The following is a 227,914-nucleotide window of genomic DNA, read 5'->3' on the forward strand; positions in this document are numbered from 1 at the left end:
CACATGATGGCCTTTCAGATATTCGAAGATAGTTATTATGTGTCTTGAGGGGAGCACCCCAATCTTGGGAGTTTGTGAGAAGGCAGAGGAACCAGCTGATACAATGAGACTAAAGCCTGCATCAGAGCTGCCAAGCACTGCAAGAAGTATTTCCACTCACAAGACCCATTGGTTCCATAGACAAGTTCCCATAATCAACCTTGAAAATGCACTGCCTTAGTTTTCTATGATGCAAATAGTTCCTGTATTAAAAAATGACACAAATTTAGTATCCTTAAACAACACACATTTATTAGGCCACCATGTTATAGGTCAGAAGTCCAGGTGGGCTCAAGTAGGTTCTCCGCCTATGGTCTCACAAAGGCAAAACTGGGATTTTATCTTGGTTAAGACCTTATCTGAAGGGTCTGGGGATAATCTCTGTTCCAAGTTCATTCAGAGTTTAGTTCTCTGTAGTTCTAAGACCTAGGCCTCCATTTCCTTGCTGGCAGTCAGGCAGGGCCACTTTCTGCTTCTAGAGCACCCCCCTCCCCTTTCCTTCTCAAATCGTCCCCTCCATCTCTAAACCAGCCATTTCTTATACAGTTCTTTTCATATGGCAGAATTCTAACTCTCTAGCTTCCTATTCTGCCATCAGTCAGAGAAAGCTCTTTGCTTTTAAGGGCAAACAAGTAGCTATAGATACATCTCACTTTAAGATAGTATGACATTCATAAACTCAGATTTATTATGCAAACATAACTGAATAGTGATCTATAACACCACAGATTCTCAAAATTTGATTCAAAATTCTCAAAATTTGAAGCCAAAAGGGAAAGCTATCTAATAGTTTCAAACAAAATGTAAATTACTAAAAACTTAAGATAACTTGGTAATTATCCAAAATAGTTACACAATAACTGCTCCCTATATAAAAATATTTTGTAACAGGCCTTTTTAAAAAGCAGGCTATCCATGTATCCTTATATTGCACAATGTTTTGCAAAACCACTTATATATATCTGAGAATGGAAATCTAAAATAGATCATTGGAACTTTTCACCTATAGAATTCAGTTGCCAACTTTTCTTCAAATCATTCTTTCTACATATTTATATGTGAATGCATCCTAATTCTAAAAATAATATGTATTTATTAAAATTTTGAAAAATACAGAAAAGCATAAAGGAAAAAATAAAAATCCCACCTCTACTTCCAGATACAATCATTTTTAAGATTTGGTGACTATCCATCCAATCGATTCTCTAATATTTACATAGTTAACAAAGTCTGAATGTACAGTTTTATCTCCTGAATATTTGCTAAAGTTTAAATCATAAATATTTTATCATGCTATTAAGGATTGTATTTAAATTTCATTTTAGTAAATACATATCAGTTCATTGTATGAATGGACTTTAACCTATATAAGTATTACACTAATTTTAAAGATTTTTATTTATTTATTTGACAGAGAGAAAGAGATCATAAGTAGGCAGAGCAGCAGGCCGGGGTGCGGGGGGAGACAGGCTCCCCGCTGAGCAGAGAGTCCGATGCGGGCTCTATCCCAGGACCCTGAGCTGAAAGCAGAGGTTTAACCCACTGAGCCACCCAGGCACCCCAGTATTACACTAATTTTAGATATTTATACCTTTTATATATTTGTTATGATGGCATACTATAATGAACATCATGATCTTCATCTTTTATTATTTCTTTGATATTAATTTCTGAATCAAAGGACGTGAACATTTTCAGATGAGGCAGATCATAGAGCAGAGGTGAAGCAAAACAGAAAGATTAAGTGAAAGTCTATTAAAAGATGCGTTCCCCATTATTCATCCTCTTTACCTACTTGGTTCCCAGAACACTGGCAGCCAGGATTCAAGAAACTAACCAAGAGAAAAGTTCCACAATGGCATTTTGAAATCCTACAATGAATAGTGAAGTCCTAGCTAGTAACCATACATCTAAAAATTAATCTATCACTACTTATAATTAATCTACAAGCTATAATCAGTAGTACCTTATAACTAAAACAACATTCTCCAGTCTCTTCTCCATTTATCCACCATTAAAGTATCAGACAGAATAGTTTCACTGCCCTAAAACTCCTCTTTGCTCTGCCTATTCATTTCTCCCCAAGCCCCCTGGGAAATCACTGATTCTCAGTTTTTACAATTATAAAGCTGATACAAACATCACTTATCTTTTTCCTTTTTCATAGCTTTGCCTTTTCCAGGATGTCATACAGCTGGAATAATACAGTGCGTTGCCTTTTCAACTTGGCTTTTTTCACATAGTAATATGTATTTAAGATTCCTCCATGTCTTTTCATGACTTCTTGATGGCTCATTTTTTTTTTTTTTAGCAATGAATAATATCCTATTGTCTAGACAAACCACAGTTTATCCATTCATCTACTGAAGGATATTTTGGTTACTTTCCAGCTTTGGCAATTAAAGCTGCTATAAGCACCCACCTGCAGGTTTTTCTGTGAATGTAAGTTTTCAGTTCATTTGGGTAAATGCTGAAGAGTGGGATTGCTGGATTATATGGTAAAAATATTTTTTGTTTCGTAAGAAACTTCCAAATTGTCTTCCAAAGTGGCTGTAACATATTGTATTCCCACCATCAATGAAGGAGTGCTCCTTTTGCTACACATCCTCACCCGCATGGCATTGGCTGGGTTTGGGATTTTAGCCATTCTAATAGGTGTGTGGTGGTATCTCATTACTTTGCTAATTTGCAGTTTTCTAATGACATATGATGTGGAGTATCTTTTCATATACTTTGTGCCTCTCTGTATATCTTCTTTGGGGAGGTGTATATCAGGTTTTTTGTCATTTTTTAAATCAATATTGTTCTATTTTAAGAGTTTCTTGTGTATTCTGGATTACAGTTCTGTTTCTGAAAGGTCTTTAGCAAATATTTCCTCTCAGTTCATGGTTTGTCTTCTCATTATCTTGACAGCATCTTTCGCAGTTTTTAATCTTAACGAAGTCCAATTTATCAGTTATTTTTTTTCATGGCTCCGGCTTTTGATGCTGCATCTAAAAATCACCATACCCAAGATCATCTAGATTTTTCTTTTATGTTCTCTTCTAGGGTGAAGTGTATTTTTAAACTACATAGATCCCAAAAGAGAATATGGAGTCCACATGAGACTGGTCAGCCACCACATTTTATTCATTCTTTTATCTTTGAAGACTAGAACTCAGCCTGGCATATCACAGGTAATCAATATATGTTTACCAAGATTGATGAATGTATGTGGCTTCTTTAGGCAGAATTTAAATTCCCACCAAGAACTGAAACCTAGCTCGCTTCTCTTTCCTACTCACTTTCCCATCCTTCCTGGGGCAGCCAGGGCCCAAAGAGCCTCCTCATTGCCTCCTCCAAGCTGCAGGTGGTAGCTTTCTTTGCTGGGGGCGGTGCCTGGACACCGGTGTCCCTTGCCCAGGAAAGGAGAGTGAGGAGCACTAGGCGGCGAAAGAGCGCAGCCTGGGACAGCCCGGCCGGAGGCACTGGCCGGCTCACCGCGCGTGCAAGGGACCTCGAAGCGTGTTGGGACAAGGAGGGGTGGGATAAACAAGACGTGGAAGAGGGGTGCTGTGGGTTTGGCCAGCCCCGGCGGAGGCGGCGGCCAACAGAGCACCCACCTGCCCAGTGGTCTCCCGACGCCCGGGTGGCTGTGCCGCCCGCCTCGGGGCTCCCAGATCCGCGCGGGTTAGCAAGCGGGCGAAGGACAAGGACAGCCGTCGCTGCACACCGCTACCCTTCAGTCGGGTTTTTGAGGGTCCAAAGCTGACAGCCTTTTCTTTCAGCTCTGAGTTCCCCAGCTGCGGCCCCATCAGTGCCCGAGGCAGGCGGCGCTGCGAGTGCAGCGGCAGAGCCCTCGGCGCCCCCTCCGCCTTCCGCCTGTGAATCCATTGTACGCTTTTGCAGCGAGTCTCAAGTGGGCATGTTTCAGGTGGGCAGGTCCAGTATCCCCAAACCTGCCCCCCGGAACCTGGAGGACCTGGACTCTGTGCAGCGCGTCCTCTTACACAGGTCAGTGCTGGGCCGGGGGCCCCGGGAAAGACCGCCCTCAGCTCCCCGGGCTTAGGGCGAGGGGAGGGGCGACTTTCCTGGGCGGGGGCGGGGGGGTCCTGCGTGAACAGTCTTACTTGGGGTTCTCCTGCGTGTGGTGCTCGCTGCGGCAGGGCGTTGGGACCTGCACCCCACCCTTTCCAGAACTGGATGCTCCCGACCCACTTAGTCTAGCCGCTGGGACTCTGGTCCCGCGCGGGACCGGGGTATCCACCCACCTCCAGAAAACACCACTTTCTAAAGAAGTTAAACAGAATTAAGCAAAACTGTTCTTTAAACACCTCTAGACTTTCTCCAGGAAAAAAATAGCTAAAAGCGTTGTTTGGACTTCGGTTGTAATTGGAGTTAGAATGACCACTTTTTAACAAATCTAAATTCTAAAACACGCGCGCTCGCGCGCGCACACACACACATACACTCCAAACGCACGCGCGCGTGTCTGCACACATAACTACACAAAAGAAATTTAAGAATTCCTCTGAGAAGGTTGGGAACACCAACTTTCCGTAAACTGCTAGTGATGAATTTACTGTTGGTACCTTCGTCCAACCTTATACTTTATGCAAATAGACCAACGAATATTAAATTCCATGGTAACTATGATGAGTTTATAGAAAATAAAGAAATAAGAATCCACATGGATAGCAGATTTTCTTTCCATTTTAAGGTTAAGAGAGGATGGATGAAATGTCAGTTAATGCTGCTTTAGGTCTAGGAAAGCCTGGCCTTCTTAAGACATAATATGGGAAAAACTTAGAAATATATTGAAAGTATCTCTTGAATACATTTGTGGTGAGAAAGAGTGGCCCTTAGTAAATATCTGTCGGGGGGGGGGCCTTATTAGTGTTCTCTCATCTGTAGACGGTTCAAGTGACCCTTTTAAGTCTTTGTATAAAACCATATGAGCTATAGAAACCCTGTTCTGTTGGAAGTGTGAGTAAAATAAAAAGACATTGTGCAAGGAAGAAAGTGGGTCTCTTCGATTTAAAAGCTGTCTTCTGAAACCTGCAATTTTCCACAGTTGGTTTCCTTTCGCCCTCCCCCCAAGAGAGCCCCTGCCATATACAATAAAATATTGTCAAACAAGTAGCTAATGGGGGGGGGGGGGGAATCTAACTTCCCAAAGACAAATCCCCCTGCATGATAAAATTTCAGTCCAGAAATAATCTCCCCAAACATTAACTAAAAACCCATTCACAGCATGATGTGATGAAGTAGGGAGAGGTTTTAAGCTTAAGACCCTGCTACAACAGAATTTCATATTTTAAATGTCAGGTGCCAGAAAATTTCCAAACTAATTAACACTGCAGGGTTTCAGATTCAAAGCACAAATATGTCTGAATGACCCAGGGCAAAAGAGTATGTTTAAACTATAGTTATCAAGACTGAAGTGATTATTTCGGAAGTAAGTAGGGGAGTATTTCTGGAATAAACTTGCTCAGTATATGAAAAACTACTCTATCTGAATTACAAATAACTGTTCCCACATGCTATAAGAACCAATGGAATCTGAAACTATAAATGTGTTTGTCAGTATTATAGCTAACAGGGCTTTGTTTTTAACACTATATGAAAGTCGTTTTGCTTTGGCAATGTATCATTTTTTCAGTGATTATTTATTATTAAATGTTTTCAAACATACTTATTAAAAAATGAGACATGTATAGAGGTTTCTCTTTCTAATGAAGCTATATTTTCACACATGTTCCTATTTCATCAAATGTCTTAAAAAAAAGATTTTATTTATTTATTGAGAGAGAGAGCATAAGTTGGGGAAGAGGGTGGGCAGAGGGAGAGGGAGAAACAAGGAGCATGGAGCCCTATGTGGGCCTTGGTCTTGGTTGGGACCCTGAGATCATGACCTGAGCTGAAGTCAGACACTTAACAAGCTGAGCCACCCAGGTGCCCTGAACAAACATCTTTTACTTGCATTTATAAATTTAGATATAATGTAATAGAAATTAGAGAAATCAGATAACTTTTAGACCATGTTCATCTACTCACTATAGTTCTCATTGAATAGTCCAGAACATTTCCTATTTTTTAATATCAGTTTTATAAAATTTTTATGTTTTTCCTTTAAAACATCGCTTGTCAGTTATCCACAACATTTTGGCAATTGCATTAAAGAGACCGATAGTCTTGAGCCATAGACAATTTACAGAGAAGAGAAAATAGCAAACTATTGTATCTTTACATCTGATTTTAAAGGGTAAGTCTTCTGAGTGTTTTTTTAAATTACTTGTGTATTTTCTGCTGTGAATATGGTTTTCAAAACTGTAAAGCATTAAATTACCGAGCTTTTGAAAAAGATACTTCAGCCAAACCAAAATTGAAGCAAAGTTGCAAACTTTTCTCTGCATGAGGTGTTAGCTACAAAATATAGTTAAGACTAAAATAACAGTAGTTGGGGCAAAAAAGCTGTCTGGCTTTTTGATTAGAAGTTACATGTAGGTTGTCAGAGTCAGGGAAAACTTCAGTATTATTTCTCAGTTACTTTACGTAAGTAAATTAACTCATATTTGTGTCATCTTGATTATAAAAAGTATCCAAATAATTATATTTGGGCTCATTAATATTTTGCAAAGACAAAATAAAATATATGCACAAGGCTATTGCAGGTTTAATCATTCCTTTTGAGTCCTATTTCTGTTGCATAGTTGTTGTGTGACTTGCAAGATTTTTAACGTCTATTTTCCTGTTATTTCTGTAATATAAAGGGATAATACCCATCTCACAGGGTCTTGGTATGAATTTCAGTTATGCAACAGCTCTGTAAAACTAGGTTCTGTCAAATATGAAGGATGATATTAACAACTGTCCTAAAATTTTAAAGCAAAACACACACCTATAGCTATTCCTAAATATTCAGAAAATTCAGCTAAGTGACTTTTGCCCAAACCCTAACAGCTAATATATGGGGCTGGTCCAGGCCAGAGTAGTAGTATGTTCTGACATCTAGGCCAGCAAAGAAAATGAGCTAGAGTTATGCCTCTGGAAATGTTTGATGACCTAAATTTCATGCTTTTGCCCACAGCAAAAAAATGCATATTTAAAATACCTCAAATATTCAGAAGTCTCAGGGGGTAAAGGTGTACCCCATTAGATAACATTCCTGATGAATAAAATATACTTTAAACTCAAAAAGTAAAAACTAAAAAAAAAATAAACAATTTTTAAATATAGCATATAGCACGCACTCATCTGTTTCTTTAGGTATAGGGCTTTAGATTCCAAGGGTTATCTCATTTGGTTCTTAGCAACCCAGTACAGCAAGCAGGGATTATTATTACTGTCTTCAGATGATGAAACTTTGTCCACATTCACTTGGTTATTAGTGCCAGAATCAGAACGATATGTGACTTCTCTGACTGGAGAATGTGTGGCACTTAAGAATGATTGAGCATTTTCACAGTCTTATCAAATTACTGTAGGGTTCGACAATGCAGTAATTTTCTTTTCTTTTGTTAGGTGCTTTTGAGGGCACTTGGCATTTCACTTATAAGCTTTTTTTTTTTTTTTGCTTTTTTTTTTTTTAGCTCTTGTGTCTCCTTTTTGTTTCCTACTTTCCTCTTCATTGGCAAATTGTCAGCCATCAACAATTTCTGCAGCTGTTGTATTCCTGTTTTAAGGAGGCCTCCCTTCCTTCTGGTTGGCAGCTACTGATATACGGCAGTTGAATTTTTTTTTATAATCTGTAAATGAAAATTTTTTTATGATCTGTAAATGAAAATATAAAGTGAGGATAAGTAGGAGTAAATCAAGGGTTTTGGGCTTGAGCTTGGTGCCGTCTGTTTCAGTTACTTTTATGTTTACCTCTGTATTCTTACCTGTGTTTCATTATTACTGAAACAGAGAATGTATGATCTATCTCTTTGGAATAAGTTCCATACATTTTTACAGGTAATTCAATTTTTATATTGAAAATTAGAATTTTAGATAATACAATGCTATAAACATAGGATTGCTAAAGCATTATTCTTATATCCCAAATTTTAAAAATCTCACATTGCAAAGCCTCAGTTTTTAAAATGTTATTTTGCTGGTCTAACAAGTTATTTGTTCATGATATTTAAAATGTTGGGGGTTGTATTACTATATACTCATGAATTATTTCATTGTTCACAATTAAGGTGGCATTAATTAGTTTCTAACAATGTCAAGTTCCATGCACTTTTCCTTGCAGTTTAAATTTTTTTAATGGACATGACCTCATGTGGCCCTGTTTTCACTTACTTCTCATTGCTAGCTTTCATTACTACTAAACGGAGAGCTCTTGAACCTGCTAAAGACACTAAATTTTTAATTATGTTCTTATCTGGTGTATTTTATGTCAGAATTGTATTGTATGCCTAATTGAGATGGCAATCTATGAAAAATAAGGACATTATGTCATATATATTAAACTGAACATATTTAGTCCTCAGAAGACTGCTGGCCATCTGTGTAGTGGAAAATAGAAATTGAGAATATACCTCAGTCTCTTTTAAGTCTTCCTGAAATTGCTAATTATAAAACAGTCAGTATTTTTTAAAAGGCCCTGAAAATAGCATGTTATTCTTTTCTGTTCTTCATCCCCTCTAGTATACCTAAGATAGTTAGATATTGATTTATTTAGTACAAATATGATATATAAAATTGAAATCTGATTAGTTAATATCACCCTGAAATTTTAAATAAGAATATAAAATGATTGTTATTATTTCTAATTTTGTGAAAGATAAGCAAAGTGGCAAAATTTTGGGTGGGGCAGATTTTGTCTATTAAACTAACATATGGAAATAGACAAGCCAAGGAAATTAACATAATTCAGAGACATGATTATTGTGAAGAACATTTCTTAAAAGATGCTTTTATGTGGCACTTCCTGCTCCTGTCCAACTCTGTGTAAGATGAAAGATCAAAAAACAGTAACGAAAACTCAGTCATATCTTCCAGGAATTTGTCATTTGATGGCAAAGATAGACACATTCCTAAATAATTTAGATACACCCAGACTGATACTTATTATAACAGAACTTTATTGAATAGATTATGAGGGGAAGGTGGAAAGAGGGATTGTCACTGAGGTACGAAAAGAGTGCAGAAAGCTTCTTGAAAAGGGTACTATTAGAATTGGGTCTTGAAGTAAAATGTGGTATTTTAGATAAGTGGCATTCCTCGATGAAAGAATCACATGAGTAAATGATTTATAAAATAGCTTGTTTTATTGACATTTTATGTGCTAGGTATTGTACCTGCATTAACTTGTTGGACTCCAAACAGTCCTGTGACGTATGTACCAATATCTGAATTCACAGATAAAGAAATGCAGCTTGGAGAGGTTAATTTGCTCAAGATTATAAGATGGTAGTTCTGGAGCCAGGAGAGGTCTGTCTGCCAGGCTCAAATTCAGGAGGTGGGAGTGGGTTCTAGTCTACTGGGGAAATGGTCAGTGGGCCTGCAGGTATGAAGCTTTAGAACTGCACAGAGGCTTAGGGCAGTGTTTTCCAAGTTTGCCTTAACCTAGGGATCACTGAGGGGCAGGGGCATGTTTTAAAACAGATATTTCCTGGCTAACTTCCCTGGAGATTCTGAACCTGTTGAAGTGGGGCAGGCCTTAAAATCTCTGTTTAACAAGAACCCCAGGGGACCTTTTGATCTGACAAGCTGGGCACATTTGATTAACTTGATTAATGCAGGAAATAAGGCATCTAATTCCTAATTGGTGCTCAATTGTTTGTAGAATTGGAATTTTTTTTTGTAGTTAAGAGACGACACAGTTTGGACTTTATTCTCTAATGGAGTGGCATTGAAGGTTTATGAGCAGGGTATGAAATTATTAAATGTTTATAGAGAAAAAAGTATTCTTTTTTAAAATTTTTCTTTAATGCAATTTAGTTAACACATAGTGTATTGTTAGTTTCAGAGGCAGAATTCAGTGATTCAACAGTTTCATAGAACACCCAGTACTCATGACATCAAGTGCCCTCCTCAAGGCCCATCAGCCAATTACCCCATCTCTCCACCCACCTCCCCTCCAGCAGCCTTCAGTTTGTTTCCAAGAGTTAAGAGTCTCTTATGGTTTACCTCCCTCTCTATTTTTCTCTTATTTTATCTTTCCTTCCCTTCCCTTGTGTTCATCTGTTTCTTAATTTCCAGTGTTATTTATATGAAGAAAATGTGTTTGTTTTGTTAAAATTTTTAAAATGTACTTTTCTTTTTTACTTCCAATAAGATGCTTCTAAAATAAGAAAAGTGTAACTTATTAAAGAGGTGCCTAAAGCATTTTTTTAAAGATTTTATTTATTTATTTGACAGAGAGAGATCACAAGTAGGCAGAGAGGCAGGCAGAGAGAGAGAGAGAGGAGGAAGCAGGCTCCCTGCTGAGCAGAGAGCCCGATGTGGGACTCGATCCCAGGACCCTGAGATCATGACCTGAGCCGAAGGCAGCGGCTTAACCCACTGAGCCACGCAGGCGCCCCGCCTAAAGCATTTTTTTTTAAAGTTTATTTACTTAAGTAATCTCTACACCTAATGTGGGGTTTGAACCAGAACTGAGATCAAAAGTTACATGCTCGTGGTGTAAGGAAATGGTCCAATTTCATTTTTCTGCATGTGGCTGTCCAATTTTCCCAGCACCTTTTATTGAAGAGGCTGTCTTTTTGCCATTGGACATTCTTTCCTGCTTTGTCGAAGATTAGTTGACCATAGAGTTGAGGGTCTATTTCTGGGCTCTCTATTCTGTTCCATTGATCTATGTGTCTGTTTTTGTGCCAGTACCATGCTGTCTTGATGACGACAGCTTTGTAATAGAGCTTGAAGTCCGGCACGGGGTGTGGTGCAAAAATAATGAATACTGTTATGCTGGAAATAAAAAAAAAATAAAAAATAAAAAAAATAAAAAATAAATAAATAAAAAATAAAAAGTAAATAAACTTCAAAAAAAAAAAAAAAAAGTTACATGCTCTTCCAACTGAGCCAGCCAGGCATCCCAAACATTTTTTATTTTGGAATGAAATCTTAAGTAATTTTTAACATTTGAGATTGTGGTGAGAATAATATGTATGTGTTGACCAACATAGCTATTATAGTGGTTCCAGCTTTTTTTCTCATAATGTTTCTCTGATTTTATTTATTTATTTATTTGACAGACAGAGATCACAAGTAGGCAGAGAGGCAGGCAGAGAGAGAGAGGAAGGGAAGCAGACTCCCTGCTGAGCAGAGAGCCCTATGCAGGGCTTGATCCCAGTACCCTGAGACCATGACCTGAGTCAAAAGCAGAGGCTTAACTCACTGAGCCACCGAGGCGCCCCTGTTTCTCTGATTTTAAAAGTAATACATTTTTTTGGACCTCATTGCTGATGGAAATACTTGTTTCCCTTCCTTCCTGGATCCTATCTCTTCAAACTTCTAATACCATTACATCCTTCATCATTTTCAGCCAGCAAGGTTGCCTTCTACTTATCTGAGAATATAAACACCATCACGTAAAGGATATTTCAGCTCCCTGACTAACCCTGACAAGTCAATATCCATACCGGCACCCTCCTTAAGGAACCAGTTTGTGTGTGTGTGTGTGTGTGTGTGTGTGTGTGTGTGTGTGTGTGTATTCCACCCTTGCTCCTTACCGATGCAGGACTCGATCCCAGGATCCTGGGATCATGACCTGAGTTGAAGGTAGCTGCTTAACCAACTGAGCTACCCAGGAGTCTCTAGGAACCAGTTTTAAGGAAGACATGTCAGCAAGGTCATATCCCTCCATCTGTACCTCAGATGCCATTTTCTTCTGCTACCTCAAGAACCTCCTCTGTCCCATTATCCCTTTATGAACTGGTCCCCTGTTTCCCAATCTGAGTGATGTAGAGACCTCTTTTGAGGAAAAACTTTGTGGATTTCCAGGAATGGCCTAAACTTTTTTAAAATTATAATTTTAAATAAATAAGTATAAGCTCTGTGCTCTATAGCTCTTACAAAGATAAAAAGTTTTATAAATTAATTCAAAGCAAACTGTAAAACAATATTCAATAGCTGGTATACAACTCTGAAAAAACGCATTTAGAAATCATACAACAGGGGCTCCTGGATGGCTCAGAGGGTTAAGCTTCTGCCTTTGGCTCTGGTCATGGTCTCAGGGTCCTGGGATGGAGCCCTGCATAGAGCTCTCTGCTCGGCGGGGAGCCTGCTTCCCCCTCTCTCTCTGCCTGCTGCTCTGCCTACTTGTGATCTCTCTCTGTGTCAAATAAATAAATAAAATCTTAAAAAAAAAAGAAATTATACAACAAAAAAACTTTTAGGATATTGAAATGTACATAGTTTAATGTAACAAATGAAACTAAACCGCATCTTGAAAGTTTAAATACTTTTAGCCTGCTACTGCTTAGGTTCTTTTCTGTTCTTTTCCTTTTTAAGAGTTTATTTATTTATTCGAGAGAGGGAGCAAGAGTGAAGGGGGAGGGTCAGAGGGAGAGAGAGAAGCAGGCTCCTCGCTGAGCAGGAAGCCTGACTGGGGGCTGGATCCGAGGACCCAGGATTATGACCTGAGCCAGGCAGAGACTTAGCAGACTGATCCAAACACTGGCCCCCACCACTCAGGTTTTTTTAAATTCTCCATGCATATAACCACTTTGTGCCATGGGAAGCACTCATTTCCCACTACTCTTTTCTTTTTGGATTGTAACACTCCATAATAACAGAAGTTTAGACTTCCTCTGTGGCCCTCCACACCCCAGTCTATCTTCCCTTGGGTATTCCTTGGAACTCTGCATTTATCATGATACTTAACACTGTGTATTATAAATTGCCTATTTGTCTTTCAGTATCTACCATCTATCTGTCCATGTAGTTTAACTTGAATCTCAAGCACCCATCCATTGAGATCATGAAATATTTTATCCTTTTTTTACTTGCTATTGTAAGAGTGGGTTAGCATAAGAACGGCCATCCTGAAAGCCGGGAAGCCATTTTACTGAGTGTCCCTAACCGGCCAACCACTGCGTAGGTGACTTGAGATAAGAGAAACTAGCTAAAACCTAAAACACAACTTAATCATATACCACCAGGGCGCCACAGGGACCAGATGTTAATAAAAAACAAATAGTTAACTTGCAGAGATCACAATCCTGCAAGACAGGAGTCTCCCTTGGTTTACGAATGTCCTAGTGATTCACAACAAAGAAGCTGTCTTCTCAAGAGCCCAATATCCAGGGACAAATGGCTCAGTTCCTTGAGGCCTGATGTCGCCCTCCCCATCATAAAACTGAAGGAGGCTGAGGTGGAGGGAAATGTAAATAAAGTTAAATTTCTTCTAAACCTAAATCTCACTTAACCGCCAGGGTGACACCGGGGTGGCAAAAAGTTAAACAAAGTTAAAACTCTCAAAGTGGGGCGCAAGATATGTATGTAGCTATGAAAAATTGCCTTGAAAATGCTATATAAACCCCTGGCTTTGAGTGCTCTGGGTCCTTGTTGAAACCCGAAGCGTGGGGCAGATACTTGGACCCCAGCTAGCTGGAAATAAACCTCCCTGTGTGACTTGCATTATCAAGAGTGTTCTCTGTCTAATTGAGGGGTGGTCGATTCCGTACCCTAACACTATAACATGACTATTTCCCCATGCATTACTCCTTGAAAACGTTTACTACTCTCATATTCATATTCCATACATATTATTTAGCTTTCGCCTGCTGTTGAACACTTAGATTGCTTTCAACTTTACACTTCCACAAATTTTATAAATTTTTTTTGCATCCTTTATTTTCTTAGAATAGATCTGCAATAGTTGAATTACTGAGTCCTGAGGGGGAAATATAATCTAGTAGTTAATGACTTAGGTTCAATTTTTGTTTGACTTTGTTGCCTTCTAGCCAATTGACGATTAAGATGAATAACCTAAGCTTCAGTTTCTTTAGTATAAGATATTTACTTCATAATAATACTTAGCATAGTATACGAATAGAACAAGTAATTTGAGAATATTACTGATTCTCAATAAATGCTATTATTTTGTACTTAGAGAAAATACTTGGAGGTATTCGTAAATTACCGATAAAATTTATCAATTTACACTTCCAACTCAGTGATGAGAAGAAATTATAAGTTTGCGTTACAGAATGAACATGCAGTTGATTTCACAACACTGCCACCCATTTGAAGCACTCCATGGCATCTGCCGGGAAAACTATAAATACGTTTGCAATTGGGAAACAAAATGAAAAACGAGGAGACAATGGAGCGTATTTACATTAGCACCTCTTTGAGGGCGTTGTTTAAAAGCTTTCCTTCCTAGTCCAGGAGGCAGAGGCCCTGAGGAAGGGTAAAGAGGAGTTTCCTTCACCTCAAGGAAACCCCAGGCTCTGTGCCTCTAAGACTTTGGGCAGCCGTTCCGCGTAGAAACGCAGGGCAAAGTGCAAACTGGAAGAAAAGGGAAAAACAGTGGGTCTCCTCTATTAACAAATTCTGCGGCTCCAAAAGATTGCATTTAGGAGAGTCTAAGCAGTGAAATTTTAAATTCCTCCAACTGAGACGCCCTCCTGGACATTTCACCTCCTTGGCTTCTTTCAGTAGTTCTCGCGCTCTCGGGTAAAGCTTCCTCGTCTCCCTGGCAACCCAAACCGCCACCAATTGCAGCCAAGGGTTGGCGGTCACGTGGCGTCTCCTCGTTCCCAGTGGAGACAACATGGCGGATACAGCGAGCTGTACTTTCGACATTTGAATTACGCGATTTGCCGCTATTGCATTCCTGATTATGGCGTCTCCGGTTTCGTGTGGCTCGCGTCATAGCCCCGATGAGCTCCCTGGAGACCCGTCTTCACAAGAAGATGAGGATTGCGATTATGAAGATCCGGTCAGCTACTCGGGTTCATACTCCTCAGAGAGTAGCGATTATGAGTAAGAGTCTTGAAGAGGGGCAGTTAAATCCATCCTTTCAATCCAGAGAGTGTACACGTGGGCTGGGGGGACTGCCAGAATGTTGGCGTGGTTGGGATTGAGGAGAGTTCTATAATCAGTGGGATTTACTTGAGCCACGTTCCACTTCTGCGGTATTGTGAGCCGCAATGACGTGCCATTCTTCGCTCTTGTGGGCTTTTTATGATGGTCAGGTGAGGAGGTTTTCCTCTTTGTGGCGGGTTCTGTAGTATATTTAAGGGTATATCTGTTAGGATGTTCCCAACATTCTTTGAGCTTGTCGCCGTGCCTTCTTTGCTGTTACGGTCTTTGTGATTTTAGTGGAAGGATACCCTACACTTTTTATAAATAAACGATTGAAATTATACAGATTTTTTTGTTTGTTTTAAAAATGGGTAGGTATAGAAAAAAAAAATTCACCCTTCCTCCTCACCTTCAAGAACAACTTCTCAGCATTTGTGGTGTATTTCTGCTCTATTTTCCTATACATTTTCACGGTTTTCTTGTTTTCTACTTAGTATGATACGTAATTTTTTAAAAAAAAAAAAAAAGATTGTTATTTATCTATTTGTCAGAGAGAGCACAAGCAGGGGGAGCGGTAGACAGAGGAGGCAGAGGGAGAAGCAGACTTCCCTTGAGGAAGGAGCCTGATGTGGGACTGGATTCCAGGACGGCTGGGTTCATGACCAAGAGTTGAGGGCAGATGCTTAACGTGCTGAGCCACCCAGGCATCCCAATAATGTGATTTTTAAAATATAGAATATCTAAGTGTTATTTTCCACTTTTTAATCCATAATAATATTGAAAAGGTTACTTTGATCCATAGGACCCAATGCTATTTCAATTTTGCAGGAATCTATTTCTTACTACTATGAATTAAGACCTTTTTTGAAAAGTAGTTTGAAAGCTATGGATAACAGTGAGAAGGTGTAGGTGCCAAACCCTGGACCAATCCCATAACAGACTCCCATGCATAGTCAGTTTTAGGATGACATTTTAAGTGTATTATTTAGGAATAATGATTGCAAGTATTTAATGTGTATTTAGGAGTAAAAATTACTTGGCAATTATTTCCACCTTTGGGTATGTAAAAAGGATTTACCATTATCTTTTTTAAAGATAAGGGTAAGGGAAAACTAATGACTGCTTAATATACTCTAGAGGCTCAATAAAGACAGATTACATTCTTGAGGAGACTGTCAAGTATTTTGTGTAATCTTCTGTGGTCATTTAAAAAGTAGTTAAAAAATGATGGTCATCAAGTGAGGCACTGGATGAAGGATGGGTTACAGGAAACCTGATTTGGTCTTGCTGTGGAAGTCATGGATCTTGTGAGACTAGAGCTCCTGGTTTCTCTGCATCTTAGAAACACACTTTTAGCTTAGAGAGAATCTGTAATTCATCCATAGTCACACAACTGAGTGTTTCAGCATAGAAATTTAGGAGGCCTGATTGCAAATGGAATGAAGGCAAATGAACTAGCCCTGTTTCCTAGGAAATGAGCAATCTGATGACCCTGTGTTAGGAAAACTTGTTAACTCAGAACATTCTGTGATTCAAAATACATGTAAATATGGATTTTATATATAAATATATAAACATTTGCATATATATTGTGTGTGTATATATATATATGTATATATTTTTTAAAGGGCATTAAGTTTTCCTCATTAGTTATTCACTCGTTACTCCAGATGTTCCAGTGTCTTTATCCTCCTAATAATAAAAGTACAGTAAATCAGGGCGCCCGAGTGGCTCAGTAGTTTAAAGCCTCTGCCTTCGGCTCAGGTCATGATTCCAGGGTCTTGGGATCGAGCCCCACATCAGGCTCTCTGCTCAGCAGGGAGCCTGCTTCCTCTTCTCTCTCTCTCTCTCTCTCTGCCTACCTCTCTGCCTACTCGTGATCTCTGTCAAAAAAAAAAAAAAAACAAACTTTAAAAAGTACAGTAAACCTCTGTTGCAAAATGTTCAGGTGGTCTATATTTTCAAGTCCTGTCAAGATTCAGATTTAATGTTTATCGCTTCTTCATGTGTAGGACATGAGAATTGATTTGCTGATCTGACCAGGTAGGTTTCTGGTCTGTTCTTATTTACTTCTCTAACCTGCAGAGTCACCACTGTAGAAGTAGTCTTCCCAGTTTGGACATTACTTTTTTTTTTTTTTTTTTTAAAGATTTTATTTATTTATTTAAAGGGGGCATGTGAGTGGGGTTAGGGAGGGGCAGAGGGAGAGGGAAAATTTCAAGCACACTCTGCCCTCCGAGTGGAACTTGACATGGAATCTCACGACCCTGAGATCATGACCTGAGTCAAAACCAGCCATGGGACACTTAACCAGCTGAGCCACCCAGGCAGGCACCTCTGGACCAGATCACTTCTTTTTTTTTTTTTTTTTTTAAATATTTTATTTATTTATTAATAAATGAGAGAGAGAGAGAGAGAGAGCGATCACAAATAGGCAGAGGGGGAGGGGGAAGCAGGCTCCCTACCGAGCAGAGAGCCCAGCGCGGGGCCCCGGATCCCAGGACCTGGGACCATGACCCGAGCCAAAGGCAGAGGCTTAACCCACTGAGCCACCCAGGTGCCCCAGACCAGATCACTTCTTAATCAAATACACAGGGACATGTGAACATGTGAACCTAATTTTTCTCATCAAAGCTAAGAGATAGGCATTGTCCATGTTGTTGCCTATATGTAGTTCATTCTTTTTTAACTTCTGAATAGGATTCCACTATATGACAATACCACAGGTTATTCTTTTCTTGGGTTTTAACATAGGGATGTTTTACTTGAAGAATCAAAATATTTTGAAGTCGTGATGCCATATACCGTATTAACATCCAATTTAGGATAATTCCCTTTTTCTTCTGCTCTGATCCCTGACTTCTTTTTCCTTTTAATTTAATTTCTCTTTTATCAAATTACATATATTAGAAATTCAAACAGTGTATGTCTAAGTTTTTTATGAGAATGGCAATTCTTTGCTACCCTTTCTCTCTGCTTCCAACTCAGCATGTTTGAAGATAATTCATTATCTTCCCTGTTTCTCCCCTGGTGTTGCCCATCTTACCTACTGACATCACTCTCTCCTTGCTCATGTCTTCAGATCTAATAAGTCTGCAGTCTTGTTGACTTCCTTTTTTGATATCCACCCATCCCCCCCACCCCCACCCCAGAGGCACTGCCTGACTTAAAGCGCTGGCCTCTCCCATGTAAGAGTGGAGTAGCCTTCTAACTGATCTGGATGCCTCTTCTTTCATCTCCAGCCTTTTTTCTATATAGCTGCCAGAATTTGCTTTCTAGAACACAGTTCTGAATCATTTTTCTCTTAGAGAACTGACTACAAAATTATATTGTGGCAGTTTGGATCAAAAATAGAATTAAACACATACTTGAAGCTAAATAAAATGAAGCAAATATGCATATGCTTAACTAGGTCATCCCCGTGATCCTGAAGAGAAGGCTGAGATTTAAGGAACAGCTAATATGTCAGGCTTGGTCACTGATGGTTGTATTGCAGAGAATTCAGCCACTTCAATTACAATGGAATTTCTTGTTGCCTGAATGTAGTCATCCTGTGCAAGGTAATGAATATTCGATTAAGGGTAAGGGTCAGAAAACCTGTGTTCTCTTTATCCCTGCCACTAACCATATGGCCTTACATGGGTCACATGACTTCTATAAGGATCAGTTTTCACGTGTTAAAATGGGAATGAGAATATTTATTTAACTTTGAATTTTGTTGACTGTGAGAAGGTTTGTTAAATCCTAGGAAAGGGAAGTTTGTGAACTGTTGATGGTAAGGAATTGACAAGAGGCAAAGAGGAGTTGATGGTAGAGGTGACATTTTTGATTTGAAAGAAGGTTAATCCAAGCTGAGTTTTATTTCCTCATATTTCCCCCAGCTTTATGGAGTATAATTGTCAAGTAAAAATTGTATGTATTTAGGGACGCCTGGGTGGCTCAGTTGGTTAAGCAGCTGCCTTCGGCTCAGGTCATGATCCCAGCGTCCTGGGATCGAGTCCCACATCAGGCTCCTTGCTCGGCAGGGAGCCTGCTTCTCCCTCTGCCTCTGCCTGCCATTCTGTCTGCCTGTGCTCGCTCTCTCTCCCTCTCTCTCTCTCATAAATAAATAAAATCTTTAAAAAAAAATAGTATGTATTTAAGGTGTACAATGTAGTGATTTGATATTCAGTAGAGGATTCTCTAAGAGGAATGCGGATGCCCTTTACAAGTTTATTTTGCTTGCCTAAAAGTGTTAACATTTTAATTTCTTCAAATTTTCCCTGGGCTTGAGGGGTTCAGAATCAGAAGAATTCTTGGTTATAAATTATCATTTTATGAGATGACTCTTATAACAAGTTTTCTCATCTTTGTCAGAGGTTTCACAACTTCTTCCATATATTCAGGAGGGAGAACACTTCATATTTTAAGGGGCAGAGTGGTTAAAGAGAAAACTGAAGGCTGAATGTGCAAGCATTTCTATGAAATCTTTGTGTAGATGGCCAAATAAAGACACGCTTTTCTTTTTTCTTAATTCAAAATTATTTTCTCCGAAAAATTTGAAATATGCACAAAAGAAGAAAGAAAGCCCTTATATACTTCTCACCAAAGATGTGGTTTTTCTTTACATGAAAACTATCTTCCTGGTATTGAATGAGAAGCTTTACGGGCCTTCATTTATTCTGACTTTTATTTTAAAATTTGAAGTAATAAGATAATTGTGTTAGGACAGTGAAACTACTCTGTGTAATACTATAATGGTGGATGATGCATGTTATTATGCATTTACCTAAGCCTATAAAATGTACACCACCAAGAGTGAACTGCAATGTAAACTATGGATTTGGGGTGGTTATAATATATGACTATAGGTTTGTCCATTGTAACAAATATATCATTCAGGTGGGAGATATAGATAATGGAAGAGGTTATGCATGTGGGAGATATAGATAATGGAAGAGGTTATGCATGTGAGAGGAAGGAGTATGTTGGAAATCTCTGTACCTTCAGCTCAATTTTTCTTTGAACCTAAAATTGTTCCAAAAAAAAAAAAAAGGTAGTAAATAATTTTTCTATAGTACTCAAAAGCTCAGTGGCTGCCAAAATAAATTCCAGATTATTAGGGGTTTCAGATCTGTCCCTAGCCTCTCTGATCTCATCTTTGATGATCTTCCTTCTTTAAAGGCTTTTTTGTTCCCACTTGTCTTACCTCGGACTGTTATTTAAAAAATAATATAGGGTGCCTGGGTGGCTAAGTCAATTAAGCATCTGACTCTTGATTTCTGCTCAGGTCATGATCTCAGGGTCATAGGATCAAGCCCCACATCAGGCTCTGCACTAGGCAAGGAGCATGGTTAAGATTCTCTCTCTCGGGGCACCTGGGTGGCTCAGTGGGTTAAAGCCTCTGCCTTTGGCTCAGGTCATGGTCCCAGAGTCCTGGGATCAAGCCCCGCATTGGGCTCTCTGCTTGGCAAGGAGCCTGCTTCCCTCTCTCTCTGCCTGCCTCTCTACCTACATGTGATCTTTGTCTGTCAAATAAATAAATAAAATCTTAAGAAAAAAAAAAGAAAAAAAAGATTCTCTCTCTCCCTCTCCACCCCCACCCCTGATCCCGCTCACATACACTCTCTCTCTCAAAAAAATAAATTAAATTAAATTTAAGAAAATAGCATAGACTGAGTAGCTTATAAACAACAGAATTTTTTTTCTCACAATTCTGAAGGCTGGTTGTTGAAGATCACTGTACCAGCATGGTCAGGTTCTGTTGACACCCCTCCCCTAAGTTGTGGATTGCTGACTTCTCTTTGTATCCTCACATGGCAGAAAGCAGAGAGAACAAGCAAGCTTTTTCATGACCCTTATGAGGATGCTAATCCCATTCATCAGGGCTCCATCCTCATGGCCTCATCTAATCCTAATTGCTTCCCAAAGGTCCCACCTCCTAATAGCATCACATTGAGTGATAGGGTTTCAACATATGCATTTTGGGGAGACACATTCAGTTCTCAACATTACTACTCGGAAATATACACTCAGGCTCATACCTCTTGTGTACTTTCACACCTACACTTGTATGTCCTTTGTTCTCTCTGAAACATCCTTTCTTGCTATCTTATCAAAATCATTCAATGTCCCACTTATGTGCTACCTTCTCCTATAGACTTTTTTGATACTTCTTACACTTAATTTCCCTAAACTTGGCTCTCCTGTAGCAGTTTTGGTTCTTCACTTTCGGGCCTTGCATTTTAGCTAGGTGATGAACCCTCTGTCCATCTTACATCTTTAAAAGCATAAAAATGCCCTATCACAAAATGTTTTGCTGGTCTGTGATTTCAGTTTTGCCAGGGTCAGATCTTACGCTCAACTCAGTGATTTGTAAGCATGCTCCATTTAACTGAAGGGTGTGGATGTAGGGAATGTGGTCCTGGGAATGGGGTCATTATTAGCTTAGTTCCAATGGAGATGTGTTCCTGATGTAAAAATTTATTTCATGCTGTGAGTACACAGTAGTTTACTGGCTGATCCGTTCCTTTTCTCTAACATGCTTCACATTTGTTCCAGTGGTGACTCTGGCTGGGCTAGAAAGACCACCAGCCCATCCCAGGTTCCCCACCCCTCAAGCTGCCATAACATCTAGCACAGATTTTAACTATTAAAACTATGGCTTTCTTCTAGAAAACAATCGAAAGACTTCAAGGATAAAAATTAGATATTGCTGGTAGAGCACAGAAAAACGTTAGATCAGCGCTGAACAAACATCAGATAGACTCGATATTTAGTTGTTATGTTTTTATTGTGTGTGGGTTTTCTCTGTCCCCAGAATTGTCCTGCTGTACATATTAGGACCATGTAACTATGTGTTTTGGCCACTTTGGTACTTTTGCCCACTAACAAGGAAAACAAAGTATACTGTAGCAGGTTTGGAGTAGTAGCAAAAGCCTGTTTTCCTTAAGGAAATGAACCAGTAGCTCTGGCTATTCATAACTTTTCTTGTGGTAGCCAAGAAAATCCTAATACCATTTCAGTTGATAAAAAATGTTGACAATGTAAATAATGACCTAAGGGATTCAATAATTTAGAAGAAAAAAAATAGTATCAGTGTAGATTTCTTTTTTTTAAGATTTTATTAGGGGCTTCTGGGTGGCTCAGTCATTAAGGATCCTGGGATCAAGCCCTGCATCAGGCTCCCTGCTCAGCGGGAAGCCTGCTTCTCCCTCTCCCCCTGCTTCTATTCCCTCTCTTGTGGTGTTTCTGTCAAATAAATACAAATCTTTTAAAAAATTTATTCATTTATTTATTAGAGAGAGAGAGCGCTCACAAGCAGGGGGGTGGGAGAGGGAGAAGCAGGCTTCCCACTGAGCACGGGTTCCCATACAGGGTCAATCCCAGGACCCTGGATCATGACCTGAGCCTAAGCAGATGTTTAACCAACTGAACCACCCAGGCACCCTTCAACATAGGATTCTTGAATATGAATTGAGAAACTTACTAGCATTATCTGAAGTTCATTTTCTTTAATATAGTTATGTTACTCTATATGTAAGTGAACTTGGTTATTTGTAAATTAGCAAATCTTTCTTTTGGGAAGAAGGACTCTGCTCATGTTTACTACATCAGAGCCTTGAAAACCACTTAAAGTGTCCTCAAACTTTGCAAGCAGACAATGAATATACAATTATTTCTGTTCAGAGAAAGTGGAATAAACAAAATAATCTCATTGCAAGACATTTACACAATGACAAGTTTGCAATTTGTACCATAGGATCTCAGAAAAGAGATTAAAGAACACTTATAAAAATGTGAATTAAATCTGCTTGAGTTGATTTCCTTTTTAAAAACAAACATTTTCTTGTGGAATAAGTTTAGATCTTACAGAGGAATTGCAAACATAGTACAGAATGTTCCTGTATGTCCTTCACCCAATTTCCCCTGATGTTAACATCTTACACAACTACGATATGTTTGCCAGAACTAAGAAATTAGTACATTAGTACGTTAGTACAGTACTTTTAAATAACTCCAGACTTTATTTGAATTTTACCATTTATCTACTTATGTCCTTTTTCTTTTCTAGAATCTAATCTAGGGTATCATAATGCATTTAGTCATTAAGTCTCCCTAGTTTCCTGTGGTCTGTGACAGTTTTTTAGTTGTTTCTTGTTTTTCATAACCTGGATCACTTGGTTAAGGTAAAGTCTGCAAGATTTCTTCACTGTGAAGTTACTATTTATCTCTTTCCGTATTCTGTTGTTTGGGAGCACATCACTGAGTCCAGTTCACATTAAAGGGGAGGAAGGGTTAAGCTCCATCTCTTGGAGTAGGAAGTATCAACATACAATATTTATTTAATTTTGTTATTAATAATAGTTGCCCTGAAAGGTTGTTTTTTTCCTAATTGTTGTCTTTAATACACCCTCTTCTAGTAGAACTAGTTTGAGAATACAGTCTTTACAACTTTCTCAAACTTTCTAACACATTAATCAGTTATGCTCTTATTGCTTATCTAAACAGGAATTAATCATCTGGAGTAGGAGTTAGGAATCTTCCAGGAATAATGAACTATGGAAGCAATACAGGCTGCATCTGTTTCACTTCTTATGCCAGTAGTACTTAGTCTGGAACTTAGCAAATAGAGGTCATTAAAGACATCTTCGTTTATTGCCAGGGGTTGGAAGAATACAGAAGTATGAGTGCTATATCCAATAAAGTTAGAAGTTACTCTACATTTTTAACTCTTTTGGGCAAGAGGAAAGGAACTGACATTTGACACTTATACCATGTCTAGCAGATTTTTAAATTTACTATTGATAACAGCCATGTGAAGTAGCTATAACCTATTTTCTAGAAGAGAAAAACTAAAGCTTAGAAAAGTAAAAATGTCAATAGAACAGAATTTGAACCCAAGTCTTTGTGACTTCTCAGTTCATTTTTTTAAACTATATATGTTTCCTTCTTTCATGAGTCTTATACATTCATTTCTCTGTCTTTATTCCTGTTCTTCTTATCTCTCTTTTAATTTCTTCTTCCTCTTAAAGTGAAGCATCTTTTAAATTTAGAGGTGATGAAAATGGATCTTATTCATTGCTAGTGGAAATATGAATTGGTATAGTCTTTGGGTAAAAATGTATATGTATGAGGCACCTGGGTGGCTCAGTGGGTTAAGCCTCTGCCTTGGGCTCAGGTCATTGGGCTCTCTGCTCAGCAGGGAGCCTGCTTCCCCGCCCCCCACCGCCTGCTTGTGGTCTCTCTCTCTGTCAAATAAAAAAAAAATGTATATGTACATACATATATATAAGGATGGTTACTGTATCATTGTCCATAAGGGTAAAACAAATACTGAACACAAAGATTTTTAAGGAGGCGAATGACCAAATGTGCTACATCCTTGATAGGAACCATTAATGCAGCCATTGGGATTTCTAAATTGTGATAAATGACAAAGGTTTGTGTATATATACGTATGTAGGTACACTTTTGAATGATGATTCCACATTATATTTATATATAATAGAATATGTAATAATTCTAGTTTTTCAAAAACAATGACAGCATAATCCTATATATGATTTTAGGATTTTAAGAACATGAATATTTAACATTTATGTCAGTGAAAAGTAGGAGGGGAAGACAACATGTATTATAGTTCTGTTTCCGTTTATATAAAATGAGCCTGTGCATGTGTTTGCATAAAAGGATGCGTGAAGGGCGCCTGGGTGGCTCAGTGGGTTAAGCTGCTGCCTTCGGCTCAGGTCATGATCTCAGGGTCCTGGGATCGAGGCCCGCATCGGGCTCTCTGCTCAGCAGGGAGCCTGCTTCCTCCTCTCTCTCTGCCTGCCTCTCTGCCTGCTTGTGATCTCTGTCTGTCAAATAAATAAATAAAAATCTTTAAAAATTAAAAAAAATTAAAAAAAAAAAAAGGATGTGTGAAAGTATAGTCACCAACCAGGAATCTAGTCTACAGTAATTCCTTCTCTGTCATCATCTCATGTAATCAGTCTCAAAGTCCAGTGATTTTCAAGCATTTCTTAAATGTTTTTCTTACTTTCCATGTTTTCTGCCATTGCTTTAGATACCATCTTCGCCTGGTAGCTAAACATCCCATAGCCAGACTCTTGACTTGAATCTTGCCTCCCTCAAATCCTTCTTCCAATTTCTTGTTAAAGTAGATCTATCCAGAGATATCTGACACATAAAAATTTCTATCTAATACTCTTCATTACTAGGGCGCCTGGGTGGCTCAGTCGTTAAGCGTCTGCCTTTGGCTTGGGTTGTGATCCCAGGGTCCTGGGATCAAGACTCAAATCAGGCTCCCTGCTCAGTGGGGAGCCTGCTTCTCCCTCTCCCACTTCCCTGCTTGTGTTCCCTCTCTCGATCTCTTTGTCAAATAAATAGATAAGTCTTTAAAATCCTTCGTTACTTATACCATCAAATCCAAACCTCTTGCCAAAAGGCCTTGTAAAATTAGGACTTGAGTACTTTTCCTCTCATGCCCCACTTTTGGTGATCATAGACTATCTTTGTTTTGTTTTATTTACAATTTTATTAAAATTCCAGTTTATTAAAATACAATAATATTAGTTTCAGGAAAATAATTTCGTGATTCATCACTTACATACCACACCCAGTGCACATCACAACAAGTGCCCTCCTTAATGCCGATCACCTATTTAGCCCCTCCCCACCCACTCCACCCCCAACATGTCTGTCTGCTCTCTGTAATTAAGAGTCTGTTTTTGGGGCACCAGGGTGGCTCAGTTGGTTAAACGTCTCCCTTCAGCTCAGGTCATGATCTCGGGGTCCTGGGATCAAGCCCCACATTGGGCTCCCTGCTCAGCGGGGAGCCTGCTTCTCCTTCTGCTCCCCCATCTTGTGCTCTCTTTCTGTGTCAAGTAAATAAATAAAATTTTAAAAAAGAGTCCGTTTTACGGTTTGCCTCTCTTTCTCCCCCCAACATTCATCTGTTTGTTTCTTAAATCACACCTACGAGTGAAATCACATGGCATTTGTCTTTCTCTGACTGACTTATTTCCCTTAGCACAATACTCTCTAGCTCCATCCACATCATTGTAAATGGCAAGATTTCATTCTTTTTTATGGCTGAATAATATTCGTGTGTGTGTGTGTGACCTCTTTATCCATTCATCAGTTGATGAACACTTGGCTGCTTCCACATTTTGGCTATAATTGATAATGCTGCTGTAAACATCAGGGTGCATGTATCCCTTTGAATCAGTGTTTTTGTATCCTTTAGGTAAATACCTAGTACTGCAATTGGATCATATGGTAGTTCTTCTTTTTTTTTTAAGATTTTATTTATTTATCTGACAGAGCGATCACAAGTAGGCAGAGAGGCAGGCACAGAGAGAGAGGGAGGAAGCAGGCTCCCCGCTGAGCAGAGGGCCCAATTCGGGGCTTGATCCCAGGACCCTGGGATCATGACCTGAGCCGAAGGCAGAGGCTTTAAACCACTGAGCCACCCAGGCGCCCCAGTAGTTTTATTTTTAAATTTTTGAGGGACCTCCATACTTTTTCTATAGTGGCTACCCCAGTTTGCATTCCAACCAGCAGTATAAGAGGGTTCTCCTTTCTCCACATCACCAACATCTGTTGTTTCCTGTGTTAATTTTAGCCTCTCTGACAGTTGTGAGGTGGTATCTCATGTGGTTTGGATTTGTATTTCTCTGATGATGAGTGATATTGAGCATCTTTTTATATGTCTGTTGGCCATCTGTATGTCTTATTTGGGAAAATGTCTGGTCTTGTCTTCTGCCCATTTCTCAACTGGATTATTAGTTTTTGGGTGTTGAATTTGATAAGTTCTTTAAGATTTTGGGTACTAATCCTTTATTAGATGTGTCATTTAAAAATATATTCTCCCGGGGCGCCTGGGTGGCTCAGTGGGTTAAAGCCTCTGCCTTCAGCTCGGGTCATGATCTTAGGGTCCTGGGATCGAGCCCCTCATCGGGCTCTCTGCTCAGCAGGGAGCCTGCTTACTCCTGTCTCTCTGCCTGCCTCTATGCCTACTTGTGACCTGTCTGTCAAATAAATAAATAAAATCTTTAAAAAAAAAAATATATATATATATATATATTTTCTCCCATTCTGAAGGTTGTCTTTTAGCTTTATTGATGGTTTTCTTTGCTGTAAAGAAGCTTTTTATTTTGACCTTGTCCCAATAGTTCATTTTTGCTTTTATTTCCCTTGCCTCAGAAGACCTATCTAGAAAAAAATATCTACAGCCAACGTCAGAGAAGTTACTGCCTGTGTTCTAGGATTTTTAAGATTTCAGATCTGATTTAGGTCTTTCATCCGTTAGGTCTTTCATCCATTTTGAATTTATTTTTAAGTGTGGTGTAAGAAAGTGGTTTAGTTTCTTTCTTCTGCTCATAGCTGTCCAGTTTTCCCATCACCATTTGTTGAAGAGACTGTCTTTTTTCCATTGGATATTCTTTCCTGTTTTGTTGAAGATAAGTTGACCTTATAGTTGTGAGTCCATTTCTGGGTTTTCTGCTCTTTCCATTGATCTGTGTGTCTATTTTTCCACCAGTACCATACTGTCTGGATCACTATCGCTTTGTAACATAACTCAAAGTCTGGAATTGTGATGTCACCAGCTTTGCCTTTCTTTTTCAAGATTGCTCTGGCTATTTGGGGTCTTTTGTGGTTTCATACAGTTTTAGGATTGATTGTTCTAGCTCTGTGAAAAATGCTGGTCGTATTTTGATTGGGATTGCATTAAATGTGTAGATTGCTTTGGGTAGCATGGACATTTTAACAATATCTGTTTTTCCATCCATGAGCATGGAATGTTTTTCCATTTCTTTGTGTCATCTTTAATTTCTTTCATCATTGTTTATTGGTTTTCAGAGTATAGATCTTTTACCTTTGTGGTTAGGTTTATTCCTAATTATCTTTGGTTTTTGGTATAATTGTAAATGGGATCAATTCCTTAATTTCTTCTGCTGCTGCTTCATTATTGGTGTAGAAAATTCAACAGATTTCTGTAGGTTGATCTTTGTATCCTGTAACCTTACTGAATTTGTATATCAGTTGTAGCAATATTTTGGTGGAGTCTTCAGGGTTTTCTATATAGAGTAACATGTTGTCTGCAAATGGTGTTAAGTTTCACTTCTTCTTTGCCAGTTGCCTTTTATTTCTTTTTATGTCTGATTGCTGAGGCTAGGACATCCATACTGTGTTAAATAACAGTGGTGGGAGTAGACTCCCCTGTCTTGTTCCTGACCTTAGAAGAAAAACTCTGATTTCCTCCTATAAGGATAATATTAGCTGTGGGTTTTTCATATATGGCCTGTATGATGTTGAGGTTTGTTCTTTCTTTAGTTGTCCACATAGGCCAGATGGTTTTAGTTGTCCACATCGGCATAGAGACAGTCCCTCAAGGCCTCTGCTTATGCTGTTGTTTCGGCTTGGAATTGTCTTTTCTTCTTCCCCTTGAGCCCCCCATATCCCATCACCAACCACTTACTCTCTTAAAACTTACTTCTGTGTATCCTCTACCAGAAATTTCCCTGCCCTCGCTCTCAATCCCAGGCTAAACTAGGGGACCTCTTTTGCATACAGTGTGTATTGTTGTGAATTGTTTCTCACTTTCTCTCCCCCATTAGACAAGGGAAGGTACAATTCTAGTACCTTCCAAGGACCTGGCACTGTTCATTTGCTCCATGATTGAATATCCTGTGTCCTCCTCTTACCTGCAGAGATCTTCCGTCATAGCCAAAAGATGTTTTCTCTTTCAAATTTTAGAGATTAAGATGAAACATCTTCATGTTTAGCATAGGAGAAAAAGTATTTCTTTTTTTTTTTTTTAAGATTTTATTTATTTATTTGACAGACAAGAGATCACAAGTAGACAGAGCAGCAGGCAGAGAGAGAGGAGTAAGCAGGCTCCCTGCTGAGCAGAGAGCCCGATGTGGGGCTCGATCCCAGGACCCTGAGATCATGACCTGAGCCGAAGGCAGAGGCTTTAACCCACTGAGCCACCCAGGTGCCCCAGAAAAAGTATTTCTTTGGGGTCACATTTCTAATACAAATAAAGAGATTATAAAGCAAATAGTTTCATTCATTGTTTAAATTGATACTTACCTTTGTAAGTAGTTGTGTATAATCATGATATATACACTGTGCCATTTTAAACTATGATACATAGTTATCTAAATTTTTTATGATTGGAGGCAGTTACTTAGATTCTTCAGAGTAGAATTACAGAGTTATTAAATACTGATTTCTGTGGGTACAGATGAGTATGGTTGCAACATCTGATAAAGGGTTAATACCTGTTGCTTAATGGTTCTAAAATGATGCCCCACTTTGGGACCCAACAAGTGCCAAAGAAATACTAGTTTTGATATTTGGGGCTAGGTATGCCTTTTTTAACTATTAATATATTGTTGAAAATTCTGTGTTAATTGCCAATGACAGATGAGATTGATGGTTAATTTCAGAGTTGAGTAATAAAATGGTGCATTTTTTTTTTTACAATTAACTTTCACAGTTTTTGGAGAGACAGTTGCCTTTTTTTTTTTTTTTTTTTTGAGAGGGCGAGAGAGAGAGAGAGAGAGAGAGAGAGAGAGCGCGCGAGCGCTTGTGCTCATGAGGTGGAGGGGATGGACAGAGGAGGGAGAGGGGAAGAGAGAATTTAAGCAGGCTCTAAGCCTGGGGCAGAGCCAGCATCAGCACAGAGCCCGACATGGGGCTGGATCTCATGACCCTGAGATCATGACCTGAGCCAAATTTATGCATCAGACGCTTAACTGAGTCATCCAAGCACCCCTAGAGAGACAGTTGACTTTTAAGTTAAAAGAGCCAGAGTTGCTAATAAACACTGTAGAAAACAGAATTGTCTTCTATTTGATGGAATGATTAGAACACAAATTATACCCTTTTATATAAGAATACTGCAGTTGATGTTTCTGACTCTCTCAACATATTTTCTCCACTGTAACCAGTTTTGCTTTAAAAAAATAACAGTTTGAAAGGTACAGCATTCGTAACATTAAATAGGGAGGGTAAGGGTAGAGTTTTTGATAGGTTTGTTACCTTAAGATGGGCATGTTGTTTTTTAATGCTGTTTCAGTCCTTTTAATAGCAGAACTTTTATTTTTTTCAATGGCCTATTTCCCAGTTAAAAGTTTTTTTTTAAAACAATCACATGATGAATTATGTAATATGCGGTTTATTTTTCTTACTATAATTATTCATAAAAAGGAGTTTTATGGAAATTATAAGTTATAGAAGCAATCATTATTAACTATGATTATAAACTAGCTGTTTTAAATGAAGATTTTAGTTTACGGTAAGGTGAATGTTTCTCTTTTGAAAAGTTATTGTATAAACAAATCTTACTAATAATGGTAGGCTTTAGCTTTCATTTTAACGTGACAGCCATGCTGAATAGTTTTATGCAAATAGGATGTTTGATGTCTAGTTTCCAAATGGCTTATGTCTGGATATAATTGCACAATCAACTATTAATGTACATTATTGTCCAATGAAATTGTCTGAAGTCAGCAATAACCTTACAGGGGCTGAATTAAAATTAAAAAAAAAAAAAACCAGCTATCCTTAGATTCTAGAAGAAGGCTATCTCCTTTTTTATTTCTTTTCTTTTCTATCACTATACTTTTTTAACCCTCTCCTCCAACTCCATTTCTTGAAGACTCTTAAAAAGTGTCCTAGAAAATAATGTTGATGCTTATAATAAATCAGAAATAGTAAGGAAACTTGAACAATCAAAGAACTTCCACCTCCTCCCACTTCTCTGCATACCTGGTGCCCGAAAGACATAACTATTTTTCTTTTGTTTGGCTCCTATTCAGAGTATCTTTTCTATTTTTCACAGTGATGTTGAACCTGAATGGCTGGACAGTGTGCAGAAAAATGGAGAATTATTTTATTTGGAATTGAGTGAGGGTGAAGAAGAAAGCCTCCTTCCTGAGACTCCTACTGTGAACCATGTCAGATTCAGTGAAAATGAGATTATAATTGAAGAGGATGATTACAAAGAAGGAAAAAAGTATGAACCTAAACTCAAGCGGTTTACCAAAATTTTAAAAAGTAAAAGTCTTTTACCCAAGCGCCACAGTAAAAAAAGTAGTAATGGCAATGAGCCAGTGTCCATTCTAAAGCATCAGTCTAACCAGAAAACAGGAGTTGTTGTCCAACAGCGGTACAAGGATGTGAATATTTATGTAAACCCCAAAAAGTTAACTGTGACCAAAGCCAAAGAGCAACTTAAGCTTCTGGAAGTCCTGGTTGGGATTATCCATCAGACCAAGTGGAGCTGGAAAAAAAGTGGAAAACAGAGCAGTGGAGAAAGGCTTGTGGTCCATGGCCTGCTGCCAGGAGGCTCTGCTATGAAGAGTGGTCAGATATTAATTGGTAAGTGTTGCTGGTAAACATCATTTCTTGTTTGCAGAGATTCATGATTAGTGATGCCTTGTGAGATGTGATCAAAACAGAATTATATCCAAAGTCTCAACAGATTAAGGACTGCGTGATGGTATTTGGGACAGTAGCGACATTGTTAGGCATGGTGTACTACAAGGCATAACGCTCTTAGAATAAGTACTTTAGGGATTGAATATGTGTGTGCCTCATTTAGGTCAAGGAATAGCTTAACTAACTGTTGAGTTTTGAATTATGTCATTTTATTTCATCTTGCTTATATTTGCTGACAAGAAAAAGAAAATAAGTTAATTTTACAGTGATATCGATTTGAATGACCTATATCCAATAGTGTGATATAAAAATATGTAATTTATGAACAAAAATATTTTTACATTTGTGTTTGTACTTGAGTACACTAAGTTCTTGAGAGTGGTTTTTAAACTGTTTTGTTTGGCATATTTAGCAACAGTGATGTTATACATAAATTTCATTTTAAGGGTGGTTGTCATAAAATATCTTGCCAATTTAAAGGTTAAAAAATGCATCTGAAAGTTATTCTGAATATATGTTAAGGTGAGCATTTTGTATTGCTGATACATTTTCAGCTATTGGATATAATGCTTGAGTTACTAGTAATTTTATTACATAGGTAAAAGCTATGTCAAATGTGAGAATATATTATTAATGAAACTTAAAATCAATGAACAAATCTAAAAGCTGACAGTCTTTTAAGTTGACTCAGCCTATAAGATTTAGATATAGGAACTTTTTTTTTAAAAGATTTTATTTATTTGACAGAGATCACAAGTAGGCAGACAGGCAGGCCGAGGTGGAGAGGAAGGGAAGCAGGCTCCCCACTGAGCAGAGAGCCTGATTTGGGGCTCAATCCCAGGACCCTGGGATTATGACCTGAGCCAAAGGCAGAGACTTTAACCCACTGAGCCAGCCAGGTGCCCCTAGATATAGGAACTTTTATAGCTACCTTAGAAACATTTAAAAATATTTCTTTAAGTCTAAATTGTATTTGTTTGTTCATTGATTCCACAAAACTTTTGGGTATCTGCTGTCAGGAATACAAATATTATTCTAAGGATCCATTTACTCCTCCTAAGAGGCTCATACTGCAGTGCAAGAGGTGGGTCAGAAATAGGCAGTTTCACATAGTATGATAAGTGTTGTGATAGGGTTTTACATAGTATGATAGTTTCATATAGTATGATAAGTTTCCCATCGTTTGATAAGTGTCATGATAGGGTTTACAAGAATGAATCACATAGGAAGAGCATCTATGCAATCTATCCTAATGATTGCAGCAACATCTCCACATTCTCTTCTTACAGTTTAATGTTGGTACTCCTCCCAAGTTTTTTTTTTTTTTTAAGATTTTATTTATTTATTTGACAGAGAGAGAGATCACAAGTAGGCAGAGAGGCAGGCAGAGAGAGAGAGAGGGGGAAGCAGACTCCCCACTCAGCAGAGAGCCCGATGCGGGGCCCGATCCCAGGACCCTGAGATCATGACCTGAGCTGAAGGCAGAGGCTTAACCCACTGAGCAACCCAGGAGCCCCTCCTCCCAAGTTTTAAGTTAAGTTTTTGTGTCCTCCCTTCCCTACCCCTGTGGGCCTGAACCACAGCTTAAGTAGTACTATGTGATTTCAGAGGTGGGATCATAAAAGGTGATACAGCTTCTGCCTCGTATTCTTGGAGTTCAGTTGCCATTGTGTGGGCAAGGCCGGTCCACATGAAGAGGCCACAAGTACTATTCTGGCTAATCAGCCCCAGCTGAGGCCTCAGCTACCCTGCAGCATCAGCCAGCACATGAGTGAAGAAGCCTTACAGAAAATTCCAGCCCCAGCCACCATCTAGTGCAACCACATGGGGAACCCTGAGTTTGAACCTCAGCTAAGCCCAGTCAACCCCAGAGCCAGGAAGGATAACAAATTGTGCTTGCTGTTTTAAACTCTAAATTTTAGGGTCATTCATTATGCAGCAACAAATAGCTGGAACAGAAGCTAATGCATGCTTACGTTCTCTCAGGTGCTCAACTTCCTTTTTGGTAAAATGTCTCTAAGGTTTATTCTTTTTGTTCTGTCAGGATGCCATAATTCATGCTTATGAATTCTCTGGTTGTTGCAAAACACCATAGCTTTAAGATAGCACATGATGGGAAACTCCTGTGTTTATCTGGGACCTCTGCTCAGGACCTAAATGGACTGATTGGTAGACAAATCTCTGAAATGCTTTTTAGCCATTCCACTTGAAACCTAATAGAGAGCTGGTTATTGTCAGTGAGCATCCCATTCCATGTTTCCTTTCCCCGATCCTCCAGTCTACTGAACCTTCTAGGAATACTACTTACCTAGACCGGATCTTTTTGCACCATCTCTATGGGAGGAAAGAAAATGAACTATAGAGAGGAAGAACGTGCTACGTCGTCCTGTTGTTTATCGTGAAAATAATTTAAAGATACACAGGATGTTGGTAGTATACTTTTTAACCCGAGTGTGGTTATGTAGGTATGTTCACTTTTTGATAATTTATTGTTGTAGTAGTACTTTGTGTGCACTTTTCTGCATGTGTATGAATAGCAATGAAAAGGCAGAAAAATGAAGTTTATGATTTCAGTTTCAAAATGGAAGAGTTTATGATTTACCAATAAGTAAAAAAAAAAAAAGATATGTCGAAATAAAATGATTATTTCATCCTCGGTGCATAGCAAAATGCTTGGTTGATAAATAAGCCCTAAAAAACGTTTATTGAATAAATGCACAAACTGTGTAGAAAAATACTGTGGAGGGAAAACAATTGGAAGTAAATATAAAGACACCAAAGTGCTGGTAGGGTTTGTGTGAAGATGTTACAGGTGGTTTGTTTTCTCTTTTTTCAGAGTTTTAATTTTATGGTGATATTGTATATTTTTAAAGTTGTATACTTGGGGATAAATAATGAACAATTTTTTAAAAGATTTTACTTATTTACTTTATTTACTTATTGAGAGAGAGAAAGAGTGCACATGTGCAGGTGCAAGAGCTGGGGGGAGGGCAGGCAGAGGGAGAAGCAGGCTCGTGCTGAACCGGGAGCCCGACTAGGGACTCAGTCCCAGGACCCCAAGATCACAACCTGAGCCAATGGCAGACGCTTAACCAACTGAGCCACCCAGACACCCTAATGGACATTTTTGATGTCATTGTGACTTTAATTTTTGATGTCATTGTGACTTTAATAATTCCACAGCATGGAACTTTGTTATTTGTTTCTTTCATAGTTTCATTTTATACTGAAATCTGTGGTTGAACTGTGATGTAATCCCATAGGCAAGAGAGTCTTAAAAACTTTGTCCTGGTAATGCAGTTTGCTGGCCATTGTCTAGCTGGAGAATGATCCTCCTTTGACTTAAGTGCATTGGCCAGCCCAACTCTATTCTATTTTGATTCTTCTTTGTTGGGATTTTGGAGGGTTTGCTGCATATTCTGGTGCCGTTTTTGTTCTTACTGCTGACCTGTGTCTTTATTTTTTTATTTCTGAGTTTTTCTTAAAGTTTGACCACTAGGGTGCCCACGGTGGCTCAGTCAGTTAAGTGGTGGACTCTTGATTTGGGCTCCGGTCATGATCTCAAAGTGGGGAGTTCAAGTCCAGTGTTGGGCTCCCTGCTGGGCCTGGAGCCAGCTTAAGATTCTCGCCTCCTCACTCTGACACTCCTTGCTCCTCCCCACCACCATGCATGTGAGCACATGTGCTTTCTCTCTCTCAAATAAATAAGCCTAAAAAAAAAATAAAAGGGGTGCCTGGATGGCTCAGTGGGTTAAGCCTCTGCCTTCGGCTCAGGTCATGATCCCAGGGTCCTGGGATCGAGCCCCACATCGGGCTCCTTGCTCAGCAGGGAGCCTGCTTCCCCCTCTCTCTCTGCCTGCTTCTCTGGCCTCTACTGATCTCTCTCTGTCAAATAAATAAATAAAATCTTAAAAAAAAAAAAAAGCCACAGTTCTTTGCTCCCTGACTACCTGTAGCCAGCCTCCATCCGTAGACCAAAGCAAATCCTCTTCTGACCTGCATCCTAGAAACTGCATATCACCTTGGTGATTGTTTTTTTTTTATCAAGATGACCCATTTTTGCTCATTTTAACCAGGCGTATTTTAAGGATGGGAAGGATAGGGTTAAAGAAATCACACATTAATGTTCTCAACACGCATACCCCTGTAGAAAGTTTCTGCTCAACAATAAAACAAAGTGTTTTTTTTTTAATTTTTTATTTTTTATAAACATATAATATATTTTTATCCCCAGGGGTACAGATATGTTAATCGCCAGGTTTACACACTTCACAGCACTCACCATAACACATAACCCTCCCCAATGTCCATAACCCCAGCCCCCTTCTCCCAACCCCCCCCAGCAACCCTCAGTTTGTAAAACCAAGTTTTTATTTTAAGTACTTTTTGTGTGACTTCTAATGTTCTCACCTGTGATCATTGAATAACTTTGTTTTGTATGACACACTTGTGCTATTTCTCTTAAATTTTTTGAAGTTTTTTTTTAATCTTTTTAAAAATCTTTTTGAGGTATATCATACATTGATAACATAGACAAATCTTAAGTGTGTACTCAGCGAATTTTGACGTATGTATATAGTTGTGTAACTATCACCCAGATCAAGATAAAGAACATTTCCAGTACCCAGAAGGCTCCATGATGCCTCCTCCCAGTTAATACCCTCTCCCTTCTGAAAATCCACTTTTCTATCAACAGAGCTGACTTTTTCTCCTCCTCTTCCTCCTTCTTTTTAATTTTACCACTTCTCAAACTTCATTTAATAGAAGTCTATAGTGTATATTCTCTTGCATTTATTTTCTTTATTTTATAATATGTGAGAAATATCTAGGTTATTGCTATGTAGTATTCTATTGTATATTCATTTTTCCATTTCACTGTTGATAGATATTTCCAGTAAAAACATTTTAAGTGCGGGGACGCCTGGGTGGCTGGCTCAGTTGGTTGGACGACTGCCTTCGGCTCAGGTCATGATCCCGGAGTTCCAGGATTAAGTCCCGCATAGGGCTCCCAACTCCACAGGGAGTCTGCTTCTCCATCTGACCTTCTCCTCTCTCATGCTCTCTCTCACTGTCTCTCTCTCAAATAAAGAAATAAAATCTTTATAAAAGAAATTTTTTAAGTGCTCTTTTTAAAAGATAGGTTTGGTTTTTTTGTGAACACCTAATGGTTTTATTCTTTAGTATTTTATATGTTGTTATTTGATACACATTTTTATTTTCACTTTCTGTAATACTTGAAACATTTCAATTTCTCCCCACTTTTTTTTTTTTTAAGATTTATTTGTTTATTTTAGAGAGAGAGTGAGCGCAAGCTGAGGGAGGGTCTGAGGAAAATCTCAAGCTGACTCTGAGCTGAGCATGGAGCCTGACATGGGGTTCAATCTCACAACCCCAAGATTATGATCTGAGCTGAAACCAAGAGTCACACACTTAAACAACTGAGCCACCCAGGTGCCCCAGTTTTCAGTTTTGTTAACAAAAGTAACTCTGCTGTGTTTGTCTGTCTCTCCTCCCTCACATCATTTCTTTCCCACGTTTTTACCTGTGGTACTGGACCCAGTAGTAAAGGAAAGAAACAAGCAGTGATTTCACTGGAAAAATAAAATTAGAGTTTTTAGGCCTTCCTAGAGAGTTTCTGGGGCAGTTACTTCCTTCTACAGCTGAGTACCAGAAGGATTATGTGATTTACCCAAGAGCAGAGGGCAGTGATAAAGCTGGGAACTACAGGTTCTGATTTCTATTCACAAAACTCTCACTTGCTGTGGTGCTCACTTGAATGGGTGGGGGAAATGCTGAAGGATTTCTCTTTGGAGCCAAAAAGAAAAGAAATCATTTCATCCTTTCAAAATGTAATTTGGAAATAAGGATTAAGCTACAACAATGTACCACCTAACCCATTTTATCCATTTTGAGACACTTATCCAAACGAAATAATCTAAAACAGATCTATAAACCATGACCTTTAGGTCATATCAGGCCTATCACTCATTTTTGTAGTCTGAAAACCGAGAATGGTTTTTACCTTTTCAGTGATTAAAAAATAAAATCAAAAGAATAATATTTTATTATATATGAAAATTATGTGAAATTCATATGTTAGTGTTCATAAATAAAATTGTATAGAACACAGCCATATTCATGTGTTTTGTCTATTGCCGCTTTCAAGCTACAGTTGTGGAGTAGAGTAGTTAGTTGCTGCAACAAAAACCATATGGCATGCAGAGCCTGAAATATTTACTTATCTGGTCCTTTACAGAAAGTTTGTTCATCCCAGATGTAAAAGAAGGAAAACTATGTGCACGAAGACATTTATTTAAGCATTTTTTAAGAATACAAAATAAAAAGCATGAAAATGTCAAACTGGAGGATGATTATTTTAATTATAATTTAATAAATGTATGCATTATTTTACTATTAAAATAGTAATCTAAGCACTGTGTACCAACATAAAAATTCTTAACACTTGAGAGGTTTAAAAGGATGAAATTCCTTTATACCTTGTTAGTGTCAATATAAGTAAAGACTAAAAATAATTTGTGAAAATAATTATGGCTATGAGTGCTGGGGTCATCAGTAATTTTTTCAGCATTTCTGTAGTATTACTTCTATTTTAATGAGAAATAAAAACCTTGCACCAGTTTCTTATCAGGCAACATTAGGGAATATGATCTTTTCTTAATCAAATATTTTGAGTGATTATTACAATATATGAGACACCATTATTCAAGGATTTCTAGAATGATAGGTTAAGAGAAACCTTAATTTTCTGCTTATGCCTGCATATTATAAATGAGAGATTGATATTGGAGCTCAAAAAATACATAATGAAGGTAATTCTCTCAGAATTTAAGAATTTTTCGGTAAATGTCTTGACAGTAAATGCGTTAACTTGAATGTATAAAACGGCAGTACGGTAACTATGTTTCAGAAGCCAGATTTTCTTCCCCCAAAGTCAAATTCAGTTTAATTTAAAAGACCAATTGAAACTCACAGTCAGATCCCACCCCATTGGCATATAACATATTTCCCAGTCCTTCTGTGCATAAATTCCTCCTTCTAACAAGACTGATTTTTTTTTTTCTCCAATGACCTCTTTGTACTCTTTATATATTCTGATCTGTTCTTCTTCATTCATGGTCCCTGATTCTCATTTGGTGCTTAGTTAGCCAAGACTGCTTTATATTGTTAAGACAGGTGTATTCATTTTCTATTGCTGCTGTGACAAATTACCATAAACTTAGTGGTTTAAAACAACACAAATTTATCATCTTGCAGTTCTGGAAGTTAGAAGTCTAAAATGTGTCCTTTTGCACTAAAGTCAAAGTATCCACAGGGGTGGATTCCTTATAGATTCTCTAAGGTAGAAATCCCTTTCCTTGGCCAGCTTTTCAGAGGCCACTTGAATGCCTTGTTTCACGGTCCCTTCCTGCATTTTCAGAGCCAGCAGCGTACCATTTTCAAGTCTCTCTCTGACTCTGACCCTCCTGCCTCCTGCCTTATAAATACCCTATGATTACATTGGGCCACTTAGATAATCTCCCAATCTGAACATCCTTAACTTCATTATATCTGCCAAGTCCCTTTTGCCCTTTTGCCATGTAAGGTAACTTTCATAGATTTCAGTAACTAGGGTGTGGACAACTTTATGGGGACCATTAATCTGCCTACCACCATGGGTTTTTATTTTTTAGTAAAATAATGAGTTTTCGGGTTCCTCAGTGCTCAGTCATTTAAGTGTTTATCTTGGACTCAGGTCATGATCCCAGGATCCTGGAATCAAGGGCCCCACATCGGGCTCCCTGTTTGTTGAGAGCCTGCTTCTCCCTCTCGCATTGCTGCTCCCCCTGCTTGTGCTCTCTCTCTCTTGCTGTCTCTCTTTGTCAAATAAATAAATAGAATATTTTTTTAAATATAGGGATTTAATTCGTTTTTATAATAGTAATATTTGTTTAATATAGACAGTTGAGAAAATGAAACAAAAAAAGAAAAAGCCCGTACACCCAAAGGCAATATTTTACATAATTATTTTTTCTTTTTTCTATGTTTATGTGTAATAGTTTTAAAAATAATTTCTTAAACTGTATTCATTTTGTATATAGTATAAATACAGTAGTAAACAAATGTTGACATATATATTTTCATAGCCCTTGGTGCCCTTCAGTACACACTTGATATTAAGTAGATGCTGAGGAATGCATTGATGGATTTTCTCAAGTGATTAATTTTACATTGAAGAATTGATTTAAGTGCAGTGCTAAACTGATTTCACCACTTTCTATTTCTTTGACTTTTGAATGTATCTTGATAAAACTTTCCATCAGTAATTCACATTTCTTATCTAACAGTTCAAACAATTTCATGCAGTTCATTTCCTTTCAGCCTTTGACAGGGTGTCCTAAGGACTCCTGTGTGCTTGCTGAGAAAGAACTTTGCCCACTGCAGTGATAGGATGTCCAGGAAGCCTGCCATTTCTGAGTCACAGAGTTGCTGACAAAAACTGGAGAGAAACAAATATGTGGGAGAGTGAGAAGTGGGTAGAACACTTCTGCTATAGAAAGAGAAAATGTTCCACTAAACATTAAAATATTATTTATACCACATTCACTCTAAAATTAATTTTCATATCTGTTATGACAATACATGTATGCCTCCTACTTTTAGAGCTTTGTTAGACATGTTTTCAGATGGTGCTTCCCTACAACACTACCTCTGTTGTCCAAGGCTGTTCACTGCCCAAACATCCTTGAAAAAATAATCCAGAACAAGGACTTTCAGTGCCTTACCTTGCAAGATGTACAAAATATGAAACACTGAGGGAGAATCATCTACCAAGGGGCGCCTGGGTGGCTCAGTGGGTTAAGCCTCTGTCCTTGGCTCAGGTCATGATTCCAGGGTCCTGGGATCGAGCCCCGCATCGGACTCTGCTCGGCAGGGAGCCTGTTTCCTCCTCTCTCTCTGCCTGCCTCTCTGCCTACTTGTGATTTCTCTCTCTGTCAAATAAATAAATAAAATCTTTAAAAAAAGAAAATCATCTACCAACATTGTTATCTATATACACGTTTATAATCTGTCTTCCCCAGAGTTTGAAGCTCCATGACAATAGAGGTTTTTGTCTGTTTTGTTCCATCGTTTACCTATAGTGCCTAGAACAGTACATGGCACACAGTAGGTGCTCAGTAAGTATCTGATTAATATTAATTATTTGGTCCATTTCCTAATGATATGTTTAGGAATGATAAAAAATAACCTTGGTATGTATATATTTCTATTAATAAAACTCACTGGAATTTTGATATTATCTCTATGTTATAAAAGTAAATTTCCATTTTAACACTGATCTTTATTTTATGAAAGCCACCAAATTTGATAACCATACCCACTTAAAGAAAAAGCCATGGAAAAGGAACTTTTACCAAAACATGCTGTGGTTTTGTTATAGTTGGGGCCTTTGAAACAAAGAGCTGTATGTAGACACAGATCAGTAATAGCAGTGAAAGCCACAGCATATTGAATTATGATGTACCACATGGATTTAATTAAAATTTCAGCCAAATTTTTTTTACTGTGGGTTTAAGTGATTAGATTCAATTTTGCTAAGTGCAGTACTTGGTTTATGCTGCAAATTTTGTATTTGCCCTTTGAGTTCTCTCAATTGTATCCAAAATGAGAATATTCATCTCTTTAAATGTCCATAGGTGGTATTTAGTTATGGTGCAACATTGGGCTATATTATAGTATAAGAAAAGAGTGGAGTGGGAGCTTAGCTCTGCTGCTATGAGCTGTATAATAATATATAATGAGTTCCACAGTACTTTGAAGAGGTTGGAATAGATGCTTTTTAATTGTCTAACTCTAGATCTTTTTGGGTTTTGAATATTCATACAACAACCTTTGTTATTCTGTTTTCAGGTGATGTCCTTGTTGCTGTGAATGATGTTGATGTGACTTCTGAGAACATAGAGAGAGTTCTGTCTTGTATTCCTGGACCTATGCAGGTATAAACAGTCTTTCTTTTGTATTTTATGATTAGTTACAGAAAATAAAGATACCTTCTACTGTTTTCTTTTTTAAGACTCTGAAAATTATCTTGTATAAAGTGAATTATACTTACATATTTGATGATTTAAAACATTTTAGCTTCTGTTAACATTTTTAGCTTTTGGATATTATTCTAAAAAGAGAGAAATAGCTACAAATAAAACCCTCCTATGTAAAGCAGGAATAATGACGTAATTTAAAAACTATATAATGACCAACCTATCATCATAACTTCTATATATGTTGATGAAAATCCAGTTCCTAGACAAGTCATTTTAAACAGTCATGGAATTTTTTTTCCTCTGGTTTATTAAAATCACTGTTCCTTTAAAAATTTTTTTTAAAGATTTTGTTTATTTATTTGTTAGAGAGAGCGCATAAGCAGAGGAAGAAACAGGCAGAGGGAGAAGCTGTCTCTCTGCTGAGGAAGGAGCCTGATGTGGGACTTGGTCCCAGAACCCAGGGATCATGACCTGAGCCAAAGGCAGATGCTAAATGTACTGAGCCACCCAGGCATCCCTCCTATAAAGTTTTTTAAATGTGGTTTTGTTTATCTTAAAAACTAATTGTACTGTTTTCTTGATTTGTGTGTGTGTGTGGTATCTTGTTTAGCCTTATTCCTGAGCTTTCATTTAGCTACTTAGTGTATTATTTCTCATTCCTTGTAAGTAAAAATAAATCTCTTTCATAATAGTTATTTTGATAGTCTAAGCATTGACATTTTGTATTGTAGATGACATTTTTAGGTCATTAGAGAGATGTGTTTTGAAAGTGCTGTACTTACTATTTAGGAATGTTCTGCTCTTGTTAGTATGAGAAATTCACTTTTTCTCTTTTGAGGGATAGGGAGGATGAAATGCTTTGAACAGGTAGATACTCCATCAGACTATGAGAGGATGAACCACTTTCTGGATTGATCAGGGTGAAGAATAGAATCCATGATAAAACAGAATCTTCCTGCATCTGATTTGAGATACTGAAATAATGGGGCCCATGATGAAATTCTTTATTGTCTAAGAAAGAACATCTCCCTTATGTTCACTTCTTTCTCTTAACACACAAAGACACACATGGATGCTCTGTAAAATTAGCTATCTTTGGAAATGCAAAATGAAAGTGCTCGAAGAACTTTGGCAGCCAGTGACCAGCAGCGCCTAGGAATGGTTAGAGATGGCGATGGAGACAAGGTGGTGTTTGAAATACTAACAATCAGGCAGACACCAGACGTAATGCTGAAATAGGGTATACTGTTGTCCCCTTTGGTCGTCAGGTGTGGAGAGGGCCTAGGGTGAGCCAGGGTACTAGGCACCTCAGGGGGCTCAGACAGCAATTACTTACCCATTAGTAATGAAGAATTGCAGTATTTTAACAACTGAATCAGCTTCTCCAGAGTAAACTGGCTGCATGTCAGCTCCCAGGTCTGGGCTCCTCCTTTCTTGCCTCTGTCAGTGGCGGGTATCTGCCAGTGTTGCCAGAGTTCAACCGCGGCTCTTCTATCTTCCAAAAAAAATTATGTTTACAGTGGAGTCACATTGTACTTATGTTTAATTAACATTTGCAGATTCAGCTATTCACACTCAGAAGTTAAAAAAAAAGAGAGAGAGGAAGAAATAATGATTTAAATATTTTTTTCTGGTTCCACCCACCATTTACATGCCCTTATTAAATATGAAGTAGGAGTTGTGTATCTGCTGTTGGCCCAGTTTGCCTTTTATGATGTGAGCATCTTGCTGCATTAAGTGTGGTTCTGTATTTAAATACACATACCCCCCACACACACATACACACACACGCATGCACATGGCTTTTACATGCCAATATGTACATCTTGTGCCTAAATGAAGAAATAGCAGTTTGTTTTGAAAGTGGAAGAAAAACTGTTTTGAGTTGTTTGAATTTATCATATTGAGAGAGTATGTTATATTCTAGCACATTCTTGCCTTCCTAATCTAAGTTCAGAGTGATTTTGACAGCATTTAATTTGAGGATATTACCCTGTCATAAGATGTATATTATTAAAATCTTTTTAAGGTTTTAAATCTTTTAAAATCTTTTCTACTTAAGAAAATAAACTTTCTTCTTATTATAAAGGTAGTACATGTTCATTGTAAAGAGGAAGATACGAAGAAGTAAGGGACAAAATCTTTTAAAATCCCATTACCTGAAGATGTTCATGTTTAATATTTTGGAATATTTTATTCTAGTTTAACCCCTTGAGTATAAACATGTATGCATTTTTTGTTTTGCTAGCAGAATTGGTATTATAGCTGTGTCATGCTCAAAACCAAGCACCAGCTTTTAGCATGATGTATCTTTAATAATGATTTAAAACATAGTTAAAATTGGGACGCCTGGGTGGCTCAGTTGGTTGAGCGGCTGCCTTTGACTCAGGTCATGATCCCAGCATCCTGGGATCGAGTCCCACATCGGGCTCCTTGCTCGGCAGGGAGCCTGCTTCTCCCTCTGCCTCTAGCCTGCCACTCTGTCTGCCTGTGCTTGCGCTCTCTCTCTAACAAATAAATAAAATCTTTAAAAAAAAAAAAAACATAGTTAAAATTACTTTAACTAGAAGTAATGTTTAATTAGTAAACCACATCTTTCTTATATCATTAGTGTTGAAAGGGGTGTGAAGTATAAGCTTCTCTCTACCAGCCGTATAAACTAGGAGTTCATAGGAGGCTCAGGGAGGACAGGAGTAGAATTGGGAAGAGAACTAGTGTTTGTACATACCAGGCAGTTTGTTGGTGCTTTGCTAATATCATTTTTTTTAGCGATTTCATTTATTCCTCATAATAGCCTGTAGGATACCAATAATTGTGTTTCTATTTTGTATGTGAAGAAAAAGAATCAGAGAGATGTAACGGTTTCCCCAAGGTTGCAGAGTTAATAACTCAAGGAACTGAAACTGACTGCAGAGCATGATCCTTCCATCTCTCACACAACCTGGGTGGGTCTTCATTCCTGCTGGGCTAGAACAAACTGAGGTGGAATTGTCGCTGAAAAAGTTGTTTTACCTGATTTGTATCTATGGCAGCTGAAACAATTACTCAAGCAGTAAGAGAAGAGGAATATTCATTTATAAAGAATACCAAAGGAGACTTTTTAACATTTAAATTTGGAACTGTCTAACAGCAATATTTTATTTTATTTTTTTAAAGATTTGATTTATTTATTTGGCAGAGAGAGACACAGTGGGAGAGTGAACATAAGCAGGGGGAGTGGGAGAGGGAGGAGCAGGCTTCCCGCTGAGCAGGGAGCCTGATGCGGGGCTCCCAGGATCCTGAGATCATGACCTGAACTGAAGGCAGATGCTTAACGACTGAGCCACCCAGGCACTCCTCTAACAGCAATATTTTAAACTTCTGCTTGATGTATAAATATGGTCTAAATGCTCTTGTCATCTGACAGAAGATGGCCTGGGAGCTATCTACAATGTGGTAATGTGGTAGAATGAGGTCAGAGCTCCATTTTAAACCTTGCTCGGAGCAAGTTGCCAGACTGTTCTGGGTTTCAGTTTTCTCATCTATAATCAGAGGAGATTTGAGCAAATATATCTGAACCCAATTCCAACTCTGCAGTTCTGTGCTTGATTTTTAAGTAAGTTCTGTTATAAATAGATTCAGAATACCAGAATGAAATCCGGAGGTGAAGCCTATATGCTAGGTGAGGTACAAAAAGACTAAATAATTTCTTTTAAAGCCAAGTTATAAAATTCTGCAAAAATAGTTATCTTAGATTTATCTAAAAATGTTTTCTGTCTTGAAAGAAAAAGAAGGCTGGAGAATTGTTTTAGGCTAAAGCAGAATGAAATGACATAGAACTAAGTGCAGTGGCTAATCCTAAATTGATCCTGGATTGCAGTGGGTAGCAGCTATATTGGGACAATTGGGGAAATTTGGGCAAAGACTTGAGAACAGTATTATATTTAATATTCAAATTCCTAAGTATGATAATTATATTTGGTTGTGTAGGAGAAAGGCCCTATCCTTAAGAGATATGTGCTCAGGTATTTAGCAGTAAAGCATTAAAATGTCACCAGATAATTCTGAAGTGATGCAGCCAAATTTTTTTTTTTAAGATTTTATTTATTTGACAGACAGAGATCGCAAGTAGGTGGAGAGGCAGGCAGAGAGAGGAGAAAGCAGGCTCCCTGCTGAGCAGAGAGCCCGATGTGGGGCTCGATCCCAGGACCTGGGATCATGACCGGAGCCGACGGCAGAGGCTTTAACCTACTGAGCCACCCAGGCGCCCCCAAATTTTTTTTGAGTATATAAAATAGGGGTGAGGATGGAAGGAAAGGGGAGTAAGACAGAGAAGACAAGGAGAAAGCAAATGTGACAAAATGTTAAAAATTGGTGGAACTGGGTGAGGAATAATGCATGGGTAATTATTATGTTATTGCAACTTTTCCATATGTTTGAAATTTTTTAAATAGGAAGTTGTGAGTTTGAAAAAGAGAGGTTTTCAATATTTAAAATGACAAGAACAAAGGTACAAGTACCCTTGTGATTGCTGACTGTGACCTTTACTACTGCAGCTCTTATGCACTCATATTTATTCAACAAGTACATAATTATATATATTAAGTATATATCACTCATTCCTGGCTTCATCAGGGAGCTTGGGTCCAAATTCTACTGTTGACCAGGGTAGATTGCATTAAGCATTGGGCCATACCTCATTTTCCTGGAGCTTTGGAGGAAGCCACCAACTCCTTTCACAGATCAGCCTGTAAAACATTAGTCCTGGACTCTTACCTCTCAAGTATTTCTTAGGCCCAAAAGAGGGGGGAAAGTCTTTTTAAAGGAGATGATGGTTGGGTGGAATGTTTTAACTTTTATTATCTCCTTGTTAAACAAAAGTGATATATAAACCATGGAAAAATTAGGAAATAGACTGGGAAATTTTTTTTTTTAATGTAAATCTTCTCTATTCTCAGAACCCAGAAGTATCATCTGTGTGGATATTTTAAAGTGGAGGACTGACTGATCAGATTTGCATTTTAGGAATATTTCATTCTGAATAGGCCTGGAGGTTGGAAAACCAGGTGATTGGCTTCACAGCAGTCCAGAAGAGAGCTGATAAAAGCCTATGGATATGGAGGAAGGAATAGATTAGATTCAAGATAATGTGAAGCGTTGATAGTGCTTCCTGTGGGATAAAGAGAAGTCTAACATGCCTTCCAGGTTTCATCTTGAGTGAGATTGCCTTAAACAGAAGAGGATCAAGGAGAGAGAATTTGCTAAGTCAGATACACTCCTGTTCTTCAGAATTGTGACTGAGGAATATTCAAAGCATCTGCCAGAAAAAGGAGAAAGGATCAGATGGGCAGATAGCAGTGCAGATGTTGTGAGAGAGATCCCAGGAGGGCTGTGAGCAGAGGGTGAGAGACTGGTCAGCTCTTGGAGCTGCTTCAGATTCTGACAACCTCCCTGGTTCCCGTCTGTGAAGAGGATGGCTTGGTAGCTAAAAGAAAGAAAGAATTTGCTTGTTTGTTTGACAGAGGCTGAAGAGACATTGCTTGTTAAATGGAGGGGTTGAAGAGAGAAGTAGAGAAAGGGTAATTAAACAAGATTTTGGCAATGATGAATTATGGAGAGCATGTGTTCTGACCCAAGGAAAGGTACATCATCTCCTGAACTGGAAGGAAAAGAAGAAAGGATGAGCAAATTGCACACCACACACACACACACACACACACACACACACACATTTTGAGAGAGACAGGCAATGAGGAATGATGAAACATGTCACAGGTTAATGTTCATGGAGGAACAGAAAACCCTTTTATAAGAGGTTTCATGTAAACTATTTTATATTAGATGGGTTTTTCCCCCTCAGATTTTATTTATTCATTTAGAGATGACAAGCTGGGGGAGGAGCAGAGGGAGAGAGAGACTCCATGCACTAAGCACGGAGCCCTATGTGGGACTCCATCCTATGATCCTTGAACCTTGAACCAAAAACAAGAGTCAGACCCTCAACCAACTGAACTAACCAGGTGCTCCCTCCTAGATGTTTCTTAACAAAAGTTTTCTATAAAATATATCTTCAGTATTTATGTATATTGACCCCTTTTTTAAAAAAGCACATAACTCTTAATTTAGTTATTTGTCTCATCCATTATTTTATCAAGGCAACCAGATATCCTGAAATTTAAAGCTACTTAACATGTAAGTTTTTCAAAATGCCTTGCTAAAGTATAATTATCTTTGCGTAATGGAGCTAACTTTACTTAAATCAGAAGAATGGTGGCTAAAATAGTCCTTAAAAGAATTTTAATGGATGGTTCTGTGGTGTGTATATTTGAGTTTTTGACATGGTGAGGGGAAAATGCCCTTACACCACAGAAAAGAAGTGCAGTTGTCTGCCAAGTATAACATTAGTTAGTTTTCAAGTATGTCGTTTTTCACTAAGCATAACAAACTAGTCTTAAATTTTAGGTTGTTTTTGCTGCCTAAAGTAAAATTAGTGAGCTTTTATTTTGAGTTTACCACCTCATTTCCTTTTGTCATTTTTGGTGAGTCACAGCCAGTCTCTTAACCTCTCTACCCACAAAAGTCTCAAACGGAAAAGATGCTCTCCCTGTTCTGAGGCACATTTCTTTCTCTGAAGACCACCTTTCTCCTTGTTCACCACTGGTATGCGCTACTCTCACAGACACTCCAACAAACCCAGCCAGCCTATCTCTGTGACATCTGCTTCCCTAGGATGCTACTCATCTCATGCTCCCTGTGGTCATATTTCTCCCTCCATTCATATATATTGCTCCTCACCAAAGCCCAAGCCTGGGGACAATCTCAGAGCTCCCATCTCACCTGTCATAAGCTCTGGGTTCAGGATTTCCCCAAATTCTCAGATCTCTCACATTTTCAACACCATCACCAAGGAACACCACCCATATATTTTCTTCTGGAAACTCTTAAATTCTCATTCTTGGATAAAAGAATTTTATCTTTTATTTATTTTTTATTTATCTTTTATTTATCTGATCTCAACCACCAAGCCGTTCACTTCATAAGGTCATTCTTCAAAGATTTTATATAGTTTTTTTTTTGCTTATATTTGTATTTCTATTTATATATACATATTTTGAACGTTGCCCTGTAGAACAGATGCCACTCTCAGAACATAGTCTTTTAGGCCATCTAATGCTTACCTGTTGCTTGTTTGGGTCAACACCTCACACCAAGAAATTCTTTTTCACATTCTTCTAAGACCGTTTCTAAAACAGTGTCTCTTCAGCAGTCTCTCACCTTAATCTTATATTAAGTTTCATCAGAACTTGCTTGATTTTTCCATATAGGATATCTAATTTTTTATATTTTTGTTGAGTTTGCTTATTATTTCCCCCTAAATACACTAATTTTCTATCCAGCCTTTTTTGATACAGTGTTGTAATATTAAGGACCCATTTTTCAATAGGTTTATAGCAAATATAAAAAATTTAGTAAAGGTTGGCTTTTCCATTTGGAATATTACATGTTTTGTACAGAAACATGATCATTAGGCCTCAGGAAAATTTTATGAAGAATTTCTCCCCTCCTACTTTCTATATAGATTACTACTGATCTTGACCTAGTTTATCTTTCTCTGAATATATACATATTAATGAGTTTAAACCTCATGTCTCTTTTCTATTTGTTAATAAAATAAATCTGAGACTTATTTTAGAAAAGATGTTTAACTTAATTCACTTTAGGTAGACAAAGATAATTTAATGCCCTTGAGATGCCACAGATAGCTACAGATAAGCAAAATTGAACACAACCGTAAATAGTCCCTCCTTGTTGACAAAAAAGGATATTTAGATATTTGTCTTTTGGAAGGTTTTATTCATGAGGGCAGACTTATTTTATATTATAACAGTTGGATGGTCTAGTGGGATTATGAATGAATTTTTTAAAAATAATATGCTTATTTTTTAAATAAGAGAGGGGCTGGGGCACCTGGGTGGCTCAGTGGGTTAAAGCCTCTGCCTTCGGCTCAGGTCATGATCCCAGGGTCCTGGGATCGAGCCCCGCATCGGGCTGTCTGCTCCGCGGAGAGCCTGCTTCCTCCTCTCTCTCTCTGCCTGCCTCTCTGCCTACTTGTGATCTCTGTCTGTCAAATAATAAATAAAATCTTTAAAATAAATAAATAAATAATAATAAAAATAAATAAGAGAGGGGCTTCCCACCCCCCTCTCTCTGCCTGCCTCTCTGCATACTTGTGATCTCTGTCTGTCAAATAAATAATATCTTTAAAAATAAAATTTAATCTAATTTTAAAAGAGTCACTGTGTTTAAATTTGGAACTGTACGGATTATTATAGTTAGCATATCCTATTTTACTCCTCTGTATTGATGATAAAATATAAGTCCATAAAGCTCTTTTTTTTTTTAAAAAGTGACTATATATGTTAATATTTATCACATTTAAAATTGGCCTTAAAAATTGTACCTCTTGAGTACCTGGGTAGTTCAGTCAGTTAATCGTCTGCCTTTGGCTCAGGTCATGGCTCCAGGGTCCTGGGATCGAGTCCTACATCGGTCTCCCTGCTCAGCCAGGGAGCCTGCCACTCCCCCTAATTGTGTGCTCTCTTTCTCTGTCAAATAAATTAAATCTTTAAAAAAAATAATAACATTAAGAATGAGGGATTATTTATTACTATCTTGATAATAACGTTTTTTAAGATTTATTTATTTGAGAGAGAGTGAGTTAATGGGGGAGGGGCAGAGGGAGACAAGCAGACTCCTCACTGAGCATGGAGCCCAACATGGGGCTCAGTCCCAGGACGCTGAGATCGTGACCTGAGCCAGAATCAGGAGTTTGATGCTTAACAGACTGAACCACCCACGTGCCCCTATCTTGATAATAACTTCTAAATACTTTCCTCCCAAATGCAACTTAATGTGTACAATTTTATCTGCTTTTAAATATTGGCTAGATATTTCCCACCCCCAGCCTATTGAGGTATGATTAACAAATAAAAATTGTATATATTTTGGTTGTTCATGATTTTTTTTTTAAAGATTTTATTTATTTATTTGACAGAGATCACAAGTGGACAGAGAGGCAGGCAGAGAGAGGGGGGGAAGCAAGCTCCCCGCCAAGCAGAGAGCCCAATGTGGGGCTCAATCCCAGGACACTGAGATCATGACCCAAGCTGAAGGCAGAGGCTTAACCCACTAAGCCACCCAGGTGCCCTGTTCATGATTTTTTAAAGTGTCCAGTGTGATGATTTAACAAACACATATTGAACAGACTTTTTATTCTTAATCAAACGTGAATTTATTTTTTGACTTAAAATTTAATCTAATTTTAAGGGGCACCTGGGTGGCTCAGTGGGTTAAAGCCTCTGCCTTCAGTTCAGGTCATGATCCCAGGGTCCTGGGATCGAGCCCTGCATCGGGCTCTCTGCTCAGTGGGGAGCCTGCTTCCCACCCCCCCTCTCTCTGCCTGCCTCTCTGCATACTTGTGATCTCTGTCAAATAAATAAAATCTTTAAAAATAAAATTTAATCTAATTTTAAAAGAGTCACTGTGTTTAAATTTGGAACTCTACGGATTATTATAGTTAGCATATCCTATTTTACTCCTCTGTATTCTGATAAGATTTTAAACATTAGGAATACTTTGTGGTTATATAGCTTATGATGATGTTTTTACTACACCAAATTAGCTATATCTAGTGAAAACTTCTTTTAGTTAAGGTACACACTGGTGCTTCTTTAAAATGAACAAGTTATCTTTGGCCAGCTGGCATCTAGACACCTATCTCCTTTTCAAGTAAAAGTAATTGAGAAGGGGAAGCTAGCTTTCAACAATTGGAGAATGGTCACATTCTGTATTCTTACCAATCTTGTCTGACATCAGGCCATGAAAATAAAACTCTCTTGATAAAACTTATAATCGTCTCAGGCTCATGGTCCCAGATCTAGCATGTTGATAGTTTTTTCCTCTCCTTGGTCTTTATTTTAAAGGACCAGAAAGTGAGAGAAAAATATTTGAATATCGCCCCACTTGAAAGGACAGCTAACCTGGTTATATGCAGTTCCTTTTAATCCTATATTTCTTCTTTTTTCTTTCCCCAGATGAGCTATTAGCATTCATAATACTTTGCTCCTCTTTTTGAATTATGAGATTGTATGAATTTTTGTTTTTCTGTTGTATTTCTTTGTTATTGGTATCTTAGAATACAGTGATTAAATTTAAATAAATAAATTTTTGTACAGAGAATTATAAATTCTTACTCAATAAATACATGTAATAATATGTACCAAAAACTAGGCTAGGAGCTGGAGATACAAATGTAAGCAGATTACATAGTCCTTAGGGTGCCTGGGTGGCTCAGTCATTAAGCCTCCCTCCCTCTGGGGGCTTGTGTTCCTTCTCTCACTGTCTCTCTCTCTGTCTGTCAAATAAATAAATAAAATTTTAACCAAGAAAAAAAAAAAAAGAAGAAAGAAAAAGAAAAAAAAGAATACATAGTCCTTGACATCAAAGAGCTCATATTCTAGGATGATTTTTAGATATACTCTGTGTACCTAAGTGTCTATATATGTACAGACCCTTCTTTGTGAAAACTGCAACTGACCTTTCCCTGTTGAAAAATCTACTTGTTGTTTCGTTGAAGGTAAAACTGACCTTTGAAAATGCATATGCTGTGAAGAAGGAAACAACTCAACCAAGACAGAAAAAGGCACAGTCGAACACAAACGATTTAGTCAAACTTCTGTGGGGAGAGGAGGTTGAAGGTATCCAGCAAAATATCCTAAACACTCCTCACATCGTTATGTATCTCACACTGCAGCTTGACTCAGAAACATCAAAAGAGGAGGTGAGTGCTTTCTCAAACGTGCAAAGGAAAAGAATAAGGTCCTTTTATAGTCTTTCAAGTGAATGACAAGCACTTTTTTTCAGTCATTCTGTGTCTTTAGGGTTGTGGCATATCTCTTACACATAGCAATCTTCTAACTGATAAGCTTAATGAGTCCATTTATACAGATTATTGAAATATTTGAATTTTTTCTATCTTCTTTAAAGATTTCTATTTTAACTACTTTTTCTATAGTATTTTTCTTACCTGTCATTGCTTGCTATATACTATATTTTATGTGATTGCCTATAAAATTTTATCATATTTGTCTTAGCAGATTCTGTAACGCTGCTTTAACTCTTTTTCAAAATAATTCAAGGCCCTTAGTATACCTTAATTCAGATTATCCTCTCTTCACATACATGCTATTTTCCTGAGTATTTTAGTGCTATCATTTTTTTAAAATACTTATTTATTTATTTTAGAGAGAGAGCACACGTGCATGCACACAAGTAGGAGGTAGGGGCAAAGGGAAAGAGAGAGAGAGAATCTTAAGCAGGCTTCACGCACAGTGTGGAGCCTAATGTGTGGCTCAGGTCTCACGACCCTGAGATCATGACCTGAACCGAAATCAAGAGTCAGATGTTTAACCAACTGAGCCACCCAGGTGCCCTGTGCTGTCATGTTTTTAATTCCAGAAATTGGACATAATTATGCTAGTTCTACTACTATTAATTATTATTACATTTTATATATTATAAAACATGTAATACATTATAAAAATCATTTTTTGCATTATGCTCCATACAAATGAATTTTTAAATTTGCATATATTCTTATCATTTTCTTTACTCACTATTCTTTCTTACATCTCAGACTGTCCTTACTTGATCATTTTTCTTCTTCTTAAGACATATATTTCAGGAATTTCTTTATAGTGAAAGTCTCTTGATGGTAAATTGTTTTTGTTGTTATTTCTCTGATGGTGTTTTTTTCACCTCTTCTTGAAAGGTGCTTTATAATTCTACATCGTATTAGTCAGAATAGGCCAGGCCTATTCTGTAATAGCCCTGATGTCTTAGTGGCTTAACATAATAGAAGTTCATGTCTCATTTCAATATAAATGTTCCCGGTCATGTAGCCTAGTAGTTGGAGCCCTTCATCTAATGGTTCCATTGATTCCCAAAGGCTTAGGAGTCCTCTATTGGGTCATTTGCATCTCGTTCACCAATGAGAGAAGAGAGAAAGCATCTAATATCCCATGAGACAGTTCAGAGTTCTAACTTAAAAGTTAAGGAGGGCACATATTGCATGGAGCACTTGGTGTGGTGCATAAACAATGAATCTTGGAACACTGAAAAACAAAATAAAATTACCAAAAAAAAAAAAATAACTTACATTCAAGTAAAATAAACAGTATATCAAATGGTTAAAAAAAAAAAAAGTTCTAACATCACTTCTGCCCATGTTCCAGTGCCTCAACTAGTTATATGGTCTCTCCCAATTCAAGGAGGTAAGAAAACACAGTTTTCCTGTGTGGCGAGGGAGAAGATGAAGTCAACCCATGGTATTGCTTATGTCATTATGGTAGAAAGTTATTTTCTCTAATCTGTTTAAAGATAGTATTCCTGGGGCGCCTGGGTGGCTCAGTTGTTGGGCGGCTGCCTTGGGCTGGGTCATGATTCCAGGGTTCGGGATCAAGCCCCACATCGGGCTCTCTGCTAGGCAGGAAACCTGTTTCTCCCTCTCCCACTTCCCCTGCTTGTGTTCCCTCTCTCGCTGTGTCTCTCTGTCAAATAAATAAAATCTTAAAAAAAATAGAAGATAGTATTCCTTTGTCTTCTGATTTCAGTAATTGCTGTTAAGTCTACTATCAGTCATTCCTCTATAAGGAATCTTTTATTTATTTTTTTGTTTAATTTCTTTCTTCTGCTATGTCCAAACTGTTTTTAATCTCACTCTTGTGTTTTTTATTTAAACAATCATTTTTATTTTCAGGATTTCCTGAAAAATCTTTAGTCTGCCTTTCAAATCTGTCATGATACTCCTGGTAGTCTCTTGCTGCTTGCTTGTCTTTGTGATTCTATACTTCATTTCTCCAAGTATTTCATATGTATTCTGTGTTCTCTATTCTGTATCTGCCCATTCCATCTTCTCTAACTCCTAACTGACATGTGGTAGTTTGCCTTCTTGTGCCCTTGGTGATCACTGACTAGGCTTACTACTTGATTTTACCTCTGGAAGTCCTGTGGTTAGAAAGTAGGAATGCCTTCCTCCAGAGAGAATTTGCTTCTGCTTCTGCCACTCACCTAAGGTACTCAGACTTTCTCAAGAGTCCAGGTTTAACACAGTGGTCCTAGGTTCATCTTACCTACCTAGCCATTAGGAAAATACTCTGTACTGATTGACACTCTTGTAGGCATCAGCCCTCTGTCCCTCTGCCCACCACTCACCACTGCCCGCTAAGGCCCTCTTGCTTTGCAGTTCTGAGGAAGGCGATTGAAAGGGTATGGAGAAGACGTCCTTAGAAAACCTCTCCATTTCTTACATATCCAGCAGTTTAACAAGTTATGTTCTAGCCATAGTTCCATAGTGCTTCAAGCAGAAGCGCCATCTAAAAGTTGTTAACCTAATTTACATTTCTTTGCTGTTGAAATCCTTGCAGGCCATTCTGATTGCCAAAGCCATTTTCTCCAAGGGGTGCATTTCTTTGTGTTGCATCTTTGTATATCAAAATTTAGTCAATAATTGAAATGGAGAAGAAGGGATTTTTTACTTCTATGTATTTTTTGTAATTTTCTGTGTTCTGAAAACATAAGAGACCTAAGGTTAATTATTCTGATTTCTTGCATATATTTATTTTATACCTTAAAGCAAATGAGAAAATTAACTGTTTGTTATATAAAACGTACAACAAAATTCTGGGATGGTAGCACCCTGAAACTTTCTAGGTCATCTTGGAGTAGAATACCACCAAAGCCTTTTGTCATCTTTGGCTTTCTTTCCATGGGAAAATGTGTAGATGTTTCTCAAATGAACAGGTTTCTGTCTATTGAGAGCCCTATATCAATATTGTAATTAGAAGAGGCTTTTTATTCTTACTGAACAGAGTGGAAGCTGCTGCAAATGCATGCTACTAACAAGTGCCTAAAAATAAAAAATAAAAGCTAATTAAATTGGTTAGGAACTGTAGAGTTTGCCAGGTCCTTAATACTGAGGCTTTCTGGGCTGGTTGCTACAGGGTTTGGAAAAAAGAGACTTTCTCAAATGGCCTGTTTGGTCTTACTTTACAATAAAATGTCATAGGGTGTTTTGTTTTCATGTGAGTTACATATTTAATAAAACCTTGTCTTCTTCAACTTATAAGACTTAGAAATATCAAAAATCCAAGCAAAGACGGTAAGGTTATTTGTTTAAAGTGGTGTTTGGTATTTGGCTAAATGCAATGTGTATTTACTAGTCGAGGTTTAAATTTATTAAGTAAGCATTAACAGAAGATCTTAACTGACGTTTGGCTTAATTTCTAAAGAAAAAATTTTTATAGCTTTTTATCCTAGAAATATTGTAAGAAAATTTGAGTGTTAGGCAGCGTGTATTTGGCCAACATGTTCTATAGCAATTTGCATATACTGATGTGCTTATTAATATTTAAAAAGATGTGTCCAGTTTATCATTTTTTATATTTATCCTAATGTAAAAATTGCCAAGACATGGATACTAAGTCACGTAATTATTGTAAAGAGGGACCAAAACAAGATTATAGGGCACTCTTTAGAGAACTGAAGAAAGACGTATTTTAGGAGTTTGGGCTTTAATAGTTACTGTATGAATATTTAGGGATGTTAAATATTAAATAGCGTAACTGGGAGCTACTCTGAAGTCTCTATGGTTTCTATCTAGAAATTTTTATTTGGCCAGCTTTTAGTTTGCCTTGTGAGAAAAATAACATGTTGCTTTAAGTCACAACAAAAAAAGTGAGATACAGAATGATTCATCCCTTTGTGTAAAAGTTCTAGCCCAAAGCACATCCTGATTTTGAAATTTATTTTATTTTGTAAAACTGTTTCCTGGGAATATGCTCTTCTTGAAAAGAAAAAAATATTAAGCATTTTGTGAATTATATAGATCTAGTTTTTTCTATGATTTAAAATGTGGTTTCTTTTAAAGTTTGAATTCAGATTAACTTGTGGTGGGAAAACCCTCTTAAATTTAAGACAGATAAGATAGTATAGCATCAGAAATATTGCTATCTGCACTACTATAATTTTGTGTTCTTTGTAAATTTAATTGCAGTATTGTCTCGGGTTAAAATGATGATTTCACCAAAGATGACAAAGGTTATCTATTAAATGTCAGTAATGAAAGTAATTAAACAGTGAAATTAATTATAATCATTCTAACTAATCAGTGTCCTACTCAGTGTATATTTTGATATTATGACCAGTTTTGACAGTCTGTAACTTACTTTCAAATGTAGTGTTTTAAATACTAGGTAATGTGTTAAAATTCCAGACATACTTCCCTCCTTGTGTTTGTTTGAATAATGCTTCCTTTGAAGCTGAAAAGATTGATTTTTTTGTTCTTTTCTTAATAGTGAATTCTGAACTTTCCATGACCAAAATAATGGTTGGAAAATATGGGAGGCTGATCATTTCTATTTCTTTTCATCTAACAGCAAGAAATTCTTTATCATTGTCCAATATCTGATGCATCTCAGAAACTTAAAAGTGTGAGAGGAATATTTCTCACACTCTGTGACATGTTGGAAAATGTAACTGGGACACAAGTTACTAGGTAAGAATTGATTTTTCTTTAGCTTTAATTCTGGTTTTTTCAAGCGCTGTACCTTGGTTCTTACAATATAGTGATATAAGTATCTATTATACAAATATATTTGTATCTGTAATATAGATAGCTATACAGCAGATATGATATCTGTAGGTATTTTGTTTCTCACCCAAATTATTTCTTGTAGTCACCTATATAAAAGTGTAGGTTCTCAATACAGCTATAAATCTGGGTGTTTTGGCACACTTTAAATCACAAAGGTGGACTAATGGACTTACATTTTAGAATTTATTCATGAAGGTAGTATCTTAAGCATGGCATTACATTGAGTCTGATTTTTCATGCTTTTGTCTTGATTATTAACTCGCTAGGCAATACTTCTGTGGTTGGCAAGAATGACTGATCACTGAATTTTTCATGTTCTACAAGTATGACAGAAAAATACAGAAAACACATACACTTTAAAAAGAAGAGTCAGAATGCAGTTATCATCTATGCAAGTTCACTCAATGATGGATAAGCAAGAATTATGTGAAATAATTTCTTGGAAAAACAAAATATACCATATAGTCAGTTATAGAGCCACATATCCCATTCCACTTTCATTTATTAAGCCCTAACTTTGAAATGCCACAGTTAATTTATGGGAGAATGCTGAAAACTTTTGAGTTTTATTTATTTATTTTTTAAATAAAATTAAATAAATAAATGGGATTACTAACCATTTTTCTTCCTTAATTCAACAATTTTAGACTTTACAAAATAGGCATTTATCTCAAATTTTTTAAGAGCTCCATAATATATAAAATATAAAATTAGATTTTCTAAGGCTTTAGCTTTTCCCATCTTCTGGTAAAAATGATACTTGTATGATTTTAAAAGATAAGGTCGGCAAGACAATAGGAAGGAGAATTTCTTTTTCTAAATGAAAGTTATATTTAACCATGGGGTTCATTTTCAAGACAGTAACTGAGGCTACATTTCATGTATAAGTTTGCATTAAAAAGGGGCACCTGGTGGGCGCCTGGGTGGCTCAGTGGGTTAAGCCGCTGCCTTCGGCTCAGGTCATGATCTCAGGGTCCTGGGATCGAGTCCCGCATCGGGCTCTCTGCTCAGCAGGGAGCCTGCTTCCCTCTCTCTCTCTCTCTGCCTGCCTCTCCATCTACTTGTGATTTCTCTCTGTCTAATAAATAAATAAAATCTTTAAAAAAAAAAAAAAAAAAAGGGGGCACCTGGGTGGCTCAATTGGTTGGGTGACTGCCTTTTGCTCAGGTCATGACCCTGGAGTCCCAGGATTGAGTCCTGCATCCGGTTCCCTGCTCGGCAGGGAACCTGCTTCTCCCACGACCTTTCTCCACTCATGCTCTCTCTCTCTCATTCTGTCTCTCTGTCAAATAAATAAATAAAATCTTTAAAAAACATTTTTTTGCATTAAAAAGAAGTGTTGAGTAAAATCATATTGTATGTGCATCTTTCTCTAACTTATTTCACTTAGCATAATGCTCTCTAGCTCCATCCATCCACATCATTGCAAATGGCAAGATTTTTTTTTTTTTACAGCTGAGTAATATTCCATTATATATATACATACATTTATATTTATACACACACACACTACGTCTTTTCTATCCATTCATCAGTCAATGGACTTTTGGGCTCTTTCAATAATTTAGCTATTATAGGGATGCTTGGGTGGCTCAGTGAGTTAAAGCCTCTGCCTTCAGCCCAGGTTGTGATCCCAGAGTCACCTGGGATCTCCTGGGATCCCCTGGGATCGAGCCCCGTGTTGGGCTCTCTACTCAGCGGGGATCCTTTTTCCTTTCTCTCTGCCTGCCTCTCTGCCTACTTTTGATCTCTGTCCGTCAAATAAATAAATAAAATCTTTTTAAAAATTTAGCTATTATAGATAAGCTGCTTATAAATATCAAGGTATATGTATCCCTTTGAATTAGTGTTTTTGTATTCTTAGGGTAAATACTTAGTAGTGCAATTCTCCTTTTAACTTTTTGAGGACATCCCATACTGTTTTCCAGAGTGGCTGCACCAGTTTGCATTCCCACCAACAGTGTAGGAGGGTTCCCCTTTGACCACTAGCGCTTCCTGTTTCTTGTATTGTTGATATTAACCATTCTGACAGGTATGAAGTGATACCTCATTATAGTTCAGGTTTGCATTTCCCTAGTGGTGATTAATGTTGAGCATCTTTTCATGTGTCTGTTAGCCATTTGGATGTCTTCTTTGGGAAAATGTCTGTTCATGTCCTTTTTTTATTTGGATTATTCATTTTGGGGGCTTTGAATTTTTTAAGTTCTTTATAGATTTTGGATACCAACCCTTCATCAGATACGTCATTTGCAAATACCTTCTCCCATTCCATATGTTGTCTTTTACTTTTGTTGATGGTTTCCTTTGCTGTGCAGCTTTTAATTTTGATGATGTCCCAATAGTTGTTTTTGCTTTTGTTTCCCTTGCCTTAGGAGACATATCTGGAAGGAGGTTCCTATGGCCAATATCAAAGCAGTTACTGCCTATGTTCTCCTCTAGGATTTTATTGGTTTCATGTCTCACATTTAGGTCTTAAATCCAGTTTGAATTTATTTTTGTGTATGGTGAAAGAAAATGGTCCAGTTTCATTCTTTTGCATGTAGCTGACCAGTTTTCCCAACACCACTTGTTGAAGAGATTGTCTTTTTCTTTTTGGATATTCTTTCCTGTTTGTAGAAGATTAATTGACCATGTAGGTCTGAGTTCATTTCTGGGTTTTCTTTTCAGTTCCCCTGATCTATGTGTCTGTTTTTATGCCAGTACCATACTGTCTTGATCTCTAAACAGCATTGTAGTATAGCTTGAAGTCCAGAATTATGATGGCTCCCACTTTGCCTTTCTTTTTCAAGATTGCTCTGGCTATTTGGGGTCTTTGTGGTTTCATACAGTTTTAGGATTGGTTGTTCTAGCTTTGTGGTATTTTGATGCTGGTAGTATTTTTGTAGGTATTGCATTAAATGTATATATTGCTTTGGGTAGTATAGACTTTTTTTTTTAAAGATTTTATTTATTTATTTGACAAACAGATCACAAGTAGGCAGAGAGGGAAGCAAAGAGGTAGGGGGGAAGCAGGCTCTCCGCCGAGCAGAGAGCCTGATGTAGGGCTCTATCCCAGGACCCTGAGATCATGGCTCGAGCCGAAGACAGAGGCTCAACCCACGGAGCTACCCAGACACCCCTGGTATAGACATTATTTTTTTAAGATTTTTTATTTATTTATCAGATAGAGATCACAAGTAGGCAGAGAGGCAGGCAGAGAGAGGTAGGGGGAAGCAGGCTCCCTGCTGAGCAGAGAGCCGGATGTGGGGCTCGATCCCAGGACACTGGGATCATGAGCTGAGCTGAAGGCAGAGGCTTTAACCCACTGAGCCACCCAGGCGCCCCCCTAGTATAGCCATTTTAACAGTATTTGTTCTTTCTATCCATGAGCATGGAATAAGTCTTCCCACTTCTTGTGTCCTTCTTCAATTTCTTTCATCCGTGCTCTATAGTTTTCAGAGTACAGGTCTTTTACCTCTTTGGTTGAGTTTGTTCCTAGGTATCTTACAGTTTTTGGTATGATTGTAAATGCGATTGATTTTTTAATTTCTCCTGCTGCTGCTTCATTACTTGTGTAGAGAAATGCAATAGATTTTTGTAAGTTGATTTTGTATCCTGGGACTTTGTATCCTGGGACTTTACTAGATTCGTGCATCAGTTATAGTAGATTTTTGGTGGAGTTTTGGGGGTTTTCTAAACAGAGTATAATGTCATCTGCGAATAGTGAAAGTTTTACTTCTTCCTTGTCAATTTGCATGCCTTTTATTTCTTTTTGTTGTCTGATTGCTGAGGCTGGGATTTATTACTATGTTAAATAACCGTGGTGAAGGTGGACATCCCTGTTGTGTGCCAGACCATACAGGAAAAGCTTTTTTTCCTCATTGAGAATATTAGCTCTGGGTTTCTCCTATATGGCCATTATTTTGTTGAAATATGTTCCCTCCAAACCTACTTTGTTGGGTGCCTGGGTGGCTCAGTCTGTTAGGCATCTGCCTTTTGGTCAGGTCATGATTCCAGGGTCCTGGGATGGAGCCCCACATCAGTCTCCCTGCTCAGTGAGGATTCTGCTTCTCCCTCTGCCCTTTGCCCCTGTTTGTAATCTCTCTCTCTTACTATCTCTCTTTCTCAAATAAGTAAATAAAATCATTTAAAATAAATAAAATAAACCTACTTTGTTGAGAATCTTTTCATGAGTGAATGTTATATTTTGTCAAATACTTTTTCTGTATCTATAATTGAAATAATATGGTTCTTACCTTTTATCAATATGACTTATAATGTTGATTGATTTGCAAATACTGAACTCACCCTTGCAACCCAGTAATAAATCCCACTTTAATCATGGGGAATGATTTTTTTAATACATTGTTGGATCTGGTTTGCCAGTAGTTTATTGAGAATGTTTACATCCATGTTCATCAGGAATACTGGCCTGTATTTCTCTTTTTTAGTGAAGTCTTTATCTTTGCAATGACATGGGTGGAGCTAGAGAGTGTTATGCTAAGCGAAATAAGTCAGAAAGACAAATACCAGGTGATTTCATTCATGTGAAATTTAAGGAAAAAAAAAAAACAGTTGAGCAAAGGGAGGATAAAAAGAGAGAGGGAGGCAAAGAAACCAATCCTTAACTATAGAGAAGAACTTCTAGTATGGGGAGGAAGGTAGGTAGGGGAATGAGCTAAATAGGTGATGAGCACCCACCCGGTGTATGGAAGTATTGAATCACTACATTGTATATCTGATACTATTATTACACTGTGTGTTAAATAACTGGAATCTAAATAAAAATTTAACAACAATTTTACACTTGATCTTAGCCAAAAGGCCAAGAAACGATTTTTAACAACAATTTTAAAAACCAGTGATGGTAATGCCTGAAGAGGATGTTAGAAAGATGAAAAAATATCATGTCTCACAAATAGTATGCATTTGATTATAATAAAAATAATAATATCTACTGCAGTATAGAAGGTACATTAAATCCTAAGGACTCAGCAGACAGACTGATGTATGTATTCTAGTTTAAAGAAAAAAAAATCACTGAGTGTATTTTCATTTTATTTTCTTTCTACTACCTACCCATACTCAGGATGGAATCATTATGCTCTCCATGTTTTCATAGTTCATTATATATCTCTTTTTAGATCATATTTAGTTTTCTAACTAATTAAAGTATAGTAAACTGCATATATGTAAAATGTACAATCTGATCAGTTTCAACAGAGGCATATAGACCCTGAAGCCATCACCACAATGAATATATACATTATTCTAAACATTTCTTTGAGAACACATTTAAATCTGACTTATATTTTGGTTACTTGCTTATGTACCTATGTCCTATATTGAATTATTATCTTGTGAGCTGGGACTGTATCTTCCTATTTTTGTAATTTCTCTTAATAAATCATGTTTATAAATAGGCAGTGAGAAAAGATTTGTTAAATTTGCATACTAATGGGAGCTTTCTTCTGAAAAAAGTAGCATATAGTCATTTAATGTTAATTAAAGAATTTCACTACTTTTGGCTGTAAGAGGTCTACCTTCATTTGACCTAGAGCTTTTTTATAGGTTTTAAAAAAATATTTCAGAATATATATATATTTTTTTTTAATTTTATTTATTTATTTGACAGAGATCACAAGTAGGCAGAGAGGCAGTCAGAGAGAGGAGAAAGCAGGCTCCCCGCTGAGCAGAGAGCCCAATGCGGGGCTCGATCCCAGGACTCTGGGATCATGACCTGAGCCGAAGGCAGAGGCTTTAACCCACCCAGGCACCCCTCAGAATATATTTTTTGTTGTTACATAATTACTTGCCCTTTCTGTGTGACAATTAGGTATATGCCAAGAAATTTGCTCATTAAGCATGCATTTCTTAAATCATACTATACGTAATCTTTTATGAGTGACTGTTTATAATTTTATGACATTTAAAGATATTCTAACTTATTTTCACTCTACTTTTTCCTAGCTCATCCCTTCTTTTAAATGGGAAACAAATCCATGTGGCTTATTGGAAAGAATCTGACAAGTTGTTGTTAATTGGCCTGCCTGCTGAAAAGTAAGTTGAGATCTTTTTTTTTTTTACCTTAAAATCATTTCTGAAATACTGCTAACAAAGTCTGTTTCATTAAAATTATGACATTTTTGGCAAAAGCAAAGTCTTTCAGTTTTACAGTTTAAAGATCTCTTGCACTACTACAATAGCTACCATGATAATTTGGTATTTAAAAATACAGAAAAGGGGCACCTGGGTACCTGGGTGACTCAGTTAATTAAGCGTCCAACTCTTTTTTTTTTTTTTTTTAAGATTTTATTTATTTATTTGACAGAGAGAGATCACAAGTAGGCAGAGAGGCAGGCAGAGAGAGAGTAAGGGAAGCAGGCTCCCTGCTCAGCAGAGAGCCCGATGCGGGGCTTGATCCCAGAACCCTGAGATCATGACCTGAGCCGAAGGCAGAGGCTTTAACCCACTGAGCCACCCAGGCACCCTAGCGTCCAACTCTTGATTTTGATTTTGGCTCAGGTCATGATCTCAGTATCCTGGGATAGATCCATGTGTCATGCTCTACACTGAGCATGGAGCCTGCTTGAGATTCTCTATCTCTCCTTCTGCCCTTCCCCCTCTTGCTCTCTCTTTTTCTCTCAAAATAAATAAATAATAACTTAATTGAAAACAAAACAGAAAAGTGCTAGAAACAATTTCTAGGGGCCCGGGTTTCAGTACACTTCCTTCTGAGATATGGCCAATATGGAGCTGAGAGACGACCTTCTCTACTTCAGTTGTCAAAAGAGGCAACTTTTGACAAGATTGTAGTATGGATTTTATGTGTTTGTAGTTTTTTACTGTTGGAGATTTTGGAGAATTAAAGGTCAAGTAGAAAGGTGTTTGGTCCTGATGTTGAGTGCCCTTGACAAAATAGAGTTGACCCTTAGAGAACATGGGTTCAAATTGCGTTGATCCACTTATGTGTGGGTTTTTTTCAATAACTATATTGGAAATTTTTTTGGAGATTTGTGACAATATGAAAAAACTTGCAGATAAACTGCATAGCATAGAAATATTGAAAAAATTGAGAAAAAGGTATATCATGAATGCATAAAATATATGTAGATACTAGTCTGTCTCATCATCATTACTATAAAGTATACACAAGTCTATTATTAAAAGTTAAAATTTATCAAAACTCGTACAAACACTTGAATGGAACAATTCATAGTTGAGAGAGATGTGAATAATGTAAAGATGCAGTATTAAATCATAACTGCATAAAATTACTATAGTGCATATTGTACTACTGTAAGAATTTCATAGCCACCTCCAATTGCTGTTGCGGTGAGCTTGTGTTATGATTATCTGCTTAAAACTCCCTATGACACTAATCATCTCTGTGTGAACAGTTTGTCTTTCCAGTAAATTGTTTATTGCAATAAAAAGTGATTTCTCACAGTTCTTGCATATTTTTCATTGTGTTTAGTGCAATACTGTAAGCCTTGAATAACACCAGGAGACCCATATGAAGTGCTATTAGTAATGCTGGAAGTGCTCCCAAGAAGCAGAGGAAAGTTATGACATTACAAGAAAAAGTTGAATTGCTTGATATGTACTATACATTGAGGTCTGCACCTGTGGTTGCCCGCCATTTCATGATAAATAAATCCAGTGTACAGGCCATTGTAAAAAGAAAAAGGAAATTCATGAAGTTATCACTGCAATTATGCCAGCAGGTGCAAAAACACTGCACTTTCTGTGAAATATCTTTTTATCATGTATTGAAAATCCGGCTTTAAGTAGGTATAGGATTACTATAAGAAAGGCAAACTTATAGACTCTAATGTGATTTGAGAAAAAGCAGTTATTATATGACAACTTGAGGCAAAAAAAAAAAAAAAGGTGGCTCTAAAGTAGGAGATTTTAATGCCAGCAAAGGGTGGCTTGACAATTTTACAAGGAGGTTTAGCTTTAAAAATGTCAAGATAACAGGAGAAGCAGATTCTGCTAAGAGACAGCAGATGAGTTCCCAGATGCCATTAAGAAAATCAGTGAGGAGAAAGAATATCTGCCTCAAGGTTTTTAATACAGACAAAATTGCCCTATTCTGGGGGAGAAAAATATTGCATAGGACATTATTAAAGAAGAAAAGTGAGCACCAGGATTTAAGACAGGAAGGAATAGGCTAACTCTACCCTCTTATGCCAACATATTCGGGTTTATGATCAGGACTGCCCTTATCTATAAAGCTCATTAACCCCAGACCTTGAAGGAAAAAGATACATCAGATAATATTAGCTACCAGTCTTTTGGTTGTACCACAAGAAGTCTTGGACATTGAAAACCCTTTTTCTGGATTGGTTCCATTGATGCTTTGTCCCTAAAATCAGAAACTACTTTGCCTTTGAAAATTCTTTTGCTATTGGACAATGCCCCTGGCCACCCAGAACCCCATGAGTTCAAGACTGAAGATGTCAGTCTACTTGCCCCCCAAAACAGCAATCTCTAATTCAGCCTCTAAGGTTTGTTACACATGGTACCCTATGGAAAGGATTGTCAATGCTGTAGAAGAGAACCCTGATAGAACATGGAAGTCTGGAAGTATTACACCACTGAGGATGCCATTGTTGTTATCGAAAAGGCCATTAAAGCCATCAAGCCAGAAATAATAAATTCCTGCTGAAGAAAATGGTGTCCAGATGTTGTGCATGACTTCACAGGATTTATGACAGAGCCAATCAAGGAAATCGTGAAAGAGCCAATCAAGGAAGTCATGCCAAGTATTGGATATGGCAACAAGGTGGCAAGACGGGGGGACTGCCAGAAAAAAACTGATACTAGATAATCTGGCAGGAGGATTCTGATTATTCAGGACTGCTTTGACTTCTTTTATAACATGGACCCTTCTATGATATGGGCACTGATAATAAAGCAAACAGTGGAAGAAAGTTTGATGCCATAGGAATGTTTTTAGAGAAATGAAAAAAAGAAATTACCCTATATTTCTGTAAAGTTAAACTGAGTGTGCCTGCCTCTCTTGCTTCCCCTTTACCTCCACATCTTCTGCCTCTGCCACCCCTGAGACAGCAAGACCAACCTCTGCTCCTCCTCCTCAGCCTGCTCAACATGAAGATGATAGGGGTGAAGATCTTTATGATGACCCACTTCCACTGAATGAATAGTAGATAATCGCCATGCCATGTAGCTAATAAACTTATCTGTTGTGTATGTGTGTGTCTTCATGTGAAAATCTGATAATTGTACAGCAAGAGCTATGTCGTCGTCATCATCGTCTAAGTATTGATTGTGTAGAACACCATGTGCAAAACTCGTGTGTAAGGTGATAGTGTGTCCTTACCTAGATAAGGTGATTGATATTTAACATAAAATTAATAATATGTTATTTTTATATTTTATAATTTCTTTCAAAAAAATTATACTACCATACAGTATGCCTCTCCTTCTTGTAATAGGGGAAAACTGCGTATCAGTATACCATCACAGGTAAGTGATTTAAGAAAAAAAGTAACAGTGTTTCCAGCACTGTATTACAAATATAATATGGCATGCCCTGAAAATATTTTAATACTTCATTCTCTAGTGTTATGGGTTAGGCTGCCATGAAGCTATGCTGTTAATTATATTAGGCTACCATAAAGAAATCATATTGCTGCTGCTTTGTTATGAATGCATGAATTGTTTGTAAATAAATATTTTATTTCTTTTTAGCATTATCTTTTCATTTTGGATCTTTAGTGTCAGTAACATGTGTAACATCTATAGTGTTTTGTATTATATAAGACAGTATTGTCACAGGTACTAACAAATAGATGGATGATTCATCTTGTAAACAGATGACACAAACTTATGGTATCAATTTCTCTTCTTATGGTTTTCTTAATAACATTTTCTTTCCTCTAGCTTACTGTATTGTCAGAATACTGTATATAATACATGTAACATACAAAGTATGTGTTAAACAACTGTTTACTTTATCAGTAAGGCTTTTAGTCAACAGTAAGCTATTAGTATTTAAGTTTGGGGGGAGTTAAATAGTTGTACTTGAGGGTGCCTGGGTGGCTCAGTGGGTTAAGCCGCTGCCTTCGGCTCGGGTCATGATCTCAGGGTCCTGGGATCGAGTCCCGCATCGGGCTCTCTGCTCAGCAGGGAGCCTGCTTCCTCCTCTCTCTCTCTCTCTCTCTGCCTACTTGTGATCTCTCTCTGTCAAATAAATAAATAAAATCTTAAAAAAAAAAAAAAGTTGTACTTGAATTTTCAACTGCCTGGAGTATTGGGACCCCTAGCCCCTGCATTGTTTAAGGGTCAACTGTAAGAAATATTTAACTTTAAAGTGATGTCTCTAATGGTATGTCTTATATTATTGTTTTCTCCTTCTTAATTTTTTGCAAGTATTTTTAAATATATCTTATTTTTATAGTTGGAGGTTAAGGGTTGGGTTGACATTTATAATGAGCACACTGTGAACCCACGGACTGCATTAGGTACTTAACATTCATTAATCTCATTTAATCTTCAAAATCAGCTCCAGATGTACTTCGTGATCTCTGGCCCCATTTTATAAATGAGGAAAGTAAAACCAAGAGAAGATTAAATAACTTGCCAAAGGTCACATAACTGGCAAAAAGCAGAATTGCAAATTGAAGGAGAGTCTTTCTGAATTCTTTCTACCACATTGCTCCCCTGATGTCATTAGACATTAAAAGCTGTGGGGAAATGGGATAGGAATATGGACAACAGCCTCAAGGAGAGTATAAGTTAACTAATGTTAGATGAGTCTTACATCCCTGTTCAGTGATTTTTTAAAAAAATTTGTAATTTAGATCCTTCCCCACTTTAAAAAAAAAATTGGACAACTTCTATTAAACTATAAGTGCATTTTAATTTTAACTTCTGGTCCACAGAATCATACATTGTCTACCAAATACTAATCAAATATCAAAATAAATACTATAGTATATGAGTGACACCTTTAGAGAATACCAGTTTAGATAACTTGTCTTTTGGTGTTGCTTTTAAGCTTCCCAAGGAAGAAAAAAGTATTATAAAAATGCATTATCCAGAGGTACCTGGGTGGCTCAGTCATTAAGTGTCTGCCTTCAGCTCAGGTCATGATCCCAGGGTCCTGGGATCGAGCTTCGCATCGGGCTCTCTGCTCAGTGGAGAGCCTGCTTCTCCCTCTGCTACTCCCCCTGCTTGTGTTCCCTTTCTCACTGTCTCTCTCTTTCTGTCAAATAAATAAATAAGATCTTTTTTTAAAAAAATGCATTATACAGCCAATCTGAGCATGAATATGACTATTCTCTATTATTGGTAATTTTGTTAACCAGATTTTTTTCATTATATAGCAGTGCATTCGTTATCTATTCTTGGATAACAAATTATTAAAAACTTGGGGACTTAAAACAGTAGACATTATTATCTCATAGGTGTTCTTGTGAGTCAGGAATTCATGAGCAACTTAACTGGGTGATTCTGGCTCAGGATCTGTCTTAATGTTTCAGTCAAAATGTTGGTCAAGGATACAGTTATCTGAAGGCTGAACTAGAGCTAGAGCATCTGCTTCCAACATGACTTACACACCTGGCCATTGTCAGGAGGCCTTAATTCCTTTCCACAAGGATCTCTCCCTAGAGCTGCTTGAGTGAAGTTCTCATAGCACATCAGCTGACTTCCCCCAAAGCAAGTGATAGAGAGATGGGTTTCTTCAAAATAGAGAAAATGGGGAAGTTGACTTAGTCTTAGAAATGATGCAGTCATTTCCCCCATTTACTATTTGTTAGAAGTGAGTTAAATAAGTCCAGCCCACACTCAGGGGGAGGGAAATTAAGTTCTACTTCTTGAGGGGAAGAGTGCTGAATTGTGGACATGTTTTTATACCACAAACAGGAACTCCAAAGGAGGCTGCAATGAAAAATAGCAAAACATTTGTGTTTTAAAGGTGCCTAATTTCAGCCAAAAGAGATATGATCTATCATGAATGCGTGGCTAAAAATTTTTTTTTATTTTATTCTTTCTGTTCTCATCTTTATTATTTTTTTTCCTTCTATTGCCTTTGGGCTTTGTTCTTTTTCTAGCTCCTTTGGGGTAAGGTTTGGTTGTTTATTTGATACTTTTCAAAATTTATTGAGGTAGGCCTGTATTTCTTTAAACTTCCCTCTTTGAACAGCTTTTGCTGCATCCCCAAGATTTAGACCGTTGTGTTTTCATTTTCATTTTCATTTGTCTCCTGTGTTTCCTGTATGCTTCAAAACATTTAACGTGAGTGATAATGGTTCTGTGACATATACTAGGAAACTAAACCCTAAAAAGGCTTAAATACTTTTTCTGTAGGTGGTGATATCAAAATGCCTACTAGACCCATGCTCAAATTTCAAATCTAGGCAGTGGAGTCTTTAATGAACAACCAGCTATACTAGCATTTAACCCACAGACTTCTCACATTCTTTTCATGTAAAATGTAAAGATGTTCTGCTTCTCTTAAATATGTATTATTTGGTTATGTTATAAATGCATTTTTGCTTTTTTTTAGAGTTCCTCTTCCTCAGCTGAGGAATATGATAGAAGATGTTGTCCAAACCTTAAAATTTATGTATGGTTCTTTAGATAGGTAAGTACTTCTGTGAATTGAATCTCAAGTTTTTGTTTATTTGTTTAAAAAAAAAACAACAAACTTTTAGTCACAGAGAATAAACTGATGGTTACCAGAGGGGTGGTAGGTGAGGGGATAGGGGAAATGAGTGATGGGGATCAAGGAGTGTACTTGACATGATAAGCACTGGGTGATATATGGAATTGTTGAATCACTGTGTTGTATACCTGAAACTAACATAACACTGTATGCTAACTATACTGGAATTAAAAGTTAATAAGAAAATATTAAAAAAATGAAGATATCAATGCTTATAAAACATGAATCTCAAGTTTTAAGTATATAATTCTAAATCTCTTTTGCACTTAATACTTTTCCTTGATTGGCAAGTTAGTTATTTGTTTTTTTTCTTATTCCTCTGATTTTTTCCTTCTTTAATTAGTGGCTTTATTTTATAGTTCTAGGCAGTTTTTCACTTGATCCATTGCTTTTTCTTTTTTGGTCTTATGTTAGTTCAGTGTAATAATGTGAAATAGTGATAAAACCACAATTATATTCTGATTTGATATATTTCTATAGTAGCAAATGTAAGAGCATTTCAAAACAGATACAGAAAAGAGTAAGAAGGTTTTAAATAAGTTGTTTGTGTTTTTCTCTGGTTTTATAAGAGCATTGTCAAATTTACTATCCTAATAGTACTTCTTACTTAAAAAATTTTTAGTAAAAAACATGCACTAATAAATAAATGACACAGTAAAAAAGGTATTGGCTAGTTTCATGTGTATTATTTCATACATTTCCTATATAATATGAATACAGTCTACATACTCTTTTTTTTAATATATGTGGGCTCATATTATGCATATTTTCCTGCTTCTTGCTTTTTTAACCATGCAGTAAAATATGATACATCTTTCTTGATCTGAAGGAGGCAATTTGAGGTAACTTCGACATTTGAACCCATAAAATTATGGATAAAAAATACGATTTTTTCTGTTTGTTGGATTTTTCTAAGTCCCAGTACTTCAGAAGGCTAAAATGATACCTTTGCTTTCAAAGCCTTAAGAAAATAGCAATATAAAAATCCAGAAACAGTTTATATGTTTTCCCAAAGCATAGTGGTGTCAGCTCTCTGTTCTTTCTGTTGTGGATCTTTGTTGTCACTGTTCTCAAAGCAGCCTTGAAAGGATTTTCTGTGGCTGTGGCATCAGTATTTTCTAGTTTGTAGAGTTCTCCTTCAAGAGCCTCTGAAGAGACAAATCCTCTCAAACCCAATTACTAATTAGCATTTCCCAAACATGTGAAATATAAAAGGCAAGGCAACCACAAACAGTGCTTTTACCTTCAGTTAAATAAGGAAATTTTTAATCAATAAAGAGTAAAGATATGGTTGTAAACCACCTCCTTAAATTCACACTGGGTAAGCAAACCTTGCTTTGTTTTGCCTTAATTAAAGCTTTATATTTTTATAAAACCAGAGATAATAAAAAATTAAATTTCTGCAATGAATTCCATACTTTAAGACAATTAGTCAGGATTGTTCTGCAAGTTGCAGCGGACTAGGTTAGGGGCAGGGGGACACTTAATTTCTGTGAATTTCATTTTGAAATTTAGCTTCCATTTACTTGGAAATATCACCAAATTGGCAGTAAATTTTAGTATTTCCTTGTTCTGTTGAGAATTTGAAAGGCAAACTAAGAATATAAATGTGAAGATCCATTAGTTCTTAAGACCAAGAAGCAGTATGGATCCAAGATGCTGTTAGTAGTCATTTTGTAGCAATTTTTAATAAGTTTTTTTCTAATTATGAAAGATATTAAAAGCACATTATGAAAAATTATAAGACTAAAAAGTCCAAAGACTTATTTTTTTTTAAGTTGTAAGCTAGTTAGTTCCCTATAAGGCACGGAAGATTGATTATATATTCGCAAAATTTAGTGTTTTGATCAAAGATATGTTTCCTTCACTATTCCTAGCCAAACTATCAGCAAATTCTAAACAGTCTGTCTTTAAAACATATCTCAAATCCATTCATTTCTTTACATCTTCACTGTTAACCCTGTCCAGTCACCAGCATCTCTCACTACTACAGTAATCTAAATGGTTTCCTTGCCACTTTAATAAATTTTCAACTGCAGTTAAAATGATCTTTTTACATTATAATCTGGCTCCTACATACCTTTCTGATTCAGATCTCAAACCGCACCCACCCCTCTCTGCTCTTCTGTGGGTACCCTGCCCAAGTTTGTCAGCATTTGTGCTTTTTCCTCTCACTGGATCTTCTTGACATTGGGATCTCAGCTTAAATGCCCATTCTCAAAGACTCTTCCCCAGCTTTTGATCTGTCACATCACCCATTCACATGATCCTATTCTCTGTATGGCCCTTTGTACGAGTTCATGTTTTTACTGTTTGTTCATTTGTTGTCTTTCTCCATTAAAATGTGAGCTCCACAGAAACAGAGACTGTGTCTTTTGTCTTGATATTTTTACTACTGTACCTCCAGCAGTGAGAACAGTGCCTAGAACACAGTTGGCACTTAAGCTGTTTGTTGAATGAATCCATGAGTATTATTCTGATGTATTAACGGCACATATAATAGTTATCGTATTATCCAGCAGGCTATTCCAATGAAAGGATGCAGGCAATGCTCTATTATTTTTGCATGGCTAAAAACAAATGTTTAGTCTGTCTCCCCTTCCTCCCTCTCTTTGAGTTCTTCAATAGTGTTGCCTTCATTAGTGAATAGGGGAAAATTACTTAGGCTAATTATGTGCTTTCTGTATTCAATAAGTAATAAGTATAATAAGTACTTATTTACTAGGTACTTCACATGTGAATCAGGTTGTATTATCCCCATTTTTAGAGATGGGAACAAAAGTTCAGAGAAAGGTTAGATGATTTTCCTGAGATACCTACCTACTAAAAGCAATGAGTGATAAGAGTCAAAGTCAGATATGTTCGGTTACAAAACTCTAACTCTCTTTATTATTCCATCTTGCCTGAAAGGTATTGGGAGTTTAAATGGCTAAGAGATAAGGTAAAAGCAACTTACTTTTTTTTTTCCCCCACAAAGTGTACTTCAGCTCATTCTGTCGTAGATAGACCATTTGTGTTAGCCCTGTGGTTCTCCCATAATATCATCTACTCTGTATATTTGAAAGTAGGTTTTTGGGTAAAAAATATTGACAGGATGAACTTCTTTTTTTTTTTTTTTTTAAAGATTTTATTTATTTATTTGAGAGAGAGACAGTGAGAGAGAGCATGAGCGAGGAGAAGGTCAGAGAGCGAAGCAGACTCCCCATGGAGCTGGGAGCCTGATGTGGGACTCGATCCCGGCACTCCGGGATCATGACCTGAGCCGAAGGCAGTCCTCCAACCAACTGAGCCACCCAGGCGTCCCTGACAGGATAAACTTCTTGCATTCCATCAGTAACATTATAGCAGTAATTCTTCATAAGGGAGAGGAGTGAGGAAGAGAGCCTATGTAAGTTGGGAAAGATCTAGTCTTCTTAGGAGCATGTAGATAACCACCATTTCACATGTTGTTCTGACTTACAGCTCTTGTTTCTTCAGTGCCTTTTGCCAGGTTGAGAATGTTCCTCGCTTGGATCATTTTTTCAACTTGTTCTTTCAAAGAGCACTTCACCCTGCTAAACTACATTCTGGTACCAGTCTGAGTGCACAACAATATGATGCTTCCAGCGCAGTGCTTTTAGACGGCCTCCCTGGAGTTCGATGGCTCACACTTCCACGGGAAATCAAGGTAATCTCGGGAGTCATAAATAAAAATCAGAACCAGTTGCCTTGTAATTTTTTATCTTCTCTCCTTTTTGGACTTTTTGTTATTTTCAGGATTGTGGGTAAGAGTTAAAAGAAGCCATTGGTTAATTAAATAGGAGATCTAGTACAGTGAACTTAGAAAGAGAAATACTTTTCTCTAGATAGAAATTAGTTCTCTTACCTTACTTTAACATTTAAGCATTTTCCATACTTAAAATACTTTTCAGAAATCATTGTTATGTGGTGTGTTTTGCTTTTGTTTGTTCAGATGTTCTCTCTTTTTTTTTTTAATGTCATTTTTCCTACAGTACACTGGACTAATTTAAGAGAAAAGACACTTTGCTTGTTGTCTTAAGGAATGTGAAGGAACAATTTTAGTAACTTTGTGCATTAGCCTATAGAGTTCAGTAGTGGAAATAGCAACCTGTAAACATTAACATTTGTGAGATCAAAATTCACAAGTAGATACTTTTCTTTTTGTCCTTTAGTTTTTCACAAGAGAAACCATAGCCCAAAAAAAAGAGTACATGAAATATTTGCTAGATGCAGAAAAATGTAAGTCACAAATGAGTAATAAGTCACAGTGTGTGAAAAGTATTGAAAGGCATGACTAATGTTTCCAAAGCTTTAGTTATCTCAGTAAGACACAGTTTGTGAAATAGTCCTGCAGAGAGTGCCCTGGCCTTTAAAGAAAAAGGAAAAGAAAAAAAAAAGGATATCTTTTTTTCCCCCACAAATCACGCATATGATGCAAGCTTTAATTACCAATAGTTTTCAGCTTATATATACACATTACAAATTAAACTACAGATTAAATTTATTCTGTTTTCAAATTTGGAATGCTTCATGGAGGAACAAATACATGAAAGAGTTCAGGCAATTTCCATAGAAACAAAAGCTAAATCCTAAGTAAGATTTTCCTAATAACTCTGTAGGGAAGCTAAACTGTGCCAGATTCCAGGGGAATGCTTGCCTTCATGTTTTAATCCATAAATAAAGATTAAGGGTCCTTTTATATAGAACATAGGAAAGACACAGGGAAGAATGTTGATATTTTCAAAGAATCTAACTGCTGAGAAATATATAGGAAATAGAGGGGAGAAAAAACCCTCAAAATAGTTTGAGTACATTAAGATTGATTATTTTCCTCTTAAGAATTTTAATAGTTTCAAAAATTTTCCAACTCAAAACTGGAAAGCAGTTTTTGAACCCCAGAAATTATTTTGCATTGAATACAGAATAAAGCTCATCTTAAAGCCCATAATAAATAAATAAATAAATAAATAAATCTCATAATAATCAAGATTTAACTGAAAAATGTATGTTAAATAAATATTTTTCTGTAATTCCAAAGCTTAATAGTAACATGTTCTATTGGGGGACATTTCTTAAATATCACAAAAGAGAAATATACTTACTCAATTCTTCAACTAATTATTAAGCACTTTTATGAGGCCATTACTAAATAATAACTGATACGAGTTAAATGGTTTGTGTTACTTTTTTTTTCTTTTCACATAGATGGAACTAGACACAGCATTGAATGACTTGGAGGCTGCAGATTTTGCAGAACTGGTGAGAGAACTAATGAATTTTAGGAAAGGCTCAATGTTGATTTGATATTTTATAAATCAGCCATTATTCCAAATATTTTTCAAATGAGCATGTAATAATCTTGAAATATGTAGCATTGGGTCTCTATTTTGACATGAACAGAATCTATTTTGCTTGCCTTAAAATTTTTCACTCAGTTGAAAGTATTTGTTCATAAGGTATACATGATGATTAATTGCACTTAGAATCTTTAAGAACTGGGCTTTGAGAGAAAGGACACACATTAATGTTAAAGTAAAGTAAATAACTGAATTGTAATACTAAAGTAAGCAAAAACCCTATTGATATAATTTTCAGTTGGGAGTACCAGTATTTTTTTAAATCTTTAATATATATATTTAATATAGATAGATAGATAGGTAGATAGATCGATCTCCTAGCTCTGTCCAGTAAAAAGGCCTAGAAATAGTGATCATCCCAGTGGTGATGAATGCCATTAGCACCCAGGCTATGGTACATAAATAATACTTCTTACTAAAAGAAACCAAGACTCCTAAGAGAAATAGCTGATTGCGGATTTGGGGCTAAAAATATACTAGATAAACCTGGCAACATCTTATTATTTCAGAAATCCAGAAAGCTTTAAGAAATGCTGCTATGGGGTCCCTGGGTGGCTTGGTCATTAAGCGCCTGCCTTTGGCTCAATTCATGATCCCAGGGTCCTAACCCCACATCAGGCTCCCTGCTGGGCGGGAAGCCAGCTTCTCCCTCTCCCACTCCCCCTGCTAGTGTTCCCTGTCTCGCTGTCTCTCTCTCTGTCAAATAAATAAATAAAATATTTTTTAAAAATATGCTGGAGTTAATAGTAGGGTTCAAGTAATTAAGAGACAACTTGAAGAGGCTCCCACTTGAGCATTTGTAAATGTAATAACTGCAGTAGATTGAAACCCATCAGATATGTTGAAGTCCATGAATTCATAATTGTACCCAAGAAAAAAAGAAACTTCTTGGTCAACTTTGGAAGATGCGAGGGAACCAATTCATTACTGTGAAAACTGATAACAAAGAGAAAGAAACAAACATTTATCTGCCCTTCCTATCTGAACCATACCTCAAGGTTACCAAAAAGAGATGAGGGGGAGTTCTCTTTACAGAAGTATTCTATTTAACATACCAAGAAAGGATGACAGAACTGGAATATTATCATATTGCAATCTTCTCAATGAATTAATAGGTCTAAGCAAAGATCATCAGTTTTCTTCTTTTTTTTTTTTTTAAGATTTTATTTATTTATTTATTTGTCAGAGACAGAGGGAGAGAGAGTGAGCGAGCGAGCACAGGCAGACAGAGAGGCAGGCAGAGGCAGAGGGAGAAGCAGGCTCCCTGTACAGCAAGGAGACCGATGTGGGACTCCAACCCAGGATCCTGGGATCATGACCTGAGCCAAAGGCAGCTGCTTAACCAACTGAGCCACCCAGGCGTCCCAGATCATCTGTTTTCTAAAGATCACAAGTAGGCAGAGAGGCTGGCAGAGAGAGAGAGGGAAGCAGACTCCCTGCTGAGCAGAGAGCCTGACGTGGGGCTCAATCCCAGGACCCTAATATCATGACCTGAGCCGAAGGCAGAGGCTTTAATTCACTGAGCCACCCAGGCGCCGCTCCTAAGTAGTTTTTAACATCATGAAAAGAAAGACAGCCAGGTAGTATGTGGCTCATGGTGGAAGCACACAAATTTTCTATCAGATATACTTGATGAGGTCTCGAGATCTAACTACCACTATATAGGAAATACTAGGGACAAAGGGACTTGTTAAATGACCCCATTTGGGGGAGGGATATTATAATCATCAAAATCCAGACTATAAAACACAATAAGACAATTTCTTCAACAAATAAAAGGGAACAGGGAGAAAATAAGAGAGCCTATCAGTTACAAGAGACTTAAGAAATATATCAACCAATTTTAATATATGGGTCCTTACTTGGGTCCTGATTCAAACAGATAAATTTTTTCAAAACTTCTTTGAAACAATCAAGGAAATGTAACATTGATAACTGGATATTAGGTGAGAATAATTCTTTTGATGTGGTAATGGTATTATATATATATATTTTTGTTTTTTCTAAACCCTTCTGTTTTAGAGATATATACTCTGAAGTATTTGTAGGTCAAATCATATAACATCTATTACTGGTTTTGAAATAATTCAGCAGGGAAAGGGAAGAAAGAGAGGGATATTGATGAGACAGGATTAGCCATGTGCTGGTCTTGAAGCTGGGTGATGGTGTGCACATAAGGCCTAATTATACAATTCTGTTTTTGTATGTGCTAAAATTTTCAGTAAGGAAAGTTCTTTTAACAGGGACCTGGGTGGCTCAGTCAGTTAGCGTCCAACTCTTGATCTCAGCTCAGGTGTTATCTCAGGGTCTTGAGTTCAAGCCCCACATTGGGCTCCATGTGGGGCATGGAGTCTACTTTAAAGAAAGAAGAAAAGTTCTTTTTGTTTTTGTTATTTTAAGATTGTATTTATTTATTTGACAGAGATTACAAGTAGCAGAAAGGCAGGAAGAGAGAGAGAGGAGGAAGCAGGCTCCCTGCTGAGTAGAGAGCCCAATGTGGGGCTCGATCCCAGGACCCCGGGACCATGACCTGAGACAAAGGCAGAGGCTCTGAGCCACTGAGCCACCCAGGCGCCCCATTTACTTTTAAAAGTAAATGGTGGGGGCAGTGGGTAGCTAAGTTGGTTAAGTGACCTGATTTCAGCTCAGGTCATGATCTTAGGGTGCTGGGATGGAGCCCTACTTTGGGCTCCACTCAGCAGGGAGTCTGCTTGAGGATTCTCTTTCCCTGTGCCCCTCACCTCCGTTTGTATGCTTACTTGCTCTCTCTCAAATAAATAGATAAATCCTTAAAAAAAAAAAAAAAGTAAATGGGAAATTAGATGTAGAAACAGTGAGGGCTGGATCATAAGCTTGCTGGTGAAATCTTGATTGCTTCAAAGAGTAGCTTAGTTTTTTCTTTTCTTTTTTTTGTTTGTTTTTTTGTTTCAATCAGTAGTTTTTTATTTGACAGGAAGAGAGAGTGAGAGAACACAAACAGGGGGAGCAGCAGAGGGAGAAGGAGAAGCAAGCTCCCCGGGACTCCATCCTAGGATGCCAGTATCACAATCTGAGCCGAAGGCAGACCCTTAACCCACTAAGCCACCCAGGTGCCCCAAGAACAGTTTAGTCTTAACTAAGATCCTGAGCAAATGGAAGCATATTTTGTTTGTAAAAATAATGGAAACTTAAACATGGTGAACTCTTCATAGGTCATAAATCTTTTCACTGATGGAGAATGTTTAGATAGACACGAAGCATTAGGAACAGCTTAAAGTATTAAAAATTCCAGGTTTTAGGAACTTAAATCTAATAGGTTTCATTAAAAGTCTAATTCCTGGTTTATGTAACATCATAATGAACATTGGAACTAACAATATTTTCTGTGGTTAGAAAAAGTTCTATTGGGATTCCTTGGATACAACATATATAAAGAAGGAAGAAAACTGATAAATTGAGAATGTCAGATGGTACAACTACTTTGGAAAACAGTTTGCAGTTTCTTAATAACCTAAATATACAACCACCGTATGATTCAGCTATTCTGTTCTTCTAATTACCCCAGAGTAATGAAAGCCTATGTCAATACAAGACCTCTACACAAACATTCATAACAGCTTCATTTGTGATAGCCAAAAACTGGAAAAAATTCAAGTAACTCAAGTGTCCCTCAGTGTCTTGATAGGCAAATTGTGGTATGTTCATGCAAGGAAATACTACCCAGTGAAAAATTTGGCAAGAGTGTTGATGGAATTGTTATATATCTTGATGTTGATGACACTTAACATAACTATGCACATTTGTCAAAATTGGCAGAACAGGGGCACCTGGGTGGCTCAGTTGGTTAAGTGGCCAGCTCTGGGTTTTGGCTCAGGTCATGATCCCAAGGCCCTGAGATCAAGCCCCGCATTGGGCTCCTTGCTCATGGTGGAGTCAGCCTGAGGATTCTCTCCTCTCTCTCTACCCTTCCCCCAAGCCCAACTATCAATTAAATAAAAATATCTTTTTTTAAAGCTTGCAGAACAATTCACAATGAATTTTACCTTAAAAAATGAAAATAAGGATTTATTCTAAACTTTCTGTGAAATTAGATTTAAGATTTAATCTTACATCCTAATTTTGTTTTCTTCAGTTTTTAAAATTATTATTAGGGTATAATTTATATTTGGTAAATAATTATGTGCCCCTTTGTAGTCAGTCCCTCTCCCTACCTACCTCCAGCCCTTGGCAAATACTGATTTGTTTTTGTCCCCATGGGTTTTACCTCTTCTGGAATGCCCTATAAACTGAATTAGATAATAGATAATTTTGAGGGGCCTGACTTAGTTCAGTTAGCATAGTTCATTTGAGATTCATTCACGCCACTGTATGCATCTATAGTTTAGTCCCTTTTACTCCTCAGTAGTATTCCATTGTATGAATGTTTCACATTGTTTGGATGAGAAAGATTTAGGTTTTTTCTCGTTTTTTAGTTTTTTTGTTTTTTTTTAAATATTTTATTTATTTATTTGACAGACAGAGATCACAAGTAGGCAAAGAGGCAGGCAGAGAGAGAAGAGGAAGCAGGCTCCCTGCTGAGTAGAGATCCCAATGCGGGGCTCAATCCCAGGACTCTGGGATCATGACCCAAGCCGAAAGCAGAGGCTTTAACCCACTGAGCCACCCAGGCGCCCCTCGTTTTTTAGGTTTTTTTAGGTTTCATTGTTTTGGGTTTTTTTTTAAGATTATTAAAGTAATACATGCATAATTGGGTAAAATGTAAGCATGGTTATAAAAACAAATGTCCTCCCTCTTCATCACCCCCCCCCGATCTATCTCTAATTTAACTTTTCTTACAGTTTGAAACATATTCTTCCATAAGAAACATATTCTTTTTTCTATACTCATAGGTACACACAAACCAGCACATGTGTATACACGTACATGTATATCATTGAGGATGCTCTTCTTTTTAAAAAATTAGATCATAGGGGCGCCTGGGTGGCTCAATGGGTTAAGCCACTTCCTTCAGCTCAGGTCATAATCTCAGGGTCCTGGGATCGAGCCCCACATCGGGCTCTCTGCTCAGCGGGCATCCTGCTTCCCTCTCTCTCTCTATCTCTGCCTGCCTCTCTGCCTACTTGTGATCTCTCTCTGTCAAATAAATAAATAAAATCTTTAAAAAAAAAATTAGATCATAATGAATATTTTGTTCTGTAGCTTGCAGTCTTTGCTCAACAGTATACCCTAAAACCTTTTGTGCCTGCTCATATAGATCAACCTTGTTTTTTTAACAGACCTATGATAGTCTATAGTGTGAACGTACCTAATTTTGTTAACCATTCTCCATTGTGGCACTCTCCAGTTTTTGCCTTTTACAAATGGTTCTGCTACTAACTTTTTATACAAAAGTCTTGATTATCCTGTTTGAGCATTTCTGTAGATTTTTGGAACTGAAATTACTCAAAGGCTTTGTGTATTTTATATATATATATATATATATATATATATATATATATATATACTAATCAGTTGTTCCCAAATAGGTTTTATCAAATTATACCTTTAAAAATATTATTTGGGGGCACCCGAGTGGCTCAGTGGGTTAAAGCCTCTGCCTTCTGCTGAGGTGGTGATCTCAGGGTCCTAGGATCGAGCCCCGCGTTGGGCTCTCTGCTCAGCAGGGCCCCTGCTTCCCTTCCTCTCTCTCTGCCTGCCTCTCTGCCTACCTGTGATCTCTGTCTGTCAAATAAATAAATAAATAATCTTAAAAAAAATTATTTGGTAATATGGGATATTTTAGATGATATATAGTAGAAGCTTTTTGCCTTGATAGACTTGTTTCAATCCCTCCTGTAGTAACTAATCATATGTTCTGTTCTTAGATATCTCTAATCAACAGTATCATAAAAGATTAAAAAATAAAATTGTTTTCCATCACAAATTCATGCACATTATCTTTCTTTCTAATACCCTCGTATATTCATTTCTAAAGAAGGCAGTATGAAAAGTTCAGTTACTAAACAATGTAATTGCCATTTTAACCATTGTAGCTTAACTAAGATGTTTTTTATCATGAAAAAACAGAATATAAATCTACTGTGGTTTTTCTTCCCCAGTCTGAGGATTACTATGACATGAGGCGGCTGTATACAATTTTAGGGTCTTCTCTATTTTACAAGGTAGGTTGAAACTTGAAATTTTTATAAATGTCCAACTGCTATATGAACAGACCTAAAACAAATTTTCTCAAACTTCTACAAACATGAAAATACATTTCTTACTTTTCCTTTGAAACTTGTTACTATTAGATTAAGGTCTTTAAAAAAAAGCAACAACAACAACAACAACAAAAACCAAGATACTGGTACCTACATATTTACAAATACAATAAATATTTCTGATGTAAATGATCTAAAGCAAACTGATCTAACCTGATCTAAAGCATTTGTGGATGTGTAAAGGAGAAACAATACTCAAGGAACCAAATGTGTAAGAGAGAAAAGCAATATTTTAATGATTTCTTTTTACAGCAGTGAGTGTACTTTTTTCTTATCTTCAACATAACCCTGTATCTTTTTAGTAGATCTAACAATTAGTTGACTTCCATATACAGCAAATTAAGCATCAAATGAATTTAAGTATTTTCATATTTCAAGATTGTTAAACACAATTTAAAACCTATCTAAAAAAGAATCTGACAAAACAGCAGGGTACACAGTGAAAACTAGGTCTCTCCTCACCTTACCTCTTGCTTTTGCTTCTCTCCTCCACTTTCCATCCTCAGAATTCAGTTCTTTTCTAATGTTGCCAAACACTCGGGCTTATGTTACTCAGGTGATCTGGTTTTGCTCTAAAATCTATCTGTTGTAGACTTGACTTTTCATAAATCCTGGATCTCTAATTGACTTCAGGAAAAAAAAATTTATCTTTACCGTATCTATTCCATTTGAAACTGGAATATTTTAAGCCAACTGAAGTACCTATGAAACTCTTAGAAATATGGCATTATTGCTTTATATCACTAGTTGACTTTTGTTCTTTGTGGTTAAATTCAAGGGTTATTTGATATGCAGTCATTTGCCTAAAGATGATCTTATTGATATTGCTGTATACTGTCGCCACTACTGCCTACTGCCTTTAGCAGCAAAACAAAGAATTGGTCAGTTGGTTATATGGAGAGAGGTGTTTCCTCGACATCACCTCCAACCTTCTACAGACTCAAACACTGAAGTCTTTCAGGAACCTGAAGGGAGATATTTTTTGCTAATAGTTGGCTTGGTAAGTTTACCTTGGTTTCTGTGTGTGTGTGTGTGTGTGTGTGTGTGTGTGTGTGTGTGTTTTGGCCATTTGAGGGGTTTTTTGGCCATTTACTATCTAAATATATACTCAAACAAACATAATAATTTAAAATTATGAGCATTTCAGATACCAGTATTCAAGAAAATGTTATTTGTCCCTTATTCCTTTTCTTTTGCATCCCTTTAATGCTTGTGGAGAAATTAATTAATGAAACCCAGAATAAGATTTTATCAGGTCCTTAAGATCTTTTGTTCATATTTCTATAGTGGTTTTATCCTCTTGTTTGTCTTGGGAAATAGAGACATGAAAAGGATATAGAATGAGAATAAACATGGGATTGTAAATAAAAGGACTTCCAATAATTGTGGCTCTTTGAAAGCTACCTTGTGACATGCGCCAAAAAGTAGTAGTTGATGGTATACCAGGAGAAGGCAATCTGATTGAAGATTTGTTTTCAAGGACAGTCAAGCAGCACTGAAAATAACTAATAAAGGGAAAGAGGAGTTTTTAAAAATCATATGATTATGCCATATGTTGTTAGTATTCATAAATGTGTACATGCATGCTACATATAAACATTTTCATGTAGCTAAAGCTCTATTAATATTCTTTTCTTATAGAAGCACTATATGTTATGTGTGCTATTAGAATCTGGAGGCTGCTCATCCAAAGCTATTGGGAATCCTGGACCCGACTGTATTTATGTGGATCAGGTCAAAACAACCCTTCACCAACTGGGAGGAATAGATTGTCGCATCAGTGAACAGCTAACAGCTTCTCCCAGCCCCTGTTTGTCTTGTGCTGACTGGTTCCTTACTGGATCACATGAAAAATTAGATAGTTTGACGACCTCACCTATCCTCAGTAGGCTACCAGGTACTTCCAAGGTAGCAACCTCTCCAACATGCAGAAGAATTCTTTTTGGTGACTATTCCTTAAAAGCACGTAAGCCCAGCCCTTCTCGAAGCAGTGGAGGATCTGACAATGGCTGTGAAGGTGGAGAAGGCATTGGCCTGAGCCCCCATACTACACCAGATGCCATATGGAAGCAAAGAGAATCTCGGGGCTCTGATGGTTCGGAGGAAAGTGGGGCCTTGCTTAAGGTGTGTGTTCATTCAAGTGTGTACATTGAGCTAAGCTGTCTTGCCAGTTCTTATTTTATTTTATTTAAGATGTTATTTATTTATTTGATGGAGAGAGAAAAATCACAAGTAGGCAGGGAGGCAGGCAGAGAGAGAGAAGGGGAAGCAGGCTCCCTGCTGAGCAGAGAGCCCGATGTGGGACTCAATCCCAGGACCCTGAGATCATGACCCGAGCCGAAGGCAGAGGCTTAACCCACTGAGCCACCCAGGCACCCTCCAGTTCTTATTTTAAAAATGCAAGAAAATTTTTAATTTAATGTTGGGATCATTCTTCATTTGAACTACTGGTTGTTTTGGTTACTGTTGGCAAACCAGTGATTTGGAACCAAAAAGAGAAAAAAATATCAAGTAATAAAATAGTAGCATCCAGGACAGCTGCTTGACACTACTTACAAGTAGGAAAATTGCTTAATCCTGCTTTCCCTGTTCATCTTCCTTCCGTATTCACAGTGTTAAGTGAAAACATCCTAGTTGTGGGGGATTTTACTATAAGCAAATTTGACTTTAATAGGAAAACTACTGCATTATCTTTTTCCTAGTTGTGGGGGATTTTAGAGGGCTGGTCTGGCTAAATAACCAATAAAATATTCAGCAGAAACAAAAAGAAAATCAGAAACTTATATATAAGTATATAATTGTAAAAAATACATGTAAGTGTATACTTGTAAATATTTGTGTGTATATGTTATTCTACAGATTTTTATAGGAGTTTTTTGTTTTATTTTGTTTTGTTTTTACCTGCCTCTGTGAAGGTCTGGTCTCCATAGTCAAGAATTTAAAATGTGATTATAAAATAAAGAGAATGTTCAGTTTTCAGGTTGTTTATTTTTATCATTTTTCCATTTTTTTCTCCACGAAAATACCATAATATATCCAAATGATCATCAAAGTAACCACACTGGGGGATGTTATGCTTATTCTAATGATGCTTCTCTTTCAAAACATTTTTGAAACTCTTATTTGGGTTGTTGGAGGCAATGCCAAACAAAACATAAAAAAGGAGGAATCTGAGAAGGGGCACAAATAAGATCTGAGATTCTGAGTGTCATGGCATAAATAGCCATAGATTCCATCTTCTAGTTCCAAACAATGCAGAACTCTTGGGAGCTTAGGTAGATGTATTTAGGAAATAAATTCTTACTATATTCATTATCCGGTCAGTGAAATTGGTAGGAAACATAATTTAGGAGGTAATAGATTTAAAGAACCATGAATAGTTCCTAAGAGAGATTGAATTAATCCCTAGGATTGAGCCATTCAACAAACTTGATTGAACACCTACTATGTGCCAAGGGCCATGCTAAACAGAGGAGATACAAAGATGGATAAGACACAGCCCATGCCTGTGAGAAGTACAAGTCTAGAGAAGGAGATAAGTACATATACATATAAAACATAACAAAACTTGATAATGGCTCTGGTAAGTTTTCAGGAAGAACTATCTTGTCCTAAGACATGGTCCCGAGGTCACTGTTAGCAAAGGAGGTACAAGTACAAAGGATGTATAAGGTACAAAGCAAGAGGTACAAGTTAGCATCAAAAATATTTAAAGGAAACTTTGCAAAATAGTAAGTAGTTCTCTTAAAAGGATTATCAGTTTTTACACTATTTCTGCTGTTTGATTCCATTCTTAGATACAAACTGATCTACTTAACTGTATTTTTCAGGTCACTAAAAAGAAGGTTAGTCTTCCAAATCCATTTCATTTGGGGAACTTGAAAAAGAACCTTTCAGAAAAAGACCTGGAAATATATAACACAATGAAGTAAGAAACTTCCTTATAATATTCTTTTTCACTTAAACATTGTGTCTTTAAGAAAGTTTTACAGTAAGAAAGTACAAATCCATACCATATAGAGATTTAATTCAAAAATGTAATTATGATATATCTTACATTATTAAAGGTAATATCTATGCTAATTCACTAATGTTTTTCATTACACGTATAGGAAACATGTACTCCTATTACAAAAGATTAAAAAAACAGAGTAATGTTTCGAACTGTGAAAGCTCCTTTTATCTCCTTTCAATGGGTAACCTCCCTTTTGGGTGTGTATATTTTTAAATTATTGTATTTACATTTTTAGACCTTAGTGGATTCTGTGGTCTGCTCCCCAGATACTCCGTAGCCCAGGGTACTCCTGCCCAGTGTTGGTGGTTGGCGGGGGTGGGGGTAATGAGTGTTAACTACACACAGTTTTCCCTCCCTGGCCTTGCTGTGTTTGGAAGTTTATTGACTCATCCAAGATTATAGTATCTCCCTGGGAATAGCCCACATCCAGTGGCTAATAGATAAGTGAATATAAAGACTTGGCCCTTTGCCTAAATTCAAGACAACTCTAAAAGGCCATCCAAGCTTCAGAGTTCCAGGAGGTATCTGTGAAGACCTTTGTTTTGATTGCGGCTTCTCCTTCGCTCAATCCTGCTTCCTGCACACTTTGTGCCACAGGTGGTGTTCCCCAAGGTTCTCCCTAATAAACTTGCTTGCTGCATATCTCTGAGAGTCTCTCACTTTCGAAAAGAGATGAAACCTCAAACTTACATTAAGTAGAGAATTCTGAAGAAAAAGGAACTGAGTAAGGGGAGCATTTTCAGCAATTTAAATTGTCTAATTATTAAAATATGAAATGTTACATATTCACTTCTTGTGCAGCTATTAGGTGATGACAAGCAGATCTGTCAGGATCAATTAGTATGTAACAAACTCAACTGCACACTTTTATCTGGACAAGCAAACATGTACAAATAAAAATTATACAAAAAACTTCAACACTATGACCTTAATCTTTGAAATGTCTTATAGTAAGTTCAGATTTATAGATGAGAAAAATTTATAGATGATCTCCTTCTCTGTCTGTCCCTGGTTTTAAAAGAGAACCAAGGCCATAAGTCAATAAGAAGGAGAAATTATTCTGATCATGCAGCCTAATTAACAGTTTAATAGAAGTAGAACTAACATGGGTGATCAGGGCAGGCTGTAGGCTGGTAAGAGCTGAAATATGCCTTTTCTTTGTCCTGTGCTTGAGACTGGGGGAAAAGGAAAATAAAAACTGGAGGGATTTCTTTCAAATAGATATTAGAATTAGAATGGGGACAGCTCGAGTGTTTGAGATGCAAATACAGAATTGCAGTCCATATGCTTAAAGATTGCTAATCAGGGGGCGTCTGGGTGGGTGGCTCAGCAGGTTAAACCTCTGCCTTCCACTCAGGTCATGATCTCAGGTTCCTGTGATGAGTCCCACACTGGGCTCTCTGCTGAGCAGGGAGCCTGCTTCCCCCTCTCTCTCTGCCTGCATGTCTGCTTACTTGTGATCTCTCTCTCTCTCTCTCTAATGAATAAATAAAATCTTTAAAAAAAAAAAAAAGTTATGGATGAAGAGGAAAAAGGCAAGGTTTAGTGGTGGAAGCTTCAGAGTTAACTAAACTCAGCCACTTAGCTTTGTGACCTCAGGCAAGCCAGGTAATCTGAGATCCCTGAAGATTGATTCCCTCATAGTTAAAATGAGGGTAGTAGGGGCACCTGGGTGGCTCAGTGGGTTAAAATCTCTGCCTTCAGCTCAGGTCATGATCCCAGGGTCCTGGGATCGAGCCCCATATGGGGCTCTCTGCTAGGCAGGGAGCCTGCTTCCCTTCCTCTCTCTGCCTCTCTCTGCCTACTTGTGATCTCTCTCTGTCAAATAAATAAATAAAATCTTTTAAAAAAAAAAATGAGGGTAGTAATACTATTGAACATCTCAAAGGGTCATTATGAACATTAAGACTAAGGTATGTTGTAGCACTTCCCTGGCACAGAGAGGGCACTGAATATATGATAACTATTATGATGTTGTTGTTGCTGTTATTGTTTTTCTTTAGCTCTTCTTACCACTGGTAGAAATAAGCAGTATATGTAGATTCTCCTGGCATGTCTGAGACCTAAAGATGGAAAAGAAGAATAGAGAAATGAAAATAGTAAGAGAACATGGAAGGGAAGGAAGACTAATGAGGAGTAGTAGAATACAAGTAAATGCCATAGTGTTCCAGAATATTAACCCACTTTGCAGTTGGTAATAATAATTTTATTTTTCTTCAGGATCATCAGTTGGACTGTTAGGCTACTAATTTAAATATGTTTATTTTGTTGGAAGGTGTTCTTATACGTGGTCAACTCTAGACCGATACCTTATTTATGACTTGTAGGTATCTGAACCAGAAAGGAGCTGATAATTTATTACCAACTATGGAGAAAGAGGGGTTTAGCCAATTTGGGTTGTTTAGCAAAGGAACAATTGTTTGCAATTGGTGTGTATTTATCCTCGCCTCCCATGTGATATTTGCCTCCATTAAGGAATTGATAATAGCCCTAGCCTGTATTCTAGTTAAGAAGAAAATGGGACTTAGATGTTTGGCCTAGTTTTCCTGCCCTGATTACATTGCCAATATTATACTGTAGATAAAAGTTTGGAGTCTACAACGTTCAAAATGAAGCAATATTTTTTAAGTTTGTTTAAATATCTTTTCTCTTTTTTCTTGTTTTTTTCTTTTCTTCTTTTCAAGATTAACATCTGGTCCTGAGAACACACTTTTCCACTATGTTGCCTTAGAAACTGTGCAAGGGATCTTTATTACTCCGACCCATGAAGAGGTGGCACAGCTAAGTGGTTCTATCCACCCTCAACTAATAAAGAATTTCCATCAGTGTTGTCTCTCCATTCGTGCAATTTTCCAAAAGACATTGGTAGAAGAGGTATAAATATAGTTTTGTCAATTTTGTTTACAGATCTCTAAATATTCTCTCTAAAAGCTCTTTAATCAGTATGTCCAACAATGACAGTTTTTATTTTAATTTTTTTTAGCAGTCACCCAGTCTAATTAGAGTATACAATCTAACTTGAGGGCCAAAAGGATTATACTCACAATATTTAACTTAAAAGCTTTGTTTCATAATAACTGATTTTAATGCCCTGGAATACTATTCCAAAAAATGGTGGACCTGTGTTTTTTTCTATGGCAAAGTAGAATGTGGTAGTTTATAATTTAAATTGGCCTCTATATTTATTATCTGCGAGTCAGCCATTGCTCGGACAGTAGTATCTACCAGTTGTTAAGTCTGATAATTCTTTAAGTATTCTGTCAGTAGTATAAGGTGTTTTGTAACATAATAGGGTAAGGTACAGCGATAGACACAATACTGTTGCAAATCTTTTAGCCACTTGATTTATTTCTTGCTTGCTTTTTAATCCAGGATGAAGTTTCATTTAATATTTTACCTCTGCATAAGTAATAATGTTATATGTAATTAAAAAATCAACTAGATTATCTTAATGGCAAGGAAAAGTATGTGTTGATTTCTTGAAAGGGATAAACATACAGAAGTTTATTTGTCAGTGGTCAAACATCGCAGAGCCAAAACCAAAAAACAAAACACCCTTCTGAAGATGATTGAAACGTATATAGCAATATGTGTGTTAGGAATGCTAAATTTGAAAAAAAAAATTAAAAAGAAGAATGCTAAAATTGGGGGGACTTGGGTGGCTGGCTCAGTCAGTTAAGCGTCTGCCTTCAGCTGAGGTCATGACCTTGGGGTCCTGGGATCGAGCCTCACATTGGGCTCCCTGCTCAGCAGGAAGTCTGCTTCTCTCTCTCCCTCTGCTGCTCCCCCTCCTTTTGCTCTCACTCTGTCTGTCTCTCTCTCTCTCTCTCAAAAGAAAAAAAAAATGTTAAAATTGTGAAGAACTTGGGTTTAAACGTAGAAGAATATTGGGCTGGGAATGAGGAATTTTATACTGAGCCTGGATTCTTCCTATTTCCTCAGCTATAAAGTAAGTGGCCTGAATTATGTCTTATTAGAATTCATTTAGCAATAAAATTCTGTGTTTTGTAGGATTTTTAAAAATTTTCTTTCTTTCTTTCTTGAGAGAGAGCACACAAACTGGGGGTGGGGTACCAGGAGAAGGAGAGAGAGAATCTTAAGCAGGCTCTTAAGATCATGGTCATCTTCTTCCATGGAGGGGCATTGAAAGAACAATCTAAATATACTCTAATGAAGCTATTTATTACCCTGGGGCAGTGGTTCTCCACACATGACTCTTGGTCTGTCAACCCAGGGCTATTGGAAGCCTTAATTTAGGCCAGGATGTTAAAAGCCAAAAAGTCAGGATGTTGTGTCCTCAGGTTCCTTTTTTTTTTTTTTTTTTTTTTTTTTAATTAAAGATTTTATTTATTTGTCAGAGAGAGAGAGAGCACAAGCAGGGGGAGAGGCAGAAAGGGAAAGAGAAGCAGACTCCCTGCTGAGCAAGGAGCCCAGTGTAGGACTTTATCCCAGAACCCTGGAATCATGACCTGAGCCAAAGGCAGACGCTTAACCGACTGAGCCACCCAGGTGTCCCTGTCCTCAGGCTTCTAAAGTGTCCCCTGTTTATCACCACCTTTTCCTCCAGCCCACATCTGACTAACTGCCTACTTTATCAAAGTCTGTATTCTCAAGGGGAAGACTTATGAACTAGCAAGTAGTTACAATATGTCAGGTAGGTAAGTTTCAAGAGGAATAGTAAGATAGGATAGTATTTGAACAAGGACCTGATGAAGTGAAGAAGGAAGCACGTTAAGTAGCCGGCTGGAGGCAGGGCTTCCAGACAGGGAAAACAAATTCGAGTGCAAAGCTGCAGAAGTAGGAGTGACTGAGAATGCTCGAGCTGGAGGGGAGGAGAGTGCTAGGAGTTGACATGGCAAAGGTTAGCAGGGCCAGATCGCGCATGGCCTGATAGATTGAAGGGCTTTGGGGTTTGTTCTGAAGGAGATGGGAAGCTCTTGGGACAGTTCTGGGTAGAGGAAGGACAGGATCCTACATTTTTGAAAGGATCACTCAGGCTACTACTGTATGAGGAACAAGCGCTGTAGGGTAGAGGGTGGAAGCAGAGACCAGTCAGGAGGCTATGGAACTTCTCAAAGCAAAGAATGATAGTGGTTTCTGGATTCTGGAGGGTGAGCAAAAATGATTTGTTGACGGATTAGATAAGGGTTTTGAGAGAAAGATAAGAATCCAGAGTCACTCCACTAAGTTTTAGCCTTATAAAAAGTCTTTTTAATCCAAATGACTCATTGTTTTGCTAATAATTTAATCAACGGGTAACTTAAAGGGGATGCACGAAAGGAAGAGACATACTGTTTTAAGTATATGTGTTTTCATTTTATTACAGAATCATCTATGAATTTAGTAACCTACTCACTTTTAATCTATTTATTAAGCATCTCCTTATGTACTAGCCTCTGCTGCTTCAAAACACACAAAGATGAACACCATTTGGTCTCTGGCCTGGAAAAAGCATATAATCTACTGGGGAAGACAGACCTACAAACTACTAACGTAATTAATGTAAAGACTAATAATACAGGGCTACAAACAAATGTTTTCTGGGAGACTTTAAGGACACTGTATCCATGAAATCTCTTTTAGGAGACGGTATTTAAACTAAGTATGAGGAAGAATAGAAATTTTCCCACAGACCAGAACAATGTCATTCCAGGCACTTAAGTAGCCAATTCAAATCTGTATGGGAAAACATTTTAAAGTAACATTAGTAATACCAGTTAATAATAATACATATTAATTTACAGAAAAAGAAGGCACTAAATCGTGGAGATCATTCAAGTTCTACAAATTCTGTATCTTCTCTTAACCCTGTGAAAGAACATGGTGTGTTGTTTGAGTGCTCACCTGAAAAGTGGACGGATCAGAGAAAAGCACCACCAGTTATGGCCTACTGGGTAGTAGGGTAAGTGGGGGAAGAAAAGGATTTGAAAGGGAAGTAAAATGTTAAAAAATTGAAAGAAAAATGGTAAAAGAGAAAAGCATTTTAAAATGTAGGCATGGAATTATTAATCTAACTGTAATATATATTTTTAGGCAAGTATGTATGTATGTGTGTATGTATGTAATCTCTACACACAGTGTGGAACTCATGAATGACTCCAAGATCAACTTTCATGCTCTTCTAACTGAGCCAGCCAGGTGCCCCTCTAACAACTATAATATTTTAATACATTTTAGAATTTTTATTTTATTTACTAAGTATCTCCTTTAAATTCCTCTCAAGTCTTTCTCTTCTTACTTTTTCGTTTTTAAAATTTACTTTTAGATTCAAGAATAATTCACATACAGTGTTCTATTATTATATTGTACAGTCTCAGCTGTACAATATAATGATTCTGCAATTCTATAGATTACTCCTTAAGTGCATTCCTTAACCCTACCACATATTTCACCTATTCCCACCACCCACCTTCCCTCTAGTAACCACCAGTTTGTTCTCTGTATTTAAGAATCTGGCTTTGGGTTTGTCTCTTTTTCTTTGTTTTGCTTCTTAATGTCTACATGTGAGTGAAATTGTGTGGTATTTGTCTTTCTCGGACTGCCAAGGCTTTTTTCTATTAAAATAAAAGGCTGATTCAGTACCCTTATAACATTATCGTAGTGATACACTAAAAGATAAGGACTCCACAATTTTAATGCTATTGCTTTCCTTCCGTCCCTCCTGCCCTCTTTTCTTCCCTGTCTCCTTGCTTTACCTCTTCCTCTCCTTCCCCCCACCCCAGTCTACCAACTACAAGAGGCTGCCTGACCGTAGCCCTTGCCCACCTCTTTCCGCCTTTTGTCATTTCCGTCTCCATCCACTGTGCACAGCCACACTGGCATCCGTTGAATCTTATTCCTACAGTCCCTGTGTGAAATGTTCAGCTTCTTAACTTTGGGTGTCTGGTTCCTTGATATTCAGATCAGTGCTAGCCTCAAAAAGAGAATCCAGAATCTCTTTCCTGCATTAAAGTGGCTACTATTATTATTTTCTTGTTTGTTTATGGTCTTTCTCCCCTTCACTAGGAAGTTAGGCTTTATGAGGTCAGGAATTGGATCTGTCTTGTCCATCACTGGTAACTGCAACAGCACCTGGCACATAGTCACTTGATAAATACATCACAATTTAATAAATGGAGTTGTGCTTGACAAAATATGGTGGTGGGAGGCATACATAAGGCAAACATAAAGTCATAGTCATTGCATTCATGGTCCTATACTCACCAGAAAAAATAAGAAATATGCTCAGACATGTATGTATTTCTGGATAGAGTTTTTTTAGATAGATTGAATAAATGAGTTGATACAACCAAATGCTATGGGAGTTCTGAGGAAGGGATAAAAATCTACATTGGGATTATGTAGGAAGGCTTATAGATTCCATTTGATCTGGTTTGAAAATGAATTAGATTTGGATAGAACATTCTAGGAAAAGGATGGGATGAACAAAGACTGAAACAAGGGAAATCATAAGGCAGGGCAGTTAAGTAGACTGATTTGCCAGGATGGTAAGGGAGTGACAGAGGCAAAGATAAAATGGAAGATCAGGTAGGAAAGCTAAGTTAGGGCCACTGTAGAGAGCCTTCAATTCCTTACTAAGGAATTTAATTTTGAGGGAAATGTTGAGGCACTGAAGGTTCTTTGAATTGGGTTAAAGAATTGGTGGAGGAAAGGACAGAGTTAGGTGAGACCAATGTTACTAGATACCTACCATGCAGTACTGAACTATATAACAAACGTTATCCAAAGCAGTAATCCTGTGTGTTGGTCCATGAGATTTAGAATCATCAGAGTCACTTATTAAAATCAAGAGATGCCTTTGGCCCACCCCAGACCTGCCAACAGAATCTAAGGTAGTGGTAAGCTCTTTGTGATTGTGATGTGTACCCAACCAAGCTTGGAAGGAACATCAGCACAAGTTCAAGTCTGTGTAGTGTGATCAGAGCTGTGCTATTGGAAGATTGAGCTGGGAGCAGCAAAGTGTCCCTGGTGTGGACAGAGAGAAAATAGAGATAAAAACAGTTAGGCATACATACAGGTGTATAGCAGAGCCTTAACTACATTCACAATTGGACTAGGAAGAATCAAGAGGTATTGAATTATAATGCAGATCTATATAGAATACAGGAATTTAAGGAAGTCAGATAAAATATACCTGATTTAAACTGTCTGATTTATCTATACTATTACTGACTAAATATATAAAAATTTTAACTCTTTAAAAAAATTAAATAAAGTCTTAGTGGTATTTCCAGTTAAGTATTATCTACAAAAAGAACAATCATAAAATGTTTTGTTGTTGTTGTTTTGTTTTGTTTTGTTTTAAGATTTTATTTATTTGTTTGAGAGAGAGGTAGTGACAGAGAGCACAAAGCGAGGAGGAGTAGGAGAAGCAGGCTCCCGGCTCAGCAGGGAGCTCAGTGAGGGACTCGATCCCAGGACCCTGGGAGTGTGACCTGTGAGCCAAAGGCAGACACTTAACTGACTGGGCCCTCATATAATGTTTTAATAATAATTAACATTTAGAAAGTAAATGACCATGTTTAATAGCTATTGTACTTAATGATGGTAACACATTTGGCTTTATTTTAATAATAATGACTAAATTTAATATTTTAAAACTAAGGTATATGGTAATATATATATTGATAAAATAGGCTATTTTGCTCTGGAAAAATAAAAACAATTGACCTAAGGCATTATTTATTTAAAAATAAATCTAACTGTATTTCCCCTTACTATAGATTTAGATTAGTGGCTTTTATTTCACTATGAATTCTGTCAGAAAGTAAAATAAAATAAAATAAATTGAAAGGTTGGAGTTTTTTGAATTTCTGAAATGAGCGTGTTCTTTTCCTCTACAGGAGACTCTTTCTTCATCCCAAACTTCAAGAACTTTATGTCTGTTTTCATGATTCAGTCACAGAAATTGCCATAGAAATGGCTTTTAAATTGTTCTTTGGATTAACCTTGTAGCTGTGTTTTCTTGATGCATGGCAACTGTGCACAGAACATTGAACGGTATTAGAATTGCTGACACACATATACAAGAAGATATGGGTTAGCCTCTCTTAACTGTTCAGTTTTGAAGATAATATTGTTAAATATTGAGATGATATGCTCTTGGATTTGATGCACTAATCTTATGTCATATTGTGAGACTTGAAGAGATTGTTATTTCCATTTTGGTATATAATGTTAATTTATTGACTAGTTTGAAATAATGTGAAGTGTTTTATATAAAATTAATAGAGGACATATTTATCTTGAAAGAATATGCAATTCATACGTTGCATATTATTTTCAAGACTAATAATGATATCTGGTAAAAGAATCACAAAATCGGGAGGATGTGATCAGGTCCTCTAACTAATTAGTGCTGGGACCGTGAGCAAGTTTTTGTACCTCTCTGAGTTCAGAATTTTCATTACAAATGAGATGACTGTATTGAGACCTCTGAAGTCCCTCTTAAGTAAAATGTGCAGTTTTTTTTTCTTTTTGCCTACTGCTCAGTACCTAAATTTGTCATGTCCAAGTACTGATTCCTTATTACATCAAATACTTTGCTTTAGTTTAACTGTTTTAGTAGATACCTCACCATGGGATAAAAGAACTGAGGACTGAAAATTAAACTTATTTTTCTATTTATTTGATTTTGTGTACTCTTTCGGGTCAGCTCTGTTTTGGCTAGGATATAGTTTTCAAACTATTTGTACATAAAATTTTATTATTTTTCTTTTTATTGAGATATATTCAGGTATGCACACACATTTTATATAGTTCTTGAATTTCAGGACAGCTCTATGTAAATCTTTTTTAAAAACCTGATCATGTTAAAAACACTGAAAAAGTTGGGTGAAAGAAATCCTACGGTGACTTCTGTTAAATACTAATTTTTGCCTTATAAATATGGTTTGTTATGTAGTGGGTTTTCCCAAAGGAAATTAGGTTAATGAACAATAGTTTACTTGACCCTTAGTAGAGAATCAAAACTAATAGGATAAGAATTTTCTTTGGCTATGAGAATTTGGTGGATTGAGAAAGAAGGAAAAACATAACAAATACTGTATTTTTTAAAATTTTATTTACTTATTTGACACAGAGAGAGAGGTCACAAGTAGGCAGAGCAGCAGGCAGAGATAGAGGGGGAAGCAGGCTCCCCGCTGAGCAGAGAGCCCAATTCGGGCCTCCATCCGAGGACGCTGAGATCATGACCCGAGCCGAGGGCAGAGGCTTAACCCACTGAGCCATCCAGGCACCCCTGTATTTTTAATTAACATTTACCTAGTGGATCGTCCTGAAGTCTCAGATGCCCCCAAGACTACAATACTGGGTTTTTTTCTTTTTCAGGACTTAAGCTTTAGAAGGGGAATTATGCCAACACATCTAAAGTTAGTCTCTACTGCCTCCTCAGACACCTGGAACATGAGCCCTCGGGGTTAGAACTAACTGTAAAATGCAGTGATTGCACCCTTTGAAGCATTTGGTCTTCGAAGAAACACTGTTACCTCTGTATAATCATCTTAAGAGATTTTCACCCAGGTATTTAAAATGCAAACCACTGTATTTGTCCTGTTAGTGATTTGTGGGCCTTAACTCTAGCATTTAAATCAGAGAAACAAACTTCGGTTCTTGAAATGTACAAAACAGCTTGAAATATCCTCAGTTTAAGATCACAATATTGGTCAGAATGGTAGATAGACTCTCAACACTGCCTTAGCTCTGCTTGCTACATATATGGGCAATAAGGCACTTTGTTTAAAAGTATTTATTAAATGTCTTAAATTTCTTAACATGTCCCCCGAAACACCATTAGCTATTTTCAGTACGAAGATTTATTAATAAATGTAACTGTTAGTTACCTCAGATTTTCAAACAGACTGAACGAAAACTGGGGTTTTTATTACAAGGGACTTTTTTTGTTTCAATTAATGAAATTTTGGTCTTTTGAACCACTTTCCTGGTGTCAAAACATCTTGAGACCACCACTCAATAACAAAAATAAAAAGACAAAATAGACTACTTGTCTTAATAATAGAAAATCATTTGCTATACCGTAGATACATACTTTAATGTCCATGTTGCAGAGATGTTGCATTTTTTTGAGACATTGAATTTTTAAGAAATAAAACCAAACATTGTGGTTATCTCTAAATGGATATTGAAGTAAGCATTGTAGCTAAACCTAGCTGCCCATTTTTCCAAATATGTTCAGATTCACCTCTGAAAGATCAATTTAATTTTTAGCCAATGAGTGCCTATCTGCCACTTTATTAAATAAAAGGGGACAACATGACAGTGTAAATACCCCAGAGGTGTGCTTTAGCTGATATAGAAATATTCTTAAGTTGAATTTTATTAGCATTCTGTAAATGTTCCCTTTTACCAGACTATAAATGCAAAAGATTATAGAACTATCATTTTTTGAAATATCAAATACTGTTTTATCACCATCATACATCTTTTAGCTGCCCCCCCCAAAATTACATTTTAGATTCTGCACCTTCCACCCTTCCCCCCTCCCTCTCCTTTCTTTAGTGTTCTTTAGTTTGTTTCTTTTTGTCAGGTTAGAGAACTGTACTTAGCAAGGGAGAGTTTCTTATTTGTGCCAAGGAACTGTTGATGGTGATGCATACTGGCAAGATAGTAAATTTGCAGTGCCTGATTTTTATATTTCTGACACAAATGAGAAAAGTCATAAAACCAATTTACTAGGTTTGTCTGCTTTGAACATTCTTCACAATAATATTGTGAATAATTATTTGTTTTCTGTATAAGTTCCCTCTAAATTGTGCACATATCATGTGCTATGAAAGTGTTATTTACTCCTACTACCACCTACTACTACCATTTATTATTATTATATATCCATTGGTTAAAAACCAAGGTATCAGCTAAATCATACTTGCTACTGTACAAAATGTTGGAAAGAAGCTGAGAAAAATATTCAACACTAAACACTTTTGAGAACAAGGATGTATACTTTGGATATTTTAAAATACATTATTAAATGTTACTAAAACTTTATACACTAAACTATGTGAAAATAATTTAATTTTATAGAGTTGTATTTCTATATTCTATATAATTGAAGCTATTTTTATATTGATAGTCTTTAATAAAGATGGTTTGGAGGTTTACTTGCAGTTATGTTGTCTTTTCATGCATTCATCCAACAAATAATTGACTTTCTACTCCGTGCCAAGCTCTGTTCTGGATGCAGGGATAAAGCAGTGAACAAAACAGCTAAAAATTCTGGCCTTCGTGGACCCGATGTTCCCATGGGAAAGGCAGGCCACTAATAAGACAAAAAAGTAAAATATATTGATAAAAGCTAAAGAAAAAAAGTGAAGGAAGAAAATAGGATATGAAGTGTGAGAAATAGGGTAGCCAGGGAGCAGGTTGCTAAGATGACCCTAGACCTGAACGGAGAGAGAAAACTAACCATGCTGATTTCTAAGGAAACCAGAATGAACAACTCAAAGGTTCTGAGACTCTCTACTTTTAATATCAACATATAAATCACCAGAATTTTTTTTTGTTTCCTAAATCAGTAAATAAAATGCAAATACAGCTAGTTAAATAATTTTAGCTCCATGTATCAAAAAGAGCTGGTCCATAGCTTTTAAGCCTAAAAAAAAAAAAATCTACATTTTTAAGTACTTTAACTTTTTTCACATTTGCTGTCTTCTATGGAAGAATAGATGTCAGAAATAAGCTTGAGAATATCATAAAGCAATATGCTATAAACACTGTCAATGATAAGAGTCAAAAACATCTCCCTGGAGAGCAACAGAACACTTGCTTTTTCTGTCTGAGATGCATATGATCCCTGTGACCAGAGATGTTCCTTTGACCTCTCTTGGCACCTTAAAAAGAGTCTTGCCTGGAGTGTGACTCAAGTATTCCCTCTGCCCCCTTAAATTTCTCCCTGTATGCTTGTTAATACTTCAAATTCCCTTAGAGGAGACTGAAACCTTTCATTATTCATATTTCTTGCAGAAAAAACCATCACTTCTTGAATTTGCAATGTATTTCACAAAGGATTTTGAAGTCCGTACAATGAAAAGACTTTAAATCTTTTAAGCCTAGGAATAATGATTAATGCAATTGCTTCAGAAAGATTAACCTGTCAGCAGCATGTAAAATGGAGAGAGATTTGGCTGAAAACCCCGCTAAGAGTCAAATAAGCTGCTATGGACAGGAAGATAGCACTAAACATGTAGGACTTGCTAACTCGTTTTATATGAGGTAATCAAAATATAAACAGAATTTCCCACTCTGGAATCCTGGCCTTAATGTGTGGTTTTGTACTTGTGACAAGTTGCATCAAAAGTGTAAAAATGGGGGCACCTGGGTCGCTTGGTGGGTTAAGCCTCTGCCTTCAGCTTGGGTCAGGATCTCAGGGTCCTGGGATGGAGCCCCAAGTCGGGCTCTCTGCTCAGCAGGGAGCCTGCTTCCTCCTCCCCCTCTGCCTGTCTCTTCTGCCTACTTGTGATCGCTCTGTCAAATAAATAAAACCTCCTAAAAAAAAAAGTGTAAAAACACACTTAAGATTAATAAAGAAAAAACTAGAACCCTAAGTTCCAAAAAATAATTCAACTTACGGTTTGTAGATGTGTTTCAAGAGTGCAGATCCTAAAGAGTAAGAGAGGATAAAATAGAATCTCTATTTATTAGAAACCATCAAGCAAGATATAAAAAGAAATCAGGAATATATTATATGCTACCACTGAAGGATCTCCAGGATGTACAAACTGAAAAGAAGCAAGTTGAAAATAGAGCAAGACATTAGATGCAGGCTAGATGTACATCACATCTACTGTGGTTTGTTTTGTTTGTTTTGTTTTTTTTGTTTGCCCAGAATCAGACCTGAATCTGATAAGCTTCCAGATTAGTTCTCAAACTGGTATGGGTATAGATATCAAGTACAGATGTCACCAAGACCTCTTCTGAAACACCATGGGATAAAAACTTTTCTTAATAATACTGAGACACTAATTGCCTATTTCACTCTCATTCTTTCACGGCACAGTGGAGTTTTCCAGTGGAGTTTACCACATGATGTGTGGTATTGCAGTAGAGTGGGGACAAAAGCAGTCATGTAAATCCAGCTGTCTTCTATTAAGTTAGATATTAAATAGATTTTCAAAAACACACACAAAAAAAGGCTATTCTCATTTTTTTGTTTTGAAAGATGGTTACTTTTTAAAATGCTATTTATATTATGGGTTATTTCAAGTAAACTGATATTTTAAAATTTTCCGTTTCAGTTTCTCAACAGTATCAATACTTTTAAAACAGAAACAGCTTCCTTGTGACCCTAGTTTTTTAAGAGTGAAAAGGGGTCTTAAAAAGGTTGTGAAGCACTGTTCTAGAACAGGTCATTGGTTCTCAGCCTTGCACATTAGAATCCCTAAGCCCAAGCACTAGTTAAAACAGCATATCCCTGTCCCCTTTGGTTAGTCTTGAAAACCTCCGCTCCAGATAAAACAATTTGAATAAAATACAGAAGAAAGAGGAACATGTTAAATTAAGCTACTGGGGTGCTATGAGCAAAAGCAGACTGTAAACATGACTGGATAAACAATCCCTGCCTAATTAAAGGAGCAGAAATCGAATGGATTTGTATGAGAAAATGGAAGGATAACCCTAGGAACTAAAGCTAAACTTGGCTAACCCACGTGGTTGGTTAACTACTCTATTACAGTTTTGGCTCCTAAATATCCTGTTTACTGGACTAGCTCTCGAGGCTCCTTCCTGCACCTCTGCGATTCAGTCCCCACGGCCCGCCTGCCTGTCGACCCTGCGGGCAGCAGGGAAAGCCCACATCGCTGTTTATCATGGCAGAAATCGGCGCGGAGGAGCCACGTGTCGGGAGTCACGTGGCTGGTGCCAGAGGCGGGAGGCGGTTGGAGGCGCCTGCGCAGCTCCGGGAACCCGGGCCCTGCACGCAGATATCCCGGCATCCTGAGCGCTGCTTTCCCGCCAGGAGGACGCCGAGGCGGTTTTCTGCTTGCTTTTCGTCGTCCTTCTCAGGCTTGTTTTGCCACAGCTGCTGCCTGTTTTTAACCTCCATCACCCCACCATGCAGCGTGAACCTCCGAAGAAGAAGCAAGAAAAGAAGTCGGAAAAGCGGCTCTTTGACCCCGCATCGTTCGGGAAGGACCTGCTGGCAGGCGGGGTCGCAGCGGCTGTGTCCAAGACCGCGGTGGCCCCCATCGAGCGGGTGAAGCTGCTGCTGCAGGTGCAGGCGTCTTCCAAGCAGATCAGTGCCGAGACGCAGTACAAAGGCATGGTGGACTGCCTGGTGCGGATTCCCCGAGAGCAAGGTGCGTACCGGCGGCTACGGTGCCAGCCTTACCCGTTCTAGGTCGGCGTCCCAGAAGAGGGGGTGGAGCGAGAGGGGATGGACTGCACCGCAGCCGCGTCGGTCTGTGAGGAGTTTCTTTCTTCTCCGTTGAGAAGTCAGTGTCTTAACCGGTCTTAAGAGGCTACACTTCCCCGAGCCGAGGCCTGCCACGTGGTCAGTCCTGAGTAGGAGCGGGCACCAGATTCTCTTGTTTCTCCTCAACATCAGGATTTACACCTTGGTGCAGTTGTGCCTGCCTCGGAAGGAAAGTGGTTCACCTCCCAGGATCGAGGGAGATGCCATTAGGTAATTTGCTTTCTGTTAACAGGTGCTTTAAGGTGCTTACGTTTTTGTTGAAATAGTACTTTTAAGAGAAGTACCCCAAATACGGAAGCCTCGGAGCCTCCCAGTACTCTAGTTCCTACTCAGTGGAAGAGGTTCTGTTTATTCTTGAGAACTACTGAAGACCAGGGCGGAACCTAAAGAGGGGCGTTCACCCCTGCACAAATTTGTGGAGGACCCCCCAAAACTCAAAAAGACAAATGATATAAATCAAAATGCGAAAAGTCCAAAGTGAACAAAATATCAAAATTTTAAAGACAGTAGTATTTTGCATCAGCCCCGCATTAATTAAAATTTTCGTATGTTTTCATTGTGGAGAGTTTTTCCAGTATTATTGAAATGATTTCAAAGAAAAAATAATGAAAGTGCTTTGTTAACCATTAAATACCCTCCTGTTACAGAATGGCTCCTAAGTTAGCTAAGTAGGTAAGAGGATAAATTTAACAACAATTTTCTATAATTGACCCATGTAGTTGTATTCAGTTGAAAACTCTATATAAACTTTAAAAAGGAAATAGGTCTATTTATTGTGTATTCTGAATGAGAAGTGAAGTGGTTTCAACTCCAGTGCCATCCTTTTCTTCCACTCCTAAATCAATGGTTGCTCTTCCATGAGAAAAGCATTCTTTCCCTAGGGATGTACTTACAACTCCTCTTGAGCTGTTGAGTGTAGTATTTAGGGTGGAGTGTAAATTTTTTTTTAAGATTTTATTTATTTGAGAGCAAGAGCAAGAGCACAAGCAGGGGGAATGACAGGCAGAGGGAGAAGCAGGCTTCCTGCTGAGCAAGGGGCTGGATGTAGGACCCTATTCCAGGACCCTGGATATCATGACTTGAGCCAGAGGCAGACACTTAATGGACTTAGCCACCCAGGTGCCCCTGAGTGTAACTTTTAAGGCATCCTCTAAGCCATAGAGGATGCCCATCCGGGGAGCTGAGCTCAGATCTTTCATTGTGCTTCACATTTCTCCACTCCCGTTTGTTTTATCAGAGTAAGCTTCCCATTTCCCTCAGGGTTTTTAAATGAAAAGTGGGAACCTATCTCTTCTTGGCTGACATTCTAAGACCTCTTCAGAGAAGTAAGGGACTCTTATTAGCTAATCTGGTTTAAATATTTAGTAAGGTAAAGTTAAATATCCTGCTCAGATTGTGCTGATCAGCACTAACTTATTTTATATTTTGAGTGTTTTAAATGATATTTAAACCTATACATATTCAATATGGCTCTTGTAAATTGAAATCATTTTGAATAGTATTCCAGTCCCTGTTTTCTTTACCTTCCAATGAGATGATTATAGCCAGAACTTTAAGATGTTTTCTTTTCTTCTAGACCAGGCTTTGTGCTAAGAGATTAGAATTCACAACAGGGATAATATTGCCATCTAGGGGTCTATTTTACAATCTTGTAGGGAATTTTTTGTTTAGCACAAAGATAGAAGGTTGTAATCCCTAATTCCAATGATGTAAAAGGCAAAAGCCAGGGGTGATAAACATCTTGCTGCTGTACATGGCCATCTTACACAACAAACATTTATTCTACAACCTGAATGACTCAGTTCTCCACTGGACATTCTTGTAGCAGTAAAACCTGTTTATGATTTTCTAAGCCTAGAACCTAACTCTGATTTGCTTATAAACACAAACTATCTGGAACATTGTTTCCATGTTCACTGATTCCAAAAATGCAGTTGCCATGTGAGTAGAGGGAATATTGTACTTTGTTTTATTAAGAAGTGTACTAAGGGGCACCTGGGTGGCTCAGTTGGTGAAGTGTCTGACTCTTCATTTTGACTCAGGTCATGATTTCAGGCTCTGTGCAGGGGTCTGTACCAGGTGGGCATGGAGCCTGCTTAAGATTCTCTCTCTCCCACTTCCTCTGCCCTCCTCCCCCACCCAATAAAAAAATTATACTGAGAATTGTTCACTATTGGGAAAACTCACCAATTCTTCTTTCACATTTGGTTACCACTTTACTCTTGAATTCATGATGGTTGCACATTTATATACACAAATATATTTATTAAGCCCTCTAAAAGAAATGTAAATATATCTTAAGTATAACATTCATTATTAAGTAGAAGCAAACATTTGCCTGTTTTGTCTATGGTGTGGTCATACTTCACCAATTTACTAATTAAAATACCTATTTTATTTAAAATGTCTTTAGTTTTTCTTCCTATGTAGTAGAGAGGGCATTATATGGATTCGTAAAAAATTGTTGAAGAGGTCACAGTCTTTGAATTCTGTTCTAGATAGTAAAGGAAGTATTGTAAAATATGTATTCTATATAGAGGACTTGAGTCTGGTAAGTTTGAGAATCACTGTGGTAAATCACTGGAACTTTATTAGGCAATCAAGTTCTGAAATTGTTATTTTCTGGAATTTACTTTCTGTCGCTTTTTTGAAAATCAAGACACATCCTCATCTCAAATGTTCTGAAGTTTCTTTTGTGTTTCATGTTTGCTCTAATTTTACTGATAAATTTTCTTCAGACAACATGAAATGAACCTGAGGGAATGAACTCATTAGGCACAAGTAGTTGCTCTCAAACTGTCTTCTTATCTTATCTCTGCTTTGTTTGTACCCCAAAGACAGATCTCATCATTTTAAAGCTTTGAACTTTGCATTAAACATCTCTTTGGGTACTTTTCATACTTCTTATAAGATTTCTTTGGCTTATAAAAGTTTCTGGATTTAACTTGGCTGATGGTATTCTTAAAGATTTATTCTATTCTTTAGTTCGTTGTAGGACCTTCCAACTTTGTGTGCATTTAATTTCTATTTAAACCGTTATTATAGAAATAAAGCATGTTTATTATAGAAAGTTAGAAATATAAAGAAGTACAGAGTAAAACAAATGACTACTAAAATGACCACAGTTAACATTTTGGTGTCTATGCAATAATTTTTCACTGGGCACAATATGCATATATGAAAACATATTCTAAATTAAAATAATTGTTTTACTTAATATATTGTAAACCTAATCTTTTAAAGATCTGATCTATGCAGTTCATTTTTAAGCACCTACCAGAACTCTTTTCTCTTTTAGGAGTTTCTGACCATCCATAAGGTTTTTATATCTTGAAAACAGTGTTTTGGGGTATGCAAAGAAAATATTAGACATTCACTTTAAATAAAATGGGAAAATAAACTTTATGATACTTGGTATATGAGTTGGCACTGGCACGTGAGCTGGGCCAAATGTGAATTATATAGCCGTGGAAACTAAGGCATTCTGGAAAAAAATATGAATTATACACCGGAGAGGGGATGACAGGTATCCTTCCTCAATTATTATATAATAAACATAGTTTATGTTTGCTCAATTGGATTTATAGAGACAATACTATTTGAATATTTGAAATTATCCAGAAGACTATTTGAAATATAGCTTTATGTATACTGTTCTTAAGAATGAACATTATCCTAAGTGTGCCTTGAGATATATAATAAATGATGGTATGAAAACATCATGATTAGTAAGATAACTAAAAAGATTGTTTAATTGTTCTAATGAATGCTAAGTTAGGCTCTGATATCTCCTAGCCAGAAGTTTTTCCCAACCATCATGTCTAAGTAGCTTTTCCTCCTTCCTCCATCTCCATATAGTATTTTTGTTCTTACAGCCACTTGACATATTTATTTATTCGTTGTCTGTCTCCCTGGTCCTTCTCCCTCAAAATATAAACTCCATAAGACCATAAAATTTATTCCTAATGCTATCCCCAGCAAGTCTGCTACATACTGGATATCAAATAAGAGGTTTTTAAGTGAAAAATCTTTATTTCATCCTTTAATTTCTCTTTTGGATATATTTTACAAATGTGCACAATAGAGTAGTGTATAGTGGAAAATGTATATAAGGATAAAATTAAAAGGTTTTTTTTTTTAGGATTTTATTATTTGAGAGCAAGCATAAGCAGTGGGGTGGGGAGAGGGCAGAGAAAGAGGGAGAAGCAGGCCTGCCTACTGAGCAGGAAGCCCATCACGAGACTTGATCCCAGGACCTGAGCAGAAAGCAGAGGCTTAACCAACTGAGCCTCCCAAGTCCCCCAAAAGAGTAGTTCGTAACCTAACACTGTAGCCTTCAGGGAATCCATAAATTCTTTGAAATATATGCAAAAGTATTTTATGTGTGTGAGATTATATTTTTTCAGATATAGCCCATTAAGACAAATCAGTTTTCCTGTTATACTTCTAGGGATTTATTTGTTTCTAGATTTTCATTGACACATTGACATTTGTTTTGATGAATTTTTTAGGGTTTTTTTTTCATGCAAATTTGCTAAAAAGAATATGTGCTTCAGCCAACTCTAGCAAACCCCTTGACTCATAAATCCAGCATCCTGTCATGGTCTTGTGTTAGTTTTCAGATGACTTTGTCATCAAAATCTTCCCTTGTATTTAATTCATTAGCCAAAGTTACAAATCTTTTTAATGCTTTATATATGACACTTGTTTCTTTTACAGATTTAGTTTACAGACACTTGTTTCTTTTACAGATTTTGTTATTTGAGAGACAGAAAGAGAAAGCGAGCATGCTTGGTAGGGAGGAGCAGAGTGAGAAAGTAAATCTCAGACTCTCTGTGGAGCATGGAGCCTGATGTGGGGGCTGGATCTTACAACCCTAACCCTAAGATTATGACCTGAGCTAAAATCAAGAGTCAGATGCTTAACTGACAGAGCCACCCCTGTACCCCATATGGCACTATTTTTGTGAAATAAATACTAATTTAGACTGTAATCATAATTATAGAATTATTACTAATAACTCATAATCTAAAGCCCATAATATCTCAGTAACATTCAGCTGAGTGAGCCATTTCCAAAATGACTATAAATATTTTAAAGTCATGTATAAAATGGAAATTGTAATATCTTTTCATAACATGGCACTTTTTCTAAATTGTTTATATTTTTTTAACAAATGATTTTTTCTTCAACTTAAATCCCATTTGATCATGTTGGCAATTTTCCAGGCAATATGTTCTTTTTCATACTTTTAAAATTGACATTGTTCTCTGCCAGTAATCTGTTGTTGTGTTACTATAAACCATGGTCTAGAAAATCCTATCATTCTTCAGTATCATTTACACAGTCATATTTTATTCTCTGTATTTCTGTTTTGGAGGTCTAACCTGTTAGAAAATACAAATGTTTTCTTAAATGTTTTCATTAACAAGAAAGAACTTAAAAATCACTAAAAATACCTCCAAAAATAGATTCACCAATCTCCCTCAATAATTCAATGTGGCCAAAACTAGCAAGAAATATTCTTCTATAATTAGCTTACATTTCTCATGTTTTTATTTTGCTTTCATTAAAGAAAAAGAGTTGACCTTTCTTAGTACAGAAAACATTCACTTGATCAAAGTATATATGGAAAAGTATTGTAGATAAGGGACTAAATTATTGAGCCAGATTGCTTGGGTTTGAATTCCAGAGCTACAATTTTCTAAGTGACCTTAGGCAAGTAACTTAACTTCTGTCTGCCTTAGAAGTTCTGTTTTAACTCATTCCCCCATCTTTAAAATGGAGAGATGAATAATACCTTCCTCATAGGAGATTATAAAGATTAAATTAATAAGAAGTTCCTAGAATTTAGTATTGTCATTTTTGTTAACATTGCCTCAAAAGTTTTATAATAATCCATTTCCTTTTTTTTTTTAAAGATCTTTATTTACCACGCTTTCATAATCTTAAAACTTTTTAGGATTTATTTCTTCAGAAACCCAAACCTGGAATAGAGTTTTGTTACTAGACACAAGACCTGACTAAATCCTGGTTGGCTATTTATTAACCATGTCTGTAGACAGTCTTTAAACTTTTAAAATTTCAGTTTGTGCATGTATAATATGGGTAGTATAGGAGAACCTACTTCGTAAGCATAACGTAGTGATTAAATGAAATATACAACCTTTGGCTGGTGCCTGGCACATACTAAACACTCAGGAAATGGTAGCACCTAGCGTTACATGTTCCATGTCCTAGTAAAAACTGAATCAGTTGTGAGTACTGAGATTATTTCTTGGCTATTAAATATGCTCCTTAATTATCTTTGTGCAAGGGCACCTGGCTCAGTGGGTTAAAGCCTCTGTCTTTGGTTCAGGTCATGATCCCAGGGTCCTAGATAGAGCCTCTCATTGGGCTCTCTGCTCAGCAGGGAGCCTGCTTCCCCCTCTCTCTCTGTCTGCCTTTCTGCCTACTTGTGATCTCTGTCAAATAAACAAATAAAATCTTTAAAAAAATTATTTTTTTCAATTGCTTTACATGCAGTTTGGGATTCACAGAGATTCTGTGTTCTTCCCCCCAAAAATTATTTGTTAAATAAAACTTTCAGTTTCTGAGCATCAGCCCAGTCAACTGAGATTATTTTCCTTTGAATTTTTATCATCAGAAGACTGATTCTGGGTATTCTCCAAGTTGGGACTAGAGTAGCCAGATCAAACCATTGGATAATTTGCAGTATAGTAGAAATAACTATGGCTGCTGAGGAGATAGCCTATTGTATTCTAGAGCAGCTCAATTATAAAGATTATAAAGGTAGCTCTGAATTATAGGGGTAACACAATGACTGAATTTTAAGGATTGGTCAATCCATGGAGATTTGAAGTGGGAAGATTATTGACCTGAAAAGTTTTCTTCAGTCTCTCCATCAGGCCTCTGGAGAATGCCTTGAATTGTAAATTGATCTCTTTTCTGGCTAGGTTCCAGAAGGTAAAGGTAAGTATACTTTAGACTCCATTTTGTGGGGTGGGGGGACAGGGGTAAAGGGAGAGAGAGAAGCTTAAGCAGGCTCTACACCCAGCACAGAGCCCCATGCGCAGCTCAATCTTAGATCATAACCTGAGCCAAAATCAAGAATCAGATGCTGAACTGACTGAGCCACCCAGGCACCCCCACTTTAGATTCTTAATGCTTTCTCATTCTCCTAAGTATATATACAAACCAATTTTGTTTTAACCATATAAACTGCATATCCTGATTTGGAAATGAGAGTAAGGATTACTAGCTTTAGCAAGCTCTGTTTTTCTACCTAGTAAAAAGCCTTATATTCAAATGATGAGTCCATAGACTCTAAGGTATTTAAGGCTTTTTACTGGAAATTAACAAAATTGAAATGGGGTACATGGAGTTAACACTGCCTTTTTTCTTCAGTGGATTCACATGTAGACTTAATTTTTTCTCATGAGAAAGAGTAAGTTTTAGATAGTTCAAATAACTAATTTGTTAAAACTATGGGAATTTTTAAAATGATAATACAAGTTTGTATTTAATGTGTTTTTTTGATAGGTTTCTTCAGTTTTTGGCGTGGCAATTTGGCCAATGTTATCCGATATTTTCCAACACAAGCTCTTAATTTTGCGTTTAAGGACAAATACAAACAACTTTTCATGTCTGGAGTTAATAAAGAAAAGCAGGTAAGTACATTTTAATATCTATTATTTTCTAAGGAATAGTTGAATTTGCCTTAGCCTATGATGTTTTATTTGGGAGGAGGTGCTGAATGGTGGAAGGAATAATAATGAAAACATATACATGTTATAATCACTATTCTTCTATACTAGGAGAGCTCCAAAAAAGCAGTCAACAGATCTGTATTCCTATATATCTGAGGTAATTAATTTCCTAAAGAAGTATATTGTTTCATTTTTATGACTAAGGCTCTATTTACATGAGATTAAGTGCATAGGAATATCAAATCAAACAACAGAAAAGCAACAAATTGAAGTTGGAGGATTCTTTTTTTTTTTTTATTGAAAAGGTACTTTCTTTTCAAGGTAGTCACTCCCTTGATTACAGAATTTCAATTTCAAAATTTCCTGTTTGTGTGAACTATATATCATTTGTTTGGATTTCTATTTGTTTTGTTGCTTCCATACACACTATACCACTTACTTTACTCTTAAGGTTGTCCTTTTACCCTTATAAAGTCTCTCTTCCCCTTTTTCCTTTCTCTTTCCCCCAGCAAGCCAACCAAACAATTGAGCTTTCCTAGGAGGTTTTTTTTTTTTTATAAAAGCAGCTATTTGTGGAACATTCCTTTGTTGCTGCCTTTTAAAATTTCTTTTCATATCCCTTATTCCCATTTTTTCACAATTTATATTTCTTTTTTTGTTTTTTAAGATAGATCTGTTTATTCATTTATTTATTTATTTATTTTGAGAGAGAGAAGACAACACAAGCAGGAGGAGCAGCAGGCAGAATGAGAGGGAGAAGCAGGTTTCCTGCTGAGCAAGGAGCCTGAGGATCCTTGGATCCCAGGATCCTAGGATCACGATGACCTGAACCGAAGGCAGACCCTTAACCAACTGAGCCACCCAGGTGTCCCTCACCATTTATATTCATTAACAAATGTTTAATTAATAATTTGCACTGTCTATTTTGGAGTGGAATTCTCTGTGTCAAATAAATAAATAAAATCTTTAAAAAAAAAGTGATTGATCTACCACAATGAGATATCATTGCCCACACATCAGAATGGCTAAAATAGTGACAATACCAAATGTTGGTGAGGATGTAGAGAAGCTAGATTATTCTCTCTTTCTTTCTTTTTTTTTTGTGTGTGTGTGTGTGTGATTTTATTTATTTATTTTTTAAACTGTTTCAAGATTCACTGTTTATATATTAATGGTGAAAATGTAAAATGATAATTGCCACTCTAGAAAAGAGGATGAGAGTTTCTTATAAACTAAATGTGTGCTTACTATACAGCCCAGCAGTTATACTTTTGGGCATTATCCCAGAGAATGAGAACTTACATTCACAGAAAAACCAGTGTGCACAGTGTTTGTAGAAGCTTATTTTATAATAGGCCCAAATCTGGAAATAACCCAGATATCTTCCAACAAGTGAATGGTTAAATTATGGTGCATTTTACCATGGAATACTTTTCAGCAATAAAGAGGAACAAATTTTTGATAAGACAAATATTGTATGATCCCACTTAGATGTCTAGAACAGGCAAATTCACAGAGACAAAAAGTAGAGTAAGAGGCTAAGAGGAAGAAAGACTGGGAGTTTTATTTAATGGGTACAGGGTTTCTATTTGGGATGATGAGGTTTGGAAGTAGAGAGTAGTGATGTGTTGGTTCTTTTTAAATTATTTTATTTCATTATTTGAGAGAGAGTACAAACGGGGGAGGAGCAGAGGGACAAGAAGACTTCCCATGAATGGGCATCCCAACTCGGGGCTCCATCCCAGAGATCCAATATCATAACCTGAGCCAATGTCGGGCGCTTAACTGACTGAACCACCCAGGCACCCCAAGAAGAGTAATAATTTTATGTTATTGTGAATGTACTTATTATCACTGAATTATACACTTAAAAATAGCTAAAGTCAGGGGCACTTGGGTGGCTCAGTGGGTTAAATGCCTGACTCCTAGTTTTGGCTCAGGTCCTGATTTCAGGGTCCTAAGGTAGAGCCCCAGGTTGGGCTCCATGTTCAGCAGGGAGTCTGCTTGAGATTTTCTCTCTTCCTCTCACCTTGCCCCTTCCCCTGCATGGTTTTTCTCTCAAATAAATAAATAATTTTTTTAAAGATTAAAATGCTAAGTTTTATGTATATTTTATAAATTTTTTTTAAAGATTTTATTTATTTATTTGACAGACAGAGATCACAAGTAGGCAGAGAGCCAGGCAGAGAGAGAGGGAGAAGCACTCCCTGCTGAGCAGAGAGCCTGATGTGGGACTCGATCCCAGGACTCTGGGATCATGACCTGAGCCGAAGGCAGAGGCTTTAACCCACTGAGCCACCCAGGTGCCCCTATTTTATAATTTAAAAAGAACAAACTTGTTAATGTGTAGCAACTTTGGAAGCTAAGTGAAAAAAAACTCAATCTCAAAATTTGCTTTCTTATTTCATTTATATAACATTCTTGAAATGTTAAAATCATTGAGATAAAAATAATGTAGTGGTTGCCAGAAGAGAGGGAGGTGGTTATGGCTGTAAAAGGGTAGCATCGAGAGATCTTTTATCACGGAACTATTGACTGTGGCAGTGGTCACATGAATCTGCATATGTGATAAAATTGCATATATTTAAACACACACAGAACAAATAGACGTAAAATTAGTGAAATCTGAATAAGTTTTTATCAGTGTTGATTTCCTCTACTATAGTTATGCTAGATATTAGGGGAAGTTAGTTGAAGGGTTTATAGACTCTCTCTGTATCACTTCTTAGGACACATGTGAATCTGCAATTACTTAAAAATAAGAAGTTTTTAAAAAATAACCATGGTTGGGGGGTGTCTGGTGGTTCAGTCAGTTAAGCATCAGACTCTTAATCTTGGCTCAAGTCCTGATCTCAAAGTTGTAAATTCAAGCTCCATGTTGGGTTCCACGTCCAGCTCCATTATTACTTTAAATAATAATAACAACAACCACCATGATGGGAGCTATATGCCTACTATATACCGTTTCACTGAATTTTCACCTCATTCTTTGAGGTAGTTATTTTTATCTTAGATGTAAAGCTAAGGAAAGCAAGACTCAAGAGGTGAGAGCACTTGTCCAAACCATTTGTTCAGGTCTTTCTAACTCCCAGACTTAGATCCTTCAACTGGACTCTTTCTCTGTCAACTGAGGTGACTACACTGAGTGAAACTTAGCTGAGCCTGGGCACAAAATGTTTCTCTGCCCCCTTTTAGTAGCTTCCAATATAACCCTTGACAGGGAAGACTAGAACTTCTTCTAGCTCTTTCCTGCCCAGACAAACTTTGTAAGAAACAATTTCGCTTCTAGAGCATTTGTTCTTCAGTGCATCATTGAGTCCATTAACTTGATTATCTATTTGTCTACAAAATAAACGAGATTATTTTCCTCCAAAACCCTCAGATTCTTTCAACCTCCTCTCCCCCCCGACTCTTCTCTTTGCCCTCTCCTTTTATGATATAGTAATATCTGAAATTAAAATAATTGAAACTCTCATTTCTACTGATGTACCACCTCCTTTGGGTCTGTTTTATTTTCAAGCAAAATTTTGAAGGGATAGATTTTTTTTGTTATACGAACACTTGCAAGATTATGATTCAACATAGATACTTCCTTTCTCCTTCTCCTTGTTCCCTTCAGTCTTTCCTCCTCCCCTCTTCCTTTCTTTGGTCAGAAAGTTGGCCATATTACTTACACATGTTCTGCCTGCCTTTGTCATTTTTTCCAAAGCCCCACTTCCACTGTCAGAAGTGTCATAGTTTGAGTAATAAATTATATGATAATCCACCCAGAAAGTCATTGATCTGCCTTCCCAGGATCCATGAATGTTTAAAGAATACCTTAAACCATTAAAAGTGTGTTTATACATACATGGTTTTTATTGGAAGAGGATCTATTGATTGCAACAGTCTCAAGACTGAGACCTAAAAATAGTTATTTAATACATTTTCCATTTCTGTCCTTACTGCTAATTGGCATAGAATTTTAGAGTTAAATTCCCAATAAACAGGCTTTGGTCCAACTCATTTTTTCTACCAGGTTACAGATTATCTACTAGATTATGGATTAGCTATCCTGGGGTCAGATGTAATCTCCTGATCTAATTATCTCTGAGTGATTATGAAACATGTCTACCCATAAAAACCTAGGAGTTTCACTGAAAAGGATGCATGATAGTCTGAGGACAATAGGTGAGATTATCAGTACCTCATTTATTGAACGCATTACCATTACTTTTGGGCAAGGCCCATAACTTGTTTTGTAAAATAAACAGATGAATTAAGAATCTTGGCTTCAAAAAAGTGCAAACAACCAAAATGTCCAAGAACTGATGAATGGGCAAATAACATGTGGTAACTTCATATAATGGAATTTTATTTGGCAATTAAAAAAGGGGGGTGCCTGGGTGGCTCAGTCAGTTAAGCGGCTGCCCTTGGGCTCAGGTCATGATCCCAGCGTCCTGGGAATCGAGCCCTGCATTGAAGAGCCTGCCTCTCTCTCTCCCTCTACCTCTGCCTGCCGCTCTGCCTACTTGAGCTCTCTCTCTCTCTCTGTCAAATAAAAAAATAAAATCTTTTTTTAAAAATGAAATGCTAATACCTGCTGCCACATGGATGAACCTTGAAAATATTATGTGAAAAGAAAGAAGTCAGTCACAAAAGACTACATACTGTGTTATTCCATATGTACGAAATGTCCATAATAGGCAAATCTATAGGGACAATAAGTTGCTTAATGGTTACCTCAGACTCAGGGGCATGGGGAGGATGTGGAGTGACTTCTGGTCACTCTGTTGGGTATAGGGCTTTTTGCGGGGAGCTAATGAAAATGTTTTGAAACTGATAATGGTTGAGCAATATGAAAATATTAACAATCCATTGGATTGTATGGCAAATTTACATTGGTAAATTGTATGGTGTATAAATACATCTCAGTAAAACAAATAATAATAATCCTGACTCTAAGAAATTTATGGTCTGCATGAGGTAAGATAAGACATGTATATAAATACTTGTAAATTGAAAGTAGGAAGTGATTGTAAATACTATTTAAATTGAGAATCTAGAACTTGTTGACATATTCTACATATTGGTCAGAGGATTCATTTCTAATTCTCTTGAGAGCTGAACTATTTATGGAAAGAGATGATTACATATAGATTTGGGTAGGTTTAGAGATCAGAGGTTTTATGGAAGAAGTTGAATTTGAATTAGAGTATAAATTAGTAATTTTTTGTTTAAAAAGTTAGGAAAGTCCTTCTAGACCAAGAGAAAATTGAGAGTTCCAAAGCTATCTGAGACTTAAAACTATTGTTAGAAATAAAGGCCAGAGCATAAAGCAAGAAACTGAACTTGATTAGAATATTATTCATTTTAAGGTATTTTAAATGGTTACGGTGGCCTTATACCCTAGATTTTCTATAACCACTCCAATTCAAATATTCTTCTCCAGTAAGCTCTAGATGTTGAAAAGCAGTTTATTGGACCAAGCAGGGCACATTTAAAATATTTATGAAAAAGAACCTCAACAATCAATGTGAACCAGTAGATCCATAAGGCCTAAGTTACACGCTGCTCAACTATATTATAAATGATTTCTGCTAATTTTCATGTTAGCAGCTGAAAATACTATATTTTTTGAGCTATTAAATTTTGAGCTGCTTAAATATCTAATAAAATTGCAAAGTAAAATTATAGCATTATGAAGTATTATTGCCCCATACCAAAAAAAAAAAAAAAAAGGTTCAACTAAAGCCTCCATAGATCCCTGACATTTTAACCATAATACGAGTATTAACAAAAAGTTTATATAGTCTAAAGAGATGATTATCATATGTGGCCTTATTTGCTAATTTGGACTACTTTTGCTACAGATAATTAAAATATGTTGGAATTTCTTTATATCAGCACTTAAACTGTATCTCCCAGACTGCCTGGAAAGAAACAAAGGCTTCATGGACATGAAAGGAAATATTTTGGATACTATGATATACATTATTACAGACGTTTACTTTAAAAGAACAGTTTATAAATCTGACTTTTTAACCTTCATAAAAATAAGAATTTTAAACAGATTCTACAGTTTAATAACCACTTTTTAATTAATGTGTTTCAGTTCTGGAGGTGGTTTTTGGCAAACTTGGCTTCTGGTGGAGCTGCTGGAGCAACATCCTTATGTGTAGTTTATCCGCTAGACTTTGCCCGAACCCGATTAGGTGCTGATATTGGAAAAGGTACAAGTTTTTCAAAAATACTAACTCTCCCTTCTTTGTGTTTTGAGTGAAGCATTATTTATTGTACAGTTTGCTATGATGACAGCATGAAATACGTTTTAAAAATCTTACCTTCAACTAAATGGTAAAGTCTTGAGACTAAAGATTACTACTTTTTTCTTTTCCCTCGAAAGAAGGAAGGGGAAGGCCAGCACTGTGATTCAAGAGAGCAAATGCAAAGACTTCTTTTAACTCACTTCCAGTTTTTTCCCAGAGAGCCACCTCTTATATCTCTCCCTGAACTTATTCCTGTTTCAACTATGGCTCTTCTCTAGGTTACATATACAGCTCTTATCCTAGAGATTCCCTTTGCCTCTCACCTTACTTATTTTATGTATCACATCTTTCTGTGTTGTTGTTATACTCTTGTTTTGGTAGATTATGCTCTTTAATAGCTTTCTGAGATTTTTGAGAAGAGTGTATAGGAGATACATTAAGATATTACATGTCTTAAAAATATCTGTTTTACCCTTTTACTTAATATTTGGCCATATGTAAAATTATACTTTAAAGTTACTTTGTTTCACAATTTTGAAAGCATTTCTCTGGATTCTTGTTTCTAATATTGCTCTTAAGAAAGTGATCTCCTGGGGTGCCTGGGTGGCTGAGAGGGTGGGTTAAGCCTCTGTCTTTGGCTCAGATCATGGTCTCAGGGACCTGGGATCAAGCCGTGTTGGGCTCTCTGCTCAGTGGGGAATCTGTTTTGCCCTCCCTCTCTGCCTGCCTCAATGCCTACTTGTGATCTCTCTCTCTCTCTGTCAGATAAATAAAATCTTAAAAAAAAAAAAAAAAGATCTTCTAATTGCTAATTCTTTTGTAGGTGACTTTTTCCTTTTTAATTACCTTATGTCCCTGATGATCTTGACATTTCACAATGGTATATCTTGTGAGGCTTTTTCAGCAATTGTGGAAGTAGCTCAATTGGCCCATTTCAGTCTGGAGCCTTGTGTTCAGTTCTGAGGATGGCAGAGGAGTAAGTCACTTGGCAGCTCAAGGATGAGGTTTTGAGCATCCAGATGCTACTTTGTTTTCAGTTTGTTTCACTTTAATCACTTGTTTAAGATTTTATTTATTTATTTGACAGACAGAGATCACAAGTAGGCAGAGGGGCAGGCAGAGAGAGAGGGGAAAGCAGGTTCCTTGCTAAGCAGGGAGCCCAATGTGGGGCTTGATCCCAGGACCCTGAAATCATGACCTGAGCTGAAAGCAGAGGCTTAACCCACTGAGCCACCCAGGGGGCCTCGAAAGAGCAATACTTAGTTCTTCTAATTTTTAAGTCTTTCTGAGGGGGGAAGCTTGCTTTTCTCTCTGCAAGAACATAGGTTTCAGTTTTTTCTGCTCTGAGTGAGTTACTACTCCTCCTTCTCCTTTCCATTTTGCTAAAATTTGTGGTTTTCATTCTCTGCCATGTACTGTTCTTGCCTGTATGGCTTTAAACCTGTTTTGTTCTTTTATTACCATTTTAGTGGAATTTCCTAAGAAAGCAGAGATTTATTCAACAAATACTTACTGAGTCCCTGCTGGGACCAAGGCCTGCCTCAGATATAAGATGAGAGACATACACATAGACACCCCATATAAAACATGGAGCTCGGGGCACCTGGGTGGCCCAGTGGATTAAACCTCTGCCTTTGGCTCAGGTCATGATCTCAGGGTCCTGGGATCGAGCCCCGCATTGGGCTCCCTGCTTGGCGAAGAGCCTGCTTTTCCCCTCTCTCTCTGCCTTCCTCTCTGCCTACTTGTGATCTTTCTATCTCTCTCTGTCAAATCAATAAGTAAATAAATCTTTAAAAATATTTTTAAAAAACATGGAGCTCATGGCTTGGGTACTTTATGATCTAGGGGAAGACACAAGTAATGAAAAAACGAATGAATGGCCAAATATACTGTCATTTAGCAATAAATGACATACAAAAATATTTAGGAGCAGGGAGTGACATCAGTTTTAGATAAGTTGGTTAGAAAAAAATGCCTCAGAAGTCGTAGCAGTTTGAGCAAAGATGAAAATAATGAGTTCCATCTAACATGTTCAACTGGCTGTTCAAATTTTCTTGTTATTGTTAAGAAAGTAACAAAAATTCCTGTGTCTTGTTTTTAGTTCTGTAGTTTTCTGTCAGAATTGGGAGAATTTAGTTTATTTTGAAGACTATATTTTATATACAATATTTTTAAAGTATTATCAAGGAGTTCTAGGTGAAGGGAAGATAAAATTAAAACCAGCAAACACTATTAAAATATAATAACTCATCTAAAATGTTAATGATTCTTAAAGTTGGTAGTTTTTTTAAATTTTTAATATTTTATTAACATATAATGTATTATTAGCCCCAGGGGTACATGTCTGTGAATCGCCAGGTTTACACACTTAACAGCACTTACCATAGCAGATACCCTCCTCAATGTCCATAACTGGTAGTTTTTAACTTTGTCTTTTTACTGTGTCTGTCTTTCGCCTTTCAACTGAAGCAAGTCATAGAATTTTTCACTCCCAAGTATTTTCTGAATTCCAATCAGTAGCTTCTGGTATTTTTATTGAAATGTTTTAAGCCAGGCAAATTGCTTGAATTAGATTGTTTTTATAAGCGATTAATATTTTCAGTTAAAATCTTTTAAGATATTTTTGAAACCTTAATTCTCTTTAAGGAAATGGGAGGATTTTGATTTGTGTCCATTTTTATTAGAAAAATTTCTAAATGGCAGTTTAAGAAGGTATTTTAAATCGGTAAGATTAATTTACTTTGATTAAAGTGTTTATCTGATATATAATGTATATAATGTTGCTAATACATTTCAAATGGTTTTATTTTAGGTCCTGAAGAGCGACAATTCAAGGGTTTAGGTGACTGTATTATAAAAATAGCAAAATCAGACGGAATTGTTGGTTTGTACCAAGGGTTTGGTGTTTCAGTTCAGGGTATCATTGTGTACCGAGCCTCCTATTTTGGAGCATATGACACAGTTAAGGTAATTTGGGGATTTAACTGGCATATACTAAATACATGGTTTGTTTCTTTTTATTGTCTTAACAAGTAGTTTGTTCAGCTATGAACTTTTGTTTTTAATTTTAGAAAACAAAATAAATTATGAAATAAGAAACATTATAGAATATCTTCAATTGTGACTTTGCCATAACCTTATTGAATTATAATTCTATTATGGATCTGACTTTAGATATAAAGCATAAACACAAACATTAAGTTTTTGTGCTGTTTGCCACTGACAGACTCACTATACATCATGTTGCAAATAGGAAATGTGCTAATTAATTAGCCTTACATCATAATTAAATAAAATCTTTAGCATATAGAAAAGCATCTTCTAACAGTTTTTCTGATTTTACATTCACTTCATTATCACTTTCTTACATGAGGATAATCAGCTTACCATCTCATCATTTTAAAAAGTAGGCAAGGCATAACTAATTAGTTAAATGTAATAAATGCTTCTAGAGCTCAGTTATCAGTTGGGTTTATTAGATTCTATATTGTATTCTCCAGGTTGTTCTGCAATTTGCCTTTTTATTTCAGATTTTAACATATTTCCATAAAGTAGGAAAGAGGAAAATTATAATAAAATTTTGAGTTACTACTTAGTTCTACGAACTTTGTTAAATACTTCCTAGCAATATCCTAGGATAGCTTTTAATATCCATTTTAAAGGTAACCTAGGAATAGTTAAGTAATTTGTGCTAAGTGGCAAACAAAAATCCCATGCTCACAGTCTCTTACAAAAGGAAGCAGGGAAATTAATATTAGTGTTATTTACTAGATAAGATTAAAACTTGAGGGAAATTTATATGTTTTACATATTGTCTTGGCCTTCCCTCATAAGTATGAATGTAATTATAGATTATTTTTATTGTGGTCTCGGCATGTTATTTTCAGTTTCTTGTGTATTTTTTAGACAGATTAATGGAAATTAACAAGTTCTTATGTATGTTTATTTAGTCATGGAAGATTTTATGTATGCCCTTCCTCTGTTTTTCTTTATTATCACCTGTAGTAGTTATGAAATTTAGAAGTGTTTCTTCACTAGCTTAGAGCTTTAAAGATATTTATTAAATACCTGTTAATGATAATATCAGGCATTATTTAATTATTTTTCAACTCTGAGGAAGAGCTAAGAACTTGTTTGGTCACTGACAGCTATTTCCCTTACTGTTTGCCATTAATAACAAATCTCTGGTAATAGCAAGTATGCTTTCTTTTTTCCGATGTGCTTTTAAAGTAAAGCCATGTGTGGCATATTTCTTTCTTATTGATCTCCTGATACTATTTTAATCTTTCCATATTAAATCCAACTGTGTTTTATTGCATTTTAAGTATAATAGAACCCTCTTGCATTATAGGAGTTATCCTTTGACTTAAGAATTTAAGACATTTTGGAAATTTAGATGGTTACTTGACATGTTGATTTCTTTTCTAGGGCTTATTACCAAAACCAAAGGAAACCCCATTTCTTGTCTCCTTTTTCATTGCTCAAGTTGTGACCACATGCTCTGGAATTCTTTCTTATCCCTTTGACACAGTTAGAAGACGCATGATGATGCAGGTATTTTATATTATTTGTGAGTTTAATTGAATTTTCCAGTATTCTTTATATTCAAGTATAATTTATTCAAATTTTAGAGAAATTCTGGCTGAAAGGCAGGTCATCTGTTTTATTTACTTAAATAAATGTGTGCTGTGCTCTGTCTTATATCCTTTCCTATCCCAAAGCAGCCATCATCCAGCAAAACTTTCTTCTTCTATTATCAGAATAGAAATGCCCTCCACTCCTGTAACATATTGTTTGAAAGGTGGAGGAGGGTGTCAGGGATGGGAAGAGTATGTCTATCCTAAATGAATATTAGGCTAAGTAGATCAAACCCTGTCACAAGCCACTGCCATATGTTGTTATTAGTTGTAATATATTTTAACAAAAGTAAATAATTTTTAATTCCAAGGATGAAAACTTGTTTAAAATTCTTTGTGTTCTGAATATAAATCTCTGGGGTGCCTGGCTGGTAGCTGGTTAAGTGTCCGACTCTTTGTTTCTGCTTAGTTATTGATCTCAGGGTCATGAGCTTGAGCTCTGTGTTGAGCTTAAGACTCTCCCTCCCTCTTCCTCTGCCCCTCCTCCCTGCTCTTTCTCTCTCAAATAAATAAATAAAATCTTTAAAAATAAATACATATAAATCTCCAAATCAAAATTTTGATACATTCAGTCTTCATTGATGTTATTTGTTACATTCATTTATTCAGCAAATATTTAAGTGCCTAATATATGCTAAGTTATGACAACCCAAATAAAAATAAGGTGGAACCTGCTTCCAAATCAATAGCATAGCACTAAATGCATATGGTTAATGGTTTAAAAAGAAATGTGCAGGGGCACCTGCGTGGCTCAGTGGGTTAAACCTCTGCCTTTGGCTTGGGTCATGATCCCAGGGTCCTGGGTTCGAGCCCCATGACGGGCTTTCTGCTCAGCAGGGAGCCTGCTTCCCGCTCTCTCTCTGCCTACTTGTGATTTCTCTATCAAATAAATAAATAAAATCTTAAAAAAAAATACGCATAAGTCCCAGGAACACAACAGAAGGATACCTAAATGCTTAAAGTGATCAGATGTAGCCCCTTGGAGAGCTAAATCTCTATAAATAGATTTTTTCTTTAGACAATGAGAGGATATTCTAAGCAGAGGGGAAAAAACATACGTAGATGTACAGTTTGAGTAGCAGATGATAGGGTTCATGAGGGCAATTGAAAATAAAAATAATGAGGCCAGAAAGCTAGAATAGTAATATAATGCTTATTGTGTTCCAGATATTGTCCTAAGCATTTTGCACTTTAACTCATTTAATTCTCAAAACAATGCTATGAGGTGTAGTTACTATCATTATCCTCATCCTCATTTTATGTCTGCAAATTGGTCCTGGAGAACCCTGTAGGCCACATGAAAAGGTAAAGCATACCTATTATATTATTCACTTATAGACTGTTTTTAAAGTTACTCCTTTTATATGTGTGTTTCCTCTTGATCTATATCTAGCTCTAGTTTAATACATTGAAAAACCTTTTTAAATAGAAAATTAATTTGCATACAGACTGGCTTAGGTGAATGGTATTGTATTGATGTTATATTTTCTGATTTTGTTAACTATACTTTGGGTTTGCAAGAAAATAATCTTAATTTTAGAAAATGCACACAGAAGTATTTAAAGGTAAGGAACATGATAGTCTGTAACTTACTATCAAAATAATTCAGAAAAAAATTGTGAGTGTATGGGGTTTTAGATACATGTGTATATTACAACAGAGACTGGGTGGCTTCAGCAACAGAAATTTTTTTTCTCACAGTTCTGGAGGCTAGAAGTCTGAGTCAAGGTGTCCAGCAGGGTTGATTTCTTCTGATGGCTTTTCTCCTTGGCTTGTAAATAGCTTTCTCCTTGTGTCTTCCATGGTCCTTTTTTTTGTTTCTCTTCTTATAAAGATAGCCAAATTGGATTAGGGCCTACCCTAACAAGATTATTTAATCTTAATTACTTTTATAAAGACCCTGTCTGATGAGTAGATAAAGAAGATACGTATACACAGTGGAATATTACACAGCCATCAAAAATGAAATCTTGCTACTTACAACAATGTGAATGGAACTAGAGGGTATTATGCTAAGTGAAATAAGTCAGAGAAAGACAATTTATCATATGATCTCTCTGGTATTTGTAAAAACTGAAACAAGACAGAGGATCATAGGGGAAGAGAGGGAAAAAATGAAACAAGACAAAACCAGAGAGGGAGACAAACCATAGGAGATTCTTAATCCTAGGAAACAAACTAAGGGTTTCTGGAGGGGAGAAGGGGTGAATTATGGGGTAACAGGGTGATGGACATTGGGCAGGGTATGTGTTGTAATGAGCACTGGGTATTATGTAAGGCTGATGAATCATAGACCTGTACCTCTGAAACAAATAATACACTGTAAATACTTACATATATACATACATACATATATATGTGTATATACATATATACCCTGTCTCCAAATATAGTAACATTCTGAGGTGCTGGGGATTGGGACTTCAATATATGAATTCTTGGGGGGATATAATGCAAACCCATAATGGTACTTTAATTTTTCTATTTTCATTTTTTTGTTAAACCCAAGTACAAAAGCTAATCTATATGTACACTCTGAAGTTGTGTATTGTTGCTGTTGTTTACACACAGGTATATAATCTGTGAGTAATACTAGGTTTTTTTCCTCTTTCTTATCAATTCTTGTACCTTCTATTTCCTTTTCTTGCCTTTCTGCACTGGCTGAGACCTATGATTCAATGTTATTGTATTAAAGAAGTAATAACTAACAACCTTTTTGCTAGTCTTAATAGGAATGCCTTCAGAGTTACATCATTTAATGTTAGCTGTCTGGTTTTTGTAGTTGTCCTCTATCAGATTATGACTATTCCTTTCTGTTTTGGGTTACAACAGCTTTTAATCATGAATGGTGATTCTGTATATTTGTTGAGATAATTTTCTGTATCTTGAGATGATTTAATTTTTCTTTTTCCATATGTTAATAAATTACATTTATCTGTTTTCCAAAGCTAAACCAACCATATATGTCTAGTATAAACCCATCTTAGTCATTATGTATTGTATTTTTAGCTGGGTTTGATTGGCTAGTTTTTGTTTAGGAGTTTTGCATTGTTTCAGGGACTTTAGTTTGTAATTATTCTTTGCTGTATTGTCCTAGCCTAATTTTGATATCAAGGTTTTACAAGCCTTATAAAATATATAATGGAGTATTCCACTTTTTCTCTTCTCTAGAATAACTTCTGTAAGATTGGAATTAAATTGAATATTTAGTGAGCTCACATATAAAGCTATCTGGACACATGGTTTTCTATATGAGGATTTTCAACAACTGATTAGATTACTTAAGTGAATTTCATATATTATTCTAATGTTTTATTTTTTTATTCTGTTGGTAAATTATACTTTTTAAGGAACTTGTCCATTTCTTCTGAGTTTTCAAAATAGGCTTCATGAAGTTGTTAATATCATCTTAACCTCTGGATCATCTACAGTGATGATACCTTTGATGATTCTAATAATTTTGGAACATTTTCTTGTTTTTCCTCAGTATTTCTAGAAATTTGTCAGTAAGGTATTTCAAATAACTAACTTTGACCTTGCATGCTTTCTGTTGTATTTATTTCCTATTTCCTTAATTCCATAATTTCTGCTGGCTACTTTCTTTTTTTTCCTTCTTTTTTTTTAAAGATTTTATTTTATTTATTTGACAGACGAGATCACAAGTAGGCAGAGAAGCAGGCAAAGAGAGAGGGGGAAGCAGGCTCCCTGCTTGAGCAGGGAGCCCAATGCGGGGCTCGATCCCAGAACCCTGGGATCATGACCTGAGCTGAAGACAGAGGCTTTAACCCACTGAGCCACCCAGGCACCCCTGCTGTACTTTCTTATTTCTACTTTCTTTTGGTTTAAAAATGTTCAAGTTGCTCATTAATTTTCAGCTTTTCCTTTCTAATATTTCAAAGTCATTAATTTTCTTATAATTTACCACTCAAGCTGCATCTTGCAAATTTATTAAGGAGTTTTATGGTTATTATTAGGTTTTAAATATCTTCTAAGATGTGTTTTTCTTAGTATCTAAACAGTTGATAGTTAACTAGTTATCTTTTTAGCTGTCAGTTTCTCATTTAACTGCAATGTTGTGAGAGGGTAAATAATAGTATGTGATAACCATCTTTTGAAGTTTGTTAAGCCTAATATATGATAAATTTTTAGGTGAAATATGAGTATTCTCATATTTCATATCAGAGAAATATGAGTATTCTTCAACCACTGGGTACTATATTCTATATATGCCCATTAGTGCAGCATACTTATTCAACACAGTGTTAATTTTATGTGTCCTTAGTGCTGAAAAAAATCTACCTTAAGATGAAAGATAGTAAAATAATGACAAACTATTTGTCTTCTTTTGTATAGAGTGGTGAGATGGAACGGCAATATAAAGGAACTTTAGACTGCTTTGTGAAGATATACCAACATGAGGGAATCAGTGCATTTTTTCGTGGTGCCTTCTCCAATATCCTTCGTGGTACAGGGGGTGCTTTGGTGTTGGTACTATATGATAAAATTAAAGAATTCCTTAATATTGATATTGGAGGTAGTTCATCAGGAGATTAAGAAACACATGTATTTAACTTGTTAAACATACAAATTATATAGCTGCCATTTGCGTACGATTTGATAGAGTGTTATTACTGTCAGTATTTTTTAGAATGCTAATTCTACAAAAAAGCATATGCTTTTTCAAGGATTTTATATACTAAAAATCAGATAAATGTGGGTTTCCTTCCTACTTAGACTCAAACCTTAATGAGATATTTGACTTTAAGTAGTATGTGTTATTTCTATTAGTTTAAAATCCTTTTCTTTTGTAATGAAAAATTAAAATGTATAATACTAAAATCTAAGAAATGAAAGTATATTCTTTTTAAATGCTCTTCTCTTAATATAACTGCCTTCTCATCTTTTAAAATCATATGATATGACAAATATTTCTTAAAAGCTTATCAGGAGATGTCATCATATTTATGGGCAGAAGTAAACTTTCTTCTACAACATCTCTATTAAGACAGCTCAGGTATTACTATGTATAGTTTATGTTACCATATACCTGTTATAGATTCTAGATCTGATCATAAAAAATTAATGACTTTTTGACACTATAAACATGTTGGTGGAAAACAAAAGATATAAAATGGTGTGTCTGCTTTTATCTTTAAAATAAAAAAATCTGACTAATGTGAATGTATCTTGGAACAAAAAATATACCTATTAGTTTGTGTGCTATGTATTGATAATAAAGTTTAAAACTATTATAGATGAGCTTTTTTCCTTGATTCTAGCTTCATTAATAAGCAGAGAGTAACAAAATTTTTGCCAGAATTCAGAATTGACTTAAAGACAAAAAACAGTGCTTCCAAGGCTTTATACAAGAGTCTGTCTTGTTTTTTCAGAAATGTTGTAGAAGATAGTACATTTGAAATCCCTAAGATTTTAACATTTTAGTGGGTAAAGGAATGTTAAACTAGAGGGGATAAACTATAGAGAGATTTTTGGAGGCTGTGAATGAACAGAAATGGAGCCAGCTGAACTTCTGGTGCACAGTGGCAAAAGTATAAATATTCATCTGTTTTGGTGAGTTTAACATTGTGTTCTCACAGCAAGGTTTGCTAGGGGGGAAAAAAAAAGACAAAACAAAAATAATATATATCCAATAATTACAATATGGTATGAAAATACCTGATTTCTATTGGTGGGAAAAATCACATACTATTAATACTACTGTAATTTGTGGGGTGCCTGGGTGGCTCAGTCAGTTAAGTGTACAGCTCTTGATTTTGGCACAGGTCATGATCTCGGTTCTGGGATTGAGCCTAGTGTCAGTCTTTACACTGAGTCTGCTTGAGATAGTCTCTCTCTCTCTGCTCCTCCCCCCATTCACAATGTCTCTCAAAATAAATAAAATCTTTTTAAAAATACGACTGTGTTTATTTGTGTTTATATTCAAAATTGAAAGAAATGTTAAATTTTAGTTAAAGGTTAGTTCAAAACAATCCCCATTTAATTCTACCTATGGATCCTTTGGGGGTATGCCTCCCCTGCTCCAAGGTAAAGAACACTTGTCCTAGAACATTGTACTCATTTGTATAATCAAAGTTGGGTCTCTGACTAATCTGTGTTCCCACTGACAGGAAAAGGGAAAAATCACAGGAGGCGGAAGAAATTTTAACCAGGCAAGGTGTGGAAGTTGCACATGTTGAATATACACATTGATGACTTCAGTCACATGGCCATACTTAGTTATAAAGAGGGTGGGAAATATAGTTTGCAGTTCAGCAGCCATGTGTACAAGACAAAATATTAGATTTTGAAAGACTGCTAGTAGTCTTCCACAGTCTCTTAACATTTTGTATCTATTCTCACCGTCCTCTAATCCATTCTAATCCACTGCCACCAGAGTATTTTTTTAAACTCTCAATCTGATCATGTCAGTCTCCATATGTTTCAGTGTTTCTGAGTAAGTTATAGCACTACTTCCTGGCTTGGAGGTCATCAGCATTGGGCAAGGTTGGGGGGCAGTTTTTGCAAGTAACTTAGGAGTCCATATGCCAATTAAGAATGAAAATAGAATTTTAAAGTAGGATTTTATGTATATGTAGCAATTTTGTTTACTTTATGTACAAGTTTAGGGGATTAGCAGAATACAAAATTGCATTGAAATATTCTTGAACTCGTGGTAGTACATGGACATCCTATTTCAATAAAAGCTTTTAAAAAGTTACTTTGAGAGGCATAGTTTTTGTTACATTAAAAATGTGTCTTCAGGGGCGCCTGGGTGGCTCAATGGGTTAAAGCCTCTGCCTTTGGCTCAGGTCATGATCCCAGGGTCCTGGGATCGAGCCCCGCATCAGGCTCTCTGCCCAGCAGGGAGCCTGCTTCCTCCTCTCTCTCTGTCTGCCTCTCTGCCTACTTGTGATCTCTGTCTGTCAAATAAATAAATAAAGTATTAAAAAAATGTGTCTTCATTCTTGAAAAGGTAAATGGCTAGCCTGCAGGATAAATGAAAGACTTCTTATTCTTACTGTGGGATACAGGATCCTTTGTGCTCTAGCTCTAGACTTCAGCTGTGTATCTTATCTGTCCTCCTACGCATTAAAGGCTTACCAGTAACTTCTGATCCCCAAACACAACATGCTTTTTGATGCCTTTGCCGTTGGACCTTATTTTTCAATGTCATTTATCTTTTTTGTACTTTTATTTCCTCTTTGCCCATTAGCTCGCTCCTTTTCATTATCTATCTTGAAAGTTATTTATATTTTAAGGTGTAATTCTAAAGTTGCCTCCTCTGAGCTCTTCCTGTTTCAAAGGATCCCTCCCTTGACAGACCGGTGTCCCATTTCTAGCCCTTCAAACGCAGAAGTTTCTAGACTTCAATGCAAATCTTTACCATAGCATTTATTATGAGGGTGAATTTCCTACTTATCTCACAAGTATTTTTTGTACACTATTTAGTTCAATGCCTTGGCTAGTTTTGAAGTATACAAAAACACATCCTATACACATAATCTTGTAAAGTTCATAATTTAGAGTTTATAATCTAGCAAAATGGACAAAACAAATAACTGGTGGAGAACAGAATGTGGAAAATATAAGAAAGAAAGGTACAAAATGGTAGCAAAGGAAAGAAACAGTTAACTTGAGGCAGTCTTGGGAGGCCTCATGATACCCTTAAACAATATTGAAGGTAAGGTTTTAATAAGGGTGTAAAATTTGAGCTATGTTCCAGAGAAAGACAGTGGCCCAGAAACTTGGTAGAGAAATTTGTCATATTTGAGCAACAGTAAGAGGTCAAGCTGCCTAGGTAAAATAGTTGATGTAGAAAAATGATACGAAATAGAGTTGAAAAAGTAAGTTGCAGGTCAAACTGTGAGAGGCTTTGAATGCCAGAGTGAAGAATTTACACAGTGGAAGAACCATCGCTAATTTTCTGAACAAGTGAATAACAAAGTCAAAGCAATGCTTTAGGAAGACAGGTTGGCACAGTAAATAGGGAAAAGACTGAATGTGGAGAGACCAGGAAGCGAATTACAGCAATAATCCAGTTGAAGTAGAGATTCTGGATCAAATATTTACCGCAAGTATATGAGCTAAATATCTGGCAATGTGGCAGATTGAATTTACACAGATACCCTTCCCCACAAACATAATGAACATATTGGATATGTTGGATATTGGATAAAATATATCCAAAAGAATTTTTTTTAACAAAAATGTCAGCAACAAAGATACTCAAGGCTAGGAATGTTGCTGGGAGCTAATACTGTGTAACATCTCAGAGGATTCAGAAACATCTACAGACCTTAAGAGTAGTTTCAACACCCTCATGTGGATAGGATTATGAACTTGGACCCTGGTAAGGTAAGGGAACTGAAGCTGAATATGTCATGTGTACTAAAAAGCTTGGAAAGAGTGTTTTCATTTTCTTTTTTAAGATTTTATTTATTTACTTGACAGAGACACAGCAAGAGAGGGAACACAACCAGAGGGAGTGGGAGAGGGAGAAGCAGACTTCCCGCTGAGCTGGGAGCCCAGCCTGATGCAGGGCTTGATCCCAGGACCCTGGTATCATGATCCGAGTCAAAGGCAGACGGTTAATGACTGAGCCACCCAGGTGTCCCTTTATTTTTTTTTTTAAGATTTTATTTATTTATTTGACAGAGAGAGATCACAAGTAGGCAGAGAGGCAGGCAGAGAGAGAGGAGGAAGCAGGCTCCCTGCTGAGCAGAGAGCCTGATGCGGGACTCGATCCCAGGACCCTGAGATCATGACCTGAGCCGAAGGCAGCGGCTTAACCCACTGAGCCACCCAGGCTCCCCCCAGGTGTCCCTTTAAAAAATATTTTTTTTAAGAGTTAAGCATATGGCTATTCCCATATGCTTTCTTTTTTGTTTGTTTCAATTTTTATTTAAATTCTAGTTAGTTAAAATATAATGTAATATTAGTTTCAAGAGTAGAATTTAGGGATTCATCACTTACGTATAACAGCCAGTACTTATCACAAGTGCCCTCCTTAATACCCATCACTTATTTAACCCATCCCTCTTCCCACCTCCCCTCCAGCAATCCTGTTTTTTCTCCATTTTAAGGAGCCTTTTTTACGGTTTACTTCTTGTTTATCCCCCCTATGTTCATCTGTTTTGTTTCTTAAATTCCACATATGAGTGAGAGACTCCTATTTTTTTTTTAAAGATTTTTATTATTTGACAGAGATCACAAGTAGGCAGAGAGGCAGGCAGAGAGAGAGGAAGGGAAGCAGGCTCCCTCCTGAGCAGAGAGCCTGATGCGGGGCTCGATCCCAGGACCCTAAGATCATGACCTGAGCCGAAGGCAGAGTCTTTAACCCACTGAGCCACCCAGGTGCCCCGAGACTCCTATTTTTATTTTAAGAAGAAAGACTAGAAAAATGGGCACCAAACCATAGTAAACAAATGGACTGACAACCATCTCAAAGCAGTGAATAGGGAAAAAGTCATCTATGAGAAATCAAAACAACTAGACTTCTGCCAGGACACAGTAGAGTTGACCCTTGAACAAACATGGGAGCTAGTGGGGCCAAGACCCTGCATAGTTAAAAATCCAAGTATAATTTTTGATTTCCCAAAAACGTAATGGCCTGCTGTTGACTAGAATCATTACTGATAACACACTTTTCATATTATATGCTGTAATCTTACAATAAAGCTAGAGAAAAAAAAGTACTGAGAAAATCATAAGGAACAGAAAATTCACTTATAGTACTGTACTGTAGTTAATAAAAAAAAAATCCAGATAGAAGTGGACCTGTGCAGTTCAAATCCATGATGTTCAAAAGCCAACCGTATATACACATAAGCACTATATGCATGGTATATGAACTCCAAACTGAGAAATTAAAACTGATCTAAGACCAGTAAGTCTCCTCAGGGTTCTGACAAATACAAAACATCTCTGGGACACTTCTATGACCCAGGGTACACAAAAACCCTACAGTAAAAGTTGCCTTAGTGAAGATGAATTTTTGGTCAAATATTTAAATCTTATGAGGAAGAAAGAAAGTACATTGTGGCAGAGTTGGTAGATAAGACAATCAGAATTAGTCCTCAAGAACTAAAAAGGTGATAAGAGAGACTATAAAATTAGAACATTTAAAACAATAGATTTTTTTAAAGGAGGAGAAATAAGACAGTACAGTATAAAGAACAGACAAGTTTGAAAACAAACATCTAAAAATCACAGAGTGCTTGAAATTAAAAACAGATAAAAAAAGAGGCTAAGAATCATAGAGGTTAGAATAAAGAGACCTATATATTTTAACAGGAGATCCAATTAAACTGAAAAGAAGGGATGAGAAGCAATAATCAAAGCAAATAACTCAAAGGTACTGAGACTTCTGCAGTACCAACCCTCCCCGAAACCAAAAACCAAAAACCAAAAACAATTCATCCTCAGGTTAACAAAAATCTCGGAATAAATTTTTAGAAATCCACACCTAGACACAACATAATTAAGCTACAAAATATCAAAGAAAAAAGAAAGACAAACTCATGACTTTCAAAGGAACAATATTTAGTCTCAATAGAAATGGAAGCCCAAAGATAAGGGAAGGTAACTAATTTTTTAAATTATTTTTTTATTCACATAAAATGTACTATTAGTGCCAGGGGTATAGGTCTGTAATCACCAGGTTTACACACTTCACAGCACTCACCATAGCACATACCTTCCCCAATGTCCATAACACCACCACCCTTTCCCTATCCCCACTACCCCCTACCCCCCACAGCAACACTAACTTTGTTTTGTGAGATTGAGTGTCTTATAGTTTGTCTCCCTCCTGATCCCATCTTGTTTCATTTATTCTTTTCCTACCTTCCAGACCCCCCACTTGCCTCTCAACTTCCTCATATCAGGGAGATCATATGATAATTATCTTTCTCTGATTGACTTATTTCGCTAAGCATAATACCCTCTAGTTCCATCCATGCCATCGCAAATGGCAAGATTTCATTTTTTTTTGATGACTGCATAGTATTTTATTGTATATATATACCACATCTTCTTTATCCATTCATCTGTTGATGGACATCTAGGTTCTTTCCATAGTTTTGCTATTGTGGACATTGCTGCTATAAACATTGGGGTGCACATACCCCTTCGGATCACTACATTCGTATCTTTAGGGTAAATACCCAGTAGTGGAATTGCTGGGTCATAGGGTAACTCTATTTTCAACTCTTTGAGGAACCTCCATGCTGTCTTCCAGAGTGGCTGCACCAGCTCGCACTCCCACCAAGAAAGGGTTTCCCTTTCTCCGCATCCTCGCCAGCATCTGTCATTTCCTGACTTGTTAATTTTAGCCATTGTGACTGTGTGAGGTGGTATCTCATTGTGGTTTTTATTTGTATTTCCCTGATGCCAAGTGATGTGGAGCACTTTTTCATGTGTCTGTTGGCCATCTGGATGTATTCTTTGCAGAAATGTCTGGTCATATCCTCTGCCCATTTCTTGAATGAATTATTTGTTCTTTGGGTGTTGCATTTGCTAAGTTCTTTATAGACTTTGGACACTATCCCTTTATCTGATATGTCGTTTGCAAATATCCTCTCCTGTTCTGTCAGTTGTCTTTTGGTTTTATTAACTCTTTTGGGAAAGTAAGTAACTATCAGGAATTCTACACACGGCTAAAGTATTATTCAAAAATTAGGATAAAGAAATTTTTTCTTTTCAGAGAACAACAAACCAGTTTACCACTTAGAGGACTTTATTTAAATAATTACTGAGGGGTACCTGGATGGCTCAGCTTGTTGGGGGTCTGCCTTCTGTTTGGGGTATGATCCCGGGATCCCTGGATTTCATCCCACATTGGGCACCCTGCTCCATGGGGAGCCTGCTTATCCCTCTCCCTGTGTTCTTTCTCTCTATCGCTCTCTCTTTCTCCCTCAAGTAAATGAATAATATCTTTTTAAAAAATTACCAAAATTAAAAACCCAGAAGGAAGGAATGGGATGCAGTAAGCAAAGAACAAATTGGCAAACCTAAATAAGCACTGGCTAAAACACTTTTTGGTGGGGAAAGTGACTTACCTTGATGAGTTTGGGAATAATTAAGCCTCATTCTCACTTCTCTTGAGAGCCTACACATTCTGATCCATTCTTTCTTGGATTTTTTTCAGGGACAGGCCTCAGTGTGGAGCTATGTGTTTTACTATAACTAGGTAAGTCTGCTTAATTCTGGGGTACAGTGTTTATAAGCCTATAAGACACATGCATTTCTGTAATACCAGTTTTATCAGTAGTAATATTGATTTTTTTTTATCTCCATTGCCTACTCTTCTCAGTTGTTCGAAAATTCAGATAGAGATTCAGCCAAAGTGGTATCTAGAAGGAAATTTATGGCTACAAATATACCTATTAGAAAACAAGAAGGACTGAAAACTAATGAGATCAGGAAAAAACAAAGTAAACATAAAAAATATAAAAGGAGATAATAAAGAGCAGATGAAAGATGAAAGAGCAGAAAAAAGAACCAAGAAAAAAAGATTTAAATGAACAATATCAAGAATGAAAAAGTGGATATATAACTACAGAAGAAAATTTCAAAACTCACAAGTGAATAATCAACTTTATGCCAACAAATGTGAAAACTTAGATGAAATGGTAAATTGTCAATAAAAATATAAATATTGATTCAAGAAATAATAGAAAACATAGACTATAACCACTGAAGAAACTTAACCGGTGGTCATAAATCTCCTAAATTCCAGGTCAAGATATTTACAGCCTTATTTTACCAAAACTTTGCCAGAGAAAAGAAAAAAGAGAGGAAACCTCTCAAGTTCTGTGAGGCTAGTATAATCCAGATATCCACAAGATGAGTAATGAAAGGAAAATTTAATCTTACTTATAAATGTAAACATTCTAAATAAAATAGTCATAACCCAAATCCAATATATCTAAAAATAATCAGAATGTCATGGTCTAACTGGTTTGTCCCAGGAACACAAGATATTAGAAATATCTATTAATATTCACCACATTAACAAATTTAGGGAGAAGAAAAATGTCATACCAATAGATAAATAATATATTTTTTTAAAGATTTTATTTATTTATTTGACAGGCAGAGATTACAAGTAGGCTGAGAGGCAGGCAGAGAGAGAGAAGGAGGAAGTAGGCTCCCTGCTGAGCAGAGAGCCCAATGCGGGGCTTGATCCCAGGACCCTGGGATCATGAGCCAAGCCGAAGGCAGAGGCTTTAACCCACTGAGCCACCCAGGCGCCCCGATAAATAATATTTGTTGTTTCAATGTCGACATATGAGAAAAACTTAGCAAACTAGGAAAAGAGGATAATTTTAATTTCTTTCATCATAAGTACAAGTACTTAACATTAGTCACAAGACAAAGATGCTCATCATTGCTGCTCATATTCAACATTAGAGAGTTTAGGCAACATAAGAAAGAAACAAGAAGTAGAAGGATTAAAAATGAAGAAAAAAATAGCTGTTTCCGGTGTTTCTATACACAGGAAATAAAAGAAACTCTACAAATGCTGGAATTTATGAGAATACAGCATGGCTGCTGTATACATGGAACAGTGTAAATAAATGAGTATAATTCCTATATTCTAGCAACAGGCATAACTTCCATTTTTTTATTTTATTTTATTTTATTTGCATTTTCAGTGCCAGCAAGGCACTACTGTTACATTATTTAATCATAAAAAGAGCATAGTAGGTATATTTGTCATCATTTTAACAGATTTTGAACCTAGGACTTGGTGAATTAGGTAATTTGGCAAAGGTCCTACTGCTGTTAAGTGAGCCTTGGACTACAATCCAGGTCTATGTGACCCCAAAGCTTGTCATGCTTTTAGCCACTAGATTCTGTGATTTCCTCCCCAGTTATGTAAAGAATGTGGTGATATCCCCTTGCTCCTGACCTCAACTGTTTCTTTTTACTCGAATGTTTTAAGTGTTCTTTAACAGATGAATCATCCTCATGCCCTCAAATTCTACAGACAGAAAGCATGGATAAATAAATGGTCGTAGAAGAGTTTCAAGATAATTCTGGAAAAAATCTAGATGGTGGTGGGTTCAAAAGGATGCTAGCTGAAAAGGCATCTGGGGAGGAAAGCGAGAGGCCATGAGATGCCCAGTAGGACTGGGGGCCCAGGGTTCTGTTGCGGGCGGCAGTACCCAATCCCTGCTCTGCTCACGCACTGCCTGCTGGGAGGCCCCCCACCCAGTCTAGCCACAACCAAGAGGACTGGCGAGCGTCAGTCAGGAGCTTCCCCTCTTCCTGTGTGCTCTGACACGGGAGAGAGATGGGATTCTTTAATATAGAAAGACTGGAGTCAAAACAATACCATACATTCCAGTCTCCTTAGTATTACCCTTGAAGATGGATTTCATGTTACTCATAGCAACAGCTGCAGGAGCTGTAGCCACACTTGCTGCTGCTGCTGTTACCGCATTGATAGTAGTAAAAAGTCTAAGTTTTCTAAAGAAGAGAACAAGTAGGAATGATGATAGTAAAAAAATCAATTTCAAGACGGAAACAAATAGGAAACACGGAACACATAAAGAATTGGGTGAGAAGGAACAGGAAACCCACGAAGAAGTGAACGAAGAGAAACAAGACAGCCAAACTTTGTAAGTGTAAACTATAATTTGATTAAATTTCGGCTAGATAATGATGCAGGTCAAATGAAGGCAGACAGCGGGACGACACGAGGCTCCTTTTCTACCGACCAAAAGGCAGAGTCCGGAGGCAATGCACCGTCTTGCCTGGTATCACAGTGTCAGACTTATTTTAAGGTCAGCTTTCTGTGAAACTGGTCGTCAGAGGTTAAGGGTTAGTGGAGACTGCATCTTTATAATGGTTTAAAGGAAGTTACAGGAAGGTCGAATTGTTAGTGTGCTCTTGTTTCCTGGTAGAAGTTTGGGTTTTGCCATTTCAGGCCCTGATAAGGAAAAACACACCCCTCAACTTTGTTCAGCTGGCTTTCACACAAGACACTGCGGGAACTGAAAGGAAAAGGCCTCCTTTCCCCGCGAGCGGCGGCGCCCCTGCAGAAGAGGCGAGGCTGCCGCCATGCGGCACAATGGGCGCCACCTCACAGAGCGGGGCGCGGCGGGCGGGCGGCAGGACCGCGCGGCCAGACTGCGAGCGCTCCGGCTGCCAGCACATGGGCCCCTCGGGGCGGCGAGGCCGGCCGGTGGGTTCCCTGGCTGCGGGTGGCACTTCGTCGGGAAAGAGAGGCGGTGCAGGCCTACTGGCCGGCGCGTCCCACTTCGAGCACGCCTAGGCAGTGCCCAGCTGCTGTAAAAGGCGTGCCTCTGGTTGCCACAAACAACCCAAAAGGGTGTTTCAAAACACGCTGGCAACGCGCGGGGTCGGCCGGCTGCCTCTCACCTAACCCAGTCGCAGCTCTCCCAGCTGCCGCGCGATGGCGAGCAAACTCCCTTTGCCTTCTGTCCTCTCCTCCCTGATCCTCCCCGCTCCGCCTTCTCCCTCCCACCCTAGGCCGGCTCGGCCGCCTCCATTTTCCAGATCTTTCTCGAACCCTCGGCATCTCGGGCAGCCGTTGCCCGAGTACTGACGGAAGCGGCCGAAGTGGAGGCGAGGAGCAGCCTCGGGTGCAGAGCGGCCGCTCGCGCACCTCCCCGGCGGCCGAGCGCGCAGGCGCAGACCTCTGTAACTGCCGGTTGGAGGCGGTCGAACCGCAGTGGAGAGAGACCGAGGCGGCGGAGCCTGCGGCGCGGGAGGCCTCTATCTCCTCCTCTGGTCCCGGACGCGCTGCCCTAGATTTAATGCGTAGCGACTTCGGGTCATTTCTCCTCTGCTTCTCGTAGGAGTCCCAATTCTTGGAGCAACAGCTCAGAAAAGGACGCGGTTCCCACACGGGAGGCTTCAGCACCAGCTCCCCGACGATTCGGCGGCGGGATGTCTGTGGTTGGCATTGACCTCGGCTTTCTCAACTGCTACATCGCTGTAGCAAGGAGTGGCGGCATCGAGACCATCGCCAATGAGTACAGCGACAGGTGTACCCCGTAAGTGCCTTGGCTTGATCGTAACCCCGACCCTAACAAACGTTTCCTCCCGACCCTGCGTGGGTCCCGCCTGCTGGCTGCTTCTGCTGCGCGCCGAACCTTGTGATGACAGGTGCAGTCCATCAACTGCAGTCCCTGGAGACCGCTGGTTGGCGGGCCCAGGTGGGAGTCGGACTTCTTCGCCCTGCAGAGCTGCTTTTCCTTAAAGGACAAGGGACTTCGCTCTAATAGTTGGCGCATCTCCTTTCTGTACCCTCTCACGCCCACGTCCCCACCCTGCCTCTGTTCCCCAGCGGGCCTGCTTTAGTTTTCCGGGGCGGGGGGTGGGGTGGGGTGGTGCAGAACCTCCTCGATATCCTGAGCAAATCTATGAAAAGATGTCTGGTTACCTCTAGCGGGGCTTGCTGGGGATTACCGGCCTCGGGCGCGGATCTCCCATTAGCTGAGCAAAGAATTCTTCATTCCGCCCTTCCTCCTTTCCCCATCTCTCTGCCTGACGGCTTTTCAGAAAAGTAAGAAAAGGAAAGCTTAGGCTGCACACATCAGAAGATGAGTTGCAGGTTCATCTGGCCCAGAAAGCCCCCCCCCTTTTTTTTTGCTAAGTTGTTGAGATGTTCGGGGTTTTACCCCGTGTCCTTGAAAATTCGTGGGAATTGGACTGGTTTCCAGTGGCGTATATTGATGATGCATTAATAGGGAATCGGGGATGGGAGTTGTTGGCCTCCTGAATTGTATTGGTAATGTATGTCCATGAATGAAAAGCGGTGCAGCCAGAACCTATCAAAAGCGAATTTCTACAGAGTGAATTATAGAAGAATCAGAGGCGGGTGTCCTGTATAAACAGGATCGTAGAGTGATTCGTTTATGAACACTTAATGAAAGACTTAGGAGAGGCGTTATGCCACGGAAACATGTTTCTACACGTTCCATTGTTTCTCTGGTTTATGAATGTTGTTGGCAAAGAATAATTAGAGTAATTAAGACAGGTCTATGAAAAATTAGCCTTTTATTGTCAGTTCCTGTTACTGGTAATTTTGTGAAGAAACCAACTGTTCATGTCTTTCTTTCTGTGGAAAAGTAACTAAACATCTTGATTTGATGCTTTAAGGTGACCCAAAATATATAAATATGAGACTAATTTTAAGATCCGTGTTAAGCTAAGCCTTTAAATGATAAAATTACTATGATTGTATGAATAATTTAAAAATATGTCCAGATGTTGAAGAGTAGCTGACTTGAAGCAGTCTGTGCCTTTGGTTTCTTTCAAAGAATATTCTGGAAGGTTTTATACCACTTTTTTCTAGATATATACGTTATATTCTGTTGAAATTTTACATGTTTAAATTCTCAGGTATGAGCATAGATCAGTCAATCCTCATACTACTGTTACAACTTTTGCTTCCTTTTATGTCTTTTTCCAGCCTTTATCCACAATGAGAGGCTCAAGCAGAAATTGTGAACTGTTTCATGACTTTATGTCTGAAGATCTTGTTTTAAGCCACAACAGATAGAGGCTGCCAGAAAAGAAGCAGTAAATTCCCTTGTCCTCTTTCAGCAGAGTAGAGGTTAATGGGGGCAGTCTCTGGCTTCAGGGACTTAAGACCATGGAGAAAAAGTGAGGGGTAGCATGGATATTCCTCTAATCGTTAAACTCTTATCCTAAAAGATCACAAACCAGAACTGTAAGATGCTGCATTTCCGGCTCAGAAGTCTTAGTAGCGAGTCCATTGACTTTTTAAAGAACCAGGCCAGACTTAATTCTTTAAAAATTAGGCTGCTCATTTTCATGTTTCTTAGACACATTGGCTAATTCTACATGGCTGAGATCTAATATACTTCTGATCTGTGTGTAAGAGCCACTAATACCTAGATTTAGTGAACCTAGTCCAAACTAGAAAATTACTAAGGCGGAAGTATTCGTAGCTGTGTTAGCAACTCTGCCTCTCTTTTCATGGCTGTGTACTATTACTTACCTCAGGATCTTTTATTGTTACTAAACTAATACTTCACTGTAGTCTGTTCTTACACTATATTTACTCTGTGGAACTTAAAATTATTGAGTGAAAAAATACCTTTTCCAGGTCCCTGGACCTTTGTTTATTGAATATGTATCTTGCAAAAAGCATAACTATTAGAGAACCTGTAAATTTTCTAATACATCACAGTATTTAATGATATAAACTAGGTTTCAAAAACTTTTTTCCCCTGTTCCACTCACTGACACCATGGTAATAAGACATAGGTGTTTTCAAATACATTACAAAAGGACCTTGTGGAAAGAGGAAGGAAATGTTCCATTTAGTTCGTTTTGGCATTTATGCTTTTTAACATTTTTTTCATTCTTTAACATGCTTGATTATACATGGGAAGGTCTGGTGAATAAACCAAGGACAGTTTAATGGAAAAGATAATTGCTTAAGTTTTGGCCTTGTGTAAAGTTGGAGGGCATGTACCAGCTGCTCTTCTCCCATGCTTAAATTGAAGAGGGGGAAGGAAATTAACATGCATAAGTTGAAGAGGAAAATTAATTTCAGAACATTTTCTTATTTAAAGCAATTGTTTCACAAATAGTACAAGTTCATTGTAGAGAGGTAGACACATTAAAAGATTAAAGGAAAAATTTAATTCCTCCGCCAGAAATAAAACTTCCAGATGGTTTTCTCTGTGTTTCAAGGATGGATTATACTTTTTGCACTTATATCCTGTTTGGTAACTTTTATGTAATACATACTTCTGTACCATTAGTTTCAGTGTTTTTGTATAATCCTTTCTTTAATTCCATCCCTTTTTGGACAGTGAAGTTGTTTATATTTTTTTATAAGCCATACTGCCATAACTATCTTTGTGACTGAATTTTTGACCCTTATAATTCTTCAAATTAATTCTTAGAAGTAGAATAACTGAATATGCACATTTTGGGATGTTTGTATTGTTCAATTAAGCATAGATGTGGGGGATTGGAATTTCCATCCCAGACTTAATTATATCAAAGTGATTAGTTTCATGGGAAAAGAAAACTGTAGCCAAGAACCTTCATTCAATATTAGACTAAAGCATGTGATCAGCTAAAACAAAACTTTTGTTGATAATAGTGATTGGTATGTGACAAGTGTTGTGCCTCTATTGTCATATGTATTATATCAATTCTGTGAGTTTGGTAATACTAGCTTTTTTCATAAGCCTAAAGCAAACTTAACTGTTTTGGCCAAGAACTTGTAAGCAATGAAACTGATTCAGTTTCAGGCCTCTTTTACCCCCAGAACCCCAAAGTCCTTCCATTATCCATTGGTATAAGGCTGGTATATCCATATTAGGTTAATGGGGACATAACAAAGGAACAAAGTATCTGGCTGAGAAGCATCTTTGCTCTAGTATCACCTGTTTTTGAGTAGTTTCTAAGAACTGTTTTAAAATGCTTTTAAGGTATTTTAAGAACATGTAAAAAATCTTATTTTGTTTAACAAATTCATTAAAATGCATAGCAACACAAAATAGGTTATTATAAGTATATGGAGGAAAGCAGTGTGGAAGATTGTAAACTACAAACTGCATATTTCTTGTGGGTAGCATTAGGAGGACGTGCTTTTACCACATAATGTGTAAGGTTTTGAATTTTTATGAACATATTTTACAATAAGGAAAATGGAGTTTTTTTAAATGAAAGTATTTCAAGACATTTTTGTTAGGTGTATTTTTCAAAATTCTGTATGATCAGACTGAATTTTCAGTTCTCTGGTTTTCTGTCCTCATTTTTCCCTGTTTCTTTACCAGTGTATGAATAATTTGGAAATATGGGAATATACTGTTTTTACCTTACTTTGAGCTGTCCTCTTCAGTGCATACAGATAGAAATCACTTACTTTGGGTTATTAAAAATAAACATTTTTATACATAGGAAATGCCAAACTCCAGAAGTTAATAGTAGCTATATTTGGGTAGGAGGAGAACTTTTCTTGGTGATAGCAGTTGGGGAGGTTGTGGGGGAGGGGAGGCTTTAACATTTTATTTAAATATTCTTTATATCATATGAATTGGCTTTGTATATCTTACTATGAGCTTATGTTAACTTTGATTTAAAATATTTTAAATACATCTGAGAAAGTAAATCTCCAGCTCTTCCCAGCCACCTAATAAACTTAAGTATGTATGCTTTTAGTTTTATACAAGTGTATGTGTATATAACTGGTATGTTTTTCTATGTGTTTTTTAATGAAAGTAGAATTACATGGTTTGTATTTTGCAACTTTTTCTCAAAATACATTTTGAACATCTCAAACTCGTGTGTATAGTTCTAATTTACTTCATTTAAAAATTTTTAAGTTTTAAAATTTCAGTTAACAGTAATATTAATTTCAGGTGTACAATTTAGTGATTCAGCACTTTCATACAGCACTCAGAGCTCATCACAAGTGCATTCCTTAATCCCCATCACCTGTTTCACCCATCCCCCCCACCCACCTCACCTCTGGTAACCATCAGTTCTCTGTAATTCAGAATCTGTTTCTTGGTGTGCCTCTGTCTTTTTTAGCATATGCTAGTTTGTTTTGTTTCTTAAATTACACATATGAGTGAAATCATACAGTATTTATTTTCCTCTGACTTACTTCACTTAGCATAATATTCTAGCTTCTTTGGGTAAATACCTGTAGTGCAATTGCTGGATCATAGGGTAGTTCTATTTTTAACTTTTAGCGGAACCTCTCTACTGTTTTCCACAATGGCTGCACCAGTTTGCATTCCCACCAGCAGTGCAGGAAGGTCCCCCTTTCCACATCCTTGCCAGCACCTCTTGGTTGATTTGTTGATTTTAGCCATTCTGACCTAATTTACCTTGTTTATTTAAATGGCTGTACGGGGTGCCTGGGTGGCTCAGTGGGTTAAAGCCTCTGCCTTCGGCTCAGGTCATGATCCCAGGGTCCTGGGATGGAGCCCCACATCAGGCTCTCTGCTCCTCGGGGAGCCTGCTTCCCTTCCTCTCTCTCTCTGCCTGCCTCTCTGCCTGCTTGTGATCTCTGTCACATAAATAAAATCTTTTAAAATAAATAAATAAATGGCTGTACATCCATTGATAAGTGCACTATTAGTGAATGTTTCAAATTATTATTTTGCCATCGACAAAAACAAAAATTCAATGAGTATCTTTGGTTTTTTTGTTGTTTGTTTTTTTAATTGTGCTAAGTAGAATGGAAAGACAGATGGCTCACACATTAGGAAGGCCAAAGCTAGGACTATAAAATCTTTTAGTGTGAATATTTTCTATGATAAAACAAAATCTTTATTTATTGCCTTGAATTTGTGGATGAGGAATTCTGAAAAGTTTCTCGAAGGCAAGGAACTGTAAGTACAAATTACATACTATTGTGAGTTTAAGGTATTTAGCATGCTATGGTAGTCTTTTGTATATAATCACTACAATACAAATTAATCAGCATAGCTGTGTTCCAATAAAGCTTTATTTACAAAAATAGGTGGCAAATGGTAATTTGCAAACCCCTTGTCTAGTCAATCATAATCAAAAGAACTTTAAAATTATGGTGCATTGCTATTGGAATTTGACCTGTGGAATTTTAAGATAATCAGCTTTTAAAATAATGTATCTAATAGTTAAATACATCTAATTTAATGTAACTAATCAGCTTTTAAAATATGTCTATGTAATTATAGTTGACCCTTGAACAATATGGGTTTGAACTATGGAGGTCTGTTTATAGGTGGACTTTTTGTTTTGTTTTCATAAATACAGTACATTACTGTGAATATATTTTCTCTTATAATTTTCTTAATGTTTCTTTTTCTCTAGCTTAATATAAGAACACAGTGTATAATACAACACAAAACATGTGTTAACTGTTATCATTAAGGCTTCTGGTCAGCAGTAGACTATTAGTAGTTGTGTGTGGGTTAAAAATTATACATGGATTTTCTTCTGTGTAGGGATTCAGCACCCCTAACTCCCTCATTGTTCAGGGTTCAGCTGTGTGTGATTTCTGTTAATAGCTTCAAGTTGTGAACCAGTTTGTTTATGAATTAGGCACATTTATTAAAAGCATTTAGAAACTCATAAAAGAAATTTTTATTTTTTATATGTTAAAAAGTTTTATCCATTGTCCATACTGAAATACCGGAAAGTTTTTGTTATTACTAAATCATGTATGCCTAAAAGAAGTCTTACTTTTGGGGACACCTGGGTGGCTCAGTAGGTTAAGTGGCCAACTCCTGATTTTGGCTGAGGTCATGACCTCAGGGTCCTGGGATAGAACACCCCTGCCCCAGTCAACTCCACTCTCAGCTGGGAATCTGTTTGAGGATTCCCTCTCTGCCCCGCCCCTCCGTGCGTGCATCCATGCTTGCACATGCTCTCCCTCTCTCAGATCTTTAAAAAAAAAAAATGGTCTTATTTTTCTAAGTGGCAAGCTCGAAAGCAAATGGCAATCAGAAGTCTTTTGGAGAACATTCCTCCCCCACTTCCTTCTGGGGCAATTTTTTTTCGAGATAGTTAACCTTGAAAAATAACCATATGTTTTGTTTACTGCAGAGCTTCTCAAATCCGCTTATTTGTTTATAGATATTGAAACGCTCCCAGGAAAGAATGTTTTTCCCAACTTATTTGAATCTCCAAGGAATTATATTCCATAGAACAGTATTTGGAAAATGATGCTATAAGGCAGTGGTCTCAGGTGGAAATTTTGCGCCTTAGGGCACATTTGACAATATCTGAAGGTACATTTTTGGTTGACACTCTGGGGGTGAGGAATGAGGGGAGTGCTTCTGGAATCTCAGGAGATGACTGCCTGACTTAAATCATTGCCCTTTCATATCATTATTCATCCTGCTATTGTTTTCTTAATATGTACTTGATAACATAAGACTATAAATAGTAATTTTGATTTTATGGAAACTGGCAAGGGAAAGCTGACAATTTTTAAAATAGGGTTATTTTTAAAATGAAAGTGGTACAGTCAAGAGACTTTGAATCCTTCGTGGAGACTGACAAAGTGAACAAATTTAAAGAGTACTGACTTCTTAGGTGAGAAATCTATAGTCTTCTGGCAGTATGTGTTTTCTTCAGCCTGATCATGCTTGGCTTTATAAAAATAGGCTCTATAAGAGAGAAAGAACATTAATCTTAAGTTTTAAGGGAAAATACAAATACAGTTTTGTTTTGTTTTTTAAAGATTTATTTGAGATAGCATGCTTGTAGGGGTGGTCAGAGGTAGAGAGGGAGAATCTCAAGCAGATTCTCCACTGAGGGTGGAGCCCAAGTGGTGCTTGATCTCACAACCCTGAGATTATGACCTGAGCCAGAATCAAGAGTTGGATGCTTCACTGAGCCACCCAGATGCCGCAAAATACAACTTTCTTAAATTAACACTTGTCATTTGATTTTTATGCCCCTCGTCTACCAAAAGTGACATAGGACATTTAGAAATTTTGTTTGTTTAGAAGTTTGTGGCATTTTCTGAGAATCTGGGATTACCACTGTGGTGGCAATATCAGATTGGAAATTAGAGATTTAAACTGCATTGTAAAGTTTGTTTTTAGGTATAAGATGGAATTTCTAAATAACAGTTGAAATAAAGTATAGAAAGTATGATATAAATGGATTATACAATATATATTTGGGTAAAGTATTGAATATCCTTTCTATTAAAATGTTTATGTCAGCCTCTGAGGTATGGTATAATGTGTTTATTTTCCTTGTGTTCGTAAAGTCAGGTAAAAGTTTTGAGAGATGGTACGTATTTTGATTCCAGAATATTTTTGAAAGAAAATCAAGGAAGGAGTGTTAAGCCCTTTTTTAGTTATGTAAGGAAGGTTTTCTGTGTATTGAAACTAGGTATTTCCAAGCTGTAACACTAAATTGTTTAAACTTTTAAAGTTGTCTACTTTTAACTTCAGAGAATAATAATGGTAACTATTTAGCTTTCTCTGTGAAGTGATATGTGCGTGCAGCATGTTTCAGAGAATTTAGCACTTAATAATTGTTGAATCTTTTATTTGGCTTCAGTGTTCTAAGAAAAGTTAACTTCTTGAGAATCAATCTTAAGAATAAGATTTTCTATATACTCAAGTGATGGTCGCCTAGTATTAAAAAATTAAAAATATTCTTAAGTGTGTCCAAATAATGGACTAGAGAGGACAGATTATAATAAAGTAAGCTAAAAGAAGGCAAATCCATATTTTCTCTGATGAACTTTAGGACAGAATGCCAGCCATCGACATAAATAATCATATTAGGTATGCAAATGCCTACTCTAGCAGGGACTATGTTGATCAAGGAGTTATTTGGAAGAGATAATCTACTTGGGTGTCTCAAACATATCTCAATCTCAGCATGTCCAGTGAGCACTGCGATGGTCCATCTCAAACCCACCCATTTTACAGTGTTTTCTGTCTCATTAAATGACACCACTCTACCCTCTTCTGCAAATGGGAAACCTAGATATTAGTCACGATACTTGCCTCTTCCCCTTATGTATTCCAGCTCTGTTCAGTAAAAATGTTAGCAATATCCATAAATGTTTTAGTAATTACACCAAAAAGCTAAGAAACAGGTGAAATTAATTTTGATATTTTTGATTTATCTCAATATGTCCAAAATTTTATTTCCATATTTTAAAATCAGATATTTTTTTTTTAAAGATTTTATTTATTTATTTGACAGACAGAGATCACAAGTAGGCAGAGAGGCAGGCAGAGAGAGAGAGAGAGAGGGAAGCAGGCTTCCTGCGGAGCAGGGAGCCCGATGCGGGGCTCGATCCCAGGACCCTGAGATCATGACCCGAGCCGAAGGCAGCAGCCCAAACCACTGAGCCACCCAGGCGCCCCTAAAATCAGATATCTTATATTTCTTTTTAAATTCTAAATTTTCGAAGTCCAGATAATGTTTCACACTTAAAATGAATACATCTCAATTCCTACTTCCACATTTCATGTGCTTAATCATCACATACGGCTGGTGGCTACCATATTGGGCAGTGAAGATCTAGTCTGTCACTAAGTCCTTTGAGTTGTACCTCCTAAATAACTCTTAATTCCTTCTCTCTCTCTCTCTCTCTCTCTCAGCTGGCATCATCCTGATACAGATTACTGATAACTTCTAGCCTTCCTCCCATCAGTACACAGTGGTCAAAATGATCTCTCCCAAATCTTTTAATTCCACCCCCATCATTTACTCTTTAAAATCTCATCGCTTCCTTGGGGTTAGCCTTTCCTGATACTCCTCCTCTAGATCAATTCTATTATCTACTCATCGAGCATCATGTACACCCTCTCTTGTAGCATCTTGTTTACTTTCATTTGTGTGAGCACTGTAAGTTCCAAAAGAGCCAAAACCATGTCTTTTTCCCCTTGCTATATCTTTAGTAACTGAGTGCCAGATGTAAAGTAATTATTCAACCAAACTCTGTTAACTGATGAATTTAACTGCTGCCCTCCTTGAAAATGCTGTGGCCCCCGTGTAGCAGTATCTGGTCCAACCCTTAAAAAGCATTGTTTTGGGGGCACCTGGGTGGCTTAGTGGATTAAAGCCTCTGCCTTCAACTCAAGTCATGATCTCAGGGTCCTGGGATCGAGGCCCACATCAGGCTCAGCACGGAGCCTGCTTTCTCCCCTCTCTCTCTCTCTCTGCCTGCCTCTCTGCCTACTTGTGATCTGTCTGTCAAATAAATAAAAATCTTAAAAAAAAAAAAAAAAAAGGCACTGTTCTTAATACTCTTGATCTCAGCTCAGGTCTTGATCTCTAGTTTTTGAGTTCAGGCCCCATGTTAGGCTCCACACTGGGTATGGAGCCTACTAAAAGAAAAGCATTGTTCTTGGATCTTTCCTCTTCATTTCATCCTTTGTATAAGCAGGGATTGTTCTTTTCTTTGTTCAGAAGCCTTTAATTCACTTTACCTACTGAGATAAATTTCAAATTTTTAACTTGCCATTTGAGGCTCTGTGTAATCTGACCCCGATATTATAAAAATGAAACTAGCCAAGTTGTATTCTTCCTACTCTCCAAATTAACATTACCCTTAGGAGCCATCTTTCTATTCATTCAGTAAGTACTTTTACTATATTACCAGGTAATGATCAAGGCCAGTACTATCAAGGAAAACTTTCTATTCTACTGTATATCTCTTCTGTTGTAGGTATAATCTGTTCTCTCTATACCCACTGGTTGCATATGACTGTTAAGCCCTTGAAAGTTGACTGTTGAGCACTTGAAATGTGAATAATGCTGAGGAACTAAGTTTTTTTATTTTGGTTAAATCTTATTAGCCATGTCTGGTTAGTGGCTATAGTATTGGATAGTGCAGATCAAAGGAATGGAGCACATGTTATCTGCCCTCATGGAGTTCATGCCCTGGTATGGAGATGGTCAGTAAATAAACTGTATCAGATGGTGACACATTATGCAGGAAAATAAAATTAGGTAACCAGTAGGAGATGTATATGTTGGGAAGGAGCAGAAAATGTTGTTTATGTAAGATAGAAAAGGTACTGACAAACTGACATTTGAGCAGAGATATGAAAAAAGTGAATGTAAGCCATGTGGATGGGTATATTTAGAAGTGTTCCAGAGATAGAGAATAGCATGGACAAAGGACCTGAGGAAGGAGTGTGCTTACCTTATTCTAGAAATAGCAGAGACTGGTGTGTCTAGATTGAAGTTACAGGGTAGAGCAGCCAAGGACCAGAACAGGAAGGGTTTTATTGGGTGTTAGGGAGAATTAAGCTTTTGCTTTGTGAAACAAGATGCCATTGGAGGGTTTCAGCAGCTGAAATCATGACCCTGGTCTTGAAGAGAATTACTCTGATTATTGTATTGAGAATAGGTATATACCTACATACTGGGAATGTCCTTTTGGACAAAGGACATTTTACATATTAAATTTTTTCCTCTTCTTTCAGATCTTAATTCAGAAATTACCTCTTCCGCTTGCTTTTCCTAAGCCTTATCATATAGAAGTGATTATTCTTTTTCACTAGTATTCATGTCCGTATGTTCATAGTCCTATATATGTTCATTTTTTTCTGTAGACTATAAATTCTCCAACAACGGTGATTGTAGCTAGTATACACACAGTGCTCCTAGTTATTGGTTGAATGAATGGTACCTCTAGTTACAACTAAAATCATGGGAACAGTTGTCTTTTTTTAAAGATTTTATTTATTTGACAGACAGAGATCACAAGTAGGCAGGGAGGCAGGCAGAGGAGAGAGAGGGATGCAGGCTGAGACCCTGGACCCTGAGATCATGACCTGAGCCGAAGGCAGAGGCTTTAACCCACTGAACCACCCAGGCGCCCCATGGAAACAGTTTCTTAAATTATAACACGAAATGATACTTTGATGAAAATGTCGCTCTATAATTGCTTTTATAAGCAGAATTACATCTAAATGCAGTAATAAAAAAAAAATAGCATGGTGTCCAAACCATTTACCCATATTCACTCATTTAATCCTCTTACAAACCTGTGAGTTGGTATTATCAGCACTATCTTCTGGATGGGAAATTGAGACAAATAGTGGTTAAGTAATTTCTATAAGATTACAGAGCTTGGATTTAGATCCGTGCAACCTGGCCTTACTAAACACAGTTAATTTTTTTAGTAGATCATAGACCTACTAAACAATTTTGGAAGCCAACAGAACATTGCCAGCTATTAGCAACATTTATTCTAAAAATTCTAACATTCTGACTTAACTACTGTTCTATTACTTGTGAAACAAAACTATGCAAAATTCTGATGTTCATTAACCTATTTTTAGAATATACATCATTATGTTAATCCATTTAACTCATTTTTTTCATAACAGAGTAATGGCATATCAATATAAACATACCATGGGAACAAACTTTGTGTTTTTCCCTTGTTTAGGGCCTGTATATCTTTGGGATCAAGAACTCGAGCCATTGGAAATGCAGCTAAGAGCCAGGTAAATTGTTAACGTTGACTTACAGGAAGAATTTAATGGAATCTTGGTAACCAAGCTCCCACTTTACTAGTTAGTGAGAAAAGAGAAGGAGAGAAATTTGACAGACTTGTATAACTTTGTATTTTAATAGGTATATTTTGCTTTGGGGTTGTAAAATATTTCTTATATTTTATTTTTTAAAAAGTCTTATTTAGTTGTAAAGTTGGGGTGTATGACATAGCTTTTTCCCCTGTATGGTCACTTTTCTATGAGGTATCCTATCTAGAATGTACACTTCCAACAAGTAAGCAATGTCTTTGTAAAAAAAGGTGGGAAAGATGGAAGAACTAATTTCCAGAGTAACCCAGTGTGGCTACTTTTGCATGGAATCTGCTTAAGTGTTCATATTTCTAAGCTTCCAAAGTGCTTTTAAGTAGAACATTTACTTTTAACGTTTTTTGTTAGAGGTTCATTTTCCTCAGACTTTATTTCCCTGATCCAAAAGCCCTTAACAATTACTTCTTATATTTTAACATGTAGCTGGGTCTTCTTTTTGTCATAAAATAACTTTAATAGGTCTTTTTTCCCTCCTGACTTTATGGGAATAATTGACTCATTTATCTAGGAATTTTTGCTTAAGACTTTCCTCAAGGTTGTCTTCCAATTGGTCTTTATGAAAATGTTATCTTTTACACTTTCATATTGTACATTAACACATGTTGAGTTTGTGCCAAAATAACTTCTTCACTAAAGTTTACATCTTATATGCTGTGTGATCTTCTAAGCGTATCACAGATAAGAGTCTCTATAAAGAATGCAAACTAAAGTTATTCCTCCTAAAGAGACCAATGTGGTAATTCAGCATCCCTGTAGCTTTCATCTTGTAACTTGTAACTGAAGAGCACGATCTGTTTGACTTTAACTAAGAGGGCAGCAACTAGATCTCAATATTAGTGTAGAGTCTGAGCTAGATGTTCTAGTTAAAAAATTACTTTGGTAAAATACAAGCCATTTGCAAATTCAGACACTTTAACTTTGTGTCATGCTACACGGAAGGAATTTAAATTTACCAGCCTAGAAGCACTTCTCAACAGTAAGAAATTTCATTCTCACTACATGGGAAGTTTCACAAAGAACTAGATATTAAGAGGAAAATAAAAGGGGGGCAATGTGGAAGAGTGTTTCAATAAAAACATAGGAATGGAAGTGGAAGAAAGAGAAGGCAAACGTACTAATTCACTAAAGCAAAAGGTGAGGAAAACCAAACAGATGAACTGTAGATAGATTTTCACTGTACTACTTGAAAAGTTTTACATTTTTGTTCTTTCTTTTTTGAAAACATTAATTTTGAGTCTACATTCCTAGGATAGGAAGAGGATTTGTGGAGCAATATATTAGATGCATACATTCTTATTGTATAATTTTACTGTCAGCTGGAAGCCAGACAAATGATTGTGTATAATTCTAAACTTAAATGTGTAGGATAAAGAGACTCGGTGGTCTTAAATATTAGCATAATGTTGATTTTGCATTCATTAAATATCAATAAATAAAAGTGTTTGCTGCCAACAGATAGTCACAAATGTAAGAAATACAATTCATGGCTTCAAAAAGCTTCACGGGCGATCATTTGATGATCCCATTGTGCAAACGGAAAGGATCAGGCTTCCTTATGAACTGCAGAAGATGCCTAATGGAAGTGCAGGAGTTAAGGTAAGCTTCTCAGAGTACAAATATATTTAAATTCAAGAAACCAAATATAATATTGCCTGTTTATAATTTTTTTCCACTAGTCCTAGTACATATGTACCAAGATTCAGTTTTTGTAGGAAGCTTTAGTGAGTGCCCCTAGATAATTTTTAAAATCCAGACAATACTTTGATTGTCAAGAAAAAATTATTTGAAGAACTTTTAGAAGTGAACAGTATTTAAGCAATAAAGGCAGAGACATAAGTGATTTAGAAAAATAGACTGCTTAAGTATATTAATTGTTATATTAAAGCAAACTCTACTTCCAAATAAGAGATGGATTCTTGATTTTTAATTGTACATCCTGAGAATGGTAGGTTATAGATTGGTTAACAAAAACATGGTAGCCTTTGTGTTTTTTACCTCAAAACAAAGTTACCATATGACCCAGCAGATTCCCTCTTCATTATATAGACCAGAGAATTGAATAATGTGTGCACACAAAAACTTGTACCTGATTTTCACGATAGCATTGTTCATAATAGTCAAAAAGTAGGAACAGTCCAAGTATTCATCATCTGATGAGTGGTTAAATGAATTGTGGTACCTGTACAATGGAATATTTAGCCATAAACTGGAGTGACTTCATAGAGATGAATATGGCCACATAAATATACTTAAACACACATATGTTGTGCTGCTTGAGAAAAGCTCTTCCAGAGTTTAGTGTTACAGAATAAAATTTGGTTCACTAAGGACACAGAAGTAAGACATAACTTTTTCTTCAGTAAACTAAATGTAGTTATTATATGGGTTCCAAGGTAACTTTATATTGCTCATAAATTTATTGGTTATTATAAAAGGGCTTAATTATCTAAAGCACACATCTTCCAGTATTCCTTCATCAAGAAGCATTGTAAAGTTCCCTTTTGTGTGCTTAAACCTGTGTATAAGATGAAGTGATTATTTGGTCTAAAAAACACAATTTTGAAATTTCATGTATACATCTCTAATATTTAACTTAATGATTATTCCTAGAAACCTTGGAATAATAGATAAAATATCTCTTTTTTTAATAAGAAATTTTCTTTCCTGATATTCTAATTTCCTCTTCCTAAAACTGTATGACTAAATCTTACATTTTAAGGTCAGAAGAGTTCTAACTTTCAAAAGAAGGATTATTTGATCTTTTTCTCTCTCAATATATGCCTGGAAAGTGAATGTTAAAAATTGCTTTTGTGAGAGGCATGTGGGTGTCTCAGTTTGTTAAGCATCTGCCTTCAACTCAGGTCATGATCTCAGTCCTGGGATTGAGCCCTTCATCAAGCTTCCTGCTCAGTGAGGAGCCTCCTTCTGCCCCTTTCCCCCTGCTTATGTGTACACTAGCACACACTCTCTTTTACAAATTTTTTTCTTTTTTAACTTTTTTCTTTTTGAAAAATTGCTTTTGTGAAAAGGAGAGATTTAAGGCAGGAAGACATTTTTGAGAACAATTTGGTTATATTACTACGTGTAAGTCACTTGAATTTTATAAAGGAGAGGTGGTAATACTAGTATAATCTTTTTCAGAATATAACTTCCTTGAGCAAAGATGGTCTTTTTCGCTGTTGTTTGTCTATCATGTATAGAGTAGGTCCTCACAGAATCATATTGGATGAATAAAAGACTCAATAAATATCTCAACTTCTGGTTTTAGGTGCGGTACCTAGAAGAAGAGAGACCTTTTGCAATTGAGCAAGTTACTGGAATGCTGCTGGCTAAACTTAAAGAGACTTCAGAAAATGCTTTGAAGAAACCAGTAGCAGACTGTGTGATTTCAGTAAGTTTACTTAACTACTTTCAAATTGCACCTTCCAGTATATTAACATTCTATTGAAATATTTTTCTTCCCTTTTCTTTACTCTTTCTGATCTTAATTAGTTAAAAAAAAAAATTATGTTAAAAAAAAAAAACACCTTATTTGGTAAAGTTTAGGATTGAGTTAGTTTCCTAAAAAGTCAGTTATGATAATCTGTGAATCTTAAAAAAAAAACAAAACAAAAAACAAAAAACAGTGTATATGATTAGTGACTGCTGTATCTGCCAGTAATTCCTAAGAATCTTTCCTGGTCACTCTTAACTTCCCACCTGTAGGGACCTTAACATTTCATGGCAAAGTTGAAAATTCCCATTTGGGAATTTGAGATTATATATATTTGTATATTTTGTATCAGAAAGAAAAAATATTTTTTAAATGAAAAATTGGATATATTTAACATGCTATAGTTTCAGAAATTTTGACATACGCTTTAACAAAACCATCATCAATAATTATCAGTATTATAAACATATTTATCACCCCCCCCCCAGAATCCCATTGTATCTCCTTTAAAGTAAAAGTTGTTTAGGTATAAGGTGTGTAGCATGATCCTTTGACATACATATACATAGTGAAATGATAATGATTACTGCAATTGAGCAGTAGTCATTAATTAATTAATATACCCATCTCAAGTACTATTTTTGTGTGTGGGGCAAGAACACCTAAGATCTACTTTCTTAGCAGATTTCCAGTATATAATACACTATAACTAACTCTAGACACCATATGCTATACATTAGATTTTTAGAATTTATTCATCCTACATAACTGAAACTTTGTAATCTTTGGCTAGTATCTCCCCATTTCCCCCACCTCCTTGCCCCTGGTAACCACCACTTTACTCTCTTGCTTCAATGAATTTAACTTTTGTAGATTCCACATATAAGAGAGCATGCAATATTTTTCAAAAAGAAAAGGTCTTTCTTTAAGGATTCATAGAACATTTCATCATTTATCTTTTGAGATCCCATTATATACTGATAATTTTTTAAAGTTACATGTTGTCACTTAAATGTGAGTATGTTTCTAATATTATTAAACTTCTCTACCTAATTTCAACAGTCTCCTGTCCTCAGAAAAATAGAATTGGACTATAAACTCCACTGGAATTTAGTAATTAGATTATTATAGGTATTTTAGAATTTTTTGAATGAGAGAAAAATAATAGAGCTTTAATATTTTCTATTCTGACCATTTAATAATAGCAAATACTAGAGTGTACCTTTGGCCAGGCAATGTTGCAGGCATTTCATAAGTACTAACTCATTTAATCCTCAGAACCGCCCTATGAAGGTAGGATATTTTTAACTCCAGTTTTATAGATTAAAAAGCGGACACACAGAAGTTAAATAACTTGCCCCAAATCAACAAAGCTAATGAGTTGTAAGCCAGAATTCACTCCCCTGTATTTCATTCCCAAGCCTCTGCCTATAACTCTTCCCTTGTACTACCAGTTGAAAGTATACATCATAGTGAGTTTGGTTTTAAAATCCATCTTAAATTCAAGTTCATTGACTATACTTGATAATACTTCCACATCAGTAGTTAATATTAGGAGTGGATAAGGAAGATGTGGTCCGTATACACTATGGAGTATTATGCCTCCATCAGAAAGGATGAATACCCAACTTTTGTAGCAACATGGACGGGACTGGAAGAGATTATGCTGAGTGAAATAAGCAAAGCAGAGTCCATTATCATATGGTTTCACTTATTTGTGGAGCATAACAAATAGCATGGAGGACAAGGGGAGATGGAGAGGAGAAGGGAGTTGAGGGAAATTGGAAGGGGAGGTGAACCATGAGAGACTATGGACTCTGAAAAACAACCTGAGGGTTTTGAAGGGGCGGGGGGAGGGAGTTTGGGGGAACCAGGTGGTGGTATTAGGAAGGGCAGGTATTGCATGCAGCACTGGCTGTGGTGCAAAAACAATGAATACTGTTATGCTGAAAAGAAATTAAAAAAAAAGAAAGTTAATGTCAGAAGAGAGCATGATGAACATTTTGGCCATTATTTACTTTGTAGTTAGTGTGATAGACACATTGTGAGCTATATAAGGGGAAGTATTTTCTCTGTTTTATGCACTGTTATATCCCTAAGTGGTTAGAAAAGTACCTGTTACATAAGTGCTCAATGGGTATTAAATGAAGTCTATATTAGAATTTGGATTTTTGTCAGAAGGATAATAGCAAAATCAGGATAAACAGTTTATCAAAATTCAAGTTCTTTTCCTGTTGTTAGTATCTGTTAAATGAAATTTCTGACTTCAAAAAGCAATAAAATTGGAGACAACTTACTTAAAATTGGAAGAGCTTCAAGTCATTTTGTACATGAATGTACTTAATTAGCTTTTTTTTTTTAAGATTTATTTATTTAAGAGAGAGAGCATGCAGTACCCATGCACACACGCAGGGGGAGGGGGAAGGGAAGAGCTGACTCCCTCTATCAGGACCCTATCCCAGGACCCTGAGATCATGACTTAAGATCAGCCTAAGTCAGATACTTAACCAACTGAGCCACCCAGGTATTCCTACTTAATTAGCTTCTCAGAAATCTGTCTGTAGACAAAAATCAAAGTTTGACAGAACTAAGTATATGTAAATCTAAAATGTCTCAGTTATCTTTTAATAAAATCTTTATTAACATTAATTAAACATATAGTGGTTTTTTTTTAAAAGAAGTACTTCTCTTCATAAGTCCCCTGCAATATAGGTACCCCCTCCCTTTTAGATGATAGGCACTGCAAACCTTGGGTTTTATATTCTCCTAGCTAACATATACCTACACAAAAATCATGCTACACATGTCCTTTTTTCTAATCAGTATAGATACTCTTCCATGACCATTCAGATCTGCCTGATTCTAACAGCCACATATTATTCCATTATATGGAAATACTAAGATATATTGTTAATAGCTACTGGATATCATTTTAACAGTCTTGGGCTTTCAATTTTTCATTATTAAAGATGAACAAACTTTTTTTTTTCCCATAGAGCAGACCCAACACAAGAAGGATTTAGATGAACATAGTTTGGAAATCTTGAAGTATAATTTCATCTTATTACTTGCTTTAAATTTGTGTTCAAACTTAGGTAAACACTTTGTGGTATAGAAATTGCCAAAAAGAAAAAAACTAGTGTTTTTTTTCTTGTTTATTTAATTAGAACACCATTCTTTGCCTTAAGCCCTACACAAGTTTTAGAGCAGTTATTTTACATTTTTAACTGATGAAATGTTTAAAATCTATTACATCAAACTAATATATTTTAATTACTGTTTTAAAATACCAGATTCCTAGCTTTTTCACTGATGCTGAGAGAAGATCTGTGATGGCTGCAGCCCAGGTTGCAGGTTTAAATTGTTTAAGGTTGATGAATGAAACTACTGCAGGTGAGCACTTTGCAGTTTGAAAATCACTGTCAGAAAAATACTGTTCTGGTTGTTTTTGTTTTAATATAAAGCATTTATCTTTTTAAAACTTACTGTGTACTAGCTCTTTTAACCTCTAGTTTTGTAGTACAGTATTTTGCTAAAAGTTAAGTATGTCTTATATTTGCTGTAAGAATTATATATAACAAATGATTCTAAAGGAAAAATAAAAACAGTAACCAAATTATAAAAAGTTAATTGACTTTGAAATGAATATAATTTATATTACACTCTCTATGAAAGTGCAGTATCAAAAGGACTTATCTTCTGTTTTCCAAGAGATTGCTATCCTGATACTAATGTAATTTCTTTGTTCTTACACAGTTGCACTAGCATATGGAATTTATAAACAGGATCTTCCCCCACTGGATGAGAAACCAAGAAATGTAGTATTTATTGATATGGGACATTCTGCCTACCAGGTCTCCGTTTGTGCTTTTAACAAAGGAAAACTTAAAGTAAGTAAATAAATGATTTGCTATATGTAAGTTTAATGGTTAAGAGAGCAAGAGCATGTAAGACAATATAGAGAACCTTAGTGCCTGGGTTTAAATCCTGGCTCGGCCACTTAAAAACTGTGACCTTGAGCAAGTTACATACTCTCCTTAAATCTGAGGTTTGCCACCTGAAGATAGTATCAGTAATTACCTCAGAATTTTTGAGGAAAAATTAGTTTTAATGTATGATAAATGCTTGGAATGCCTTATAATGGATACTGTAATTTGTATTAGCTATTTCTATTGTCAAGGTGTTAAGTCACCTACAGGAAGCATTAAGTACATTACTATCCATAAATATATTTAGGAAAAATTTTCTAAAATGATTCCCTTTGGTTTCTTTTTGGTTTTTTTGTTTTAAGATTTTATTTATTTATTTGACAGACAGAGATCACAAGTAGGCAGAGAGGCAGGCAGAGAGAGGAGGAAGCAGTCTCCCCGCTGAGCAGAGAGCCAGATGTGGGGCTTGATCCCAGGACCTTGGGATCATGACCTGAGCTGAAGGCAGAGGCTTTAACCCACTGAGCCACCCAGGCGCCCCCATTCCCTTTGTTTTATAAACTTTCCTTATCCAGGAGTTCTAATTATAATTTTCTAGAATGTGGCATCGTTTAGTTCTGTGTGCTTATCTTATAGTTTGTATTTGATTTTACATTCATTTTTATATTGGTCATCTTATCATCTTGTCTCTCATCATCAGTCACATATGTAGAAGTTACTTAGAAGATGAAGTACTATCCAACAGACCTTTTAGAGCCTTTTGTCTCACATTTTATAGTAACATCCCACAAGGGTAATGACTTATAATGAATATAGGATAGTTTTCTGTAAATTGGTTTAATCTGTTGTTTAGTCTTGAATTTTAACTTAAGAATATTTTCCTCCCTTCCTTTTTAGTAGATATCTTCAAGTAGCCATATCTGTGGCCCTTCTGTCCAGAAGGGTGCATGTTTGCACTAGTCACATACTAACATAGTTTTGCAGTTAATTTTGTGTGGTACTGGTCCTAGCAAGAAGTTGATCCATGAATTCTCCATACTAGTTTGTGGGCTGATAACCCAGTCACATTATGTTTATAACTTTCTGTAGGGTTTACTATTGTTCTATAACACATTCTTGTGAAAAAAACCTGAGGAGCCACACCAACGGTGGGGTTTCTATTTTTTAAGTGACTAGTATAAGTAGTCATTTGTGTCCTCTACCTTGGAGAGAGAGACTAGATATCTTGCTCCTGCATTTTCAAGAGGTATGGTGTTCAAGTTCTGTGACTTTTCTACTACTCTTTGATCCATCCACTAGCTGGGGCTCATTGGTCAACAAGTTTATTATATTATTAATTTTCGTTTCTTTTCTTCACTTTCTTGTGTTTTATTTTTTGGTTTTTCATGTATTCTTTTGCTCTATGTTTTTATAAAAATGGTATAGAAATGGCTTGGCTTTTTTTTTTCATGGTAGTTAGAAGGCCTAATTCCTGACCTGAAAATTGACCAGTTGTGCTGTTTTAGATTGAATCTTTGAATTGGCTTTTCTTGGCTGTTTTGTTTTGATTTCATGCTTTAGGACTGTTCCTTTGCTCTCTTAAACTTGGTTTTTGGCCTGTCTGTTCAGTGTTGTTATAGAATCAACAGATATGAGACAGCGAAGTTTTAAATATAACTAAATTATTCAGAAATAGAATTAATTATAATTATGGTATATGGATCTGCAACCCAAAATAGATAATTCAGAATGGGTAAGTATGTTTTAAATATAAGTGATAATTAGTGTAAGTGATAGCTAGTTTGACACCCCTTTTTGACAAGGTTTTTGCCTTTAACTTTATTTTTATTTTAAAAGTTGGTTTTTACCTTTTTGAAAGCATTTATATTTCTGAAAATTCAGTTCTGGTTTTTTTGGTTAAACAGGTCTTGGCTACCACCTTTGATCCATATTTGGGTGGCAGGAACTTTGATGAGGCTTTAGTAGACTACTTCTGTGAGGAGTTCAAGACCAAATACAAGATAAATGTGAAAGAAAATTCTCGGGCTTTGTTGCGTTTGTATCAGGAATGTGAAAAACTGAAGAAGCTGATGAGTGCAAATGCATCAGATCTTCCACTGAACATTGAGTGTTTCATGAATGACCTTGATGTTTCTAGTAAAATGAACAGGTACCGTGTATGTTTTCAATTTAAGAAGTGTTGGCTTATTTTATGTTTAGATCGTGTCTGATATTTTTCATCCTGTTTAAAAGATCTACTTGAATTTTATATCCTAAAATGATGAATTTTATTTAATTTTCCCACAGGGCTCAGTTTGAACAGTTATGTGCTTCCCTCTTCTCCAGAGTTGAGCCACCATTAAAAGCAGTAATGGAACAAGCTAGTAAGTGTAAATTACTGGACTAACCATCAAAATTGTATTATGGCATTAATTCACTTGAATGGGGTAGGAAATGGTAAAAGCGATGAAAACTTTCATTTGTTTTTTGAAGATTTTTATCTCTCATTTTAAGATTTTTTATTTCATTTACTTGACAGAGAGAGATCACAAGTAGACAGAGAGGCAGGCAGAGAGAGACGGGGAAGCAGGCTCCCTCCCGAGCAGAAAGCCTGATGTGGGGCTCGATCCCAGGATCCCGGGATCATGACCTGAGCCAAAGGCAGAGGCTTAACCCACTGAGCCACCCAGGTCCCCTTTATCTCTCGTTTTAGAGAAGGAGATTTTAGCTTCATTCATAAGAGTAAAGGCACTATGAATCTGGGTTTATGAGACTAATTCCTGACTTATGTTATTGTTTACATCATAAAACTAACATTAGTTATATTTGGAGGTGTTTATATGTAAGTATCCTTTAAAGTCTAAATGAGAAAAAAGTAGAAATGGGACATGATTGTTTTTTGTTAAGGTTTTTGGTAACCAGTACTTTCTATGGGTATTTGTGAGGTGAAAATTAGAAAATTGAAGGAATCTGGAGAGCCCATGAGGTACTTGTCTGTTCTTATTGTCACTCTGTCATCTGGACCAAGTGCAGTACTTGACGCATGGATAGTTAATATTAAGTTTTGCCTTTTTCTAAAGTTTGTTTTTATCTTCCTTCTATTTAGTCTTGTTTTTAGCAAAAACGAAATCAATTTTTTTTAAAGTAATTTCCAAGGTCTTTTGGTCACATTTTAATAAAGGCTATCGTATTTTTCTCAATTAAAAACATTTTGTTTTCCAGACTTGCAACGTGAAGACATAAGTAGTATAGAAATTGTAGGGGGAGCAACTCGAATTCCTGCAGTGAAAGAACAAATCACTAAATTCTTTCTTAAAGACATAAGTACCACATTAAATGCTGATGAAGCTGTTGCAAGAGGATGTGCATTACAGGTATTATTATTTAATAATCCCCCTCTTTTTTACAGGGTATTTTTGCCAGAAATATGGTGATAAGCCTAAAGGGACCTTTTAATAATATTTGTTCGAACCACTTGTCAATAGGCTAAAAATAAATTAAAATTATTCCTGATAAGTAAGTCTTGCATTTTTCCAATTTATGTTTTTAAACTGTCATAGGACAATGTCTATACTGTAGTGAAAGAACATTTACTTTATGAATTCTTATAATTATTCCCATTTAAAATTATTTTTTCAGATTTAAAAATACTTTATATTTTTGTAATTTTGTCATAAAGAGTACTCTTGGCATTTTAAAGTAGCTCTTACCAAAAGACTGTAATTTTTAGGATGTAACGATTTTATTACAAGGACTTTATCAAGCAGTTCATTCAGGGTAACCTACTGTATGTTTTGTGTTTGTTGATTTAAATATGGTATACATCTTATTTTCAGTGTGCGATTCTCTCACCAGCATTTAAAGTGCGTGAATTTTCTATAACAGACCTTGTTCCCTATTCAATCACATTAAGATGGAAAACCTCTTTTGAAGATGGAACTGGGTAAGTTACTTTTAAGGCCTTGGTTAGAGCTTGTTGTAAATAACCAATTGAAACAACTTTCTGAACTAGAGGAATTTATGCTTCTAAAACTCTCAAAACTCTCAAATACTTTTTTTTTTAAAGATTTTATTTATGAAAACTCAAATACTTTTGAATAAAATGTTAGAGAAAAGGAACTATAAAATATTATATAATATGTAAACCATGATGGCATATTCTTAATATTTTATTATAAAGTAAATCATTCTTATTTTCAAATAAAATCACAATATGGAAATATAAAAACTTAACCTGCATCTGCCCTACCCCAACTCCTACTTAGCCCATTTTACAAAGGTAGCCATTGTTAATAGCTACACTTATATTTATCCATTTTCTTGAATATCCAAAAGTAAAAGTTGCACTTTTTAAATACATACATCATTATCTGAGTATTTTCCAGTGCAACTTCCTTTTTAAAATGTCATATATTACCTTTCCATGTCAATAGACAGTGACTATTTTCTCAGCAGTGGTGTGTGCCATAATTAATTTAACGAATACACACTTAAGTCTTATTTTTTCTGATTAAATTAGTGCTATTAGGAACATCCTTGTACACATTTCCTTGTTTAGTTGGGTTTAGTATATCTGTAAGATAACTATATAGGACCGAATTGAGCATTATTATAACCAGTATTGCCACACTGTTCACCAAAAGGATTATACCAATTTATATTCCTTTTAACATTGCTGAATTATCTGTTGTAGCTCATTTTCTTCTATGCTTTTAAAGATAACATTCTGAAAGTGAAAATAAGTACTTTGTTAATAGATTTGCATTTCTGACTTTCATGAGCCACAGTCTTTTCATGCTTTTATTGTTTAAGATTGAAATAGCTTGCTTCCCTACCAAAATAAAAATTTGTGTTTCCAATAATATATCTGACTAGTTTTCAGAGCTTAAAATTTGTACAAGAAGGTAAACCTGTATTTAGCTTTTAAAGTTACTTTTAAAATTTTGTTCTGTGCTCTATACATCCACACCCCCAAGAAACTAAAAGTTTTACACAAATTCTGAAACTATGGATCATCAGTCTGATGTGAATGTTTTGCAGAACATTTAAATGGCATGTCCTAATGTCAATTTTGAGGCAAGAAATGCTGTTCTTTAAAGTTAACTTCAGAGGCGCCTGGCTGGCTCAGTTGGAAGAGCATGTGACTCTTGATGTTAGGGTTGTAAGTTTGAGCCCCATGTTGGGTGTAGAGATTAACTTAAATAAACGTTGTTTTTTTTAAAGATTGTATTTATGAGAGAGCGAGAGAGAGAGGTCATGAGCAGAGTGAGGGGCAGAGGAAGAAGCAGACTCCCTGCTAAGCAAGGAGCCCACTGCAGCATTCCTTCCTTCCTAGGACCTTGGGATCATGACTTGAGCTGAAGGCAGATGCCTAATCCACTGAGCCACCCAGAGCCCCTAAATAAACTTTAAAGAAGATAATTAAAGTTAAGTTCAGTTGAAGATACAGTGATCCAGAAAAGTATTTTAAGAAACATATGGGGAGTTAAATTGAAAAGTATATCTATCCTAGTGATTACAATAAGAAAGTAAAAGATAATGTAGGTTTTTGAAAGCTGGGATAGAGGGCAAGGTCCATGAATATGAGATTTGCAAACCTTGCATAATGAATAGGGTAATGGTATAGTATAGAGTAAGATTCTGGGCCACTATAAACAATAGTTTAAGCTACTTCTGTTAAACTGTTTAAGAGTGGGACTTCTTATGTAGATTTTAAAACTTACTTTACTAGAGAGGAAGAAATACGATGATGTTATTACATCAGTTGAAGTTGGAATATGGAAGTATCAGTGCAAATTTATAAAGTTGACAGCTGTACCGTGGTTATAGTAGAAAATATCCCTGTTAGGAAATACACACTGAAGTACTTAGATGTAAAGGGCTGTAATGTATGGTATCACCCTCCACTGGTTCTGAAAAAAATACACATGTACATAGAGTGTGCACTTAAGTGATGATAAAAGAGGAATAAAATGCTGGCAGTAAATCTAGTTAAAAGATATATATAGGTCTTGTTCCTTGTTCCTTGTGCTGTTATTTTTGCTCCTTTCTGTAAGTTTGAAATTAGTTTCAAATTATTTTAAAGGGAGCTAGAATTAAAAGGGTTACATATGACAAGTATTTTGGAAACTGATAGGATTTGGTCCACAGATGTGAGCAAAAAACTACTTCCTGTATTTTGGCCTCAAAATATACCTTGTCTCAGTTCATTTTTCTTTTTTTTGGTAGGATAAAATTGTCTCATGACAGACATTCTAAGAACTTTGAGCCATAAACCTATCAAATTGTATGTTCATAGCAAAACCAGTAATTCTTTATCTTTACATTTGTGATAGAGGTCTTTAGAGTTGCTGCTTTTGAATTAGGAATCACGTGGATTCTCGATTCATAGACAACTTTCTGTTTATTTTGAACTATTTTCCCACTTCATTTTAGGGAATGTGAAGTATTCTGTAAGAACCATCCTGCCCCATTTTCAAAAGTCATTACTTTCCACAAGAAGGAACCATTTGAACTAGAAGCATTTTATACTAATTTACATGAAGTGCCTTATCCTGATCCAAGAATTGGTAAGAGAACTCAAGAAAAAAATTTCACAAACGTTTGCTTTATAAATATATTAACATTTGAATCAAGTAATTAATAAATTGATATTTGAGCTAAGCTAGCACTGAAAGCTATTCATACTTTTTCTAAACATGTGCTTTTAGTACTCACAGTTTATCCTGGAATAACAGCAGATCTGAATATTTTTAATTCATTTTGACTTCTCTATTTAAAATGCCCTGTAATTTACCTGAAAGATTTGGGTAAGGGTCATTTTTTTATGGAAAAACTCCTTTAACAATAAGTTGAAATTGTGCTGTTAGACTGACTATGTAGTCTGAGTTTAAACTTAAGTTCCCTGACAACAACTAGAATGCATATCATTGGATCAATACAAAAGTGAAAATTGGGGACCGTAATAACTGTTTTAGCTGAGTAATCTTTTTTAGAGATATAAAACAAAGTATGATTTTTATAACATTTAAGAGAAGGAATAATTTATAATTCTTTAAATTTTCTATTTGTATTGCTTTTATTGATAGACTAAAAAGGGAACAATCTGAATATCTCAAATATGTTATTTAAAGCAGTAGAAATAAGTTAGGGAAGGTGGAATTCGTTGCCTTTGCTTCTGTAACTGAGTGGCTCAAACAGAATTTGTTGTCTCCAGTTCTAGAAGCTAGAAGTATGAAATCAAAGTGTTGACAGGATTCCTTCTGAGGGTTTTGAGGAAAGGATCTGCTCCAGGCTTCTGTCCTTGGTTGGTAGATGGCCATCTTCATGTTCACATGACATTTGCCCTATATGTGTATCTGTCTCCATATAAGGACATCAGTCACTGGATTAAAACCTACCCTGATAACCTCATTTTAACCTGATTACCTCTGCTAAGACCTTGTCTTCCAAATAAGGTCATCTTCTGAGGTACTTGAGAATAGGACTTTATATTAATTTGAGGGTAAGGGTCTCAATTCAACCTGTAACAAAGGTCAGCCAAATTTTTTACTTCAGTTTTTCTGCCTAGTGTCCTTTCTCCTATAGATATCATTATATATTATGGATTTTTAAAAATAAAACAGCAGAAGGGCACCTGGGTGGCTTAGTCGGAAGCATTGTGTGAATCTTAATCTTGGGGTTGTGAGTTCAAACCCCATGTTGGGTGTAGAGATTACCTAAAAATAGGTATTTTAAAAGATATAAAAAATAGTTTCTTAAAGTGAAAAGTTAATATCTCTGTAGGTATTAGTGACTGAATAACTTAGCAATTTTGTTATAGGGTAAAATTTTTAAAAATTGCTTTATTTGCGAATTACCAAGATGGTTATGATTTGCAAAACTTAGAGCAAAAGGATAATGTCCATTTTTATCAAGCTCATAAATTGAATTTTGTTATTTTGGTTTTAAAATAGCAATTTATAAAATACTTAAAAGCTCTATTGCCTTGAGTCAAATTGTCCTTTGTTGAAATTCCAACTTACCTTTGTCCTAGCATTGGTGATTCTGGGCAGGCTGCTTAACCCTTCTAATTCTTAATATTAGGTCCATTAAGATATAAAAAAGAGGTGATCTAGGGTCAGTGCATTTTCCACAGTAGTTATTCTGGATATAATTTATGATTATTTGCCTTCATCTAAAAGAATGAATGAATAAATTAATTGGAGACTCATGTTCTGATGGAAGCTCTTTTTTCCTTAAGGGAGCTTCACTATTCAGAATGTTTTTCCTCAGTCTGATGGTGATAGTTCCAAAGTGAAGGTTAAAGTTCGTGTTAACATTCATGGAATCTTCAGTGTGGCCAGTGCATCAGTAATTGAGAAGCAAAATGTGGAAGGGGATCACAGTGATGCTCCTATGGAGACAGAAACTTCATTTAAGAATGAAAGCAAAGATGATGTGGTATGTAGAAAGCCTTATTTCAAGGTTCCTCTAATAAATAGTTTCTTAGTTATAACTGATAGCTTAAAAGTTGAAAGTATTAATCTCTGAGATTTTACTGTAAAAATTGATATAAACTTTTTAAATAAAAGCATCAAAGAATGATTTTTTAAGTATAATTTTAAATGCTGTACATCTTTCACATTTTTTAAACTCTTTAGAGGTTTTGCATCTTTTTTTTTTTTTTAAGATTTTATTTATTTATTTGACAGACAGAGATCACAAGTAGTCAGAGAGGCAGGCAGAGAGAGAGGAGGAAGCAGGCTCCCCGCTGAGCAGAAAGCCCGATGCGGGGCTCGATCCCAGGACCCTGAGATCATGATCTGAGCTGAAGGCAGAGGCTTAACCCACTGAGCCACCCAAGCGCCCGAGGTTTTGCATCTTTAACAGCCCTACATGAAACACATGTGTTTGGAGTCGTATTTCCTAAATTATTTTTATTTCCATTAAAAACATGTATTATGGCTAGCTTTTTAGCTTAGAGATAAATCCATTCAGATTGATACATTTTGAACTATACGTGTACCTTTTTTTAGATTAAAGTACATGCTTAATGCTATTTTTCTGGGCTTAGGAGATATCTTGGTATTTGAACATAAGAGTGTGCTATACATTCAGTAATGTCAGTACAGATTTTAGACTGTTTATTTCCTTAGGAAAGAGTTACATGACCCTAAGACTATATTACTCTTCATATACTTTAGATGCAGGAATCTAGGAGAACGTGATATTTTCCATTACATAAAGGTTTCATCTTTTTCTATAAGTACTATTTATAAGTTATTTTTAATGGGATACTAGATTTTGTTTTGGAAATCTGCCCTAGATTTTTTGTGTTTTGTGTATATTAAGAATGGATTTTGAGGGTACCTGGGTGATGTGGCTCATGGGGCATCCAACTCTTGATTTCAGCTCAGGCTGTGATCTCAGGATTGTGAGAACAAGCCCTGCGTTGGAGAGTCTGCTTGAGATTTTCTCTCCCTTTGCCATTCCTGCTCATGTGCCCTCTCTCTCTCAAATAGAAGAATAAATCTTTTTTTAAAAATGGATTTTGTTTTGTTAAATTTCAAGACTGTTTCTACCTTTTGTGAAGTTTGTCTCTTTGTTTTTATTAATACTTACACTAAAATCTTCCACATTGATCAGAATTCTACTGCTGTTTAAAGTACCCATTTAAGAAGGATCATGGCATTTTCTTTCATTCTTCTTCCCATGTATTATTTTGCTATTGTATCTTTCCTTGAACTGAGGAGAAAAGAAGTGTCTTAATCTGTTAGTAAAGAGTATAAATTTTTTATATTAATGTAAGACTAGTTTTTTTTTGAAGTTAGTTTTCTTAGTTGTAGTTCATAATAATTTGTCAGACATGTACATTTAATCCACTAAGATTTATTTTTACTAATATTGAGAGCACTCTTTATGCCATTAGGATGAGTTTTTCATAACTATTTCAGTTTTCTTCACTTCTTTTTCTTAATACTCTATGCTGAGACCTTTATTTCATTTTCTGTATATAGCAGATCCTAGGCACTAAAAACAATAATTTAGCATCTATTTTTCTGCCACCTCTAGCATTTATTTGCTGCTTTTATTTTGTCTGTGGGCTTGAAAGAATGATCTGGATGTGGACTTAAAAGATTGTACCTGTGAATAAAGGGTATGAAGTTATGACAGCTGCTTTGGCCATTCAAGAGACTTACTTGCCTACCCAAGAGTGTTTTGGCTTATAGGAACATTTGCAGGTAGTTGATGTCCCCATATAAGGGATTTCTTCTAGATAAGTAAGATGTTCCTAAATATTCTTTCTACGACATACATAATCAAGAGAAAAAGAAAGGTTAATATTGTGGATCATATCCTTGGCATATTTAGCAGGCATGTACCATACCTATTATCTCCTTTTAAATCCCTACCATAGCTGGATATAGTAAGTGTTGAATAAATTGTAGTTTATTTCCAAAGCATTGCTAACAAGGAGTGATGTTTGAGTGTCCTGTGTAGAAAACATCCTGTATGCTGTATTTATTTCTTAATGGTTTTCTCTAGGATTTTTTTAATTCTGTATCCAGAAGTTTAAGAGCTAAGTCTTACATACCATTATAAAGTTGTTTCTTCCTTCTTCCCAAAAAATGTGAACCAAATCAGAGTAGACTTTGGAATTTAATTGTTTCAGTTTTAGAGGGAAACTAAGAGGGTAGTAAGTTCTTTTTACTCTTCCCTGCTTGCTGACACTATTGACTTTGACGTAAACCCAGTATGCAGCAGGAATCTTTTTTGCTGGGGGGGCTTTTCCATGAGTTGATTTATGAAAGATTATTTTATGGGCCTCTTTTTTTTTTTAATTAAAAATTAGGATAGCTTTGGTTTTCCCAAAAAAATCAACAGATGCTGACTTTTCTTCAATATAAAGATACCTCAAAATTAATATTTCTAGGTGTAAATATATATGTGTATATATATATATACACATACATGTACACATATATATTAATATATGGTCATACTAAGAAGTTATCACAGCTTAGGCTTTGTCACAAAAGCAGAGATCAGAAAGACTATATGCCACTTACTGTACTAATATACTTTGATTTTACTATTCCCCAATTGTTGACCATTTTTTCAAAATACCTGATTACTTATATGTACGAGGCACTGTTTTAGGCACTGAGAATACAGTGGTAAGCAAGAAAGAAAAGGTCTCCATCTGTCTTTTAACACATTCTAATGGGAAAGGACAAGCTGGAAACAACAAGATACCATTTAAATATAAAGGAAATTAATGGGGGGGTGGGATGCGTAGTGGAAATTAACTGTGTGGTAGTGATAAGGAAAGCCTCTGTGAAGAAGGAACAGGTAAGCCAGCCTGAAAGATAAGAAAGCAGTTTGAAGGTAAGGTGTGGGTAGATGTCTGGGCTGAGTGAGTAACAAGTATAAAGCCACTGAAGCAGAAAGCCCTTTTTTGTTGTAACAAATGTGCAAGGGTAGCTGATACATGAGATACAGGAGTGGAGAAGCTGGGGAGAGTGGCAAGAAAGGTAGATCAAGGGACAAATCCAGTAAAGCCTTTATATAGTTCATGATAATAATTCTGGATGTTATTCATTTTTTTTTTTTTAAGATTTACTTATTTTAGAGAGCACAAGCTAACGGGCAGAGGGAGAGAGAATCTCAAGCAGACTCTGCACTGAGCATGGAGCCTGATAACAGGGTTCAGTCTCATGACCCTCAGATCATGACCTGAGCTGAAACCCAAGAGTTGGATGCTTAACCAACTGTACCACCCAGGCACCCCTGGATTTTATTCCTAAGTACTTCTTATTCAGCAAATAACTAAAAGCACTAGAATATGTATATGGATATAGCAGGGAACAGAAAAACGATCTGGACCCTCATGCAATTTTAAAATCTGTTAGAGAAGCCAAAGTCTAGAAGCACTTCTTTTAATTTCCCCACCATGGATAATATTTGTACGAACCTTCTCAAATCATTTCAAAAGGTTAACATATTACTCTCAAATCATTTGTAAGCGGTACAATTTCTATTTTTTTTAAATATATCTGAAATTGGGGTCAGTTTTGCAAATGATCATATCTTTTATGTATTGTTGCCAGTGGCAGTACTCATGATACAGTTCTCATCACCTGTACAAGTGTGAATTTGGTTTTTATTCCCAATGGCATGACTAGGCAATTGCATCCCCTTGACACTTCCATCAGCAAATTGTTTTCAAGACCTTTCATGGAAGGAATTCAAGTCCTGGTTGCTGTTTGAAAACTGACTCCTTTTGGTGTTCTAAAGAAAACACCATCATAGGGGTGCCCGAGTGGCTCGGTGGGTTAAAGCCTCTGCCTTCGGCTCAGGTCATGATCCCAGGGTCCTGGGATCGAGCCCCACATTGGGCTCTCTGCTCAGCAGGGAGCCTGCTTCCCCGCTCTCTCTCTCTGCCTGCCTCTCTGCCTACTTGTGATCTCTGTCAAATAAATAAAATAAAATCTTAAAAAAAATACCATCATAAAACTTGCAGAATAAGTATCAGGGGCTTATAAGAAAATATTAAGAGACCATACTGGAATAATTTTTTAAAAAATGCTGGGTCACTGATGCTTTTGATGGCAGAGAGGACAGTATTTGTAGAAAAATACTTAACAACTGAATTAACTGATTCAGAGGAGTTGAAAATTTGAATGTGAAGTTTTAGAAATACCTTAACCACTTCATATGATTTATCTTTTAGAGATAAATATATACATGTTAGAAGAGCTCTTTTAGTAAGTATCAAATAAAAATGCTAACTGATCAAGCATTTTGGCCACTTAATTGAAAGTATTTTTTTCTTAGTATTTCATGAAGTAGAGTTAAATGTATTTGTGTCTTCCTACATTGTACCAACTCACCACTATATCATTTTTTTTCACCTTTTTTCAATCAGGATCAGGGAAATTCTACAGTTGGAAGTTGGCTGGGGGTAGGGTGGGGTGGAACATCAGAAATATTTGGCTTTCTAAAAAAAAAACTTTTTTTTTTTTTTAAGATTTTATTTATTTGTTTGACAGAGAGAAATCACAAGTAGACGGAGAGGCAGGCAGAGAGAGAGAGAAGGGAAGCAGGCTCCCTGCTGAGCAGAGAGCCCGATGCGGGACTCGATCCCAGGACCCTGAGATCATGAGCCGAAGGCAGCGGCTTAACCCACTGAGCCACCCAGGCGCCCTAAAAAAAAATTTTTTTAAAGATTTATTAGAGGGCAAGGGGAGGGGCAGAGACAGCATCCACAAGCATACTTCCTTACTTGGGGCTTGATCCCAGGACTCTGAGATTATGACCCGAGCCAAAACCAAGAGTCAGCCACTTTCTCCACTGAGCCACCCAGGCATCCCAGAAGATAACTGACCTTTTAACTACAAAGAACACTGGTTAAAAGATCTTCTAACTTATTATTCTCTTTGCCACAAGTAAGCATTTCTTCATGATAGCCTTCTGAGTATTTTATATTTGCTTAACTCCAAATATATAAGAAGACTTAAATTATACTGATTCCTGAATTCCAGGTATCTTTTTAGTAGGATGGCCATATAAGGTTAAGAAAGAACAGAAAAATCTATTACTTGTGATTGTTTACCAAGTAGAGTTTATTTTAACTGGTTGAAAGTATGTCTTTTAGACATTAAAAAATCTTTGAAGTTTACTTTGTAATAACTTGGAGATATCTACTTTGACAGTTCTGATGTATTGGGTATTTTACTACATTTTAAAAAAATGAACTTATGTAATACATGTATTTTTTTATCTCATTTTCCCACATTTAGTTCTTTAAAAATATTTTTCAAGTCAAATTTAATATTCTTTTTTTGGTAAGAAATCTCTTTCAAGTCAAATTTAATGTTCTTTTTTTGGTAAGATTATATTTGTGAATTTTGATTGGTGACTTTAACTTGAAAACCATTTTCTGTTTCTTTTGTAGTTACTTGACCACAGCTGAATGAAACTGTTTATTCACTTATCATCAAATAGATCTTTTTCTTTTGTGTGTTAATCTTTTTATTTGTAGTTTTTCTCATTTGGAAAACAGCCTTCTACTTTACATTGTTCACACATTACAATTTTGAACACTTAACACACTATTTTTTAAAAATAGAATAAGGAGGACAGTTATGTTATCAATTACATTTTTCTATCCAGGATAAAATGCAAGTTGACCAAGAAGAAGGAGGGCATCAAAAATGTCATGCTGAACACACCCCAGAAGAGGAAATTGATCATACAGGAACCAAAACAAAGGTGTGTTTTACTGTTTTTGTGGTTGTGTCTTTTTGAGATTGGTATTTTGAGTAACGTATTTACTTTATACTGCATGCTTTTAATGCACTTGATATTTTAAATCTTAGTACTCTGGAAGTATAGAGGCATATAACCAGAATAAATACAATTCTATGAGTTTATTATAGAGGATTTTTAAAAGAATGAACACTAACAATGTAAGTAAAATTACCCCTTTGGTGAGAAAAAGAAGATGCATTTTTCAGTAATTTTTTTTTGTGTCGTTAAAAACCATATAATCCCAGAAAAATAGGAAATATAATCTAAATGAAGAAAACTTACATTGTCAGTAACCTCACATCTCAAAATTAACCACTCTTAGCATTTTGCTGCATATTATACAATATTTCCCTTTGTGCAAAAAAATATATATATATTTTTGAAGGTAAAACTTTAAAGGAGAATTCTTTTATTGAATAAAAGTCATCATTTTACTGAGACAGTTGTTGCCAATAAAAGGGAGAGATCCCGATCTAAACACCCAGATGAATGGGGCTGCAGTTCTAAATAACCATCTTCAACAGGTCTGTCTAACCTGAACAGAATTTAATCTATATTGGTTAGTTGTAGGTTATTTGTAGATCTTTTCCAGAGGTTATAAAGATCCTGTTTCAAATCCTAGGCTCTCCAAAACAAAACAAAACAAAAGAACAACAAAACAGTTCTAGGCTCTCTGTAATTTAAAAATTAAAGCCTATTTTTCTAGATTTTCAATTTTTCTTGGTATTTTTTGCTTTAATTGTTTAATAGCTTAAGAAATAGTTTATATACCGTATAGTTCACCCATTTAAAGTGTACAATTCAGTGGTTTTTAATACACTCCATTTTATAAATGTAATAGTGCAGAGTTTTGCAACTATTACTATAGTCATTTTTATAGTGTTACCATCACTCAGGAACTGCCCAACTGTTTTTCCAGAGTGGTTTCAGTATTTTATAATCTTGTTAGCAGTATATGAGGGTTCCAGTTTCTCCACATCCTCACCAATTCTTGTTATTTTCCTTTTTTTCATTATAGCTGTTCCTAGTGAGTGTGAAGTGGCATCTCATTTTGGCTTTAATTTGCATTTCCATCCTGGTGTCTTTTATGTAGAAAAATGTAGTGTATGTAGTGTATAAAATACTATCTATATAAAAGTAGTATTAAGTACAGTAGATGGTAAAAGTTTTGATTTTACTTTTTTGTTTCATCTGAAATCACTTTTAAATCTTTTTTTAAGCTGGTTTTATTTTACTTCTTTTGCATTTCTCTTTGCAGTCAGCTCCCTCAGACAAACAAGATCGATTAAACCAGACTATTAAAAAAGGAAAAGTCAAGAGTATTGATCTGCCTATTCAGAGTAGCCTGTGTAGACAATTGGGCCAAGATCTTCTCAACAGCTACATTGAAAATGAGGTATATAAATTTGAGTTGATATTGAAATAAGTGGTAGTGTAGTCTGAAATTTTTGTAAAAGTCAATGATTATGACCCCCCTCCTCCCAACAATTTGGGTATCTAGTCCATAACTCCCAAGGAATTATTAAGTCATTGAACTGCTTTATTTTAGACCAAATACTGAACTATGTTAATGTCATATACGGTAAGCTTTCATCACAGTTCTGTGAAAAATATGCATTGTCTCCACTATAAAGAAAGACCACTCTAATACTAAGGGTTCTTATTCCCTGGTACTTTGTCTTTAGCAGTAATACCCAGCAGACATTGTATGGGGAAGTATTAGCAGCTCCCCTCTTCTAATGTGTTCTTAAAGATAAGGCTCTATTCAGAATATTTTCTGACTTCTTAAGATCTATTGTCATTCTTGAAATTTTCTTTACATGTCTAATTATATATATCTAATTTTATAGTCTCTCAAGGAGAAGAGTTTTGTTTCTTGACTAGCAGTTGTGTAAGAAATAATTTTATTTTTAAAACTTCTGTTTAAGTAGTGGTCATGTCTACAGGCTTGGCTAGTGTTAGAAAAAGTCAGTTTTCTTTGAAGCGCCCATATTCTCCTCTTGGTGCACATTATTCTGGGAATTTCTTCAAGAGAATTTGACTTTATAATGTTTGCCCTGTTTAGTACCTATCTATATTGCCTGTTCATTAACTATTGAGTTGAAGCCAGCATTCTTGGAGATCATAAGTAATTAAGAATTTGTTTTGAGACAGATTAATTTTCCCAAAGGAATAAACTGTAGGCAAGTGCTGCTGTGGCAAATTTTGTGTATATGATTTTTTTTAAGGTTTTAAAAGAATGAACACTAACAATGTAAATTCCAAAAGTCTGTACACTGTAGTCTTCTGTTTAAAATACTGTGTTTCTGTTAAAGTGAAAATTTTGTTTAGGTATTAACAATTCTCAGATTCTTTATTTCTTTGCGTTAGTTATAACAATAATCATATTTGCTAAACCTCTTAAAACACACTGATAACGTATTTAATACTCAAACCTGTGAAGTATAAGTACTGTTAGAGATTTATGTTTTACAGATGAAGAGACAAGAACAGGTAGCCTAATCATACGAGGTCAGAGAGTAACCTTTGAGTTGCATCTAGGTAATCTGTCTCCAAAGCTCAAGATCACAACCACTTTATTATATCCCCTTCCAGAGCTAACATTTATTCAGCACAAGTTAGGTGCTAGGCACTGTACTAAAATTTTATGTGAATTATATCAATCTTACTAACAGCCCTAACAGACAGATAGTTGTATTCTGTTTTAGGATAAGAAAACTGAGGCTTAGAGAGGTTTAGTGAACTTGCTGTGATCTCAAAGCTAGTAAATCGGGAGCCAAGGTATTGAACCCGAGTATGTACAATGACATAGTCTAGGTGGGGTTTTTAAAATAGCTTTATTGAGATATAATTCACATACTATACAGTTAACCCATTTAAAGTGTAGTTTGGTGGCTTTTGGGATATTACACTTTACTAATCTTTTAAATTGTAGTAAAATGTATATAACATAAAATTTGTCATTTGACTAATTGTACAGCAATTCAGTAGCATTGTTAAATTCAAAGTTTTGTGAATTGTCACCACTGCCTGTTTCTTTTTCATAACTTTTTCATAACCCCAGAAAGTCTGTAATCATTAATAACTCACCATTCTTCTCTCCCCGCAACCCCCAGTAAATTCTAGCCACTTTCTGTCTCTGGATTTGCCTATTCTAGATAAATCATATGACTGTAATCATACAGTAGCTGTCCTTTTGTGTTTGGTTTAGTATACTTTGCACGTTTTCAGAGTTCATGTTGTAACATGTATCAGCACGTAACACCTTTTTAGAATAGAGTAATATTTCATTGGATATATATGTACATTTTATTTATCCATTCATCTGTTAAGGGATAACTGAGTTGTCCACCTTTTGGCTATTGTGAATAATGCTGTAGTGGGCATACAAATACCTGTTTTGAGTTCCTGTATTCAGTTCCTTTGGTTATATACCTAGGAGTGAAATTGTTGTCATACTGTAAATCTTTGTTTAGCTTTTTGAGGAACCACCAAACTGTTTTATATAATAGCTGCAGGATTTTACATTCCCAATAGCAATATGCAAGGGTTAAAAGTTCTCTACATCCTCACCAGTGTTGTCCATTTCTTACAATCCATTTCTTTTGATTATAGTCATTCTAGTAGGTATGAACAGGTTTTGGTTTGCATTTTCCTGATGCATATTCTTTTTTTTTTAAATTGAAGTCTAGTTGATATGCAGTGTTACTTTAGTTTCAGATATGTAGCATAGTGATAAACTAGTCTATACATCTTGCTCACAAGTATGGTTATCATCCCTCACTATACACTATTATTATACTATTGACTATATTCCCTATGCTGTACCTTTTTATCCCCATGACTTACTCATTCCTTAGCTCTAAGCCTGTATTTCCACTCCCTTTCACCCATTTTGCCCATCTCCCCACCTAGCTCCCCTCTGGCAACCATCAGTTCTGTTTCTATTCTTTATTTATTTATTTGTTTTTCAGATTCCACTAAGTGAAATCATATGGCATTTGTTTTTGTCTTACTTGTTTCGCTTTACATAGGTCCATTTGTGTTGTTGCAAATAGCAAGATTTCATCCTTTTTAATAGCTGAGTAATACTCCATTACATGCCACCCCACACACACACACACAACCCATGCCTTCTTCATTCATCTTTCAGTGGACATGGGTTTCTTCTCTATCTTGGTATTGTAAATAAAGCTGCAATAAACAGAGGTGTATACCTCTAATTATTTTTGTTTTCTTTGGGCAGATACCCAGTAGTGGAATTATTGGATCATATGGCACTTCTATTTTTTATTTTTTTGAGGAACCTCCTTACTGTTTTCCACAGTTGCTGCACCAGTTTATATTCCTACCAACACTGCACGAGGATTCCTTTCTCTCTATGCCTTTAGCAACACTTTTTTCTTGTCTTTTTGATTCTAGCTATTCTGACAGGTATTAGGTGATAGATCATTGTGGTTTTTGTATGCATTTCCCTGATGACTCTCCTGCATATTCTTAATAGCAGCTAATCTAAACATTTTGAATATAGGGGAAAATGATAATGCAAGATAAATTAGAGAAAGAAAGAAACGATGCTAAGAATGCTGTTGAAGAATATGTGTATGATTTTAGAGACAAGCTGGGCACGGTCTATGAAAAATTCATCACTCAAGAAGTAAGTCTGAATTTTAAAATTTTTTATTAGAACTCTTTGTTTGAGGGGCATCTGGGTGGCTCACTTGGTTAAACATCTGACTCTTGATTTCAGCTCAGTTCGTGACCTCAGGTTTGTGAGATCGAGCCCCATGTTGGGCTCTGCGCTCAGTGTGGAGTCTGCTCTCTTCCTCTCTATTCCTCCTTTCTACTTGCACTCCCATGCACTCTTGCCCACTCACACTGTCTTCCTAAAGTAAATCTTTAAAAAAATGATTTGTTTGACAATGCTAATACGAATTATATAAATAAACATACCAGATGTGTTACTGTTGTCCTTCTCCTTGAGCCACATTTAGGAATGGTAATTAGTTATTTCTCCCAACTGCAGAACTATAGTGAAAAACATGTTTATGAATAAAAAGCCAGAGAAATTGAAATTTAATCTTTTATACTTGAAAAACATTCTGTCCTTCTTTGATAACTTTTATTTCTAAGGAATTTTCAGTCAGTGTCTTTTAAATGTATAATTAGGACTTGAATAAACTGTCTACGATATTGGAAGACACAGAAAATTGGCTTTATGAAGAAGGAGAAGACCAACCTAAACAAATTTATGTGGATAAGCTTCAAGAACTAAAGGTAAATTTTTTAAAGTCCATGTTAGTTTTCAATAGAACATGAAGTTTTCCTAAAAATAATTCTGTAAAAGCAAAGTCTATTTTTAATAAATATATTAGAAAATAATAAAGCAAGATACATGTAGGAAGAAATGTTCTCTAATCTTAAAAGGATTTTTGGAGGGCAATAATGCTACATAATTGTAATCAAATAATGTATAATTATATTTTTTAAGATTTTCAGATATAAATATGTAGCAGATGATTGAGTGTTACCAGTTTTACATTAGCCATATATTTCTGAGATGTCATTAAGAACAGATTTGTGAACCTAATCCCATTAGAGGTTACACCCTTTCTCTACTTCTCTCTCCTTCACTGTCATGATTTTGAGGAGTAATATACTGCCCTATTGTATTTTCACATTGCAACTGAGGGTGACATCTGCCAGTGAAGAAATTAGAAAGTAGCACTCTTGCTCTTGAATGTCCTTCCACAAAGAAATAAGGAGATGTGGCCACCAGGTCTCCCTTTTCTAGGTCCAATGGTATGATTTTAAGAAAAGACCACTATTACTGCTTTCTGCTTATCTGCCCTACCCTGAAAAAAGTAGTTTTAAGTTCACATTACAAGGATGTTAGGAAATTTGTCTTTTCTTCTTCTTCTATGTGGATCATAGCAATACTTTAATGTTCACATAATTACCAGGGGCTCTTACTAAATGTAGACTATGATTCAGTATATATCTGAGTGATGGGCCCATGATTATCTATTTTTAACAAGCTTCCAAGAAATTCTGATGCTGCTGGTCACTGAGCCATTCTGAGTAGCAAGGAAAAAACATAGATGACATTGATAATGATTCCTAGGCTATGGGAAAAGACAGACCTTTAGGACTGGGAGAGGTGGGGAGTATAAGAGAAGTTACTTAAAAGCAAAGTTAGTATCTTGAAAAAGTTAGAACTGTCTTCATGCCAGTAAATTACTTCCATATGGAATAATTAAAAATCAACTAGAAAACCTAAACTTAAAAAAAACTTAAAACTTAAAACCAAAACTAGTCTTTATCACATTTTATCTTGATGGTGGTGTTACTCCCCATCTCCCTAGAAGAATGTATATATTTTGGGAGGTAGGAGCAGCCAGGCAGCTGAGGCCAGTAGAAGAAACTGTAAAACCCAGCAGCTCTCAAAAAGGATTATTTTACCCCAAATGTATAAGTAACCATAGAAATGAATGTTGTAGAAGGCTTCACAGGCCTTAGTTTTTTGGTTTGGGTTTTTTTTTTTTTTTTTTTTTTTGAGATGGTTAAAAAATACAGTACTTGGTCCTTTTTTCAAAAACATTTACAGTAAGGGGCACAAGGTGGCTCAGTTGGTGGTTAAGCATCTGTCTTTGGCTCAGGTCATGATCCCAGGACTCCTTACTCAGTGGAGAGTGTAATTCTCCCTCTGCTCCTCCCCCTCTTGTGTGTGTTTGTGTGTGAATGCGTGCGCATGCACGTGAGTGTGCATGCACACGCTTGCATCCTCTCCCTCCCTCTCTCCCCTCCCCCTGCTCATGCTCAAACATGCTCCACACCCCTGCGAGCTCTCTCTCTCTCTGTTCCTCCCCCTGCTCATGCACACTCTCACTCCTGCATGTGTGCATCCTCTCACTCAAATAAATAAAATCTTAAAAAAAATTTTCAATTAAAAATATGATGTAAGTAGACTAAAGGCAATATGGTATCCTGGAACAGAAAATTAGGAAATCCACATGAGGTCTGGAGTTCAGTTAATAGTAATGCTCCAGTGTTGGTTTCTTAGTTTTGGCAAGTGTATGTTCTTTGGTGGTACAAGATGTTAACATCAGAGGAAAGTAGTGAGAGGTACTCGATGCTCTATTATTTCCTTTATAACTTCTCTGAAAATCTAAAATTAATCTAAAATATGTTGTTTTTTTAAGTGTATAAAGAATAGAAAAGAAAATAGGTATTCGTTCTTCTAATGCATCCCCCTCCTCAAAGTTACAGGGGCTGTTAAAACATTTAGAAATTCCTCATTCCAAGCATTTGGGTTAAGGGCTAGAGGTTTTTTGTTGTTGTTTTGTTTTTTTTCTAAGTGCTGTACTCACAGATCCAGAATTTCTACCTAATTAATAAACATAAATGATAATAAATACTGAATATCCAGAAATTCTAATAATCATGTTGTTTACAGAGTTATAAACAGAAACTTGGTTTCAAATACATGAATTCTGCATGGAGTATTGTCCTTATGGTCTTCTTATTTAATAGTTCTGTAAACTTTTAACACCTAACTTTGAAGGAATTAAAAGTATTGTCTTGTTAAAAACTTTTCTGTTAATAACTTTTTCTTTTAAAAAAATTTAATAGAAATATGGCCAGCCTATTCAGATGAGGTACATGGAACATGAGGAGAGACCAAAAGCTTTAAACGACTTGGGAAAAAAGATTCAACTTGTTATGAAAGTGATAGAAGCATACAGAAACAAGGTATGAAAACCACAAAGCCAGCTAATGATGATGGCATGTGAGTAGTACATCGTGGCAGTGGGGTAAATCTGTAAGTTCTCAGCTACAAAGCGAGTGCAGTTGTTGCCACCAAATTCTGGAGACCTTGTGCACCAAACTTAAGACTTTTTTTTTTATTAGGGGGCGCCTGGGTGTCTTGGTCATTTGAGCATCTGACTCTTGATTTTGGCACAGGTCATGATCTCAGGTCTTAGGATCGAGGTCTATGTTGGGTTCCATGCTGAACGTGGACCCTGCTTGGGGTTCTCTCTCTCCCTCTCCCTCTGTCTTCACTCCCATCCCTGCCCCATGCATGTACTCTCTCACCAAACAAAACAAAACAAAAAACCCAAACAAACAAAAGTTTTATTTATTGGAAAGTCACCGATAAAGGGTACTTTAAAAAAAGGGTACTTTTTTACTCCTAAAATACAGTGCAGGTATATGATTTTAATCTATTAAAATTCCTTAGGTGTATGTGGTTTTAAAACACATTATCACTATTCTCCCAGTTTTTTGGCTTTGGAGTACTCTTTCATTCCATTTCCCTTTATTTTCCACGTCCAATCTGTAATCCACATTGCATTGCCATTTCTTTTTGGTCTTGTGACTACCATCTTAAACCATGAATTCTTAGATTGTTTCCTATATGGGGTGGCCGCAGTTGTGTTTTTCAAACAGAATGTCATTATGTAATTCTCCTTATCAACAACTTACCATGCTGTTCTGCTGTATTTTGAGAATTTTCTGTCTAGCTTGCAGTATGCCTTCTTCTCTTATTTCTCTTTATTCCCTAACAAATTCAATTCCGAACAGCTTCTTTGTTGGCTAAGTATTGTTCCCTTGAATATTCTCCACTAGGCATTTTTTGGCAAAACTGACTTCTTTAGAAAGCCTTTTCTTTTAAAAATGCACACAGAGGGGTGCCTGGGTGGCTCAGTGGGTTGAGCCCTCTGCCTTCGGCTTAGGTCATGATCTCAGGGCCCTGGGACTGAGCCCTGCATTGCATCGGGTTTTCTGCTCAGCAGGGAGCCTGCTTCCCCCTGCCTCTCTCTGCCTGCCTCTCTGCTTACTTGTGATCTCTGTCTGTCAAATAAATAAAATCTTAAGAAAAATAAAAGGCAATACCTCAAAACTAAAGTTAAAAAAAAAATGCACACTGATCTTTTTTCTTTCTCCCTGTCTCTTCAATTCTATATAATTTGTATATGGCTTCTTTGCATGGATATGTGTGAGGTATATATTCAATAAGAATCTAAATCTTTTAAATAGAAATTATTAATTGATGCATTAATTGGTATAAAAATCTGCTACATTAAGTAAAAAATTTTTAATAGGATGAAAGATACGATCACTTGGATCCCACTGAAGTGGAAAAAGTTGAAAAATATATCAGCGACGCCATGAGTTGGCTGAACAGTAAGATGAATGCACAAAACAAACTAAGTCTCACTCAAGATCCTGTGGTGAAAGTTTCAGAAATAGTTGCAAAGTCAAAGGTAAGTTACCTACAAAATTCTTTTTTTAATGGGTTCAAGCATTAAACATTTTTAATGGGAGCTGTTCTTTGAGAAATAATCAGCTTGCAAAAGAACTTAGAGAAACAAGTTTAAGGCTAATTTTTAATTTAAAAAAAAAAAATTCTAGGTGGGACATCCCTGTCCCTTGATTTAGTCACATACACAAGGCTGTTTTTTATATTTTAAGTGTAATCCAGAAAGAAAGAATGCAATGTGATAACTTACTGTTTTCTAGATTAGATAAGACTTCTAAATCCCCATAGTAGTAAAACTTTGCAGTATTGGTCTTTGACATCATTTGAAACCTGTAAAATTCTGTGGTAAATCTTATTTTTGAGATAAATTTCCCAGTCTAAAAAACATTACCCATGAAAATACAAAAGATTATCATAGAAAAGAACACCATGAAAAACATGGAGACAAATTTTGTAATAAAGATAAGCATCTTAGTAGAAAAATGAGAAAAAATATTGGATGGCAATTGACAAAACAAGGTTATACATGTCCAATAAATATATATGAAAAGGTGCTCATCCTCATCACATTCTTCTCCACTCATCTCTTTTCATCTGATTCATGGTTTTGTGTTTACATTCATAATCTTTGTCATAAGTTGTCAAGGGTGCAAAGAATCGGATGTTCTCCCTTAGCAACCTGGTTGAATTTGTTAAAGCATTTTGCATCAGTATATGTTTAGAAATTTAAAGGATGTATATGTTCCCTTTAACCCAGAAATCACAATTGTTCATCCTAATTCATCCTAAATTGATGATTGCACAGGGATAGGCACATAAATACCCTTGCTTATTAATTAGCAAAAAATTGGAAGAAACACATACCTGGCAGTAAGAAATTAGATAAATTGAAGCATCCATTCAACACTTTGCAATCATTACATTAATTTTAGAGACAGAGATCTATCTAGATAGAAAGATGTGTACAACATATTGCATGAGAAGGGAAAGATTACAGAACCTAAATGACATTATTTCACTGTATAAATTAGCAAGCATCTTCACAGATCTGTAGGCTTGTAGGTATGTGTATGCATGGACATACACCTAAAAGGACATTCACTAAAATGTTCATGTTAATCTGTAGAAGATGGAATTTCAGGTACTCTTTTTTTTTTTTTTTTGCCTTACCTAGTTCAGTATGTTTTCAAGGTTTTGTTTTTGCTTTTTTTAAAACAATAAACGGGTATTTTTAAAATCAAAGCGAAGTATTTTCCTTTTGAGAGAGTTTTGCAAAGAAACCATAATAATTTACTCTTAATCAGATGTAGTATGGTAAGAGCAGTTTCCCCTAGGTTGTTAACTCCCTATCTTTCTGTCCCTATCCCGATCTCTGTGACACTGGTCTTGGGGATTTTAATGGTCTTTTATTTCTGTGTTAAAAAGAAATAAGCAAAGATAGAGAAATTACATTGTCCTTACTTTAAATTATTGAGTTGCATATACATTCATGACTTCATTTTCTTTCAGCATAGTTCTACAGGTCCACTTATGAAAGCTGTTTTCATGTAAATACCAATTTATGAAATGTGTTATTTGATATAATTCTCAGAGCACTAGGCATAATTTAAAGGAATGAATTAAAAATTATTTCTGGGGCGCCTGGGTGGCTCAGTGGGTTAAGCTGCTGCCTTCGGCTCAGGTCATGATCTCAGGGTCCTGGAATCGAGTCCCACATTGGGCTCTCTGCTCAGCAGGGAGCCTGCTTCCTCCTCTCTCTCTCTGCCTGCCTCTCTGCCTACTTGTGATCTCTCTCTGTCAAATAAATAAATAAAATCTTAAAAAAAATAAAATAAAAAATAAAAATTATTTCTGTCCAAGAAAACTATATTTCAATTATGAGGAACCAGTTTTTAGGAAGATTAGATACAAAGAATTTGGTAAAGATTGAAGAGTTCCTTGTCAGCATTAATATGCACTAACCCAGAAATAAATGCTTCATTGATGTATTTGAAGAGACTTGGTTATCTAACTGAGCTAACATAAATTCAGGAATATCTTATTAATGTGGAAATTTAGAAAATTAATGGTAATCTGTTCTGTAGTATTTTTAATACCACTTTTCTTCATGTCTTTTAGGAACTGGATAATTTCTGTAACCCCATCATTTACAAGCCCAAACCGAAAGTAGAGGTTGCTGAAGACAAAGCAAAAGCTAATAGTGAACATAATGGACCAATGGATGGACAGAGTGGGACTGAAACTAAACCAGATACAACAAAAGACAGCTCCCAGCATACTAAATCTTCTGGAGAGATGGAAGTGGACTAAGTCTTAATTTTACCTTCACATAATTCAAACAGTGCAAGCAACCACAAGGTCCATTCTTCCTTTTACATGTGGTACACACAACATATGTTCAGTTGTTCTTAACCACTTTTTGTCATTTGTTTTTTGGAGTAGTTTTGAAAAGTGTTCTATATTGAGTGCACCTCTGTTCATTTCCATTGCTGCTTATGTGAAGCTTTAGCTGCGTATAGATTTACAAGTCAGTTTTAGCTTTCTTAATACATGTTCTATCAAACATGCGAGACTGATATGTATTTGGCAACAATCTACCTTATTTAAAGCTTCTACTTGGATAAACCTCAGCTCCTGTATTCAGGAGAGGATACTGTATTGCACTATTGTTGCAGAAGCATAGATTTAATTGCATCATCATTTTGAAAAACATTGAAATGGATGTGGTTTGAAGCCACTGAGGCACTGACTTTTTTTCTAGTTATTGTAGTTACAATTTAAATATTAAAACAGATGATCTCATTGGTGTGCAATGAGAACTCCAAAGTGTTATCATCACATAAATGAAATAAATCACATGATGAAAGGGAAACACAATTTTTATGTTACGGTGACACCAGCAGTTTGCATCTTTTATTAGTAATGTGGATTGATGTTTTCTGAGAGTAATTCAGTGTCATTTTCACTTGAAACTTCTGATCTACTTGTCCTGAAGACCAGCTGCTGCTAAAGTAATACTAGCCTAAAGATAAGAAGCATTATTGATGAAAATACCTTCATGTTAAGGGGGAAATTCTGTTGACCTACTCAGACATGCATCTGTGATGTTGATAGCCTTGTTTCAGTTTTAATAGTTATTTTGGTTTTCTTAATTGATTTTGTTAATAACACAGGGTAGGGAGAAATGGGCACAATGTGTATCGCATTATATACATTATCACTGATTTACTTAATGTTAAGAAGTAGATAAACACTATTAAATAAGCGGTAATACTTGAAAAGAAGTACTTCTACCGTAAGTCTTAGAAAATAATGCTTGTAATAAACTTAACTATGTTACATATCAACAGGCAAAATATAGAATGTTACATAAGTGTAATATGATATGATGTGATTAAATTATAGTTCCTGCTGTTACATTACCTATTCAGATGTTGGCTCCAGTTTTGGTGCTTCTTATATATATTACATGGGACAAAGGACTGTGAAATTAAGATATTTTAAGGACTTAATCTGTGCTCCATCACCAGACTTGTTCACATTGTTCAGTTCCTCCCAGAGGTTAGAAACTATTTTAAGTATAGGAGCAGACTGAAATGACTTTCCAAACCTACAAGAAGCCTAGACAATGCCATGGGCACTGGTGTTTCATGCCAATCAACTAGATTAACCTAAGTTAAAATTTTGAAAGGCTCACTTTCCCCCAAAGCTAAACCTTTATATTAATACTGACTTTTCTTAAGTAGTAAAAATTGAGAGTTGAATATCTTTAGGGATAGTCATTATTTCTCAGAGATAGTTCTCTTAAGAGAGATTTTGTTTCTACAATGTAGTCTGCACTGAAAAGGAAAGTATGGAGTAGTGCATTTTGCAGGGATTTTTATTCATCCTTTTTGAGGGAGATGTCCCTTTTTTGCATTAAAAAAATCATATAGACCCAACATATTTTTAATGTCTTCTAGTCTTCAAAATTGTCTTAATACTCTAAAGGTGAACTAATTATACCCATTAATAATGAAGTACTTTTTTTCTTTAAAGAAGTTACTTTTCCTTTATAGGTTAAATATGTAGGTTCATTTCAGGAAAAGCATCAAAGATAGGAAGGAATATTTCAACAGTAGACATTAGGGAGTTTATAGCTTTTTCTTGAGTTACAAGAAAATCTCCAGGAACTTCATTAGGAGCTATATGGCCCCGTAACTTCTTGTAGACAAATGAGGAAATAGCCCTTCTGCACCTGAGTTGTCTAATTATACTTGATATTTTCTGTTCCTTCTTTTCAGTTCATGTAGCTCTGTTTTAGTCAGATATTTAACATTCTAATTCTTGCAGTTATATAACACTTTACTTAACAAAGATGATATGTATAACTTTTCCTACTCATTCAACTTAAATATTTTCAAAAGCCCTTTAACCTTATGATGTGGTTATTTATCAAGTATATTAATAAAGGAAAATATGTTCTCCTTAATACAGTTTTGGGTAGAAGGCATGGTTCAGTTTAATTTTAATCACTGAAATATGTTCAGTACTAGACAAAATTTTTTTCAGAATAAAAGGCCACTATTTTAGAAGTTATTTTAAAAGACATAAAAAATTAGAATGTTTTCCTATAATCAAATATGAACTAAGTATGTAGAAAATACCTAGGATGATTAATACATATAGATTAGTACACTCTGGAAAAGTGTAAATTGGTTTCAGAATCCAACTCCTGATAGTCCATAATACTGTGATCTTAAAAACAAAAATTGCTTAAATAAGAAAGTTTGTGATGTTTCAGTTCCTTAGCAGTATACAGAATTCTTAAGTTTTAAACAACTAGAAACAGCACACCAAAGAATTGGGCTTTTGGAATAAACAGATCATCTGTGTTTAAGAGTATAAATAATTAGACTTTTATTAAGGAATAAAGATTTCTTAGAGTTACTTGGCCAATTTTTAGTATATTTATGATTATTTCCTAGATAGAAGTCTATATTAAAGTGAATTTGGGGGCTCAGTTTTCAATATAATAAGTGTTAAAGCATTTTATCCAAATTAGCACATCTTGAACTGTTTTGAGAAATTATCATCTTTTAAAGACAATAGGCATTCAAATACAGTAAACCAATTAGCTGACTTAATTTTGACCTGAAATAGATAGAACCATTCCTCCATTTTCATAAATTTGATTTTTAATAATAAACCTATAAACCTTCCCATTAGAATTTTTTTTAAATAGCTGATATTTGGTAGTTTACAACAAATGAAACCCTGGCATTGATCTTACATACAGAAGTAATTCTTAAAGACAAGAAAAATATAATTTTACCTAACATTTTATAGTTTTACAACCAATAACTGCAGTTCTAAGGTAAATGTTATTTTGTGGTTAAAACTTTGGAAGTTTTAGGTGGAATCTGCCTTTGTGATATTTGATCCTACAAAATTAATGATAAGCATAGTTTAATTTTATCAGTATTTAAAATCTGTAAAATCTGATGGCACTGATTAAAGTGAGCCACTGAGAACTTTTCAAATGACATAGGTAGTAGCGATGCTTATAAAGTGTGATTCTAATATTTTATTATCCTCTTACTCTACAGTGGTTTTTAACTATCGTTTAGCAAACTAATCTTGAAGCAGTCAATTTCAGAAGACACTTTTTTTGATCAAAAAAGAAAAATGTTTATAGTTACCTTTTGTTTTTTGTCAAGGTCTTATTTAATCTAAGGTCTTACCATTTTAAAGTTCCCAGGAAGCATATAATTTTTCCTTTCAATAATGTAACAAAACTTTAATGCAGATGAAAAAGACCAAACGAAACTCTTAACCAAAACAAACAAAAAACTTCAGCTGTTTTGCTTCCAATCTCTAATTTAAAAAAATACTAAAATTAATGTTCTTCCATATATTCCTGTTTCCCAAGAAAACAGCAGCTTTGAGTTTATAAAACAGATGTCTAAATTCTTTTCTTGCTAAATTCAAGGGTATTTGTTTCACACAAAAAGGGGCACCTGGAATTCTTAGAATATGAAACTGAAACTGCTTGGAAGACAACTTAAATCTCTCTGGCAGTGGTCAAGTATCTATTAGGTGGTAATTGTTCTTTCATCTTCCAGATCCCTAAGGACACGTCCTCTAGCATATTATTAGAGTGGGTACCAAAAGAAAATGTGTATATTAAAATATATTACTAAATGACTAGGAACATTCAAATCAAAGAAGAAAATAATTGAATCAGGAACATTTGATTCCATCAAGCAGGTCAAAATCCATAACCATAATAAAAATTAACCCTATCATCTTTGCTTTGGAATCTATTACTGTCATGTTCTAAGTTACAGGATTGACTTATCAAGGAAGTAAACTGATACTTACATCCTTTATAGAGATAAGTGAAATTCAGTATGTTTTACTTTTATAGTGTATAAACTTATAGATGGAAATGATCTTATTATTCCTGGTTAATCTTGTTTATCTTTTCATTCAGTTCTAAGCTCTGAAATAATGTTTTTCTCAAGCACATTTTTTTTTTATGTTAGATTCATTAGGTGCTTTATTTCATGGATTTTTAAAAATAGTTTCACTGCTATCCTATCACTTCGATAGCTAATTTTATTACCTTTGTCCCATTTAAATACCAAATCTTACTGTGAAGAATGCTTTGACTCTTAAATTCATACTTGAAGAGCCGTGTTTTAAGTTTCCATATATAAATATCTCTAAAATTTAATAATGGCTTCTAGATTTTTCATGTTTTGGCCTTAGAATGCTTTTAAGTAGAATACTTTTTAAAGTACTTCTGGATCAAAAGAGGTCAGTTTTGTGAATTACTGTGTATTAAGAAACCCAGCATTCTTTATTTTTAATACAAATATCAGTGTGAAAAAATAACAAGGTTCAGAAATTCAAAATAGTTGTTAAAGGGTTAGCCACCTTCCATTCTTTGTTTTCTGATTTACATACATGTGCTGTGCATCTTTGTTTTCTTAGAATTTCCTAAATTTTTTACTTCCAAGACCTTGAGTAAAATCCTCTTGAAATCATATGGATCAAACCAAAATAAGATGTTAAAATGTCATTAGAGATAGGGAAATCAAGGTAATGCAAGGTACTGCTTTAAAGTATTGTATTTTTGTCCCTGAAATAAAATTTTATGGCTTAGTGTTTTAGAAAGAGACTTACATTACAAGTGGTTACCTTTTATACTTGGTAGGATGAAGTCATTGTTTAATACTACAGTATATAGAAGCAGTTTTTTAAAATGATATTATCATTGTTTTAGTTCTAACAATATGGCATCCAAGTCATTTTTCTTTTCTTCAACCGTTATTAAAATAATTTCTGTACATGGTGACTCTGACTCTAGTCATTAGTCTAAAACAATTTCTGGCAGTTTAGTTCCTACTAGCTAATTTTTTTAAGGAAACTACATTTGATTTCTTCATTTCCCAGTTTGTTTTCAATACAAAGAGTAACCAGTGCAATGCATAAAATCATTGCCAAGTATGATGTGTCTATAAAAATAATCAACTGATTTTTCCATGAGCCAACTCATGTGTAGTGAGCCAACATGAGAATGGGTTGTGATGTTGCGTTGGTACATTCTAGGAATATATATTTGGCATACAGTTTTGGTTCACAAACCTAAAAAATGTTTACATATGGCAGGATCAAAGAATATAAAACAATTTATGTATGTAAACTGACATCTTAATACTAGTGAACAAATAGTAATTGATAATACAATTAATTTTTGGATGACAGTACACACAAGTCATGTAATCAGAATAAATCTATATCTACTTCTTGAACCATGCGATTTGCACACCTGAGGTTTAATTTTCACATATTGAACTTCACTGACTGGATGGTAGTTGCAAGTCCTCAGAAACATTTACAAAAATTTGCTTGTTGATGAAGGTTTTTTAATTGGGCAAATTTTTGAAACCTTCTAATGCTATTGATTCTGAAAACTAAAATAGTTTGCTAATGTTGGATGTGTTGTCAGAGAATAAATTTAGCTTTATATACTGGAAGAGAAAACAGGAATAAGTGAATTTGAAGACTTTAGGCATTTTCAGTAGGCATAGAGGAGCTCCATGCCCAGTGAGTCTCCTGCTTGAGAACTGCTATTGACAAAAATGTATCAAGTAGTTTAGGGTGTTGGGATAAGAAAATGATTAAGGTCCCCTGGTCTAGATTAGAGCATTCGGTGCTTAATATTCTAGGGACAGAAAAACACGAAAGAATTAAAGGCTAATGGATCCTCTGTCTAGAAAAACGTTTATATGGACTGTAGACTGTCCAATGAAATGCAAATAAATACTTGTTAAGTCTAGAAAGCTTAACAATTGGCATTTCATTCCTCTTCATCCTGAACTGGGGAGAACTGGATAGGATTTAGGTTTGTTTTGCTTGCTTGTTGTAAAACCCAAGTCATTAGTTAATTGAACAGGGCTGGAGAAGGAATGTCCGTTGATTATAAGTACCTCCCAATACTCTGTCCTTAAAAATTCTCCCTTTTTAAGTATAAGGAACAAAAGGTTTAAGATGGTTTACATAGCCTGGAAATGCCAGAAGGCAGTTTGAACTAATATTCAGCAGCTGCATTGCCAAATGACTGCATTTGGTTTCCTATTTAAGTTCACTGTGATGGTGAAAATCAGTGTAAAACCTGAAAGGCTTAGTGTACTGTTTTAGAGCTAGCAAGGGTTATTAAATTAAAAGTTAAATAAGTAGGAAGGAAATAATTTGTAGTTAAGAGAACCCTGTTGAAGGCAAAGAGAAGCAAAGAACAAATCACAAAAAATAATAGAAATCCAAATGTCAGTAGTTACAGTAAATGTAAATATTGTAAACTTGCCAATTTAAAAACTATGTGGTTTTTACAAAAATAATTCTTAAACACAATGATGTAATAAGTTTAAATTGGTGGAATAAAAAAATGCCAATCAAATGAAATTGTGAAACCATTAATCAGATAAAATTTATTTTAAGGTGAAAAAAGTGGGATAAAAAGTGAGCTTTAATAATGATAAATGGAGCAATTCACTGGGAATTAAAAATTCAAGCTTTGAAATCTATAAAGCAATTTACAGCTACAAAGAGAAGTTTAGGTCCAAGGTATCCATGGTAACTGATAGGTAATAAGTAATTAAAAATATTGAATTTTAAAAGCTAGATCTAATAGACTTACATAAATTATCACTCAGCTATTAGGTAAAACTTTAAGTACACATAGAATATTTATAAAAATATCAGTAAACCACAAAACAAATCTCAACAAACACCAAAATCCATTATACAGATTTTCAGACAACAGCACACACAGTAATATGATGAGTAACCCATGAAGAGAGCCCAAAAGAAATCCTTATGCCTATATGCTTGAATTGAAAAAAATAACTTCATGAAACATCAAAGCACATTAAAAATTAGAAAATACTTCAATCGGAATGACATTATAATCATTTTATATATTTTTAAAATATTTTTTAAATTGCAAATCCACCTCTTTGAGATTTAAGATCTATTTTTCTCATTGCAATACACAAGAATGCATGTAAGTGTTCAGCAAATATTTAAATAAATGAAAGCTGCATGTAAGACTTGGTAATGGGACACCTGGGTGAATCAGTTAAGTATCTGCCTTCAGCTTGAGTCATGATCCCAGAGTCCCAGGATCAAGCCCGCTGAGCAGGGAGCCTGCTTCTCCCTCTGCCTGCAGCTCCCCCTGCTTGTGCTCACTCTGACAAAATCTTAAAAAAAAAAAAAAAGACTTGGTAACATGCAACTAGAGTACTATTTTGTAAGTTTTTTTTTTTTTTAAAGATTTTATTTATTTATTTGACAGAGATTACAAGTAGGCAGAGAGGCAGGCAGAGAGAGAGAGGAGGAAGCAGGCTCCCTGCTGAGCAGAGAGCCCGATGCGGGACTCGATCCCAGGACCCCGAGACCATGACCTGAGCCGAAGGCAGCGGCTTAACCCGCTGAGCCACCCAGGCGCCCTATTTTGTAAGTTCTTATGCCTTGGGGTACCTGGGTGGCTCAGTCAGTTGAGTGGGTGGCTCAGTCAGTTGAGCATCCGACTCTAAATTACAGCTCAGGTCATGATATCAGAGTTGTGAGGTTAGCCCCAGGTCAGGATCCATGCTGGGTGTGGAGCCTGCTTGGGATTTTCTACCTATTGCTCTGCCCAACCCCCAAATAAATCTTTTTTTTTTTTTTTTAAGTTTCTATGTTTCAATGCATATACTGAAAATGAATATTAAAAATCTAATGACCCTGGGGCATCTGGGTGGCTCAGTCATTAACTGTCTGCCTTCAGCTCAGGTCATGATACCAGGGGTCCTAGGATCAAACCCTGTGTTGGGTTCCCTGCTCTTCAGGAAACCTGCTTCTCCCTCTCCCACTCCCCCTGCTTGTGTTTCCTCTCTTAATGTCCCTCTCTCCATCAAATATATATTTTTTAAATGTTATGATGCTAATCATCCCAGGAAGGGAGAAAGACAATAGCAAAATAAACCTAAAAAAATGAGAATGAAAGAATAAAAGAGGAAAAATTAATAGCAAGTGGAAAAGGGGCACCTAGGTAGCTCAGTGGGTTGGGCCTCTGCCTTCAGCTCAGGTCATGATCTTGGAGTTCTGGGATTGAGCCCCAAGTTGAGCCCTCTGCTCAGCGGGGAGCTTGCTTCCTACCCCTCTCTCTGCCTGCTTCTCTGCCTACTTGTGATCTCTGTCAAATAAATCTTAAAAAAAAAAGAAAAAATAGCAAGTGGAATAAAGGATCAACAAAGTCAAAACCTCTATCTGAAAATAAGTTTCTTTTAAAAAGCCTCTAGCAGAATGGGTGAAGGAAAAAACATAATCATTAAATCAATTATGAGTTAAAAATTTACCCATAAAAGATAAACCAAGACCAGAATGCCTTACAAATATCCTAGAAATGACTTTAAACTTAAGAAATTAAGAAAACTTTCTAATTCTTTTTATAAAACCAGTTTTTCACAATGTATTCTTGGTATGCCACACAAGAAAAGGATGATATGAGAAACAAAATACTTTCCTAAACCCAATCATGCACATAAATGCAACAAATTACAAATTTTCTAAATATTAGCAAATTAAATTTATAAGCATATTAAAAATGTTATCAGATTAGTTTTATTAGCAAACTAAATTTATAAGCATATTAAAAATGTTATCAGATTAGTTTTATCCCAAGGATACAAGAATAGTTTAATGTTAGGAAATCCCTTATTCATCACTTTGACTAAGAGAAAATATTTTTAACAGTTGCTTGAGAGTACATTTCATTGCTCATTTATGATTTAAAAAAATAAAAGATTTTATTGAGCATGAGAGGGGAGAAAGGAGAGGTCAGAGGGAGAAGCAGACTCCCTACTGAGCAGGAAGTCTGATGTGGGACTTGATCCTGGGACTGCAGGATCATGACCTGAGCCGAAGGCAATTGCTTAACCAACTGAGCCACACGGGTGTCCCCATAAAAAAATAATCTTATACTTAGTTCAAGCCACCATCGTCATTCATCTACATTATTATAGTAGTGTACTAAGGGGTCTTCCTGACATTCCCAACACAACTCAAATTTATCCTTTTAAAACTTGTATATCCGATCATAGGTCACTCTTCTGATTAAAACACTCCATAGATCTCCACAGCACTTGGTAAAACCTAAAGTACTCACCATATCCTGTAAAGTCCTACATGATCTGTACCATTAACTCTTACCTCATGTTTACTGCCTTCCTCCTTCATCACAGAGCTCCAACACAATGGTCATCTTCTGTTTTAAGAGCACTGTAAAACTGTTGAAAGATAAAGAGAAAAATCTTAGAAGTTGCCAGAGAACAAAGACCATTTCCCCCTCTAAGGAGCAACAAGACTAGTTAATGACTGACTTTCCAAGAGAAATGATAGAATCTAGAAGATAAATTTTCACTACTGACATAGTAAAGTGAAACAAAAACCTACCAACCTAGGGTTCTATACCCATTGAAAATATCCTTCAAAAGGCACAATATTCTCTCATATAAAAGCTCTTAAATCTGCACCAAAAGTAATACTAATACGAAACTCTTCAGATAGAAGAAAAATGCAAGGAAAAGAAAGCACCAGAAAATAGAAATGGATGGGTAAATCTAAATCTTAAATGTGTTTTAGGGGCAACGGGTGGCTCAGTCGTTAAGCGTCTGCCTTCAGCTCAGGTCATGATCCCAGGGTCCTGGGATTGAGCCCCGCATCAGGCTCCCTGCTCAGCAGGAAACCTGCTTCCCACTCTCCCACTTCCTCTGCTTGTATTCCCTCTCTCACTGACTCTTTCTCTCTCTCAAATAAAATCTTTGGGGAAAAAAAAAAAAAACTCTTGGGGAGCTTGGGTGGCTCAGTCAGTCGGTTAATCAGCTGCCTTCAGCTCGGATCATGATCTCCGCATCCTAGGATCAAGTCCCATGTTGGGCTCCTTGCTCAGCAGGGAGCCTGCTTCTCTGTCTGCCTGCCACTCCCTCTGCTTGTGGACACTCTCTCTCTGACAATAAAATCTTAAAAAAAAAAAAAAAAATAGTGTCTCAGGGTGCCTGGCTTGTTCAGTGGTAAAAACGTGTGATTTTAGCGTCACAAGTTCAACCCCACAGAGATTACTTAAATTAAAAAAAAAACTGTCTTGATCACAATATAAGCAATAATGCATGACAAGAAATCAGTGCTCTAAAAAAACGCAGAACCAAAACCAGCCTCAGAGTTCTGCAAACTTTGTCTTAGATGCACTTCTTCCTTAGCAACACAAATGCAACTGAAATAATTCATGAGTCATGAATTATGTGAACTGTTACGTGAACTTATATACACGTGTGTGTATGTGTGTGTGTGTATATATATATATACATATATATATATATATGCACACATATCTATCACAATTCAATACCATTTCTAAATGTCACTGTTGTGATGCTATCTCCTGTAGGTACATTTTTATTTTTAAGATGTTTTATTTATTTGAAAGAGCACAAACAAAGGGGAACAGCAGAGGGAGAGGGAGAAGGGAGCTCCCTGCTGAGCAGGGAGCCTGATGTGGGGCGTGATCCCAGGACCCTGAGATCAAGACCTGAGCTGAAGGCAGACATTAATGGACTGAGCCACCCAGGTGCCCCCTGTAGGTACATTTTTAAAAATTAGGTTTCTGGGGCGCCTGGGTGGCTCAGTGGGTTAAGCCTCTGCCTTCGGCTCAGGTAATGATTCCGGGGTCCTGGGATCGAGTCCCGCATTGGGCTCTCTGCTCAGCGGGGAGCCTGCTTCCCTCTCTATCTCTCTGCCTGCCTCTCTACTTGTGATCTGTCAAATAAACATAAAATCTTAAAAAAAAATTAGGTTTCTACATTTCTAATACTTTTGTGTATCTTTCCTTAGTGCAAAGGGGTTTATAACATCTTTTTAATTTGTTGTGACCTTATATACATCCTTTTTTATACCTGTTATCACTTTTAATATTAAATTCCACAGGAGTCTAGTTCCAGGCTAAAATCTTATACATGATCCTTCAGGTTCAAAGATAGGCAATTATACAGGTTTTACCAAGCTGGCCACAAGTGGGAAAACTGCCCTCCTCACAACAGACTTGGTGAATGGTTAGTCTCTTGCAGTCTCTGGAAGGAGTTGCAATCAAAGACTCAGATCTTCATTCCACCCCTGAGCCAACACTGCTCATACACATTCAGCATTCCTAGCCCAACCGCCTCCATTCAGAGGCCTCCATACAGTAGAGCCTCTACCAAGACTTCCTCATCAGGGGACTTTGACTAAAACTTTTTTCCCTTCTGATTCAGTGATTGGAGAAACAAACAAGAATACAATCTTTTCTATTTTCAACTTTTTTTACACCTAGCCATTACCCCTTTCCCTTCTCCCAAGCCCAAAGTCCTTAAAATGGTAGAAGTGTTTTGTCCAACTCTTCAGCAGTGAGTCATTTTCCACCACCAGCACTGCCTATCATCAGACTGGCCCATGCCTGGTACTATTCCATGATAAACGGAACATTGAAGAGCTAGCATTTTTCTTTTCTTCTTACCTGCAGTAGCTCAGGAAGCAAATAAAGCATTATTACTTTCAGTTTGGCTCATTGTCCTATTCAACAACATTGACATTTCACGGTTTGACAGATAATTCTTCCATTTCCTCTTTTTTCCACTGGCCTAGTATTTTAATCTTTATTTCTTTGTATCAATTTTTTATTTACATTGTGGTTAAAATATAGTGTAATATTGGTTTCAGGAGTATAATTCAGTGGTTCATCGTTTACCTATAACACTCTGAGCTCATCCCAAGTGCCCCCCTTATTATCCATCACCCATTTAGCCCATCCCCCTGCCCACCTCCCTCCATCAACCCTGTTTGTTCTATATAGGTGAGTGTCTTACTGTTTGATTCTTTCTTTTCCTCCTCTTTGTTCATCCAATTTGTTTCTTAAATTCCACATATGAGTGAAATGATATGGTATTTGTCTTTCTCTGACTTGTTTCACTTAGCATAATTCACTCTAGGCTGCGTCCACATCACTGCAAACGGTAAGATTTCATTTTTTCTTATGGATGAGTAATATTCCATTATATGTATATATATGCACCACCTCTTCTCTATCCGTTCATTAGTCAATGAATATTTGGGCTTTTTCCATAGTCTGGCTATTGTTGATAATGCTGCTATAAACATCAGGGTGGCATGTATCCCGTTGAACCAGCATTCATAGCCTTCAGATAAATACTTAGTAATGCAATTGCTGGATCATAGCATAGTTTTAGTTTTACATTTTGAGGAACCTCCATACTCTTTTCCAATTTTAGTATATGTGCTGCTGAAGCGAGCACAATACTGTTTCCAGAGTCACTGCACCAATTTTCATTCCCACCAACAGTGCAAAAGGTTTCCCCTTAGCATCCTTGCCAACCTCTTATTTCCTATGTTGTTAATTTTAGGCGTTCTGGCAGGTGTGAGGTGGTCTCATTGTAGTTTTGATTTGTATTTCCCTGATGATGATGATGTTGAGCACCTTTTCATGGGTCTATTAGCCAACTTAACGTTTTCTTTAGAAAAATGTCTATTCATGCCTTCTGCCCATTTCTTAACTGGATTGTTCTATGGGTATTGGGTTTGATAAGTTCTTTGTACATTTTGGACACTAACCCTTCATCAGATATATCATTTGCAAATATCTTCTCCCATTCCAAAGGTTGCCTTTTAGGTTTATTGATTGTTTCCTTTGCTGTGAAGCTTTGTATCTTGAAGTCTCAATAGTTCATTTTTGCTTTTATTTTTCTTGCCTTTGATGACATATCTAGTAAGAAGTTGCTACAGCCAAGGTCCAAGAGGTTACTACCTGTGTTCTCTTCTAAGATTTTGATGGCTTCCTGTCTCACATTTAGGTCTTTCAACCATTTTGAGTTTATTTTTGTGTATGATGTAAGAAAGTGGTCTAGTTCATTCTTCTGCATGTTGCTGTCCAGTTTTCCCAACACCATCTATTGAAGAGACTGTTATTTTCCTTTAGATATTCTTTCCTGCTTTGTTGAAAGATTAGTTGACCATATAGTTTTGGCTCCATTTCTGGGTATTCTGTTCTGTTCCATTGATCTACGTTCTGTTTTTCTGTTGGTACCATACTGTCTTGATCACTATAGCTTTGTAGTATAGCTTGAAGCCTGGAATTGTGATGCCTCCAGCTTTTCTTTTTCCAGATTGCTTTGGCTATTTGGGGTCTTTTGTGGTAATCTACAAATTTTAGGAGTATTTTTTCTGGCTGTGTAAAAAATGCTGGTGGCATTTTGATAGGGGTTACATTAAATATGTAGGTTGCTTTGGGTAGTAAAGACATTTTAACAATGTTCTTCCAATCACTGAGCATAGAATATTTTTCCATTTCTTTTCGTCCTCTTCAATTTCTTTCATAAGTGTTCTATAGTTTTCAGAATTCAGATCTTTTATCTCCTTGGTTAAGTTTATTCTTAGGTATGTTATGGTTTTTGGTGCAATCATAAATGAGATCCAATCCTTGATTTCTCTTTTTTTGGCTTCATTATTGGCATACAGTAATGCAACAGATTTCTGTATGTTGATCTTGTATCCTACGACTTTACTGCATTTATATATCAGTTCCAGCAATTTTTTGGTGGAGTCTTGTGTTCTCTACATAGAGGATCATGTTGTCTGCAAAGAATGAAAGTTTGACTTCTTTGTCAATTTGGATGCCTTTTATTTCTTTTTGTTGTCTGATTGCTGAGGCTAGGACTTCTAGTACTATGATAAATAACAATGAGTAGACATTCCTGTCTTGTTCCTGACCATAAATAAAATATCTGTTCTTCCCCCATTGAGGATGATATTAGCAGTAGGTTTTCATATACAACCTTTATGATTTTTTTAAAAATTGTTTTTTATTTTTTAAAATTTATTTGACAGACAGAGATCACAAGTAGGCAGAGAAGCAGGCAGAGAGAGAGAGAGAGAGGAGGAAGCAGGCTCCCTGCTAAGCAGAGAGCCTGATGTGGGGCTCGATCCCAGGACCCTGGGATCATGACCTGAGCTGAAGTCAGAGGCTTAACCCACTGAGCCACCCAGGCACCCTGACCTTTATGATGTTGAGGTATGTTCCCTTTATATCTATTTTGTTGAAAGTTTTTATCAAGAATGGATGCTATACTTAGTCAAATGTTTTTTTCTGCATCTATTGAGAGGATCATATGGCTCTTACCTTTTTTTAACTGATGTGGTGTATGACCTTGATTGATTTGTGAATTTTGAGCCACCCTTGCAGCCCAGAAATAAATCCCACTTGATTGTGTTGAATGATTCTTTTAATGTACTGGTGGGTTCTATTTGCTAGTATCTTGTTGAGAATTTCTGTATCCATGTCCATCAGAGACACTGGCCTGTAAATTCCCTTTTTTTAGTAGGGTCTTTGTCTGGTTCTGGAATCAAGGTAATACTGGCCTCATAGAAACAATTTGGGAGTTTTCTTTCCATTCCCACCCCCCCCCCCCCCACACCACCAAACAGTTTGAGAATAGGTATTAACTTTTCTTTAAATGTTTGGTAGAATTCCCTTGGGAAGCCATCTGACCCTGGAGTGAGTTTGTTGGGAGATTTATTACAGATTCAATTTCTTTGCTGGTTATGGATCTGTTCAAATTTTCTACTTTTTTCTGTTTGTGTTGTGATAGTTATATGTTTTTAAGAATTTATGTTTATTCCGGATTGCCTAATTTGTTGGCATTTAATTGTTCATAATCTCTTACTGTTGTTTGTTTTTCTGTGGTGTTGGTTGTGATCGCTCCTCTTTCATTTGTGATTTGATTTATTTGAATCCTTTCTCTTTTGTTTTTGATAAGTCTGGCTAGAGGTTTAACAGTTTCATTAATTCTTTCAAAGAGCCAACTTCTAGTTTCATTGAAGTTTCATAGTTTTTTCTTTTTCTATATCACTTATTTTGGCTCAAATCTTTATTATTTCTTCTTCTGCTGGCTTTAAGTTTTATTTGCTATTCCTTTTCTAGCTCCTTTAGGTTTAAGGTTAGGTTGTATATTTGAGACTTTTCTTGTTCTTGCTAGATTCTCTCTCCCCTCTTCCCCACTCCTACACCTATAAATAAATAAATAAATAACTTAGATCCTGTGTCCACTAGAACTGCAGCTTTGCAGCATTCTGTGGTACATGGAATTGGTGCATCCAGAGGGTTTTATGCTGGCTTCCTGGGGGAAGAGCCTATTACTGCTCTGGCTCACAGGCACACATGCCCCAGTTAAAAAAAAAAAAAAAAAAAAAAAAAGCACCTGCAAAGCACAGCAGGGCTTGGTATGAGCAGCTTGAGCCTCCTCTGAAGTCTGCCCATGCTGATGGGCAGGGGGAAAATGGTATTAGCCAACTGTCCCATCCTCAGAAAGGGGAGTTCATACCTGCTACTGTTCAGGAAGCCCTCACATAAGAGTGACCAATCCCCTTGTGATTGCCAGGCATTCTTCAAATCCCTGTCTTCACCCTTGTCTCTGAATCATCTGTCCATGCAACAGCACAGCTCCTGTGTTTTATCTCAGGTGCACCTGCTGGGTTTCAAAACTCCACATTTTAGGGACCCAGCAAAGGATGGACCCATGATGTGGGTCTCACCACACTGTGGCCAGTGCTGGTCTGTTCTGGAAGGGCACTTGCATGAACACACAGGGGGACTGGACTTTATGGTAAAGCACATCAAAAAGCCAGCATCCAGGTTAGCTGCCCTCAGTAGGTGTGTCTGCTCCTCTGCTAATGAATGGGGCAGCTCAATGGCACTCACCAGCTCTTGTGTCCCCTAAGAAGCAGTGGGCCTGTCCCAAATTCACTCTAAGAAGGGAAATTGTCTCTCCCTATGTGACCCAGGAAACCCTTAAACCATACTGTCCGCTCCCAGACTTCTGCCTTCCTTCTCAACAGGAGCACTTCAGGCTCTACCCCAGCGATAGCATGGACTTCTAAGAAACCCTTCAGTCTTGAGCTCCACCGCTTGTAAAAACTTGTGATAATCAGTCCCTCTCATTTACCCAGACAGTGGTTTTAGGAAGTGTTTTTCTTGTGCAATCCCTGCACGCTGTTCTTACTCTCTCTCCTCTTTGTGAGAAGGCTTCCCCACCTCTGCAGCACCTGTGATTCTTTCTCCCCCAAATCATGTCTCTGCACCAGCTACCTTCCACAATGTGGCCTCTGTTCTACCTCTAGATGTGCAGTTTGTACCCTTAGTCCTTGGATTGATTTCTTGGGTGTTCAGAATGATTTGAAATAAAATATCAAACAAAAAAGCCACAGAACTGAAGAACCGAATAACCTCACTGGAAAATACACTAGTTCAACAGCAGGTTGCATGAAACAGAGAAAAGGATCAGTCAGTTCAAAAGCAAGGCGGTGGGACTCATCCAATCAGAGCACAAAAAGAAGAATGGGAAAAGGTAAAAATATCTTAAGGGGGTTATAGGATAACATCAAGTGAACTAACATAAGGGTCCCAGAAAAAGAAGGGCCAAAATCTTAAGAATTAATGGCTGAAAACATCTCTAACCCAGGGAAGGAAACAGACATCCATATCTAAGATGCCCAGAGCATTTCAAAAAAGATGAATACAAACAGACCCATACTAAGATACTGTATAATTAAAATGTCAACATTTAAAGGCAAAAAAAAAAAAAAAAGTAGCAAGAGAAAAACAGCTTGTTACATAAAAGGGAACCCTTAACTTTACAATTATTTAATGAATATCTCATGGCGAGGAAAGCAACAGAATATGCAATGTAGTCAATGGCTACACTATATTTTAATAGTGTTGTAAGGTGAGACGGCAGCTACACTTGCTGTGAGTACAGCAGTATGTATATAGAGTTGTTGCATCACTATGGTGTGCATCTGAAACTAATGTAACATTCTATGTCAACTCCAATTTTAAAAAAAAATTAAAGGAACATCAAAAGACTATCAGTATACTTTTTAGCAGATACTTTGTAGGCCAAGAGGGAGTGGCACAGTATGTGTAAAGTGCTCAAGAAAAAACTTGTGGTCTTTGGAAGACGCTGGATTAGGAGGATTCTAAACTCATTATGTTCCACAGACCAACCTGCATAACAGCCACGTGGGTGCACAGAACACAGAAAATAACTCAAAGACGGGCGGAACAGACTATTAGTAGTTAACCAACAAGAGGAGGACACATGGGAAAGGATAGGAGGGGGTAGAGATGCAGTCTGGAACCGGTCTCATTGAGACTAACCACAGATGCGAGGGACACCACAAGCACAGAGAAGGGAAAGGAAACTCCCCACCCCAGGCACCACACACATGGGAACGGCACTGGGAGAACAAATCCCCATAACATTTGACTCTGAAAACCAGTAGGGCTTAATACTATGAATCTTTACAATCAGTGGAGCTTAACTCTGGGTAAAATTTTGGCAGATTCAGTCCTGACAGAGCCAAAGGGTGATAGGAAAACTGAGGCTCCACCAAGATACAACAGAGAAGCAGCACTCTGCAAAGCATCTAGGGTACAAGTAAAAATTACTCATCCCTCAAAGTGTGCTGGAGGAGCAGGGATCTTTAGGAGACTTCAAGAACAAAAAGCTGATGGGCACCATTTCTCCCCCACCTCCAGGCTAAATAGTGGGATGCTTGCATGAAAAAGCATGAACACCCCGCACCTACCTTTCAAACACCACACGTCCCCTCTCCCATTCTTCTGCAAATCCTCTGAATCCAAACTGGCCCACCTAGCAGGAGTCCCTCCAAAGCAACTCCTTCCTTCTATCCTGAATGCAGCCCTGGCAAATACCAGCACCACTGCAAAGTGATTCCTGGGGAAAATGACCACACACACCAGTACATCTGCAGTCCCGTCACCAAACTGGCAGTGTGGAGAGAGTGCTCTGCTGATCAGTGTATCTGCAGTCCCAGCACAGGGTCTGGGGAAAACATATGGACCAACTACAGGCCATGCCTACCAAAAAAAGCCTCTCAGTGGACAAGACAAGGATTGCTGGCTGTAGTTGGTGGGACCACAGCCCAGACAAATGGGCTAAGCACAGGTGCCTGATCTGACTGCTGACCTTGCCCAATTACATGCCCACACCTCCAGACTAGCTTGTTAATAGCACAGGACCAACCCAGCCCACAAGAGGCAAAATGGGCCATGGAAGCTGACTGGAATGAAAGCAAATGAGGCTTGGCTACAATAGTGAAGTACACAAAGCCTACATAGGAGACAACTCTCATGTGCCTGGTTTTGGTGAACAGGGGACATTGCACTACAGGGTACCAAAGGAACTCTTACTCACAAAGCTGCATCTTTCAAGATCAGGAGACAGAGCTAAATTTCCTAACACATAGAAACAAACAGAGAGATAAAATGAGATGGGAATATGTTGTGACATATGAAAGAACAAGAACCACAACAAAAGAACTAAATGAAATGGAGATAAAGAATACGCCTAATAAAAAATTCAAAGTGATGGTCATAAAGATGCCCACTGGACTTAAAATGTGAAACCTTTGACAAAGAAATAGAAATATAAGAAAGAACCCCTGGGGATAAAAATACATTATATGTTTATTAAAATTTAAAAAAAAGAAATATAAGAACCAGAGAAGATGAACTCTATAACTAAAATTAAAAACACACTACAGGAAGTTAATAGTAGATTAGAGGAGAGAGAAAAATAAAGATTAATGAATCAAAAGACAAAAGTATTGGGAAACAAACCAAGCTACACAGGAAAAAGAAAAAAGGAGTAATAAAAAGAACGAATAGGTAAAGGGAACTCAGTTACATCATCCAGTATAATAACACTCCCATTGTAGGGAATCCCAGAAGTAAAAGGGAGAAAACATTTATTTAAGGAAATAATAGCTGAAACTTGTATAACATGGATGCAGGAAACAGACATCCAGTTCCAGGAAACCCAGAAAGTGTTGAACACAAATAACCCAAGCAGATCCACATCAAGACACACAGTAATTAAAATGGCATAAAAATAGTGATAAACAGAGACTTTAAAAGTAGCAAGAGAAAAACCAGTTACATACAAGGGAAATCCTATAGGGTTAACAGATTTTCCAGCAGAGAACTTAGAGGCCAGAAGAACGTGGATAGGGTGCCTGGGTGGCTCAGTTGGTTAAGTGACTGCCCTCTGCTCAGGTCATGATCCTGGAGTCACAGGATCGAGTCCCACATTGGGCTTCCTGCTCAGCAGGGAGTCTGCTTCTCCCACTGACCTCTCTCCTCTCATGCTCTCTCTCTCTCATTCTCTCTCTCTCAAATAAATAAATAAAATCTTAGGAAAACAAAAAACAGAAGAACGTGGGTAAGGTGCTTTCAAAGTACTGAAAGAAAAACAACAACAACCCTGCAAACAAAAACCCAGCAAAGATATCATTCAGAACACAAGGAGAGAGAAAGTTTCCCAGAAAAACAGAAGTTAAAGGAGTTCGTCAATACTAAACCAGACTTACAAGAAATATTAAAGGGAATTCCTTGAGTGGAAGAAAAGGCCATAATCAGAAGTAAGAAAATTATAAAGGAAAGAAAACTCACTTGTAAATTCAAACATAATAACAGTAGTAGATTAATCATTTATAAAGCCAGCATAGAGATTAAAGCACTAAAGCCAATTATATTTATAAAAATCAGTCAAGGCATTCACAAAATAAAAGGATGTAAACTATAATATCATACATAAAACATCAATGAGCAAAGAGTAAAAACGTAGTGCTTTTAAGTGGGTTCAAGCTCAAGGAACCAACAATTTAATATAGAATACTACAGACACAAAATGTTATATATAAGCCTAATGGTAACTACAAATCAAAATCCTGTATTATAGCTGGGGCACCCGGGTGGCTCAGTCAGTCAGTATCTGCTTTTGGTTCATGATCCCAGGATCGAGCCCACATGAGGCTCCCTGCTCAGCTGGGAGCCTCCTTCTCCCTCTCCCTCTGCCCCGACCCCCTGCTCATGTTCTCTCTCTCAAATAAATAAATAAAATCTTAAAAAAAAAAACCTGTAATAGATACACAAAAAATAAAGAGGAAGAAATCAAAGCATATCACTATACAAGCCAGCAAACCATGAGAAAGGAAAGCAAGAGAAGAGTACAGAGAAGAACTACAACAATCATAATACAAGTAACAAAATGGCAATAAGTACTTACCTATCCCTTTGAATGTAAACAGACTAAAGGCTCTAATCAAAGACACAGAGTAACTGAATGGACAAAAAAGCAAAACCCTTCCATATGCTATCTAGAAGAGATTCATTTCAGATCTAAAGACATGTGGATTAAAAAGACTGAAAGTGAAGGGACAAAAATGTTTAGGATCCAAATGAAAGAAAAACAAAAAAACAAAAAACATAAAAAACCCTGGGGTAGCAATACATCTATCAGCCAATATAGACCTCAAAACAAAGGCTGTAACAAGGGACAAAGAAGGATATGATGATAAAGTGATAAAAGGAACTAATCAATAAGAGGATATACAAATGATAAGTATATAAGTACCCAACATGGGAGCACCTATGTACATAAAACAAATATTAACCAAAATAAAGGAGGAAATTGGCAGTATAAGAATAGTAGGGGACTTTAAAACCTCACTTAAATCGGGGAGAGTATGTGCTTTGGTGAGTGCTGTGAAGTGTGTAAACCTGGCGATTCACAGACCTGTACCCCTGGGGATAAAAATATATGTTTATAAAAAAAAAAAAAAACACCTCACTTAAATCAATGGATAAATCATCCATACAGAAAATCAACAAGGAAACCATGGCTTTGAATGACACACTGAACCAGATGGAACTAACAGATATATTCAGACCATTCCATCCAAAAACAGTAGAAAACACATTCTTTTCAAGTGTACATGGATCATTCTCCAGAACAGAAGAAGTCTCAGTTAGTTAACTGATAAAAAAAAGACTGATATCACAGTAAGCATCTTTTCAACCACAATGGTATAAAACTGGAAATCAGTTACAAGACAAAAATGACAAATACATGGATGCTAAATTACATGCTACTAAACAATAGATGAATCAACCAAGAAATCAAAGAGGAAATAAAAAACTAGGTGGAGACAAATGATAATGAAAATACAACAAACCAAAATCTTTGGGAAACATCAAAACCTGTTCTTACAGGAGGGTTCACAGCAGTACAATCTTAAGAAGAAAAATCTCAAAAAAAAAAAAAAACCATACCTTACCCTTAAAGGAGGTTGAAAAAGAAGAAAAAGCCCCAAACCAGTAGAAGGAAGGAAATAAGTGAAACAGAGTAAAAAAAACATTAGAACAGATGAGTGAAACCAGGACTTGCTTCTTTGAAAAGACCAACAAAATTGCAGATATATATAGGAGATTAAACAGAAAGGGGAGGGGGCCACCAAAGCTAGCCATTGGAAAGTAATACCCACAATGCGAAAGTGCCCTGAGCCTGGGGCGAAAGTGCCCTGAGCCTGGGGACCAGCAATAGCTTGGAGACCAGTGGCTGCAAGTTGGGAAGGGGCTGATAACAGCACTCAAACAGAACAAAGGGGCTTAAGGGGTAATTGTTGGGACCAGGTGGCCTCAGGTGCACATGGACCTAAGGCACACTAACGTGAGCCAGTAGTCCTGGGAATGACAGCCACCAGGACCAGGGTTGCCTGGACCAGTATTGCTAGAGGTTTTGGTGGCATGGAGGTACAGAAATAAGCTGGGGCCTCGGACAAACACTTGAAACAGTGGCTGGGGCTGTGCACCGCCTGTGGGAGCCTGCAGTGTTCAACAGAGTTTGCAGAAGAAGAGTCTGTGTTCTGGAGGATTCAGAGAGGAGCAGACTGTGGCTTCCCTCTGAGGCAGAGGTTGGGTGCAGACAGTTTACTTTGCTCTGACCCTCCAGAAAGGCATGAAAAGCCTCCAAAGAACAAAAGCCTCCAGAGAACAAAAGCCAGAAAAAACAGTTTCCCAGGGGGCACGGCAACTCAGCCCAAGCAGGATGATTGAAAAACAACATGGTAGGCCCCTCCCCCAGAAGACAAGCTGATACAATAAGAGGACAACAACCATGGGTCCCCATAAAATTGTAAAACCCAAACATCAGGAGAAAACAGTCTATTAAGCTCCTGGTATTGTCTCACAGCCTGTATATTTCTTAGATACAACTTTTCTCTCTCTTTTAATACTTCCTCGTGATTCTTGTTCTTTTATTTTTTTTAACTATTTTAACTAGATGTTTAATACAAGATATTCCATAGTAACATTTTTTTAAGATATTATTTATTTGACAGAGATCACAGGTACGTGGAAAGGCAGGCAAAGAAAGAGGGGGAAGCAGGCTCCCTGCTGAGCAGAGAGCCCGGTACAGGGCTTGATCCCAGGACCCTGAGATCATGACCTGAGCCGAAGGCAGAGACTTAACCCACTGAGCCACCTGGGCACCCCTCCACAGTAACTTTTTAACTTGAACTTTTTCATATAATTTTTTTTCTTTTTCTTTATATGTATGTGTGTGTGTGTGTGTGTGTGTGTACACAATGTATACTTCAATGTAGACCTTTTTCCCCTATTCAGTACTACCTTTTTTTTAAAAAATAGATTTATTTATTTATTTGACAGAGAGAGAGATCACAAGTAGGCAGAGAGGCAGGCGGGGGGGGGGGGAAGCAGGCCTCCCACTGAGCAGAGAGCCCAACCTGGGGCTTGATCAGGGACCCTGAGATCATGACCTGAGCAAAAGGCAGAGGCTTAACCCACTGAGCCACCCAGGTGCCCCTCAGTACTACCTTTATATAGTTTTAATTTCCCTGTATTTCTGGAAAGTTGAGTTCTCTAACAAAGATAACAAAATACACCCAGAAAGAACTGAAATACACTTCTTCTCCCACATAGAGGGATTATAACCACCTTCCCATCAGTCCCCACTTTTTATTTTATTTTTTTTTCCTTTCTTTTGTTGGTCTGTTTGTTTGTTTTCATTTTTGTACTTTATAAATCTTACTCTTGGGACTCATTTGGGCTAGGGTTCTTTCTCTTTCTTTCTTTCTTTCTTTCTCTATCTCTCTCTTTCTCTCTTACTCTCCTTTTTTCTCTTTTTGTAGGTGATTTTCAATTGCTTCAAAATTGCTCCGAAACTTCCTAGGATGCACCTTGCCTGGATAGTGGTTGATATTTTCAGCTATATATCCCTAACCACGACTCAACAGAATGACAAGGAGAAAGAATTCCCAACAAAGAAAAGACCTAGAGACAATGGCTTCTCAGAAGATCTAATGGATATGGATCTAAGCAAGATGTCAGAAATAGACTTCACAGTAGCAGTTATGAAGACAATAGGCTGCAGAAAACTATTAATGGCAATATAGATTCATTTAGGGAAGAAGTGAGAGCAGATCTGGCAGAACTTAAAAATGTACCAATGAGATACAATCAATTTAGATACTCAAACAGGGTAAATGAGGCAGAATGAATTACTGCTCTTGAAGATAAACTGATAGAAAAGAAGGATCAGGAGGAGGCCTGGAGCAAACAGCTCAAAATCCATGAAAACAGAATTAGAAATAAACGACACCATGAAACGTTCCAATGTCAGAATTATTGGGATCCCTGAGGGGTGTAGAGAGAGAGAGGATTAGAAGATATATTTCACCAAATCATATCCAAGAACTTCCCTAATCTGGGGAATGAAACAAGTAATCATGTCATAGAGGCAGAGAGGACAGCTCCCAAGATCAATGAAGGCAGATCAATCCCCAGGCATGTAACAGTAAAACTCACAAATCTTAGAACCAAGGAAATCATTTTAAGGGCAGTTGGGGGAAGAGATTCCTTATGCACAGAGGGAAGATCATCAGAATAATGTCAGACCTGTCCACAGAGACCAGGCAAGCCAGAAAGGGTTGGCAAGACATATTCAGGGTACTAAATGTGAAAAATAGGCAGCCAAGAATTCTTTATCTGGCAAGGTTATCATTCAGAATAGATGGGAGATAAGAATCTTCCAGGACTGGCAGAGACTGAATAAGTGATCACCAAGCTGGCCTTGCAAGAAATATTGAGGGGGGGGTTTCTATAAAAGAAGAAAGACCCCACGAGTGACACAGAACAGAGATATACAGAGACAATCCATAGAAACAAAGACTTCACAGATAACATGATGACAATAAAATCTATCAATAATCACTCTCAACATGAACAGCCTAAATGCTCCCAAAAAATGGCACAGGGTTGCAGATTGGATAAAAAGACAGGAGCCATCCATATGCTGTCTATAAGAGACTCACTTTGAATTTAAAGATACATTCAGACTGAAAATGAAGGGATGGAGAACTATCTTTCATGCCAACAGCCTTAAAAGAAAGCTGGGGTAGCAATTCTCCTATCAGACAAATTATATTTTAAGCTAAAGACTGTAGTTACAGATACAGACAGACTCTATATCATTCTTAAAGGGTCTATCCAACAAGAAGATCTAACAATTGTAAATATCTATGCCCCCAATATGGGAACAGCCAATGACATAAGCCAACTGTTAACCAATATACAGAGACATATTGATAATAATATGTTAACTGTAGGAGACCTTAACACACCACTCTCAGCAACAGACAGAACAACTACGCAGATCAACAAACGAACAAGAGCTTTGAATGACACACTGGAACAGATGAACCTCATAGACATATACAGAACATTCCACCCTAAAACAATAGAATACTCATTCTTCCCAAGCACGCATGGAACTTTCTCCAGAATAGACCACATACTGGGTCACAAATCAGGTCTCAACTGATACCAAAAGAATGAGATTATTCCCTGAATATTCTCAGACCACACTGCTGTGAAACTGGAACTTAATCAGAAGGAAAAGTTTGAAAAAAAATTCAAACACTTGGAAGTTAAAGACCATCCTGGTCAAGAATGTTTGGATCAATCAGGAAATCAAAGAAGAATTTAATCAATTCATGGAAACCAATGAGAATGAAGACACATTGATCCAAAACCTATGGGATACGGCAAAGGCAGTCCTAAGGGGGAAATACATAGCCATCCAAGCCTCACTCAAAAGAACAGAAAAATCCCAAATACACAAACTATCTTTACACCTTGAAGATCTAGGTAATCAACAACAAATTAAACCTAACCCACAAACTAGAAGGGAAACAATTAAAATTAGAGCAGAGATGAACAAATTAGAAACCAGAAAGACAACAGAACACATTAATGAAACTAGAAGCTGGTTCTTTGAAAGAATTAATAATATTGATAACCCCCTGGCCAGACTTACCCAAAAGAAAAGAGAAAGGACCCAAATTAATAAAATTATGAATGAAAGGGGGGAGATCATGACTAACACCAGGGAAACAGAAACGATCATCAGAAATTATCAACAGCTATATGCCAATAAGTTAAGCAATCTAGAAGAAATGGATGCATTCCTGGAAACCTACAAACTTCCCAGATTGAAACAGGAAGAAATTGACAACCTGAATAAACCAATAACTAGTAACAAGATTGAAGCAATGATCAAAAACCTCCCAAAAAACAAGAGTCCAGGACCTGATGATTCCTTGGGGAATTCTACCAAACATTCAAAGAAGAAATAGTACCTATTCTCCTGAAGCTGTTTTAAAAAACAGAAACAGAAGGAAAACTTCCAGACTCTTTCTATGAGGCCAGCATTACTTTGATCCCCAAACCAGGCAAAGACCTCATCAAAACAAAATTTCAGACCAATATCCCTGATAAATACAGATGCCAAAATTCTCAACAAGATCCTAGCTAATAGGATCCAACAGTACAGTAAGAGGATTATCCATCACGACCAGGTGGGACTTATCCCTGGGACACAAGGGTGGTTCAACATTTGCAAATCAATCAATGTGACAGAACACATAAAAAAAAAGAAGAGACAAGAACCGCATGGTCTTCTCAATTGATACAGAAAAAACACTTGACCTAATAAACATCCTTTCCTGATGAAAACTCATCAGAGTATAGGGAGAGAGGGAACATTCTTCAACTTCATAAAATCCATCTATGAAAAACCCACAGTGAATACCATTCTCAATGGGAAAAAGCTGAGAGCCTTACCACTGAGATCAGGAATATGACAAGAATGCCCACTCTTACTACTATTGTTCAACATAGTACTAGAAGTCCTAGCAACAGCAATCAGACAACAAAAAGAAATAAAAGGTATCCAAATTGGCAAAAAGAAGCCAAACTCTCTCTCTTCACAGATGACATGATACTCTATGTGGAAAACCCAAAAGTCTCCACCCTCAAATTACTAGAACTTATACAGAAATTCAGTAATATGGGAGGATAAAAAAATCAATGCACAGAAATCAGTTGCTTTCTTGAACATTAACAATGAAACTGTAGAAAGAGAAATTAGAGAATCGATTCCATTTACAACAGCATTAAAACCATTAGATACCTTGGAATAAATCTAACCAAAGAGGTAAAGGATCTATACTCTAGGAACTACAAAACACTCATGAAAGAAATTGAAGAAGACACAAAAAGATGGAAAAACATTCCATGCTCATGGATCAGAAGAATAAACATCATTAAAATGACTATGCTGCCCAGAGCAATCTATACTTTCAACATCAATCAAGATACCAATGGCAATTTTCAAAATGCTGGAACAAACAATCCTAAAATTTGTATGGAACCAGAAAAGACCCAGAATCACCAAGGAAATGTTGAAAAAGAAAAACGAAGCTGGAAGCATAATGTTGCCTGACTTCAGGCTATATTACAAAGCTGTGATCACCAAGATTGGCATGGTACTGGCACAAAAACAGACACATACACCAATGGAATAGAATAAAGAGCCCAGATATGGGCTCTCAACTCTATGGTCAACTAATCTCCAACAAAGCAGGAAAAAATATCCCATGGAAGAATGTCTCTTCAATAAATGGTGTTGGGAAAATTGGACAGCTATATATAGAAGAATGAAACTGGACCATTCTTTTACACAAAACACAAAGATAAACTCTAAATGGATGAAAGACATCAATGTGAGACAAGAACCATCAAAATCCTAGAGGAGAACATAGGCAGTAACCTCTTTAACATCGGCCATAGCAACTTTTCTCAAGACAAGTCTCCAAAGGCAAGGGAAACAAAAGCAAGAATGAACTTTTGGGACTTCATCAAGATAAAAAATTTCTGCACAGCAAAGGAAACAATCAACAAAACAAAGAGGAAACCCACAGGATGGGAGAAGGTATTTGCAGATGACACTACAGACAAAGTGCTGATATCCAAGATCTATAAAGATCTATAAAGAACTTCTCAGATCAACACCTAAAAAACAGATAATCAAGTCAAAAAATGGTCAGAAGACATGATCAGACATCTCTCCAAAGACATACAAATGGCTAACAGACACATGAAAAAGTGATCATCATCATTAGCCATCAGGGAAATTAAAATCAAAATCACATTGAGATACCACCTTACACCAGTTAGAAGGGCAAAAATTGACAAGGCAAGAAACAACAAATCTTGGAGAAGTTGTAGAGAAATGGGAACCCTCTTACACTGTTGACGGGAATGCAAACTTGTGCATTCATTTTGGAAAACAGTGTTGCAGTTCCTCAAAAAATTAAAAATAGTAGAACCCTATGACTGAGGAATTACACTACTGGGTATTTACCCCAAAGATAAAGGAGTAGTGAAAAGAAGGGCCATATTCACCCCAATGCTTGTGGCAGCAATGTGGCAGCAATAGCCAAAATGTAGAAAGAGCCAAGATGCGCTTTAACAGATGAATGGATAAAGATGTGGTCCATATACACAATGGAATATTATTCAGCCATCAGAAAGGAGAAATGCCCAACTTTTGTACCAACTTGGATGGGACTGGAGGAGATTATGCTAAGTGAAATAAGTCAAACAGAGAAAGTAAATTATCATGTGATTTCAATTATTTGTGGAACATAAGGAATAGCATAGAGGACATTAGCAGAAAAGAAAAATGAAGGGGGAGAAATCGGAGTGGTAGATGAACCATGAGAGACTATGGACTCCAGGAAACAAATGGAGAGTTTTAGAAGGGAGGGTGGAGCCTGGTGATGGATATTAAGGAGGGCAGTGATTGCATGGAGCACTGGGTGTTATATGCAAACTTGGAACACTACATCAAAAACTAATGATGTACTACTGTATGATGACTAACATAATACAACAAAAAAAAAAGATTAACAAATTGATAAACCCCTAGCCAGAATAATCAAGAAAAAGAAGAGGGTTCAAATAAATAAAAACAGAAAAGAAGGAAAAGAAATAACCGATGTCTTAGAAATACAAAAGATTATAAGATTATGAAAAATTGTATACCAACATATTGGACAACCTAGAAGAAATAGTAAATTCCTAGAAAAGTATAACATCTGAAAACTAAATTAAAAAGAAATAGAAAATCTGAACAGACTGATTACTAGCAAGTAATCAAAAAACTCAAAATAACCCAAAAGTCCAGGACCACATGGCTTCAAAGGTGAAGTCTACCAAACATTTAAAGAAAAGTTAGTATATATGCTTTTCAAACTATTCCAAAAAATAGAAGAGGAAGGAAAGCTCCCAAATTCATTCTATGAAGCCAGGATTACCCTGATACCAAAACCAAATTAAGATACTACAAAAAATGGCTGCCTGGGTGGCTCAGTGGGTTAAGCCTCTGCCTTTGGCTCAGGTCATGATCTCAGGGTCTTGAGATCGAATCCCGCATCAGGTTCTCTGCTCAGCACGGAGCCTGCTTCCCTCTCTCTCTCTCTGCCTGCCTCTCTGCCTACTTGTAATCTCTCTCTGTCAAATAAAAAAATAAAATCTTTTTTTTAAAAAAAATGATACTACAAAACATAAAAAGTACAGCCCAGTACCTCTGACGAACATACAGGCAAAATACTAAAGAAAAATATGAACCAACCAAATCCAACCATATCAAACAATACAGCAAAAAAAAAAAATTCAACACAATCAAGCAGGATTTATTACAGGGATACAAGGATAGCTCAACATTGGCAAACCAATCAACATGATACACCATATTAACCAGAGAAAGAAAAAAACCACATGATCATCTCAATAGATGCAGAATAATTGACAAATTACAACAGCCATTCTCAAGGTAGATTTGGGGGAACATATCTCAACATAATAAAGACCGTAAGTGAAAAACCTAAAACTACCATCACACTCTATGGTGAAAAACTGAAAGTTTTTCCTCTAAGATAAGGAAAAATATAAGGATGTACATTCTCACTCTTCTATTCATCATAGCATTGAAGTCCTAGCCAGAGCAGTCAGATAAAAGAAATAAAAGTCATCCAAATTGGTAAGGAAGAAGTAAAACTTTCATTATTTGCAGATGACATGATACTATATGTAGAAAGCCCAAAAGACACCCCCCCAAAACTAGTAGAACTCAAATATTAATTTGGAAAAGTCACAGGATACAAAAATCTGTTGCATTTCTATACAATAATAATATAGCAGAAAAAGAAGTTAAGAAAACAATTACACTTATAATTACACCAAAAATAATAAAATACCTAGGAATAAACTTAATCAAGGATCTGTATTATGAAAAATAAACACAGTAATAAAAGAAATTGGAGATGATACAAATAAATAAAAAGATAATCCATGCTCAAGGATTGGAAAAATAGATATCATTAAAATGTCTGTACATCCCAAAGCAATCTCCAGATTTAATGCAATACCTATCAAAACACCAATGTCTTTCACAGAACTAGTACAAACAATCCTAGAATTTATATGGAGGCATAAAAGATCCCCTGATCTCAAAGTAATCCTGAGAAAGAACAAAACTTAGATAGCACAATTCTAAATTTCAGGACATACTACAAAGCTGTAGTAATAAAAACAGTGTGGCACTATTCCAAAAATAGACATAGAGGTAAATGAAACAGAATAGAATCCAGAAATAAATCTACACTTTAACAGTTAATTGATCTATGATAAAAGAGTCACGAATACACAATGAAAATAAGAAAGTCTCTTCTACAAATGGTGCTGGTAAAACTGGACAGCTACATGGAAAGAAAAGAAAAAATAAAAAAGAAAGGAAGGAAGGAAGGAAGGAAGAAAGAAACTAGACAGCTTTCTGACCACCGTAGACAAAAATAAACTCAAAAGGATTTAAAGACCTAAAAATAAGACTGTAAACCATAAAATTCACACAAGAAAACATTATCATCATAATATTGAAGTATTGAATTATACTGAATTTTGACATCAGCCATAGAAACATTTTCTAGGTATGCCTCCTCTGCCAAGGGAAATTAAAGCAAAAATAAACTATTGGGACTACTTCAAACTAAAAAGCATTTGCATTGCCAAGAAAACGATCAAGGTATCAAATGGGAGAAGATATTTGTAAATGATATATCCAATAAGGGGTTAATACACAAAATATATAAAGAATTTATTATAAGTCAATGTCAAAAAATCAAATAGTACAATTAAAATTGGGCAGAGGAGGGAAAACTGGGCAGAGGACCAGAATAGACATATTTCCAAGGAAGACATGGATAGCCAACAGATACATGAAAAGATGCTCAATATCTCTAATCATCAGAGGAATGCAAATTAAAACCACAATGAAGTATCACCTTATACCTATCAGAATGGCTAGAATTCAAAAAGAGATGAAACAACAAGTGTTGGTGAGGATGTGGAGAAAAAGGAACCCTCCTGCACTGTTGTTGAGAATGTAAGCTTGTGTAGCTACTAGAGAAAAAGGTATAGTGGTCCTTCAAAATATTAAAAATAGGGGTGCCTGAATGGCTCAGTTGGTAAAGCACCTGCCTTCAGCTCAGGTCCTGATCCTAAGGTCTTGGGATTGAGCCCCACATTGGGCTGCCCACTCAGGGGGAAGCCTGCTTCTTCCTCTCTCTCTCTTCCCCTCCCCTTGTGCTCTCTCACACACATTCTCTCTCAAATAAATAAATAATCTTTAAAAAAAAAAAAAACAACCCTGGAATTATAATACTTCCAGTTTGTTTAAAAAAAAATTAAAAATAGAATTACCTTATGATCCAGTAATTCCACTACTGGGTATTTAGCTGAAAGAAAACAAAAACACTAATTTGAAAAGATATATATATACCCTTATGTTTATTGCAGCATTAGTATCTAATAACTAAGATATGCAAGCAATCCAAATGTCCACCTATAGATGAATGGATAAAGAAGATGTGGAATATATATATATATATATATATATATATATATATATATATATAAAAATGGAATATTACTCAGTTATAAGAAAGAATAAAATCTTGTCATTTCAATAACATGGGTGGACCTAGAGGGTATATTCCTAAGTGAAATTTTCAAAATCAGTTAGAGAAAGACAAATACCATATGATTTTACTCATATGTGGAATTTAAGAAACAAAACAAATGAACAAAGAAAAAAAGACAAAAAAAGATACTCTTAAATCCAGAAAACCAACTGAGGGTTGCCAGAAGGGAGCTGGGGGAGGGGCGATAAAGGCTGTAATAGATAAAGGGGATTAAAAGTACATTCACCTTTATGAACATGAAGAAAGTAGAAGACTGATGAGTGATTATACTGTATTACCTGAAAATAATATAGCATTGTATGTTAATTGCACTGGAATAAAAAATAAAATTAAAAAAATTTTTACTCTACCCAGCAAAGTTACCAGTCAGAATTGAAGAAGAGATAGTTTTCCATAATCTCAAGCAAAAGCTAAAGGATTTCATCACCACTAAAATAGTCTTAAGAAATGTTAGAGGGACTTCTTTAAGCTGAAAAGAAAGGGCATTAATTGGTAACAAGAAAATGGATGACATAACAAATCTCACTGGGAAGGTAAATACATGGTAAAATAGTAGATTAATCAGTTATAAAGGTTTAGAGACAAAACTAGTAAAAAAAAAAAAGCATGATTGCAATTAATTGGTTAGGGGATAAGGGACACACAAGATAAAAAGATGTAAAATGTGGGCCAGCAGGCTGGCTCAGTCAGTATAGCATGTGACCCATGATCTTTGGGTTGTGAGTTAAAGCTCCACACTGGGTGTAGAGGTTACTTAAAAAAAAAAAAAAAAAAAAAAAAAAGATGTAAAATGTGATATCAAAAATATAAACCATCAGTAGTAAGAGTAAAGATGTTGAGCTTCAGATGGAATCAAACTTAAAATTGTTACCAACTTAAAATATACTCTAAGTTTTCAAACATAAGCCTCATAGTAATAACAAAACAAAAACCTGTAACAACTACACAAAAGACAAAGAGAAAGGAATATAAGTAAACTACTAAAGGAAGTCATTAAGTCAAGAGGGAAGAGAGCAAAAGAAGAAAGGAAAGAGAGAAATACAAAACTAGTCAGTAAACAATAATGAAATGGCAATAAGCACACACTTATCAACAATTACTTTAAATAAAAATAGACTAAATTATTCAATCAAGGCATATACTGGCTGAATGGATTAAAAAACAAAAACAAAAAACAAGACCCATCCATATGTTCCCCACGAGTCTCACTTTAGATGTAAGGACTCAAACAGACTGCCAAGAGAGAGGATGGAAAAGATAGTCCCTGTTAATAGAAACAAACAAAAAAGCTAGAGTAGCTATACTTAAAACAGACAAAAAGACATTTTTTAAAAAAGATTTTATTTATTTGACAGAGAGAGAGAGAGCACAAGGAGGCAGAGCAGCAGAGGGAGAGGGAGAAGCAGATTCCTCACTGAGCAGGGAGTCCAACGCGGGGCTCGTTCCCAGAACCCTGAGATCATGACCCAAGCCAAAGGCTGACGCTTAACCAACTGAGCCATCAAGGCACCTCTGACAAAAAGACTTTAAAACAAAGTTGTAATAAGAGAGAAAGATGGGACTTACATAATGATAAAGCGGTCAATCCCTTAAGAGGATGTAACACTTGTAGATATTTATATACCCAAAAGAAGCAGTTAAGTGTATAGAAAGCCAATATTAGTAGGCCTTTAGGAGAAATAGACTGTAATATAATAGTAGGAGATTTTAACACCCTGCTTACAGCAATGGATAAATCATACAGATAAAAAAATCATACAGGATCACTAACCTAAATGACAACTTAGATTACATGGACTTAACAGATATACACAGAACATTACATCCAAAAGCAACAGAATACATATTCTTCTAAAGCACAGATGAAAAATTTTGCAGGATAGATCATAGGTTAGAAGAGAAAACAAATCATAATAAATTTAGGAGAAGTGAAGTCATGTCAAAGTTTTTTTCCAAAGTATAAAGTACAAGAAATTAATTACACAAAGACTCAAAAATTCACAAACAGGTGGAGACTACACAACGTGCTACTGAACAACCAATGAGGCAAAGAAAATATCAAAAGAGAAAGAAAAAAATACCTTGAGACAAATGGAAATGGAAATCTAACATACCAAAATTTGTGTGATACACCCAAAGCAATTCTAAGGTGAAGTTCACAGTGATAAATGCCTACTTCAAGAAACAAGAGAGGTTTCAAATAAACAACCTAATTTTACACAAAGGACAAAAAAAAAAAAAAAAAAAAAAGACGTAGGAGTAAGGAAATAAAAAAGATTACAGCAGAGATAAATGAAATAAGACACTAAAAAGACAAGAGGATCAGTGAAACTAATATGTTGTCCTTCGCACGGATAAACAAAAGTAACAAGACTTGCAAAAGTCATCAAGAAAAAACAGATTCCTCAAATAGGTAAGAAATGAAAGAGATATTACAATTGGATACCACAGAAATTCAAAGGATCATAAGACACTACTATGAACAAGTATATGCCAAGCACTTGGACAACCTAAAAGAAATGGATAAATTCCTATAAACATACATTATACCAAGACTGAATCATGCTGACATAGAAAAATCTAAACAAACTGATAATTGGTAAGGAGACTGAATCAGTAGCCAAAAACCTCCCAATAAACAAAAGCCCAAGAACATACAGCTTCAGGGATAAATTCTACCAAGCATTCAAAGAAGAATCAACACCAACATTTCTCAAGCTCTTTTTAAAAACTGAAGAGGAGGGAATTCATCCAAACTTATTTTATGAGGCAGTACTCTGGTATCAAAACCAGAAAAAGATGCCACAATTTTACGGGCCGAATATCTGTGATAAACATTAAAAACTTCAACAAAACATAAGCAAGCCAAATTCCAACAATATATAAAAAGGATCATACACCATAATCAAGAGGCATTTATTCTAGGGATGCAAGGATGATTCAACATCCACAAACCAGTAAAAGTGATAGACTATGTTAGCAAAATGAAGTATAAAAATCATTGATCATCTCAATAGATGCAGAAAAAGCATTTGAAAGAAGTTTTTTCTGCATAAAATTCTCCATAAAGTGGGTATAGAGGGAATATGCCTCAACATAAGAAAGGCCATATATAACAAGGTCACAGCTAACATCATACTTAATGATGAAAGACTGAAAGCTTTTCCTCTAAGACCAGGAAAAAGATGAGGATGTCCACTTTCACCACTTCTAGTCAACATAATACTTGAAATTCTAACGACAGCAATCAAGGAAGGAAAAAAAATTGTATCAAAATTAGAAAAAAGAAGAACTAAAATTGTCTCTATTTGCAGAGGACATGATTTAATACATAGAAAACCCTAAAGGCTCCAAGAAAAAACTGTTAGCACTAACAGACAAATTTAGTAAAGCTGTAAGACCCAAAACAAATACTCAAAAATCTGTTATTTCTGGGGTGCCTTCGTAGCTCTGTCTGCTAAGTGTCTGACTCTTGATTTTGGCTTACTCTTAGGTAAGAGTAAGCCTTACTTGTCTGACTCCACGCTCATGTGAAGTCTGCGTAAGATTCTCTCTCTCCATCTCCCTCAGCCCCTCCCTCCTCTGCTCATGCTCTAAATAAATAAATAAAAATTTAAAATAATAAAAATCTGCTATACTTCTATACACTAATAATAAACTATCCAAAAGAGAAATAAAACAACCTTGTTTATAATTGCTTAAAAAAAAAAAGACAATAACAAAAGCAAAAACCTAAGAGTAAAATTTAACCAAGGAGGTGAAAGACCTGTAATCTAAAAACTGTAAGGCATTAATAAAAGAAATTGAAGCCACAAACAAATGGAAAGATATTCTGTGCCCATGGGATGGAAGACTGATTATTGTTCAAATGTCCTCACTTGCCAAATTAATCTAGAGATTCAGTGCAATTCCAATCAAAGTTCCAATGGAATTTTTCAAAGAAACAGAACAAACAATCCTAAAATTTGTATGGAACCACAAAAAACCTTGAGTAGCCAAAGCAATCTGGAGATAGAGGAACAAAGCTGGAGGCATCATCACACTCCCTGATTTCAAACTCTATTAAAAAGCTATACTAATTAAAACAGTGTGGTAGTGGGATAAAAGCAGACACAGATCAGAGACATAGAGAGCCCAGAAATAAACCCACATTTACATGGCCAATTAATTTATAACAAATGAGGCAAGAATATATCATGGGAAAAGGAGAGTCTGTTCACTAAATGGTGTTCAAAAATCCTAACATGCAAAAGAATAAAACTAAACCAGTATATTATACTATACAAAAGATAAATTCAAAATGGATTAAAGATGTTAATGTAAGACCTGAAACCATAAAACTCTTAGAACAAAACATGTGGTAAGCTCTCTGGTATAGATCTTGTTGAGTATTTTAGAATCTGACACCAAAGCAAAAGTAACAGATGCAAAAATAAGTAAGTGGGACTACTAAATACTAAAAAGCTTCTGCACAACAAAAGAAACCATTCACAAAATGGAAAGGCAACCTACTGAATGGGAGAAAATACTTGTAAGTCTTTTATGTAACACAGGATTAATATCCAAAATATATGAAAAACACATACAACTCAAGAACAAAAAACAAACAATCCAATTTAAAAAAAGGGCAGGAGATCTCAATAGATACTTTTCCAAAGAAGACACAGAGATAGTCAAAAGACACAATAAAAGATGTTCAACTTCATTAGTCATTAGGGAAATGAAATAAAAAACACAATGAGAGGGGCACTTGGATGGCTCAGTCAGTTAAGCATCTGTCTTTGGCTCAGGTCATGATCCTGGGGTCCTGGCATCGAGCCCCACATTGCACTCCCTGCTCAATGGAGAACCAGCTTCTCCCTCTCCCTCTGCCTGCTGCTCTGCCTACGTGTGTTATCTCTCTGTCAAGTAAATAAATAAAATCTTAAAACAAAACACAATGAGCTATCACATCACACTGTAAGAACAGCTACTATCAAAAAGGCAAGAGGTAAGTGATGGCAAGGATACGGAGAAAAGAAAATCCTTGTATGCTGTGTTGAAATGTAAACTGGTTAACCACTATAAAAAACAGTATGAAGGTTCATCAAAAACTTAAAAATAGAACTTCTATATGATCCAGTAATTCACTATTAGAAATCTATACAAAGAAAACAAGAACTAATACTAAAAGATATCTATACTCTTACATTTATTACACTATCTACAATATATAAAGATATAATATATACAAAGATATAAACAAGATATAAAACCAACCCAAGTATCCATTGATAGATGAAAGAATAAAGAAACTGTGGTATGTATATACAATGGAAAATTACACATAATAAAGAAGAAATCTTGCTACTTATAGCAATATGGATGGACCTACAGGGCATTATGCTAAGTGAAATAAGTCAGAGAAAGACAAGTACCGTGTGATCTTTATTATATGTGGAATCCCCAAATACAGAAAGGACAAACAGAAACAAACAAACAAGCTCACAGATATAGAGAACAGATAGGTGGTTGCTAGAGACAAAGTGTGAGGGGTGGGAGAAATGGGTAAAGAGGATAAAAAGGATAAAAGAAAAAAAGAACTCAATTTTAACGATGACAAATAAATAAAATGCCTTTTACATTTTGATTACTAAATGAACATTATGAGTTCAAGAGGGTCAACATGTGGGTATTTCCTAATATAAGTTTTAAATGTGCAAAATTAGGTTACCTTAATATGATGCAAGGCCTATAAAATTTATTTCTTATTTCCCAAAAGTTGGATAGACACATTTAAAATTAAATGAATTCTATCTACAATGTTCCTTTTTTTCTATCATAAAACTAACTTCTGGGGCGCCTGGGTGGCTCAGTGGGTTAAAGCCTCTGCCTTCGGCTCGGGTCATGATCTCAGGGTCCTGGGATCGAGCCCCGCATGGGGCTCTCTGCTCAGCAGGGACACTGCTTCCTCCTCTCTCTGCCTACTTGTGATCCCAGTCTGTCAAAAAATAAATAAATAAAAATCTATTAAAATAAATAAATAAATAAAACTGACTTCTATTTAAAAAAATAAAAATAAAAAAATTATAGCTCAATATCTTTCATGAATATAAATGTAAAAATCCTCAACAAATATTAGTAAATTGAACCAAACAAGATTTACATACTACTACCAAGTGAGATTTATCTCAGGTATGCAAAACAGGTTCAATATTAAAAATCAATTAATGTAATTCATCACACTAACAAGCTAAAAAGGGAAAAACCACATGATCATTTCAACATATAAAGAGAAAGTATTTGACAAAATCCAACACCCATTCATGATAAAAATTCTCAATAATATAGGAATAGAAGGTATCTTCCTCAAATGAATAAAGAACATCTACAAAAAAGCCTATACCTAATAATACTTAATGGTATGAACCTAGTATAAGTTTTCTCGCTAAGACCAGTAACAAGGCAAAGTTGTTCCCCCTCACCACTAGTTTTCAATATCACAGTACAAGTATTAGCAAATGCAAACAAGGCAAGGAAAGGAAATAAGAGGTATACAAATTGAGAAAGAAGATATGAAACTGTCTTTTTTCCCAGTTGACATGATCAGCCGTGTAGGAAAACCAAAAGAATTGACCAAAAAAAAAAAAAAATCTCCTGTTCCTGATAATAATAGCAAGGCTGCAGGATACAAGCTTAAAACATAAAAGTCAATTGCTTTACTATATACCAGCAGAGAAGAACTGAAAATAAAATTTAAAATACAGGAGGTTCCCATCCAAGATGGCAACAGAGGAAGACTTTGAACACACCAACTTACACCTATTAACACAACAATTCTACATGAAGAAGAATTGAGGGCTGACTGAACTACCAAAGACAGAGAGAATGGCCAGAAGACAAGAGAGACAGACCGACAGTAATAAAGGGAACCCCCACTCCCAACACTGCAAACAGTAGTGGGGAGCAATAATATTGAGGGACCAAGAACAGACACCTCTGTCCTTAGGCTTGGAAAAAAACCCTAAGTTCACAAAAGCAACTGGCATATAAAAGACACACAAGAAATCTGCCAAACACCGGAGGAGTTGTGGGAAATCTCTTCAAGTCACAGGGACTGGAGAACAATATAGTTTATGTTGCCACCCCACCTTGAGAGTGTAGACTACAGCAGGGTCCAGACTATGGAACATATGGGTCCAGTCATCTCGATAAGCTTGCAACTTCAGGGAGCCCAGGATCTATAAGACCACACCAGCCCTGGGCATGCTGGGACACAGGAAAAAGAGCCATGGTTAAAAAGCACTGAGCAATTGCGGGAACACTTTCTCCCCTTCCACCTTAAAAGTCCAGACCCAGTAGGGTTGGCTTATGGTAAGCCTTTGACCCCAGAGAGCTCAGGGAACACAAGCCCGCATCAGTTGCCTTGAGATGTTGAGGTACAGAAAACAAGCTGCAGTTTTGTGGGGATTTTATTATTATTACTTTTATTTTATTTTACTTTGAAAATTTGTCTTGTCATTTTTTTCTTTTTGGCTTTGTTCCTTTCTTTCTTGTTCTTTTTTTTTTTTTTTTTAAAGATTCTATTTATTTATTTGACAGACAGAGATCACAAGTAGGCAGAGAGGCAGGCAGAGAGAGAGGAGGAAGCAGGCTCCCTGCTGAGCAGAGAGCCTGATGTGGGCCTTGATCCCAGGACCCTGAGATCATGACCTGAGCCGAAGGCAGCGGTTAACCCACTGAGCCACCCAGGTGCCCCACTTGTTCTCTTTTTAAAATTCTCTTCTTTTAGGGTGCTTGGGTGGCTCAGTCATTAAGCATCTGTCTTTGGCTCAGGTTATGATCCCAGAGTCTTGGGATTGAGCCCCGCATCGCGTTCCCTGCTCAGTGGGAAGCCTGCTTCTCCCTCTCCTACTACCCCTTGTGTTCCCTCTCTCGCTAACTCTGTCAAATTAAAAAATAAAAATTTAAAAAAAATAAATTTTTGTTTACTTTTTTTCCGTTTTCTTTTCTTCTTTTATTATTTTTTTCTTCTATTATTCTTTTTATTGGTATTCTTTCTATAAAAAGCCACAGTGTAAAAGACTAGCATATACAGCCACAACTCCAGCCAGCCAGAAACACTCATCAAGCATACACAGTCTACAAAGAGGATTCCATGCACAAATCCTTAAACTTTAGGATAAGTAGCTTTAATCCACGAAACAAACACAGAAAATTACATAAATGGAAATACAGAGGAATATGCTCCAAAAGAAAGAACAAGAAAAAAACTCAGAAACAGACCTAAATGAAACAGAGATAAGGAATTTAAAGTAATGATCATAAGATCATTACTCACTGGGCTGGAGAAAAGATTAGGCAAACTCAATGACATTTCAATAAAGAGAAAAAAAAATTAAATCAATCAAAGTTGAAGCATACAATAACTGAAATAAAAAAAAAAAACTAGAGGAAATCAAAGATTAGAGGATGTGGAAGAACTTAACAGTGATCTGGAAGACAAGGGAATAGAAAGCACACAACCGGGACGCCTGGGTGGCTCAGTTGGTTAAGCAGCTGCCTCCGGCTCAGGTCATGATCCCAGCATCCTGGGATCGAGTCCCACATCGGGCTCCTTGCCCAGCAGGGAGCCTGCTTCTCCCTCTGCCTCTGCCTGCCATTCTGTCTGCCTGTGCTCGCTCGCTCTCCCTCTCTCTCTCTCTGATAAATAAATTTTTAAAAAAATCTTTAAAAAAAAAAAAGAAAGAAAGAAAGCACACAACCTGAACAACAAAAAAAGAAAACTGAAAGAAAATGAGGCTAGATTAAGAGATCCCTTAGACAACACCAAGTGAACAAACATCTGCATTATAGGGATCCCAGAAGAAAAGAGAGAAAGGTGTAGGAAATTTATTTGAAGATATAACTGAAAGCTTTCCTAACCTAGGAAGGGTAATAAACATTCAAGCCAAAGAAGCACAGAGAGTTCCAGAGAAGTTGAACCCAAGAAGGTACACATGGCAATAGATAATAATTAAAATGCCAAAGGTTAAAGACAAAGAGAAAATCTTAAAAGAAGCAAGAGAGAAATAAAAAGCTACCTGCAAAGGAGATAGAGTTTCCCAGACAAATGAAAGATAAAGGAGTTTACCATCCCTATGCCAAGCTTCCAAGAAATATTAAAGGAACTTTTCAAAAACATTTTTAAAAAGATTTTATTTATTTATTTGACAGACAGAGCTCACAAGTAGGCAGAGAGGAAGGCAGAGAGAGAGGGGGAAGCAGGCTCCCCTCCGAGCAGAGAGCCCGATGCGGGGCTCGACCCCAGGACCCTGGGACCCTGGGAGCCCGGGACCCCGGACCACAACCTGAGCCGAAGGCAGAGGCTTTAACCTACTGAGCCACCTAGGTGCCCCAAAGGAACTTCTTTAAATGGAAAACAAATGGCCGTTAACTGGACATAAGAAATATATGAATAAAAAGATGTAAAATATGACAACATATATATAAAATGTGAAGAAAGGAGTAGAAAAAGACAAGGAGAAAACTAAAAAAGAAAAAATCTTTTTTTTAAAAAAGATTTTATTTATTTATTTGCCAGACAGAGATCATAAGTAGGCAGAGAGGCAGGCAGAGAGAAAGGGGAAGCAGGCTCCCTGCTGAGCAGAGAGCTTGATGCGGATCTCAATCCCAGGATCATGAGATCATGACCTGAGCCGAAGGCAGAGGCTTAACCCACTTAGCCACTTAGGCACCCCGAAAAAATCTTTTGCTTTTTCTGTTTTATTGTTGCTAAAGAATGTGTTTGAACTTAAATGTCCATCAAATTAATATCGGCTGCTATTTACTTATAATGCTATATATGAACCTCATGGTAACCACAAATCCATTAACTATGATAGATACACAAAAAGAGAAAGAAAGCCAAACAAAATACTATACTCATCAATCACAAAAAAAGAGAGCTAGAGAAAAGAAACAAAGAACTACAAAAAAAACCCAGAAAATAAATCTTTTGAAAGTTTTTATTTAAATTCCTCTTCGTTGGGGCACTTGGGTGGCTTAGTTGCTTAAATATCTTCCTTTGGCTCAGGTCATGATCTTGAGGTCCTGGGATCAAAGCCTGTGCCAGGCTCCTTGCTCAGCAGGGAGTCTGCTTCTCCTTCTGCCTCACCCTCATGTTCTTTCACTCTCTCTCAAATAAATAAATAAATCTTAAAAAAAAAATTTCCAGTTTGTTTACATACAGTGTAATATTAGTTTCAGGTATATAATATAGTGATTCAACACTTCCATATATCCCCCAGTGCACACTGCAAATGCAATCCTTAATCTCCATCACCTACTTAACCTATCACACCACCCACCTCCCTTCTGGAAATGATCACTATGTTCTCTATAGTTAAGAGTCTGTTTCTTGGTTTGTCTCTCTCTTTTTACCTTTGGTCATTTTTTTGTTGTTTCTTAAATTCCACATGAGTGAAACCATGGTATGTCTTTCTCTGGCAATGTTACTGGCTGGGAGGTCTATAGTTTTTGGTTTTTATTTTTAGGTTTATGATCCATTTTTAGTTAATTTTTGTGAAGGTCAAAAGGTCCATGTTTAGGTTCACCTTTTTTTTTTTTTTCCACTTGGTTATCTAGCTGTTCTAGCACTATTTGTTGAAAAGACTTATCTTTCTTCCATTGTATTGCCTTTGCTCCTTTGTCAACAATCAGTTGACTATATTAAGGTGGGTCCATTTGTGGACTTTACATTCTTTTCCATTGATCTTCTTATCTGTTCTTTCACCAGTACTTCACTGTATTGATTACTGTAGCTTTATAATAACTCCTGATATCAGATGGTATCTAACATCCAACTCTGTTTTTTTCTTTCAATACTGTGTTGGCTATTCTGGGGTTTTTGCCTCTCCATATAAATTTTAGAATTTTTGGTTTTAAATTTTATTTACTTTTTAATTGCATATAGTTCACACAATATTAGTATATTAGTATCAAGTATGTAACATAGTGATTCAACAACGCTATGCATTATGCTATGTTCACTAGAAGTGTGGCTGCCTCCTGTCACCATACAATGCTATTATATTATTGACATATTCCCTATGCTATACCTTCTATTCGATGACTTCCATAATTGGAAGCCTGTATCTTCCATTCCCTTTCATCCATTTTGCACATCCCTCAGTCTTCTCCCCTCTAGCAACCACTGGTTTGTTCTCTGTATTTATATATCCGATTCTGCTTTTGGTTTCTTCATTCAGTTTGCTTTTTAGATTCCATATTTAACTGAAAGCATATGCTATTTGTCTTTCTCAGATTTCACTTAGCATAATACTTTCTATGTCTATCCATGTTATTGCAAATGGCAAGATCTCATCCTTTTTTATGACTACATAATATTCCTGTGTGTGTGTGTGTGTGTGTGTGTGTGTGTGTGTGTGTTCTTTATCAATTAATCTATTGACAGACACTGGGTTGCTTTCATATCTTGGCTATTGTAAATAATGTTGCAGTAAACAGAGGGGTACATGTATCTTTTCAAATTAGTATTTTATTTTCTTTAGGCAAATACCCAGTAGTGGAATTACTGGACCTTACACTATTTCTTTTCTTTTTTTTTTTTTTTTAAGATTTATTTATTTATTTGAGAGACAGAGACTGTGAGTGTTAGCGGGGGGAGGGGCAGAGGGAGGGGAAGACAGAGAATCCTAAGCAGGCTCCGTACTGATGCAGAGCCTGATCTCATAACACTGAGATGATGATCTGAGCTGAAATCAAAAGTTAAATGTTTAACCAACTGAGTCACGCAGGCACCTCTGGATCATACACTTTCTATTTTTAATTTTTTTGGGAAACTCCATGCTGTTTTCCACAGTTGCTGTACCAATTAACATTCCTACCAAAAGGTAGGAATGCCTGTGCTTTTTCTCTTGCCAGCATTTGTTATTTTTTCTTTTTACATTCAAAAAAAATTTATTAACATAAAATAATATATGTATTATATGTAATATACAATATATTATATATATGTATGTAATATATATATATATATATTAATAATGTATTATTAGCCCCAGGGTTACAGGTCTGTGAATCAACAGGCTTACACATTTCACAGCAATCACCATAGCATATACCCTCCACAATGTCCACAACCCAACCACCAAACATTTGTCATTCTTTTTTTTTTTTAAAGATTTTATTTATTTATTTGACAGAGAGAGATGACAAGCAGGCAGAGAGGCAGGCAGAGAGAGAGGAGGAAGCAGGCTCCCTGCTGAGCATAGAGCCTGATGTGGGGCTTGACCCCTGGACCCTGAGATCATGACCTGAGCCAAAGGCAGCGGCTTAACCCACTGAGCCACCCAGGCTCCCCACATTTGTTATTCTTGCCAACATTTGTTATTTCTTGTCTTTTTGATTTTAGCCATTATGACTCATTGATTTACATATCCCTGATGATTAGTAATGTTGAGCCTCTTTTCATGTGTCTATTGGCCATCTGGATGTCTTTTTTTTTTTAATGATTTTTTTTATTTATTTGAGAGAGAGAGTGAGAAAGAGAGAGAGAGAGTGAGTGCATGGGGATGGGGCAGAGAGAGATGCAGACTCCCTGCTGAGCAGAAAACCCGAAGTGGACTCAATCCCAGGACCCTGAGATCATGACCTGAGCTGAAGGCAGACGCTTAACCAACTGAGCCACCCAGATGCCCCTGATGTTTTCTATATAAAAATGTCTATTCAGGTCCTCTGTCCATTTTTAATGGATTATTTGCTTTTTTTGTGTTGACTTGTGTAAGTTCCTCATATTTTTTGGACATTAACCCATTTTCAGATATATCATTTGCAAAAATCTTCTCTCATTCAGTAGGTTACCTTTTTGTTTTGTTGATGGTTTCCATTTCTATGCAAAAGCTTTTCAGTTTGGTGTAATTCCAATAGTTTATTTTTGCTTTTGTTTCCCTTGCCTCAGGAGACATATTCAGAAAAATATTTCTATGGCAGATATCAGAGAAATTACTGCCTATATTTTCTTCTAGGAATTTAATGGTTTCAGGTTTCACATTTAGGTCTTTAATCCATTTTGAATTTATTTTTGTGTATGGTTTGAGAAACCAGTCCAATTTCATTCTTTTGTATGTGGCTGTCCAGTGTACTAGCACCATTTATTGAAGACTGTTTTCTCCACGTTGGATATTTTTGCCTTCTTCATCATAGATCAATTGATCATATAAGTGTGGGATTGTGTCTGGATTCTCTGTCTCTTTCATTGATGTATGTGTCTATTTTTGTGCCAGTACCATACTGTTTTGATTGTGACATCTTTGTAATGTCTCTTGAATCTAGAATTGTGATGTGTCTAGCCTTTTTTTTTTTTTTTCTTTTGCAAGATTGCTTTCACTACTTGGGGGTCATTGGTGGTTCCATACAAATTTTATTATTTGCTCTAATTCTATGAAAAATTCTATTGGTATTTTGGTAAGGATTGCATTGATTCTGTAGATTGCTTTGGGCACAGGGATGTTTTAACAATATTAATATCTATGAGCATAGAATATCTTTCCATTTATTTGTGCTGTCTTCAATTTGTTTCATCAATGTTTTACAATTACAGAGTATGTGTCTTCCCCCTCCTTGGTTAAGCTTATTTCTAAGTAATTTATTCTTTTTGGTGCAACTATAAATGGAACTGTTTTCTTAATTTCTCTCTCCACTACTCTCTTACTAGTATATAGAAATGCAACTGATTTCTGGGTATTAATTTTTAGCCTGCAAGTTTACTGAATTCACTTATTCTAATAGTTTTTTGGTAGTCTTTAGGGCTTTCTACATAAAGTACCCTGTCATCTGCAAATAGCGGCAATTTAAATTCTTCCTTACCAACATGGATCCCTCATCTTTCCCTTGTCTGAGTGCCATGGCTAGGACTTTGAGTACTATGGAGAATGAAAGTGAAGAGAAAGAACATCCTTGTCTTGTTCCTGATCGTAGAAGAAAATCTTTCTGTTTTTTCCATTATGTATGGTGTTAGGTGTGGTTTTTTCATTGTGGCCTTTATTATGTTGAGATTCCTTCCCTCAAAGCCCATTTTCTCGAGAATCTTTATAATGAACAGATGTTGAATTTTGGTCAGATGTTTTTCTGTTTCTATTGAGATGATAAAATGATTTTTTTTTATCCTTCATTTTGTTAATGTGTATCACATTGATTGATTTGTGAATATTGAACCATTGTTATAGCTGAGAAGTAAATCCCACATGAACATTGTGACTGATCCTTTTAATGTATTGTTGAATATGGTTTGGTAACATTTTGTTCAGGATTTTTACATCTTTGCTTATCATGGACATTGGCCTGTGGTTTTCTTTTGTTGTGGTGTTTTGTCTGGTTTTGTAATCAAGGTAATGCTAGCCTCATAGAATGTATTTGGAAGCTTTTCTTCCTCTTTAATTTTTTGGAATTGTTTGAGGAGAATAGGCATTGAATCATCTCCTTCTCCTTCTTCATTTTATTTATCAGAAAGAGAGAGAGCATATAAGTAGAGGGAATGGCGGAGAAAGAGGGAGAAGCAGGCTCCCCACTGAGCACAGAGTCCAATGCAGGATTCCATATCAGGAACCTGGGATCATGACCTAAGCCAAAGGCAGATGCTTAACCAACTGAAGCACTCAGGCATCCTGATATTGAATCTTCTTTAAATGTTTGGTAGAATTCATTTGTGAATCCATCTGGTCCTGGACTTTTATTTTTTGGTAGTTTTTTTTATTACTACTTCAATTTCATTACTTGTAATTGGTCTATTCAGATTTTCTATTTCTTCCTGGTTCTGTTTTGGAAGATTGTATGTTTCTAAAAATATATTCATTTCTCAGGGTGCCTGGGTGGCTCAGTGGGTTAAAGCCTCTGCCTTCAGCTCAGGTCATGATCTCAGTGTCCTGGGATTGAGCCCCACATCAGGCTTTCTGCTCAGTGGGGAGCCTGCTTCCCTCTTTCTCTCTGCCTGCCTCTCTGCCTACTTGTGATCTCTGTCAAATAAATAATTTTTTAAAAAGAAATATATACATTTCTCCTAAGCTGTCCAGTTTGCTGGCATATTATTTCTCATAATATTCGCTTGTAATCCTTTGTATTTCTGTGGTGTCAGTTGTTACTTCTTTTTTTTTTTTTTTTGAAGATTTTATGTATTTATTTGACAGAGATCACAAGTAGGCAGAGAGGCAGGCAGGGGGGTGGGGGCGCAGGCTCCCTGCTGAAGAGAGAGCCCGATGTGGGCCTCGATCCAGGACCCTGGGATCATGACCTGAGCTGAAGGCAAAGGCTTAACCCACTGAGCCACCCAGGCACCCTGATTTCAGTCTTCTTAAGTTTATTGAGACTAGTTTTGTGGCCTAGCATGTGATCTATCCTGGAGATCTATCCTTGAAAACAATGTGTTCTTTTTGGATAGAATGTTCTTTATATGTCTGTTATGTCCATCTGGTCCAGTATATTATTCAAAGGTACTGTTTCCTTATTGATTTTCTGCTTAGATGACCTATCTACTGATATAAGTGGATTTTTAAAGTCCCCAACTATTACTGTATTACCATCAATTCCTCCCTTTATGTCATTACTATTTGCTTTATGTATATATGTACT

At 36.5% G+C, this 227,914-nt stretch overlaps 3 protein-coding genes across 10 annotated transcripts; all 3 read left to right on the forward strand.

Moving 5' to 3' along the window:
• Nucleotides 1–14,687: 14,687 nt before the first annotated feature.
• On the forward strand, nucleotides 14,688–97,559 carry INTU (inturned planar cell polarity protein). Of its 7 annotated transcripts, none has more exons than XM_032333376.1 (16): nucleotides 14,688–14,940; nucleotides 30,821–31,359; nucleotides 41,329–41,414; nucleotides 52,075–52,278; nucleotides 56,933–57,051; nucleotides 63,100–63,189; nucleotides 69,671–69,748; nucleotides 73,307–73,496; nucleotides 75,035–75,088; nucleotides 81,264–81,326; nucleotides 82,204–82,425; nucleotides 83,067–83,549; nucleotides 85,256–85,353; nucleotides 88,125–88,314; nucleotides 91,185–91,342; nucleotides 95,770–97,559. In XM_032333376.1, the coding sequence occupies exons 1-16, from the start codon at nucleotides 14,798–14,800 to the stop codon at nucleotides 95,774–95,776; spliced, it is 2,724 nt and encodes a 907-aa protein (XP_032189267.1). In that variant the 5' UTR covers nucleotides 14,688–14,797; the 3' UTR covers nucleotides 95,777–97,559. The 7 variants fall into 7 exon arrangements, with proteins under 7 accessions (XP_032189267.1, XP_032189261.1, XP_032189262.1 ...); XM_032333370.1 differs by lacking the exon at nucleotides 95,770–97,559 and adding an exon at nucleotides 94,284–95,528; XM_032333371.1 differs by lacking the exon at nucleotides 95,770–97,559 and adding an exon at nucleotides 94,284–95,528 and having other exon boundaries at nucleotides 73,355–73,496.
• Nucleotides 97,560–100,367: 2,808 nt separating this feature from the next.
• On the forward strand, nucleotides 100,368–125,231 carry SLC25A31 (solute carrier family 25 member 31). The gene is made up of 6 exons (XM_032333379.1): nucleotides 100,368–100,751; nucleotides 108,410–108,537; nucleotides 114,671–114,788; nucleotides 117,637–117,791; nucleotides 119,253–119,378; nucleotides 123,815–125,231. Exons 1-6 carry the CDS (start codon nucleotides 100,508–100,510, stop codon nucleotides 124,013–124,015), a joined length of 972 nt encoding a protein of 323 aa, XP_032189270.1. The 5' UTR covers nucleotides 100,368–100,507; the 3' UTR covers nucleotides 124,016–125,231.
• An 8,460-nt stretch (nucleotides 125,232–133,691) lies between these two features.
• Nucleotides 133,692–185,748, forward strand: HSPA4L (heat shock protein family A (Hsp70) member 4 like). 2 transcript variants are annotated; one of them, XM_032333368.1, is made up of 20 exons: nucleotides 133,692–134,088; nucleotides 135,292–135,489; nucleotides 147,360–147,417; nucleotides 148,969–149,109; nucleotides 150,782–150,904; nucleotides 154,240–154,339; nucleotides 154,703–154,836; nucleotides 156,780–157,024; nucleotides 157,162–157,238; nucleotides 158,077–158,228; nucleotides 158,691–158,797; nucleotides 161,290–161,423; nucleotides 163,097–163,296; nucleotides 169,012–169,110; nucleotides 170,408–170,545; nucleotides 173,681–173,806; nucleotides 174,319–174,426; nucleotides 176,782–176,901; nucleotides 178,257–178,418; nucleotides 180,533–185,748. In XM_032333368.1, the coding sequence occupies exons 1-20, from the start codon at nucleotides 133,838–133,840 to the stop codon at nucleotides 180,722–180,724; spliced, it is 2,865 nt and encodes a 954-aa protein (XP_032189259.1). In that variant the 5' UTR covers nucleotides 133,692–133,837; the 3' UTR covers nucleotides 180,725–185,748. The 2 variants fall into 2 exon arrangements, with proteins under 2 accessions (XP_032189259.1, XP_032189260.1); XM_032333369.1 differs by lacking the exon at nucleotides 133,692–134,088 and adding an exon at nucleotides 134,550–134,654.
• Nucleotides 185,749–227,914: the final 42,166 nt, after the last annotated feature.

The sequence above is a fragment of the Mustela erminea genome, chromosome 2, assembly GCF_009829155.1.
Source record: "Mustela erminea isolate mMusErm1 chromosome 2, mMusErm1.Pri, whole genome shotgun sequence".
In the NCBI taxonomy this organism is placed as follows: domain Eukaryota; kingdom Metazoa; phylum Chordata; class Mammalia; order Carnivora; family Mustelidae; genus Mustela; species Mustela erminea.

Bases quoted from the DNA above. Each gene is read 5' to 3' on its own strand.
- INTU (XM_032333370.1), top strand. From the start codon at position 14,798: ATGGCGTCTCCGGTTTCGTGTGGCTCGCGTCATAGCCCCGATGAGCTC. The intron at 82,426-83,066 runs GTAAGTTTACCT...CTTTTCTTATAG, and splicing joins TTTTGCTAATAGTTGGCTTG to AAGCACTATATGTTATGTGT. The intron at 91,343-94,283 runs GTAAGTGGGGGA...TTTCCTCTACAG, and splicing joins ATGGCCTACTGGGTAGTAGG to GAGACTCTTTCTTCATCCCA.
- SLC25A31 (XM_032333379.1), top strand. From the start codon at position 100,508: ATGCAGCGTGAACCTCCGAAGAAGAAGCAAGAAAAGAAGTCGGAAAAG. The intron at 117,792-119,252 runs GTAATTTGGGGA...TTTCTTTTCTAG, and splicing joins GAGCATATGACACAGTTAAG to GGCTTATTACCAAAACCAAA. The intron at 119,379-123,814 runs GTATTTTATATT...TCTTTTGTATAG, and splicing joins GAAGACGCATGATGATGCAG to AGTGGTGAGATGGAACGGCA.
- HSPA4L (XM_032333368.1), top strand. From the start codon at position 133,838: ATGGATTTCATGTTACTCATAGCAACAGCTGCAGGAGCTGTAGCCACA. The intron at 154,340-154,702 runs GTGAGCACTTTG...GTTCTTACACAG, and splicing joins GATGAATGAAACTACTGCAG to TTGCACTAGCATATGGAATT. The intron at 157,239-158,076 runs GTAAGTGTAAAT...TTTGTTTTCCAG, and splicing joins AGCAGTAATGGAACAAGCTA to ACTTGCAACGTGAAGACATA.